Genomic DNA, 217,666 nt, shown 5'->3' with positions numbered 1-217,666 from the left:
GCTTTTGCTTGCTCATCAATCTCACATTTCTACAGCAGTCTGAGTCAGATTGTTTCCAAAATCAGCATAAAATCCAACTTAAAATAAATCTACATAATCTTACAGGAGTAACAATATTTTATGTCTGCTCAAGGAAATGACAGGGGATTCAAACAGAGCAGAACTTCCCAGATGTGGGAACAATGAATCTCTGGTCATCAATGTTTTCTTTTGCTTTCCTTGGGAAGAGTTTTTAAGTTTCTTGTAAAAAAAGGAGAGGAAAAAAAGTTCCTTTCTTACATACAGCGTATATGCTTTAGACCACAGCAACCTCGGACGGCGGAATTTTAAGTATTTTTTAACCTTTACTCAGATTTGAAGTTTACATAAAGACTTCAGCGAGAACCTTTCCAAAGGGAGATGATGATGCAGTTTGTGCTCCCCTTTCACTCCTCTCCTCTCCAGTTCCCACGCTGTCCTTTACCTGACTTACCACAATTTGAATCAAATCACTAGTGTCCAATTGGCTGCTGTGATCACGTGACCGGCATCAGCCCTAAAAGCACCGCCTATTGAGATTGGTCTAGGATTTTCCCATGGGAGCTGCATACAGAGCCAGTGCTGTGTGTGTGTTTGAGCACGTTAGGGGAAAAAGTCCCACCACCACCTCCTCTCTGCTGTCCTCACTTTCTTTCCTCTTTTCTTTTTTTTCCCACCACATCCCGTCCTTTAAAACACAGTATCAGACTTTAGATGGCTTTGTTGTCCCAGCAAGGGACATTCAGACTGTGAGAGTGCCTTAGATTCCCCGAAAAAACATGGAACAAAGGCCAGAGCAGCTCAGTGTAGTACCTGCCTAAAACTTTCTAGAGCTTTCAATTTAAAAAAAAATCTAAATTGTTTTAAAAAAAAAATTTATGAATTGCCAAATTCACTTTTGGTGGTCCTTTGATCATTAGTCACTCGTCTGGGTTTTAAGTAGAAGAGCCTAGTGGCATGCTAAAGCTAGTATTGAAATATTATTAGACATTGTACCAAAAAGCCCCCCACCTCCCAAAATATTTCCTCATTCCAGTTTAGTATAGCCAGTATTGTAGGGAGATTCTGATGATTTGCAGTAAGTGTCGAGCTTTTGCATCTTCACACCTTTTGTTTGAAAACCAAACAAGAAAATAAAGTCATGGTGTCTGACTAACCTGCAGAATAATGCCGTGTCTAAAACGAGCGTGTCCAAACGAGCAGAGTCAACTTTGTATGTTTTTGGCACCTTTTAAGGTTTCTTTATTGTGTATGTTTATTTACTGTGTGTCTGTCTGTGTTTTAAATACTGTCTGGCTTTAAGAATTTCGTTGTGTGACCGCACAGTGACAATAAAGAACCTTTTGAATTTTGTACTTGAAATGGTTTGATGAAGCCTATTCCCTGTGTGACAGCTGCATACCTGAAAATTCTGCTAGTTAAGTAATGATGTAGGATAAAGAAACACCAGCTGTCGGAGAGTCATTTTTCTTATCAGCACATCTGCTAATGTGACAAATTGAAAAAAGAAAATCACTTGTACTTAGCTCATTTGTCTAACAGAGCTCTGCAGGATCTCTGATTAATTATAGAATTATTTTCATCCAGGTTGCGTGTGTGTGAGACGATGTGCGTGTGTGCCTGCCCGTCCGTGGCTTAGCTTTGAGAGTTCAGAGCAGGTTCTGGCTTGCTCAACTCTGGGAAACTTTGAGCTGAGCAAATAGCTCGGTCTGTTTTCCTGGCTGCCGCCACAGTCGTATGTGTCAACCATGTGTATGTGCTGTTAGCATCTGTGTGCATGCGGTTTGTATGCTCAGTGTAGTGTAGCCTGTGCAAATTGTGAAGTATTTTATCTGTGCGGTTAATTTTTATCTGTCTGTGTGTGTGTGTGTGTGTGTGTGTGTGTGTGTGTGTGTTTTTGCATGTTACGTGGTTTTGTGTATGCGTGTAATTCAGCATACAAAGAGGAGTTCATGCATGCAGCCAGGGAGAAGTAAGCTTCATTCGCACAGACAAGACAGATGGTTACACCTCTACTATTCCCACACCTCCAGTGTTTCTTCCCCTCTTTTCCCTGCATGCCCTCTGTCACCACAAAGGCTAACACTGCTCTACATGTGCACACAAATGAGATGACTTGCTATTGTTTTGAGTGGGTGTATGGTCCTGAATTTTCCCAGGTGAAGAGAGGCAAACCTTAAGTGAACTAGTCAAGGATCACTCTTGTGCGAGTGGTTTGATTTACAGCCCACTTCTAAGTAGAATGCTGTTTACTGGGCGGAGACCTGATGTATTGACAAGGCTTTTAGCACTGACATGCTGTCAGGATGTTTTACAGACAAATGTGTGCATGTGTCTGTCTTTGAGTTGGGGGCCGGCACACAAGAGGCCACTAATGTCTCTCCATTTATCAGGGAAGGACGTTATAATGTGAACACGTGAATGCTACTGAGGTGTTAACACTGTCTATACACACAAAGATCTGATCGTTCTGTAACACTTATGGCCTTTCACACCAAAGCAAGAACCTGAGAAAAATGTGTCTTTGCTGGTGTGCGAGTAGATCAACGCAAGTTATCAGACCTGTACTTTTCCCGTGTTTTAACATAGGTCTGCAACTTTGTGTTTTAAAGCCGGTTGTTAAGGTTAGCCATTTAAGAATTTACTGTGTACTCTGGTGGGTTTTTATTACTTTAGGTAAGGTGATGTTTTAAGTATTTTGGGTCATTACAATGTGAAGCCAACCTAGGTTGTAGTCTGTAATCATTATCCTGTGTCATATACTGGGTTAGGAGTGACACGGTACTGCACTGTACTTTTAGTTTATTTTTATGTCATCTGTCTGTATATTAAATGTATATCAACCTGTTAAGCCAAAAAAAAAAAAAAAAAGATCTAAATATCCTGACACCTAGAGTGAGGGGAGTAGATGTCTGTTATGTCTGTCATTTTTCTGTCAGAAATTGGCTCCACTTCTCTCAAAGGGAATAATCACTGTTAGTCAATAAAAAAAAAATTGTTTTTATTCAACCAGTTAATCAGATCTGTCAAGCTTCATTTACAAAGTATTTCTCATGCAGTGTAGTGCAGTTCCAGGTGTTTCTCAGATCACTGAGAAGCTGATTACAAGGCAATAACCATTAGTAATAAAGATGAATTCATATGTGATAATGAGCCATTTTAAATACTTAAAGACAAAACAGCAAGAAATAAATAAAAAATATAAATAGCTTATAATTGGAATAAAAGTGCAAATAACATTAAAGAAAAAATACACAGATAGAAAAATTTTAAATAGAGATAAGAAGATAAATAATTATAAAATAGAATCAAATGTACAATTTGAAAAAAAAAAACAGTCAGTGAATAAAAATAAAGTAATGTGATGGAAAGTAAACATCCAAAATGATAAAATGGTAAGAAAAAAAAAGTTTGTGACATCAGTAGCACATGCTCAGTTAAAAGCCAGGCCTGTCTAGATAGGTAGGTCTATGTTTAAAGATTTCATGACTTCCACCTGCTCTCAGCTCCTCTGGCAGACTTTTCAGGTTGTGGAGGACCTGAGACCCTGTGCTGGTTCATATACACGAGTGAATCCATCAAGTAAAAGAAAATAATTTTGGAAATTGAGAGGCAGCCAGTGGATAGACTTCAGAACTGGTGTAATGTGCTTTGAATATTTCTCAATCAATTATAGGTGATGCAAAACATTTTTCTATCAGAGCATTACTGTAATCGAGCCTGCTACATAGCAAAGCATTTGTTTTTCTGCGTCACTCAGAGAGCCTATGGCCATAATTTTAGTTCCGTCCTGATTGTTGTCAACACATGTACATCTAAAGTGCTCAGTGATCCCTGGTTAGATGAGTGTGAGTCATACTGTGTCCTTAATCGCCACTACATGTTTTCTTTTTTTAACTGACATGTTGGTCAGAGCTCTCCTCCACCATCATAAAAATGTCAAATCCCTACAGCAGACACATTGTTCTCTATTGAATTTATTATGCGTGTTATTGTGTTGTTTTTGGAGATGGGTATGGAAATGTTAATGTCGTTTGTGGCGGCCGTTGCACTTTCTGACACATTTGCTCAGCCTACATTACACCCACTTAAATAACAGCAAAATGACAGCCGCCAGTCAGCTATCATGAAAATGAATATGAAAGTTTTTTTGTGATATTGTGCTAGTAAGGAGGTTTTTTTTGTCACGTCATCCATCAAGAATAAAGCTCAAAGCAATAAAGATTTTTAATGGTGTCAGCATTTAGAGTACAAATGGCCACATTTGCAACAAGCTTGTAAACAGGCGAGAATATTTTCTTTTTTCCACATTTTTACATTTTTATATCTGCTGCTGGTGACTGTTTCTTTGTTTCTCCAGGCATGTAACAGTGATCAGTATGTGGCAGTGCCACGAGACGATATGGTCGGGATGCTTAAAAAGAAAGGTTTGTCAAACTCACACAGTATTATAGGAAAGGCTATACTTTCTAAAGCATTTAAGGATGAATCTACAGTCCATTATGTCTGCAGCTGTTTGTCTCACCATTGATAACCTCGCTTCCTTTTCCCTTTAAGAATAAAGAAATAATTTTTTTTTGTAGGACTCCTATCAGACCAGGACAACACTGACCTAATGCACCAGCAAGAGGAGAAGCACGATGACATTTTGACCCCAAAGCTCCCCAGGTATGCTCTTCAGTGTCGCTGGGCCTCCCTTTCAGGGCTGGACCCTGACACCCTGACCTTTCCCGGGGGCGCGCCTATTCAGCTTCACACCGTGCCCCCTACCCTCCTTCCAAGGATCCCTCTCTTCTACGTCTGCACCAGATGTGGCAAGGTGTTCTGGGAGGGCTCTCATTTTGGCCGTGTCCTCTCAATGTTTCAGGAGGTCTTGCACATTTCAGACGAGGACAATGAATCTGCTGCAGAGCCCATTACACCTGCTCAGCAGAATTGACTGTTGTAGAGTCAGTTTACATGAAGACTTTGGCATTCAGCTGTCTTATCCCGTAGGAACCCATGCCCCTCTGCACATGGAGGACGGTTCCTGTTCAAGTTTCAACACTGACTCTTCCATAGTTTTCCTGAAAGTAAAGTTGGGTCTGGGCTCTTAAAATACAGTAACATTTCCCCACATGTAATTAACTTTAAATAAATTAGTCAAAGTCAAATGGGAAACAATTCTTCTTTTTTTTATACACCTGGATCAACAGATTGCCTCTCAGTGAGCATTGAATGAAGGCTTTATTTTTGTTTTTAAGCCACCAATTTTTTTCAGATGGAAATATTTTGAAAATGTTTAAATATTTTGTGTTTATAACAGTTTAAAAAATCATTTACATTTCAGACAGGCTATAGAGTGATCGCATTTAGACCTGACCATATTTGTTATAAACTGTACCTAAGAAATGGTTTGCATTGTAATACTTTGAAATCGAAAGAGTTAATTCTTTAAGAAAGTAAACATGTGCATCAATCCTAAGTTTGTTCCATTCAGCAGTTTATGAGGTCACATCCTGTGGAAACTGTTTTTTATTGTTTTGACTTGAACGCCCTGGTAGGTGGCGATAAGGTCAGTTCCTTGGCCGTTTTAGTACCCAGTGGTACGATACATTTTTATTCTCTGTGATTACATTCTTGTAATATTTAAATGTTTAAATGCGTGTTTCAATAAAGAGAGTTTTTTTTTCCTCTCCTTTCTTAATGTGTAAGAATTTGCAGTTGTTTACTTTCACCAGATGTTTTTGTTTTCAATATGTTTCTAAATTCACAAAGCAGATGGTGAAGGACTGAGGGTGGACAGATTGATGGGATTATCCGAGCTTTAGTCGTGTCTGTCAGGTGTAGCATGTGTGTTGGGGGGTTTTTTTTTGTTTCGTTTTTTAGTGGGGTCACAGAGTAACCCGGCACATACCAGCAGAATCCCCTCACATTTTCTCATACTCCTTCCCACTGTGAATTTGTGTGATTCCAGACAATTAGATCTCCCAAAATGTTCAAATAGGTTTTGGAAACTGCAATTAAAGATTTTCTGATGTTTTTTTGCTGAGGAAAGTACATGAAGCTACACCAGAAGGCTTAGTTAGTCTTTTTACAGTCATACAATCTAAGAATCCCTAACTATAGCCAGATGTGCTCTTAATTTTACTGACAGTAATTTTCAAAGACGGGCCGTACTGTGAATCACTGAGGTAAATGTGTTTTCAGGAACAACGACAGCTGCAGAAGAAAAGTTGGAGGTTGGTATCTCAGGATGAAACTTGATGCTCCAGAACATGCGCGCTATAGCTTGGTTTATCATGCCATGAGTAACCACGCTGAGCTTTCAGATGTAAAGTGTTAAATTTGTGTTAGTTGAAACTCCTAGGACTTGACATGCTGGGAGTTTTCAGCGAGCTCAGCAGCCTAAATTTAACTGCAACAAATGCTGGAAATATACTCATGAGACACTTTATTAGGAACACCTTTCTAGTTTTGGATTGGACCCCTTTCGACTTTCAGAACTGTCTTAATTGTTCGTGACATGGATTCTACAAGGTGCTGGAATTCCATGGAGATTTTGCTCTATGCGAAAGCATCACATCCTAAAGGTGCTTGGATTGAGGATCTGGTGACTCTGGAGGCCATCTGAATACCGTGAACTCATTGACATGTTCAAGAGACCAATTTGAGCTTTTGGACATGTTAATGTGCTAGAAAAAGTGCACAAGATGATGAGTACACTGTGATCATGGCCAACAGCAATACTCAGATGTGACATTTAAACCACGGTCAGTTGGTACTAATGAGCCCAAAGTGTGACAGAAATACCCCCTGAACATTACCAGTTCATACAAGGCGGGATGGACCCGTGCTTGCATGCTGTTTACACCAAATTCTGACCCTACCATCCGAATGCCTCAGCAGAAATTGAAACTCATCAGCCAAAGTTTTTCCAGTCTTCTGTTGTCCATATTTGGTGTGAACATACAAATTGTACCCTCAATTTCCTGTATTTAGCTACAGAGTGGCACCCGTTCTGGTCTTGTGCTGCTGTAGACCATCTGCTTCATGTGGAGATGCTCTTCTGCATACTTTGGATGTGCCTTTCTATCAGCTCAATGCAGTTTGGTCATTCTCCTTCTGACCTCTGATACCAAAAAGGCCTTTTTGCTCAGAGAACTCACAGTCACTTTGTATTTTCTCTTTTTATTTTTTTACCCTTCTCTGGAAATCCTAGAGATGGTTATGTGGGAAAATCCAAGTAGGTCAGCATTTTTCTGAAATACTCAGGCTAACCCGTCTGGCACTAACAAAACCACATTCAGAGTCGCTTAAATTGCTTTTCTTCCCCATTCTGATGCTTGGTTTGACCTTCAGTGTGTCATCCTGATCGTCTCCATCCCTAAATGCACTGAGTTGCTGCCATGTGATTGGCTGATTAGATAGTTTCAGTTTAACAGGTATACCTTAAAAAAATTTCTGATGGTTTCTTTGGAAGCCTCGACCAGATGTCCCGTAACAGTCCTCTCTCAGATCCCCTAATTTCAGTTTTTTGGGGATTTAGTTTAGCTCACCTGGTTGAGCAGGTGACCATATGCTGCAAGGCTCAATGCACAAGTGCAGGTTTGATTCTGACCTAGACGCCTTTGCTACATATCTTCCACCATATTTCCTGTTTGAAAAATCTTCACTGTCCAATCAGATAAAGGCGAAAAGATTCACATAATTTAGAGAAAATTGACACTTTAGCTTTTCATGTGTGAATAACAGACCAGCTACATGACTTTAAAGGCCTGTGCAAAAATGTAGGCTTAGGGCTTTTGTTGCAGCAAGTAATCCTACACCATCCCTAATGCAGTCATCTGTAGGGACATTATAAGTGCCGTCACTTCTGAAGAATGTTACCAAAGTGGGTGTCTATGGCAGTGAGTGGGAAGTTAACCATTCATTGTTGTGAGTGCTGGGTGAGATGCTGGTCCACATCAGAATCTCCCTCCTCTGTGTCCTATGGGTGAATCTTATGGAAGAAAGTTAATATAGTTAACTAAAACTAAACCAAAAACTACATGAAAGAAATCATTTTAGACTGAAGATAAAACTAGACTTAATTTGTTAATTTGGTCACATTTGTCAAAACAAGAAGCCTGTGCACCTTTTAGTGCATGTGTTACTAAATCTGGGACGTCTAAGAAGGGACTTTGTGTCAAGTATTTGTTGTCACTGTTAATTTATTCTATTTTTCTGAGCATCTTAAAACAAATTATCCACGAGGTAAAGTCAAAAGTGAAATTTAATTTTTAAAAAGTAAGCTTAAAAATACTCTGTGGAAGCTACTTGAAGCTAAACTGAAGGTAAAAACACGTTGACACATTGCCAAACAGCATTTAATAGCAGGAATTTAATAGGTACGTTTGAAAGAGCTGTTTTTTTTTATCAGTTTTTGTACTGCTTTCTCATAGAGGTTTTATTGGTGGTGTATATATGGGAAGGTCTGGACCTGTTCAAGCTACAGAAAAATTGCAACATGAAAATTAATTTGAAAGTCTAGTTCCCAAGAACAGTGCAATACTGATGAAAAGCGAAATGAAAATATTATCTGAGCATTTTATGCGTTTTCACATATGGAAACCAGCTCTAATAAATCATGTAAAACTACACTTTAAGGTGTGGGGGGAAAGGGCTCGTGATAAACGCATAGCTGATGCTGCGTGAGACCTTCTCCAGAGGAAGCTGGATTAATCCACCTCTGTGACGTGTTAACAGTTTCGAAAAAGATCCACAATCAAGTGCTGCTGAACGAGACCGCTATGCTGGCAATGGTGTAGTTTAAAACGATAATAATATGACCTCTTCTTCTCGAGCCTCCTGGAGTCCAAGCATTTGTTGGCTTGTCGCCAAGCAGCCTGTGCAATAACTACAGTAACATTAAGCTTCCCCGAGGTGTATTTTATTGGTATGACTGAAGCAGACACCCTAACTTCCAAATAAACCCGGTGTGTGCTGTCCCGTCCTTGTCCGGGTGGTCGCAGCCCCTGCCTCTGCAGAGCGCGAGGTTTCTGCTGCAGCACCGTGTTATTTGATCCTTGCTCTTTCTTTGCTGGGAAGAAAAGCTCGCCTCTTTCCCACGCTCTGAGGACACGTGGTGCCCGGAATGAATTGGATGCAGAAGGCCCTCCCCTCCCGGTAAAACGTCACCCCTCTCGCTCTCTCTGTCTCTCTCTCTCTCTCTCTATTCTCATAAACTCAAGCACGCATGTTTTCAGGTATGAATGTAAAAACAGGTTTAAAAAAGAAATTATGTTTAAAAAAAACCCCAACTAAATTTAGATTTATGTTCCCTCCTGTTGTGTGATTTCCCCGTTTGGGCTCTTCTGCAACATGGAACCCAGAGGAGAGACTCCTCCCGGCTCGTCTGGCCCATTGCTGCCCCGGCGTCGGCGCCAAACTCGGGCACCGCGCAGCTACGAGGTCTTCGTTGCTCCTTTTGCGGTGCAGCACTTAAGCCTCTCTGTATTTCGGGGAGGGGGGTGTTATCTTGTTTATCATCGCACGAAAGCAGAGCAAAGACATGGCTGCACAAACAAAACCAGAACAGGCTTGCATTATCTCAATGCAACCGTTTTCCATTTAGGAGTTCTAGGAAAGCTGGCCTCATTGCACCCTCCGTGCCCAGCCGACCGCTCTTCATAGCTGTGCCCCCCACCAAAAAAAAAAACACCTAACAAAAAGTTTTTAAATTTTTAGTTATTTATTTAGTTGTTTTACCTGACGTCATATTAACTGAACGCGAGAAACTGGGGGGGGGAATCACAAGTATTTTATCTCAACTTACTCTGGCAACTTCCCAGGCACACATTACCACGAAAGATTCAAGAGAGAAGTGCATGTGTTGGGGAGGGTCTTCGGGGAGAAACTCATCCAATGGAAAACTTTTGGCTCCTGTAGTCTCTGCAAATGTTTTCCAAGTGTCCAGACGCATTGCAGCAAAAGCTCTGATAGCGGACAGATGTTCTTGATTTTCCAGAAATTGTTTTTCACCCTTCAGTAATCTGAGGAAAAAAATGCACACATGTACAGTAATGTGCAAACATTTTGCGCACTAAATGTAAAATGAGGAAAACAAACAAATACATAAATTCTTCACAATTCAGGAATTATGCAATAGAGCGTTTTCCAAGATATAATTATACCTTTGCAAGTGACGTACAACTTTATCCAAACGTTCTGGTTAATTGGCACAAGCCTTTTGTAGTTTGGGTTAAGTCTTTGCACAGCAAAAACACAAATAGGAAACAATTAAACCAACACTTGTATTTTTCTTAATTTATAATTTGAAAAACAACCCACAATCTAAATTTCCCCTCAATCTGATGGGATAGATTTGCTCTGCAAACGGCCATATGTACCCTCACTGACTAATTCAGTCATATACGGAGACAGCGAAGGGGAACACACGTCTGTTATTGCAGCCTACATCATCGACTTGACTTGGTTATTCACCACGTTTGAATACACCACATATGGGTGACTCAGAGCTGGCTTTGTTTTGGAGCATTTGCAGCTGTGGACCACTTGTAGGAGGTAAAAAAAAAAGGCGCACAAATAGTCACCTGCACATGTCCCCAAAGACATTCTGAGTAGATGAAATTAGCTCGTTTTTGCTGTCATTTGAGCGTGACTGAAAGTCAGGTATCTCCATATCCATAAACATAGAAGAGAGTGGCCTAGAAGTCCTTTCTGAGTTGCTTCCAGAATATGCTGCAAAGTCAGCTTTACCTATATTGATAAAAAAAAGGGACATATTTTCTTACATGTTCAGTGCAAGAATGTTCTCTTATGCCTAACTACACGATCCCTTAATCGTGTAACTAAACCCAATAAAATATTAGCCTGTTTCATATCCATACTGTGCATCATGCCGGCGTTAAAAGCCGGTTTGCACTAATGGAAGCAGTTAATGTGGTATGTGCAGCCGTGTAGGCTAACTGAAAGCACTACTCTGTGGTTATCTGTGGCTACTAAACTGTGACCCTCAGGTGCCTCATTCATGATTTTAAAGGACACCCTCCGGTCAGCTTAAAAGGGAGAGGAACGTCTGTATGCACCTAATAATCAGCCGCCTTTCCCAAGAATCGCTGTGTAGTCGTCTCCTTTAGATTAAACTGAGCAAGTCTGGGGCTTCATCTGTGGGACCTCTGTTGCTGTCTCTCCCACGGACTGCCGCTCCGACCCACAATAGCACGCTCATGCATGCAGATAGAGCCACAGACGTGCGCCAAATGTACGGTTCTGACTGTGGGAAAACCTGATAGTGCGAAAGCCGCCAAACCATCAGAGCGGAAAGCGGCTTGTAAAGTGTTACACAGATGACACGGAGAACGGGTCGCCAAACGGAGCAAACGGTCAGAGAAGGAAGCTGAGCTGCAGGTAGCCTACCTGGTGCGGTTTCTACATAACCCATTCTCTCCGTCTCTGCGTTTATCTAACCATCTGTGTCACCGTAACGCTTATTTATTTGTGCCGAGCCGTGTTTCTGTCAGTTAGTGGGATATCTATCGACACCTTTTTCTCTGCGCCACACACACACTCACAGGCGCCCAGTTCCCACGGTGGTGGGGGTAGCTGAGCGGCGGTGTCAGTCTGTGCAAAGCGTCACCTCTTTTCACTTGCAAAAAGGAAGTAGCGCGGGGCTTTTGTTATCTGAACTCTCACAGTCTAGTCATTTAAAAACAAGTGGACTATATCCGCCGTTTATGATTTAAACAGCCACCTATAATCTCCTCCTTTGAGGTGTTTTTATGCCGGTAGGTATGACGGCGACAATCCACCCGTTTGGGGTTTGTATTTAACTCTATGCCATTTGGTTTGGACGTAATATAGCGTACTTGTGTCGGCTTCTGGTAGAACGGCGTGTACAAATGTCTCCTTGTGCCTCAGTCTAGCATTTGGACGAATCTCATCTTCTTTCTTTGTTGTATTTCACATTTATCCACAAATTAACTGAGGCGTTTGTGTGGAGTCCCACACTCCGGAGAAAGTTGGAACACCAAAATCAACACATAGCCGTAATCCACTCCCTCTACGGAATAATTGTCATTATTTGGACGCTTAAAACCCCCAAATTCACAAGAAGTGATGCCAGTTTTTTTCCCCAGATTCAATATAGATTCACTTAACTGAGATTTAAAAAAAAACAAAAAACAAAAAAACAAAAAACCCCATTTAACTTATACAATCCTCGATCCATGATAAGAAGTGAAATTCTATCGCCTTTCGAGAGATTTCACCTCCTTTGAAATTCGAAAGAAAATTAATATGAAGGTAAATGTAATAGACACTCCATTCTTTGAGATATTTTTTTGCGATTAAGACTCATTTGATGTTGTTTCTTAGTAACAATTTTCATCGAGCAGCAATTAATGATCAACTTTCACCGAGCAACACTTGTCAATTCCCTTCAGTGTCCAACACGCTGTCACTGACACCTGACTGACTTTTGTCGCAAGTTCCTGCCGACGACAATCCAGTGGTGGACCTTTTACAGCGTGCCCGATTTCTCAGCAGTTTACAGCGCTGGCAGCACCGTGTCTGTGACTTTCAGTCCGCTTCACGGGGTGGGCTGCAGGAGATCGGATATAGAGATCACCGTAGGATTGCTGCGGGCGCCTTGTTTAATACTTTGCAGCAACATTTGGCTCCCCCTCGGAATACCACGCCCCCTCCCTACAGATTCACAGGACCCTCCCTCAAACCGAATCGGCAGCCTATAACCTCCCCGGATCTCCACCCATTCCTCCACAGTTGATTCTTTGGGAAGGTATTGTCATGCAAATGAAGGACGCGTAAAATATTCTCTCAGAGCGCAGCGGAGGGCAGAGACTCACACGGACCGCAAGGAGGACACAGATCGCGCCACTCGGTGGATTTCTATCGTTTGCGTCGCTAGGGACCCGTCTATCTGTCACAGGTAAGTCCCAAATCTGCAGCGGATTACAGTTCTCACATGTTTAGCGGTAAAATTCAACCAGTGTACCCGTGCGTAAACGTGTGCGCACGGTGGTTCCGCGCACTCATTCTTGGATGTGGCGGAATGTAGGGTCTCTCGCACTCTGTTGGTGAGGATTCTGGATTCATGCGGGCTCCTCTTGTCCTTTTTTGTCTTTCCCAGACACCCTGGCCACATGAGAAGCGACATATAGCCAGGGAACAGATCGAACCGTTCAAGGAAAACCGACGGGGATCCAACACACAGGAGGCTGCTCTGTGGAGATAGTGGCCATACTTCCAGTTTTCCCAAGTAAAGTCGGAGGTGTCTCTCTTCTCCATCCCCCTGTGCAGGCTACCTGCTGCTGCTACTGCTGCTACAGAAGGGGAACTATATTCTAAAGTCCCCTGGATCACTTGAGAGCACCCTTCTATTTTCTAGGGGATTTATGATCTCTCAAATATTTACACACCAAGTGTGCCATTTTCTCTCTTGTCCTTTTTGGGATATATGTACACACATATATATAAAGTGACCTTTTTCCGTTTTAGTGGGCTACTTTAAAGTGCCTTAGCTGGTTATAATCCAGTGTAACTGTGGCATTGCTACCAGACCAGAGACGCTCAACAGGGAGAAGACGATCATTATCAGCTTTAGAGTCCAGGCAGGATTACTTGTTCCCCACCCTCCAGCGAGTTGCAACCATGAGCCAGGCGGATGTGTCAACTTGCTCCGCGCCGCAAAGGGTTTTCCAGGAGGCGGTTAAGAAGGGCAACACCAAGGAGCTGCACTCTTTGCTGCAGAACATGACAAACTGCGAGTTCAACGTCAACTCCTTCGGGCCGGAAGGACAGACGGCCCTCCATCAGTCAGTAATTGACGGAAACCTGGAGCTGGTAAAACTGCTGGTGAAATTTGGTGCAGATATCAGACTGGCCAACCGGGAAGGGTGGAGCGCTTTACACATCGCCGCTTTCGGGGGCCACCAAGACATTGTGCTATACCTCATCACCAAGGCCAAGTATTCCTCTGGCGCCCGGTGATCAGACTCTGCTGTCAGGTAAAAAAGAAAAAAGGAAAAAGTAGAAAAATTAAAACAAACAAGCAAACAAATCAACTACAATTTAAATATAAAACTGCAACACAACACACGGGAAAGCCAGGCTCTTGTAAAAGCAAAATAAATAAATAAATAAAACAAAAAAACCAATAAAACAAACAAAAAACAACAACAAAAAAACAAAAACTGCCATTATTTACATAGTTGTGCCAAATCATATAAAAAAGGAGATAAAAAATAGGCCTGCACAATAATCTTTCCTCACTGTAAACCAAACGGGGTCCTCTCTGCACTCCCGAGTGAAGCACCGCATGGTTCATACACAGCGCCTCAACACGAATCTTTTAACAAAAGAAACCCATTTCCGTGAGTTTGTTGGTACTAAAGCTTTCCTCTTGAATGTTCGTATTAGATCGTGTCGTCCACTATAAAAGAAATCAAGTCTCTGTGTATCGCATGTGTGTGTTTGGACTCCAGAGAGCAGATGGCCCAGTTTTTTTCCCCTGTCCCTTGAATAGTTTCTTTGTGGGAGCGCAGATTTGACCTGTTGCTCCTCATTGTTCTGTAAAACCCCCTTTTTAAGTTATTTTATATGAAACAGGCACTTGATGCTTTATGGCTGCATGCTGGAATATCTGAAAGGGAAGACACATGAACAAGAGAAGAAGGGTTGCCCTCTGTTGGTTACCAGAGGTCTTATTTTCTTTAATAAATTTTAGTGATTCTTCTTCATTTTTTTTTTTAACTCAAAGAGCGGCATTATGGCTATCCAACACATTTTCAGATGTGTAATCATTATGTAACAACAACTGACTTCATAATTGTTGTGAAGTACTGTACACAATAGCTTTACTTTGTTTCTGTTTCTTTTTTTTCTTTTTTTTTTTAAGGAAAAGAGCGATGAGAGCGCTCTGCAAGCAGATCTTGCCATGCTGGCGTCCAATTTTTCAGGCCAGTGCGACCACTTTGCCAATGGTCATTGTGTTACTAAAAACCGCTGCTTTCGCTTTGTATAAAAAAAGACGCATTTAATTTCACTTTATAATCTCCTTTCAGTATTTTATTAACATCCTAGTCATCACTGTGAAAGCAGGCTGGGTTTTTTTTTTAATTTATGAAGGTACATTGAGAAGATGCATTTTTAAATATTTTGTGGTTCTTCTTAAAAACGATCTGTATTGTGTAAGGATATAATGGGTGACTCAAGCTGCTTCAGACTTTTTTGTGTAAACTGTCCCGTGTGGAGGTAAGACCTGCCACCCTCATCCTACTGGCCACAGTTCTAGATACCCCCACCCTCCAGTTATAGGCTGTCGACCCCTTCGGAGTGGACTTTCTCATCCTCCCATTAAAGTGACTCTGTTTGGTTGCCTTTTCCCAGCTACCTCGTCTGTAAAGTATTCTCAAGTCGTTCTGTTTTTCCTCACCACCGCCTTGTTTGGAGTCTGTGATCATCCGCATGCCGATGGGCTGTTTGTGTCTGCTAAAGTAACCTCACAGCCAGATGGACTTCAGTAAAGAAGATGCAATGAACCCATTTTTGCATCCTCCTTCGGGACAGTTTTCACACTACAACCAAACCAGTGCTGACAAGCAAAACATCATTTTGCCTTTTCTGCAAGAGAGTCTGTGGTTCTGTCTGTCTTTACACACACACACACACACACACACACACACACACACACACACACACACACACACACACACACAGAGCCATTGTTGCATGTCTCCCCTATAATACTCCACTTTGCTCTCTCTCTCTGTGTCCTTATCAGCCTGTATGGTTGTTTTAGTTCCATTTATTTTCTCTCTTTTTTTTAGTCATACAAAAAATGGAATTGTATCGCATGACTTATAAATGCAGGGAGTTTTATTGCACAAAATCGGAGTCTTGAGCGCCCCCAGTGTTCGTATGGGGTAACTGCAAGAGCCAAGGCTTTGGAATAGTTACTACTACTGAGCAGGACCCTAATACTGTTGGACGATGAAGACTTAAAAATGATCAACAACACATGACTATTGCAGGATTTCACAGAAAAGGAAAATTAGGTCTCATAAATTTGCCTGCTGCATTTTGAAAGTCATGGCACCCTAACATTTGTAACGATGCTGCTTGTATGTTTCTTTTCTCGTTAATGTTGATGTTGTTATTTTATTATTATTATTTTTTGTTTGTTTTTAGAAAAAAAAATGCCTACTGCTCAAATGGCCAACAGAATTTTCACAGCAGCACTGGCTGACCTCATGAGAAGCTCTTGAGAAGGTGTGCACGAGTGTGTTTTCCCGTTAAGGTGTATGTGTTTATGTTTGTGTGTGTGCGTGTTGTGTGTGTCTTCTCATGAGGCACGTGTCCCATTTTCAACCTGGAACAACCGATAATTAACCGAAACAATAGTTCAACTACATTAAGGTATAGATTGGTATCAGGCAACAAATGAAATATGCATCGCTTGTCTTAAACTTGATTTTTTTTTCTCTTTTGTTTGAATATTGCACTGATGACTGTTGTTGAAAAGTTGGCTTTTATGTGTCAACATTTAATTTTTTTTTTCTGAATAGAAAAAAAAAGCAGACACAACAAAATACTATTGTATAAATATATGCTCCAGGTGATGATGTCCTAATGTGTGTATTACTTTGTGGAAAAAACATGATGTTTTTCAACAAAGACGTGTGTATCTCTGTGATTGGGTGTATGTATATATACATATGGATATATATATCGATGCTGAAGATGATGATATCTTGGGGCACTTTCTTTTCTGAAGTGCTGTCTTCCTGATTTTGTTTGAAAGGGGAATAATACATTTGATGGTAAGATCATTGTAACATAATAAAGAATTGCACGGTTGTGCAGTTATTTGGCTCGCTATGGTCATAACATTTATGACGTAAGGAGCCTGCTGCCGGATTGGTGTACACATTGAGATGATTTTTTTTCTATAAAAAAACAAAAAAGGAAAAAAAAGGAGAAAAAAGAAAGAGAAAAAAGAATGAAAGAGTGCTGACTTCTTTGGGCCAACTTGTGTTTCTGGTCTTGCTTCATTGCAAGCAGGAGGAAACGGTTGATTTTTCATGTGTGATGCAGATGTTCCATCATCATGTCTGATTTTGGAGTTTTTTCGTGTGTTTGTTTGTATTCTTTTATTTTTGAACATTTGTAACACTGTGATGATGACATCATGTCATGTGGAGATGAGTGCTGTATTATTTTTGTACGTTTGTGTACAAGCCAGTAAAGAAATCATTAAACTTAAAATCCGCTGTGTATGCATACATTTCTTCCTTATGTCCCAAGCAAAAGCTACCCGCGCCCCCCTCTCTTCACATTTTTCATTGAAAAGATTGGTTTGGGAAACACCTCCCTCACCCCCACACTGCTCTCTCTCTCTCTCTCTCTCTCTCCCTCTTTCCCTCCCTGTCTTCCAAACAGGGCCCAACCCAGATGCCCATTCTCTCTTTTTGTCATTCATCTGGCCTCATCCTTTCACTGCCGGGATAAAGGAGCCCAGTGCATTGTGGGTAGGCTCAGTTTAAAGAAGGGTCCCCTCCCCTGTGTGTGTTGTGGGAGAGATGGTTTTATGTTACCCCCACACACAAAAACGTTTCCAACACACTCTTCTCGTATGCTCTCTTCCTAATGATTAAGACCCAGGCTTTGCACCACACTTCAGCTCTCTGCTAACAACCAGGACTTTTGTGTGTGTTTGTTTTACCTTACTTAACAGTCTCTTACTCACTATTTATACTCCCTATCAAATTATCTTCTTCAAAGCAAAACTAATTGTGGAGTTAGACTTCTAAGAAGTAAGATGACTTCCAAGAAGTCCGACTTGCTTCAAAATCATCCACTTTGTTGAGGCATTTTGCATCTTTTTTGTGATTTTCTTGCAGCTTGTGTTCAAAATAATGTTGCATGAAATGGGCTTAAAAATGAATTGGCCATAAGTGTAAAAGGGGGAACTGTGCTATTCTGATATGTTGTCTCTTTTACAAGCAAAATGGTTATGAAAGAGTGTATTAGTGTGTGCATTATGCTCTGATTTCTATTTCAGTTTTTCTTTTTTGCATGTGTGCTTCATTTCATGTCAGCATTGGTTAAAATGCAAAATCTGTTTTTTCTCCTGTTCATTTGAGTGTTTGAGTGAGTCACATCAACATCAACATCTTTCTTAGAAATGATGACTCGCAACTGATATTGCATGGCTGTAAAGCGGTTGGTGGGAAAACAGAGGCAACGATACGTTTTTCAACATGTCAGACCTGTTCGTATTGCAACATTTTCTGGGTGTTGACCAGCTTCAACTGTGAACGTTTGAGTAAAAAGGGTTTCCCATGTGTTCGAAATAACGGTTGTGGTCTTAGAGTTGCAATTCTGAGAGGAAAAAAAAGCAGTAGTGTTATAAGCTTTTTACTGACAACTTTGTGCCATTGTTGAAGCAACTGTTAAAATCGGTGTCTGCACCGCAGCTGAACCATAAATGACCTCAGCTCAAAGTTTCAGCACTGATCTGATGTATTTGAGTTCCTCTAGACACCAGCCCTTCTCTGTTGTGATCCCATGGCAGGCAGAGTGTGTTATCTCGCCTGCTGCTCGCTTGCACATTTCTCCCCAAGTCCCTGCCTCCCTCCCTCTCAGTCTCTCACTTCTGCAGGATGTTTTTGTTGAGCTGCGTTCCCATTGTTCACACACTGAGTTGGCTGGCCTCCCAGCGTTGATGCTGGCTGCTAGGCCCCCTAATAGGTTCTTCATGTGCCTTGGCTTTCCTTGCTCATCTTGGTCATTGCATGGAGAAGCTTGCATTAGTGAGCCAGACAACAGATTTTTGGAGGAATTTTTGCAGAGAAGGCAGAGAGGGAAATTGTGATGGATAAATTGTCGAGGGAATAACTGGAAGTCCAGAAAACATAGGGGAATCACATTAAAATTGCTTCACTAAAAAATAAACAGGCCACAGTGGTAAAGAAAAAAAAAAAGGACAGCCTTGTGTCCTTTTGCTTGTATAGTTTTTGTATGAAACACATAGAGGAGACAGTGTTAAAAGCTGGTGGGGTGATGTTATAGCAGCTGCAAAAGTGCATCTGGGTGATTATTTGCCATCGCTATTCAAAAGCCCATTGTTCAGAGGCTCATAAAATATTCATATCTATGCTTCCACCCCTCATTTGAAGCGATGCACTTAATCTGAAACACGCAAGATTAACTGAACATCTTGTGATACATGTAAAATGCCATTTGACTGGTTTTGCAATGATAAATTCCTCTTTTTTTGTTTTGTTTAATCAGCACATGTTCAACATGTGTACAGTGTACACGAGAACTTCTGACTTCCTCAGAATACACTGATACAGGCTTGTTTGCTCTCTGATTGGGTAGTAATGTACAACAAAGGGCTTCTCTGAATGAAACCTGTTGTATAATTAGGTTGAGAACACATATGAGGAACTTTTAAGAGTTACTGCAGGAGCACAATAACTCAGCCCTGTGTGACTGTCGAGCGATGACAGCCATACAAAGACAAACGCATTAAAATGTTTAATAGTGTTTCCACCATCTTGAATCAGACAACACAACATGTTGCAACTTAATTTCTTGTTGTCTACCCTGTGACAACAAATTGACTTCTTGCTCTATGCATAATCAGCATCAATTTTACTTGGCCAAGTTTGTGCACACAAACAAGGAATGTGACTCTCTGCACACAAAAAGAAACTTTTTAAACACAATTTTAAATGGACAGTTTATAAATAGGCAGCTCGACCCTGAAATAGCTGGAGACCTGATGGCTGAGTAACCATTACTGTTATGCTTCTTTGATATCTTCCACTTACTGTGATGTACTTGGTGCACCATAGTCTTAAGTTCTGCATAGACAAGTACGCGAGGTCAAAAAAAAGAAAAAGATGAAAATTGGCATCACTCAAACCGGAGTGGATCCCAATGAACTTGCGGATAAAGAAATTATACCCAAGCCTTTACCCTTGCATCCAAATATTATCACCCCAGGCTCCAAAAACCTGCACAACAGCCATAATGCTAGAGTGGATGCCTAAAAATGGGACAAAGTCATGTTTATATCCATCTTTTATATACAGATATGTTTTTTTCTCAAATTGATGATGTAAAAAACTGATTCACCCTACCGTTTGCTCTATTTTTGGTCTGTCAGACAGTTTTTTTGGGCTGTACCTTCTTTACAGCTACAAGTTTAAAATAATTTTTAAAAAGTGAAATCTCTTTGGTCTCCACACAGACTGTTTACTTGCATGCCACTGAAGCATACTAAATCAGGACTAGGACTCCAGGGGAAGCTACAAAAATGTCTTTTAAAGATAGATTCTAGATATTCATATGCAGATGCGTGTTTGTAGATACCCCTTAGTTTCTTAATGTGTCTGCTGTTTGGAGGAAGGACCCAGCATACAGAGATACTCTGTAGATACTGTATTCAGCCTGGATGGGTATTTCTCTAACAAGTAGACAAGTAGGCTTGGTGATAAGATTGCTTATTGATTGCTTCCATCTCAGCTATTCTTACTTGTAACCATTATCATATTTTCATCCACTGTAAAACTATTATTGTGATATTTTTGATGTTTTTGATTTATATATATATATATATATATATATATATATATAGAGAGAGAGAGAGAGAGAGAGAATATCTTTTATAGCACACAATTCTTTGAACCACGGCCCACATGCAAGGAAATCAGCGCAGAGTCACAGATGACAGTGAGCTTTAAATCCTGCTGATACCGCACTTTCTTTCTCAAAACAAAAACACGCCTGTCGCTAAACTCAACCAGTGGACTCCCCCACCCTCGCCAAAGTCTGCCTGTGAGTAAGAAGTGGAGTAAAAGAAGTGAGAGAGAGTGAGGGAGAGAGACAGGTGGTCAGGCTGGTCTTTTCCTTGCCCTCCGCTCCTTTTTGAACTTTTCTTTCATTCTTCCAGTTCATTCTGTGCTTCTTTCCATAGCTCCAGTGACAAGGCTCTCCATTCACTGCCTCATTCTTCCACCCCTCCCTCCTCCCTCCATCTCCCTCACACACCCCGACCCTATCCCCTCCCTTCTTACTTCTTTGTCTAACTCATGGGGGCCTGCTTTAGCTACTATTCACCAGCCAGACGGGCCGCCATTGACTGGGCTCCCCCCACCCAATTCGCCTCCCGCCCCTCTGCAAAACACCCTCACACACATATGCACACAGCAACCTGGCCATTCTCCACCCTACGCCCTGTATCAGGCAGCTGCTATGCTAATAGGGAGGAAGGGATGGAGGGAGGGAGAGATGAGGAGGAGAGACAGAGCAGCCAGCCTATAGTAAAAGGACAGAGGGAGGGAGAGCAGGGAGATTGACCCCGCTCCACCATCTCCATAGCCATGCCAGAGCAGCAGCAGACCTCCTGTTACACAAAGGGAGTCCTCCCACCCTCCACCCCTCTGCCTTCACCCCTCTGTTCCCCTCTTTCTCATTTAAATCCATTTTATACCCCAGTGGTAAAGGGAGCTGTAAGTGCAGTATGTAAAGTAACCTTACTCCTGCCCTGCGGGCGTAACCATTCAGCACTCAAAACAGAGAGAACAGCCTCTGTGTGTGCTTGTGTGTGTGCGTGAGAGAGTGTGTGTCCATTCCCCTGCTTTGTTTAGGACTACAGCCCATACCTCCACACTGTGCTCACACACACACATGCACACGCTACCACCTGTCCTTTTAGTCTGGTTGCATCTCCCATTATAGTCAAGTAGTTGTAGACACATTAGAAACATGCATGCACTGGACTCACAAGAACAGAACGATTCCTATTTAGTGTAATTTATAGTCAGGTTGGCAACTGCTACTCCAGTCTGATACACCGACAAAGTTTCATGGCTATAATTTAACCTTATTTGAATTTTTGAGGGGCTGCTCAGATTTTAATCCACACACGGCTGAAACTACTTTTTTTTTTTCAATATTAAGTTTGTCATGTATGACAAAGAAAATAAAAAGGGATACAATATCACACTCCAATTTTTGTAAAAAGAAAACAGGAAAAATGAAGACATTGTTAAAGTCTCTGAGACACAGGCAATGCCCATTTTTCACTGTTTCTGAATATTCAATACACAAACAAGTGATTGCTCATGTTGGGAAATAATTAGCACATTGATTGCTAAAGATAGCTGGAAGCAGAGAGTGATGCAATTCTAAATGAAATACACTGAGAGTGTTTTCTGACATTCTGCCTGCCACATTTACATCAGTGTGGTGGAACGTGTTGTAGTTATATAGCCACACTGAACAGAACAAAACACAGGGACGGACAATAGATGCAAGAGTCAAGTTCATGAAATCTTGACGAAAGTTTACCAACTATGAATAATGCAATAAAAAAAACATATATTACATTTGAAAATATAATTAAAATGAATTAAATAATGCTTCTCATATTTATTTTTCCAGGGGGCTTAAATATGTATGTCAGGAAACAAATGTAAATGTCGCTTAATCCGTGAGTTTTGTTTGTCACAGTGGCTGTAATGCTATGCAGCGGCCCTCCGCCTGTGTCGGCATGTTTGTGTGAGCTCAGCTTTTTTTTCCTGGTAGCATGTGCATGTCTTATTTGTTGTGTTTTGGTGGAGGGGGGAAAGGGGGGGGGGGGGTGTTGGCAAGAAGGCATTTCTCTCCCTCTCTGTACCTCCTGTTCTGTTATTTGCCCCTGTGCAGTGTGACCCTGTGCCCCATCACGGAGGCACGTCCCATTTGACATCTGCCTGTTTGCAGGAGGTGGGGTGGGGGGTGCCAGGGGTGGGTTGCCCATATGGAGCTTCAACCCACCACCCCCCAAACTAGCCACACACACACACACACACACACACACACACACACACACACACACACACACACACACACACACACACATACTTGCACTCCACCTCCAGCATCCTGTCTCCTGCTGCCTGCCCCATTTGACCCACCATGTACAGTTGAGGGTTTCTGTGTATAAAACCCCTATACCATAGTTTTGTTGTTGTTGTTTTTTTTCCCTGTGCATAAATAGTTGTTTGTTGCTTTTTTTCATGATCTTACTGAAACAATAATCGCTATTGGTGCAAAAGTTAAGGCACTTTGCTTAGTGGACTTCCATCAAAAACGATTGACTTAACCTGATGCATCTTACCTTTATAAATATTACCTTTACCAGCTTCATTGTAGATCCCCAGTTAGTTACTTAGAGGATCCCATGCTTGTATCACCTCTGGAGTTGTCATCAGCTGACTCTTATTGACTTGCCAAGGATCAGTTAATGACTATTGAGTCTGGAAGGATGGATGGATAGTCCACATGTGTTCCATGAACAAGTGTACCAATTATCCTGTATGGATTACCCTCCTACACACCGATTCAGCTTGATGGATACACAATGAGGAGGCTGGTCACAGGACCAACTCTAGGCTAACAAGCTTGGTGGAGTTTAAATGGTCCTGTGTAACACTGTCAAAAACCGGCGCTGATATTGCACTCTGTGACAGCACTTGTTCTGTCAAGGTCTGCTGCCTTTGTTTAACAGGCCGTTTAAGATAATACCTCTTGTTATGGGCTTACAGTGAATTAGGCTGGTAACACATATTGTGATGCAGCTGGTGCAGCATTTTTCGCTATTACAGCACAGTAAATGAGAATTAAATGGTTTTGGAAATTAATCTCTATATACATTGGGCGAATTGTTACTTTCTAGGCTGATTGGGTGAATCCCATCCCATTTGAAAGCCACACAGATGGTGGATAAATCCAGTGTGGAAAAATGCATGCACTGTAGTTTTTATTCTGGGAACCAGTTAGCAAGTTCAGTAGTTAGCATGGGAAAGACAAAGATGTCGATGATAGTTCTTGAGCCATGCCTCATTTAAAAATTCATTTTGTCAGAAAAATGACAAATGACAAGTGATTCATTGACATATGTGCAAACATACACGGAAATACAGTACATAAGGCAAAAACAGAGTTTGTACAATGCTAGCAAGCTTGAAAGTCAATATGCTACGACCACCTTCATTCTCCAGCACATTTTGAACTCTCTTAGGCAGCTTTTTCTCAGTTTTTATTTAGTAGTCTTCAGGAATAGTTCGTCTTTAAGGACACTCAAAGTTCTTCTTTGGATATTGGCTGACTGTTGTTCCATTCTTTGTCAAGATGGTCCCACACTAATCCAAAAATGTCAAGCCATGGCTGAGTGTTCGACTGCATGTTTTCTTATATAGGTATGTTTTTACTGGCACTGTGTCATGGTGAAAAATGAAGTTTCCTACAGCTTGCTCTAATTTTTTTAAGTAGTCCCTATACATCATGCAGAAATATGGCAAGTTTCTTACTCCAATTGCTAATTTGGAATCACCTTGTTGGGACAAAAATCCTTTTTTTTATGTCTATCGAAATGTGTTGAATGTGTCCCATTCAAGAAATAGGATCAAAGTATGTATTTTTGTGACAGGCTGCTAACCTCTGTGCCATGTCTGAATAACTTTTTTTGTTTTTCAGCATACTGTCAGTAGACGAGGATCTTTGATTTGTCCACTACTGCAACTCTATAGCTCCTGTTTTTTTGTCAGTCACTAATGTTCCTGTATTTTTTTTTTTATCTTTGTAAAATCTTGCAATCATATTTTCAGTTTCCTTTATCAACTGTCAAGAAGCTGGAATACAGACATCATCGTCGACAGAACCCATAGGTACGTATTTCATCTCTGGCTCCTTTCATATGGGCAAAATACAGAATCACCAAAATCTGGGACTCTCCACCAGTTGCTCTTAGAACTGAAGCAGCTTCTCGGATGTGAGGTGAAATGTCTTCAAGGACGCTTTTCTTTCCAAGCTCCTTAGACTACGATGACCTGGATGACTGAGAACCTTCACAGACAATTACCAAAACTACTCCCAGTGCATTCATTGTTATATGCATGTGTGAATGGGTGAACGAGGTTTGTAGAAATGACTAGAAAAGAGCTATGAAAACTGGAGAATATTTAGCATAGGTATATAAATTTGTAAATAAATCTGGTGTTCACAGGTCAGTTTTTAACCATGGTCATGCAGCTGTTTTACTTTTGTTGCACTGTTTCTCTACAACCCCAACTGCAAAAAAGTTGTGTCATTGTGTCAACGATTTGCAAATCTCTTAAACTCATATTTTATTCACAATAGAACACAGAAAACACATTAGATGTTTAAACTGAGACATTTTTACTGTTTCATGAAAAAAAATTAGCATGTTTTGAATTTGATGGCAACATGTCTCAAAAAGGCTGCAACAATGGAAACAAAAGCCTGGAAAAGTAAGTAGCACTAAGCATAAACAGTTAGAGGAACATTTCGCAACTAATTAGGTTAATTAGTAACAGGTCAGCAGTGTTGGGAAGGTTACTTTTTAAATGTATTTCACTACAGATTACAGAATACATGCCCCAAAATGTATTTTGTAACGTATTCCGTTACGTTACTTAATGACAGTAACGTATTCTGAATACTTTGGATTAGCTATTATATTATCGTACTACATGAATCTACTATTGTTGTGTGAATTTTTACTAACACTGAAGGTTACTCGCCATGCCAATACCGACTAGATTTTTAAATCTTAGTAACAGTAGGTGGACATTAGGTAAGGCTGCACTTTTTGCAGCGATCTCGTAGAGAAAACTATTCCGTGCATATATAAAACAGGTCAGCGGCTCCGAACCGTAGTAAAGGGACCTCTGGCTAATACGTTGGTTCCGTGTCGGGCTCGTAGCCGAAAACTAGCTTTACTTTGTTGTGTGGGTCAACTTTGCTTGCGAGAGACAGAGAGAGGCGTTGAAAGACTGCTCCAACGGAACTTATTGTTTTTGGAGGAAAACACGAACACAGAGTACAGTCGAGTCTTAATAACTTACAACTGGGCTCGTCAGACACTCTTCTTGGCTGCAGTGGTTATTATTATATTTACATGCTTCCAGCTCCCGTTTCTGCTCCGTGACAGCTCGTACTTTTCCTTTTTCTCCCTCCTCGCGCTCACAGACACATAACGGGTATGGCAGTCCATTCTCCCTGCAGCACGGACTACACTGCCCATGGGGCTACATTCTTTAGGGCTATGCCTGTAACACTCTGCCTATTGCCTTCATATTAAATCATTTTTGTGAATAATCTTTTTTAAAACATTTCTTCACGTCATTATGCGAGCCGCAAGTAGAGGTGACATGGAGATTGAGACAGACATTAGAGCCTCTTAATGCGTGTTTTGTTTGGGGCGTGGAAACCAAAAATAGAGAGGGCATAGCCGAACATATGAAACAGGAAAATACAGCTGTGTAATCCCTTTATTTCAGCAAAGTAACTGTATTCTGATTACCACCTTTTTAAATGGTAACCGTAATGGAGTACAGTTACTCATATTTTGTATTTTAAATACGTAACGGCGGTACATGTATTCCGTTACTCCCCAACACTGCAGGTAAGTAACATGATTGGGTATAAAAAGAGCTTATTAGAGAGGCAGAGTTTCTTAGAAGTTAAGATGGGCAAAAATTCAACAGGCTGGGAAAAAGGAAAAAAACCCCACCTCTGTTCACACACTGTGGAACAGTTCCAGTCATGTTCGTTAACTTAAAATTGTGAAGATTATATATACTGTATCATCTGCTACACATAATATCGCTCCAAAAATCTGGAGCAATTTCTGTGTGCGAGGGACGATGCCAAATAAATCAGTAACTAGATCAGGAAATCTGGGGCCTGATGTGCCACTGCATTAAAAACAAGGCATGATTCTGTCATGGAAATTATTGCCTGGGCTCAGGAACACTTCTAGAAATCACTGTCTGCTCCATCATGCAAAGAAGAAGAAGTCTTATGTGAACATAAGCCAGAAACATCACCATTGTCTCTGCTCATTTAAAATGGAGTGAGACAAAGAGGAAAACTGTTCTGTGGTTAGACAAATTGAAATTCTTTTTAGAAAATGTAGAAGCCATGAATGGCTTTTTGTCAGAGCTTAGTTCAAAAACATGCATCTCTGATGGTATAGGAGTGCATTAGTGTCTGTGGAATTGGCAGCTTACAGATATGGAAAGGCTCCATTGATGCTAAAAGGTATATACATGTTTTATAGTGACATTTGCACCCATCATAAAGACGTTTTTTTCAGGGAACGCCTTGCATATTTTAGCACAACAATGCTAAACTGCATACTGCATCTATCAACACAACATGGCTTCAAAGTAGATGAGTATGGGTGCTGAAGTGGCCTGCCTGCAGTCCAGACTTTTGGCCAACTGAAAACATTTAGTGCAACATGAAAAGAAAACCCAGGACTGCTGATGAGCTACAATCCTCAATCAGACAGGAATGGTAAAACATTCCTCTCCCAGATTCCAGTAACTAGCCGCTTCAGTTCCCAGATGTTTACGAGCTGATCTTTAAGGAAGAGCAGATGCTGCACAGTGGTAAACATGGCCCAAATTTCTGGAGACGTCTAGCTGCCTTCAGATTCAAAATGACCTTAGTTTTTTTAGCTCTTACTGGGACAGTGGCGCGGCTGCCCCTCTGTTGGTCTTCCATGGTCTCTTGTGTTCTGGGGGCCTCTGGATGTCTGGAGTTTTGATCTCCTCCATACCCGCTTCACACCCTGGAGGACGGGGCTGTGGCCCCCCCACACTCCCTAGCAGATCATTACATGGAGAAACCTTTGGAATGCAAGCATGCTGATCCACACAGGTATGCACACATGGGTATTCACAGACGCGGACTAAAGCTTTCTTGGCTGCTGCCTCAAAGCACACTGTGCGCTGTCTATCTTGCGTGCTGCACAATATCGTTTATTACTTAGTAAATACTGATATCTATGACTAGCTAGTTTATTGTGATGGTGCTTTGTTTTCTCTATTATTATGTTGCTCTTTGTTGTTTGCTGTCTCCTCTGTTTGTTTTTGTTTGTTTGTTTGTTTGTTTTTTTTCTCCATACAGGTGACCCAGGAGTTTTTTTTTTTTTGTCTCTCTTCCCCCCCCTTCTCACCGTCTCTTCTCCCCTTTGGTTTTCTTTCTTTCTCTCCCCCTCTCTCTCTCATTCATTCCCCCTGTCCTATTTATTAAAAAAAAAAAAAAAAAAAAAAAAAAAATGACAAAGGATGAACTGAAGCTCTGCCATCACGTAATGTCGCATACTGCTGTTTCTGATGTCATTTAGAAGAAAAAAAAAAAAAAAAAAAAAAAAAATGACCTTAGTTTTCTTAAATTTCACATTTCAGAATAACATTCAGGGGAGTCATTTGAACAACTTGCTTCTTGACAGTTTAATATGTCAGACTCCATCCAGAGTCCATATATATATTTCTGTATCTGTGTGTGTTTGTAAGCCTGTATGTATGCATCTATATGCATGTGTGCCTATGTATGTATATGTGTATCAGGGATTAATTATGGAGAATAAAGGTCTACTTGTACGCAGTGAAACTGTGGGTTTTGAAGTGAGATGGGAGATGATTTTCTGTTTGGCTGAGCAGGCTCAATGGTCCTATTCAACTAGCCCCCTTACTGCCCATTGTCCTACCACCACCAGCCCTTCACACACACACACACACACACACACACACACACACACACACACACACACACACACACACACACACACACGGCTGTAGTGGAATTGGAGAGGAGCCTGGGGGAGAAAGAGCGGTGAAGAGTTGGGGGATGAGGGAGGTCCAGCTGAAGCAGAGAGTGAAGTGAGTAGGTGCAAAGGAAGATTTCTGAATGAGGTACAGAAGTAGAAATAGCCTCATGATGCTTAAATTGTATCTCTGTAACACTCGCAAACTGTTATATATCAGTTGCTCTTGGATTTTATCCTTGTTTACACAATTTACCCTAATCAGCTGTCCTGACACATGGCTGCGAGCTGTCATCATTTGTTGTCACATTGGTATGTGGTCAGTTCTATCAATGTGTATATTTTAAAGACACAATTTGGAGCAGGTTAATATCCACTTTTCTCAGGTTAAGATTACACACACAATGAGCATGTCATACTCTAAGTTAGACCTCTTATCCAGTGGTTAACCAGTACTACATGACCCCTCCCAAAAAAGGCCCTCAGACAATACAAACACACGGTGGTCAGACAATAGTCTGGCAAGGAGAGAGAGGAACTCACACCCGTCAGGGGTTAATAATTGTCTGTCACTGGTTTGGAGCCTATTAGGACATTGATCTGACTGTGTCTTTTATGCCACCTGGGGAAAAGGAATGTGTCGGGTCTCCTATTGTGTCTGACTGTGTCTGGGAGAGCATCGAGTGGTCATACCCTCTGTGTGTGTGCGTGAGAGTCAAAGAGAGGTCAGTCAAAGTGGAATGGGCCAGAGTGTCACACTGTGCAGCGACAGTGGAGGGTTGGATATTCTTGAGGTCAGCTGGTCAAAGGTCATTCAGCCCTTATGTTGATTTCAAAGCAGAAATCACTGCATGTGGAAAATTGCATTTAAACATGTGAATACAATGCCATCATAGCAGGGATCGACACTGCAACTGACCAAGCAGGTTCTCTCATTTAGTTAGCAATAGCCAGGAAGTTAGCTAATGCTATGAAAAACTATCAAAAGCAAACCACCATTAGCAACCTGCATTTGGCTAACAGCGAACCTAATTGGATAATATATTTCTTATATTGCAAAAATTAATAATGACATACACTGACCAGCACATAAACACATGCATAAGCCCATTCAACATAACGCTCACTCTATCATCGAAGACATACAGCCTGAGCAGTTAAGTGCTAATAAAGACATGAGCACCTTTTGCAATAGCTTAACTTTTACACAAACAAATAACATCCACAAACCGAGTTTCAGTCGTAGCTTCTCCTGCTTGTTAGATAAATTCATCTCCTCCTCTTTTTGAAACATTATTTCATAATAAAATGTCTCAGTCAAACTCATTCCTTAATTCAGTTAAGCAATCGTTTACTTATCATAAGCGATGTCTGAGTAACCTGTAAACTTAGGAACAGTCACAATTTATTAGGAGTAGAGCCTTTAACACATAGTCTTTGTGGAGGATTGTGAAAACCAGGTGAGGAAGGAGAAACAAGGAAGGAGAAAAGTGTTAGTTGGAGGCAGTATAAAAATGCCACAAAACATGTCATTGTAAAATGACTGCATGTCAAAGAAAGCTGTTATAAATGCAAAATCCAAAATATTAAAGCATATGAATTAAAGCAAAGTTCTTACATGTTCAGTCAGCATTAACACTTTCACCAGACAGGCATATATGCATGTAGTAATTATGTTGAAGATAGTTTCTGTGTTCTATGTTTCTATGAGGCATTTGTCATACTGCTAAATAACATCTGGGAGATAGCACTGTGTTTTGGTTATGTTATATGAAATAAAAGAGATAAATAAATGAGATATGCTGAGCAATGTTTATAACTCTGTGAGTTAATATAGGTTTGGGGGACTGTAGGAAGACAAGCAAACCCTTTCCCCCCCCCCAGTTCTGTCTTTTTGGGCAACCATCTGTTAGACCTCAGACTTAGTGAAAACACTCAGATGACACAGCTGGGGTTTAGAGGAGGGTATTTAAATGTTTGTGGCTGCCTGTTGGTTGGCCACGTAGTCAGAGTTGAACTTGAAGATGGAAAAAAAGGTGGTGAAGTTTTGGTTATAGGATAAGGGGAAGGCAAATATTGGTTATAGTTTGGATAAGATGTCCTCTGAAATGAAAATTAGGCAGTTTTGCATCCTCTGAAGTGAGAGAACGGCCGCTACGTGTGTGTGTGTGTGGAGGGGGTCCTCTGTTGGTAGGACAATGAGACAGTGGGAGCTGCAGCAGTTTGCTGAAAGATGACTCCTTTGCCGTCTTCCAAAATCACATTTCCTCCCACATCTGTCCTTCTTTTTGTCTCCTCATCCAAATGCTTTCTCTTTTGGGCAGCTTCTAACCCCCTTCTCTTCTTCTGCCGTCCCTCTTTGCTAAAAAATAATTGTGTGTTTCTCTTAGCAAACATTAGCTCATTTTAAGGTTTTAGCATAGGTTTTTATTATTTTTGGGGTAATAAATTTTAAATCTAGAATTCATGAGGACAGTTGGGTAGTACTGTGGGGCTCACTGTAACATAATCAGTGAGACTGAATCAATGTTTTGGTAATTAAAAATGACATTAGGCAAGAAAATCCCCCCAGCAGACTAGTAACTAGAAACTCAGAAAGGCTTTCAGTTAATATGAGGAACCAGCTGAATTGCAGTGGAAATTTCCTACCAAATTAGCTCAGACAATCTAACAGAAAGATTCCTGCATAATGAATTGAAGTTACTCCTATCTCTTTGTCTCTCCCATACTTCTGGAAAATAAACTGAAGCACAAAAATGTGTGATAAGCACTCTGAAATTACATTTGTGAATGCTCAAAAACAAAGCATTTGCCCCTTGGCAGGCTTATTTATGTTTGTGCTTATTTGGTAACTCTGGTCCAGGGAACACCAGGTGATCTGGCTTGGTACGGAAGGTCAGTTCTGTGATGTCACTTCCCCTTCCTCTCCGGATATTCCCAGCATTCTACTGCCAGCAGCCAGGAACTCTGGGAACTGAGAGCAGGAAGCCTGGCTCCTTTGGAAGAGTGAAAATTAAAAGAGGGCAAATAGCCTAGGATTAGTTGAGATATTATGTGATATTTCTGCAGCAGTGAATGACTCATCATTTTCTGCGAAATGTATTCAAATCTGTGTGAATGTAATTGAGATTGTGTGATATATCTGTGAAACACCAACAGAGAAATATTGCCCCCTCCTGGCTTTTCTTCATGTCTTTTTTGTCTGGATTATTTAGTCCTCATCCTTTTGAATGAGAGAGCACACCAAACCTTCTCCCCTTTAACTCCACCTAGTACATTAATCAAAGCCCACTATAGGCTATCTCAAAATACAGTGTAATAACAATGAAAGCATTAGAGGTTAAAATACTCTATAATACAGCTTAAGAATAAAAATAACTTTGCTGATCCCAAAGAGAAATTCATATGTTTGACATAGCTCGTCTGCTATTAACACGAGAGTTTAAAAGCCTGCTGGCTGTGGGTGCGAATGATTTCTCTGTTTTACAATGGTGAGAGAGGAGTCTTCCATTACTGATGTTTTTTGTTCCATCAAGATGCTGTAAAGTGTGTTATCAGAGTTATTCAAGATGGCATACACCCAGATAATAATGCGTAATTACAATGCAAGAAGTATATTGGGATACTCTGTAATACAGTTTGCACCCCTGATAATAAAGAAGTGAAGGTTAGGATTCTCTATAACAGAGCCTGCACATGGATAATAATGTGTAATTACAATTGAATGAAAAATTTATGGTGATAAAAATTAGACTGAAACAATTACATGATAAATGCCAGGAAATAGCCACTTAGGTCTGGGACTATATCATGAAGTGCTAATACACTATTCTTATCAAGGTCTAAGAATAGATCCTTTTATTACTGTAAGTATGCAAAACATCTATGTGACATGAAAATATCACATTCATATAAACTAGCACAGCCATGGCTATAATTATTAGCACATTATGGGATTAACAATGTAGGATCATACAATATAATTTATGGCCAGGATATTCTGAGGTCCATGCAATAAATAACAGAAGAATTTATTGATGATTGTTGTAGGGTGATCCTAATAGCATTTTCACCCTTACATGTCTCAAACAGTTTGTTTAATTATAATATTAGGAAACGTTTCTTATTTAGATTTGTTGATAGAGTCCCTGAGCACCGGAAAGTATACCATAAACATGCATACTGTGTCATTATTGATACTGTCACCAAGGAGAAGTATATTCTTTCAGCTGTAATCATTAGTGTATGCAATTCACATGTGTATGGTTGCATGTTGGTACTTTTTCTATGATGTTCACCGCAAAACACATTAAAGACTGTGCACAGTATTTGTTCTGTGAACCAGAAAGACTGCAACATCCGGAAGGAGGGAGGGGAACATGAGCATTTGGCTCTAAACCTTAAATGATGGGGACCTCTGCTGGTAACATTTCACATGATATTTTTTTGAGTAGGAAATACCACAAAGGCGTTATATTTTAGCACACAAAATTGTTTATAATGGTATTCATCTACCTGGTCTGTTCATTTTCACACATTGAGTCAGGGAAGGTGATTCAGTCTAAACTCTTAAGTGCTATAAAATTTTTGATTCAAGCAAAAATTCGAAACCACACAGAAAACACAGGTGTTGCTGTGATGTTATAACTGGTATTGCAAGAAGTAACAGTATGTGAATGTGTGTGTGAATGGGTGGATGACTGGATATGTAAAGCGCTTTGGGGTCCTTAGGGACTAGTAAAGCGCTATATAAATACAGGCCATTTACCATTTACCAGTAACAAACAAGAAGCAACTGAAAAACTTTTTTTTTTTATTGGTGACAACGCTGCTGAGACAAAGCCATATTTTGTTACTGTGGTGGTTTGTGTCGTATCCCTTTATGTTGACTGAGCAGCAGTGGTTCCTCATCTCAGTCAGTTTGCCTTGAGGAGCCCTTCATCTGTTAAAAAAAAGCATATATACATTGTTTGGACCAGCATGTATGGGGAACTTGATTCATTTGCAGGAATTGATTCAAACTGAGCTGTAACTTTTACTTGTATTTATCATGCATCAACAGTTTTTCCAGTGAGCAGAAGTGTTTTCCTTTATAGGTTTGCAAACTGGGATCGTGGCTCTGTTGCATGACCCAATTTGGGCTATTAGTTGTTGAACAAAAGACATAAGAGCATATTTTTCTGGAAACCTTAGTGAAATCATAATTTTTCTTTGGAAGCAGTAAGGGTGTAATTAGTTTTTTCACAGGTCTGCACAGAGTCCTGTGAAAAACCTTACTCACACGATTGTAATTTGTCCCTCCATAAAAATATCTTTAAAAAAAATATATTCAACACAACGACAACAAATTAAAACTCTTCACACTTCTTGCTAATGATGTCATGTAAGTCACATTAGTCAATCAGTCCATCGTCACAGAATGGCATTGGTTGAGTTGAAGCTCAATATCAACAAACAATCAGAGAGAGATAGAGAAGGGCTGTTTATAAGAGGAGGAGGAGTAAGTTCATGCCTAACAACAGTAATTCCAAATGACATTTGAGCAGCTGTGACAGACTGTGTTCTTGCTCATGGAATGGCAACCAGATTGAAAAATGCCCCTTTCTGCAATCAATGTTTATGTTTTCCAGCACAAACACCCATTAAAGTGGCCCCTTTCACATTTTTTCTCATACAACATAATGTTCCCATTTAATCATTATAATTACACTGCATGAGAAACATGTGAAAGAAGCCACTTCCATGAGTAAATCCTAAGATGCAAGACGACCGGAGCTACGTGTTGTTAACATTGTTGTTTTTCCTTTTCTTTTCTTTTCTTTTCTTTTCTTTCCTTTTTTTTTTTGATGTAGTAGCATAATAGCAGTAATGTTTTTTTTCCGACTGGCCGTGTGTGTGTGTACGATCACTGGTTAAAACTGTTTTGATGTGATGATGTGGTTTAGCCATAAGGGTTAGAGGTTTTTTTTTTTTTTTTAAATGTTGTTTGAAAATTGGGTTTTGTGTTTACATATGAAGAAAAAACAAGGCTGGGAGATTTTTTTTAAGTGCCTCAGCCATGGACTTGGAATCTGTGGGATTTCTATGAGATAAATGTGTCTTTGTGTTTATTTGCATCCTGCCACAGTTCTGCTCTGTTATACTTGTTTTATTTTCGCACCATCTTTCATCACCCCGCAGTACTCCTCACACTCTGCCTTGCTGTAGAACTTGTTGCCGTTGGCCTGGCAGAAGCCGCTTTTGTAGGCCACACACAGACCAGCGGTGGAGTCAAAAACCCAGATGGGAGGCTTCCCTGTGCAGGGCTGAGCATCCATAGGCAGACGGCACACAGCTGAAATGACAAAAGAGATACACACAATATAATATAGGTAATATTCATTCGTGGTGTGCCACAAGAGTCTCAAGTAGAACATGAATTGCACTTTGTAAAACAGTTGCAGTCCCTTTCTCTGTGGCTGTTATAAGGAGCCTCATTGAAAACAAACACAGTAGCTTCTCATAGAAAATAAGTGTTCTTCCGTTTACGCGTCATTTGGAAACCCCAGCTGAATCCATAATTAAATGTTGGACCAAACCCCCCAAAACCTGAATTTGCACGTGTGTTGCACGGACATCTATGCACATTAGCAAATGTCATGTTGTGTTTGTTTTTTCTTACCTTCGGTGCGGCAACTCTGCAAACAGTCCCTTTCATTTTCAAAGTTGTTCTGATTGCCCAAACATCCTCCATACTTGAAGAGCTCGCAGTTCATTGAAGAGGAGTTGTAGTAGTAACGCACGTGGATCCCGAAACACGGTCCTGTGTCTGGTGCTGCTTTACAGGCCTCTGTGGGAACAGCGAGGGAATATACATATGCATAAGAAAATATACAACATCAGAATCAGAACTTGATATTTGGCATAAACTGATATCCTACCAGTCCCATTGAACATAGCTGTATCATCACCAGAGCCCTCCACATCTGGAGCCAAAGAAGGCACTGCATTTCTCCTCACACGCTGTTTAACACAGACACACAGACTCAGAGATACAAAAATGACTCAACCACAAATAATCTGCATTATACCGATAAAATGATCTCCTATAATGTAACGTCTCACATGGATTATATGATGGCCTTGTAATTCATTTATGATGAATTCTACCATAAAACTCAAACTCCTGAGTACAAAGGACAACAGATGTTCTTTCATGCATTTTAAAGGAAATACAATTAAAGCATATGCATAAAATATTCAATGTTAAATAGATTGTAATACCTGAGGCTCAGGCTGAGCTGTGGCTGTTGCCACCTCCTCTCCAGGAACACAGTCACCTGCAGATCAAGTGAAGTAGTGTCATTTGTTCATATACTTCATCTATAGCCTAAAATGTCGTGTTAAGATGTTATGAATAACAGTTCCATTCTTCAAGTTTTTTATTTTATTGTGTGTGTGTGTGTGTGTGTGTGTGTGTGTGTGTGAGCCTGGATTTTCATGTCTTTTGTAAAGAGGTAGAACATACGCAAGGAAAGAAACCATGAAGATAGAGTGTAGATCTGGGTTGATTTCTTTAAAATGTAAGAACTAGAGTACTGATCTCGGAGGAAGACTGTACGCTTATCACTCCATTTTAGAAGAGTGTTAGCGTGTGTGATAATCTGTCTATGTGTGTGTCTGTATGTGTGGGCTGTACCTTTGTTCTGTTTAATGATAATATTGGCATCACTCATTCCCTGGTCTTTAACCAGTCTTTTAAAGTCATCCAGGACAGTGTTTCTCACAGTCATAGTTCGACCTGAAGAACACAATCATTTGGAAAATAAAAACCTTAAAATGGCATTAAGACTTCAGGACTTCACCTAATAGTCACTATAACAACAATCAAGTGTATACTTAAGGACTGTCAAATGAATCCATTTTGGTTTACATTTTTAGGAAGCGTTTACTCACTGTAAAGCTTAACTGAGGTGGTCTTATTGCCTGATAACTTCTGCTTGCTCATTATTACTATGGCGTACTCATTGTAGTTTGTGTGAACCACGTATGCATCCACGTCTGCCCCCCACTCTGTGAGAGGGAGAGTACAGGGAGAGTCATAATATCGAAAAATCCGCTGTACAAAAGCTCACGTACAGCATTATTTACACAGATTAGAGACATACTTGCAACATGATAGAAGAATCGTCCTGGTGTGGTGGTCAGCTCATAATCCTCAATCCTCTCCATACATGTTCCTCGTCTTAACACACACACACACACACACACACACACACACACACACACACACACACACACACACAAAGAGGGGGGTTTAGAATATACTGGAGTTAAAAGCAGTTAATGTGTAGAGAGACTCATTTGAGGAAACATGTTTAATACATCAGTGAGCAGATCGCATTAATGTTACAGCTGCTACTGGTATTTTACAGCTTGATAGCTTCTTTTACAGCAGATTCTCAGAATTTGGTAGCTTTCACAAATAAAATTCCTCCAGCAAAATTAAATATTATGTTTGTTTTTTTTGCCAGATTTCTCTTAAATTTTGGTTAATCCAGTTTCCCTCAATATGTCTGCTAGAATGTTTAGAATGAGTACATTAGCAAAAACAAACAACAAAAAACATTTTTTGTAAAAACCCACACAGCTTGAAGGGAACACAATAGTGGACATTGTGTTTTGCTGTCAGAAATACATGCTTGCTGTACATTACTGTTTGTGTCCGCACACCCATGCGTTTTCTACTAACCTCAGTGAAGTTCGAGTCACCTTGAGTTTGCCTTCATTATCACCTCTCTGAAGTACCAGTTTTCCGATGGCTGCACCTGACTTATAACGTTGCATATAGGGACATGTGGATGCAATGGCAATATCATGCCATGTTCCCAAATACTGTCAGGAGAGGTAAACAAAAGGAAGATTTTCACAAATTGATATAAAACTCACAGACTGCTTAACCAAACATCTGGTATAAAAATAAAGATGTTACAAATATAGATTATTAAAAAAGTATATAGTTAAATGTTGTTTTAATGCTGGGTTTAAAGCAAAACGTCAACTTTAATTAAACTATTTTAAGTTTGTTTTAAAAATACAAGTTTGGAGAGGTCCTTGTGTTCTACATCTAAAGGAAACGTTTACTTTGGACCTTCTCAGTCCTGAGAATACAAGTGATTTGAAGCAGTCGTTTGACTGGATCATAAAGGATGTTTTGCAATGAGAAATAGATAAATATTACCTTAGGCTTGCTCTGTCATAGTTACCTATGAGCACTCAATGGATTCATACCCGACCTTTGCACTGTGCAACTAACAGCTCTAGTTTCCATTATAAAAGCCCTCAGCATATAATCCTCATATTTTTAGGTTTCCTCTGCTTGAGATTAAGGCTTAAAGAAATTTTCAGTAAACACTAAAAGAAATAAAATGTTAGAATTTAAATACACAGGAAAAGGGCATACCAGCATCTCCTGCTTTTAACTTTTTGCATTTAACACTTCTCAGAATTATGCAATATGCACAATGTTAAAGAATATTAACCAGAGCGCAGAACTCGAGCACTTACCTGGGTTAAATCAAAGTTTTCCTGTGTGGGGTAAAGCGGGTCTGTGAGTACAGGGAGCCCCTCGAGGCTCCAGGTCCATCCCAGGACCAGCAGAGTAATCACAGTCGCTGCTTTCTGCATCTCACCAGCTTGTCTGTCTACGCGTTGGTAACAATGTCCCCTAAGTATGAAACATCAAAACAGCCCCCTCTCACCTCTTGATTAGGAGACAGTGCATTGAACTGCTATGGGCTATGTTTGCCGGGTCACCCTCATGTACCCAGCCCCCCCACAGCTGAGTAAAAAATAAACAAGTAAAAGAGCAAAGTTCAGATTTTGTGTATCTCACCTGACCACTGCAATGCAAACAAATCAATACTTGTCATGATTGGAGGGACTAATGAGTAACAATAGCATACTAGTTCATCCTAATGTGTATAAGTTATAGAAGTTATCTTTTCTGAACTACAGAGCCCACAATGCTTTGGGCGCATATACAAAAAGTTACGTATCTTGGCGAGTGAGCTGCCGTCTACAGCTCCACCCTTGTAATACCTAAATAACTATTGGTAGCTCAAGCTTGCACTTTGTACCAGTGGATGTACAGACCAGGACCCCAGCTCAAGATCACACTGGAACCTGAAAAATGTTATAATATTATTCACAGACAGGTTAGAGAGCAAAGAGGACCAGATGTGACTGGATAGTAGGTTAGCCAGAATCACATTTCTGAGGGCTTGGATTGGACTGATGTATGATTCCAGACATGTGTAAATTGTAACATTATAAAGTTACTAAATTGTAACTTTATAATGTGAAACCATGATGTTGGAGTAAATTTACAAGGTATCCACATGCATGCATGATTCTGTTTCAGCTCTCTCCCTCCATGTCCCGTTGGGGAGCGGTGCAGCCCATTTTGAAAATGATTCCTTGGGGCAGTGAAACATACAGGAAACATTTGTACATGAGATATTTTATTACCGTACATTTGCCATATGTTTGGTGCTTTTTTTTTCTCAAATAGCATGGTCGCTTTATTTGAAATAATATTGGCAATAAAATATTATCTTTAAATAAATATTTGTCACATCTCTTAAACTTGCACATCCAAATGCATATGATAAATAATTGTGGAAAGTATTAGCACACCATGCCATATATAGCAGGTGGTGCAGCTTTAAAAGGGCCTTAAAAGTTAAAGTCCTTTTTTTGTATTTAAACTTGTTTCACACATTAAAAAACAATTTGCATTTTGGACTATGTACCAGCTGTATATTAAAATATATAGCAAATATATATTTATTAAAACGCTCAAATTTGACAGAAACACAACATCCTTATTGCATTTTTTTTACATTTACATATTTTTATTTATATTAACAGTTAACAAGAGAGTGGAGGCAAAGTCGAGTGGGTGATTTGTGACAGATGGATAGCAGCAAGAGTAAAAGGAAGGTTTAAACGCTGGTAGTCATACCCGGTATGATGTTTGGTTTGGAGACAGTGGCACTGACAAAAAGACCTCGAGGTCTGCCAGCTCGAGGTTGAGCTCAAGGTGGTAGAGCTGAAGATGCTCAGGTTTTTATTGGGATTGACCAGAATAGAAAGGATTAGAAACGTGTACCACAGAGGGACAGCTCAGGTAGAGCAGTTCAGAAATAAAGTTAGAGTGGTAAGGCTGAGACGGTTTAGATATAAGCAAAGGAAGTATAGTGGATATACTTGGCAAAGGATGTTGAACGTGTAGCTGCCAGGCAGGAGTGAAAGAGGAGATCCATGGATATAGTGAAGGAGGACATGCAGAGGATTTATCTGACAGAGGAGGATGGTAAGGATAGGGTCAGATGGTAACAGTGAACTCTTCTTGGGGATGTGTCGTACGTGGAACCGCGTTTCTATTTAACCCTTTGGGAACAATAACCTGAAATAATGACATACAAGGTATTAAAATGCATTAAAGACTCATCACTTTAACATAGTTATAAATCTTGGGTTTTACAGTGTTATATGTTAGTGTGTTAGTGTGAAGCATGCACCTGAGTAGGTGTCTCTGTCATCTTTTCACCTGGAACACACTCACCTGTAAAGGCAGAAGGATTAGAGTTGATGACTTTCTAAAATGCAGTTAGTAATAGAAAACACTAAACATGCAAAACACAACCATGAAGATAATATTCAATAACAGGAGGGAAAAATCAATAACAGCAAGGGTGTCAAACATGGCTATCCCAGCGGGCAAATCTGTTCTGCTTGGGGGGGGGGGGGGGGGCGACGATGACTATATTACAACAAATCAGAGGGTTCGCTCAGGTTGAACAGCATGTATAGATTATTTGGACATGTGCAGAGGATAGTGAATATACTGGGCAAAAAATGTTAAAGATGGAGATGACGAGTGTAAACTCATCAATAGTTCTCAGGGAGAGTGTGCACCTTTGTCCTGATTCATGATGACAGCATCGTCTCTCATTCCATGCTCTCTGACCACTGTTTTAAAGTGATCCAGCACAGCGGGGCCTGCTTCCACAGTCCGACCTGAAGAGGACAGATTTTCTTTAGTGTTTTATAACACTGACTGTTCATACTCTGTTAAATACTGGAAGGAAACAGAAAGGCAGTGTTAGAATCAGCACATTTAAAGTTCCTAAAATCTCTGTGAGAACAACAAATTTCTATGTTTTTATAATTTTATATTGAAAAACATTAAATAGTTCCAAATTAAAAGGCTAAATGTGAGATCTCATGATTTGAACAAGATTACAGTCAGATATAGAGACAATTAGATTTTATACAGTAGCCTCAGAAGCTTTGCAAGTTTTACCTGCTTTAAGTACACTAGATTAGGTGTTGGGAATATGAAGTCTATTATTAGCTTACTCATAATTAATATTGATTGATAAATTAAAGTACCTGACCCTTGTTTTAATTCGGACACAAAGAAATGCACTGCTAAAAAAAAATCAACACAGATATCTTGATAAATCAAAGGTAAAATGGCTGATGATCCAACAGTGGTCACTCACTGTAAAGTTTGGCTATGGTGGTTTTATTTCCTGATGGTTTCTCTGTGCTCAGCAGAAGCATTACAGCATACTCATCATAGGTGGTATGAACCACAAAGGCATCAACGTCGGCCCCGAGCCCTGTAGAAAATAAAGTGTTAACGCATCAGGTTTTCTGAGTATTATTTTAGCATCATGAGAATGTTTTTATTGTACACATGTCACAGGAAGGATGTACTATATATGCAGGAAAGCAGAAAACATACTTGCAGTGTGGTAGAAGAATCGCCCTGGAGTGTCCGTCAAACTGTAATCTGTTGAAGTCTCCGTACACAAGCTGTTCCTATATGCAGACACAAACACATGAAAGGTTATATTGAGTGTAGCATACTCATCCACTCCATGAGAAACAGCATGTGGGTGAATCTGACCTGAAAGCAGTGGCTGTCATGGTGAAGTTCTCCTCAGATGCAACATGTTTCAGCTCAAGTGCAACAATGACAGGGTTTCCCCTCTTACGCTGCATATAATGAGGGCAGGTAGACACCACTGCCACCTCATACCACTTTCCCATAAACTGCGAGGAACACGGCATGACATAAAACAGAACAGATACTAATATTATAAAATGGACCAGTCAAAACAAAACAGAACAGCTTAAAAATGTCATGAGCGCAGTTTTGAATTCTGTCAAGGAGTGTGCAGATGTGAGGGAGTAAAGTTTAGGTATTGCATAAGAGAAGGACCTGGCACCCAGATGAACACTGCAGGAAGTTTAAGTTTGGAGGAGATCAGTGAAATATGCAGGGCAGAGCCTGTGAAGAACTTCAAATGTTAATAGTCATGTTTTTAGGGTGAATTCATGGCAGTACAGGGAGCCAGTGTACTGTGGATGAATCAGCAGGGGTGTGACATGTTTAGCTGACTTCTGGATAAGCTGATGTTTCTCAGGAATTTGTGCCAAGATTGCTGAAGTCAAGGCGTGGTGCGACAAGACTCATAATTACTGTACATTAAAACATGTGGATTGACGTGCAGCAATAAAAACAACCTCAGATATTATTGAATGAAAAGAAGTGATAAACTTTGTTGTTGGGTGGGGTGGGAAATAACTAAAGAAATTTCATTTTTTAGTATTTTATCCACTCACCTGCTCCAGATCAAAGTTCTCCTGGGTCAGGGTAAAATTTTTTGGCTCCACAGGAGATACCTGGAAGGTCACGAGGGCCCACCCCATTACCAGCACAGACACAGGCCTGACCGCTCCCTGCATTTTGTTAGCCTGCCTGTCCAACCTGTCTCTTTCTGTCACCTCCCAGAAACTTTTGTCTGCTGCCTTTCTGGGTCAAACGGACACCCTGCGTATGTGGCTTTTGTGAATCCCCTCTCAAAACACGACCAAAAGAAGCAAGAAAAGACACAACTTAACGTGCAAAGTTCTGACGATCAGTGTGTCTGTGCACAGAGGTGTGTGCATGTCACTGTGTGTCCTTTGGTCCAAATAATCAGAAATGAATTGCTGGACTTCAGAGTTTGAAGCTAAAACAAACAACTGATCAATATACGTTAGTAATTAACAGATTGTGGGGAAATGTAGCATTAGTATCAGCTACAGAGACTTTTTGATGTTACCACAGACAGAAGTGTCCCTTCAACATACAGCTCATTTAATCTCATTTCTCATGGTATCATGATATCTGCATCATAAACTGTATGTCACATACTGGTGTGTATGTGCCAGCTGGTGTTCACTGAGGGAAAAAACTTCCTTTCAGTGACCTTTAGACCACTTGTTTTGTGCCACAAATGCAGTAGAAACTGTAGATAATCTACTCAGAGATTTATTTATTATGTCCAGGCTGAATATTTATTTAATTATGTCAACAGTGTGAAAGAGCACAGCTGATATGGCTCAGGGCAGTCGATGAAGCAGCCAACTTTTATTTACATTTGTCTTTTCAGTGTGAACCTCTGCAGCAACACTTTATGCAAGAGAAAGTGTTTGTGCATATGCAGGTAAAATTTCTTAATTCAAGAAAAATGCAGCTGATCAGAAATATATTTATTGATATATGATGACTGTATCGCCAATATTATAGCTGGTAGAGGTAACTGTCAGGCGATGAACATATAGATCACAGTAAAACACAGAATTACATACTAACATATTTTACATGTAACCATAATAAGACAAAAAACCCACCCTCAAATTAGATTAATAAAAGTCTGGAGGTCAATGTTTATTTAACTATGTGAACTGTGAAAATAATGGAAAACGCTTCATAATCAAGGTTGATCTATAGGATAAATGTAATCAGCAATATCTGCTTCTTGTGCCATTTGCAGTCAGCATCATGTTTGCTGAAGTTTTTTTTAATAATAGTTTATAATACATAAATGCTGTCAGAAACTGGACACAGACACACAGCTGGAACAGCACGAAGAACACGTGATGCCACCCTCATCTCAGGCACAGCAGGGAACCTAGAAGGGGGAACAGAAAGGATTTTATACTAGCTGGACAGAAATCATTCGCACACGCAGATTTAAAATAACCACCTGTGTTTTTTATATATATTTTTCTTTAAAAAAAGAAAAAGAAAAAAAAAGAAATTGCCTTACCTAACGCCCAGACCCTGATGACGGGCAATTTTCTGTTCACCAGAAAACATACAGACCAAAATTATGACAATTTTTCTTCAACATGCGCGCAGATGTGTATATACTATGTGTATATATGGAGGCGTGTTCCCCCTTGCTTCACCTGCTGGAGGTGGAATCAGAATAGACTCTCTTGGTAAACCGCGAGACAAGGCAAAGGTTTTAAACTTCTGTACGACTTCAGGCCTGACGCTCAGAGTGCGAGCTGCAGACAAGTACAGAAACAGACATGTGGTGTATAGAAGACAGAATTGCAGTGGCCTGCATGTTCAGACGCATCTGTGAGCGTGTCTCACCATAAAGTGCCACCTGTGTGTACTCTCTGTTGAAAACCTTGTGCTTAAGGACCATGGCGTAGTCAGTGTAGTTTGTTTCCACCACAGTGATGTCCTTCACCATGTTATGGCCTGAGAGAAATCGTGACACAGAAGCGAGATTTTAGCACCCCTGCTAGTTGAACATTTAAAAGCAAATTGATAGGCAGATTAAATAAATGAATAAATAGACCAATACATTAAATCTGGATGAAACAGAATTGCCTGCACTAAACCCAAATGGGATGTATATGATTTTTCTATTAGGCCTGTATAGGTTACTTAAAATGCAAAAAGCTAAAAACAAAAAACAAAAACAAAAAGAAAAAAACATGAACGTAAAACCCCCCCAATTGCATTTGGTAGAAGATAAAATTAATTTACAAGATATGTAATTTTTGTATTGACTTACTGGATGTTAATGAATCTTAATTCGATTAAGATTTAATTCTAAATTATTAAATTTAATAATATACATTTTGTTATTTAGACAGCAGACCTATATAAATAATAAAAAATACTTAAGTGTCGCATGAAAACTTAAACCTACTTAAAATATTCTCAAAATTGTAATGAAAATTTTATACATTATTGAACAATTTACATTCATTTAAATGTTCATTACAATACAATTCTAACATAATCATAATTATACCACTGTAAAAATTATGCATTTTAAATTACTACATTTAATAATATACATTTTGTTATTTAGACAGCATGCTATATAAACAATAAAAAATACTTACATGTCACATGAAAACCGTAACTGTAAAAAATAATAAAAGTAAAAAAGAAAAATCCCCCAAATATATTTGGGTGTGTATTCTGCTCTTATTTCCTGTTCTCAGTCTTATGTCATTACTTTGTCACATGTGCCTGGACTGCACAGCTTCATCCTTGTGATCACTGTGTTTTTTTTGCTCATGACATGTTGCTGATCCTGAATGTCAACTCATGCTGTGAGCACCAGTCAAGTTTTTATTCTATGATGGAAAAAGTCAGTTGTCTTTAGAAAAAGACTCACGTGCACTGAAGTAGGTGAACTGTCCAGGTACACTCGTCCTCTCATACTGGTACTTTTTGATTACACAACCAAAGGATCTGAAAAAAGCAAAGAAAAATGAGTGTTTATCCACAAGTGTCACTTTCTTACTCCTCTCTGTTTAACTCTTTTCCTTGACTAGCACACATATGATAGCTTTGATGTTATTAATTCAATAAAGCCCAATATGTATTATTGTTGTATGCAAGTTTGCCACTCAACAGCCATCTTAAATAACTGTGAGAGCATATTGTGTAAATTACAAAGGTTACTGGAGCACATAAAGGGCATGGACACAATAACAAGTCAAATTTAATTAAAAGATCTTAAAAAGTGTCCTGACTTTGCCCCATAATAGAGTTTAAAAAAGCTCTGCCACAGTCTTTTCTCACACAGACTGAGCGGCATGTCCCTGCGTGTCCACATATGTCAACAGTGATCAAATGTGTCTCCCCTGCAAAAACAGACTCACGTTGCCTCCCACATTGTGAGATTAGCATTGCCGTTTGGCAGCGGCGTGATGGTGCCCATGGAGGCCTTAATTATTCTTCGGAATGGGACGAAACGCGGAGAGTCATAGGCGACCCCCACGCGATACCATTTTCCTGCAAACTAAACACACACAAAACAAACAAAAACAGGACACAGTTTATTGGAACTTCTGAGCAGTCATGCACAGGCTACATGTGACCTGTCTGTCACAGTCCCAGACGCACTGGGTGACATAAACCAAATGGTTAAATGCACGTGAATTTAACCATTTGGTTAAATGGTTAAATGCAGGGCTCTTTATTTAAATAAAGAGGAAGAAGTATTTCCCTGAAACAATGAGGTTCTGTATTTTAAGGCACAAATAATGTGTTGGGAGTATTTTTAGTCGGGTAATTGGTGCACTAAGTATTTAAGGAAGCAAGGTGGGGTATGTGGGATTGACTCAAAATAAACTACAGTGCTTGTGTTGATCGGAATGAAAGAGCACATCTTGAAGTGAAATGGTGTGGCTCACATATTTATTTTATCATAGGCTGTAATGTGTACCCTGTTGCAAGCACTTGTGTAAAGCAGGGCATCCTTACCTATCTCAAATGTTCGATGTACATCAAAACCGATGAGCCACTTTCATTTTTCCTCATGTAAAACGGTGTTCACTTGACTTAATGTCAATGATTATAATTATATTGGGAAAGTGTTAACTTTTACTCTTATATAACAGACAATAGCCTACATTAAAAAAAAAATCCTGGCGGGGAAAATAAAATCAGCACTACTTTGTGTCAAATAAACATTTTACTTTTAAAATAAAGAATAAAACGTTAAAAGGCTTACAGGCATAATATGGCTAAGAAGAAGTAAGTGCGGGACAATCCCACTTCATAGCCAGTCAGACACATTTCTTGTGGCACATATGCCAAAGAAAGTTAACCTCACACAGTCCATCAAACCAGGAAACGATTTACTTGTGCATTAATCTTGTTTATTGTAAGGTAGCAACTCATCGCAAACTGTGCGCACACATAAAACCACCAGCAGACAGTAGGTGGCGTCATGTAACAAACAAAGAACAGCTGTTCTCCTTTTAAAGAAACCCCGTTCTTAACAAAACGAATAAACGTGGTTTGAAACATAAAAAAATATATAAAAAGAAAAAAGCTTAAAAACCAAACACCCTCCATCCTACCTTCTGCAGGCTAAAATCTTTCTGCGGCTTCACATTTGCATGTACCATCATCATGCACAGCATCACCATGGCAACAGTCATCGTCATGGCTGAGGAAGAGAAGCCGCGAGGTGAGCTGGTGTCTGACCTGAGCCAAAAGTGAACTGTGCTGCCAAAGAGAGGTACAGAGTGGCAAAGCCTGGGGTGATGTTTACTTTTCCCCCCTGCTGATCCACCCACCTGGTTGTCAGCCAATCATCGCCAAGGTTCAAGGAACAGTAGCCAAGTGTTGGAAATGTGCAAGTCTGAAAACAGCCACGGACTTAAACGCTTTATAGGTTCAGCTTGTGGTTTACCAGAATCAGCTGCGATTCATGAGCTGTCCTCAAAAGCAAAGACTTCACATGATTTCACAACTCCCTGTCCCGCACTGAAAGACACATGAGGAAAAACAAGTCGAGAGACCAGTAACCTGTTTCTCAGCTCTGATGGTTCATTTTTGTTGGCTGCTGCCTCCAGCTTAACTTATATTCGCATTTAAAAGGACAAGTTTGCGCAACAGCAGGGTCAGTCATAAATATCACGCATGTCCCTACAAGAAAGCTGTTCATACCTTTCTGTTAGAGGAGTTTCTCAGATTTTGAAACACCTTCACCAGCCGGCTTGTGGAATTTGGGTCTTAAGATGTCCTTAGGAAATAGGAACAGAAAGCAGTTTCTCCCAAAGAGCCTCTGCTTTAGAGATTTACTGGTGTCACCTTGTTTTTCCATATATCTTTGAAAAACAGAGGTTAACAAAAACAAACAAATTTCAACAGCTAAAATAACATGGAAAATGGACAGTATGAGTTGTGGATTTAAATGTTAAATGTAGGACACAATTACACCAGATGTGTTTGTGGTGCACGCTCAACAGGTGACAGGTCACGTCTAAAAAGATTTGTCCTGGGTCTAAATTAGTGCACGTTTCCTGTACAAATCTGAGGCAGAGTCATAAACTATCTTAAAAACAAACAAACAAAACAAAACAAAACAAAATTCAGCAAAATCTGCAGGGACCAAGACATTCATTTGAATCAGCATTGTGAAGCTTTAGTAAACAAGGTGCACCTCTCTAGAAAATATCAACATGTACAAGTTTTTGCAGTGCTTTGATGAATATATGCATGTGGAAAAGAAATAATATTTTGCTTAAAATCTCTCTTTGAAATCAGTTTAATAGTTTATTACATTAAAGTTACCTTCACATTCCTTTTTTAGGACACACCTTGATCTAAAATGACCTGCTTAGCCCGATATTTGGTACAGCCATTAAGAGGAGCCTATCTCACTATCAGAATTCAAACTCGACAGTCTGCATCATCAGAAGAAAAAAAAGTGTCATTGCAATCAGAGTCCAGTGAAGAGTTTAAATATTTTTTTATTAATAATGATGATTTTTCCATTTGCAGCTCTGCTTTTATCTCATTTTCTTGAGATGCATGATGTATACAACGAGCCTTCAGTGGACAAGGGGACATCAGTGTGTCACACACACAGCACACCTCACAGACCTCCTCTACGCACTCTGCACAGAACTGCTGTCTATGGAGTGAGACAATAAAATTATATATACTGAATTAAAAACAAACAACTAATCCTTTTCCACATATGTAGGCAGACATGTTTGAACCACGACAGGGAGGAACAAAGAAAAGTGCAACACAAAAAGATGTGTTATACATAAAACAGCCAGGCTGCGTGATCACCACTCAGTTTAACTTAACTGTGCCTTAAGAGGTGACTCGTCACTTGTATTTGAAGCGACATACATTGACCGATCTCATTATGAGCTGGGAAGACTGGTGACAGCTTGAAGCCTTTGAGGCTTTCCTCACCAAATTTGACCATTTCAGAAGTTTTGTTGATTTCTTAGTATGAGAGAAGCTGAATGGTCACACCGATCTCCATGTGCGAGTGTGTTAGGGACTCATGTTAAATCCAAACCGTACAACGATAATGTAAATGTATTCAGATGGTATGGGAACTTGGTTCCTCAGAGTCATTTTAATGACATGCTAAATGAAAGATCTGAATCAGTTTTAAACTTCTTAAACAAATTATCATGCGTGATCATGACCATGCCTAGTTTGTATAGTGTAGTTTCTGACTCAATATTTATTCTCTCAGACATCACAAAACAAAGAGCTCTGAGTAGATGCAAAAAAATCAAGTGTTTCCCTGAACCAACCCCCCCGGCAGATCCTGCTAAGAGAAAAAACAAAAAGCCATTCGATTGTCTTTCAAAATGCATGAATCCTCTTTTCTTATATCAAAACCACAAAAAAGCTATGATTTCACACAAACAACGCAAAAGCAAACAGATGTGGCAGTAAAACAATCAAAGTTCAATTAACAGTTGTTCAAAAATAATAATTTAACTCATTAAAAATAATGGAAACATCCTCTTCAGAGTGCTCTTTGTGGGACTGTTTAATCACACGCCCCCTGGTGGTCAGGGTCGATGAATGCAACCCCTCAGGTAGAAGCATCATAACAGCCAAACTGAGTTCCCTTTGGATATACAAATCAGACTTTACCGAACATGATCACCATCACCATCACTTATTTTCTTTTTCATACATTCATGAGAACATTTCACACTCATCATTAAAGAATAAATACAAGTTAATGAGAGAGACGGAGGAAGCAGCAACAAATCTGTCGAAACAGTTTAAACATAAACTGCTGAAAAAGATAACTTGCTGTATTGTAGGCAACTTAGGATGTGATCAGTTGCAATGTAAGAAGAAAAACAAAAACACACACACACAAACAGGGTAATGGCAGACTACAAACAACACACTTTGGTAAACAATATTTGCAAAAAGGTTTTGAGCGTTTGTTTGGAACGTCATGTTACGAGACCTTCTGAACCATCTTAAAAGTCAACTACCGTAAATAAAACCATCAAGTTGCAATTAGGAACTTAGGAAATATGTGAGATGTATTCAGATTTTTTGTTTTGAACAAATGTCTGAATCAGTAATAACACGAAGCAGGAAATGAGTACCCGAGAGAAACGGATGGGATTGGAGGGAGAGGAGAACGGGGAAGAGATGAAGGGAAAGGAATGGGCCGGTTGGCAGAAAGTACAATAAAGGCTTAAAATAAAAGTGCTGAGCAAACAGAAACTCGGGTAAAATACTATATGACAACCCAAGAAAGAAATACAAAGCAAATAAAACTGTTAGCAGACATGTTAAAGTTACAATTAGGACTAAAAGAACAGAAGAGTTTAAAAACAAGAAGTATAGGTTGGTCATTGGAATTGCTATCACAGCAGCCTTGGGAAATTGGACCCCTGCCCAATGACAAAAACAAACCCTTCCTGCACCTGGCAGGATAAAGATGCCAGTCCAGTGGCTGCCGTGAATAGTTATCAGACAATTTTCAGGAAAATATTTGGAGCTCCTGTGATCCGCGCCAGATTTGCATGACTAGTATGTCAGGTAATTCGGAGACAGACAAAATTAGGTCATGGAAGACGGACACCAACAGAGAGTGAAAGATGAAGTCCAAAAAGGAAGCGTGTGGGCCAGGGCCTGTGAACCTGGGAGGTGAACTCACAGTAAGGCACAGTGCTCTGCTTGTGGTTGATGATGCTCATTCATGCTGCTACAACCTCAGAGAACATCTACTGCAAACAACAGACAATAACATTGATGACAAAGCATGTTGTCTTCTCTTCTTCTACTGCTCCATGTTGATGCACTCCTTCCAGTTCAAATGTTCCTGCTCCCGCCTTTGAATCTTTGGATCATTCAGCATTCCCTCAACTTGTAGAACATCCCTTTTAGCACCAGATAAACTCCTCACTGATCAGGTGCTTTTGCCACTTCACTCAAATTTATATAATATAAAAGAATATACACACCCTAATATAGGCAAAGTCTACCTTTCAGGACAAAACCTGCACAAAACAGCCACACAGCAATACTGGACTCATGCTCAGTATGTGAACAAGTCCTGTTTATGGAAATAGCTCCATGTATTTAGTCCAGGATTGAATCAGTCTGATCACATGACTTTGTGTTTTAACAGCTGATATAAGGAGGACTCCCCAAGCCATTGAAGCACAGATTTGGATACACACAAAGCAGAAAAAAGACAACAGAAAGACTAACAAAATAAATTAATGTCTGTATTTTCTTAAATATGTAGAAACTACAACTTAAATATATTTGGTGTATCTCAGACATTTAAATACAAAGCTTTGTTTTTCTTCATTTCCGATGTGGATAATTATTGCACTGCAATTGCTAGAGCCCTATTTACACCTTCAACCACTGGACTTTGTTTTTACTTCTGTTACAGGTCAAATATGTTGGTCTTTAAAAAGCAAAGAAAGAAAGAAAGCCTTTGGATTTGCTGTAATACAACAGGAATGGAAAAGAAAAGACAAAGAGCTGAGAGTTAAAGGAAATGCTTTGATACATTTGACCTAAAACAGGACGTATGTAGCTATTCCACACGTTTGTCACTTATGGCTAATTGTGCAGGTTAAGTCGACAGCAGTAGCTTCAGTCTGTCACAAAACAATCTCACTAACAGAACAATGAACAGAGAGATAGTTTAGGTCCAAGTAGGTCCCTCTGTTATCTCACATATTTAATGTACTTAATCCATGTTCTTCATCAGCATCCTTTAAGTCTGTGTTTATCTGGAGTGTCAAGTTTTTGCATCCTGGATGCTAGGCAGCCTATTCCTCTCCTCTTGTTCCTCCTTCATGCCAACAATAACCTGTGGTTTAATGGACCAGCGTTTACAGGTGGGAGTGTATGAGATCTGTTGGTGGGCGAGGGAGTGCGTGGTTATGAAGGGTGGCTTCAAGTCACCAAGCAGACCTGCTTTCTAGGTTTGTGCCTCTCTCTTTGTTTGCTGAGGTAGCGAGAGAAGTTGTTGAGGAGTATTCAGGAGCGACGGGCAGAGTGGAGTGTGTGTTTTTGAGCGTGACGTGCATCAATCTGTTATTAAGGATGTTAAAGAGCAAAGTGGTTTTGGGAATACGTGTGTGTGTGTTGGCCTGTATATGGCTATTCTCTTCTTTATTGTAATGTATTATTTTTGTGACTAAGGGGACAAAATCTTCTAATTTGGTCACACATATTGTCTTCTGTATTTGTGTGTGAAAGTGTGTGTGTGTGTGTGTGTGTGTGTGCAAGTATGTGTGTGTGTGTTGATGTAGTGGTCAGCCTGGTCATCACAATTTGCATTTCCCTGACAGAATGTAGCGGTACAGCTCCTCGTCCAACTGCACGTAGCGCCCTTTGCTGGAATCCAGGAAGTACAGTCTGCCTGACACTGCGCTGGGATCAAAGCTGTCCCGACGCAACTCTGTCTTCTGAAACTTAAAAGTACCTAAGAGAGATACACAGAAAGAGAATGTGTAGAGAGATTCGCTTGCCAAACAATGCCCTTTAATCAAAGTACTCCAATCAATGCTAGTTTGTCTCTTATGAAATCTGCTGTATTTGTAAAATACATCAAATGTATGTTTTATAAAACTATAATACTATCTAAAGTTGAGATATACCTACTCTATTCTACACTGAAGAACAAAACTGGAGAAATTCAAAGTACTGAAAAACACAAATGGAGTTTTGTGATGAAAAGAAAAAAAAAGTGTCAACAAAGCAAAATATAATTTGTTGCATGGACTCAAAGAGATCAAAAACTTGCTGTAAGGTAGAAATTAGATTACAATATATAATTTCCCCATTGAAGACTAAGAGGGAGCAGAAAAAAACTAACTTCTACTTAACTGAAAAAACTATGGAAGTGGCTGAGAAAGTTTAAGACTCAGACGGCACTTCAAAAGCAATTGAAGCATTCTGTAAACTAAACAAAGAAATGCGCTTCCTTTCTTATGCAAGATATCAATATTTGGTTGAAGTCATTTTTACCTGTCTTGTTGACCTCTGGGAGGAAGCGGAGGAAGACAGGTCTGGCATATGGAGGGAGAGCCTTCTCCATGTCTTTCACAAACTTCTCCAGGTTAGTGGAGTGAGATGGATCGGCAATAGCTGCCATTCCAGCCTTTCCCTCTGCTCCTGTGCACACAGATGCAGGCAGGTCAGAGGAGGAATTCTAGCGCCAGCTGAGGTTGAAGTTCAGGTCATGTTTGTGCAATGAGACCAAAAGCCTTGTGGAGAACCTTTGTTTACACAGTATCCCACTTGTATTTCTCCCTTTCATATAGCACCAGAGCATCACAGAAGCTTCAGCTTTGTACAGTAGATGAGGCCTGCCTGGCAGTCAACATTCAGCTTTTATTATATTGACACCACTAACTGACTTTATGCATTGTCTTCCTGCACAAAAGTAACATCTCTTTGAAAAATAGCATGCTTATATGTTTGTGTTTTTACTGCTGTGGCAGTATAGTCTTCATATACCTTCTTTGTCACTGTGCAACAGGAACCTAACACATTTTGACTTTGGGGAAATATAACTGTATTAGAGTGAGTGGAAATTGGAGCCTCAGACTTGTTCAGAACACCAGTGGACCTCAACTACAACTCAGTCCTTTACAGCAAAACACTATATATATATATATATATATACACATATACATATATATATATATATACATATATACTAGGGCTGCCACGATTAGTCGACTAGTCACGATTACGTCGACTATCAAAATCGTCGACGACTGATTTAATAGTCGACGCGTCATTTGAAGCTTTGTAAGATCACAAAAGCAGGAATAAGTAGCAGGATTTAAGAGTGTAATAACGGACTGAAACAGAAGATGGCAGCACTGCATGTACAAGGATGCCAGCTGCCGTTAAACCCCGAAGAAGAAGAAACTGTGTCCCAGAATTCATAGCGCGGCCCAGCGCAGTTGTCAACAATGGCGGCAGCTAGTTAGTTTTAATATTACTCTTATTATTCTTTCTGGGTCACAAAATAAACGTTTAACATATTTTCAGGCGAGAATGTAGCTGTGTAAACCTCAAATATCTGCTCAGTTTATCAAGACACCACATATTTTCAAAAGCGCTCCGACGTTTTCGGAGGCGTCTGTTACCCACTAGCTCGATAGCTAGCCGGGGGCCATGAGAGCACCGGACTCCCGGCAGATCGTTTTCAAACCCACCGCCCTACTCAGGTTAAACATATACAAGTCACTTAGATAACTTAAAAATGTTATTGTTTGGCTTTTTTCAGTATTTTATTTGTTCCTGAGTAAATCGGCTGAGTTTATTAAACTCCACCGAAACAATCTGCACATTTAATTAGAATTCAATTAACTATCATCTTGTCTTTATTTTTAGTTAGCACAGACCTTAAACACTTAAAGCTGTAAGCTAATGATAGTTATATAAGAGCAGATGCTGCTGGTGCAATAAGCTGTACTTTTACGTTCAATGGATGATGATCTGATTAGTCGACTAATCGCAAAAATAATCGGTGACTAGTTGACTATCAAAATAATCGTTTGTGGCAGCCCTAATATAATATAATATAATATAATATATATATATATATATATATATATATATATATATATATACACACACACACATACATACACACACACACATATATATACATATATACATACATATATATACATATATATTAGGGGTGCAACGATATTCGTATCGATATTGAACCGTTCGATACAGTGCTTTCGGTTCGGTAGGCATATGTATCGAAAAATACAACATTTGTAATTTATTTTATCAATTTTCCTTCTGACGATGCTGTCTGTGTTGAGCGCTCAGTGAATCTGTGTTCGACTACTCCGCCTAGGCTGCACTGTCCAGCGCAGATCCACTGAGCGCTCAACACAGACAGCATAGTCAGAAGGAAGAGCGCAGGGCACCTCCCCCACCCTCATTCAGATCTGGCATTTGGAATTATTTTGGTTTTCATGTGACGTATGACCCTGAAGGTAAGCAAGTCATGGACTAAAGTAAAACAGTATGTTGGATGTGCCACGCAATGCTCAATTACATTGGTGTGAACTAGTGTGCTAGCGCAGTTAGCTCGTTAACGTGTTGGCCGTCTAGCCCCATGCACGGAGCGATCGGCGGTAGCTCGTTAACGGAGATTTGCCGTGTTGTGGCGTTAAGGTCATTTCAACGAGATTAACCTGAAAGCACTAGTGGGAACACGACGAATATGACTGCACATTTACGCCGACATCATCCTAGTGCAAAGACAAGTGGAAGCAGACAAAAAAAGCAAGCATGCTACTAACTTTAGCCGAGTCATTTAGACAGCTGTTAGCACATGATTCTCCTTATGCTGCTGAGAATATAGCCCAGAAGAAGCGGATAGTATAGCTTTTATTTTGGAAAGAGCCATCTCTCTGTAATAAACTCTCTTTTCCAAAGATGAGTGATTCCTCAATCAGATACAGGGCTTGCAATATCGCTAGCCCGACGTCCTGGAGCTAGCGATTTTTTCAGTCGGGCTACCAAAATCTATCTCTGCCCTGCCCGTCGGGCTATTGTAGGAAAAATATATGTCAATGCTTTTGCATTCTTTCAGAAATGTAGCTGGGTAATTATGTCATTGGCATCGGTGAGCCACTGTCAATATGTGACATATTGAAGTCGCGTTTGAATTTGCGCTTGTTTTTTTGCTTTCACTTTGCAATCGTGTGAACTGTGTATAGAGAGCAACAGCACTGATCTGTGAGTGATGATAATTTGTGCACCAATTCCTCTGACATCGTCTTATTAATTGTTAGCTTACTATGCAAACATGACAAGTGAAATCTCCCGCAGCTTAAACATGTGAGAGGTTGATCGCGCAGAGAATCGCTGAGCTTATGTGAGTGAGTGTGTAAAAGCATTTCAGTTCTGCTGAGCCAAATAAGACAGGTCAGGGTGAAGAAGTGACAGCCAAAGAAAAGCTTACCACAAAACGGAGAAGTTATGACAAATCAGACTATAAGGCAAAAAAAAAGTGCAGCTTTATGGTTTCATGGACAAAAGAATTTCTGTGGCTGCGATATGACGAGCTAAATAACCAGGGCTGCACATAAGTGGTCCGCAGGTGCGCATTCGCTGTCAAAATAAAAAACACGCACAAGGGTTAGGGTTAAATTTAAAAACTGTACTTTTGAGTTAAAATATATATTTATAATTTTAATAAATGACAAATTAAAAAGGCATGAACATTTTTTTGTATCGAAAAAATATCGAACCGTGACACCAAAGTATCGAACCGAACCGTGAATTTTGTGTATCGTTGCACCCCTAATATATATATATATATATATATATATATATATATATATATATATATATATATATATATATATATATATATATATATGTATGTATATGTGTGTGTGTATATATATATATATATATATATATATATATATATATATATATATATATATATGTATATGTGTGTGTGTATATATATATATATATATATATATATATATATATATATGTGTGTGTGTGTGTGTGTGTATCTATCTATAATTTTAGGCCAAGAGCAAGCCAAGACATTACATCTGTGACAACTATAGAGCTAAGCACAGTGTGGTTCTTGCTTGAAAAAAAACAAAAAACAAAACCTCATGGTGTTGCTCAGTATACTTAATTTATATACGCTGCACTTGTCTATTTCATTTACACATTTACTAATGAATTGAGACTTCATTTAAAACGTGAGATAATACTTGTTAATAAGAAATTGTGCACAAGAAACATGTTTTATTCTAAGAAATAAACTCAAAATGTTTACCATCCTGGGTTTGCTGGGCATTAAATTAAAAAAAAAAAATCATCCTTGAATATCAAATATCAATATCAAAACCATCTGCTCTGCTGTAATTCATCTGCAATATGAAGTGCAGACGGTCCTGCGAATTCTGGAAACAACGGAGTCAGTTTATCCAGCAAGCGTAGCTCCAAGCAAAGATTTCTAAATTACTCTAAGCTTCCTTTTCGGTTAAAATTAAGGTATATCATATAATATATCATATAAAAAGCCAGTGTGTATGATTAGCCAACATTTATATATTACCCAGGATGTTAATGACTATTAAAGTATTAAAAAAACAAACAAAAAAAACAAAACAAACAAAAAAACAGAAATTCCGAGATATTACCTGGTACTTCCACTCCATACACAACGACATCCTTCATATCTAGGAGTCTGCTTAGAGTTCCTTCCACCTCGGTTGTTGAGACATTCTCTCCTTTCCAGCGGAAAGTGTCTCCTGTTCGGTCTTTGAAGTACATGTGGCCATACTTATCCATGATCAGCACATCACCTAGTGAGAAGGAAATGATTCAGTATTCAGTTCATTCAGTCATAATGGCATACGGTAAACTACTCAATATGTGTGTGTGGCTAAGTGCTCCAACCTGACAGATAGGCACTATCTCCCTTCTTAAACACACTATGAGCAATCTTCTTGTCAGTTGCTGTTTGGCTGACGTAGCCGTCAAACCTACGTAGAGGGTCATTCTGAATGATTCTGCCAACAAGCTGTCCAGGCTCACCTTGAATGAGAAAGAGATAAGGAACATTAGTCTTTTTGGAGCCCCCAAGGATCTTAAATAAGACTGCTTATGCATATTATGTATTCTGGAAAGTCTAACACACAGATTATAAACACAGTGCCATACTATAATTCTGAGCGGTCACAGCCTTTCTGATGAGTAAACTACTCTAGCTTTGTTTTAACACTATCAGTCAGCTGACCCTTAGTGTTTAGAAACCTACAAAGTATTACTGCTAAAAATACAGATGACATGTTCATCTTTAGTTAATAAAGAAACATGCACCATTTTTATGGGAATGTATGAGCTGTGGATCTACACGAGGTGTTTATTACTACTTAAAAATAACATTGTAAACTTATTTTGAGCTTGTTAGGGTTAAAAGAGATGTTTGGTACAGGTAGACTGTAAACCCACCAGGTTTACAAGGAATACAGACACCATCAGGTCCCCTAATTAGCTCCATGGTCTCTTCATCAACCCTCACCAGTCTGATGGGGTAGATGAAGGGTAGAATCTGACTGTTGAAGCCGCACGCTCCCATCTGATGCAAAGACAAAGAGCAGCAACCACAAATCTATCAGTATGGTGAGGACAATGAAAGGCACACATACAGTTAGGTCCATAAATATTTTTCTCATTTTGGTTCTGTACGTTGACACAATTAATTTAAATGAAACATCTCAGATGCAGTTAAACTCGAGACATTCAGCTTTAATTCTGTGGGCTGCATATAAATATTGCATAAAAAAAATGTGAGGAACTAAAGCATTTTAACCCCCCCAAAAATCCCCTTCATTTAAAGGGCTCAAAAGTAATTAAACAAATAAATAACTGAAAATAAAATGTTCATTTCCAGTACTTGGTTAAAAACCCTTTGCTGGCAATGACAGCCTGAAATCTTGAAGTCACGGACATCACCAGATGCTGGGTTTCCTCCTCTTTAGTGCTCTGCCAGGCCTTTACTGTCATTTGTTTGTGGACCTTTCTGTCCAAAGTTTAGTCTTCAACAAGTGAATTGCATGCTCAACTGGATTAAGATCAGAATTGGCCATCCAAAAATATTCCACTTCTTTGGGTTGCTTTAGCTGTATGTTTTGGGTCACTGTCCATCTCTATTATGAAATAGGGCTGAACGATATATCGCATTTGCGATAATATCGCGACATGATCAAGTGCAATTTTCTAACCGCAAAGGCTGCGATTATACTCTGGACATGTCCAAATTCATGGGCTGCATCCTCCTGAGGCCGCATTTGTAGACCGATTACGTCACAGCGACGCGCCGAAGGCTGTCCAAATTACTACCATATCCCAGAATTCATAGCGCGGCCCAGCCAAACTCCAGTTTCCAGCAATGGCGGCCGCTACTAAGTTTTAAAATTACTCATACTAATCTTTCAGGGTCACAAAATAAACTTTTAACATATTTTCAGGCGAGAAAGTAGTTGTGTAAACATCAAATATCTGCTCGGTTTATCAAGATATCCCATATTTGCAAAAGTGCTTCGACGTTTTCAGAGGCGTCTGCTACCCACCAGCTCGACAGCTAGCCGGGAGCTCGAGGGTTACTGATGCGGCCGAGAACGGCACAACTCCCGGCACATCATTTTCAGATCACCGCGGAGTTTCGCTGCTCGGGTTAAACGTAATATATAAGTCACTTAGACAACCTAAAAATGTTATTGTTGGGCTTTTTTTCAGTGTTTTGTTTGTTCGTGAGTAAATCGGTTTGGCTGAGATTAAAGTTATTAGATTAGATAAAATAAAACTTTATTAATCCCCCGGGTGGGTTCCTCCTTGGTTTTCACACAGCTGACTAAACGTCAAACAGAAAACTTATTAAACAGAAGTAGGAGACAGTCGAGAATTTACACCAGTGTCTGGTTATATTTTAGATAGCAAGAAGCAGACGGCCGAGTTTATTAAACTCCACCGAGACAGCGGTGACGCTAATCAGAACTAGACCGTCCAATTTCACGCCTTTAAATTTTAAAGGCGTGTTTGTGTATGTGTTTATACAATTGCTATTATGTTTGCACTTTATGTGTAATGTTACTGACTGCAGAGATCAGTAAGATGTGTGTATTTTTTATTTATTAGTTTTATTTATTTAATATTATTTTTTAATTTAATGACTGTCTAGTAGTTCACAGATGTCGAAAAACTGAGTGTGGTAAAGCCACTGATTTTTTTTTATGTATATTTCTGCAATCTGCACATTGTACTGACTTTCATTTTAATGTTTACACCAGGGTTCCTTGTCAGCACTTTATGCTCAGATGTTTGTAAGCTAAAAATAAACTATTGTGTATGTTCAAATATACTGTTGTGATTGAAGAAGTTAAATAAAAATGTCAGTCATCAATTCATGCATCACCTCATGTCATCATAACAGAGGTCTGTCTTCCAGGAAAGAACAGTTTAAAATTAATGTAATATAGTATTGGCCATAGTATATGATGTATTGCTTGTCTTTGTTTAATAATACAGAAGACAAAGACCTTAAAAAATAATCGCATATCGCATCGCAATCGCAATATTGGGGCAAAAAATCGCAATTAGATTATTTTCCATAATCGTTCAGCCCTATTATGAAACACCACCCAATCAATTTTAGTGCATTTAGCGGGATTTGAGCAGAATTCATTTGGCTGCTTCTGTCCTGTGTCACATCATCACTAAACACTAGTGTCCCAGTGCCACTGGCAGCCATGCACGCCCAAGCCATCACACTGCCTCCGCTGTGTTTTACAGACGATGTGGTTGCTTTGGATCACGAGCTGTTCCAGGCCTTCTCCATACTTTCTTTTTGCCATCGTTCTGGTAGAGGTTGATCTTGGTTTCATCCTTCCAAAAAATATTTTTCCAGAACTCCGCTAGTTTTTAAAAAAAAGATTTTTTATTTAATTTTTTAGCAAAGTCCAATCTATTCTTGAGGTTTAAGAGTGGCTTGCACCTTGTAGTGAATCCTCTGTATTTACTTTCATGCAGTCTTCCATTTATGACTTGGATATTGATATGCCTACCTCCTGGAGAGTGTTGTTCACTTGGTTTGCTGTTGTGAAGGGATTTCTTTTCACCATGGAAATGATTCTGTCTTGTGTGTGTGTCCAGGTCTTTTTTGCATTGTTGAGTTCACCAGTGAATTATTTCTCAGGATGTATCAAACTGTAGATTTTGCTATTTCTAATATTGCAGCAATTTCTCCGATGTGTTTTTTCTGTTTTTGCCACTTACAGAAGGCTTGCATGGAGAGCACCTTTGACCACATGCTGTATGTTCACAGCAAAATCTCCCTAATGGAATCACCACACCTCAAATCAACTCCAAGCGTTTTATCTGCTTAATCGATAATGACATAACAAATACTATTTCATTGGCCCACACCTGCCAATGAACTAGCCTTTCAGTCAATTGTCCAGTTACTTTTGGTCCCTTTAAAAAGACAGTGGCTATGTGGAAATGTGGATACCCTCAAACGAAAGCTGGGAGTCTATAACTATAACTAACGATAATTTGAATATCTATTAGTAAACAGATAAAAATAACAAAGCTTGTGTCAGTGTCCAATTATATATAGACCTATCTGTATTACAGCAGCTTACAAGGTGCTGTTATGTTTAATATTGTGACCTTAGAGGATTAATGAAAACAAAAACCTCTGAATTATTTTTTTTAATTTATGCAACTTGATTGATTAAGCAGTCTTTGGGATTCTAAAAGACAATACTTTACCACAGTGATGCCATTTTAAACATTTGGATTTATAATGAAATAAAATTTTGCCAGTTCAACATCACCAGTTTTTTTGGGAGACATGTTCCTACCTTGTTATCAAAGTTGCCCAGACTGCAATTGCACTCTGTGGCTCCATAAAACTCTGCAATCTGTGAAATGTTGAAGCGGTTCATGAATTCCTCCCATATGGACTGACGCAGGCCGTTGCCCAGTGCCATGCGCACACGGTGCTGTCGCTCTGTGTCACGAACTGGCTGGTTCAATAGATACCGGCAGATTTCTCCAATGTACTGCACAATCTGGAGGACAATGGGAATAAAAACAATCAGTAATGAGACAAAAGTTAAAAAAAAAAAAAAAAAAAAAAGACTGCTTAATGGCTTTACAGCAAGCATACAGTGGTTGGACAAAGAATTGAAAGAGCTACGGGGATAATATTAAATCTTTAAAGGATTTTTACTGAAAATGACATGATATAGAGACATATTCTCAAAAAGGAGATTGTAATGTGCCGCTGTGTTGTACCTAATAAATCAAATCTGTGACAGGGACACCCTGTTTCAGTTTTAAGGCTTCATGTAGCAGGAGATAACAATAGAAAATCTTCTTGTCCTAAGCAAATCTTCATATTAGCTTCATTTATTAAATAAAACATCAGATGGTCATCAACTCATTACCGTTTAACTTTATGTAACAAAAAACTAAGCAGTGCTGTGAAAAACTAAGTACGCCCTTATGTAAGAAGCAGCTGAGTGCTGCTAATCAAATGCACTTGATGAACTGGTCATCACCAAGTTTGAGCACCTCTATAAAAGTAGAAGTTTTAATATTTTCCTGGTCTGGAGCATTCAGGTATGTCTTAACACAAAGTCAAGGAGGAAAGACATGAAAAATGATCTTAGAGAAGCAATCGTTACCCACATATCAACCTGGGAATGGTTATAAGGCTATTTCTAAATAGTTTTCAGTCCATCATTATAAAGTAAGAAAGATTATAGTGGAAGACATTCATGACATTTGCCAATCTTTCCAGGAGTGGATGTTCCAGCAAATTCACTCAAAGGTCAGACTGTGAATGCTCAAAGTAACTGCAAAAAACCAAAGAGCTACATCTCAGACTCTACAAGCCTTGGTTAGCATGTGAAATATTAAAGGTCATGACAGTGCATTTCGAAAAAGACTGCGCCGTATGGCTTGTTTGGAAACATTGCCAGGAAAAAGTCTTTTCTCCCTGTAAAGAATATAGCAACACGGTTTAGTTTTGCAATGTTGCTTCTGAAAAATCATCAAAACTTCTTGACCAGTGTGCTTTAAACAGATGAGACCATCATGTCTCCAGTGTTTGGCCATAATGCCACAGCGACAAACACCTCACATTAATTTTTAAGGGATGACGAGATGTTGGCTTGTTTTGCAGCCACGGGACCTGAGCACCTTGCAGTCACTGACTCAGTCATGAACTCTTCTGTAAAGCAAAGTATTTTAGAGTCAAATATGAGACTAAATGCCAAAACTGGTTCAACCTGACTGAAATGCTGTGGTACGACCATAACAGAGCCGTACACGAATGCCTGCAAACCTCAATGAACTAAAGTAACGCTGTGAACAAGAGTGAGCCAAAATTCTTTCAGAACAATGTGGGAAACTAATAAAGTCATACAGAAAACGATTACTTTAAAGTTATTGCTGTTAAAGGTGGTTCTACAAGCTACTGAATCATGGTTAGTTTTTAAACTAACCTTTTGCATTTTAGCTAAGTTTCTGTTAAATAAATAATGACATGGTGATGTGTCAATGTGTCCTGCGTTGTTATTCATCTCAGGTTGCATCTACATAATGATAAGACTTTGAAAGGAACAGATTTTTAAAAATTATTTTGTGGTATACAAAACTTTAGAAGTGAAAGAGGGTGCAGTTTGTTTTTCACCTGACTGTGCAACATGCTTACCGTGCAGTTATATTTGACACAGTCATCCCAGAACCGTGAGGCAGAGAACTTCTTTCTGATGACTACAGTCATGCCGTGTATTAGGCACTGGCCAACTCCCACAATGTTTCCTTTAGACAAAAAAAAAAAAAAAAAAAAAAAAGCAAAAACTGTTTAAACCAAAGCAATTATCAGATGAACGTAGATATCGCTATCTACGTTCCAGAAAACTGAACAATGATAGCTAAGAGTTAGAGACGGTTGACATATTAGCATTTGCAAACTGGCCTTTTATAATTAATCTTTCTATCTGCAAAAATTACAACACAACATTGTAGTAAGAAAACATGAACCAGTGAAGTCTCTCCAAGTTTGAAGAGTTATAATTAGTATCTTACTGTAATAGACAAAATTTACATCTATGTTTGTTTTTATTATCCACCAAGTCCTCCCACACAATCACAGGGTGATGAACCAAACTTGAAGCTTGGCACCGCCTGAAGGTTCTTATCAGATTTTATTTCATTAAGATGTTGTCATGTTGCCTAGCAACCACCTAGCAACAGGTTAAAATGACCTCCGTATACATGATATTACAATCATCATAGTCATGTTGTTTTGCAATCACCTAGCAATTTGCTGAAATTACCTTTTTAAATTTTTTTTTTTAACTTTAACACTTAAAAAAAATAAAAGCATCGTAACATTTTGATTTCATGGTCAAGAGCACAAACAGCGCAAATAATACTGTAAAGTGGGTGCTTGCTATTAAGAAGTATCCCACTAACAACTGATGGAAACATTACATACAAAATATTTTCCACTTTTAATGTACTTAAAAGCAAATAAACAGAGATGCAGCATAGTATTTGGCATTGACTCCTCTCACATTTTCCGCTGGATTACAGCAAAACTATTTTGATCAAACACCTCAGTCCTCAAACTAGCAGTAATATTATTGGCTCTTAAATTTAGTTTTGCTCACATTTGTTCATTTAGGATCTCGCCATGTGGTTGCCTTTTGTAGAACATCAATTTCTTACATTTATTTATATTTCATTATTTTGGGATGATTAAATGAAAATATTTGTTGGGGTTTGTTCTCTTTTATATGTTTATGGTCTTAAAACATTCCTCTTATCAGCTGTTTTAAACGATTACAGGTGGTGAATGAGTTTCTTCCTTTTTGGAGGTCTTTACTGACACAGTTTTGTTTAAACCAAGAAAAAAGCAACGATTTTCTGAATAATGTATTAATCAAACTTTGGAGGAAACACTCCAACTCATTCGTAGATTAAAACACCTCCTACCTTTTTATGTTCTTTTAACAGACATACCTGCAGAGTGGTAAAGTGGAAGGCAATCATACAATACATCGTCTGATGTCATCCTAAAGCCATAATACACCAAAGCTGCCATGCGATAGTACCTGAACACCAGGGCAGGGTGACGAACAAAAAGAGAAAAAAGTCAAATGAGCAAATACAAAAGCATTTAGTTTTATTTATTCCTCTCACTTTTTAACAACACTGCTTGTTCTTTAGATGAAAACTACATGGATCAACAAAGAGAACAGCTGCATTCCTGTGTGTCTGTTTGCCTCCTTCCTACCTGCTGTGCACAACAATAGCTGCTTTAGGCATCCCAGTGGTTCCTGATGTGTAGATGTAGAACAGGCGATCTGAAAACAGCACAGAGAGAGTAAGACAATAGCAGAATCTGGTATGAGTGGGTTTATCATGTGCTTGAGTGCTTATACTTATACATGTATGCGTAGTTTAAATGTTTACTTTTAATTTACTGCTGAGTCCTCACTTTTGATTAGTTTTGCAGGAGGGTAAATACTCACCTTTCATTTCTATTTACAGGAATATTCACAGTTTTAATTATAAAGTCCTTTTTTAAGTTACAGAACTGAAGCATGGAGACAGAAAAAAGCAGTATGACATGACTTGATTGTGAACATTGTGGATTCCATTTGTTTTCCCTTTTGCACCGTCTTAAAAAGGCAATACTTTTAGTTGCCTCGTGACAAGTCATCAGTAAATCCCTAAATCTATCAAAATAAAACAAAGGGAGATGATTAATGATAGGTATAACTCTTATTTGCCTGTGCCCATCATATCATTAATTACACAAATTCTTCATTTAATGAACATATAGTGCATTATGTGAAGAAATAGTTAAAAGGGTGTGTCTTTTTTGTGGTAAGAAATATATCAAACAGAAAAAAGTGACATTCTTGACAATTCGCTTCAGTGGAAGTTGTTTTTTTTGTGTCAATATAAGTTTAGAAATTTGATTTCACATGACTGTGACTCATTCCTTGGATCCAAAAATATTACTCGACACCTGCCAAGTAGTCAGTGCAGCTAGAGAGACAAAAATGCAAACAAATAGTTTTCTGAAATTGGTATGTTGTTTTAGTTAGAGTTGGTGCTAGGATTTTTTCATAATTTTATGACTGATAACCAGAAAAATCATTATTCAGCATTGTTCAGTGACATTTTCCTTAACCTGCAAGAAGATATCACTTTAAACCAAAAAAAGAAATCCTGAATGGTTGTAAGATCTCATGGACACGGTGCTTTTACCTACGAAGCTGCGATCTGGCCGAGGGGGTAGATGAGAAGGGGCACCAGCCACCAGGGGCTCGAGGCACTCTGTTCCCTGTGGGACTCGTTTGGGATCCCAGTCTCCAGAGCAAAACATCTGCACTGCCTTCCCCATTGAACTATGGACTTCAGACACAGCTGTGAGAACAGAAACAAATTCAAATACATCAAATACATGTCACGTATCCTTATCACAAGACAGCTGCACATTGTTCAACATTTAAATACAAGAAAGCTTGCATCCTTTGCAAACTTTAATCAGTGACAAAACAAAGAGTATAGAGAGTGGTGTAAAATACAATATATACAAATGGTTAAAGGTTAAAATAACTTGAAATGTTTATAGAGAAAGCATATTGAGGTACAGTGTCACAAAAAATATATATATGTAAAAGGAAGTGAATCAGGCAAAAAAGGGAAACAACAAATCGAAACGGCTCTCGTATTTCACCTGAGGGGAAAAAAGATCCAAAAGCCTTATGTCATGCCTAGGCACTAAAGCTAGTAGCTTGAATTTTGACCTATTCTGTAAAAGAGCTGTGTTTCCAATTACTTAAAGGCATAAAACACACTAAAAATCCATTACCCAGTACAGAGCCTATTCCCTCGATCTCAGAGTGACCAGCTCAAAAATCATTCACTCTTTATAGCTGTTGAGATCAGGGCTTTCCATATTGGGCAGGGACCCAAGAAGGCACCAAGAGGAGAGTGAATTACATCTACAAATAATACTTGACCATCCTACCGAGCTGTGGCAGTTTTAGATAATGAGAGTTCAAGCTCAGGTAATACAAAGGCATGTTTGCAGGTTTGTAGAGTGAGCAAAATGAGAGTTAATTCACGCAATGTCAAACATACAAAACACACAAATATGATGACATGGCATTTAACTTAATACTCACTACAATCCTAATCTTACTGGCAAGTGAAAATGACTTTTTCATTTGTTTTATCTATTTGACAGTATTTCAGATATAATGTCAAGGCTGGTGTAACCTAGGTGGAATATGTACAATTTACTTTTTTAGGTGCTGTAATTAATTTAATTGAAACAATATATTTGTTTCAATGATGATGTATAAAAACCAACATGATTTTAAAACAGTGTGTAATGGTTTGATCTAGCCCCTAACAAAAACCATAACCCTCAGTTGATTTGACCTGAACACTGTACTATCAGACGTGTCTATGTCACAGTGGTTCTGCCTTTTATCTGCCTCCTATCATGCAACACATTTCTCTGCAGAGCTCAGACCTTGGACACTGCAGACTAGTGGCAGTCCCTCCCTCATTACCTTATCCCTTCTTTGTGTTTATCAGTCATTTAAAGCTTTACTGGCTGATACTGAAGAAACACCTCCTCCAAAACCCATTTGTCTTTATGACCTCTGTGGCTGTCTCCCCTCACCACTCACCTCTCTTATTGCACAGGAACCAGAACAGCATTCATCAGCATATGACGATGCTGTACAGACTGTTATGCCTCAGCTTTCTCGTCTAACTTTCGAATCTATCCAACTTTCATCTGCCCTCTTTGCTCTTACCATCAGTTAGCTCTGAACCAAAGATCACAGCCTTGGCATTGGAGATGGTGACACAGTGGACCAAAGCATCTAGTCTTAAATTGAAGTTGATGAGAGCCGCTTCTACTCCAATTTTAGCCATGCCCAACCATATGCCCACGTACTGCGATCTGTTCTCCATGAAAAGGGCCACCACATCACCTTCCTAATGACAGAAACAAAAACAAAAAAGAAAGTAATATAACTTTAAAAAGATTTGCTTTTGCTTAATTGCTTTTAATGAAGCTTTATTGTGTTGTACATCTACCTTAAAGCCTCTTTCCAATAGCAGGTTAGCCACTCTGTTGGAGTATTCATCCAACTGTCGGAAAGTCCATCTCTCCCCAGTGCCCTCGAAGATGAGCGCTGTTTTGTCCCCATGACGGTGCACCGTTTCAGCAAAGATCTTGGGAATAGTGTTCTTCTCTCTGAGGTGGCGCCTGACGTTCAGTTTCACCCGCAGTAAAACACTGGCTGCACTGAAGGAGCAAAAGAAAACATTACTGTAAGAGAACAAATAACTTAATGATTCCCAGCAACATTAGCCATTTCACTGTTCATAATTTGCTGTTATTTTTTTGCACTTTTTAAAAAAAAAAAAAACATTAGCATTAACATTTGCAGCTCATCTGCTTAAATCCACACCATGTATCAATAGATCTGAGAAATGAACAAAGACAACTTGATGTATCCTGTCTTTTGGCAACAAACATTTGTCTAACGATCCACCAAATTCCCTTTTGCAAAAATACATAAACCACCTTTTAAAGAAGCTGTACTTGAATGTATTGCGAACTGTATCCAAACCACATTACAAAGCATAAAATATTTCAACAGATATGGCTTGGAGGCCCACAAGGTCAAATTATGCATGAATGGCAATTCTCAGCACTTTACATTTGTGGTACAAAGGTAGTGGTCAATCTCCTGAGCAGTGAATAATTACAGAAATGTCATAAAAAAAACAATAAGCCAAAGTACTTCTTGGCTAGAGTGAGGTAGCGACAATATGCTTATCATTACATAAGAGAGTTATTTCATGATGGTCTAGATAAGCATTTATTGTTGCACAGCTAGTTGAGGCTAATTACTTTCTTTTGTCATGCCTTTTCTTACTCATACGGATCTATTGCTTAAGAACAGTACCCATTATAAAACTATAGCCTATTTATTTCTAATGCCTTAGTGACTCTTACAATGTATATACCTGAGCTTTGTCACACAAAAATGCCTCATCAACAGCTCGTGAGTCACTGTGTGAAATATATGATTCGTTAAGATCCAATGCTGTACAGAGTCTTTCTAACCTTGACACTTTAGACAATAATACAATTGATCAATAATACAACTTAACGTCATAATTCTAATCAAGCAGATGCCAGAAGCAAAGATAATAAAATGTATAAACAAGACTAAACATTAGATGTGGCTAGCACATTTTCTATGACAATTTAACAGAAAAGGAGGACAAACAGTAATATTTCGTTCTCTAATCATGAGAAAACTGGGTGACCTTTGTATATAATGGGTCCCTGAATGGCAGTAATCCCTAATGGGTAGATTATTGTGTCGCTGTTCCCCTAAAGAGATAATTTACAATTTCCTGTTTTAAGATTACTGCAGCTATTGAGGAAAAAAGGAAGTTAACCTCAAACCAACTACAATGCCAGTTTCCACTTGTAAATACTGGCTTTAGGTATGCCACTTAAAACATTTGCTCCTACCCTTCTCTCTGTCCTCTGGACCTTTTGTCTTAAATATTTGAGATTGCGTGTTTAGAAACAGGTACAGAAGGAATATCTAGCCAGCTCTTAACAAGGGCTTAGGAACTAACCCTTGTTCGTGACAATTATGTGGTGAAGATGAGAATTTATCTGCAACTGTGAAACAACTTGCATGGATTTCTCCTGTTTTTGCAGATTTAGCACTGTGTGACTATTGAGGTCACATTTAACTCTGTCTGAATTTCAGAGCCAAAACTACAGGAAATTGGCCACTGGGTCACAGTTAAAAGTGACATAGCTCATGCCAAATGATTTGGAAGACATAATGCATCTATGGTCCAATTTTATGATTTTGCATTTAGCAAACAAACATAATTCCAATGCTTACTGTAAGTCTCTGCCAACTGTTTTGGCAAAGATATCCAGGAAGTTCCATCCTCCACTTCCCAGATAGAAGATCAGGATGGCTGGAAGAACCTGGTACCAGGGCAAGCCCACCAGCAGCCTCAACACAAAAAGCAGGGCAGTGCAGCATGCTAGACGCATCATCCTGAAAGAATGCAAACACATATAAATAGATACAGAAGGGTCTGCCAGCCCCCTCTGTATCTACTGATCACAAACATTTCAGGCCAAATGACTGAAAGGTTACGTGCACGTTATATGAGCAAACAGAATTTTTGAATCCACTTCCTTAGAACTCAACACCTTAACAATGTTATGGTCTATGGTTTTGTTTACATATCTGCAGTCCATTTCAATCCACTGAGTCAGCTCTGGTAGACTGAAGTTGCGGTGAAGGGTTACCATTTGAAATAGCGGAAATTTAGAGTCTTGGGTGACCTCTGGGTATTCATGATTACAGATGAGATTGTAAAACATTTATAAAATGTGTTAAGCTGGGTGGAACCCTTAAATTTTCTCTTCTTGCTTGAAGGAGAAAACAAAAAGAAGCCTAAAGGCTCTGTTCTGAATTCACAGCAAACAGTCTAAAGTGACAGCAGACAGCACATGCTGACACAGTTTCCCAGTTGCCACCTGATACAGCCAGGAAGATAAGCCTAAACAGTAAATGATATCTTCACACCCATGTTTGTTATTTTTTTAAATAGCCTTTAAGCACAATACATATAGAGATGATTGATTTCAGTTCATCATCATCAAAAGGCCATTTTATAACCCCCTCAATGCCTCCATACATCTGGCTGTAATTGTGATGATGTTAGCTCCATCATGAAAATTCAATAACTCCACTGCTAAAATATAAACAAGCACAGAGGAGAGCTCTGTGTGGACGATTACATTACCCTGAACCTCAAACAGATCGACGTGATGGGTTCGAGGGAAAGAGATGCATTAAGGGGAGAGGTGGCCACTTCCCGGTAAGAAAAGAGCTTCATCATTCGCTGATGCCGAACCCGGAAATTTTCATGGCGCGTAGCATTGCGGTAGAGGCTGTGGCAACGACAGGGGGAAGGCTCAACCCACTGTTGGCAAGGTTACACCTCACTAACCATGCCATGTGCATTTCAGACGAAGCCTTTTTTATTGCAACGACGTTGGCCAAAATCATCAAACTGATATAGGTTATCATGGTAACAGGCGCGCCAGGGAAACAGGATGCGCAGCGTATTGTGCGCATCGGCTTAAAGGAAGCGGACAGCGTGACACCATGAGCAGCTTCTTTCAGGAGATGAAGATGAGGCATATGGTGTAATCGCACGGTTTGCTTGTCGGGGACAAATGGCCGTCTCAAATGTAAACATCGGACACCCCGAGTCCCGTCAGCGGGTTAATCGCTGACAAGGAGATGACGAGCCGCCGCTGCTCCTCTCTCCTTTCTTCTGGCGAATAATAAACGGGCCGGTCCCTCAAACACCACGCCGATCGATCTGGGCTGAGGCAGGGACCCATTTCCGTTTACATACCTTGCACCTCCTTCACAGCATGCAGGTACGCAGAAATCCCAAACGTGAAAGTCGTTGTGTGCAATTCCACCTTGATCGGCTTACAGGCTAGCCTGGTCGCCCCCCCCACTCTCTCCCTCCCTCCGCTCTTCACCGCCGCTCGGTCGGCTTGACAGAGAAACGCACACGGGCTGACACAAGCACTGGGATCCCCCCCTTTGTTAATATCACAACGACCCGCTGCTCCTTCTTCGAAATCGCCTGGCAGTCTCCGTCGACTTTGATCCCACGATCATCATCCGTTCATTGTCATAATCATCAATATTATCACTGGCTTCATTGTAGCCGATAAGCTCACTAGCAGGCGTAATTCAAATGACCTTATAATTTTCTTACTTGCGCCCGCCCACTGCCGTCAGCGTCAAATCAGTGAATCAGGAATAAGAGTTGACGGACGGGTGCAACAGCCAATCAAGAACATGAATGTACATCTTTTTCTACGTCACATCCAGCAGGAGGCGGGTGTTTGCGGTTCAGGAAATGCGGTGTGGCCCAGCAAGCTCAGTTAACGAGGCCAGCACGCGCAGCAGTTTCAACGTGGTTGTGACAAGGCCCTGATGCAAAATGAGTACGCCTCTTTATGCCATTCACTCATTACTCTGCTGCGACCTGCTAGAAATTTTCTTTAAGCCTATGTATGTCAACACAGGAGCTCCCGGAGGACTGTGGAATTAGGAAGGGCAGGTTTTCGAACAATAGCGACAGGATTAACCCGTCCTGTGTTCCAGAGAGGACTCGGATCTACTATAACATCTGTAACTTGCCATTTTTCAGTACAAAGGCTAGGTTGATTGAAAATAACATTAAGTTATTTGAACTCCTCGTAGATGTCACATACATTCTTAAATGTACGACTGCTGAGCCAGACAGAACTGCTCTCAAGTGTTGCAATAAAACTTTGGCACCAAACAATTTCTATACTACATGTTGGCTCATGAATAATTGTGAATAATTGTTTTTGCTTTACGGACTGCTGCAACTTCAAGCCAAGAAATGTCCTGTTGTCTACATTTACAGAACACAAGGACGTTGACATTTTACACAGTGCTTATACTAGCAACGTGACATCTCTTGAATTGCACTGCATAACCAGGGTGGATTACAAAAAGTCTACGATAGCAGGCCGTTGAGAGCCACTGGTGCAGGTCAACAAAGGACGCGCTCCCAGTGGTCCCGGAGAGATCTGACAAGGAGAGACTTGTTTGGAAATTCTTGCAAAAAACATGTTAAGTGTAACCTTGGGTCAAATAGTGGACTCGATCTGTGGTAATACCAAGGAGTCACAAAAAGGTGATAAGTTTTACAACACAATTATCATACTGCTATCCCATACACACTAGTGTTTGAGATCTTAGCTGAATGATAAAGAGATGCAATTATCAGGGCAAGAAAATTTGACCAGCTTCGACCTGCCAGTGATAGATTTCCATTCAGTTTCACAAGCAGATACAGATGCCAATCAAGTTAATGAGAGTATCACAGGCGTTGTCAAACTCTTGATAGCAGATGACACTTATCACTGATTCTTAGATTGTATTATGCATGCTATGCTTTTTTTCGGTACATCAAGTCCACCAGAGCTTTTGTTTTTCAGAAGTTCAAGTGCTGACAGACAGGAAACTATAAATATCTGTGAAAGTTGCCCAGTACCCTTTCTTAAATTAGGTGAAGGATGTGAATTGAAACAAAAAGACGGTGTATCTTTATAAATTGTGATATTTAAGCATCTCATTTATTAAATTCATGTCACTTACTGGTAGTACAGTTTAACACTCCAGTATTCTTATCTTTTCTGTAAATAACAAACCAAACAAGCAAAGTTAGAAAACGACTGCCATTTGAGTAGCCAGTACAGACAGGCCTTTACTTTAGTTCTATTTAGGTAAGCTCAAACATTTAAATTAACCCTCAGCAGCATTTACATCCTTGTACACACAGACAGATCTTGAAAGACTGGAATGAACCCACTGAAAGGTTTGAATAGCTAGACTATTTTAAATACCATGCCAGCATAATGGAAAAATCCCAGTGTCCTTTCATTATCAAAATTGTTAACCAAGAAAAAAAGGGACATCAAATCTATTAATAAGTTTGTGGTCTTTAACTTTTTTTTCCTGCAGTTTTCTTTGTCAGAAGAACCGTCCTCACCATTTTATTTTCATTTTCTCTTTTTGTTCAGTCATCCAGTTCCAAACCAAAGTGAGCGTAGAGATCTCGTGTGGTGGTCCCTCTCAGAGCAGCTGCAAGACAGGTTACAGGGTCAACTCCCTCTAGCCTACATTTCAAACAAACCACAAAACACTGAACAGGCCAAGAGTACAGCACCGAATAATTAATCAGGCTAAAGACGAGGCTTGCACTTGGTAAAAGGGGTATGAACAGAAGTATTTAAAGGATATTGATAATCTACATTGTGTTTTATTACCAATATTTTAAAGATTTCCAGTTACTTAGCCCCGCTAGCTGAATCTTGGGGTCGTTAGTATTCTACAGAATCAAACTATGCTGAATTATGTCGGGTCCAGCCTGATAGATAAGTGCTTGGCAAAGAAAGGCAACTAACAAATATTAGACTTTTTATATGCCCTAACTGCCAAGGTCAGTACGAATCTGTTTATCCAACAGTCAAAAAATGAAAACACACACACGGCAAAAAAACCTGCAAATACTTTTTAATAAATTACCTATTAATATTGTTTCAAAGTGTTTTGTTAGTAAAAATGAAGTGAGAATGCTTTCAGGTAGATAAATTAAACTATGCAAAGTGGAATAAAAAAGTACAATCAACATTTGGCCTCACTATTCTTTTTTTGTCTTTAAAACAGAATCAGTCAATACACATGGCATTTAGGTTACTACAGTGACCTTGGAGCACTATGCATAGTTCTTTCAGTCTCAGGTGTTTCTGCCTCTTTATATAATCTAAGACCACCTGTGTGATGTTGACACCACAGTCGTGTGCTACAAAGCAAGCTCAACATAGCCAAGCTCTGATATGTCAGCTGACTTTTCTTTTTAAGGATCAGTTCAGTGCCGCCTATTTCAACAGAGACATCGGGACAGGAGAACAGCAGACAGAGGTCTATAAAGAAAAAGCTGTAAAAGTAGAAGAGTGATAGGTAACAATGCTAGGAGACAAAATGTTACTACACCTTTTACCATTTACTTTTTACATGAACACTCCACATTACAACATCAAAACGGATCCATTTAAAACAACGACAACAACGCATTTATGTCAGACACAATCCCATAACACGATGAAGAAGTTGTGGAAACCACTTTAGATTTTAGCTGGTCACAGTGAAGTTGATTTTCCTTAGTTGATATTCTCCTTGATAACTAGCCTACAAGTAGAGTGATATATTATCTGACCTATGTTGTGCGTATTTCCTGTAATTCCAGCAGTGTAAAACAGACTTGGTAGAAGATTAGGTTCAAGCATAAAACATGTAAACATTTTCTACATCACCAATTGAATGCATGCAAATTCCTGTGACCATGCAGCGCATGTTGCACTGCTGTAACTTTGCTGTGTGACTTTACTGCAGGCTTCCTTTGGAGGTATTAGTACAGTATAAACATATTCCTTAAGCAGAGAATCTAAAATCAAATTTGGAGCATGTTGTCTTGAAAAGAATCAGTTGAGATGTGGTGCCTACAGCAGATTTTAAATGGAATATAACTCTGAATCAGGTTATGTGTTTAGTTACTATGGTGACCTAACGCGGTAAAAGAGAGCCACCTTTATGGCTTTAGGCTTGTTACAACTCGCTAACTCATTTGTGCTTCACAGTACACCCCTCAGGGCTCAGTGGAGACAATGTTCTGTTGCAGGACTCGTTCTTATTTCAGCAACGGCTGTGGGGTGGATGCTGGATGTCACAATGAATGATAACTTTGGCACCTACCAGATCCGCCTTTAACGATACTGTATGACAGATTAAACTTAAATTCTTGGCATAGCGCCTGGTAATAATAATGATGATAATGATAATGCCAACATCTAATTTAAGCATTTACTAAGAAGGTGGAAGGAGGTTTTAGTAATTACGCATCCTGCTTGTTGTCTCTTAAGTCTCATGACATTTAATTTGAAATAAAATTTAAAAAACTCTCTGAATACTAAACTAATTTTGGGCTAAAGGGATAAATAAACTTTGCCATCGTTTGTTATAAGGAGTCTGTGTACCAGGAAAAATGGACAGACTAAAGTTTTGATTTAGAAAGTCTGCATGTTGAATATGTTCAAAATAATCATCTGAGAAGGTAAATGCTATATTTCCCTAATTGTGAAGCAGATAATATCAAATTAAATCCAAAATCATGCAATGGTGATGCAAACACCAAATTCGGTACAATTTGGCCCCTTGTATAATAATATTTTCTGATTAGCCACATGAAAATCACATTTTTCAAGAAGGCAGCCAATATGACCCATGAAAAAGTAGTTTTTGCATTTAATTGCTACATAATTTACTGATTTTCATTATCTTGTGTCAATTTCTATGTTTTGAAGCATGCAGCATTTGCTTACTTTTCTGGTATATTATTAGGCTAGTAGCGCTACTGCATGGGGTAAATGGGGCATGGAGGTAGGAGCAGTGCCTTTGTTTCAGCATTCAGCCACATCCCATGGATGAACTACTGACACTGGTCCTCACCACTATCTGTCATCTGTGACTCCCAAGAAGTTGCCTGTGCACAGCATACCCTGGTCAACAACATTGGTTCGTGGGCTAAACTAGGTGAGGGAAGCACACAGAAGATCCAGTTTATGTGATGAACTTCATTTATAGCTCTGACATTGATGGCATATAAAGTCATAGATAAACTTCTGTTTTCTCAGAGATGACGGCAATAAAACAGAGTTGTTCAAGTTGCTAGCCAACAAGGTTTGTGAATCTGACACAATCAGTAGTCCAGTGATTGCTACAAGAGGGCCTCTTGTAGCAATCACAAGTACCAAGTGCCTAGATGCTGTCTCAGCCAAGAGGTGGCTGACACTGGGGTATACGAGAGATGCAACTCTGACTAGACGTCAGTAGCTCATTCATTAACGCAAAGGGCACCAATGTGTTCATTATAGCATTGTAGACAGTGGGAAGGAAAAACTGAATTTTAACAGGAAGAAACCTCAGGCAGAACCAGGCTTAGAGAAGGGAAGCCATCTGCCGTGACCAGTTGGGAGTGATGGGAAGAAGACAGGACAAGAGACAAACTGTGGAAGCTCAGGGATCACCTGATCCAGCAATAACTATTAGCTTAATCAAAAAGAAAAGTTGTGAGCCTAATTTTATAAGTAGAGAGGGTGTCTATTTCCCAAATCCAGATTGAGAGCTGGTTTCACAGAAGAGGGGCCTGAAAGCTGAAGGCTCTGTCTCCCATTCTACTTTCAAATACCCTACGGACATAAGGACATGTGTGATGAAATTATTAAAACCTTTGTTAAACTTAGACTCCTTCTGAAGCGTCTGACGATGACCTGCATCATCTGAAGCACTTTGTCATAGTGATGTATGACTAAACAAGTTCATGAGTAAGAAGTGAGCCTTGCATGGAGAGAGAAGAGCTATTCCATCATCAAGTGCAGCCCTTAGGGACCATGCAAAGCATGCTGCCTACCAGGCAGGAATCATCTGGGGCTGGGCTAAGGCTGAGGAAGAAGTCTGTACAGTTTCATGGACCACACTCCCTATAATAGCTGCATGCTGCCAGGAACTGACCAAGTATGGATGTAAACATGAGTATAGAGGCAGATACTATCACCATGAACATTTTTGCTTTCTATGCTGTTTTTATTGCTGAAGTAGTTGTTAATAAAATGTTTGCAAAAATGTGTTGATCTACTAAAGACACAACAAAACTGACTGAACATTACTTTCAAAATAATATAATACATATGCATATATATCTTACAGCTAGGCTCTTGATAATGGGAAAAATGAATCTGAGATGTTTAAACTTGTATGTCTGATTTTCAATGATCTTGGTGTCCAATCAGCAATCTTAATTTTTCAAACAGCTAATCAAGTAATTGTGCCAAATTTGGTGCTTGTATCACAATCTGCACCATTTTTCTGTTATATTCTATGACCACCTTTTCAGCAATTTCAGAAGTGAAAACCTTAAAGTGGTGAATATATGCAAAAAAGGGAAAGATTTTAAGTAGCAACATGAACTCAGACAAACAGTCAGACAGACAGACAAATGGACATGAGACAAAGGACATTTGTCTTTAAAGGGTAATGCAGGGCATCTCCTCTTGTCTCCTCACTCCAGGGCCTGCCCACCCAACTCCTCCCTCTCAGAATAACAGCATACAGTACAACAGCAACTCATTGCGTTAAGTGTAGAGCTTTTGTGAAAGTGTGTGCTTGAGAGAAAGAAGGGAGAAGAAAGAATGACGGCACGTCTTTGTATTTGAATATATATGCACGTGTTACTGAATGCATGCATCTATAGACAGAGATTGTAATTGTGTGTCAGCCTGCGGGTGATGAGAAAGACAGCTATTGTGTCAGAGGGGAAATGCCATCTCCGTTCACTAAGAAGTCATTATCATCGTGACTCTTCACTGTACTGACAGAGAACTTGAAGAGAATGCTAATTTAACTCAGCACAGTTTTACTATGAGAGATCACCTAACTTTTCTACACAGACTGTTCATAGGTGGGAAATAAGTATATTGGTGCACTGTACATTTAAAATCACAGACTAAAATGGGAAGGGAACATCAAGATTTTATCTACAATAAAACACACACACCCTTAGGTAGTATGACATGACCGTGAATCACCAGAACTCCTTCCAGTATGAAAACTGAACTTCACCCTACTTACTCAACCTTGTGCAGCTGCAGAACAGGGATACAAAAAAACCCTTATGATTATGATAAATTACAATTACCCTTTTAGTAAAAAGGTGAAATTCCTTTTTTGGTCAGAAAACCTTTTGAACTCCACAAGAAGGGGAGAAATGTGTGGGCAGCATGCCAGTGATGTACAAGCATTATCTGATATGCAAGTTAATTAATTTAATTACTAAAAGTTAGTACCAAATTTGAAACCCATTCAATATTAGCCAATATAATCACTGAGCACAAAAACTACATGATTTTTAGTGGCTGACCTTTTAAAAAAAAAAAAGGTCAGCCACTAAAAGTCAAGTCATTTGTTTTCTAAAGAGTTTTTATAAGCAATCCCATGTGCAGCATATTATTAATTACTGCATAAGGTTTACTAAAAATACTTCTGTTTCAACAGAGAAAAAAAAAAGCAGGCACACCCCTCTTTGCTGCCCTCCAGTGGCTGACTGAGGAGGTTAAATCTTCCATTATAATTCTTAGTTTACATTTTTTTTAATACTCTCACACTTCTCATCACAATGTACGTTTATGGTTATGCAGCAAATTAACCAACACTCATAGTTAAAATTTAATTCAAGTGGACTTCACATGTCATGGTTGTAAAGAAGGTGTAGTGGATAGAAAGATCCACACACCCCTGCTAAAATGCCCAGTTTTAGTGATGTTTAAAAACAAAAAAACAAAAACAATGACCTAAACAAAAGAATGACTTTAACATTTTTTGAAAGACCCAGCCAGACCTCAGACCCGAATGCAACCGAGTCTGTGGAGTGACCTGATAAGGGCTGTGCATAAGATAGCCTCATAATCTGACAGATTTTCCACAGAGTAGGAAAATATTGGTAAGTTTAGATGTGCCACCCTAAACGCCAGAATGCTCTATTAAAATTAAAGGTGTGATTAAGGGAACATGTCCATGACCCATCATCTAAAAAAAATAAAGGTACTACTGCATTCATCCCTATATAAATATCAGTTTAGTCCATTAGATGATTGCCAGGTAACATTTGTGGAAATACAATTGATGTTACTGTTGTGAAATTAAATTGAAATGGTGGTTTTATAACGTTGTTGTGATGCATCAATGTTAAAAATGGGTCACTTAAGCCTGTTGATAGGTAAGTGGCTGTTAGGCAACATGATGATGTATTAGTACCTCAGATAGATAAGAAGTGTCATGGGACAAACAGAGAGAAATTTGGTGTATTATAATAAGATAGTGTTAGTGACTGATAAACATTTTCATCACTTGAAGAAAATACTATGCCCAGTGTTTACAAGAGTTGATGCTCAGGGGGAATGTTAATTACTGAATCACAGTAATATTCACATCAGCAGTTATAACATCATTAATAATATACCTTTATAATTTTAATTTACCAAGCTTCACTTATTACTACATACATTGAATGCTACTTAAAGCTTGAACTGAAATTTCTTTTTCTCTCTTACCTATACGACCCAGGAGTGACTGCCCAATGTCTTTGATGTCGTTGTATTCATGCAACTTATCAATATGATGCTCCAGCTCCTCTACTCTATAGCCCCTAAAAACATATACGCATGCATGGTCTCAGCAGATTTATGCAAAAGGTCATATGCAGGCAAAGGCACAAAATTATAAACATCTAAAAAAGATAAACTGCTATGTGCAGGTGGACGATTAAATCTGAGTTCTGTTCATCTAATGATTCAATGAACCATCACTACCCATAGCATTCAAGTTGGACCTCAAGACAGAAATACAGCAAGAACAACACAGCTGTACTTACTCAGCCTCCAGCTGTGCTATCTCTGTATCCAGCTGCTCTCTTCTCCTCTCTAGCTCCTCCACCTCCTCTGCAGGGCTGACTTTAGCACTCTCAAGTACTTGAAGCTGTGACAATCATAACAGAATAAGGCATGTGTGGCATGCTATGGGTGATTGTTTGTGTGTGTGTGTGTGTGTGTGTGTGTGTGTGTGTGTGTGTGTGTGTGTGTGAAAAAGAAGACAGGAAAGCTACTTACAGGTGACTTGAAGTGGGAATGTATTTTCTTAAACTTTGATAATGGAGTTCTACAAAAAGAAGGAATGAATTAATGATGAAAAAATATGGATACAATTAGATGCAATTATGTTAAGCCAACAACAGCAACAATAGCTTAGTTGCAGTAAAGGTACTCAAGATCGGACAATTGTTTAAGTACACAATAAACACATTATGTCACTTGTGTTTTAAGTTAAGTAAACTTCATCTTAAAACATTAAACTTGGAGCTTTGGCTAGGTGACAGGAATTATATTTTACGATATGGCTAAAAATATAATACCTGCGAGTAAATTGCCTGTTTTTCTTTTACAGAAGCTTGCTGTTATTTTACAAATTATTTTATTTGATGTGTTAAGCAAAAAAGAAAAAGAAAAGAAAAAAAGAAAGAAAACAACACGTAAAGTTTACATGTAAATCAAGCCTCAAAACGTGAACAGAATAAACGAAGCACCCAGATGAACCGCTCGGCTGCAAATACAAGTTGCTCTGTAGTTGGTGGCTGGCGTTAACGCTAACAACAATGGTAAGCTATCCTCACAGTTACCTTTTTAGCTGTCCTTTCTTTGAGTCATTTCCCTCCGGTGTCGAAACTGGGCAGTGACTTTCACAAATAGTTTCAACGGACTGCTCCGTGTTCATATTGCCTTAAGGAATTATATGTGTTAGTGTTGGTTTAATACAACATCGGACAGCTGAACACGGAAAAGGAAGTTTGCAGTTCGCGGCTAATGGTAAACAGATTGATAGCGTAATTTGATTGGTTGTTGAAAACGAGAGGAGGGATTTAGAGACTATTGGTCAACCCAGAGTTAACTCAAAGTCCTCACAGTTTCAGGTGATTTGTTGGGGTAATACCTTATATTTTATTGTTAATGACTGTCCACAGATACTGACGTGTTTAAGTATTTATAATTACATTGTTGCATTCTATACATTATTGTTTCATTTGACGTAAACTCCGCCTGGCAACCAAGGGGACACTGGACTCAGTTCATTTTGCAATTTCCTGTTTCATTGCAAAACAAACAAACAAGCAACAACAAAACATTAAAACAGGTCGTTGAACCAGTGTGCATATATGACCCTAAACACACAGTATGCTCAAATTTGTTTGCAATGTAATGTAATGTGGCTGTATTTCGAAAATGTTAAAATAATAACTCCCTGTATCTCGCAAAAAAACACATTTTTGCACGCCTTTTTAAACTGATCCATGCTTAGACATTACTTTATCGGTTTCAAGTGCAAGTTACAAGTGATTATGACCTTTTTTTTTTAGTCCAAAAGAGACTTAAAACAGGTCCACGTGCTCCAAAATCAGTCCGCTCCTCAGCCACCCTGCTCCAATTATTGCACCAATAACTTGCTGTTACTGTAACGACATTTTCATTAACAAATTGTATGACTTTATTTTACTTGTAGTTGTACAAGTATGTCAATAGAGTTCACCTGAGGGGTGCATAGTGAGTGACCAGGGCCAGTCCATAGTGACCCCATTGTGTATATTTTTAGAATTTCTTTTTTTATTGACTCTTTTTTTAAATATACATTCTCTTTGAGCTTTATATATATTCTAAAATGATATAGTCATTGGAGTAAAACAGTAGTTAATTAATGTTTCCAGTCACACGTCCAGCACAGATGCCACCACTATGTCTAAAAGGTTCGAAGAATAGTTTCCTTGAAACGCATTGGGCAGTTAATTTTCTCAAGTGGCCACATGAGAAACTGGGACTGTTGTGGCGGGCTGCACAATGGTGCTAAAATCAAAAACTTCAGCTGATTGTTGGGCCCTTCACAACAGTCCCAATCTCTCAAGTTCCCCCTTGAGAAAGTTAATTGTCCACCCCTGCTTTATGACCAAAAAATATTAATATTGCAACGATCCAATGTCTGCACTCACCATCAGATGGCGCTAAAGTACTGCTTAAGTTGACTCCATTATTTCCCTCTTTATCTCATCTCTCACTTGATTTCCTTTCACAGCACTTACAGGCTCTCTTTCGTCCCCTCCCATCCCCTGTCTGAAACAACCCACACACGTCTTGACTGAAAAGAATATTGCATAATCAGAGAGATATGCTGTGGCATATATTCATGGACTAATCTAAATAGTTTACTCTAGACGGCTCACCAAACAAGCTGCCTCTCAGATAGATTCAAAGCCACCAGAACTCTAAATCTAAATCTGTGGTAGATTATCAAAGCAAAAGGTCACGTTCAATCCAAAAACACACGCACACACAGACACACACTTTTCACCACATATTTGGGCCAGACTTTTTCCAGTTCAGTTCACTGGGTTAGTACAAAAGGACGAGGGATACATTAAAGGATTTAACTCTTAAAAAAACAAAACAAAAAAAAACATCAAATAGAAAAAGTCTTCACAGAGACAAAAAAGCAGGTGAAGCAGGAAGAGAAAGACAGACAAATTGTGTATCTAGGGGGAGCTGATGTTGGGGTGTGGTGGACATAAAATCCAGTCCATTTTGTGTTATGTCCTCGGGATTCATTGCTTATTTATTGGTTGTTATACAGAAACAGAGAGCATGGGGAATGAAAAATTCAGACAGGAGGAATGCCCTTTCCTCCTTTCAGAAATTGCAATATTACACACACTGGGCAGTAATGGCTCCAGCATGCAGTCATGTCTGCGTGTGGGAAAGAGAGATTTATGGAGGATGTCTATTTCTGCCTATCTCTGACACAGCAGTAAAAATCAGAGAGTGATGTGTGTTTCTGTTCCCGACAAGATCATTTATCTCCAAGTCTAAGTTTTGTTAATTTAAGGGAATATATACAAATTACTGCATTAATGATAAATTGCTTGGATTTCATAGCAAGATAACAGTGGTAATGCCAGTGTATGTCTGTATGTTATAATTATACTTTGAGCAAAGTGTTTCATCAATTCATGGTTGGTTTTAAATGTAGGTTGTATTTCTAGCAGCCAGTGTGATGTCCACATTGGTAGCAGAGAGTCTTAGGGATGAAAATCCATCCATCCATCCATTCGCTTCCGCTTATCCTTTTCAGGGTCGCGGGGGGCGCTGGAGCCTATCCCAGCTGTCATAGGGCGAGAGGCAGGGTACACCCTGGACAGGTTGCCAGTCTGTCGCAGGGCTAACACACAAGGACAGACAACCATTCACACTCACATTGACTCGCACATTCACACCTAGTGGCAATTTGGATTATCCAATTAACCTATCCCCACAAGCTGCATGAAAATATAAAGGAATATTTACAAGAAATAATACCTTATGAGCAACCAGCTGTGCAATATTTGGTTACAGTTGCCACATTTGGTCATAGTGTCGATGTTTAAAACCAAAGAAAACATCTAAACTAGCTCAGGCAGGCAACTTGTACTGCACTGTATCATAAAAACGAATATGCCAGACTCTCCTCTCATCATGTACCAAATGCACCCTCCCAAATTGGCAGTGTAATGAAGCTGCAGAACTTCTCATCTCTCCCTCTGACACCATGCAGCGATGCAAGGGGTGCTGTTTCACTCCCTCAACCAACCCAGCATCCACCTGTGAGCACTGGGGTGGAGGGATATTTATTCATCTGTTTCTATGTGCATCTTATTTGTGGGGAGTGATGAGCTCAGTGCCTGGACACCAAACTCGAAGTGTAACCTATTGCTGTAATAAATCAACCATTTCAAATGTGAGTTGTTGGACCGAAGTGCACCTACACACTTCAAGAATACTGATGTGTGTGTGTGAATTTTATTGGAGACATATATGGGTGCATCATTTGATGCCGGCAGCTCCAACAGACTCTAACTAACTGCTTTCTTTCTAACTTTTTTCTGTCTAAATCTCATTTTCTTCAATCCAATATTTTCTTCAATCCTATAAGATACATAGAAGAAAGCATAGTGGAACAGGCCCCAAGAAAAGGAAGTATAAAAAAGGTCTGCCTGGAGAAGAAAAAGTAAATAGGAAGGTGAAGTGCAAGGAACATGACAGTTTGGGCAATGAGGAGGAAAAAGAGAAAAGGCAAGAAGCTTTGGGTTGGAATATTAGCTGGAAAATTTCCTATCTATCCTGTTCATAATTCATGGATTCCCAGCTCCTCCTGCTGGGGAATTAGGGTCAGGGATCGTAACATAGGCACAGAGTAAGAGAAATCTGCAGATATTCACTGGACAGACAGAGTACGTTAGAGTGAGCATACTGCTCCTGGTTGAAGTGGATGATGCAAAGCACACTATAAAACATCAATAAACTTTGAAAGGCCGTGCTACTTACGCTGCAGGTGATTATTCCTCTAAATAATTCATATAGCTTGCACAACCTCTCATTTACACAAATATAGCACAAGTACAGATGTAAATAAATAGCCTGAAGGGATCCATTCAAAAATAGATTTTTGGTATTTAATTAGAATAAATCTTAGAGGCAGCTTGCAGAAGGAGTGAAATCTGTTTATATTTAGCTTTTCAGACCATCATCCGTGCCTTTGTTGATTTCACTTTTGACAGAGCTGGGCTCATAGCTGATCTGTAATTATTCTTACTTTCCATAAGCAGTAATGCTGACATGAAAATGAGATCAAATTTGATCAGACTCTAGCCTTTTTCCCTCTAGAAAATGTAAATGTATAACAAACCAACATAAATACACCATCACTGAACCTTTGCAAATCAAGCTTTTTGCTATCCAGCTGCCGTGCAACTTATGGTCCACTATTGTCTCTGTTGGTGCTAGTATCACTACATATAAATTATGCTGACTGTAAAGAGAAAAAAACACATCTCCTGCTAGTTTGTCTTGTGGGTGGAATGCTAGTGTGACAGTAATTCCCTGTTACAGTGCTGGCAATTCATGTAGAAATAAGTAGGAGTTTGAATATATATCCACATCAAAGGGAATCCATCACAATCTGAAAGGTTTTTCATGTCTGAAGCAGTTCTGTTGTGTTAATGCCATCACAAAATAGCTATTCATGTTTGAGCCAGGGAGCTCTGGATTGGAAATCAGCTATTCTACGCCTCCATCTGTCTGTGTGTTCTGTGGTATGTGCTATTTTTCATTCATGTCCTCTGACTCATCCTTCTAATAACTACCCCTATTTCCTCTCTGAAATAGTTTTCAGTTGTTTTCCCGTTGTATGATTACTTGCCATGCCTCTCTGACTCATTCAGTTTATTGCCCAAATAAAGATTTGCATTTTCTTTTTTGTATCATTTAGCCTACATGTCTGAATGGTTTTTCATTAATCATCATCTCCTAGCCTCTAACTGTTTCTTTTTCATCTGACTGCTCCTGATTCTTGCTTGTTACCCTTCCCGTTAAGTTGTGTTTGCTGTCATGGCTTTCACCTTGTTGCCTAAGGGCAGACAGAACCTGTATATAAACAGACTTTATTGCTCCTGCTGTAGTCCAAGCCTCAGCAGGAATCACTGCTTTCTTATGTTATTGTTTGATCTGTTGCTGCATAGCTGAAATTGATATTGAAAAACAATATTAGTAAGGGTTAGTGGTTCACCTTTAGATATATTTACACATGTAAGCTTTAGAGAGCACAATTTTCAGATGGTCCATGGCAATAACAATAATATCCCCCTTTGAGCCAATATAAGCCACAGATGTCAGCTCATTGAGTCCTTCAACAACAAACTGGCAACATACACAATGAAACAGAATTAGATTGCTGTTTAAAAAAAAACAAAAAAACAACAACCCTGAAATACAAAGAAAAAATTTTTTCCATTAGAGAGCAATCTCAACAAAACTATTCCTGCAAGACAAAATTAGTTACATTTATTGCTTGGAGAATTCTCCTCCACACGAAGCGCTTCGGCTTGCTGATATTTAACCTGCATTTAGAAGATCACATGCGATTAGTAGTGTCCAGTGTGCTATACACATTCTGATTACATTAATGCACGCTAATGAAATCTTTTTCTGAAAAGCCTCAATTTTGTATAAAAGTTCACCGACGCAAGCATCTTCATGCACAAATATGAATGCGGTAAATGACCCCTGAGGTTTGTGACTCATCTAGAAGATGAATGAGAATGAGAAAAAGGAAGATTTTCATACTGTTTTATTAGCAACAATGTGTCTGTCAGTTATATATTAGAAACAAGAACAGAAACATTTTCTGCAGTACTGTACCGAGTCTGAAAAACCAGCTGAATCATAAAATAAAGCAAGTAATTCAAATACTTCAAGGTAAAAGCAACACTGCATTTCAATATACACTTGTACACTTGTAATAATAATAATAATAATAATAATAATAATACATTTCTTCTATACTTCCTTATGGCACTAAATTTCCTGTGCAACTGTCACATAGTTTTAGATTAAAAAATAAGAACATTGAGAACTATTGTGTGTGTCTGCATGTCTGCATGTGTGAGTGTACTTATATGGCTATCTTTGTGAGGACAAGTTTAAAATTGAGAGAGTACTGGGATGGACGTCATTTGTGCCCCTCACCGCTTTTTCAACTTTAACTTGTTGTTTTAACTTGGCTTTAAGGTTATGAGTTGAATGAGGTTCAGATTACACAGGTAAGGATTTGGCAGCTAGTTGTGACAGTTAGGATGAGGGACCGGGGAACGTAAATGAATGTCCTCGCAAAGTTAGATTTACAAACGTGTGTACTGTGGCTTAGTGTATTTGCATGAAAGCACATTTTACAAAGGAAAAAAAACTTTAAAAAAAACCCAAATTACTCACTGTTTCACAGTTTGGAAAAAACAAATGAGTAATTTAAAAAAAAGACAGAAAAAGGGAGAAGAAGTACAACAGCATTTACCATCCATTTGCAAGAGAGTGGTAGGTGGGTCCAGAAAGAACAATCCAATCAACTTCAAGTCCCTCCCACAACCACGGGCATTTCCTCTTTTGAATTCAAGCAGTAAATGATTTAACTTATTATTAGTGTGTTCTCTGTCCATAAAAGTCACCAACTGCTCCTCCAGTCAGAAAATTAGCCCTCCAGCCAGGCCGGTCAGCCAAGCGCAGAAAATAAAAACAATCCCAAGAAGGAACACTGAGTACCTTGGAGCAAGAGCATATATTCCTCAGTCCAATGAATGGAAAAAGGGGAGAGACTACAGTGTATGTTATGGCCTCTTAAATATTTATAGATGTGCCTTTAAAGGTGAATCTTTAGCCCAGGAATCCATACATCAATAAATCAGACAGAACACAAAGAATGTAGTGAACGTTCACTAACTTCAGTGAAGAACTATAATCGGGTTCACATTGGAAGCTTACGGTGTTGCTGTAAAAATGTTTTGTGTTTCTGACTGAGTCAGTGTTATAGCATTAATTAGTAAAATAAACAGGTACAAAATAGTTGCAAATCCATTTTCTTTGTTATTTAATCTGTTTGGGTCATTCTTTGCATTAAGATAAATTTAGGTTAAAGAAATAATATAATCGCTTCACCCCTTACAATAAAATGTTATTGCAGCCCACCTCTGGGTTCATTGTACACATCGATGACCTGTTGTGTATAACTGGATGGAATAAAACTTGTTAACAATTAATTGAGACACACACACACACACACACACACACACACACACACACACACACACACACACACACACACACACACACACACGCTTGCCGGTATCTTCACATATATGCACACAAATGAAGATCAAAAACCTTTTTGGCACCTAGTCCACACTGCCTGCAAGAATGCAGAGATTTTTCTCTTCTGAAGTGTAAAATACTGTATATACACTGTGTTTTGATGCTCCAAGAAACCAGCCTTTCGTCAAACTATGCAACTCTATGAAAGGATGAGGGAAATCTTCTGTGAGCCCTTTACGTCTTAAAATGTTATGGCATAAGTTACGTCTGTCGAAAATGTCTGCGGGGTGGCAGCTAAACACAACAACCCGCTCCCTCCTCCACTGGCTGTGAGTGATATTTCATAACCTCTATAATCTGTGGATGGAGGACCAGACAGATAATCCCATCATAAGAGAGGGAAACACTGGACTTTTCCTAATCATATTTTGTTTGCAGCAGCTCTGGAAGAGAGAAATCCCTACTGAACATCATTTTGACACATCATGAATCTGCCTATCCTACAGGCCACGGTAGAGGAGCCCAGAGGAAGTAGGGCAACACAGACTTTATCAGATCATAAAAGAAATTAATTAATCTTTAAAAAAAAAAAAGATTCAAAACAAGTTTATGTTGTTGGTAATTTAACATTTTAAACACTTTGTCTTGGCCCAAGTGTGAGGACCTGAGCATAGTACCTTTGAAAAAACTGTCCTGAGAGCCAGCTGAGTCCTCCATTCTGCAAAAAGTGACTGGTAGAATGAGACCAGACTAGATCGGACTACACAGGTCAAGACGACAAAAACACAGTCTCACTCAAGCCCAGTCCAGCCCAGGCCATTCAGATGAATGTAAGAATCAGCTTAAACTGAGTTAAACCTTACCCAGCTAAACATCAGTGCTGATGCTACAGCTGCGTGTGAACATGTCCCTCATGGTAACTGAACGGGCAAGGTTTGGTTTACGATAGTTTGAAATGTTTACAGGCACTGGCAGGTCCAGATCCTGCTGCTGGACACTGCGATAGCTGATCCGGTCCCCTCCGTTCCTCAACCCATCTGGTTGGTGGTGGAGCTGCGGCTGAGGTGGCTGGAGGTAGAAAGGCATCTCATAGTGTGTACAGGATGGGCAGAAGGTCTGCGATCGTGTCAGTTTCCTGGCCATTGGAGGGGTGGAAAAAAGGGCAGGGCCATTTGGGATGGAGGAGGCGGCGGCTGTAGCCGCCACAATGTTGTGATTGGAGTGAACCGGCGGGAGGTGAGATGTAACGGCAAAGTCTGGCTCCTCCTCCTCCGACTCAGACTCTTCCTTCTTGCAGCAATAATACTGATAGAAACAGAGGGACAAAAGTGGGAGATGGGCAAAGATGAAAAAAGTGGTGACGAGAGAAGAAAGAAGAAAAAGTACCAAATGATGTCAAATGTGCACGAGAAAGAGCTGTCTCAATGATCACTCAATTATCTCTTGAGGGGTTCTCTTGTGTTGTAAACAGACTCCAGTTTGCAGCTGAGGTATTATGGTTGTGGTATGACCTAGCTTTCAAATTAATTCCTGGCATCTTGCCATCTAATATCTGCTGTAATTTGGGGATTACTTTTGATCCAGAGAAATGTTGTCAGGAAAGGATCTTACAGTTTCCCTTCTAGCTATGTTACCTGGGTTCCCAGAGGATCACGGTAAATGGACTGCATTTATGTAGTGCTTTTATCTGAGAAGCTTTAAACCTTGCTTCTTATTCATCTTTTCACTCCCACAGCACACACACTAAGTTACTATTCATAGGCCCCTTCACTTTTTGTACACGTAATATGAATTTAACTAATTCACACTTAATAACAATGATTTTGGGGGCTATTTTCTTTTAAAGAGAGAAATGAAAACATATTTTTAATTAAAATGATTTTGCTACTGCACGACAAAACCGGTTCAGATAAATTAGAACCTGAGGGAAGTCTACCTGTGGCAAACTCCCACAGGTAATGCTGAATGTTAGCATGAAAATCGAGAAAACTGAGGAATTCTCTGTGAGACAAGGAGCAAATGTGTAAAACCATTTATAAAGCTTAGGCCTTAATAATTGTGATATGAAAGAAGAGTGGAACCACCAGGTATCCTCCTCGAGTTGATTGTTAGGGAGGCATCCAAGAGCTCAACCTTCACTTTAACAGCTCCTCAGCAGAGACGGGAAAGACAACTACCTCAGCAGCAACTCATCAACCACTGCTTAAAGATGTCCAAGTCAGTACATATGGCAAACACTTGGCCTTGTTTATTACCTTGCTAAAATGAGGCATGGTTGTTACTGTGCCAAAAATGACAGTCTCTACTTTCTGAAGGGAGAAAAGAAAGACGTGTCCCAACACATACTGTACTCCAAGGCTGTGGTTCACTACTGAAATCTTTGCCATTCTGCCTGCTGTCCACATCTTGCTCAGTTGCACAGGTGTGGAAATGAATGCCAGTATTGATGTGTGTCAGCAGCCAACAACGTTAGGTAGATTTTTAGCTCGCCTACAGACCGCTGAAAACTACTTTAGGTGATTGCTAAGATTCCTTTCCTGTTTTTCATACAATTTGTTTGGTAACAAAAAATGAAATAAGATTGTTCAAATTGTGATGAACTTACAATAATTGTAATGAGTTTCTAATCCTGGGCTGACAGAGCCGGGGGTCTTTGTCCTCTGTCCGTTTTATGTTTTGAATGATCAGTTGTGTAATTAAATTTTTTTTTTGAAAACCTTGCTCTCAATTGGTTTTCCGTTTCCACTAGAATCAGATACAATTGACAATGCATTAGCATAGTTTTACAGATTAAAGCAGCATAATTACTCAACTCAAAGTACAATCTCTTACCTGCAGTTCTGCAAAAAGTAAATAGAATGAACAAAACAGATGATGAAGTCTCACCTGCAGCCTACAGTAGCACAGTACTGCGATGATAAGGAGTAATATAACCGAAGCTAGAATTCCACCAGTGATGACCACAGTCCCGGCTGTCATTCGAATTGCTCTCCATCAACACCCTGCAAAGAGGAAGAGGAGGGAAGGAGGGGAAGAAAGGAAGAGACAGGGGGTGGTGGTGGGTGGAAAGAGTTGGAGCATAGAGGAGGGTACGGGGTGAAATGAAGGAGCAAAAAGGCACACAATTCATCAGTTCAGTAGCTTCATTAAGTAGATTATAACTGTGTGTCATCTCAGTGGTGCTTATTGAATTATCCAGCAGCTAGGAGACATGTAATAGAATCATCCCACAAGTGCTGCTTATAATATAGACAGCATCTCAGACTGAAACACGAAGTGTGTGAGTGAGGGGGAGAATCTGTTTAGCGGGAGGACGGAAAAAAAGGATGAATTGCAGAAATGTCGAGAGGAACGAGGTAAACGGTTGCACAGATAGATGAGGAGAGATGCAACTACAACAGGGTGCAGTCAGTTTGGAGAAATGATGCGGCAAGTAAAATTTGCAGTCAAGCTCACCGAGATATTCTTCATGCTGCTGTGGTTCAACAAAGAACTGATAGGAACCCGTCCAAAAACAATATAATGTGAGGTGGTGTGCAAAGCAGATCATCAAAAGATCAGTCAGCAGGACTGTTGCAAGTAAACAGCCGTGACCTGTGAATTCGGATATTAAGTCAAAGGTCATAGCAAAGAGAAATGCAAATGCAAACCCAGGAAATTTGAAAGTGGATTTATTAAGTTATAGCATATTACAGTGCTTCTTTTATGTGATTCACAGCTTCCAAGCCACAAGTCAGATTGGAGTATTTTTGATCGATACTTGTTGGCTGAAATTTCTTGGTTTACATTTCACATTAAGGTGGAAATTATGCAGCGGGAATTCTACAGAATATCATAAGAAGACAGGTCCATTAGCTCCGTGGTTCCATTTAAGACGCTAAAATAGTGAAAGTAATCACACAGTGGTGTATAATTCAAATGTTATTATTCAACCTCAGTGATATGTAATATTTTTGAAAAACCTTGAAGGCACTTATCAGATGAGGGCACAGACCTTTTCCCTTCATTATAGCCGCAATCTGGAAGTGTCATAGAACCGCACCAACACACTACATTGTGGATAATTGCTTGAAACCAAAAATAGGCCAGCAGGCTTGTTGCTAAGCTATGACTCATTGGTGCAAGCCATTAACAGCAACAAGCACACTGCAGCATAGGTCTATGTTGTCAAGATCTAACTTGAATGTGACATGGGCAAACACTAAAAAGGAAATACTAAAAATAAACAGGACTGCCACCAAATCTTGCAGTATCCAGTTTACCCTGACTTCTGCTTTCATAACATGATGCGAGCAATGCTGAGCATCCATCAGCTTACTCACATTAAGTTTACTGTCAGCTGTGTGTCACTGGGCATTTGGTATTTAGTATGACACCTGACACAGTGACCTTCTCACACAGTCATTAGATTTAAGTGAAACTGTTTAAACCGTAGACTGTATAAAATAATCTCTCAGCATGATGTGAGATGCTTTATAAAGTCAGAATAGATGTCTCTATGGTAGCTACCAGCCCTATCAACAAACACAGCACAGCTTCTCCTCACTCAAGCTTCAATTCAGCTGGACTCTAATTCAATCTGCAGGCCGCACAGTGCACCAACCAAATCAATATGGAGGACAAGAAAGAACAGAGCGTTTTGGCCTTAAAGGCTTCTAGTTTAATTGATAGGGAAACGAGGTGATTCGATGGCAATATGGTTGCCAGGAAAATAAGAGAACAGGATGTTCAGGTGGCGCTAAGCAACGTTTGTGTATCAATGTTTTGCACCTTTATTTAGTAGAGTGCATAAGAAAAGTGACAGAACAATGACAGTGGCTAGGCTAAGCCTAGTAGTTTAAGATGAAAGATGAAAGCCAATGTTGCTCTGACAAAAAAAAGTTTCTGCCTAAAATATGATATGCTGGTCTTTAATAATCAGTTATTATTAAAGTTAAAGACTTCTTAAATAATAAATATATAATAATAATGATGATAATAATAAAAAGATGGGCACATGAATTAAAAAGTTATATGTTTAGGGTGCTGGGGCAGTATAAATGAGTATTATTTAGTCTGCAGCATTTACCTGCATCCTTTTAAGACCACAGGGCACAGCTTTATAAAGGTGGAATTAGATTTAAGGACGACTGAAGACAACATCGCGTAACAGATGATCCCACTATGTGTGCAGACCTGTGTGGCCTCATTTAAGTAACCAACACAGATTCTCAAGCACCTAATAATTAGTGCTGCTTATACTCAGCAGTCTGAATCCCTTCAGTGCAAACTCATCATGAGACCAGATCATCAGTGTTGGGCTTTTAGACCTTAATATCAATTTTCAATCTGAAAACCTTGACTAGTGTCTTTTTTGTTTCACCAGCAGATGGTGACATAGAGCAGTACACGGCCTACAAAAACAGGTTTCAAAAGGAAATGATCAAAATTACATTTAAATTTTAAAATAAAATACTAGAAAGTTAGTTGTTTTTTTGTTTGTTTTAGAAAATAACACTTGTCTACAGACAATTAAAAATGCATCCTCTAAATGTAAATGAATCTTAAAGCCAAACATTAAGCTCAAACAAGACTGAGATAAAATTCCAGTTATAGTGAGATAAATTTACAATGAAAAGAACAGAAAATAAAACATTCCAAAAGTATAAATACATACCAGTGAAGGAAAAACTGAATAAAAGCTGTAATAAAGATTAAAAGAAGACAACACAAGTAAGTCAAAAAAAGAAGAAACCACTGACTCTGCATGTGGGATCTGCTCAGAGAGCATGCTCCAAAGTCAAGGAGCCCTGATCACAAAAGTACAGTCACAACCACTTTTATATATTACTAACTATTCTGCTAGAGTGTCTGTATAGGTCCTCTTTTTTTTATTTGTAGGACTTGTTTATATTTTATGAATAATTTTAAAAATCAAACCATAGAGCCACGCTCCAAACAGCTGCCTTGCGGTCATATGTCTTATCACCATCTGTCAGAGGTACCAGGGGGATCTGCCAGGTCCGGGATCCCCATCGTCAATCCTCGGCATCTCAACATTGTGTGAGATTCTCAGCAACACCTCACACATCAGCACACATCATATATAAGCATGAACAATGTAAGAGAAAAATTAGCTGGACTGCCAACATTAGACTGTTGCCCTTAATAGTCCATATGTGAAATCAAATGTTCCTTACATGTGTAGGTGCATTATACAAAAAAGTTCCTTTGTAAAAGACATTACTGTTGTGCCAGTTGCAGCTTGCTTAATTGAAGTGGTTTGTCAGGCACCAGGCCAAAAGAATGAGCACATGCATGATCAGGACTGCGTGCACATAATTCTGACTCGGTGTCATACAAATCCTTTTCTGTCTTGCTCAAATGATGATTTGTGGACTGAGCTGATTTCTGACTTTTCTCACTGATATTCCTTCATGAAAGTTATTATGGTGTGCACAAAAACACACACACACGTGCATGTAGCATTTCTCATTCTGCAGGCTAGGCTGGTGCTGTGTATCTCCTGGGGCTACATTAATCAGATCAGTGTGTGAGCGATGTGTTGCAGCAAGGCGACAAACAGTGTTAATTATTTAACCACACACACTCACGCTCGTGCGCGCACAGACGCGTGCATATACGCAATCCAGACCCCATTGTGAAATAGTGAAATACTGGAGAGAGGCAATCTTGTCCACTCAGCTGCTTTTGCTGGTATTCGTCCACAGGAATGACAAGAGTTAGGGGCAAAAGAAGAATAGCCGTGTGCACACTCGCACACAAACACACACAAACACTCACATGCAATAATTTTAGTAGTAGCTAACATGCTCAGACAGAGGGCTTTGGAATAAAATGCCACGCTTCGATGAAACATGGCAGGGATCACAGCAAAAGGTCTTGCTTGGAATAATGGCTGCTGACAGGCTTTCAGTTCAGTGGGGAAGAAGTACGCAGTAGGTGGTGGATTCGAGTAACACACACAAGAGACAATAACATGCCCTGAGAACAATGGGAAGAGCTCTGTTATAATGGTAGCTGTCAAAGGGTGATTTTACACACATTTACAACGACAGAGTGTACCTACACATGGTTTTTTACGGAAATGACAAGATCCAAAGCCTCCTGAGAAGTATGCATTATTTAGCGAAAGAAGTGCTCACGTTTCTGCTCCAGTAGCTCCAGTTTTCAATCTCACAATCTTAACTGGTAACAAAGTTCCAAAATATGAATATAGGGACACGCAGAAAACAACAATGCCTCATCAACTCTGTCTGATTACAGTTTTTTGGCCCGTAATGAGTCCTTGCTCTTTAATAAGCTGTGCAATCAGGGAGCATTCAACTAGTATAAATGACATAATTTCAACCTGCAGGATGTATACTTTTATTGGAAGACATTATGTCATTTTGTTCGTCATTTCGTTTTGAGGCTTTGGTTTCTGTATTAATTTTGTAAAAAGCACATCTTGTGGCCTTACTTCTCCATTTTTGTACCTCTCTTCTGTCCTCCTGCCTGTGACCTGGAAAATGAGGTCAGAAACTCAATTCCTGAAGTGCATCTCAAAGAGAGAGAAGTTTTACGGGAGAGTGGGGATGCATAGGTGTATCATTTGCAAACGTTTCTTTGAAACCTGTGATCTAACAGGCATGACACACACAGAGAAAATGTGTTCCTTTTGCATTCATAACTTTAATTAGTTATTTCAGATGATTCCACAGTCAAAATTTCTGCCGACCACACTGTGAACTTAATCAAAAGTAATGCTTCTAATGATGTCATGATATCAAAAAGTGAAATAGAGAGAAATGTAAAAGTGGACAGCACATTGTGTTACTTTAAACTGGAAGCTTTGAATCAAGGATTTCTCATTTTGTTAAAATGAGTCTTGTCGTCGACTGCTCTGCTCATGTGGCAAAGGTAAGGATGGAAGGAAAAATGAGAAAAGAGAACAGGAACCTGTGTTTGTTGGCATTTGTTTTTTCCATGACATCTGTACTTTTGTCTTTTCATCTTTCATCTTAATCATTTTGTGTTTTTATGCTAACGTGTCCCCTCGCTTGCATCACTCGTGTCTGTCTCTCAGATCACAACTCCTCCCAGCGTAGATGTGTGTGAGAGATGCGTGAACTGCGTGCTTCCACTGGATCAGATTTGAAGGATGTCAGACATTTTTCTTCCTATTATACAGTGTTTTACCACCATAGAGCAGCTCTTATTGATAGATAGATAGATGTTTGTGTATCTCTGTGAAATCTCTTTGAGCTGTATGTAGATTTGCATATAAATCATGTTTCACTAGCTGGGCCCACGTCCTCATTTTAGGTTTGACAGCGTTTTAGTAGCTTGCAGAACTGGGTGAACCTATATAGATGAAGGAGCGTGTTTGGAGGCGTGGTCCTGCTCCTGAAATTCTAATACAGCATCTCCAGAAATTGTTTGCATAATCAAAATAGATAATTACTTGTTATACATTTTCTTTATCATGTTTAAAATTTAGAGTCACATTGGGGCTAGGGCCTTTCCATTTGACAAAGGGGTAAAGGTGGGGTCACCAGTCCATACCCTCTTCTCAAAAATTCTGTCCTGGATGTAAATTTGTGAGAAAGTGCTGCAGATGCTACCCGGTTTATTTTTGAATTACTGACACAGCCAGATTGTCTGTGTCCCCCACTGCTTTCTCTATCAATTTTAAATAGGAAAGTCTTGTACTGCATAACCCCCCCCCCCCCCACCCCCAACAAAAAAAACCCCAACTGCAACAAGTTAACATGTCAGCTGAAACTGAAGACTACTTGTATTAGCAAAATATATACTCTGACTGAGCTGTGGGTAATGTTAATCTGGATTAATAATGCTCAGTATCAGTCCATCAGTGTTATAGGAATGCAGTGATTCTCTCGAGTCTATGAGTGTTGCATTAATCTTTTATCTATGGCAATCGATGAACCTTATTCCTACACTTCCAAGGTTAACTTCTGCAAGAGTATGGCTGTGTAGATTGTTGCAATCAAAGCCAGTTTTTTTGAGCAATAATCATAAAATTCAATGTGGCAATCAAATTTGAAATATTGAATTACATTTAAAAAATTAACTAAAAACTACATGAAAAACTACAACTTAAGTTTCTAGTTTGTTTAACATGTGAAAGCACATGCAGGCAGTGACAAATGTTAAAAAATTCACATCCACTTTTCCTAATATGAGTTTGAAGTGCACTCTTTTTTCTTTTTCTTTCTTTCTTTCTTTTTTTTTTTTTAAATGGCTTCTACTTTTTTCCTTTAGCCTTGTTAAATGAACCTGCTCTACATTATCCTCTCGGGTGGCACTGACCCTGACTGGCATTACTCAACTCTGTGTCCCTGACTCAGTCTATACCCGCATAAAATATCACCTGGTGCACAAAATATCTTTTGCCAGCATTTGTGTCCCTGCATCCACCTTCAAGAATAATGACAACACACACCTATCCTGAGGTAAAGCTCAGGATAACTGAGGTGCTTTTTTCTTTGGTAGACAGCAATCGTTTTCATCCATCCTGTGTGTCCTAGCATTACCTAGGCAACATGTCTGTAATTAGTGCCCCTCTATGAATGATATATCATAAAAATGGCTCTTGGCTTGTGTGAATATAGCACCATGAGGACATTTTAAGGACTTAACAGTGACCTGGGGGTCTCTCCATTTAATTATACAGCTTGCTAAATGTGTCTCATCTATCTAAATGACCTTGCTTAGTTGTTCTTCCAGTTCAAATTGCAAACTGAGGTAGAAGGTACTCCTATAACTTTAAATGTGTTGTGCAAGGACTAAAGTAATGGAGCATGACTTTCCTTCCTTGCTAATAGCATTTTTAGACGTTGACTATTTGTTTTTTAACAGCAGTCCCAATTTATTTTAGGAGTATATATTTGGCGATGTCATGGTACAATATCATGATATTATAATACTAGTATGATAGTAATTATGCACATCTGTTCAACTGCTTGCTAAGGCAGATATCTAAACAGTCAGTCATATGGCAGCAACTCAGTGCATTCAGGCATGTAGTCATGGTCAAGACTCCAAAACTTCAAACTGAACATCAGAACATCAGAAGGGGGAAAAAGTGATTTTAAATGACTTTCAACATGGTTCGGTTGTTGGTACCAGGCAGGCTGGTCTGAATATTTCAGAAGCAGTTCTCTGGGAGAAAATGTCTTGTTGATGCCAGAGGTCAGAGGAGAATAGCCAGACTGCTTTGAGCTAATAGAAAGGCAACAATAACTCAAATAACAAAGTTATGCAGAAGAGCATCTCTGAATGCACAACACATAGAACCATGCTAAACCACTTTTATCATACCACAAAGCAATAAATCACATCTTGAGGTGGTTTCTTGAACATGACAATGAGTTCAGTGTACTCAAATGGCCTCCACAGTCACAAGATCTCAATCCAGTAGGGCCCCTTTGGAATTTGACAGCTGACAAATGTGCAATGACTGTGTAATGCTATCATGCAAATATTGACCAAATTCTCGGAGGAATATTTTCAACACCTTGTTGAATCTTTTTCATGAAGAATTAAGTCAGTTGTGCAGCCAAATGTTCACCCAGCCCTACTAAGCAATGTCCTGTGAGCATATATTACTCCAAGTGCTTTCAAAGCAGCACCATCCACTTCAGCATTTATCAACAAGAAAATGCTAGGTTTTGTCTCAGTGTTTGGAGAAATCCACTACAGATAACGACGAATAATAATAAAAAAAGGATGCCAAAATGTTTGCATATCCCTATGCTGAAAACAACAAACTTCTCATTTGGAGACACTCAAATGGAATAAATAATATCACTTTTTGTTCTGATGAAGCTATAAACAGGCTATTTACCTGTTGGATACAAATCTCACTGATGATGTCCTTTTACATTTACAATCCACAGGAGGAAGCCATTAGTTCTAGTGATTTCATTATAGGTGTTCTCTTGTGAGTTGCTCAGGTAAAGTGTCTTAATCACATCAGTGTGGAAGAAGCACAGAAGTTAAAGTGCACGCAATTCTGAAAGATAGAGGCAGACACACTTATTCCCCACACTTCTCAGCAGGGTGTTCAAGGGTCTTGAACAGTGTAAAAGCTATAGTTTCCCTTTTCTATGTGGATAAAAATGGGACAAAAAAAGTACGACATCTATCTATCTGTCAGTTTATTGTTCTGCCCTCTAATATTAAAGGAAATTAGCTTTCATTTTCAAATCATTTTAAAATAATTGCATACAATCACGTTTTGTCAGCCTGCCACTGCACTTCCTACTCCTCCCCACAGCCCTACCCTGTTCTACCCTCCGCTGTGAAAATCATACCACTTGTCTGTGAATGACAGGCTGTAATCTTGATGCCACAGAGAGCTGAAGTCGACTAACAGATCTTACAGTCGGTTGAAATCATAGCTGATGAATTGAAAAGCAGTTGTTAGTCCCGCAAGTTAGAAAGCTTTAAGTTCCTGTCAAGAGAATGTATGGAGTACGTATGTGTGGAGAGAAGGGTTAAAGTCTTAGCACCAAGCAAAGCCCCTTAATCGAGGCGGGGTGCACATATAGATGCCTATTCAATTTGGGTCACTTGTTGGTTACACTGCTTCTGGTTTACTCCTAATTCATAAAAATGGCTTACAATCAATTTTGACTCTTTGTAGTTATGCATAGTTAGTAGTTATGCATAAAACCTTGCTTTGATCTTAAATTAAATTCTCCAGCTCATCATGCAGTGATATTACAAGTTGAAATGCTTTAAAGTCTGCAGTGAACTTTGCACATGCTTTATTAACAATGTGAGAGGAATTGATAATTAAAGATGTTAATTGCAAGGTGCAACCTGCTTTGAATTAAAAACAGGGTGCTAGTTTTATAGATTCAGTTATTTTCAGTTATTTCAGTTATTATTTTTTTCCACTGGGGAATTGCAATGACAACAGAGACAGTTTGCTGTAACACTCAGAGCTCTGTTAGGACATACAAACACACACACACACACACACACACACACACACACACACACACACACACACACACACACACACACACCTTCCTCAAGGCTACATAGTCTGTTCAGGTTATTATGCCTTTAAATACATATAATTCCATTTTCATTTCCCTTAATTAGCTAGGAAGCTATTAAATGACCTTTGCTCCTTGACACTCGGCAGTGAGAAATTTTATCCTACTCTGCTATGTCTTCCTGAGCAAACAGCATGATTCACTGAATTTTAGCTCTTGACCTGGGAGCCGGTTAGTTAGTTCTGGTTGGCTGGTGAGAAATGCATCCGTGCATCTCAGAGAGGCCGTCTACAGACACGTATGCTCTAACACATAAGCCGTGATGTCAAACAACCATTTCCAATCTGTTGGAAATGGTTCAAACTTTCTGCTTGAAGTCCCTTCACAGCTCAGAGGTAATCGTAAGTTTGGGCTTCAGTTTTGTTAGGTGCGGTGCATGCAAACCCCATGCTGTGTAAGGTTTTCTTGCATGTTTACACCCAGTATGTGACAGGTTGTCAGTTTGTCAAAAAGAAGCGTGTGGTGAACAAAAGCACATGCCCACATTGATCAGTCCAAGGTCCTGAAAGCATGAGTGACACAAGTAGGATTATATGAGTGTATAGTTTTTGTGGCATTGCAGTACTTTTGACTTTAACTTAAGTTGAAGCAACCTGAAACGCTTCACTTTTACCAGCATAAATCTCCTCTCTTTGAAATCTTTTCAACAGCCCACGCAACACTTTCCATGTATTTTTCCCTCTTTTCTCTAAAAGGTATTCTCTTAAATTCAAAAACAGTCATCTGTGTGGTCCTTGTGTGAGAGAAGGGAGGGAGGGAGGTTGTTGTTACAGTCTGAGTCCTCAACTTTTCTTCAGCCAAGGACAGGCAACCCGATCGCAATGTCCTCACACTGGATAATAGATATTTCATCTGATATTTCATCTAAATGTATGCATTAAATGTACCATGCAGCGTCTGAGGGACACACACATTCACATACATCTAGCCAGATACCACGGTAAATGTAGTGAAACAAGAGGTAATGAAGGTCAATTCACATTATAACAGCATACTCTGATCATCATAGCGCTAAGTTCTCCAAAACCCCAGCTGTTGCTGTTGATGCCAACATATGGTTTGTGAGTAGAAGAGAAGAGAATCGGTGTTGAAAGAAGGCCCAGTAATCCCCTGCTAGTGTTCCAATGTTTTTGTTATTAGTGCATGTCTTCACAGTGACTGGGTTGTAGCTCAACTTTAAATAGGCTAAACTGGGCTGTGTATACATTTTTATTTTCTGTGCTTACCAGGAAGCTTTCTCTAAGGTCAGCTCTTCTCCTTCATTAGTTTATATCCCCATTACTCCTCTTTCCTTTTTTTTGCTTTCCACTATTTCTGTCTTCCTCCACCTGCTCCTTCTGCCCATTCTTTGAATCTTTAGCTTTTTCTTCCATTTACCATGCTCCCTTTGTCTCCCTCTCTACTCTGTGCTCAGCTGGTATACACTGCCTTGCAGTGGTGTGGCCTGTTTTAAGCATCACTTTGAACAATAGTGCCATTTACAGGCAAATACACTGCAGCTAACACGGAGATGGATAGATCCTGCTGTGCAACACTTTGCACATTCTGAGTCTGTCAAACAACCACATTTACAAGAAGTTACGTAACTCAGAAAATTCTTGGGAGGATCGCTAGTTACTACACATCTGAAGCACGGGTGAATTCATCACACAGCTGTGGCAAATGGGGGAAAAAATGCCCTATGGGGGCTCATATCCACCAGATACACACAAAAATATACACAGTCACAAAAAAATTAAACTGTGACTCACATGAATATTTTGCATTGACACAAAGTTCCTCTGCTTTTTCTTCCTCCTGAACATGCCGCTTTAGAAACAATATACTGCTCACATCTGTGTGATTGTAGCATCAAGCTTCTTTCATTAAAAAAAAAAACTTGCGTTTTTTTTATGCATCTACTGCAGCATTGATCTTTTCTAAAAATTACGTCACAGAGGTGCATGTGAGAATGCAAATGTCTTAAGCAGCTGGATCAACCTTCCAGCTCCCTACTTCAAAAATCCATGCACCAAAGTAAATTCAATGGAGAAATTAGCAGAAGCAGTAATTTCGGGGGAAAGGCACAAGCAAAAGGAGGGTGTTGAAATACAGAAATAAGCAGAGAACAAAGAAGAGACATACAAAGGTTGCATAGGGCGCTGTCAGAGGCTGAGACGAATGCCCACGTCTAGTGGAACGTAAAGATGGACGGTTGAAGGAAATGTGCTAAGCTTAAGATTGGTGATGGCTTGATTGTTAGTGCTAATGGTCAGCGCTCCAGAAGCAGTGTGTCTAAAAGTATGAATGGGTCTCCAGTTACTATGGCGACGGGGCTATTACAGAGTGACATTTTAGCATCGCCTATTTCATTTTTTGAGTGGGTGGTTTACTGCTAAAAGTTTCAACCTGACTGTACCTGAATTGACTTCACCCAGTTCACTCTCTGTATGTAAATCTCCAAGCAGATCAAAATGAAGCACAAAATTATGAAAAAAAAAGAGTAATACAATACAACACATTGGAAAGAGAGAACAAGATTTATGAATAAGATACTCTCTTCTAATGTCTACTTTTGTCTTGTTTAATAACTTTTATGGTAACGCAATTCACGACATTGCTGAGCTTGCTTGTCTTTCCTTTTCGCGTCATCAATTTCCAAAGGAGTGTGCAGACATTTGGCACTTTTTAGTTTCAGATTTAACATTAACAGCAATGCTTGCATGCTCCAGTGATGAGCGTAGAGGCTTGGGAAAGAGCTTTGGACCATGAAGCCTGTAATGAGAACGCCCCGAGGCTCCCTTGCAATGAATACTGTAGATTACAGATGCAATGCAAATTGTAAACTTAGTCTGAGCAATGTGCCGCTTACCATTAGGTTTCTTATGTAATATACATACAGTGCTGAAGGGCATAGACAGGCCACTAGCCCAACAGTTGAAAAATGTTGTCTCTTTACAGAATGGATCTTATTTTTGTAGCTCGGGTCTTCCAGCTGAGTCATCAACACTGATTTTTAGCTGGTAAATTATCAGGGAGATTCCCCATTTTTCCTTTGTTATCGTTCCCTTTTAGGTTTTCAAACTGAAGACAGTAATAGAAGTATCTCTGAACAACTGCTGCCAGTATCAACTATGATCTTGCCTACAAAACCTACTTAACTGGTGTTTACGAGTTTGTAGATATAATATACTGGAATTTGTTTTAGGTAAACAACTGTTTGTTTACAACTTGTCTGACTAAAATTGACACATTTGTGAAGTAAATGTAGTGATGCTCCCTAGATGCTACTGGATTTTTGTGTAAGAATGCCACATTAATAATTTATACATATATACTTATATTTACACACAGTAAAAACTTGGTGAAATTATTTGTGCTTGTCCTTTATTTATATCTTTTCTCATATGTTCCCCCTTTTTATTTTACTCATTCTCTTTCGCTTTCCTTTTCCCCCCCCGTTTCTTTCTCTTTTTTCTTCCACCTGTCATTTCTGGCTTTGCTACCCTGTGCCTATATAAATGAGGCATATGGTAAAGGAGAAATTGGCGAACACATTTGCTTTGCCTCTTGGCAAAGCAAATGTGTTTGGCACAGCAGTGCATTCAGACCATGATTGCTGCCTTCTAAACCTCGCTGAAGATGATTTTGCCAGATATCTAAGCAACACTGAGACTTGATTCAAAAGTCAAAGGTGAAAGGTGCCTCTTCGGTCTTTGAAAAAACATGGATAAAAAGATAATCATGTGTGTTTAAATAGTGAGAGGACATCGCGTCCTCTTCAATGTAACCTCTTCAGATGACCAGCAGATTCAAACCCAGATCCCTCTTGCTGTGAAATAAAAGTGCTAACCACTGCAGCACCCTTGTATGGAAGAACAGTAAGTTATGACTCTCCAAAGGCATGCACAAATATAATAGACAGGGATTGTCATAAAAGAAGCACAGGATTTTTTTTTATTTCTCCACACCCTTTTCATGTTCTCTTTCCACACCTCCCTCACATTTCGTCTTCTCTTTTGAATGAGCTTCAGTTTTTTACAAATCACTCACAGGGATGAGTCCAGCTGACCAACAGCCCGTGTGCACGTATGTGCCTGTGTCTGAATGTGTGTTGGCCACACTGTGGCTCTGTGTTGGAACACATCTGTGCCTGAGTGGGATGTGTGAGCATGTCAGGGTGTAGCTGAAAGGGGAGAGCAGAATGTGATGCTGAGGGGGAGGGGACGAGTGATGCATGGAGGAAGGGCGGAACGGGTGGTGACTGTTTAATATGATCAGTGAACAGCAATATTCCCTTCCCCCGGCCTCAACCCATCCACTCCAATCCCCCTCTCCATGTCAGCCAAAGCATAGCCATAATGATTCCCTTTCCCAATATAATGCATTTTAACAGTAATTAAGCTGATATGTGAATACACTTGAAAAAGCCCACGAAAAAGTAGACGTGCCTCTGTAACTGCATTCACACTTGTCTATTCAAGCCTTCCCTGCTCCTTCTTCTCTGCTTCGCCATTCCTTTTGCTCTGTATTCTATATGCTCTTCTCTCTACACCTTTCCTCCTCTTTTTTCATCACCTGTTTGTCTTTGAAATTTGCTTTTCCATCCTACTCATCCTGCTTGTCCTTCAGCTCCCTCTGTCCTCCTCATCTTGCTGCTGCTGTGAAAACTATAAGGCTTGTAGAGCAGCAGAAGACAGACAAGTCTCTTATGCTCAGAGGGGGACTTCAGTGTGTTTGAATGTGTGTTTGTGTGTGCACACATGCTGGAATATAACACCTCTCCCTGGGGGCCAAGGTTAATCTGAGGGCCATTGAGGAGGTCGCTATGGGAACACAAGCCCCACCTTATTGTTGATTGTTTCCGGCCCTCTAAAATGACAATCTATATTTTTTTTCTTGTAAGAAACTGACTAGCTTAAAGTAATATGGTAACATGTGACAGTAACAGTCTCAGATTCACAGAAGTACCAGTGAACTGCCATGTAGGCAAGGTCTGCAAGTTATAACTCTAAGTAAGTGTCCAACCATCACTGTTATAGCAAAGCTGAAGTGCAGCAAGTGCAGGTGAAAGTAAGACATTTGGAAATATGAGCTCAAGTAAACAAACACACACAAGCAGTGACTTCAAGTTAATTCTGCGGATATAGCAAGACAGTAGAGAACAGTGATTATTGCTTCGTGGGTAGTTAAAGCATCCAATAGAGCTTAACATAAGACTGAATAACTTTTCCTTACACTCCTCTGATCCCTCCAACCATCCACTTAACAGCAAAAACATGAAAAAATATGGAATGAAAGTGATTTTAAAAAGTTTTAAAAAATACTAAAATAATTTCTATTATTAGACCAAAACACTGTTAAAGCTTGCCCAAATTCACTGGTTAGTTGACATTTTAGCTGGCTAATTGCTACTACAGGCACCATAGTGTTTCCAAAACAATCACTAGAGGGTGGGTTGCGTCATGTGCGCCATTCCCTAAGGAATTTTGTCATTTTAACTCCATGTAGTGAGATATTTTAGCATTGCGGGGCTTTTATGCTGCTGGAGATCCATTTGCACCAAGCCTAAAAATATCTGCATACAACAGTTTGGATATGACCATAGCTAACAGTTGGTGACAGTAGCTGTGGCTCACAAGCCATGCTGTTTTGTCAGCTTGTGGCAAACCAGCCAGCCAGCATGTGTTTTATACAAAGCACTGAAGCTGCCCTCTGCCTTTACCCTTTATACTGTGTCTGTACATACAGGCATCTCTCTGTGTTAAATTACTTAAAGATTTTGAAAAACACTCCACATGTACACAGTGCATGTAAACAACTTTCAAGTTTTGAAATGTGGAAAAGAGTAGACTTCTCCCAACCTAACATATGGAAAGTATCTGCCTCTCTCCGTGGTGCTGAAATTAGAATCTATCATCTATCTATCTATCTATCTATCTATCTATCTATCTATCTATCTATCTCCATGTCTAAAACAAAAACAACATGCATGACTTGATAATCACAGTCGATAAAGAAACACAAAGGAAACATCGTGGTACAACACAATCTTTCTTCCTTCAAGGGTAAAGCATTACCTTCAGAGATAAGAGGAATTCGCCGGGTCACATTGAGGGTAGGGGTGGCTCCTTGGGGCTCAGGTCCCGACCTCGGCAGGCTGTAGTCTGTCAACCTCAGTGACGAATAATGACACCGGTGAATACGCCGAGAAAAAAAAAAGCCTCCAATGTCGGTAAAGATATGAACTAAACGCTGAAGTGCCTGCGATCAAAGTGGAGCTGGAGTTCGACTCAGGTCAAAATAAAACCCACCGGGCCTGGTTCCTCTTTAGTTGATAATTAAAAACTAGCAGATACGCCCTTTGCAAACAAACAAACAAAAAATGTCCACCTTTAACATTCGTATTCTTTGTACTGAAGACTACTTCTCCACGCACAGCGTTGCCATGCAAAACATTTTCTTTCCAGTTCCCGACTTGCAGAGAGACCACTGAAAAGCACTCCGGTAACAATGGTATGATGTGATCTGTGGAAGATGCTTTTGAAGCAGGCAGGCAGCAGCACACAATTCCATCCACCGATTGTCTGGAGTTGTTTGAACGGTTCCTACTGGTTAACCGAAGCTGTCCGCAAAATAAAACACTCCTACGCAAACATCATCATCAGCCTCGGCAGCATGTGTGTTGGAGGAGGAGACGGGGTGATGCGAAATCTCGCCATCTCTATTTCAACATCCAGTTCAGTACCGTCCAGGGAGGTCGAGGTCAGATATTTGTTGTTGTGCTACTCCAGGTTCCGCCGGATTTCCCCCCTTTCTTCCTATTCACAGTATGATCCGCATGTGAACGTTCTCGCTTAAAAAATGCGACTAAGCAGCAGAAAGCCACAAAGTCTCTGCAGATAAGTGGTCACAAAGAGTATTGGTAGCTGTTGGATTTCCGTACGTTTGCTGATTCTTTCAGAGCGATGTCCGGAACTGCGCGGAAACTGCGCTTTAAATCCAGAGGTGGCTCAGTGCCTGCACACCCAGAGACTACTAAATGCAGCCTGGAGTGTACAGTCTGGGAGATGGCGCTTTAGTCACAGGCTCAGATTGGCTGTGGGTGCTTAGAGAGAAGGGGGGATTTAAAAGAGAGAAACAACATGCTGTTGATTTTCGCCTTCCAAGTTGACGTGCGTGAGGCGAGGCATGCAAAGCTCCTCTGTTAAAAGATGTCACCAAAATTTCTGAAGCCCACTTACAAACATGCACTGATACACAACTGCATTGGATATAAAATTAGTTGCATTATCACTTGTCCAAACCCCCCCCCCCCCCCCCCCCCCAAAAAAAAAAACCCCAACAACAAAAAAACTAACAGCTGACAAGAGCATGGTGAGGAGGTGGCGAGAAGTAACCTTCACTATGTACACTGGGACCCTGAAACTCCTGCCACATTCAGGGGAGGAGATTAATTAAGATTCCCACTTACAGTGACCGCAGTTAATCATTCATGCTATACGCTTATGCTGCAGCCAAATCTATAAAGATAATTTAAAAAATTACACGTGTCCTATCCCCATGGTTCAGCCAAGTTGGAAAAACAAACCGTTCCTCTGTCGGGAACGAAGCATTCATTAAACTCCACTCTTTTCTATCATCGTTGTATTATACTCAATTGATATAGCATTTGTATTTTATTTTATTCTATTCTATTTTATTCTATTGTATATAGTATTTCATTTTATTCTGTTCTATTGTGTACAGTTGTGTACATTATCTTTTTCTTATCTTATTCCAGTGTTTTTCTAATTTTTCTATGTAACTTTGCACTATCTACTTTCTGCTGTAACAAAACAAATTTCCCTCGTGTGGAAGTAATAAAGGTTATCTTATCTTATCTTATCTTGTCTTAGAATCCCACAACTGTCCTGAGAAAAGTCCTTCTTTATGTGTCCCTCTGTAAAATTCTCCTTATTCAGTCCCTAACAAATCCTCAAGACTAGAGGACATATTAGGACATATCTGTGGATGAGAAAGACTGTATGAGATCCATATGTGCCACAATATTCTCTATGTTGATCCGCCTCTGAATCTAAATTGTTTCACCTCTTATTCCCTCCACTTCTTTCTCTCGTTTCCTACCTCGTAGTCCAGCCTCTCTTCCAATTATCCAATTCACCCTAAAGCTGCTGGCTTCATTCGTTTTGATCAGACAAGAGGTAGTTTGCTATCATATTAAGGATAGCAATGTGACTTTTTATTGCATTCATTTTTCTAAACTGAAAGCATTGGAGATTAGTACACTTTGAGAGTCTGCCGTGTTGAAATATTTATACAAGCAGAGAATGAGATGGCTGCTTGGAGTGGTCACGTCAAGGTGAATTTGGCTTTTATCCATTTCTCCCTCTCTCTCTCTCTCTCTCTGTGCATGTGTGTGTGTGTGTGTGTGTGTGTGTGTGTGTGTGTGTGTGTGTGTGTGTGTGTGTGTGTGTGTGTGTGTGTGTGTGTGTGTGTGTGTGTGTATACACACTTGCAAACAAGGTGATGTGTGTCAGAGTGGCCAGTCTGTGAAAGCTTCTGCTTCTGATTCAGTAGCAGAATTTAATAAAAGTGCACTAAGTAACATCAGTTTTGTTGGAGTTTAATTCCACATCTTAGTACAGTCCTCTTCCCCCCTCAAAGCTGGATTAGCAAACAGACAGGCAAAAGTGGGCTACTGCCTTGGAGCCCCACACCCTTAGGGGCCCCGAATCACAGGATCACTGCGTGAGCATTTGAAGTCTAAGTGACACTATATGTAACTTTAGAAAGAAGAAGTAAAACAATCCTCGTTGAGTAACAGAAAATTGAAATTCACAATCAATAAAACAATCTTTCTCACTTCGCTACACTCTGGGGCTTGATGCTCCAGTTTTGCTTACTCTGGTAGCTCATTGTGACTAACATTAGCTAACTTTAACACAGTCAGTATGTGCCAGTTACACAGCCTTTCCCTCATTGTCACTTGTTGTTGTAACAGTCATTGTTCAGCAAATATTGCATTACTTTAAATACTTCAAGTATGATATAACTCAAAAACAGATCCCATGCCAACAGTAGAACAAATGTATTCATTTGATTTATTGATATTAATATGATCTAGTTTAATTTCCCATCCAGGGAATGAAATTCCCTATAGTCACAGCTCATTAAATCACAGCAACAGAAGATGATGATGCAAGACAATGACATGATTAAAAGACTACATGTCAAATCTTAAAAGTTGCACTGATGTAGAAAACTGAAAATATTCTCATATATTCATAAAGACTAGAGTAGAGTAGAGTAGAGTAGAGTAGAGTAGAATAGAATAGAATAGAATAGAATAGTCCTTGATTGTCACTGTACATGTACAGTGAAATTGTGGGTGCTCCACACCAACTGTGCAGGAAACATAAATAATAAGACAACAGGAATACATAACAAACTAGAAAAATAGATGTAATACAACAGAAAGGCAGACATTAAAAGGACAGGTAGCAAAGTGAATGTAGTGAATGCAGTACAAACAGATGTCACTCAAAAGAAAAAGTCTATTGTGAGATGCAGGGCTGTTTTCCATTGCATTTCTGCTTTAATTAACTTTTCCACTGTAGTGAAGTACAAAACTCATTTTTCTATAATCTTTCATTCATTGTGCTTCCACACAGGCTTTTGTGTGCTTAACCCATGAGAAAAGCTGGTGGAGGGAAACACATTTAAAGCCTTTTGTGATTTTTTATTATATAGTCTTACATTGGTAAATGCCCGTGTTAGTAATGGACAAAGTTTTGTATAATAAAGTCATCTTCTGTATAATTAGTCCCTGCGAGGCCAAAAGGCTTCAGTATGCTCTCAATGCTGATCAAACCTTTTATCGACAAAGGGCAGCCAATGAGGGGAGAGTTGGCTTAAAGTGACGATGTCCTTAAAGAGCGGCGAGCTAAAATGGCTAGACCAAACCAGAGGCATATGGAACCAGGACAACCACACCATCCACAGCCCCCAAGAGTACCAAAGACCCAAGGCGACACATCTTGGCAACACCTGCAACATCCATCCAAGCAGGAGAAAGAGGGAGGCCCCAGATGGGGTGTCCACGGCCAAAGGGTGAGAGTCCCAGAGAACAATAGCAAATGGGCAGTCAACCTTACTAGAGGCCAGCCACCCTGGTACGAGTTGAGAACCAAAAAGGACCTGCATCTCAGGGAGGGGCAGAAGCATCCAGCAGGGAGTGGTGACCATGTCCCAGGGATGAAGGCTCAGCAAGCCCCAGACCCAGCCATGCACACATACACTCATACAGACCCTTTGCTCATTCACCCACTCTCATCCACCCACTAATGACACACAGAGAGACATAAAAACACATGCACACACACTCACCCTCTACTTTCAAGGTGTCAGCAAGCAGATGTGCCCTGAACCAGCAGCAAAGTTGGAGCTTTATTGTTTGGGAGATGCTGCAGGGCTTCTGAAAAAGATAAATCCAGAGCCAAAATGTCTTCATCATTTAGTTTTTAGAAAATCATTGCATGGTGCAGAGGTGTTGGAGGCAATATGCGCATTGATCTAGACATGACATAGACTAAAAACCTCATTTTTTTTTCAAAGCAAACATAATCAGACAAAGAAGCCTAATTTATTCTAAATCTGTTCCCCACTCCCCTCGCCCTTTCCTTCCAGATCCCAGCTGACTTTACGGCGTCTCATCTTGTTTTTGTTTGCTGACACATCAGTAGTGGCAGCAGAAAGATAAGTGCGCATGTATGAGATATGAGAAGCCAAGAAGTGATGGGAACAGAGTGATCAGTAGTGAATACAGAGCAGTGTAATGGAGCAGAAACAGGAGGCTGAAAAGTGGTGGTGTGAAAGATAAAAAAGAGACAATTATTTTACAGAAAGAGAGAGATGTAAAGAGAAAGAGAGAGAGGATTACTGAGCCTCAAATGAAGGCCAGAGACACTAAAAGGACACACAGATCTTTTTTGCCTCAGGGAGTAACAGAGTTTATTACATTAACCAGCCTTTCTCATCTGCTGTCCGTTGTCTGCTCTGATCTAAACCTTTCTCATAATGAGTCTCTTCTGGGAAAAAAACGTAGTCAGACATCATGTGCAATATTGAATACACAAAATCTGCATATTGATTGAAGACAACTAGCCCCTGATATTTAGGGAAAGTGATTTAATTACGTCTATAGAAAAGATAGACGTGCGCTGAACCAATGTGGAACAGAAATTGCATTTCCTGTAAAATGCCCATCCATCCGAATAGCCGGAAACCAGACTAAAAGTCAGTACTTTAATATTTTTTGTTTTTTTTGGGGGTGTGTACAGTCAGAAGGGTGCACCTGTACCCGAAACCTGAAAGTACAGCCACTGGGTTCTGGATTACACCCGTATAGCTCACCAGTGGCTCGTTGAAATGTAAAAGGTCATATATAAGGGGAATACGTGCCCGGCATTTTCCTGTAAATCTTGCCAGCAGTAACTTCCAGCTAGCCTGACAATCCTTCTCAAATATCAACCCATTATTTCCTTATCTGATGCAAAAATACTCAAATATATGCAGAAGGTAGAAATACTGTGATAGCAGTCTTTCATTCTTCCAATTCGTCCTCTATTTTGCCACATGCAAACACAGACATACACGACACACAAACAGGTTTCCGCAGGGACTTTTCTAACCTTTAAAACCATGTCCTTTCTGCTTTTGAACCCCATAATTGACAGCTTGATTAGGTCTTCTGCAGCCTCAGGCAGTGGCTTAAGGAATGGGCCTAATAAGTTAATGCCCTGTTTACTCCTCCCGAACCGTTTGCTGCCCCCTAAATCTGCTTTTTTAAATACCCAAAAAAGCTAGGTATAAAACAAAATTTTAATATGATACATGTTTACCGAGCAAAAAGACAAAGCGACAAAGATGGAGTCAGCAATAAAGTTTGGTTAGCTGAAGCTGATTGTCGCTGATAATGTCCATGGTTGAATTTGGATCAATTAGGGTCTGGCAGATGTGCAGAATCATGGTTGACCCCAGGGCCTAAAGAATACAATCCAATTTTCCTCAACAAATGTAATACCATTAGGCTGGATAAAAACAGACAAATCACTAGGGAGGAGTCTCTTAAAAACCAGAGAGGTGGATGAGACAGACAGAGACCGGGCAGTTGCTCAGAGACAATACCCAAAAAGGTTTGGAGACAGAGAAACCTAAACACTGGGAAACTGGTGGTTTTTAAAAGAAAGTCAAACTTTTCAGAAAACGAGAGCCTGAGAGGATAGAAAACATGTGAAGAAAAAACAACAATCCTCGAATGACCACTGAAAGGGATTCTGCCGTGGCCAGAATGCAAAGAAGAGAAACACAGTGAGTGCTTGAGTTTGGAGAATTTTACAGCTCTGGAGAAAAAGTTTCCACAAAACATTTTGGATTGAACTCCAGTTCAACTTTGGTTAAAGAGAAAGAAAATAAATAGAGGTGGAAAGAAAACCTGAGAGACTCTGTTCGCTGTTTTACTGAAGCTCATTACGATCTGTCGTTGGGGATGCGGATCTTCAGCAAAAACCTTCGCCTTCAGGACATAACCATCATGTATTTTACTGCCCTGGCTGCTCTAATGGTCATCTTGGTGGCTTCTTACCAGGCGCCCAACAATGCTGTTGAAGTGTCCAGCCTTAAACCGAACCCCTCTCGCCCTCTCCCACCTCTCCCCATGCCTTTCCGGGTGCCCCTTGATCCACGTGGGGAGCTCCAGCTGGCTTGGAACGTCAGCTACACCAACCAGGAGATTTATATGGAGCTGAGGGTTGCAGAGCTCAGACACGGGGTGGTCCTGGGGATGTCCGATCGGGGAGAGCTGACCAATGCTGACCTGTTGGTACTGTGGGACTCTGGAACCCAGAGCTACTTTGGAGTAAGTAAACCCTAGATGTGTGTATTTTATCTTCATAAGACTCTGTAAAAAGGACTTTAATTTTAGTAGGTAAAAGAGTCTATCGTGCCCCCTTTGCCAATTTTTATTGCAAGTTAGCTTGCCATATTCATAAATGCTCAGGGATTACACAGAAGTCCTTAAAGAGGTGAGATTTTCCTCTTTCTCAGAAATCATCTGCCTGTGGTCCTTGGAGTGTGAGATTGGTGTTTTTCCAGGAGCCGGCGGATGGTGTGCTTCATGATCACATAGTCACAAAGGATGCAGGCGGTCTGCACTAATTGGAAATCACTCAAACAGCACTAATAGCTGAAATTCATCTGGGAATTATTAGCAGATATTAGCATATCAAAGTTGAATCCTGTGCTGATTAAGATGTGTATGTATATTACCTCATTTTCTTTTTGCCAGACTTGAGCCTTTAAACAAAATCCAACTTTTTCTCTAATACGCTGTCCTTAAAAATAATATACATAGCTATAAAAATGTTTGGATTTACACTTTCCCCCCTCTTTTAGTATTCCTAAAGAGTTTATGTGGAAATATTAACGAAAGCACCAGAATGTGTTTAGATTCTCATTCCTTCTCCTTTAGATATTTTTCCTTAATATTTTATAATAGTAACATAAGAACAGAGTCTAAGTGGTGTAGTTATCAAAATATGGAATATCACTTATTTTTCAGCTACAGGCAACACATGTGGTGCTAATACGTTCCAATAATCCATATCTATTACAGACAATTTTCTTGTTTCCTTCAATAAGATGGGGAAAAAAATTAAGTACAATACATTTATTTTACATATATATCAACAAGCTGCATGCTTTTGGATCTTGACATGGAATTGTCCAGTTTAAAATGGGGATACATGTAATAAGAATGTTTATGAATTAATAAGGAGTAGTGTAAAATTTAAACAATTTGTATAATTTATACTTAATTTCAAAGATATGCCTTCATTTAATTCTGAAATATTTCCATAAATGTCGGTGTCTAGCATTCCCACCTTTTAAAAGCATCTACAATCTACATGTAACACTCGCATCATTGTAAGTCTTTTCTTGTTCAATCGATTGCCTCCTGTCGGACTTTCTTTCTTCTCCAGTTCCATCGTTCTTCCCTCAGGAGGCCAAAATTACCCACAGAAGAAAGGTCACTGCTGTTCCACTGTCTCCCTCCCTCCCTCCCTCTCTTTCTTGCTCCCTCTCAGGCACATACTCACACACACACGCGTACACGCACACACACACACACACACACACACACACACACACACACACGCACATATATTCACACACTTTTCAGTGACTGGCTACTCAAGCTTGAACCATTTCTGTACAATCAGGAACTCAGAAACTCCGGACTTTCAATAGATTGATGAAAAAAAAAATCTCTGCTATGATCTTCACAGCAGTGTGTATGGAAGATGAAATAAACACACAATAGAACTTAAAGCTAAAAGAAAGAAAACAATAAGACATTTAAAAAGCTAAAAAACATAATAAATAAGATTTCAAAGTCCACAGAACTCAAAACTTGTGGGTCCAGCAGTATGACAGTTATGAACAGTTGTTAATGCAAAGCCATTTACAGCTGCTATATTAGATATAGTAACATTAAATAACATAAAACAAATGCAAGTACCGGTAGTTTGGAATTTTTTTCAAGAGTATTAAAGCAAATATAAACAATAAAAAAAAATTGATAATGGTCTGTACCAGATGACGATGTGTAAAGAGTCCTTGGAAATGATAAAACTACAGAGAATTATCAGTTTAGTCTCAATAGCTCTTCATCTGTATCAAGCCTGTCATTCTTTGGTTGTCTGTTCTGAAATGTTATCTTTTTTTTGGTTTACTCTCATTCCTTGTGTAGGATCATTCTCACCTGCGCTTGGATGGAAGCTCTAAAATCCCACCTACCTGCTCAGGGGGAAAAGAGGATGTTAGAAAGTGTTGCCTACCTTGTGCACACACTGGAGCATTCAGCAGCTAAAAAAAAGCTAGCAAAAGTCTCAAGTCTTAATTTCTTTATATGACACTAGGAAAAAAAACCCTCACAATCAACATTAATTTTACCCACTGCATTTACCAACATGTTTATTGTGTGACCCAGGACTGAAAGACCTCTATCATAACTTATACACTGATCTGTGCTTTTTCAGAGGGCAGGGACAAAAGATTCCTCCACTCATTCACACGCAGCGGAGATTCCTTTAAAAACAACAACAACAACAAATAAATAAAAAGATTAGATAACACATAAACTGTGGCTTCAACACTTTTTAAAATAGTTGTATAACTCTGTGTCTCAGCCATCTGTAGAGCTCACAGCTTGTGAATTCCACACATGCATACATAGCACATATTGTTTAATGTGAACATTTTCCCCCTGATTTGTACATACTGTATGTTTTCAGAATTGCTGGCTTTAAAGTCTATGAAGTGTGTGCAGAACAGTTATATAAGAGCGACAGAGAGGGAGACGGAAATAAAGAAAGAGATCTTAGGTGCTATTCTGGCCAGGTATGAATGTGAGAAACATAACAGAAGTGGATAGAGCGAGCTGAGCTGCTGCAAAGCCCCCTGGCAGAGAAGTAGAGTATCGTGTACACCAGGCTTGGATGGCTCTAAAACACAAACTGGCACACTTTCAATGATTTCTCTAACTGGATTATAATTACTTGCCAAACAACTCCAAAACTTTTTCACCACTTAAGAAACAAGCAGCTACATGCTTTGCACACACTCGTAACTCTCCCGAAATTTGTTCATTAATGGCAGAATAATGAAATTCCCTGAAAGAATGTAACCTAGACTAACCCTCAGTTAAGAATAGGTTGCTCAGTGTTGACTCTAACTTATCGCTGTGTTCTCAAATGTTTTGCTTTGCTATTTGTTGCGTGTTATTCAAAACCTAACCAGACTTATTCTGTCTTCTCCTGCAGGATGCTTGGAGTGACAGCAAGGGTCATGTATCACTAGACAGCCAACAAGACTACGACCTGATTGAAGCCAAACAGAAAGCTGAAGGATATTACCTGCTCTTCAAAAGACCATTCAGTACCTGCGATCCCAGAGACTACGTCATAGAGGTGTGAAGAGTTTATATTCTTAGTGTATGTCACTGCTCTTTAAAGCTCTGGTACTCAGGAGAAACCTAGTAAGAGACTCTTTCTTTAGGTGGTTTATTTATTAATTTGATGGTGCAGTTCTTTTTCCTTCTGCTTTCCTTTTTAAAACCAAAGATTATTAAAATATTGCTCACACTGTTAATTACAGTTTTCAGAAAGAGAGGCTGGCTATCGTCACGGCTATCCCACTAGAATGCAGTGAATAAATAAATGCATAAAACTCCCCAAAGCAACAATTTATCTTACAAACTGCTAAATCTGAACTGCTCCCCCAAGTAAAGGTGAACGGAGGAAAAGGAGTGCACGCCAGAAGTCATCAGATAAACTCAGTTAGGAAATTAGCAGGTAAGTTACCTATTACTGAAGAACCGCATAGTTATGGGTGTTGTTCAAACTGAAAAAACCTCCCAGTGGTTTTCAGCAAGCCCTCAAATTCTTAAGCAACACAAAACTGATTGCACAAACTATAAAAGCATTTTAAATGACAAACAAGGTTTTAAAAAGGCAGTGAAGTCCTCATGTAAGCCAGGATATTTAATAGTCTGTAATTTGTAAATCTAAAAACCTTCCCGTTGGTTTAGTCTCTTTTGACTGGCGCCTCTTCACATTGAAAGGAGATGTTGGCAATTCAGCAGACGTGTAATGTGTCATTTAAATTCAGACAAAGATGCATGCTGATGCTAATTTGCCGCTCATCACTTTATTTACTGTAAAACCTTGTTTGTCATATGTAGGCTAGAGGTATGCTAATTACCTCCTGTGATGGCTAGATACCATCTTGACCACATTGGAGGATTGGAGGAGAAAATTCCTGTCTGTGGAACAATGCCAGAAAAGAATAATTGATTCAATGAAATCTGTTTAACTCCCTGTCGAAACTTACTTGAAGACGGCTACGCTGTAAGAATAAATGCATTTTAAATATTGTTTAAAAGACAGCGCCTCTAAACTCTTCTATATATTTTTTAATTTATATGTGTCCCTTCTAAGGAGCACTCTAAACAAAAACAATTGTGTGGTATCGCAAGAAATAAGTGGTTATATAAATATATGAGTATACATAATAGTTATTATTCATAGATACCTACATCCTAAGTTCCTGTTATTCTTCTGAAAGAAACAGAATGAATGTGTTGTTACAATGGTAATGCCAGGAGAGGCAGTATTAGTTCTGTGTTACATTAATGTGTAAGGAAGTGGAAGAAGAGTGTGTCCTGTAGGAGGCAGTAGAAAATGGATGCTCATGTTCTGTACATGCCCTGAAAGTAAGGTTCAGTAAACCAGTGCAACGATACTCCGGTGTAAGGCTCAGTTATTGTATTTTTATTTTTTGAAGATGCAACAAATTGAAATCCAGGAAGTGCTTTAAATATTCTTCAAATTAAGGGCGTTGTTTTGTTCTGAGAGCACACATTTTCTTTTTGTTTGTTTAATTGCCTTTAATGACTAAGTTGAAAAATTATTTACTGTAACCCCAGTACTGTAGTGTTTATCTTTTTGCTGTCTTTTTGATTTTTCACCTCTAAATCACTTTGTATGGCAATAATCTGTATGACAAGGTGCTACACAGATCACGTCTGACTGAACTACAGCATGATTTTACTTGCTGGTTTTGGCCTCAAGCCAAAACAACAAGAAGGTGATGAAGAAGGAGGAAAAGTCATGAGTGTCAGACAGAAAGTATTTGAGTTAGCGCATCAATGTAACACATTGTCTTTGCACTGTGCATGCTAATGAGAAAGGGCCTATGTGCATGCGTCTGCACGTGCCTGCACTTTTGCAGTATTTTCATTGCTGTGAACCTGATTAATTTAAGGTGTGAATATAAAACACTCTGAACATTATAATGATTATAGTTTCCATGGCACCACATTAGATTTTTAAGTCAGATGCACCAAAGCAAGACTCATCACTATGACAACATAATGAAAAGTTTGCTGTGCTTGCCTCAGAAGGCATTAAAGCCTAATAAAAATGAAGGGACGCTTAAGTAGAAATGCACATCATGGAGGTTCATATTCTCCTATTGTGGCCATTAAACACTCTTTCTTTTGTGATTGCTCTAATTTGTCAGGAGGGGACTGTGCACATCATCTACGGCTTCTTGGATAAACCACTTGCCTCACTGGATAAGCTGAACCTGTCCGAGATCCGCACCGGCGTACAGAGAGTCCTGATGTTGCGTCCCGACACGCCGCCACCTACCCTGCCTCCAGACGTACAAATGTTAGATGTAGTGGCACCAAATGTCATCATACCAAATCAAGAGACCACCTACTGGTGCTACATCCACAACCTGCCGGAAAATTTGGCCAAGAACCACATTGTTATGGTAAAAAAGAAAGGAAAAAAAGCTTGTAAAAACAGAAATATTCAGCGAATAGTCTTTTTACACACAGCTGAGGGGGTGTTTCAGATGATTGTGCACAGGCAGCTGTTATTCTCCATGTCTACAAGCTAGATCAAACAAAATACCCAGCATGGCCACAAAGCAGAAGTGTCAACACAAAAAATAACCCTTTTCACAGGCATTTTTAGTGACATAGATTACTAATAAATCCTCGGCACATATGGGAACGTAATGCCTTTAATGTTACATGACAGCAGAAAAAAACAGATACATTTCAGCCTGTGACTTCCTGCCACAGCAGTATTGACATGTCTTGCAGCAATAAAAATACATATACGGTTTCTTTTTTTCTTTCAGTACGAGTCGGCGATAACTCCAGGGAACGAGGCCATCGTGCATCACATAGAAGTGTTTGAGTGTTCTCCGGATGTCCCTGCAGTTCCAGGGTACAGCGGCTCCTGTGATGACAAAATGAAGCCGAAAAAGCTCAACTTTTGCCGACACGTGCTAGCTGCATGGGCTATGGGGGCTGAGGTATGATGGGAAATACTGACCTTCCTACTCCTGTCTGAATGACATTACCTTGCCTCAGTATGAAATACAAATAAGCTTAAATTCCTAACCCAAATGTCTTCAATTTGCAAAACAGATAAGCCACAAAGGGAAAATAATTTAAAAAAGACTGACACCCACATAAACATTATTTTTAAAAACTTTTTTTTTTCCAATACATATAGCAAGTGCTTAATTGAAACACAGAGTTGGGAAAGTTTTTGGTCCAAAGCTTGTACCTATAATAGGAGATAAACAAAAACTCCTACGCAAGTGATATCCAAGCCTAGAATTGCCAGCATAAAATCTTGTATAGATGAGCCCACACGCAGCACATATCTATTAAGAGCTTGGAGACAGTCTGCATGTGGGATGCACACTCACACAGAAATATTCATGCTTACATGGAAGCACAAATATCGTCATAGGAGACACAAATTAAAACTGCAGTGAGGAGGTAAGGAGAAGGTGTCAGAAAAGTTGAAACAGGAATAACTTGGCTTGCTGCAGCGAGCCGTTTATAGCAGTGCCACTTTTCTACCCTTTAACGCTGGCTCTTCCTATCATTGTGAGGCTGAATTCTCCAAGTGTTTGCTACTAGAGAACATGGGTTGGGATGGCTTTTTAAGAAGCAGAAAAATACAGATGCAACCCAAACAGTACTTAGATTCTTGTTGTTAGTGATTTGTTTTTCTTTTCAATCACAAAACTGCTACCTTATTCTGAGGCTTGCCTCCCCTCTACGAAAACTTGCTTGCCTTTTTTTTTTCTCATTGCTTTCACTTCCCTGTCCACAGTTTTTACCTTCAACAAATTCATTGCCAGCTGTAGAAGACAGCTGTTTTCAGAGCAAAGAAGTCAGTGTGGAACATTTAGCACCTAAAAAGTTTGAGGTTTGGTAGCGAACAAACCAAAGTTAAAAAGGAGTTCTGCTCAGAGCTCTGCTGTCCCCCATTGCCAAGGTCACACTGTACACCAAGTGCCGTAGGCAGCTGAAGACACACAGTGATGAGGAACAGGAAGACGAACTATAGTGGAGGACTAAGTCCCTGCATAAGATGTACCACTGACTGAAGTGACTGACATTAAAAAAATCCTGCTAGTGGCTACAAAATGTCGGCCTAAAGGACATTACAGAGCTCTGATTATACCAGCACAAGAACAGGCCCTAAGGACCACATCCATAGAGACAGGAGTCTGCCACACACTGCGCATAGATGTCCCAGAGTCTATTCACCACATAGTAGCAGGATGTAAGATGCTTACACGGAGGCACGAGTAAGTGGCTGGCATTGTGTACAGGAACATCAATGGGAGGCACCACCAAAGGTGGCTGAAAACTTTAAGAGATGGGGCCCCCAACCCAAGGAGAGCTAAACTGTCTGGTTTCAGACAGCAGACGAACTAGAGGGGATGATGTAAGGTCCAGTATATGATAAATAAGGACTAAACTATGAATCCCACAAACACCAAGTATAAAAATACAGAGTTACAAATGAGCGTAAATCAGCATCTTTAATGCCATTAAGCTTTTCATTCATCTTTAATTATTATGTAGTGAAATCTAATAATAATTATAACATTTAGAAGTTTTCTTTGTGGCATCTGGTTGCAGAGTTTTGGAGTCATGTCCTTATTACCTCTGAAAGTCACTAAAAGATTGCATAGCAGTGATAAAACATCATCATATCGCCAGTTTGTTTTATTTTTAACCAGGTTCCACGATTTGTGTCGTTTTCTTTGGGAGATTTACATTTTTGAAAGGACCTCTCATAAACAGGGGAGGTGACGCTTGTTATGAAGTAGTCAGCTACATAGTCAGTCGGTCATCTATCAGCTATTAATCTACCATACTTTGGTAGCCTACTGCTGGCCACAAGAAGCAAAGCAGACAAGGAATGGTGAGGCTGTCAACATATTTGTCTGCACTACTCCCCACTGTATCACAGGCAGCCTGGCCCCTCTCCGATTGGATTATCTGCCAGCTAAACAAAAACAAGCAGGATGCCTTCTGTGAGCTGTGAGCTGTGGAGACAAGATTAGGTGGGAAATATTCAGGCCTCTTTCATCACCTCTTAATAGTGTTGTTTCATTCTCCTCGGCACCGCATCAGAAGGGAAACGTGGCCATGCAAAACAAGAGAAAAAGAGAAAAATAGAGTGAAGGAAGTTCTGAAGTGAAGAAAATCAATAATGAATGATGCTATCAGAATGCAAAAAGGGAGAATAGCACCGAAGAAAAAGGTGCGTTTGTGTGCAAGGGACATGTTTCAGAGGATTTAATGTTATGACATGAGAGCAAGATTAAAGCTTAACGTGGATTTCTCTATGTAATCGATGAAGGCAGTGGCTCTGATATGATCCCGAAGAATACAGCCTTTTTTGTTTGTAGTATTTTTTTTTCTTTTTTGTAAAAAAATATTTCTTTTTCTATAAGAAAAATATAGATACACATGATTTAAGTCATAATTATACATGACATGACAAAAAAAATTCTCAGTTGTCAGTAATAACCTGTGCTAAGTAAATTAATTTACAGATTTAAACTATGTACTTGGTTGTGCATAGGTATCCCTGTTTCTTTGCGGGCTTCAGCAAGAATTCTATTGAACAGGACAAGGAGAGCTTGCTTTGACGAAGCGATCACATGTTCAGAGAACAGAAGAATGATGCTTATGGATAAATGGAACAATATATTGCAAGCATATAAAAAAATTATTAAAGGAAACCCGAAAACGTTTTTGCCGTGTTGTATGATATGTGAAAAAAACCTGTGACATGATCTTAAAAAAAAAAACTAATCATACATATGTGTGTATTTGTGTGCATTTATGTGTATTTGCAGGCTTTCTACTATCCCCCTGATGCAGGCTTGGCTATGGGTGGACCAGGTTCCTCAAGATTCCTCCGTCTGGAGGTCCATTACCACAACCCTCTCCTTATATCCGGTACATACAGTATATATGTGAACATACAAACTTCAGGCGCATGCCTCTAAGAATGTTTTTCACTTTCTTTGACACACACACACACACACACACACACACACACAGCAGCAGCAGCAGCAGGACTCTCTGTGCAGTATCTCTCTCCAAGATCCACAGGGTTGTCTTGAACTCTGTCAGTGCAGACTCACTTTGTCTTCCTTATCCCAATCAAACCTTGAAATACACAGATATCTTCCAAGTATTTCTTACTTTTTCAGCCCTGGCTCTTATAATACAGTATTTCTGCGATTTAAAATAATTTAGAAACCACAGGTCTTCAATAACAGGAAACAAGGAAGCGAGGGGTGGAGGATGACATTCAACAAAGGTCCCCAGCTGGACCCCTGGACCAAGAGGGTTCCTCTTGAATTATTAAATTAATTTCAGAAATATCACCAAGATCACCTTTTAATATCTTATGCTAACAAATTGCACATAGCAAGCGTTTTAGAGGTTGTTATACTGTGTTGTCTAAACAGTTGACAGAAAATAGGAGGAGTCATATTTACCTGGGCCAAACATACATACTACATATTACAGTATATAATTACATATTAACTAGACCTTACCTTATAATCCTCTTTTTATGTTTCTGTTAATCTCCTTCCAAGATCTGTTGCTGTAGCACACAAACAGCACCTGAAATAAATTCCTTATGTGTATTCTTAGTCTGGTATAATACAAGACTATTCTGGCTATCAAATGTTTTAAAATGATCTAAAAGTAAGTAGTTAACTTAAGATATGCTAAATGTGTTCTAATATTTTAATATTCTTCACGCAGGCCGGCGTGACTCATCAGGGATACGACTGTATTACACCCCGAGCCTGAGGCGCTACGATGCAGGGATCATGGAGCTGGGCCTCGTTTACACTCCTGTAATGGCTATCCCACCTAAACAACACACCTTTTACCTCAGTGGATACTGCACCTCCAAGTGTACCCAAACAGTATGTACAGATTTACTTCATTATTTATAGTTAAAATGCTGGGGGGGATATTTTGGCTGACATGTCTTTCTTTTCCCAAGTTTTTTCTCTTTGTCTCTATGGTAAAAAAAAAGTTTTACTTGGAGCTTGACTCTTTCTCTGTCTACCCAGGCTTTGCCTTCAGGTGGAATCTATGTATTTGCTTCCCAGCTGCACACCCACTTGGCGGGGCGTGGGGTGAGGACGATTTTGGTGAGGGGAGGCAAAGAGCTGGAGGTGGTACAGGAAGACCAGCATTTCAGTACGCACTACCAGGTGGGAGATAGCAGGGCTCTGTTTACGCAGAGGAGATCCACCTTTGCACACTGTGTCTAAAATTAGACTGGGTTAAGGTGGCCTTTATTTTAGATCTCAAAGAGATGTGTGTTTCAAAGCTTATTCACAACAAATATTTGGTAAATTAAGTCTTTTTCTACCCTTTTACTACTTTCTCCAACATTTAAAAAAAAGAAGCTGTTTTACTGCCGTAAAGTCTGATTGGACTGTGGTAAAGTGACCCGTGTACACTATACACAGGCCATAAGATACACAGACAAGCTAGAGAGGCAAAAAACAGCTAAAAATGCAAATAAATATGCAATCATGCATGTTGTTAATGATGTACACAACGTGTTTGTGAGTCAATCACAGTACTTCTTCATCATTTACTTACTAATTTCCTGTGGTTAATGCTGAGTAATTTAATAATGTTCTGTTAAAATAGGAATAAATCACATACTTTTACAGTATATTTTCACTGGCTGGTTAATAACATGTTGGGTTTAATATTAAAAAGCACTTGGGACACATTGGATGGCACAGTGGTGTACAAATTAGCACTCCTGTCTCTCAGCAAGTTCCAACTTACTGATCAGCTGAAATCTTTCAGTATGAAAGTACTGCACATCATCCCTGTGCCTGCTCCACCCACAGTCCAAAATATGAAGGTTGGGTTAACTGGCGATTCTAAATTGGCTGTAGGCATCAGGTAGCTTTTCATTTTTGGGGAGCAAAGGCTCAACAAGTTTTGACATGTGCTTTAGAAAAACTATTTCAAAATAGAGTCAATATGTAACTGAAAAAGATTCTTATTCTTAAAAAACAAAAAAGCGTATCTAGTGATGAAGGTCAGAAGTCTCTTCTGTCCAAAAAACAGGAGCAAAAGAGAAGCTCACACTTAGAACACTTAACATTTTTATACATCTAAAGACCATCAGCAACCTTGTATAAGCACTGACATCAGTATTGACGTCACTAGATAGTGATGTAGTCTTCAGCTTCAGCAGCATCCTGGTTTTGAATAGTTCCCTTTACAGGAGCTTTGCAGCAGCAAAGAGACACAATTTGTCTCCATTTCCGGCTTTATATTAGAGAAAAGCATTGATGAATGAGTGAAGGTGCAGTTCAGGTAATAGATGGATGCCTTATATAATGCCTTATATGCAAAGACCTATCAACTAAACATCTAATCAGTTGTCGACATCTGCTGTGTTTTATTTATGCACACTATCCTGAGGCAAATACACACACACAGCTGGACACAGACTCTCAAATAAAACGTCCAGCTGCTGCTGATGTCCGATTAAGTTTCACCTGCAGCCTTATTGAGCAATAAGAACCGCATCAAACCAGTCTCAGCCAAGCTAATAGACCTTTTAACAGAGAAAGCTAATAACTGTGAAAGGTGCCTCCAAGGAAAGCAGCCACTGGTTTTTCTTACTGCATTTGTGCTGTACACAGAGTATCCAGTTATATCTAAAATTAAGATGCTATGCAGAGTATTGCATTTTGCAGTGGTAAATGTGAACTCTTTTATCAATACATACATCCATGCATGCATCCATCCATCCAGGGGACTATCCTACGCCTGTCATAGGTTGAACAGCAGACTGCTTTTTAGGTTATAGCACCAATCTATTGTTGGGCTAACACATAGAGACAAACACCCATTCACCATCACATCATCACTTACAGCCCAGAAGCTTCTTAAACCCAGAAGCTTCTTGCAGGACTTATTATTAATTTTGAAAAACTCTATTTTTGTCTTTCTTTTTGTCTTTGTTTTCATACAGACAATCCGAGTTCTTAGGAAAATGGTGAACATTTTGCCTGTAAGTATCCAACAAATGGCTGTATTTTCAACAGAAATTACAAAAGGCAATAACATGTTTTTGTTTACTTCACGACAGTGCTTGTTCTACGAACAGATTCCGATTACTGTCTTCCAAAATTGTTTTTTTTAATGCTAGAGCCCTGTAGATATGATTTCCCCTTCGCCTATGAAGTTTTTAATTAGAGTAGCTTACTACTGTAGAAAGCGTTTAAACAGAAGTCCAACAGGAAGAGGCAGCTTGGCCCATCTCTTGGGAATAGCAGCAGCAGACCTCTGACTGGACACTGCATGGATTTTCTGGCAGTAATCTTAAAGTATCATCAGTGTTGTTTGCTAAATATAAAATGTGGTGGAATGTCTTCATATCTGTGCTTAATCCCACAGGGTGACGTACTTATAACAAAGTGTACTTATAACACAGAAGATAGGAGCAAGCCTACAGTGGTGAGCAGCGCACTCTGAATATATAAAAACTCTTTTCTTGTTGCTGGATTTCACCCTGATCATTGTGAATAACAGAAGGATAACCACGAGCAGCTTCTTTAATCTCCTTCCATCTTTCTCCTTCAAAACTCAACATATTTCTTTTGTTCTCGCTGTCTTGGCAACCCTGTATCTGCTCTGTGTACTATATTTTCACTGTCTGAAATATCTTTGTCTCCTCAGGGTGGTTTTGGCATCATGGAGGAAATGTGTGTCAACTACATTCACTACTACCCCCGTACCCAGCTGGAGCTCTGCAAGAGCCACGTTGACCAAGGATACCTGCAGAAATATTTTAACTTCATTAACAGGTAGTGCAGGCACACAACATTTCCCGCTCCCTAAAACGATTAGCTACTCTTTCTCCTTTCCCTCTTCCTCTCACATGTGACTAAGCCATTTTTGTTCTCAGCTCATCTCCTCCTGGGGACGCGTGGTGATTACATTGTCCAAAAGTAAAACTGTGTCCTGATAACTCAGATTCCTAATCCTTTCTCAATCTCACTCTGCCTCCTTCTTTTATTGACTTTCCTTCAAATCTCTCTTCCCCCTCTCCATCCTACCCTCCTTCCCTGCAGGTTCCACGGAAATGACCAGTGTGTGTGTGGTGAGGTTAGTGTGACGGAGCAGTTTTCTCAACTAGAGTGGGATGAATTCACCGGAGAAGTGCTGGACTCGCTTTATAACACAGCCCCCATCTCGATGCACTGCAATCAGTCGACTGCACGCCTCTTTCCTGTAAGTCCCCAGTCACACACACATACACCCGCTACAATAGACTGCCAAGCCACCAATTAGGCCAGTTCAAAAGAAGACATCAGTGGGACAGTGAGTCAGAGCAGCTGAACAGACAGCTTGTTAACTTGTAAAATCAACTCAGATGCACACAAGCTGTTTGGATCAGAGAGAATAAATCAATTACAAACTGCGAAGAAGCCTCGATCAAGGTTTTCTGTCAGAAATTTTGCTTTAGTCTTTAAGTTTAACTTAATTTGTGCAGTTAGTGAAAAGCAGTTACATATACCATACTGCAGCGTTTCGGTGGATACACGAACAGAGCATGACTAAGACAAGTAAAGGATAAACGGATTTTAGGTGATCTAGGTTTGGAAACAGCACACAATTTAAAATTCAGGCCAAATACGTCACATAAAAATCCAGATTAAAATCAGGACTGCTTATGAAAGAAACCCACAAGGTACACAGCTACAGTTCTGAATCAGCTAAATGTACAGAAAATCTGTCTGCTGTGAGGATTTGTTTAGTTAATCCATTAAGGCCAAAGCTGTTGATTGATTTTTTTTACCTGAAAAATCCCCACATTTTGTCAGTAGCATTCGCAAAACTTTCACATCAAAATGAAAAGCTTGTGCTCTAGTAATGAAAGTCACTTGCCTGTGATCCAGAAAAAAATGTGTCGATAACACAGACGCTCTACATCTGATGTTCTCAAATTATATTGTGTATTCTCATAGCAGTAGTCAGTAGCCCCGTCAGCGAATATACTGTGGTTAGCAACTTTGGAAAAATGGTACCAGCAGCATTTTTCTATCTAATCTTATGATTTAAAATACGGAAGTATTATCAATTCTGTCTCTCTAGAAATAAGGTATATCTGTACATCTCTTCTTTAACTAGTTTGACACCTTTTTATCTGGCATATTTCAGTAATGGTGCCAAAACTGCAAATATATATATATATATATATATATATATATATATATTTTTTTATTTTTTATTTTTTTTTTTCGGGGAATCCGTAATGAGTGAAATTAACCCAGTAATTCAACAATTGCACTTATAGTCAGGCTCACGGTTTTATTATTTGAGCTGCCAGCACTCTGTATGGCAGAGTACATACAGCAGATGTTGTTTGGCACTTGAAAACTTTGCAAGAGATAATGAGCAGTGGAGCCAATTTAGGGATGAGCTCATGCAAAATATCCAAGTTTTGTTTTTAACAAAACATGAATCAAACATGTGAAGCTCAACAAAGAAAAACCAAAGCTCAACAGCACCTGCTTTAAGCACTGTGCAAGGCATTGCATACAGAACACAAATTACTCTTTAAACTTGGCATACTTGTTGCTGGTCTGAGTATTTCAGGAACTGCCAACCTACTGGGATTTTCCAACACAACCATCACTAAGGTTTACAGAAAATTGTATGGCTGAGATGACCACTTGTTAAACACTTACAAAAAAAGACATGCAAAAGAGCATCTCTGAACACACGGCACACTGAATCTTGAAACAGGCGAGCTACTGTAAAGCACAAAATTGAGGCTGCAGTTCATTCAGGCTCACCATAAGTGGACAAAAGAAGATTGGAAACATGTTGCTTGGCCTGACAGGTCTCAATTTCTGCTGATACAAACATGAAAACATGGATCCATTCTGCCTTGTATCAGTGGTTCAGGCTGGTAGTAGTCTAATGGTGTAGGGGATGTTTTCTTGGCACACTTTGGGCCCTTTTGTACCAACTGGGCATCATTTAAATGCAACAGCCTATCTGAGTATTTCTGCTGACCATGGCCTTCTCTTGTGACCCGATAATAGCAAGATGTAGTTAAAGGCCACTGAACGTATTTAAATGTATCAGAGTCACACCAGCTTCTTTTTCTGAAAAGTAGTAGTACATAGTCACAGTGTTTCCTGTAAATCACAGGTGTAGAACTCTAGGCCTCGAGGGCCGGCGTCCTGCAGGTTTTAGATCTCACCCTGGGTCAACACACCTGAATCAAATGATTAGTTCATTACCAGGCCTCTGGAGAACTGCAAGACATGTTGAAGAGGTAATTTCTCCATTTAAATCAGCTGTGATGGATCATGGACACATCTAAAACCTCCAGGACACCGGCCCTCGAGGCCTGGAGTTGCCTACCCCTGGTTTAGCTTAACAGTATTTAGCATTTTCAGTCTTAAAGCTATGTCCCAAAGCTTCATGTGCGTTTCATAATTTTGTGAATTTGAGGAATGTGTGACAGTGGCGGCAATGTTAATACTTCAATAAAATCTGTCTAAACCGTCTGGCTATGATTTTAAAGCACCGAGAACTAAATAATACATTTGATTTTAAGAACATATCACGTGTGTTTCCAGGGTGACTGGGACAAACAGCCCATACCAGCGGTGACCTCCGTCCTTGAAAAACCTCAGTACACCTGTAAGCGAGGCACGCTTCGCACCAACTGATGCCTTACACCTTCAATATGAGCAGCAGGGGGTTCGCAGGATGTTTCAGCCCGAGGAAAAGGGAGACCTCAAGAGTGGAAACCCAAACAAGTTCCCACAATTTTATTCAGTTTGCCTTGGTTTTTATGTGTTTGTTATCTACTTGCTGTAACTATATACTTATATAAATTCCTGCAGTCTTTGTTATCGTTAGTACATATAAATTCTGTTAGTAACAATCACATTTTTTCCCCCCATTGAAACCATTTAAAACTCTACAAATTGGGAATGGCAGGTATCAAACTAAATTAAAATAATGCTGGCAGTTTTTTTTGTAGCTGTTATCAACAGACATGTTACGTTTGTGCAGAGACATAACATATCTGCATGTTTGTTCCCTGTGATCCTGTTGACCAACTCAAAACATTTGGGCTGGAAACATGATGTCATTTGGTAAATAATTACAATCTGTACTAAACACAGCATAATAAGTGACTTGAGTGTTATTCAAAGGCAAGAAATTAAATAAAAATAATTAAAAATAAACACATTTTTATCCTTTCCTTAGTTAAAGTAAATGGATGGATGAATAATGAATGTCACAAAGTGTTGAATGTTAAATAGACATTTATTAATACACAAATCGCTTTGGACAGAAGAAATGAATGAGGGTTAACATTTGCTTTATAATTTGACTGGCCGCCACATCTTTCCACCTCTCATTTTTTATTCACTTTAAACTGGTCAAGTTTTTCCTCTCTAAGCATTAATAATAAACGCACAGTCGAAATGTACATCCAAACATCCAATAACAAGATAAATTTTAACAACAAGCCAGTTTTCCATCGAGAGGTTTTCAGTGTTTAATCATATTACAGGAAGAAGCTAAAAAACAAACAAACAAAAGAAACAGAAACTCTACCTACAATGTGATAAAAGAGCTGCAGTGTTTTATCAGCATGTTTCAAATTTCCCACATAAATCTCGTTATTAACCTAGACTGCTCCTGAGAACAACCATTGCAATGATTAATGGCCTTGTGAGCAGAATCGATGAATCATTCCACATTAGTAAACATTTCGTGCTGAACTGGTTTCAACAAACATCGGCGGGAGAAGCAGGAAACACACATACAAATGCCTTCCATTATTTAGACACCTTTTTCTGAGCTGTTCACAGTGTGTGTGCTGGACTCCAAGTGTATTCGTGTAAGTTAGAGTAAACAAAACATTGTCTTATGAGTGTCAAACCAGATTTAGATGCTTGTGTAAACACTAAGAATAATTATAACTAAAAAAACAGCACCTACATTAAAGATAAGATTCTCTGTACATTAAGAGCATTTAGTCTTTTTTTTAAAAAAAAAAAAATCAATATAAGCCAAGGTATTCATCAACAACTTAATTTTTCCCAGCATGACATCTATAAAGTCATGTCTTGCGTTACTATTAGTTTCAAATTTAAATATTTAGGAATTATAGCAAAGATAAAATGAGAGGTTTACCTATGCATAAATTAACTGCTCGCCTTATTTAGCAAACTTCTATCTGTTAAAGAACAAAAGGCGGTACATTAACACATAATGCCATGACCATGAGGGGACGGATCAGAAGACAAAGGAGATCTTTTCCCAAAAGTGTTTTCTGAAAACTGCTGTCTTCTGTTATTCTACTTCATTAGTGTCTTGTTTCCCTGGTACGTCGTGCCTTTGGGTGTTTCTTTTTTTTGCCTTCCTTTCTCTCCCAGGATGACTGCTTCAGATTTAGAGAACCAAAAAAAAAAAAAACATCTGGATTTTGTCATCATTATCAGCACAAACAGTTATTGTATTCTCTGTAAATGTCTGTATTGTTATGAGAATAATTTTACTCCCCATTACAGAGTATTAGTATAACCAAGTAAAAGGTCAAATTAACACCGCCATTAATATCAAAGTACTTCTAATAAAGGATAGCTTTCTCTTCAGCCTGATTAGCTTTTTCAAAGGACCTTCCCAAAAACTGAGAAGTATATTTATTGATATTTACTTTGGATAAAAACATCCAAATATCTGTTGTATCAGCTGTTTGTACTGTTACACACACACACACACACACACACACACACACACACACACACACGACCAAGTTCTATTCAAAGAGTTGCACTGAAAACTCTACTAACAGGGTTAGTTGCAGATTAAGAGTTAACTGTCTTTACTATTTCTGGCTGTTGATCCTTTGACATAAACAACCAACAGATGTTTTAGTTATTATTAAAAAAAAAAAAGAAAAACAGTTTGAAATACATCATCCGTTATTAAAGTTCTTAAGTTAAACCCTGGAAAGATGAAGGCAATCTGGACCACAAATCCCTCGACTCTTAGAGATAATACGATCAGTGTATCCCTTGAACGTTTTCATGGTATTAGTACTTGCATGACGATTCAAACAGTGTGCTATTACTCTCAGAGTGGATATAAAAACGTGGAGACAAGAAACAGAAGCACCCTTAACAATCCAGTCATATCTGATTTTTACTGATGCACATTTTTCACCAGCTTTCAACATGCAACATTTTACAAATGAGCATAAAATCGATCATATGCACATGAGTCCCATCAAATCAGAACAAAATTAACAACATTTGAGATGAACTTGTATTTGACAGAAGACAAAAACAGCTGCTCGTACAAAAGGTTGTAAATCCCTCCACCTCTGGTGCCGTTCTGTAGCTGGTGTTTTTTCCGTCAGTTTTTACATGTGTGGTCTGATCTCAATCATAGATGCCCTTGACACGCTTATTCTCAGGGTCAAAAGGAGATTTGAGGTGTGCTTTGGCCTTGTATACTACTCCCATCCTCTCCAGGGTAAACTCACCACTCTTTATGAAGTTAGCGCTAACCTGATGAAGAAAGAGACGGTGAGAGAAAATGATAAGTCATAAAACACAAAAAAGACAGAACGATAAGCAAGTATGGGGAGGAGAATTTCAAATGTGTCAAACAAGGACACATTAAAGATGAAAATGACAAGGGAGCAAAAAGAGATGAGCAAGAATCCACGTACTTTGTAAACCAGAATGACGGAGCAGCTCATCAGGCTCACGATCCATCACAATTCACAAATTGCATACAAATGCCATTTGTGACTGTGCGATTTGTGATGGATGGTTCTGTATATAGTCCGTAAGATGACAAATAAAACCCTGACCCTGAGCACAGTTTGGTTGTAAATGCTTTTGTGCAAGTATCACAAAAATCTGACAAGTCATAGAGGAGGAACACCATTACTTGTTGGTTGTATAAAATACTGCTCCGAGCAGGCAGATTATTCCAGAACGGACAATGTGACTGCAGGAGTTTTAAAGCACAGGAAGCTATCAATTCCCTCATGACTCAGTGTCAGCTCGCTCGTAACACCAAGTGCTAATTTTCACTGACTGACTCCCCGACTCTCCCACTAATCTGTCACCGTGTCTCGAATTCATTCGCTGACAGACACATGCTCCATGTCCTGGAGCCTCACGCTAACCATACGCGTGCATACTACTTGTTTATTACTAATCAAAGAAAAACCTTGAGAAGAATTTAAATGCAGAAATACATGCAGGGACATATGACACATATCTAAGCAGATATTAAAATCACAGAAGTCAACTGCTGCACGCAACCTTAGCTACTAATCTAAGCTGTCTGATATTCAGTTATGACAACGGCTCGTGTGATCATTTTAGTTTTCTGCACTTTACTTTCAAGGATTTAGTAAACTCGACACATTTTTTTCACAACAGCGCAGATCTCTGCCATTTTCATATTTTAACACAAACACTGGAAAACGGGAGAGAATGTGGTCAGAATAAGTGTGGGCACTGCAGTGTGTTGGTGCTTTTAAGGCACTTACCACTCCTCCATCTGGATTGCGGATGTATCCATAACCAATAGTTTTGTCGATATAAAAGCCATAGTCGGCACGTCGGAGGTGACCAACAGGAACACCATTGCGGTAAATAGCCTCCAGACCAAACATCGGGACTTTCCTAAAAGCCACAGAGTAAGAGATGCAGATAATGATAACAGCTTTATCTCAAAACAATGTTGCAAAGATTTTGACATTTGACAATGAAAGACTGGAGGCAGTGTCAAGTTTTCAACAATACAACCCTGTTGCCGTTTCACTGGATTTGTTTGTTTTGGACCGCTTTTGATAAATATTAACCAGTGCATACCAGTAACAGCCCACAAGACCTTTCTGAGAAACTCAGACCCCGCCATCACAACTGACTGCTGTCAGTCGGTCAGAGTTTCCCGCTTCCAGCACATCAACTTTAATAACCGACTGTTCACTTGCAACCTAAAATACCTCATTTCCTTGACAACTGCCACTGTAACGAGATAATCAATGTTATTCATCTCACCTGTCAGTGGTTTTAATAATGTGGTTGTTTGGTGTATAAATACAGTCTCAGGTCTCAGAAAATGAAAAGATTTGTATTTTTTTTGGTGTATTATTTACTTCATAAAATAAGGTTATGAATCTTAAATATTAATAGTCAGAACTACTTAAACATAATATATCTAAAGATAACATTTATAAACTGCTTCACCTGTTCCCATCTTTCGCTCTGGAATAAAACATATTTGATTTTATTTGATTTTTCAAATCAATGTTACATTTATTCACTGCACCATCTTTAAATATAATGATCCTGTTGCCTGGGAATAACATGGATGGTTGCTGTGCTGCTGAAAATATTTAAATTACATCTATAAATGCCCCCCCCTTAATTAATTTTCTTAATTTCTTTCTGATGACTAAAATATCATGTCACGACAGAAGCTCTACTGACTCATCAGTGGTGAAGCAGACGATGCGCCTCTTCAGTCCCTCCTTCTTCTGTTTCTCTAACATATCACGACCCTGGAAAGGGACTGAACTCTTCAGCTTGCAGGTGAAGGCTAGCCCCGCCTCCAGTGGTGTGTCATCAGGGCGCAGGTCGGCGTGCCAATGCCTGTACCCTTAAAAACAAGAAACACAAAAGATTAGAGTAAAAGCCATGTTTCCTGCATATTTGGTACAATATTATTAAAAGTAAACTTTGGCTGAGTTCCATGCTGGATGATTATTAAAAGAAATGTAGACTCAGTTGTTTTGTTTACTAGTTAAATCCTACCTGAGCTAGATTGGATATTATAGTTATAGATTTATGACCTTTAAATACAAGTTACCTTTCTCTATGCTGAGCGAGTCGATGGCTCTGTAGCCTGAGTTGATGATGCCGTGCTTTGCACCAGCAGCCATGACAGCACGGTAGACTGGAAGGCAGGAATCTTTGGGAATATGCAGCTCCCAGCCGAGCTCTCCGACAAATGACAGGCGCATAGCTCGCACCTGTGATGAGAGAGGGGTCAGAGAAGAGGCTTAGAAGATGGAGAGATGCACAAAGAGGACCGAGCTGCCATACTCTTTTTGTGCTCATTCATGCACAAACACACTTCATCCTTGAGGCCCAAATTTACATGGAATTCATTTTAATACCAAAAGCAGCTTCACAGAAAGCCAGAAAACAGAAGAGAAAAATCAGGATAGATGTACGAAGATACAAGGTGCACAAGAAAGGACAGGAGGGAAAATACAATCATACTGAAGGCATGAAAGACGTTGCTATGAATCAAAAGGAAAATGGAAAGCATTTTGCAATCTGTGTGTCATTCTTTATAGTTTGTCTTTTTCAATAAAGATCGTGTTAACGTTCAAATGCAGAAAAGGGAAGAGGAGAAAAAACTCCAGCGAACGGCTCAGGAGAAGCAACTGCAATCTGTTTACCTTCTGACAACTGATGAAGACTGCGAGTACAGACTGTGTATCCTGTCATTTCATTTTTGCAAAGTGAAAATCTGCACACAAATCTTCTCCTTCTGTTTCTTCTTCTATGGTATTATGTAAGCTAAAGCGCCCTCACACCCTTACAGAAAACTGTGTGAAATTAATAAAGCAAAAATGTCAGCCAGCAGAATGGCCATGTAGTGGTTATAATAATCCAATATTTTATGCAGTTTACTACAACAGTGACAGCCATTTTCATTTTTAACTGGGAGTGAAATAAGATTAAACCATGTAGATAGCTTTGGGCTTGAAGCACTGAAAAACTGCAGGCTAAAAGTCTGCATTATTATTATTAGCACTGCTGTTTTAACGCCAACCTCAGCATTTGAAAAATGAAATGTATCATTTTACATATAGCAGGTATCTGTGCTAACCCCGGCAGTGTTTTCTGAGATGATGTCACATTTACCAGGCAATGTCTATCTTTGATAAACAGTCCATCTTAACTTTTTTTTTTTAAGTTGTATGAGATGAAAATAAAAAGTTCTTCCTTCAGTTCCCTTTTCACTACAATAATATATATAATGTGTCAGTAATGTAACAAGAAGTCCCAGTACATGTACATGTTATATATTATAATTAAGTATGGCAATGTGTCTTCATTACAACGTTAACCACCAGGGAGGAAAAACAAAACAAAACAAGCAATACATGTAAAGATCTGAAATCAAGTTGCATTATCAGTAACAGCTTTAAAAATCCAGAATATGCCACTTAATCATAACAAGACTGACTCTCTGCCTTAATTTGTATCAGATTCAACAAAGCACTGAAAACATTCCTCAGAGATTTTGGTCCGTAGTGACATGACAGCATCACACAGCTGCTGTAGATTTTTTTGGCTACAAATCCATGATGTGAATCTCCTGATTCAACCCAAAGGTGCTTTGTTGGATTGAGATCTGACCATGAGTATAGTCATTAGTCATTGTCATGTTCAACACCCTGGTTTGAGATGATTTAAGTTTTGTGACATGATGCGATACATGCTGGAAGTAGCCTTCAGAAGATGGGTGCACAGTGGTCATAATGGGATCTATTTATTTTTTATTAGTCCTTTATTTATCCAGGTAAAAAATCTCATTGAGATTAAAAATCTCATTTTCAAGAGAGACCTGGCATCATGGCAACAAAAGTTAAAATACACATACCACATAAATATATAACATTTAAAACAAATACAATATCCCATACCAACATGTGTAAAATATACAATAACAGATCAAATTAAGAGTACATTAAAAACAATCACATTGAGTAAAAGAGTTATTCTCTCGTTCCTTTAAGGTAACCAATTCTGATAATTTCAGTTCCTTCTGCAGATTATTCCAGGAAGCAGGGGCAGCGTATTTAAAAGCCTTTCCCCCCAATTCTGTTCAGATTTTTGGGATAATCAATTGTATGGTATTATGGGAACAAAGGCTGTACTGGTTGTGGTTTTTACACATATAAACACATAAATAAGATGGAACCAGCCCAACGAGAGATAGATAAAGATCAACCAATGGGAGAGTCTGCGAATATGCAAAGATAGACATTTAGCAGCAGCATACAAAGAACAATGATGTACACGATTTCCATAGCCAGTAATAAAATGTAAAGCACAATGGTACACAGTATCCAACCTCTTTAGGTAGTGGGCAGGTGCATTCATAAAAAGCAGGTCACCATAATCCAATAAAGGTAAAAAAGTTCTATGAATCAAATGTTTTCTCACTTGGAGGGAGAAACAGGATTGATTTCTAAAAAAGTAACCTAGTTTTAGTTTTAACTTCGACACAAGCCTTTGGATGTGAGTTTTAAATGACAAATTCTGATCTATAATGATCCCTAGATATTTGTAAGGTGTGACCATTTCAATTTCAGTTCCTTGAATTGTTTTAATCTTAGGAGACGTAGCTAACAACTCCTTGCCATTTGAGAATAACATGAACTTGGATTTATCTGGATTTAACACCAACTTAAGTTGAGTTAAATGGGACTGAACTATATCAAAGGCAGACTGCAGAAAATGCAGGGTTTGTGCTACTGAAGGGGATGAACAATAAATAATTGTATCATCTGCATAAAGATGAAATGCTGCATTTGACAAATTATCACAAAGGTTGTTTATGTAAAGAGAAAATAGCAATGGCCCTAATATGGAGCCCTGTGGAACTCCTTTGGATACTGGGAGAAAAGAGGAAGAAGACCCAGCAGCACGGACACACTGTTTTCTTGCTGACAAGTAATTTGAAAACCAACTTACAGCATTTACAGATAGACCAATATTGTTTAGTCTATTTAATAAAATAGCATGGTCAACTGTATCAAAAGCCTTTGACAAGTCAAGAAAAAGAGCAGCACAGTATTTTTTGCAGTCCATTAAATTAACGATGTCATTAACCACTTTAATAGCAGCAGTTATTGTGCTGTGTTGTTTTCTCAATCCTGACTGATGTTGGGAAAGAAAGGAATTTTTGTCCAAAAAGTCTTTCAGTTGTTCACTAATGAACTTTTCTAGAACTTTTGCTAGAACACACAATTTAGATATGGGCCTGTAGTAACATCTGAAGGATCACCTCCTTTCAGCAAAGGGAGAGACAGTAACATGGAATTTGCTTTTTACATAAATTGCAACACCGCCACTCTCAATGGAAAATTGTATTTAGTAGTCAGTATAAGCTTTTAATGATATAAGTTTACGTGTGATAGAATACTGCATGATGACCTTTCTTCATGCAGAACTGATTGTTCTTTATAAAACGTGTTCTGATATTTCTATCTGAATCTTCCCCAGTTCTGACTGACCACACACACACACACACACACACACACACACACACACACACACTAAAATAAAATAAATAAAGACAAGTGCAAGAACAGAGCGCTGATCACAGGGCCCCCCACTCTCGTGTGAGCGCTCTGTGACCGCCCTTGCAAGTAAAATCTGCAGCGTGTGTGTGTCTTCACTCTTAGAAGTGTCTTTTAAAATAAATCTCTTGACAGCCACCCTTTCTGAGGTGGTCGCAACGGAAAAGATTATAGCCTGTTATTGCAATGTCTTTGTCAGTAATCGATTTTGTAAGCCAGGTTTCTGATACTATAAGAATATTGGTATCTAACTCTTTCATCCAAACTTTCACAAAATCAAGTTTGGGAAGAAGACTTCTGACATGTAAATGAGTGATACCAAGACCTGTTCGAGTTTTAAAATCACAAGGAGTACTTAAGCATTTGCAATCTGGACCGGGATAGGTTGCACATTTCCAGATAAAAGAAGCAGAAGAACAATAAAACATTTTCTTTTCACAGATTTTTTTTTGTAGGATTACAGACTGATTTCTCTTAGTGCCCAATCTCTTTGGGGGGTGAGAGAATTGGGAAATAAACCAGTGATATGGAATAAATCAGTTAAAATGAGATCTCTGCTGATGATCACGTTTGAGAAGCTTAAAAGATGTAAAATCCCACCTTGTTCCCTTTGAGAGGAGTAAGAAGTATGGTTTTTCTTGCTCCACAGACATCATGTAGACAAAAAGCTGTCAATAAAAACAAAGGAAAAAAAGACTACTGAGGATAACATGCTGACTGACAGATAGACCTGATAGACCTGTGGTAGAGCCTGGTTGTGGCCTGCTGGCTGGACCTGCTAGCTGATGGTGGAGCCTGGCTGTGGGCTGATGGTGGAGCCTGGTTGTGTAGGAAAGCTTCTGGTTGTTCCACTGAACAACCAGAAGCTTGTTCAATATGGGAACATATTGTTCAGTGGCAATATGTCTCCATATTGCCATGGTCAGCAACAATACTCAGGTAGGCTGTTGTGTTTAAACAAAGCTCAGTTGGTGCTAAGAAGCCTAAATGTGTCAACAAAAAAAATGCCCCCACCCCTATTATAACACCACCAGCCTCAAGCTGTTGATACAAGGCAGGATGGATCTATGTTTTCATTTTGTTTACTCTAAATTCTGGCCCCATCTAAATTTCACAGCAGACATTCAGACTGAGACCAGATAATGATTTTCCAAACTTCTATTGTCTAATTTTGGAGCGCTAACGCAAATTGTAGGCTCAGTTTCTTGTTCTCTGCTGACACGAGTGCCACCTGTACAATGGTCCTCTGCTGCTGCAGATCCATCTACCTCAATGTTCGGCACTCTGAGATGATCTTCGGCCTACCTCGAATGTAACAAGTGGTTGCCTTCCCATCTGCCCAGAGCAGTATGACCATTCTCCTGGCCTCGAGCAAAGCATCAACAAGCCATTTTTGCTCAGACATACTGGTTATTTTCTCTTTTTAAGATCAATCCCTAGAGATGGTTCTCTGGGGAAAATCCCAGTACAGTAGATCTTCAGTTCTCAAAGTCACATAAATCATCTGTCTTCCTCATTCCGATGCTTTTTTTTTTGCTTTTTTTTGCCTGTCCCGTTTGGCTCTTTTGCCATCAGAATTGTTGTCTAAAGGCAAAGAAAGATGCCCAATGGATTTACTTTACCAAATTGACCATCCCAGCCTTGCCATAATGGTCCATTTGATTCACCTTTTATTGTTTATTTTATTTTCACTTACTGAACATGGGACAGACTTGACTGGGGGAAAGAAGGGGAGAAAGAAAGAGGGAAAGAAAAACAGCTGAGAAGAGGGACGGGGGAGAAGGGCAAAAGACAAAAACCAACAGAATAAGCAGAAAAAAAAAAAAAGAAGAAAAAAGAAAAAAAAATGCATATATCAATCACCTGGATCACCTGCTGAGAAAGAAAAAAGAAAGCAAGCAGAAGAGAACAAGAGTAATAGAATAAACAACATCACAATGATATATGGGAATATGACAGTAAATACTAAATGTTAAACATTATTGTGCAGCACATAAGATCAACAGAACACAGTGTGCTTTGAGGTAGGAGCCAAAAAGGGTGTAGTTTGTGGGTGTGATCACCCGTGTGTACACCTGTGAGCATGGACGCGCTTGTTTTGCAGGTCAACAGCATACCTAAATGTGTCGATTTGCTACCACATGACTGACTGATTAGATATTTTCAGCAATGACCAGTTGAACAGATGTAACTAACAAGGTGGCGAGTGAGTGTACAATGTTACAATGAAACAATATGAGAACACACAGGTGACAAATCCCATATTGCTCTTTAAAATGAAATCACATCAAATTCAGGTGAGAGAAAAGGAGATGGAAAGATCACATCTAAAAAAAAAAATTTTAAAAAAATATGAGAGAGAGCAAATAAAATAAAAAAAACGTGGAGAGAAAACAACAGTTTCCCCAGTAGGTGTAGTGACAGCCAGGCCATCTGGCCATGTAGGGATCACCCTGAGTCCCATATGTACGCATGAAGCTCTGGGGAAGGTACATGTATGCCTGCATATATTCAAAATACACCCTGAAGCACATGAGTGACCAGCAATTATACATTTACCTGGAAAAAATCAAAGACAGATAGCTAAAAGGCTGACATATGTACAAGACTGCATCTACACATAAATTTGTATCTCCCTCCATCCCGCTGCACATTTGCTATTAGGAGAGAGCGAGAGACAGAGAAAGAGAGAGAGCGAGAGAGTCTAATGAGCTATGAGGGGAGCAGAGGGTTCTGGTCTCACAGCAGTGCAGCCATTAAAATGTCACCCAGACAAGGCCAGAAACCAGCTGGAAGACAGCACAAGTGGCACACTTGCACACAAGCAACACAAACACTCCTGCAGAGCTGTGAGAAGATGCTGACTGCAACCACCAGAGCGCTGCATAATTCATGCAAGACCAACTAAGAGAGCGAGTATGTGTGTGGACATATGTGTCGCTGCATGTGTTAGTACAACATGCTCTTTTTCTTTTTTCTTTTTTTTGAGGGCAGGAAGTCTGTGGAGGTCAAAGGCAGAGGCTGATCACACTTAACTGCATCACCTCTTGAAAAATTTATAAAAAGACAGCTAAAAATGAGTACATGAGCATCATTTTTGCTCCTTTTCCCTTTCCTTTATAGCAACTGCACCTCCATCCCTCCCTTAAGATACCAACCAAATGTTTTAAAAATCGCGATTGGTCTTTTATTTGTACCATGGTATGAATACAAAGAGTTTCCCATGTCCTTCTAAGCCACGGCCTTATAAACTTTGTTTTGAGTCAGTAGACCTCAGGGACGGAGGAAGAAAAGGTAGAATGTGAAAAAAAATACATAAATTTTGGACAGACTCGACATGCAAGGAAGTCACAAGGACGCCTTGAGACACACCATCTGTTCCTCCTACACACAGTGTACAATCTTTGATGACTGAACCTTTTAAATAAAAAAAGAAAAGAAAATACCGTTTCACTCAACAGCATGCAATTTGCATAGTGGCATTTTTAATTAACTGCATTCTTCATTTAACTAAGACAGACAGGGTTATTTTGAAGCAGAGAAATGTAGAGCATCCATCGTGTACATGTGTGTGTGCATGTAACGGGTGTGTGAGTGCTGTCACCTGATGTCCTGCTGCAATAACAACTTTGTGTGAGGAGAAGGGGAAAGCTTCGTTGCTCAGGTCTGTGTCTAAAACCTCCTGTAATACCTCCCGGCTGCAAAAAAGGGAAAAGAAAAAAAAAAAAACAAAAAAAACACCAATAAGAGGAAGAAGAAACTCTGGCAGTCATTCAACACATTTTCTGTATTTGTGCAACCAGAGTGCAGAAACACAATTATTGTTGACATTTTTTATGTATTTATTTTTATATTTTGGTATACGTTTTACCAGCACAAATAATGCTGGAACAATCCAAAAATGTACCAGCTCTTCTCCCACAATCATACACACACACACAAAATCAATATTACATAAAAAAAATGAGTCAACAGTAACAAAAAAAAAAAAAAAAAGGGGGGGGGGGCTAAGTTTAGCTCACTGTGCTGCTTGTACATTTGTATGTTTGTGAGTGGGCAGGTAGAGAATACAATGTGTGAGGCCTCGTCAAAGAGATATTTTTTGTAATATTGTGGCAAGAAGCCAGGGATGAAGATTTCAGGGGAAGGGTTAGAAATGCAACTGGAGGGGTGTCCTCTAATTCAAAAGAAATAAATGCGGAAAAAAAAAAACAAAAAAAAAAACGAATGCTCTTAAAATTCCCTGCAGAAATATAGCTGGAATATGTAGGGTTTCTAACATATGTATGTGTGGAGGTCTCAATGCATGTGTGGGGCTAATAATAATTTTTTTTGTGCCATTTTCCAGTTCCTCCCATCCCTTTCTCACTGAACTTAAGAGCCCAACAGCAAAGGCTAATTAGCTATATATAATCAGTGAATTGCTCTGTTTTGTATGTGTGTTTGCGTATTTGGCAAAAGGGGCACTCGCAACTACCAATTTGTTTCTCCTACTTGCCGCATCACTGTGGCTCTCAGCTGTGCGTCTGAGAATCCGCATCCACACAAACAAGGCTCGATTAAAGGACGTCACATAATTTCATCCATTATACAGCGCACAAGGTGCATAATTGCAAAAGCGAGTGGTTAAGCACTACTTTTGCCCACTGGAACACACTGCCAAAGCTGCATGAGAGAAAGGCTGCAAGTTTAAAGACTCCCTTATTGAGTGAATTTGAATGAGACGACTCAGGGAGGGAAAACACGGGCAAACACATTTCCATAAATGCTGCAATCGCTCCTCTCCTCATGCTCTAAAGGGATCAATTTGCTTCGTAAGAAAACAAAACCCCCAAAATGCTGAATTTCTCAAACGTGGCAAAAACAATACAGAGGAGCTAAAAATGATTACAGTAATGTGCGCAGAGAGGCAACACAGATGCCAGTCTTTTCTAAATTACACACACACACACACACACACACACACACACACACACTCTCTCTCACGGGTGAAAATATGCACACTCATGAAATAAATGTGCTTTGGATGCTAAAGAAAAGTCAATGAACTCCGTAATCATCATAGATATTGTCTTGTGTGTATGAGCATATAAAAATCACACACACACACACCACACACATAGAGAGCACATACACACAGAGCACATACTGGACTATCTAGCAGTGACGCAGTGGTTTCCAGTTTGACGTAAGCAATAAAAGCAAGAGGGATAGAAAAACCTAGGAAAAAAAAGTGAAGATGACACTGAGCACAGGGGGTGTGTGTGAGAAAGAAGTGGATACAATCCACAGAGACAGAGAAAAGAAACTTAGGAGAACAGGAGAAAGAAGCAAAGCCTCAAGAAAAAAAAAAATCGACAAAACCCACACAGGGAACGGAGTGGACTAACCCTGCTGCTGGTGAGAGGGAAGAACAAAGACAGAGGGCGGTGAGCTGGGGAGGAGAGGAGGTGAGAGGGGAAGAAAAAGATAGATGTGGAGTGCAGAGAATAAGATAAGGAATAGGTAAAGGTGGTGTAGCTTCACTATTTGAGTGTTGAGCAAAGGGAAACTGTGGGAAGGATAAAGAAAACATTGATCTCCCTCCATATCTGCAGTAAGATTTTTACTTGCACCGTGCACAAATTTGAATCCGTAGATTAAGAAATCAAGCTGATGTTGATGGTTGAAGCTGAAGAAATAATTGCTATGTCACAACAGGTCTTATGGAGTGATGAACTGAAATCTGAAATCTCAACATTATTGAAGCAGCTTGTGATCATCTTGAAGCGAGCAAAAATCATCCAGCATCCAAAGAAGAGCTTTGAATGTCCATCAAGAAGCCTGCAGAACTTTCCATTAGTGCAACTCTGTTTTTGCCTTATATAATGGATTTCCGTTGTGTCTGCACATGTTTCAATAAATCACTGCACCCGTTTTCTCAAAATCTCTGACAAACTGCATCATTGACAGAGTCTATTGAAAATTATTTATGTAAGCCAGCAGAATTAACACTTAATCCTTGAAACTCATCACTAGTGTTCAACTTGGAAGCTGATGCAAACCTTCATGGGATTTATTATTTTCAGCTCTGAGGTGCAGAAGAGTGAACTTGAGAAGCCCTAAAAAATAATCTAACCAATAAATGTACGATGAGGTGGTATCATGCAGTAGTAGACTGCATACTGAGCAAGGTACCCCAGGTGTCCTGAACTTCACAAGGTTTACAAGGATTTTGCAGGTCAGAGTTGATATCAAAGGTCTCAGTACCCTATAGTCTCTTAACAGTTGGATACACACCTTCAATTGTTCTCTTGTTCATTTCTCATCTGGATATAAGTCATTCCAGAGTTAACATTCACTTCTAACCCTCTTGCTTTCCTCACCTTTTGGGCCCCTGGATGCTGATCATCCCCATGTCCTCAGAGTGGTCCGTCAATTGGCAGCGAAAGCCTTGATCCTGAAGAACTGTTTTAATGTGGTTCCAGTTGTGTTCTGCCACACCGCCTCCAATGGCCAGGTAATATGCATCACCTGGAGCAAAGTCAGATGGCGATCAGGTCAAGTATAAGAAAGAGAAAGACACATGAAACCACTTTATCTATAGCATACAGTTTGTAATCACAAGTGTGAAGAATCTCAGCTGACAGCTACATTAGGTGATCTGATGATGAGATAACAGAGTTTATTACATTAAGATGTTTTGAAAGTTGACTCTGTTGAATCCTTCCACTTACTTTATGTAGATATATTCAGCAGGACTTGTCAAGAAATTTGCATAATTAATAGAGCGGCAGCAACTTTTTCATGGCATTTTAATTGCCGCTTCCCACCTAAGATGTCATTACGCAACATTAATTACTTAAATTAATTTATCTCCTGTGATTCATGTGCTCCCTGGGGTTTTTCAATCAGCAGCTGTGGTAATAGAAATAAGGGATACCTGAACAGATGTTATTTTCCAGGCTTTTTTTGATGTAGTGGAGTCAAAATGACAACATAAAGAAACAAGCTACTGCGGTGTAACGTCAAAAGGAGACACATCTTTCATGATATTCTCTTTTCTTGAGTGAGACAAGAGTAAAAATAATTAATAAATGTGGATAAACAGTACTGATTGGGCGAAAGAACCACAAATAACAGAGAAAAAAATAACAATAAGTCTGAAATAAGATAAAACAGAATAGCACATTATTAAATCCAATAAACAAAATACAACAGCTAAGCTGACAAATAGTGATGCGGAGATAGGGAGATGAATGAAATAACAGTAATAGGTAAAGAGTGCAGCAAATAACTGTGAAACACACACGTCTACACACTATTTCTCACCGCTGGATTCTGGTGCCAGGGGCAGGTTGGCCACACCAGGCTCCAGTCTGCTCACAGTCAGGTCGGCCTCTGACCTTCCTCTTTTATTCAGCATGCAGGTATACACAGTGGTACCTGCAACACACACACAAACAATTAATACGTGCTGCAGACTTTGCAGACGTATTTTAAGCATGCTGTTGAGTGGAAACATACTGATGGAAGCGTGCTCTATGTGTGAACAGGGATGAATATTTAATACATTCAAGTGTACTGACACTAAGTTCACAACTTAGTTGTTCTGAAGGAACAATAATCGTGGCTCTGATCCTCTTAACTCATAAAACTCTGCTTTTTTGTAGCAGAGTACTGTGCAAAAGTATTGTTTTGATTGATTGTTTCTTTCATCAAAAAGAGGGGTTAACCTTTCCCTTGGTTTTCATTTTACTTTAGCTCAGACTTCTAGCTGTTTTGACTTTGCTTTCTGTGATAAGTAACAAGAAATGTATTTCTTTTTTCCAAATCTGGAATGATTTCAATGCAGTGGCACTTGACCACACATGTACAGATGGAGGTAGAAACAGACCTAGTCATACAGGCTGTCTTTAACAGACCCTCATGCACTCTTAGAAAGTATGTTATTACTAGTTTTAATCAGGTCTGAAGACTACAAACAGAAAGAGAAAAACACTTGGGGGTTCAAGTTATAAAGATGCGAGTGCGCCGAACCTCAGCAGATGCCGGTGTCATACATTTTTTAAATCCATACAGGAAAGTAACAGAGAGGCTTAAAACTAAAAGGATTATCTGTCTTCTCACTTCTTCAGAACTTGATCTCACCTTTGGAAAGGCTCTGGGGCCAAAAAAGTAGCAATGTAAAGAACGCAGCTTTCCATTTTCATATCTGCACAATGGTAGGATTCAGACACGGTTGTCAGTTTGCTGATTGTGACAAGAATACAAGAAAATGAAGCAGTAGAGACGTTTGTCGCCACTGTTAACAGCATACCAGACACATTACATACTGGTATTTAGTCCTGTGTAGAAGGCTGCTATTCCTCGCTTGTTGGCATCTTTTTCATAACTCTATGCACGTAGCTGCCCTTTTTATTCTGTCAATCTTTCTTTCTTGTTTTTTTTTTTTTACTCTGACCTGGCTTCTTGTTGACATCAGCAGTGAACAGCCAATCAGCTGCCTTCTTGGCATCGGGTCCAGTGAGATAGAACTTTCCAAAGTAGGACATGTCAAACACAGCCACACTGTGTCTACATGAGAGGCACTCGTTCTTAATCTAAATAAAAATAAAACAAAAAGAACATGATAGCAAAAGGATAAAAACAAACTGTCCCAACTCTGCAAAGCATGATGTTTCTAAGAAGAATGCATGTTATTGTCAGATCCCTGAAAGCAACATTCATTACAGCAGTGAAGAGAGATTTTAAAATCAAGGTTAGCATTCTCTCCTCTAATTTAATCCTGCAAGCTGCTGAGTTAGCGTGTGTTCTCCCTCGATACCATTTAAACACCATTAAACTCACCGACTTCCCCTTAGAAGCCTTCAGTGCGTTTATACTCATCTGACCGCACGGTAATACTGCACTATCGATCACCCACGCTCAGCCACACATACCATTTACTCTTAGTACTGTCTCTTACCACGTCATGATGTGGAGGGAAGTCAAAGGTGTACTCTTGACCTAGCAGTTCATCGTATTTGTACTTTTCATTCCTCTTCACATCGTAAGCTCCGTAATAATCATAGTCTTTAACCTGTGCAATATGACACAAAAAACAATTAGAAGCTAATTAATCATTACGGTTTCGCACGAAACAAGGCAAGATGTAGAACTGAGCCAGACACTGTGGTAGCATCATCCATTATTGGCAGTCAGTATGTTCTAACAGCCTCTATCCAGCATGGCTTCTGAAAAATATCACCGGGGCAATTATATAAAAGTGTGCCTGCGACTATGTATAGCATTCAGAATATGTGCAGTGTAAGTGTGTTTCTCACAGGAGCAGGTCCTTCTTTGTTGAACCAGCCAGGTCTCTCCCAGCCATGCCGCTCTTGGAACATGCAGCCCTGCTCTGTGAGCACCTGAAAACAACCACACATACGGAGCACAGTACAGCAAAAGCAGTTCGTGTCTGTCTTTGAAGAATTGCTATTTATTCACTAGAGGTCAACATGATGAACTAACACAAAACTTGGACACACTCTCACACTTTAAATGAGGGCGAAAGTGGGAGCAAACAGTTGACAATTTCCAAAAGAAGAAAACATACATGAACACAGTCGATGCTGTATTTCTGGACACCTGTGGATCGAACTACAATTTCCTTTAAGCTCTGTTCTCCAGCATGAATTGAAAAACTCTAGCTGAGAGGTATTGTGATAATAATTCTCTGTGGTTTAGTCACAACAAGCAACCCCCCCCCCCAATCACACCCAGTCTTTTGATCCATTGTCAGTATAAAGATAATACAGTACATTCTGTCAAAAAGAGAAAAGATTATCTGGCCTAAACAATAAAACTCTAATCTAACATCACAGGAATCAATGAGAGTGCAAGTACACTGTTAGTTTTCCATAAATTGCTGCAGAAATATTAAACTTCTTATTTCTTGAACAGTCTTTAGAAAAGATATATCAGGGCTCCTTGTTAAACTGACAGTCGCCCACAGTCGGTAGGTATGTTCTGCTATGCTCTGCTCCTAGCAGGCATCTAGCAGTCTCTTGCCAAAACTTCCCACACTAGGCTATATTTACCATCTGTGCTACCGAGGTGGAGAAAACGTGTGAGCAGCAGTGTCAGAGATGGCCTGCATGTGCTCTGAAATAATCCCATATTGCCTCTTAAAGCTAGACAGTCTCATTACTTGCATAGCTTCCCCGATTGATCCAACCCTTAAGTACCTCCGAGCCACAATACATTAAACCTTTGTCTTGTGTTAAATAGGAAAGGTCACAGGTGTGTTACACATGAAAAGATTACTTGTTGTTGTGCTAGACAGTCATGGATGGTAAAAAAATAAAGTAAACGCTCTCTCAATTATATTATATAATACACCACGTCATTAGTTTTGTGTGAAATAAATGTGTATACCCCATGATGCAAAAGCTTATACAAACCACCTTTATCACTATTAACCTGAAGTAATAGATTTAGCCATAGAGAATTTTTTGGCCCACTCTTTAAAACTTCAGTCATTGCACTGACTCGGTGCAACGTCTTGAGTCGCATCCTGTTACAGATTTGCTGCTGTGCTTGGGATCATTGTCCTGTCGCATGACCCAATTTTGCCTATACGTGGATTTAGTATACAGAAGAGTCCACGGTAGACGCGAGAGGTAGCTCTTGGGTTTATGCAGCTTCTCTGAGCGTTGCACGGTCTGGCTTTGGGGTGAATTTGCTGGGACATCCACCCCCGAGAAGACTGGCTCCACCTGAGTAACCTTTCTCACTGTACAAGGATGGGCTTCAAAATAGCACGGTAAGCCTTCCCAGACAGAAAGCAGCAACAGTCACTTCACCGCTATCATTGATGTCTGTGTTAACACATTTCTGACTACTCCCGACCTGCCAAAACTTTACACTTGATCAGTTAATCAAGTGCATTTGATTAGCAACACCTGGCTGCTATTTGCCCTCTTAGTTGCTATGGAAGCAGTAAGGTGTACTTTGTTTTTTCCACAACCTGCTTTTGCATTTTGGATAATTTTTCTTTTAAATAGACGATGACATGGTGTAAAATGGTACTTCTTGTTGTTCATCTCAGGTTTTATTTCCTTGATTCAAAGATCTGCTAACGACCAGATTAAATCATAATATTTAAACCTTATAATTGAAAGAGGGTGTATGTACTTTTTACCATGACTGTAAGTAAGGCTTAAATTCTTTTGCTTTTTACTGACTTTTTGCTCAATCTGACTTCATTTTACTATTTCCTCAACACAAAGAAACCTATACTCATAGATCCAAGTAAACAACAAGATCTTCCAATGACTATAAGGCAAACTTAAGTTATAATGATTACAAATTATTTTTATTTCATAGTGAAGAGCAAAAACCAGATGTTGAAAACCCCCTCATATATTTAAACGAAGCAAACTCTGAGAAAGCACACGATATAAGCTACAAGACAAATTGGCAATGTTACTAATGGAATTTGTGTTAATAATCTTTCATGAAAAGATGCCTACATTTCCGAGTGGGGGTACAAATTGCAACCGTTAAATGTAAATGAATTCTGGAATAGGAAAGCATGTCTAAGTGGATCATTAATGCATAAAGTGTGGTAGTGGGGCCCATTAAAAGTTTGTGCCAGGCTCAGGAGGGAGGGGAAGCTGAAAGACATCTGAGACCAGGCTACTGAAACTAAGTGTAGCATTTAGATTCATGTTGGCAGGGGTTGCATTATTAAATGTAACTGCTGGGGATAACTTACACCTCTAACTGCCTTCTGCTTGAATCAGCTGCCTCTAGGTTTGAACAAAGGCAACGGAATAAGAAAGTGAGATCCCCGTGTCCCAAACCTCGAGTTTACAAACACTTGTATGCCTATATCTCTCACAAGTCTTTTAAGTCCCTTTTATGACATTCACACACATGGAAATGTGACAAGCTAGGGTTTCAGCAGCATCATTTATATGTAGATTTGTTCTATCTGCACATTTCTGTCTCAGCTAGCCAGCCAGATGTTGTGGTAGCAGAAGTGTAGAAAGAGAAAGAAAGGGGAAACACATAAAATGCAGACTTTAATGAGAATAACTAAAGCAATACAATTACGAGAAGAAGAAAAAAGGGAAGCAGACTTGTGTGAATCTGACAAAAACCTGAATGAATAGATGAAGAAAACTGAGTGACTGAAGGAGAAAAGTGCAAAAGTTAGACGGGTAACAGAAGGAAGAAATCGGAAATGACAGGTCAAGTTACATGCAGGGAAAAACATGGACTGGATATTGGTCCACAAACCAGCATGCATGTTTGTCTAAATCAAGACAGACACAGTAAGTAAATGCCCTGACGATTACCCAACTAAAAAAAGCTTTAAGGAAGCCAAGGTTAGGCTTAATGTTTATCTCAAAGGAAAAAAAGAAAAAAAAAATCATGCGTAGCTTCTTCCCCTTCACCCACCTACTTGCCAGCTTCTGCCTGCCTAACTTTAATAAAAAGGTTTAAACTTTTTATGAGTCGTGCATGAGTCCTGTGCTCTCTGTCACCATTTGCTAGACTACCTGTTCATACAGTAGTTCTTTTATCATTTCTGCGCTTATCTCAAACTCATCCGTGACTCACACCACAGCTGAAAGGAGTGTGACTAACTCCCAGCACAAAGACAAAGCATGTGGGTCACTTCCTTGAACTCCTCATGAAACACTGATTAACTGTCTGCACTGGAGATCAAACCACTGACCTACCTGGTGGAAAGGATCCTTCCTCATGTTTCGGCTGGCCAGCGGCTCATCAAAGGGGAACACTAAAGAGTAGTTCTTAGCATACGACTCGTGACTCCTCTCTCTGATCCACCGTTTGTTGTCTGTCAGCGAGTTATGAAAGCGCCTGAGAAAGAAGGGAGACGGATTCAAAAGATGCTCATTAAAAGTCACAATCGTTCAGACTTCATTAAAACTTGCTGCAGTTCCTGCTGCCTTTTGCTAAAGTGATAATCTGAAGAATTTTGAGTAGATTTTGTGGAGTGATGTACCTGATGTCATAGCCGTACATGTCCTTTTCAGGGCGGCCATGTATGATCCAGTGAGCCAGCTCTCTACCACAACCACCTCCCAGCATCATACCTGAAACAGAAGGTGTAAGGATAAAAGAGATGTTGATGTGAGAAGCATTCCCGGTCAAATTCAGCTCATTTTAATTAATGCTGAAACAATATTAACCAGTTTAATGTAATTGTGGAATAAAATAATTGAAGATTATAGCTTCTTTACTGTCTTTTGAAACTGAATGTGTTTGTTTTTTGGTTAAAGGACGGAGCCTGTGAATATTATGAGTGCCAATATTTCTGTACCTGATTAACTGCTTTTTAAATGCAAAGTCAGATAAATTTCCACAGCCCAAGGGAATAACATTTAGATGGAATGATAGTCAAACCAAACAAAAGATGCCACTTTGGATTCAATTGTTCCCTGTGGGTCCCTGAATGAGGACCAGAGGGGGAAAAATAATGATCATTTAAAAACAGGCATTTATTCACACTGTTTGAAATTAAAGACAACCCAAAACCCATAAAATAAATGCTAAAACAGATTTAAATTAAAAAGAAAGGACACAGACAAATGTCCAAAGCTTTAAACTGTAATAATAATAATAATAGTACTGTGCAAAAGTCTTAAGAAACATCACTCCTTTTCAGTCCAGTCCTTAATCATTTTTAGGGGAATGCTTTTTTTAGTTGCTTGCTAAGGCACTCAACACTGACCTGCAAATCAATCAGGTAACCACCAAAAAGGATGAACTAGTACACATAACAGACAACTTTGCTAAATCTATTTTTAGTTTCATCTTTAGGCATTTTGTTACTAGCAGTCTATCACACAAACATCTTTTTTTCCCCCGATTTCTTTAGTTGAATCTATTGAAAATGCCAAAGATAGCACAATTCAACAGACACAAAATCGTTTTTTAAGCCAGCAACGTGATTTCCAAAGACTTTTCACATTCTGGCACTGTGTGCAGTGTGGCCTTCGAAAAGAATCAAAGAAAGAAGTGGAGGACCAAAGAAGAATAAAAGAATAAAACAAACTATCTATTCTATGAATAGTATTTAAAATAGGGAAAAATGCAGCAAAGACCCAAAACAGGACCGGAGAGATGTTTCTGATCTGTTTACTGTTCGCCAAAGCCTCATCAGAAATGATCTGAAGGGTGTCAAGAAACTGTTCCTCAGGAAGGGAAAAGGGGAGGTCTTTTAAGCTTTTGTACAATTTAAATTTTCATCAGAACTATCATCTAAGTTCACTCTTTTGTTACTTATATACATCTTTCCCATGTTTGTCCTCAACTTTTTTTTTTTTTAAAGAAACAGACTATTTTGTGGATATTCTGAATAAGTCACAGCAGATCTCTAATCCCCTTGCTCACCTACATCCCGCCTAGAGGACAGAGTCACATTAATTTGTAGAAAAGAAAGGAAAAAAAGAAGAGAAATAGAGCAGTTTATGTCCTCTGCTATGGCTCCTATGTGGCACATGATCCACATAAGGTTATTTCAACCCTTCTTCCATCTTTTGACTCTTGCTCACAGGAGCCCCCGAGCAATGTGACCTCATCATCTGCACCCAGTGGCTGCAGCATTGTGCATCTTTCAACCCAACCAACAAACAATCATCAGCAATTCAATATTTTATCTGTCAAGTCCCAAAACTGTCGGGTTAATGAGCTGGGCCCTTTTAGCAACCCCCCGCTTGCATTGTGCTGCTGGTAATTTGCAGTTATCAAGCGTATGTGTGTGTGCTGTATGTATGTCTCTCCCATGTGTTGCAACCACAGCATCAATATGCAGCAGCACGAACAGTGTGTCCTTGCAACCCTCTGTCATCCCTCCATCTCCATCTCTCACAGCGTCCCCTCTCCCTCTATCTCTCATTACTTCACTCATCTGCAGGCACTGTCACTCCGAGCCCGGGTGGACAGTTGAATGGCTGTTTTGCTAGACAGATGGATGTATGGGTGCAGGGATTGAGCGATAAAGGGAGGAGGGGTGAGAGGATGTTGATGAAGTTCTCCCAAGACAATGTGGGGACAACCAGCAAGGCGAGGTGGCACTGATAAATGTCACTCGAGATAACTGGGTTGATGTGTGAGTTTCCATACTTGTAAATCCTCGTGCTTGAGCTTCCACTCATTCTGTCGTCCCCTTCTAACCCGTCCCTTTTCCTCCTCGCGTTTATGCCGTGCAAATATTTGCCCCTTTCACGGTCATTATGTGTCATCTAATCTCCTCGGTGTCAAATTCTTCTTCTTGACGTTTACAGCGGTGCTGCCAGCAATACCACCGATGCTTAGAAAGAGCAGGAAAACATGCACAATTGTTTTTTTTAAATCTTTTCCAATATCCTCTTCAGCAGATTAGCAAGCGCATTAATCCAAAATTTTAAAACAGCATTTAGTGCTGCATATCAAGATGTGTTATTCAGAAGTTAGACAAACAAGATACACTAAATGAATTAGTCCTCAGAGCCAGGATAGTCAGTACTCTAAAATCCTAGTCTTCATATTTAGCTAAACATTTGAATGCTGGTCTTGATATGAGGCCATCTGTGTGATAGCTAAAGCTTGGCCTAAGATGGGTCATTCATCAGAACAATAATCCCAAATGCTGTAGGAACTGTACATTAACAAACGCCTGCAAACCTCGAGGAACTAAAGCGAAGTTGTAAAGATGAATGAGCCAAAGCTCCTCCACAACAAGGAGAAAACGTCATGTACTTCATACACAATTTCATATATTACAGTTCACACATTTAAGTGTTTTTAACCTTCTCTTCTAACATATAGAAAGTCAAGTACTGCCACAAATGCTTTACTCTTTACTTAAGGGCTTTGGTTATTTGAATATAGCACATATAATCAGCACTAAAATAACTAGAACTTTAGAGTCAGTATGTTCTTCACCTTGAAATTAACAATACTCTCCTCAGAATGCAGAGAGTGTGTTTCGTGATGCCCTCTTCAATAATTTTTCTAAGTTAGAAATTTGATCCTCTTTTGGCTTCACGTTCACACTAATGCTTCCATTTTATGAGCCAACAAAGTTGGCCAAAAAACAGAAGACAGTTTTTTTTCTAAGATTTACATCAGCACCAGTATCCTTATTATTTCTTATTGTGCACAATAAGAAATAATAAAGGTGCTTATTCCTGTGATTGTTAGCAAGACAAGGATGCAGCCGGGTAAGAGGGGCTGCAGTTCATAGCTTTAAAAGAAAGAAGAAGAAAAAATGCCTTTATAAACAAGAGCAGTTAAATGTTAAGCATGATGGGTTTGACACCAAGAATAAGTATCCAAAGGTTGCCAGGCAACAAATACAACTTCAACCAGTCTGAAGGCTTGGTGATTGCTTGGAGACCAAATTTAGCTCCAGCAAGTAAAGAGCATTCAATGACTATCTATCAAAAGTGACCCCTTGGTCTCTGAACTTTCCTGCCTCTCCGTGCCCGGCCTTGAGCCAAGACAGCCGTGTCACTGGAAATGCGAAAGATGCCGTTTCCTTGTCAGAGGGGCATAAAGACAGGGGAAGAAAGAGTGACAGATGCAGAGAGTGTGAAGAAGGGACGACATGGCACATCAGTGTTTCCTTTGTGTGTGTGGATGCTGAGTGCGAATCGAGCACAGTTCAGGCAGGCTACGAAGTCAAGCTCAGTCCCAGCAGATCGGCTGATCTCAATGGCAGCCCACATCAACTGATGCTCCAAATGCCTTTCTGCACATCCAGTTTCTTATGCAGGGCACACTATTTAAGCTGCTTTAGCCTTCCCACACTTACTGCACATCTGCAATACATCTACACGTCATACTAAATCTCCAACTTAGACAGTACCTGCATCACTGATGCCTGCTCTCCTCTGTGCTGCTGGTCGTACCGCTGCTTTCCCCAAACTCTAGTTTTTAAAAGTATATACTTGCAAGACGTGCAAATAGTCTTCTCACTACAGGAAGCACTCCCTTTGGTGAGCGGGTAACACACGCAGGAGACCAGCTTCACGACTCCCACTCACTGTCTGTGAATTCGCATGACAATTACGTGCTTAATTCACACATAAGCTACATGGGACATTACACTGATTTTGTACCATAGAGCAGGCAGCACAGCTCCACCATGTAATGTTTAGGAAAGTTCAGGGCTGCTGTGCATGTGTGAAAATGACTCAGGTGTGATATTAGTAATACTAGGCCCATTTCACTGAGCTAGTACCCGGCATTACACTAAAAAATAAAATGGGTACGACAGCATTGTAACCACCTCTATTCACACAGGCAGGTTGTGTTTCTATGTAAATGTAGAAAAGAAAATGTAATGCCAACAGTCCCAAGCTCACTTTATAGTTATTAATTACCAGAGAATAACAGATGGGGGTCGGCCTCTCACATGAGGTTGTTGAACATTTAGCTTTTTGCTCACTGAGCTGCCATGAATTAATAATCCAAACTGATGACAATTTATTATTTTTATGAGAAGAAGCCTATTGGCAAGTTTTACCACTGTTTTCAGGTATAATATGAGGCAGTACTCGAAGGATGTGTTAGTACTCTGATCAGGGTGGTGGACAGAATATTTCATGGTTAAGTGGTTGCGGAATAGAAAAGCAGTGGTAAACATCAAGGACCACTCATTAATTTGCAGCGAGTCAACTACACCTCTGAAAGAAAAGAAAATACAGAAGAGGGAGGTCTGTGTAACATATGAGTGTCGAGATGCCCACACATCAGGTCTTCACTTCACTGCGTCTCCCAAGCGTCTGTCAGGACTGCAGAGCCGGATCCCATAGTCTTTTGCTCTTGTGCAGAAAAAAAAAAGGCTTTGTCTGAATTGTCTTAATGCTTATGGTGATTACTTTACCCTTTACGCCCCCTCTCTCTGTTTTTCAGACCGCTGAGATCCTCGCATTCCTCCTTCTCTAATGTCAGTAGAAAGTTCATCCCTGAGTGAAGTAATGGAGTTACTCGGGTTGTTTCTGTGTGTGCCTGCGTGTATGTGTATGTTCTCGATGAAAGCTGAAAAATGAAAACCACTCTATTATTCATTTGTGCCTTGAGAGACTGGTGAAGGCTAGGTCAGAGTCTAAGAAAAAAATTCTTTGGCCATTTCCCTTATTTTCTTCATTATTTTTGCCCATTTGTTTTCTAAGAAGATTTCTTCGACCTTTGTCACCCCTTGAGGAATCATTTCATAGAATCATTTCATAGATTCCTCAAGGGAAAGCTATTAAAGATGAAGTACTTTATAATAAATAATCAGTGAGTGCAGTGTATGTATTGTTTCTTTAAGGCAAAGTTGATGAAGCTAACCATTTAATCTAAGATGTCTTTGCACTCTCTGGGATTCTCGCTCACTCCCTGCCTCCCTTCCTCTCTTTTCTCACCTCTGACTATTTTATTTCTTCAGACTGTCAGTTGTCAGCTGACGCAGAACTTACCAGCACTGTTGAAGCCACAGCCCAGGAAGAAACCTCTGACCTCTGGTGTTTCTCCCATCAGAGGCTTATGGTCTGCTGTGAAGGACTCTGAAACAATAACAAAGAGAAACTTTGTGATAAAGGTGGGAACAAAATGTTTCTATCCAATTCGTCACAGGAGTCAGTCTCAGCTCCTGTGGTAGCTCGAATAGGATGCAGTCCACGCATGACCCAGAATTGGATATGCAGAAGAAAAAGGACTGATAGATGGAGGTATGGAGGCCTATCCCCCCCTACCACCACTTCCCCTGCCAGTGGCGGACTCCCTCAGACATCGGTGCGTTGGTGGTTCTTTGTGTCCGGGGATGGGCGTCCAGGTACACACCGGCTCACTCCTTGGCGGCCGCTTATCGGGGCCTGGAGCCTGGGGCTCGCTCGGGCCACTTCGGAGGTGGGGTCACTCAGGCACGGCTGGCTGCCGGCGGAGCTCACGGGCGCGTCACTGCAACTCCCCCTGGCTTCTGCTCCGCGGCTGCTGAGTGAGCCCTCATCTGGGACTCTCCTCAGCTCTTTCTGGGACAGTGGCGCGGCTGCCCCTCTGTTGGTCTTCCTTGGTCTCTTGTGTTCTGGGGGCCGCTGGATGTCTGGAGTCTTGATCTCCTCCATACCTGCTTCATGCCCTGGAGGACGGGGCTGTGGCCCCCCCACACCCTCTAGCAGATCATTACATGAAGGAACCTTTTAAAAAAACAAGCGCGTCCATGCTCACAGGTGTACACACGGGTGATCACACCCACAAACTACACCCTTTTTGGCTCCTACCTCAAAGCACACTGTGTTCTGTTGATCTTATGTGCTGCACAATAATGTTTAACATTTAGTATTTACTGTCATATTCCCATATATATCATTGTGATGTTGTTTATTCTATTACTCTTGTTCTCTTCTGCTTGTTTTCTTTTTTCTTTCTCAGCAGGTGATCCAGGTGATTGATATATGCATTTTTTTTTCTTTTTTTCTTCTTTTTTTTCTTTTTCTGCTCATTCTGTTGGTTTTTGTCTTTTGCCCTTCTCCCCCGTCCCTCTTCTCAGCTGTTTCTCTTTCCCTCTTTCTTTCTCCCCTTCTTTCCCCCAGTCAAGTCTGTCCCGTATTCAGCAAGTGAAAATAAAATAAACAATAAAAGGTGAATCAAATGGACCATTACGGCAAGGCTGGGATGGTCAATTTGGTAAAGTAAATCCGTTGGGCATCTTTCTTTGCCTTTAGACAACAATTCTGATGGCAAAAGAGCCAAACGGGACAGGCAAAAAGAAAAAGACTGATAGATGGATATTTGACTACTTTGGCTATTTTATCAGTGTCATCTCTGGCTTTGGGTCATTCCATGCCAAATCATCAAATGTTGAGAAGATTTTATGCTCATCCATCTCCAGTTTGCCTAAAAATTAGAGATGGATATTTTTTTTGGTATGTCTGAGCATGAATATCTCAAAAAGTACAAAAGATGAAAGCCTGAAATTTTCCCGGACCTTTCTTATGAATCAGGGTCTGTAATTTTGAACAGAGAGATTTAAAAAAAAGTCACAGTATTATCTACTCAAGATATGAAGAAAACCCCCCCCAAAAAAAGTCACTTATGCGAGCACACACTAATAACAAACATCACGTTGCATACATACAAATACTAACATTTTCTGAAGTGTATATAACCCAATTTCACAATAATGCAGAATAAAGCAGGTAGAATACTTTTTAATATGAAATTCCTTGTCACAAATATGAAGAAGGAATCCAAATTTCATGCTGCATTGAGTAAACATGACAAAGTGTAAAACAAAAATATCAGTAAAATAATGTGCTCAGTAACAATAAATATCTGCATATTTTTCATTTTGATACATACTCTACCTACCGTTTCCAGATCTGACGCCCATCAGAGATCTTATAATTCAGGGTAAGCTTAAAATACTAAGAGGCGATAACAATGCAAAGAACCCAACAAGTACTGATGTAAGACTTTTCACATATGAAAATAAATATAGCACAACAATTCAAAGTAGTTAAAACGGGATTAGTAGCCTCTTTCACGTAAGTAGCAATGTAAAGTTGCTGTGTCCACTTGTGATCTGTATTCCAATGCAAGACCCTAACCCCCTAACCCAACCCAAATCCTAATGCCACAGTTGCTACAGGCAAGCAGGAATCAGGCAGTTGACTTCCAGACTGAATCCTGCAAGAATCGGACGAGACTAACTACTGATATTTTTGTCTTTGTGATACAACTTGTCATATTTTCTCAATCCATTGTGAAAGTTAATTGAAAATAGCACTTTATGACCATGAATTCGTGTTAATCTATTCAAAAAGTTTCATTTTGCATTATTCTGAAACTCGACTATAAACCATTCAGAATTCTAGTTTCCTTTTGCAATGTTTTATTAGTGTTTGCGCAAATATGGTATTTTACAGGGCAGCTTGATTTTGTGTTTCATATTTTAAATAGTCATGTTTGATATATCTATCCAAAATCTCAGATCCTGATTCATTTTTACAAAACGAAAGGCCAGTGAAAAATTCAGGCTTTTGTCTTTAGTAGTTTTTAAAATATTCATGATCAAACATGGCAGCAGATCTTCCACAAATTAGATGATTTAAAGATGTGATGTCTTCAGTCTTAACATGATATCAGCAGTCTGAGCGCCGAATCATCTGACATGTTAGCGGATATAATAAGAAATGCGTCTCTATATTCGGTGGACAATCTGACAGTACAGGATGTGTTAGTTTTGCACAAGATATAAAAGTGTAGGGAGGAATTGTGACAAGGCTAAGGCTCAGAACTTTTCATTTTAGTTGGCAAGCCACCATTTATCATTTAGGTTTGGTCAGGCTTGGTCCTCTGAGACTTTAGAACAGCTGTGTGCAACACTGAAACTTAGCGAGCCGTTTGTGGTCAGTAAATGCCTCCTAACCATAACGGCAGGCTGGCTGTTCATTAAACCATAATGTCTCCTTTTCTATTTCCACTTGCGTTAAAAACCACAGATTGGATGGGTGGTTTTGGAGAGCTGGAAGTTGTTTAAAGGCAACTTTAGCCAAGTTCTGCAATGCAATAATAACTTTTTCAAAAATCCAATACACGCAAACTTTAAAACTAACAATGTCTTATGTAACAGAGAAATTGCAGCAGATACATTAAGATATCAGTACTTTTATTACTCAACTGAACTAAGCCGAAAGAAAGACATTTTCTCTTACATACCTACAAACACATGCGTGTGAATACGTCTTTTAGCAACATTAGACTAACTGCTGAATATTCCAAAAGAAAACACCGTAAACCTTTAACTCAATTTTCCATACTTCTGTCTATATAAATAAGTCTCTCTGAGTGGTAAATTGCACATACTGATGGAACTCATAATATTCGATTTATATTTGAAATTTCTCCTTCATTTAGCCTGCTGTATCCTCATGGAAATGCCAAAGGTGCCTTAGTAACTTCTCATTTCTCGTTAGTAACATTTTCTCACTCTGAAAATGTTTTGTTTAACGCAGCAAGCTTATCCAGTAAACATAAAATGAAAACCTGCAGGACTTAAAGCCAAGGGCACAGATAAGAAGAACAGACAGCTTTTCAGACTTCTATCTTTATTTTTTCTTCCATCATTTCGTCTTTATTTCATCTCTGTAAAATTTATGTTATCAATTATTATTTCCCTTTAACATTTTCTTTTTTGTATGTTTGCTTTTTGTCAAAGTTCCTTCTAAATGTCTTTTGTACTTTCATTTTATCACTCTGTTTTACTTTTCTATCCTCACAAAATCATTCTGATCATTATTCCAAACTGCTGCTCCAGGCTAAAATAATGAAAAACTCAAATCAGAAACCACAAAGCATGGCTACAGACCAGCTCACATAACCAGCTGGGCAATGTGATATTACCTGCACAGGAAGTCAGGCTCGAGCTAATCAAACTATCTCCTCTGCAAACATGGCATACAGCTCGCTAGTTTACATATTCATGGGCAACCACAGTATGCATCCAAAGTGTTGTGAAAGTTGCTTGTTTGCTGCTGTAATGCATAAGGATTTGTAGGGAAAGGCATGGAGGAATTGCTCAAAGATTAATGCTTCTTTTGAACTAGTGCTTGTATGTGTGCATGATTGCATTTTTCCTGTGGGGATATATATGTCCGCTTACACATAGTCACAAATAGATGACCTGCTTTGTTTTTAGGGACATAAATCCCTGTAATGTTAAACACATATCTACATCTTAGCATGTAGACTTTAAGCTTAAGATTAGTGGAAGGGTTAATGTTAGGAGGTTGCAGATAGAGTAAGCCTCCAGGAAACGACCTCAGTAAATGTAATTCCCCATGAGGTGATGGGAACACAACTGAGCATGTGTGTGTGTGTGTGTGTGTGTGTGTGTGTGTGTGTGTGTGTGTGCGCGCGCGCGCGTGTACCTGGTCCACAGACAGTGGACTTAATGCCAGTCTGTTCCAGAGCAGGAACTCTGTTGACTGCACCCTCAATATGTTGCATAAAGACATCCCAGTCCAGATCGAACAGGCTGAAGGCGAACTTATCAGACACCTGGGAAATATTGAAAAATAAATAAATAAATAAATAAATAAATAAATAAAGGCACACTGATAATAAATGACTGGCTTACTTCCAATAACCTTGAAACCTTGAGTAACCTTAAAATAACAGCACACATTTACTTTCTCTCTTTTACCCCTAAAACACACCAATTTTGAAACGAATTTTCACACTGAAAATGAGTTCTGTTTGAGGAAGACACCAAATCACATAAATAGGGACCACATCTAATTAGAAAAATTGAATTGAAGATTTTTGAGAAAATGCAAATGAGCAGTAAAACGAGCACTGAATAATGGTGCATTTTAATATTTTTCCTTTTCTTTGTGTGTCTTTGTAGGCTACAGTCAGCACTACTACTGTGATGTTCAATGCTGATGTACCACCGCAGTGCCAGTGTCAAAAATACTGCTGTGCTCTTTTATCCTCTTCATATGTGACTGGAGGAAGCAAGGCTGCAGCCACAACACATCCTGTAGCATCTGTTAAATCAACTCTTCCTCACCACAGAAACATCTGTCAAATCAGCCCTTCCTCTCATCTCAGTATCTTGTCCAAGCTTTAATTTGCTCCAATCTGGAGTTCTGTAACTCCCTCCTTTTCAGCCACACCAAAATCCAGCCTTTAACTCCTACAACTAATGGCCAGCAGCACAGACGACCCCCCACCTTCCCATCAAACACTAATCTGGCTGACTCAGGGCACTCAAAGTGGAAAGTCCAGCACACCAGAGCTGTCCAGCAATTTTATCAGTCACGTATTTCTCTCTCAATTCCTGCCCTGATTCACTCTTTCATCTACTTTTACTTTACTTTCCTCAATTTTTTTAATTATGTAACAGACATGCCTAAACAAAAACAAAACAAGAACACTGGATAACAATATCAACCCGTTTTTATAAATGTTGAACATAAGTGATTAAGTTAGATAGATGGTTATGGTCTACAGTCAAGTACAGAGGACGTACTGAAGGAAATTCCTTTGGCTTCACAATTACCATCTGCTGTGACACTCTCAGCTTCGATTAAGACTTTAATGTCATATGGATGCCTAAGCTGACAGTAGCTACTTTCATGTGAACAAAGAGTTTTGCACTATTACCGGGCATTGACACTCAACTGGGGTATCTGAGAAGCAGATACCTTTGTCCTAGGCACCACACTTCTCCCAATCCTTCCCAAGCCATCAATCTAGCTCATCTTCAATCACTCCGCTTCTTCTATTCTCCACGTCTCCTTGCTAATTCTCCTTTTGGTATCTATTCTTTCTTCTTCCACTTGCTTTAAGACATCAAAGCTGCTGCAGAACGAGAACAAAGAAGCTGCTTCCGCTCAAAGAAATCCTCTAATATGTAAAAACCACTGAGGAATCTGCAGACAGGCAGCCATCCAGCCAGAAGGACAGAAAGCCAGGAAGTTAGGTTGACAGGCAAAAAGATATTATCGGTGACCTGCAGAAAACGTCTAATGGCTTTCATTACTTCTGAATAGTATAAAAGACCAAAGTCTTAAAGAAAAAAAACAGGCATAAATCAAGAAGGAATGCATGACGAGTGAAAGGTTTTAAGTATCTAATGCATAAATGCATGCCACCAAACCTCCTGCCAGCCCACTTAACAAACTGCTCTAAAAACCTGTCCTTGAGAGAAAGTACAAATCCATTAAGACCAAGACCACCTGTCAGTTCAAAGGCTCTTAAAAAGATCAATCTCCAAAGTCAAACTCTCTCTAAAGTCGGTCTTTGCATGGAACATGCAACTGCTTGCACAATGACTTTTTCTAGTTGCCAAAGTGTTGTTCGAATAATTAGTCTTCAGAGCCTTCAGTTCCTTTTACAGATGTACTTTGGTTTTAATGTTCCAATAAAACAAATTTCACCCCAAGCGGAGCTAAAAATACAATGTTTGTCAGGGGTTGTGCTAAAAGAATGAGTATGAGGTAATTAAAATCCAATAGACTTATCCCCTCTTGAGCACTGTGCTCATCACTGTGCACAGTAGAAATAAAATATATGTGGAGTGTGGGCAATAAGACTTGCAACAGTTTTATTAATGGATACAAATATAGGACTAGTTTTTTCCTTTCTAAGTATAGTTTTCTGTATAAACTTTCTAGAGAAAAATAAACTTTCCAAAAGTGTCAGCGTTTGATCCCTTTTTTTGTTTCATTATTTGCATCAAGGTTAATAAACTTCGCCTTCGCGTAAGTGACCTGAAGGCACTGGATTTGATGAAATCATCCAACAAAAGCCAAAGATTCCAACAGAACTTGGGGGGGGGGGGGGAAAGGGAATCCTGTTCTTTCCCTACTAGGTATACTGTACCTACTCCTGTGCCTTCAGAAGCATCATAAACACAGTTTGTTGCGCTTTCCTTTATAATGGCTACTCAAGTTTTTATACTTAAAGTCCAACATTTGTAGCTTTGTGTCTTTACAGAAAGATGATAAGAGAATTGATATTTGTCTGTCATATTAAAAACCTATAAAGTCGACCCAGTAGGCTGTAGGAATATTTAAACTAGAGATGGCACGATACCACTTTTTTATGTCCGATACCGATATCATAAATTTGGATATCTGCCGATACCGATATGAATCCGATATAGTGTGTTTCAACAAAACAGTTTTTTTTTTTAAATATCTTGCTGCATTTTGTATAAGTTCATACTCAAGTTTAAAACAACAACTACACTAAAGCTATTCTGTTATACCTGTATACAAAAAAAATATTTCATAGTTCAGCAATACTGATCAATCTAATAAACTTAGACCTACACCATCCTCCCTATTCTGGTATTTTAAAGAGTACTTAGCGTAAATATTAAGCAACCTAACTAATAGGGTTCCAACTCCCAGCAACAACAAAAATAAATAAATAAAAAATAGGGAACCACCCCTCACGCTCCACCTCATGATGCTTAATCGACGTAATCAACCTTAATTTGATGCAGTGTGAAAAAAAATGCACAGAAATCAATTATTTTTCAATATATTAAAATATTAAATAGATTCAACATCTTTCTTCAACAAAATTGCAGACTGCACAGATGGTACCTTCCCAAAGGAAAAAGTACTATAGCTTACTAGGGTATATTAGACTTAATAGTTACTATATACAGTAATGGACTTCTATTCATTTTGCATCAAATTAAAACTTTGGGTGTCAGATAATTATTTATTAAAAGCTAGACATTTTAAATGAGAATAAGAAAGAAAAGTATGTCTTTGTGCCCCCTTTCCCTGTTAATGCCCTATCGGCCCCCCTGGCTAAACTTTGCTAGATCCGCCCCTGCACAGTTACCAGCGTCAGCTACGTAGAAAAAGATCCTGGAGTAGAAAGTAATATTAAATACATTCTAACAACAGCTGATCAAGCTTAAACGTGCTGCTGTTGTTTAGCCGCTGGTTTCCTCTTTCTGGTGCAAAGTGGGCCAAAAACAAACCAGAGACACGGACTCCCGACAGAAAAGCCGATCAGCTGATCGTTAAGCAGTTTCATGATTGAAGTAGCAGCCGGAGAGGCAGTCGCTCCATATATCGTTTGTTAAGCTTAACGCAGGAATGCTTTACAAACATTCAGAGATGGACTTACACACTTGCTTTACTTCTCTCGGGGATAACTTTGTCGGAGATGAAATGCCGGGTTGCTAGCGAAGCTCCACATGCTATCCAGACCACCGACAGGTCCTGCATGCCACAGCCGCTCTATCACGTGATGCATACTGCTCCGACGTGCTAACGTTCTGAGGTGAGTTACGGGGTGTTGCAAGTTTTGTGAGGTGCTTTCGTGATATTTAATGGATCGGATTACATTTTTTATTTTTCTCCGATATCCGATCCAGTAATTTAGGTCAGTATCGGACCGATACCGATACGTAATATCGGATCGGTCCATCTCTAATTTAAACAGAACCAGATTAGTGGCTTACTGTTGTTCTGTATTCAGGCTAAGCACACATAAACATCCTGAATTCAGCTTCCTAGACAAACAACTAAAACATAAAAAAAATAAAATAAATAGGATACATATATTAAAACCAAGTCTGAGCATCCTGCAAACTATGGGAGAAATAGCAAAATTGGAGTGTAAAAAGATGTGATCATAAAGAATGGAAGAAAACTGCTAACTGTTCTTATAGTACCTCCGTCTTAATGCTAAGCTATGCAGGATGGTCACAAACTATCAGTCTTTATATCAGTTTTTTGGAATAAAACAAATAACAATTTCCCCTGAATGTTAAATATTTTTTACAGTTTTCCTTTAAAATTAACACACACACACACACACACACACACACACACACACACACACAGAGTTTTGACTGCTGTTATGAATACAGTTTGACCTCCAAACTAATACAGCAGAAAGTAATAGACAAGGTAAATAAGAGATGAGGTCAAAATGACACATAAGTATATAAACTGGATGAGTTTATTCAGCTTCCTAATTAAAGTATTTGATTTTTTTTGTCGAGCAAAGCTAAATTTTTTATCACAGCACTCACGGAAACGAATAGAAAGAGAATCTGACAATTAACCTCAGGATGACATTCAAGCTTACCTCATCCCAGAAGATGGGGTTTCTTTCATAACCGCCCACAGACAGAGCGTCACCTTGAAGGCGCAGGTACACTGACGCATCATGGTCCCTGACATTTGGCATGTTCTGGGAAGATGAAAGTGAACGGATCAAAACACGAAGGAATGAGAACACAATCAGTTAAGGACGGTTTTTATGAAAAAAAAAACAAAAAGTAATTTTATTACCAAATAGTTGTTTAAATTCTCCAAGTTCATAAAAATCTACATTCACTCCATTGAGTGAATTTCTTCATCGCACATCCAATTCAGGGTCACAAGAGCTCAGGGATGGATGGGATAGGCTCCAGAGACTGAAATCCCAAAGGCTGTCTAAAGCAGAGGTCTCCAACCTTTTTTGCGCCACGGACCGGTTTATGCCCGACAATATTTCCACGGACTGGACTTTAAGGTGTCGCGGATAAATACAACAAAATAAAACTAGTACCGGTACCGAAAAAAAGAAGATTTATTCATAACACACGTGAAAAGACCCAGGAAGACCGAGTAAACGATAAAAACAATAACAAGATAACGCTGAAAACCCTGAAAACCATACATTTCACACCTGAGCCTCAACTCTCATGGCCCGGTACCAAACAACTCACGGACCAGTACCGGTCCAAGGCCCGGGGGTTGGGGACCGCTGGTCTAAAGCTATTCATAAAAATTTTAAATTGCTAATAATTTCTTTATGTTCTAAAGGAAAATGGAAAACAGGTGCAGTGACTTATTGAAACATGGACAAGAGTGAGTTTCCTTGTCATTCTAAAAAACACGAAGCTGCTGCCACAATCTTTCCAGTTGATACTGCATGGTGGATTCAAGTGCAATTATAATTCCATACGTTTTGACAACATCCCCAATACCATTCGCTGAAATGCGAGCCTCCAATTTGTTTTAGAGATGGATGTAGACACTTACTTTTGTCTCTCTGTCCTGACTTCTTCTGTACCTGCTGACAGCAATTTGTCATCGCTCCATAAGCTCTGTTGCCTCTGATTTTTGGTCATGCTCCTGTTTAATTTGGCATACCTCAACCTTTTCTCCTATATTTCCCTTCTTTAACAATGGCTTCTTGACAGCCAAACTTCCACTGAGACCATTACTGATGAGGCTTCGGTGAACTAAAGGGTTAGATGCATCTCTCAGGTCCTGTGTCAAGTCTTTGCTGGATATTTCCTACTTCTTAAGTACATGACTTTCAGATACTGCTCATCTCCTGTAGATAGTATTGGCCTCTTCTTCACCAATTTTTAAGAATACACTGCACATTATGTCAGCATTTGCCAGGTTTTCAGCTAATAGCTTTTTGGGAATCACCTTGTTGGTGCCAAAAATACAGTTTAATTCCTATCAAAATGTTATCTTTGGCATTTTTATTGATTTTATGACCTCATGTGTTCTTGCAACAGGCTGCTAGAAACAAAGCACCTAAAGATACAATTTAAAATGTGTCTTTGCTAAGTTGTCTAATATATGTGGACACAATACTGGTTAATCCCTAGAGTTTGATACCTTTTTAATGCTTGAGTGATTAAGTGGGTTCAGTTGGTTAAGTGGATTAAAAAAGAAGAAGAAAAAATCTGGAAATAGTCAGATAAAAGGACTGGATTAAAAAAGAATGAAAAACCAGTCAAGATTTTTTTTTTTAAATGTCTAAAAATCCTACCTTAAATAATTATAATAAAGTCTGGTTCCTTGGAAGCTGAATATAAAGACAAGTGCACTTTTGTTTAGTGCTACATTTTTATAAGATGTTAAGAGCTGTACAAAAGGGGCATCACAACATGGGACTAAAAAACAGCCTTAAAAATGTTTACAGCAGCAGTCGTCCATACAATGACTTATCTTAATAAACCAAAGCATTTCTTTATGCATCACAGCATCGTGTCTAACATACCATGTAATCATTTCATTGTGTTCTAATAAATATTTATGCAAAAATGTTCAATAAATAGTTACATTTTAGGTATGTTGTCTCATCTGTATTCACGTCACTATGGAGGTCTTTTCTACCCACCAACTGGTTTTCCGGGTAAAACCAAAATACCAGCGAACAAGCTGACATTTTAAAAACCGCTCACTCCAAATAACAAAAGCCAAACTGCTCATTTCCCCTCTCTTGTGCACTGAGTGCAGCTGCCAGCTTCCTTCATGTGATCAATACTAAACATTGCACTACCTTCTGTCCTTCATGTATTCACACAATCTGGTATGGTTTCTTTTCCCCTTACTTTAAAGCCACCACAGCCTCCCAGGAGGTTACATGTCACACAAAGGCACACAGATGACATGAAATGTTTGACCTGACAAGTTGCACACTCTGGTGGGAACAGATTTCCTGACATCCAAGTGTGCGAGTGTGTCATTTTGTGTGTGGGCTGACGTCTGTGAACGTGATGTAGCAGTAATGCTGGTTAAGCTCCTCTTAAACTACATAATACAGGGGAGCTGACAGACCGCCTACAACCACCAGCCTCGAGAAGATGAGCACAGTCATGCATGTGTACACTAATTTAATCTAACAGTCGTAAGACTCGCAATCACAGAGATACAGTGAATCATGTGAACATCTGTTATAAAGTATACACACACAGGGGCTTCCCCAGTAGATGCAGGTTCACATATCATCCCATTAATATAAAGATACACACAAATTATTCTGTTTACTTTTCTATTACAAATTATTGCAAACAATAAAACAACAGTCTGGGCCATCGCAGGCTGAAAATCTGTTTGGTCATAGTGCCCCCTACTGGTTATATAACCTTAATGCAGACAGAATTACCCTCCTCCACCTTGAAAAACTGTTTATAAATTAGCCATTAAATACACACCATCGTGCAACAGTTGCCACCAAGTAGCAGTGAAACAATACCATAATATGTCTGGTATTTATGAAAGGAAATGAGTTATTTGAAACATTCGCCTGCTTTTGGCAAACAATCTGTTGTTTTTCACGTCAACTCTCATGAGAGTACGTCGCTGTGGTAACTAACCCCTGGGGGAAACACTGTACAGCATACATCTTTAATGACTTCAATGAAGGAAAGAGAACTTGGTGCACACGTTTGAATTTAGTTTGGATGTTCTCTAATCTTCTGCTCTTGCTCTTGACGAAGGCGGTCGCACTTTTCTCCTCTCCTCCTCTTCCTTAGCTTCCCTGCTTAGCCTCTTATGTCCTTGTCTAGTCTCGTGTTTTTTGTATTACTTTTCCCTGGAACACTCTCTCACAGTCTGTTCTCTAAAACCTAAAAGAGGAATTATGGATTGGATCAACTGGTCCCTAAATGCAATTGACACCCCTTTCTCAACGAGAAGTTTGGGCTTGGGTGAGCCTGAGTGCTGAAGATATCTACCTACAGTATTCGGAACCATGGTAACAGGGTTCTGGCGAATCGGAGCTGGCTTGGCCCTGACTTATCGAAGAATTAAGGAAGGAATCAAACTGATCTCCCTGTTGGAGCTCAGTCTGGGGGGGAGTTATTTTTTTCTCCTTATCTTTCCTCGTGTGGTGCATTTTCCCATTGTTATACCTCTCTGACCTGTCTTCCCCATGTGATGTTTTGTGTAATGTATGTATGGTCGGAGGGTAAGATGGTGCCGCCATTGCGTGCAATAGGTCGGCAGCCTTATGAAATTTCCCCTTGTGGGACTAATAAAAGGTATATCAATTCAATTCAATAATCCACACGGTAAAAAATACACATACATTTACTTAAATCTTTTAATAAGTGGCGCTGAAGGTTTGACAATATCTTTTAACTTGACAAGGCCAGCACTCACCGCTCTTTCTTGGTCGGCATTCTCTAAGTTCTCAGATTGGCTTCACTGTGGACAGGTGTTCCAGCAGTTTCCAGTTCACGACAGGGTTCCTGGGTTGTTCCTAAACACCCTTACCAATTTTTTTTTTTACCTGAGGGTGACAGCTTGGGTCTTATTCTAGGCCTCAGTGACACATGAGAAAAACTTTTACTTATGTACAAGTTGTGTTACTCTACAATTCTCTTTAGATCTTCACAGAGTTCCTTGGACTTTCCCATTATTTTGGGTATTAGTCAAACAAGTGAGTGCTGTCAAACAAATCCACTTTAGAGAAACTAACTTTTATAGTCAATCATGATCACTAATGAGAAGTTAATAGACCTTGGCCTCCTCAAGTTAAACGACATTGTAGAACCCTCAGCACCACTTCTTAAAAGATTTAAGCGAGTGGATGCAAATATTTGAGCCTATATCCATACTTTACTGTGTGTGCATTAGAGAAAATGCTAAATAGATTTAAACTTATGCACCTACTCTATTCTATAGTTGCTCTCACACTGTTACACAACACCAGGGCTGTAGCTGAAAGAATACAAATTAAAGTATCCTAAACACATTAACTATTAATTTAACAGAGTAACAATTATAATCTATCAGATTTTCTCATGTTTTAATGACAGAGAACTGATATCCTGTGACCAAAAACACTGACTGTAAGTAACAGTCAGTGTTTTTGGTCACTTTCCTTTCTGGGTTCACAGAGATTAAACTTTATCAGTGTAGTAGATCATTTCCAGAAATACAGATTAAGGCACTTAAAACACACAAACACACACAGTGCCTTTCCTCTCTGCACTGCAGCAGCTTTGTTGCTTACAGCCTGTACCATGCGTTTTACTTCTTCATACAGCATTTTGCTAAAATCGTAGTTTTCTCTTTCTGCTGCCAGCAGACCTGTCCATGTTTATGATTGGTCAGACGCCCCTTTCATATGAACACAATCCTAGCTAGACTCCAAAACCCTGGTTTAACTTTTCAAGTTGATAAACAGCTTTGTGTGCCCACTTATCCTGATTGCTTCACTATAATGTTGGCAAAGCCAAATAAAACAAAGCCGGGCATGTTGAACTTTCTTCATGATTCCCCCGGAGAAGATTTGGTAAACCTATTAAAATCACAGTAACTTGCTTTGTAAAAAGGAAACTCACAAACAAATTAAAAAAAAAAATGTATTAAAATGAAACACCTCTTTTATTCAATGATGTCTTAGTAACACAACATTGTCAAATGCAGCATTTACTGCAAATAAGTTAAAAATGTAAACAAAACGTTAACTTTATATTTTTGTAATATCATTCGGGACGTGGCTTTAGGAGGTAGAACGGGTTGTCATTTTTCATACATCTTTACAATTTTTGTTTGTCATTTTGAATATTTATGATGTAAATCTGCAATGCTGCGACTTTAAGAGGTATCCATCCTCGACTGCTTTTATGGACTTCTTCAATCCTTTTTTGCCCTCCTGCTGAAGATTTTTTTAGGAAAGTCTTCCTCATTTAATCAAATGGTCTAAAGGCACGAAGGGATCTACAGGCTCGTAAAGCCTCTTGAGGCAATTTCTGACATTAGCTGATAGCACTGACTCCAGGAACGGTGGTCATACCTGTATGCCCTCGATTCTCTCTGTTACCACATAGGCATGATGCATAGCAATGAGAGGAACCTTGACTCCGGCCATTTCTCCCAGCTTGGTGGCCCACACACCTGCAGTAACACAGAAAGGCAAAAATGTCATAAGTGTGTTACCTTTAACACCAAACAAATATCCTTAAAAAGTGTATGGATTTTCCTTTGCTCATTGCGATTTCACTTTTACAGGATACATTTACATCAGGAGAGCAGTTGCAGGTTACATAAAGACTGCTTTACACTGTGTTACATTTGTGGATTTGTCATCTTTGAAAAAGAAAGCCAGCAAACCTGCACAGTTCACCACACAAGGTGTCTCAATGGTTCCGTGTTGTGTCTCCACTGCCTTTACCCTCTTCACACCAATATCATCAGTTCGCACTTGAATGCCAGTTACAGGACAGTTTTCGATCACCTGATTTAAAGAATGGAAAACTGAAATGCTGTATGCACTTTTTTCCATGCAAGTACAATGCACAGGGAATCAGTCGAGTAATATTACAGACGTATAAATGTCCGACTGGAGAAGCCTCGTATTTACTTATTACTACAGAGGAAAAGTAACGGAACATGTGAGTCATTTGTGCAAAGCTTAAGAATGTAGTGTAGTAGTTGGGCTGTTCACAATATAAAGACATGCTAAGTCAAAACTAATGTGTGTGTGTGTGCGCGCGCGCGCACACACACACACACACACACACACACACACACACACACACACACACACACACACACACACACACACACACACACACACACTGAAATCTATTGGTAGAAACAGAATAAAGCTGGCCATCAACTAAAGAGGCATTTAGCAGATCAGTAGACATTACCGTGGCTCCTCGGGCAGTGGCTGCCCTGGTCAAGGTTGTGCAGGTACCTGCAGGGTCCATGGTGCCGTCTTTTGGAACATACAGTGTTCCATAAAGATCATCGACATTCATCAGAGGATACAGGTCCTTCGTCTCAGCCGGTGAAAGGACATGGGACTCAATACCATAAACTTTGCCCAGCTAGAAAAAAGAAAATGGGGAGATGACGTGTTCAATGTAAATATTACTTTAAAGGCACCTTTGTTCCAATTTCAAATAAGTGGTTAGAGAAAAATCTACCATCATTTTAAATCATATCAAAGTCTTTATCTTCATGATAAAGCAAACAGAAAGACTCTTTTCAATACTGTAACTATAAGTTGAGTCTGCCGCTATGGCAGCATAGCGTTCTGTATTAGTTTTATAATATGCAAAGGGAACAGTAGTGTTGTTTGTGAACTTTGAAAATCTAACACACACAATTAAGGTAAATTAAGTTTTTTTCTCTCTCATGTACCTCATGTTAAGCAGTAAAAAAAACTTTTTTAGAAAACCCACAATCAATTTTACATTTAAAAGCCCCAAGGAGGAGCAGCAGTCGAATGTTTCATGAACTAGAGTGTTCCCTAAACACATCCTGTAGAGGCCATGTCTGTAGTGCACACATATTAAGCCGATATGTCTTGTTCTTTGGTGCTTTTGACTTCAGGATCCTTTACCTGAAGAATAGAATTATTTATGAGACATTACTCACCAACAACTATCTCAGTCTCGGAAATATTTAGTACATTTACATGCATAAAAAAAGATTTCCCTGTTGCAGATGGGTAAATGTGCATAAATATATACATAAAATCAATCAAACTGATTTACAAACTCAAATACTTTGAAATGAAGCGTCCTTTTCTTGAAGCACTGTGAACTAAATAGAAAACAAACAATTTTGACTAAGGATAATATTTACTTTCATCTTGTCTAATTGCTGTCACAGAAGTACTTGCTCCATCTGAAGTCTTTGTGTGTTTGTGTGACTCCTTTTGTATCCCAAAAAGTTAATTCTGTTCATTCGGATGCAGCGTTTTTAGCAGAATAAACGCTTCGTCACTCATCCAAGTTGCTTCTTCAAGTCTGAGCTGAGCGGAGATTTCCCCAACCTTATAAACAGTTCACTTGCATAATGATTGAAACTAATGACTGAAACTAGCACCACTGACGAACATTGGGCTGTGAGGTCAGTTTCCTCATCATTAATATGAAAATTGTCATAAGCATTGATCAACAACAACTGATCAACAGACTGATCAATGAATACAAACACATTTTCATGTGTTTTGCCTCTGTTTACTGAACAGTGAATCTATGCTTTCCTAATAATGTTCACAACCAACATGTCTCTGTCTTTACCGACATGAGGCGCTTGTACTCGTCAAGTCTTTGCTTGTTGGAAGCAATGAAGAGCCCTCCGTTCTGGATCCAGCCTGTATGGAGACCCGTCTCCTCCTCTAGGTCTTTGCTAATCACATTCCTGGTGTGGGCCAGGAGCTCTATCTCAACATCACTGGGTCGCAGCTGCCACAGGAGGCCTAATAAACAGAGGGACACATGAGTGCAAAAAACTTAGTGGACATTAGTGAGCGTCTCGCACATCACGCACATGCAGGTGAACACACTTGATAATAATTACTACACAAAATTACCAAAGAGTGCTTAATTTACTCTTAAAACTTCTTATTAGAACGCTGCTATTAAAGTAGGATGTATAACTTCAGGCAAACACAGCTCTCTGTACTGTTACAGACTGTTACCTGCAGTATGCCAGGTGGTGCCAGCAGTCAGTCTGTCTCTCTCCAGTAGAACTACATTAGTCATTCCCATTTTGGCCAAGTGGTAAATGGTCTGACAGCCCAGGCTTCCTCCTCCAATCACCACCGCATCAGCTGACCTGAGGCAGGAGGAGGTATATGAAAAGACTAAAAAGGCTGATGCTACTCTTGACATATGAAGGTAACCAACCAGCCTGTGAGCTAGCACTAACTTATCAATTCACAAGTGCAACACAGTCCCTTTTTCTTTCCCCCTGCTTCCAATCTTTAAACTACAGCAACAATAATGACCAATAACTCCTTTTTTTTTAAATTAAACGAACAATAAACACTCTTGTTTTGATACAAACCTTTCCCAGTGCAAAGTATCAACAGAGCATCTATATTCTGTTCAGAACTTGTACATCACTGTGTCCATTCCTCCATGAACTAGTTTTTCTTCACAATCACGTATTAATCCACCACTTCAACCATTAGATTAATCAGCTGTTTATGTATAAAGTCACTGCATATAATCTTAAGAATATATTTCTGAAAACATTCCCACACAATCCATTTATCCATTCAAAACCCAATCTAACCTGGGTAATGGCTTAGTGGGTCCTGAGGAGGCTCCATCCTCCTGTTTGAGTGTCTTCTCGTAGGGAACACTCTTTTCCTTGGTGGGCTCCGAGCTGTAGGACCGAGTGCTTGTCCGGCACAGCGGAGAAAGAGGAGGCCTCACTGCTGAGAACACTCGCCAAACTGCGCTCCTAAGGAAGGCCATGACCCCTGTGTGCAGTAAGACAACACAAAGGGACATTTTAAGTTTTAAGTTGTAACACTCAAGGTTTCAGAACAAAGTCATTATGTACAAAAACTCTTTTCTGAAGTATTTTCTGCTTGTTCTGGCTAGGATTTGTTTTGTTTGTTTGTTTGTTTGTTTGTTTGTTTGTTTGCAACATTTTGTACCCAGTGAAAACCATAATAACTGAAAAATAAATGTAAATAACTTTATTATACTCAGGTTCAGGGGAATTTACGCAAATTTGCGCAGGGTTAGTAAATCTAGTGGGCAAGACTTGGCGGATCGAGCATATAATGTTCAGCCACGTGCAAACACCAATAGTTTGACCAAACAAGGATTTTGGAAAAAACACTTTGGGCACCTGGGCGCAAAAACGGCAGCACATTCACCACTAAATAACCCCGCACTTAATGCGTATTACAAAGCTTTTAGCGGGTAAATGTGCAATTTATGCAATAACGTACAGAACGCGATGCACAGAGTGCGCTCGCCTGGAAACGACAAGTCTCAAAATAAAAGAAACTACATTAGCAGTTCCAGGTAGCAACGTGGCGTGAAGTTCTGCGATCTCAAACAACGGAGCATGCAAATTACATAATGCAGCAACTTTTGGATGTACATTCATGTCGCACTTACGCTCGATTCCGCTTGTCCAAGATTGCCCCGGAAACACACTCGAGGAAAGAGGTAAGTAGTGAGAGGGGCTGCTTCCAGAATTAAGGGAGTGGGTTTATGGTGAGAAACGGTCAAGTAGTTCCGCAGACCAACGAGCGACAGAACTGCTGTCGAGCCCACAAGACACAGCTCAGTAGCTGTCAGATAAATGTGAGCTGCAGCGGTGTTAGACTGCAGTTGTAGTTCCTACCTTCACATGCGGTTTGGCATACAACTAGAAATTAGATCAGTCAGATAGGATTATACCCAAGCAGCCTAGTAAGTGGTGGAATTGAGCAACAACACATGACACTTTGGAAACGCCAGAAAAAGGTTAAGTAGACTTGACCAAGTACCTCAAATGAGTCAGCAGAGGTTCGTGACTTCGCTGGTTTTGTCCCATAAACATAAGTATGCACAAAATACCTCCTATGTGAAAATATTCAAGAAAATATATAATGTGCCAAAAGAGAAACATTAATGTCAATTTGCTGTTTGTTCTGTTTGTTTGGTTCATGAATGTGTGGGTGTCTGTATTTCCGGGAGGCTAGGGTAACAGCTGCTATTGACAGCCCAGTGATCAAATCAAGCAGAAGTAGGTCATCACATATATGTTGAACATGTGGAGTTTGTCTGTGTGAGGCATTTGACTCAGTGTTGTGGGGATGCTGCAGTAGGACAGGGGAAGAAGAAAAAAACACTTTAAACCTCAAAAGAAGGCTCCTTGCCACACTGAATGATTCAAACTTTGGCTCCAGACCCCTGAGACATCTGTAGTTGAAGCCTGCCAAGCTGACCTCATGATTCCCCACCTCCTAACCAGCAGCCAATAAAGTGCAAAGTTTAGGTCCCTCCTGTGCCAGGTGGTTCTTTCTAGTTTAGACAGCTTTGAGCTAGACTGAAGCTGAGTATAGGAGCTGTTGCCAGCACTGGTATCTTATGTATAAGAATCTGAAACGAAGAAAGTGGACCACAGCTACCTTTGAACTTTGTAGATTTCCTTAAACTAATTTTTTATGTGACTGAATAACAGTGTCTTAAGGACAGAGTGTTATGTCCACGTGTATTTGTGTGCACGCACATGTGTATGCTGCTATGCCAGCAGATGCAGCAGAACACTGAGCTGTAAGCACATAGATTGTATATAGTGGCTTCTCTTCTCTTCCTGTGGTATGTGGCAGAGTGTTCCAGAGAGAACCAGATAAACTACTGTATATGTAGACAGCTGGGGTGTGCTTAGAGGTAAATGTGTATGCTTTGATACAGACTTGGGTATCAAGTGCTGGTGTACTTAGAAAGACAGAAAGAAATAGATTCAATCAGACTCAGAATACTTTACTAGGGGAAATTCTTTTTCGTTACAGTGCTCCATTATAAACAACCATTAACAAAGACAGACAATACACTAACTAAGAATAGCACAATATATACAGGCATATATATACATAAAGGTCACTTATTAATAACAAACCTGAGTCAATAGCTAATAAATGTTGTTTTTTTTTGTTTTTTTTGCCTGTCCCGTTTGGCTCTTTTGCCCTCAGAATTGTTGTCTAAAGGTAAAGAAAGATGCCCAACGGATTTACTTTACCAAATTGACCATCCCAGCCTTGCCGTAATGGTCTATTTGATTCACATTTTATTGTTTATTTTATTTTCACTTGCTGAATACGGGACAGACTTGACTGGGGGAAAGAAGGGGAGAAAGAAAGAGGGAAAGAGAAACAGCTGAGAAGAGGGACGGGGGAGAAGGGCAAAAAACAAAAACCAACAGAACGGGCAGGGAGAAAAAAAAATGCATATATCAATCACCTGTTGAGAAAGAAAAAAGAAAACAAGCAGAAGAGAACAAGAGTAATAGAATAAACAACATCACAATGATATATGGGAATATGACAGTAAATACTAAATGTTAAACATTATTCTGCAGCACATAAGATCAACAGAACACAGTGTGCTTTGAGGTAGGAGCCAAAAAGGGTGTAGTTTGTGGGTGTGATCACCCGTGTGTACACCTGTGAGCATGGACGCGCTTGTTTTTTTAAAAGGTTCCTTCATGTAATGATCTGCTAGAGGGTGTGGGGGGGATAGCTAATAACTGTTACATGAATAGACTGAGAAAATATTTTTTACGTTTGTGTCGAGCCCTTCATTTTTAGAGTGCTCTCAGAAGTTATTTTCACAGCAGAGAGAAAGCTGTCCTTTACTGGTAACTTGTAAAGATGACAAAGAAATAAAAGAAGAAATTATCAGCTTTCATGGTGATATGCACATACATTTTTCAGTATCTCAGAAATGGCAGTGTTGACTTGATTCCCCCATTTTCAGCTGGCCTGGCCTTCAACTTGGAGCACAGACTGTTTTTGAGTTGAAATTGAAGAGAAATATCCTGCACTTTGGATTATTCTGCAGTTTTTTAGTGCCTCTGCAGAATGCATGGGCAGGGTGCGCACTCATCTTTCTTCTCCTGGGAGTTTGGGTAAGTTTCCCAGGATTTTCAACACCTGCTAAAGGGGAGAACAACAGGTAAGATGGAGTGGGGTACTTCCTTGTGAGTTTTTCAGGTGTTTAACTGGGATTTATTTTTTGGGTTTAGATTCCCAGAATCTGATTTTATTTTGTATGTGTGGCATTTTTTGTAAATATTTATATTTTAAGTAATGAAAATAGAAAACTGGTTTTATTGGCATTTGTTAATGTGGAAACACCTTTTCTTATGTGGTAGCAGTAAAATGAGGTGCAAAACAAATAATTCATGTGGCTTTAAATACGAAATGTTCGAGAAATAAATCACGCAACCTTACTTTGCTTCTGCCCTTATAATTCTGAAATGTACAGTATTGTATTTATTTCCTTGTGGCCTGCACTTTAAAACACATCAAGTTGGATCAGTTTTTGTAGTTTTGCCTCTGCACTGTACACTACCACAGAGGCTTTTAAATCAAACATTAACTGATTGAAGTGCTGACTTTCGGCTTTAGGGGATTTAACAAAATAATGCTTTAACTTTTAAGGAATCGTTGCCATTTTTATACACAGCCCCTATTTGTTGGAAAAGTAATCGAACAAATGACTGACAAGCAGTTTCGTGGCCAGGTGACGGCTGATCCCTTGTAATTAAATGACAAATGTAGTAGACATAAGAATGATTCAAAGTGTTGAATTTATATCTTACACAAATCAAAGTCTACAGCTTGTTACTGTTATTTTAATTGAGACCTAAAGACACATTAGTGCCAGTGAGCAAGCCCTTTATTCTGCTGAAAAGAAAAAGACTAAATAAACCATCAGAGGCAGTAAAGACTTTAGGAATTGTCAAATCAACAAACTGGTACGTTGTTAATAAGAATAAATGCACTGGCCAGCTCAGGGCCTGAAAAACCACAAAATACAACTAAAGTGTAAGCATTTCTAAAGGCAAAGAAATGGGATATTATTCAGTGGCCAAGTCAGTCATAATCCAACAGAGCATGCTTTTCAGTTATTAAATACACAAGCTGAAGGCAAAGAGCCCTAAAAACAAGCAGCAACTGATGGTGGCTGCTGTAAAGGCCTGGCAGCCAGCATCTCAGTGAAGCAAACACATTTAACAATGTCAATGTTTTTTTTTAGACTTAATGCTGATGGCTGAAAAGGATTTTCATCAGTTCTGAGCCTCTAAAAATGGGGCACTGTATATGAAAATGACTGTAATTCCTAAACAGTTAATGCAAAATTTTTGTAAATCCCCTTGAATAAAAACTGAAAGTCTGCACATCAATCACAATGACTGATTTCAAATCCACTGCAAAAATTGTGTCTTAAACTGCATTTATGTACTTCTCCATCTACACACACATCTATAGGTGTGCATGTATGTAAACTCTGGCTGCAGTAGCAGAATTTAGGAAACAGTACCCCCTTGTGTTTTTTCTTCTTAGTACATGGTAGCTTTGTGTATTTAATAAAATATGTTCATTTGTTAACTAACAGTCCATAACCATTTATATAACAGTGCAAAAATATTTGTATTTCAATTCTGAGCTGCTTGCTATCCAGATGTGAAATCAGTGGCAATTAATGAATCGTAATATTAATATAAATTTATTGCTCAAAGATGCAGAGACAAAAAGTAGACCCAGAGACAAAACTGGACCCACGTATCGTACATCATGTTGTGCAACTCATCTGTGATTCACAAAGAAAAACAAATAAGTTAAGATATTTGCAGGAAAACAAATCTTCAATGTCAAAAAAACAATATACGAAACAGACCGTCATCAATGCGCACAAAAATGAAATACAAGTTTAGTTTGACCTGATCAAATCCACAAACTTGCGACATCAGTTACCTGCACTGCAACCCTGTCTAGACGAGTGTCAGCTCAATCCTGGAGCGACAGCGATGCTACAAAAGACTGTTAAAGGCTGTACTTTCATAAGACCTTTAAACACTTAAGCAACACATAGCATTTATACTTTTTAAACATAACATGTGGACGCTCTCCAAAACTGGATAAAAACCAAAGCTACACTCTTCAAGCCTCAACATGTTGCATAGATTTTATGTAAGTAATTGGGCCTTCAAAAAAAAGTATTTTTACTTTAGGAATTTCTTGTGGTTGTAATAGTGTCATAAAACCTGAAATCTTCTCAAACGGTTCTCGAATCATGACGTAATATTTTAAAACCAGTAATATGCGCAAAATTACATGAAGGTAATTTTGTTTCCAGTTCATGTTAAACTCCTAAGGATGAACATGGCTAAATGTGAAAATATTAAAATACAACTAGGGAGTAGAAGATAATCCAAGTTAATCCATTAAGTTAAGAAAAAAAAAAATCAATCTGAAGAAGCGTAAACTGATCAAAAGCAAACATTCAATGTGTAAGAGCTACTAACAAAATACTTATCAATTATGGTCATTCGAGATTTGTGTTAACTCTCCAGTCCCCAGTGGAGGACACACGCAAGCACAGAAATGTACAGACAGATTATAGCAACACGAAAAAAAGAAAAGAAAAAAAAACAATAGCCAATACATTTCAGACTTTTTTTTTCCAGACTTGCCAGGAGTTGTTAACAGTGCAATTACTGAACCCTCGGTTAGAATATGATCAACAGATTACGCACTATCACAGGAGTACATTTAAACAGGTTGACACGAACCATACAGAATGAATTAACGCTCTAAATGAAGCAACTAAACTAGATGACTGAGCAAAGTAAAAGAAAAGCACATAGAAGGATAAACACTCTAAACATGGGGTTGTTTGAGAAAAATCTATTGTGCAGGTTGACGCATTTATTACACCGAGACAACTGTGCATGTCTTTACACAAAGCCGAAACGAACACCATATCTTATGTTGTTGCCTCCTATCTAAGAAGCTCAGGTTAAATGACACTGAGCATGTCAGTTTTATGACACAAGGTGGAGTGAAAGTATCACTATCTCCTCAGTAACAGTCTCTCTGACCTCATGGCCTGTGGACCTGCAGATTCTCCTCAGCTACATTTGTGCTGCACTAAAGTTCATCCCTGTAGGCGACTGACAGCATCTCGGGTGCCGGGGCAGCCCCTTTCAGGGTCTTGTGGGAGCCCCTCCAATCAGTCCTCACAGAGTCATCATCCCACAGGGTCGACGTCTCTGTGTCGCTCACCCACTGGGGATCACCGGCGTAGTGACACGGCTGGACCAGGAGGGGGTGCGCACTGAAGGCTTGTAAGTTTCTATTGGGGAAGTGGGATTTGTAGTCCTCGCTGCAGAGGGAGCACAAAGGCAGTGTTTAGACTGGGTAAAATCATTCGAAACTTAAAAACACAGGATAGGATGTCACAATAAAGAAAAAATAACAAAAATAACAGCGCTGGAACTACAGATGGAAGTTTTGTTTTTCTTGGGGGGGGGGGGGCAGTTTGAGCAATTTTTCACCATTTACTGAAATGTTAAATATAAACATCAGGGATATTTTGTGATTTCATTACACTACTGATTTGACAAGAGATGGTGACAACAGGCCAATTTCAGAGATGGTTCAGTTACTCTTGGCATGAAGGGCAACAATGCATGGGGTGCATTTGTTGAGTGTTCTCAGCAGACTAGTCAAGCATATCAAATCAGAATCACAGTGGTGTGAAAAAGAGAGAGAGTGCAGAGAAAGCAGGCTGGCTATAGGCCAGATTTCCACACATGATGGAGCACACAGACACAGCCAGGCCTTCTGGTTTGCAGATCCTTTGGCACAAAGTGCATTTCATTTCTTAGAGTTAGTTCCTGATGACGAGAACAGTTGCCTTGTTGGGGAAACTGTCAAGGATATCATTGTTAAAGCCAGAATTTGATTCACCCATTACACTAATAATTTAAAGATACATTTGGAGGTGAAGTCGATATTTTATAGACCTCCAGCAACCATCTAGCATGAAATAGAAGCTTTACAGATGATGGCTCCAAGTCAGCAGTTGAAGGATCGCCAATGTGGTTAGACTTCCTTTGTACGGAGAGACAAACGTGCATTTTTATTGCATCAGACAGTCGTCTGGACCTTTGCAACCAAAAATGTGAACCTCATAGTGATGCCAGATGAACGCTAAGGGATAACCATAGTCATCATGGTGGAGGAACCATGGATGTCTGTATTATTATGGCAGTAGTTAAAACTAAACAACAACATCTGCGGTTGAAAATTAAAGGCAATGATTAAAAAAGCAGTTCCAACAATGGCCACTGGAGGCTTGCTCCCAAAGTGAGTCAACCCCATTGACTCCAATGTTAGTAGGCCAACTTCCAACCAGAAAATACAATTTCCCCTTCAACTGGTAGGCCTTAGCTATTTAGAGTGACTGAACTGTCTGTGCTCTAGTTATGGTGCATATAAAAGAATATTTTTAGTGAGCTTTAATTAGCAGGTATCTATGTCTGTGACAAATTCACATGATGCAACTTGTCAACCATCCTACCATCTTTCATTTCTTGACAATAGCTCATTTCTATCTGCCAAAGCTGAATATATATGATAAATGATAATAGCGACCACCTATCAATGGGCTAAAATTATTCTTTTTTGTGATTATACACGTACAACACATTATTAAAGCATCATTTTGATTTCGCAGCCAACGGCATAAACAAACCAAAAAATGCTGTAGTTCTAAATATAAGGCTTCAAAATTAAAGTCCCCAAACAAATGACTGATATTAGTGTGGCAGCATAATTCTTTTATATCAAATCTGTAATAAAGAAACTTTGATGTTGCAGCTTAATTTTTGTTTTGTTTTTACCAAAGTAAGTACAGACCATACTGTTAGTGCCACAAACACTGGTATAAACTTAAATAACAAACCATAGAAATTTAAGTATGGACTAAAATAGTCTGGACTGACCATACAGTAGTGTAATTCATGGAGAAAGGCGACAACATAGGCTTGGAAAAAATATATATCTTCTTTACCACAAACAAAACTGAGTCCACTCTGGCTGCTCACATCTGTCGGTCACACGGTGTTTAAGAAAATGTCAGCCCACACTGACAAAAATTCAGACCATTAATCCCAGAAAGAGATGCAGACACGAGGCCTGTGCATCATAAAAGGAAAATGCTGAGAAAGATTAAATCTATTTTGAAATGTGGTGCGCTAATTCAGCTTGACAAGCACAACATATCAAAGTGACTTTCTTTCAGAAAATCGCAGTGAAGTAAAACCACAGACTTCCACATAGTTCTTTAATCTATACACTCCAAACAAAACTAGGCTAAATATAAAGCATGTACACATGTTTAGGCAGCTATAGAAAAGAATGTTTTTAGCCCTGAGGTCTGCTTTAGTTTAAACGGTCTCGCAGGAGAAGGAGATTAAAGAGTGCTGAAGAACAGGTTTCATTATAGCGGTCACTGTATGGAACATACAAGAAGAAAACCAGAAAAACTTCAAAGTGCGCAGAGAGTAGCATGAGTGTATTTTTGACACTTTTTTATGATACATACTTCGGATGTTTGTCGTACATAATGGGGAGGAATTCATCAACAGGCAGCATCTTGGAAAGTGGCTCAGCATTGAGGAGTTTCTGGGCTCCCTGTAGGGAGATGGCGTAGGACAGAGTCCAATACGAGTAGTCGGCCATCACCAAGTTACGAACGTTCTCCACTGGCTCCTCCTTTCCAGGATTCACCTGCTTCCTGCCCAAGTATCTGTGGCAACATAAAGCGATCATAAGAACTAAAGAAGTTAAAAAAAAAAAAATCAGGCGCGGGGTAGAAGCAGCAAAAACCCAGGATGGTCAAGGCATGTGATTTTTACAATCAAACTCCACCTTGCTGTTCTTTTCTGCCTAGCAGGCATAAAACATTTTTCAGCACATGCTCTGTACGTGCATTTTCCTTCCAAATATGTACGAAAAAAGAAAGTGCTAACATCACATGTTTAAGTATTTTGGATGAGCTTTAACCATGGAGCTTGGGATATTCTATTAGGGTTTGTTTTTTTTTAATTAAATGATTTTATCTCATAATATGAGAAAAAAAATCACCCTACTGGACTTCATGGTTCTGCACAGTACACAAAATGTTAATGGTTATAGCAAATACGATTGCTCTACAAAAATATGTTCCATTAAGTTATTATTGTATATCATAGTCATAAATTTGTCCCAAATTCTACACTAGAAAAACTTCAAACTTTGTCTGAAGTTTTGTCTAATCCCGTTTGTATGATTTCAAACAAAACCAGCAAACTATATCAAAGGGTACAAATACACTTTGGACTTTATAATGAACCTAACCTGAGCTTTCTTACCTGCGTCTCATTTAACCTTAACCAAAAACAGGAATTGGACTGGAAACTAGGAGTAAAATGTGTCTTACATGATGTCCCAGTCCAGCTCCACCTGCTCCACATCCTGCATCATTTTGAGTATTCGTCGCTTGAAGTTGGCCTGAAAGCGAACATCATCTTCAAAGACCAGGGCCTTATCCATCTGCATGTCCACCATCTATGGAAAAAGAAGTATACACACTGTAAGCCTGACCTGTTAAATAAATCAAAAGGTTTGTGTCATAAAAGCAGGTTTTTATTTTGCATCCATCTTCTTTACAAACATGACTCTTGGTTTTCAGCTGAGTGCAATTATTTTCATTTACAGTTGTGAAAAAGAAAGTACGCCTTCTTTGAATTTTAAGGTTTTACATAAAAATAATCTGGTCCTTAGCAGTTCTTATGTAAATGCAAATTCAGATTAACAACCACACATTATATATTACATCATGTCATTATTGATTGTATGAGAACAACTCCATAATGCAGAAGCTAAGGACAACTTACTTAGATATGAATTAAGAGGGTAAATAGCAGCCAGGCACTGTGAATCAAATACACTTAACATCAGCAGGTGTGAGCACTTACATAAAAGCAGATGTTTTGGCAGTTTGGTGGTATGGAGCATTCAGGTGTGTGTTAACACAATGTCAAGAAGGAAAGACATCTTACACATGACCTTAAAGAAGCAATTGTTGCTGTCTTTTGTCTTGGAAGGGTTGTGAAGCCATTTTCAATCATTTGAAGTCCATTTTATGAAAGCATTCAGTACAGCTGACAATCTTCCTGTGGACATCCCAGCAAATGTCCACAAACAAACGGCAAGTTTGAAGGGTTGCAAGAAGAAAGCCTCTTCTTGGCAGCACGGCTTAGGTTTGCAAACTTACATCTAAAAAACCCCACAAGACTTCTGGAACAATGTGTGGTGGACATATGACACCAAAGTGAAGATGTTTGGCCATAATGGACGCTGATATGTCTGGAGAAAACCCAAACACAGCACATAAACCTCACACCAACTGTCAGCACAATGGTAGAGGGGTGATTATTTATGCTTTTTCTACAACCACAGGACCTGTGCTGCGAGTCAGAAGCTCCTCTGTATACCAGATCATTCTAGTGTTAAATATGAGGCCTTCTGTCCAAAAGTTAAAACCTTTGGGTCATGCAGCAAATCTACAACAAAATGCCTGAAAAAGAAATAAATCAAGGTGTTGCAACGGCCGAATCAAAGTCCAAACCTCATCTCCGCTGAAATGCTGTGGTGGACTTTAAGATAACTGTGCATAAATGGATGCCTGCAAACCTCAGTGAAGTGAAGCTGCGTGCTGTAAATGAGAGCGGGCCAAAATTCTTCCACAATGATGTAAGACACCGATTAAGTCATCCAGAAAACCACTACTTCAAGTTATTACTGCTAAAGGTAACGTAAAAGCTACTGAAGTTGATATAGAAACGCTTAGAACTCAAAGAAGTTATAGTTTTGTTTTCACATGACTGTATCATAATATTGTAAAAAGGTGATTTGCAAGGACTGTATATACAATTATGCTTTCTTCTTATATAGTATACTATGAAGTATAAATTAAAATATTTGAGTTTTAACTTCAGAAAAGGGATTTGACAAATGTGTGACAGTGTGTGTCCTCTCACCTCCTTCCAGATGTAATAGTGACTGAGGAAGCAGCCCACTTCTCCTTTGGTCAGAGTGCGTCCAGAGAATGGGTCATAGTATCCTGGCAGCAGGTCGACACCCAAAATCTTAATGTCACTGCTGTTCAGTGCACTGCATACACACACACACACACACACACACTTTTTTTTTGGTAATTCTGTCTTTGATAAGAGAAGAGCGTTCAAATTTGGAGCATACGTAGCCATAACGCTGATATTTATTATAAGCCACAAGTGTCCATATTTTCAAGATAAGAATTGAAATTGGCCTCACACCAAGAGTCTGAATTGACACGGTGTTACATTTCTTGACAAACTTAACTATAAAACTGAGAGAGGAAAAGACCTGAGAGCAATCCACTCACTTTCCATCCACGGCATCGACCACTTTGACGTCAATCTCAAGCTCGTTTAGAGAGAACAACATCCTGTCTCTGCGGTCAGCACGCCGTCGCAGGTTAATCAGATAAATCTGTGCAGGAGATGGGCGACCCAGAACGTTATTTAAATCTGGACACTGTGTACCATCATCATAAATCTTTGAGTTTCATCAAATGGGTCGACTGCATATTCGGCATGTTTTCAAACTCTATTCACTCAGTGAAAACATGCATCATAATTGGTCTGAATCTTGCTGAACATAAAGTACTACCTAAAAAGTTGATGTATAATTATATTATATATTACACATAATTACATCCATGCTTTCATTACTGCATAGAACAAGCCTGTATAAGGTTGGGTTAACCTTTTTTACACATTAACTGAAAAAACTTGAACTGGTTCACCTACCTCATCAAATCCCAGGAGGTCTCTCTGTTTTGGAAACATGTGGATGAAACGGGAAGGATACATGGGTGGCCCGTCGACTTTTCCACAAACAGGGATATTAGTTTGGGGGGGGGGGGGGGGGGGGGGGGGGGGTAAAAGAGAGGTGAGCTGATGTGCCTTTTTTTAACTGTCATTATTTGCCTTTAGTATTACAAATCATCTATGCTCTTACTCATAGACTCAAGGTGAACATGGACAAAGTTGAGACGATCGTCTTCTAAGGTGTAGTGCGGTTTGGCTGGAACGTTCAGGTAGCCGTAGCGCTCCTTGTTGCACAGGTACATCTGTATCTCTGAGTAGCAACGAAAAGCAATCATTTAATTAATTATAAACATATTTATTCATGTATATTTTCAACACTGAGTCCTGAAATATACAAATATTCTACAGTGAAGCAAGCGCAGACGTGATTTAGTGCAACAGCTGTGTTGAGTAAACCTGACTGCTGAACATAATAACACACGAGCATCTACAGACCTGCAGCCCGACAGGAGAAGGCAAAAACAATAATATCGTCGTAGGGCCACGAGTAGTCCTCATGAGGAGGATAGAAAGCAAGTTTTTTCATGCCCTCCTTCCTCAAATCCAGCAGCAGGGTGCTGTGGACCATAGGCACAGGGAAGCAGCCCACTCGGTGACGATGACGGGTGGGGAAGTACTCTGCTGTTCGACGATAATATCCCTAAAGAATTGAGATATTTAAAAAAAATATGCTTACTTATGTCCTAGATCTGTGTCATTTTTCTGCATTATGTTCATCAAGAAAGCAACAACAATTTTTTTTCTCAAGTATTCCCTTTAAGCGGATAAATAATCACTCATTTTTAAGTGCTGCTCACCTGTGGAGTAATACCACACCAGTAGTTAGAGTACGCCCCCGGAGAATCTAACATAGGAGCGATGACTGACTTGTTTTCTGCTATCAGCAGGTTGAGGGATTCTGGATTTGTGAGGATATTGTCCGTGTCTGCGTACTGAATCACAGAGACAGAAAATACAAAGGAAAAAGTATTTTTCATTCAAATTACAGTTGCTAAGTTGTTTTTTTTTTCTTGGATGAAATAACAGCCTCAGTAAGAAAGACATCCCATCTGCTTAATCAAGAAAGGAGATAATATGAAACTTATCACAAGAAAGGTACCAAGATATAATCAGCCCAGCGTTTCCTGGCAAAGTTGAGCGCTGCTTGTTTCAGCTTCATCACATATTCGTATCTGCTGTTGGGCCAATGCTTAGGACCCAGCTCTCCAGCATAGGACCTAAGACACACAGAAGTACAGTATTATTAGGGGATATAATACTATATTGGTAAAATGTTGTATAATTTGCCACGTGAAGCAAATATGTGATTGGCTGAATGGTTTCTATTGTAAAAAAAAAACAAAACAAAACAAAAACAGCATCGCTGAATCATGCTGGAGTGTTGACCACAGTGAATACAGCATACCGATGCTAATGGATTAAATAAAACCAGAACAGTAAATAAGTTCTGTGGTGCTGTGAAAAGAGCATAAACAGGTGGATAACGTAACAGTTTCATGACTGTAGAAGTTTAGCAGAACTCACTCAGAATAATAACTGACAGGCATAAAAGAGTCTGCTAATAGAAAGCAGAGCATCATGTACAGACAAGCCTAGATATGCTTTGTCAAACTCTTTTTTTAGCTTTTAAAATGAATACCAGATGAACTGCAAAGTTGCAGCCTACAGAGGGGTGTTAATACTTTCACTGAACACGTGGACAAAAAGAGCCAGTAAGAAAAATCAATACATGTACAATCTGAACATTGTTTGATTTATTTTGTCAATACCAGGATGACACTTCAGAGGATCATAGATTTGCCTCCTGATGAGTAAAAGGGATTGTTCCTGTCATTTCCCTTGTAGAAAGCAACTATTGAAGGTGATCTGCTTTGATCCACGTGTGCTGTAAGATCAAGTTGGGGGTGTTTCCAAACTCAAATCCCAGCAGTACACAAAGCTCAACACATTAACATTTTCAGACTTACGTTGGCTTGTCCATTGGTCTCCACTCAACATAATGGTAATATTTCTGCATGACAGTCAGCCACTCCTTCAGTATGGCTGTGGTGTTATCTGTGTTGTGATCCGTGGCTGCCCTGGAAAGCACAGAGAAGGCAGAGGGTGAAGTAACTGCACCAAACGTAGGGAACCTAAACTTGGCGTTGGTTCTTGTTATTACTTATTCCCCTCGTTGTGCCAGGGGAACAGTGAAATCTACATTATGTGAATTTTTCAGCTCCTCGTCATGCCGGTGCAAAATCCATGCTGCATTCCCGCTCTCATTGGTAAATGTCAAATTATTTGCTGACAGGCTTATTTGATTCAGTGCCCAATACTGATGTTCAGCCTGTGTATTACTCGATCAACAAACAAAACCAAATACAATACAAAACAACACAATACAAATGATTACTACTTATTTGAGCAGAGTTTTTCAGGTTTGTAAACGTTTTAATGTTGTCTCTCAGTTCCACTGAATGATCTGAACAATCATTTTCCGCTTCTCTGGTTTACGGTACACCACAAGGTTCTATTTTGGGGCCTTTACCGTTTTTGTCATATCTGCTCCCTTTTCAGCACATTTTCATCACTTTTAAGGACATTTCTTATCACTGCTAGATAGACTGGCTGTCAAATTTCTTCAACTTAGTGAAGAGAAAGCAAAAATCCCGTGACAGATTTGTGCTGAAGGTAATGGAAATTCTAGATTGCCTTGCCCCTTTTGCTAAAGTTTGAATAACTTTTGATTGTGGATACTCCCGTTAAAGCTCTGGTTCACTCTCGTTTTTATCACTTCAGAAATATTGTCAAGTTAGGTTTCATTGTTTCACAGTCTGAATTGGAAATCAATCAAATCATAATCAGTCTTTTATTTCATCACATCTAGATTATTGCAATTCGCTAATTCAGTTCCACTTGCACCCCATTAACTTCAGTCTACTTTAAGATTCTAGTTTTGACTTTTAGAGCTCTGCATTAACAAGCACCAGCATATATCAGGTATCTTTTTGTATCCTTACATCCCCAGTACATCCCTGAGGTGACTTAATCAGGACTTGCTGGCTGATATACAAATATAAAAATAAATGAGACAAATACCCCAAGAGTTTGAAGCTCTCTCCCACTGAGTCATAGCACTATGAAGTTGGTGATCTCTTTTAAAAATGAGGTTAAAAATGCATATTTTTAACCTTGCTTTTTGGTAACTTTTTTGTCTTTATGTTTTTAGCATTTTGTGATATTCATCTTGAAAGGGGTTATATAAAGAAAAATGTACTTTTTTAATTACTTTTTGATTACTTTTAACCCAATGCACTTCACGACCTCTGGGCAGAAAAGAAGAGCAAAGTGGCTGACAGCTTTTGCACTAAAATATGCATTGGATCCCGTTCCTGTCCACAGCTGTGAGTTATCTTCAGCAGTGTCACTCTAGCAAACCTTTACTTGTGGTGAAGTAGGGTTGGACAAAATGACAAGGTATATCAAAGATACTAGATATCTGTCAATTAGCAGAATGGCTCTATTGCATGACCAGGTTTTTGTTAGTCTTGTTTTTTTTTTATTTGTGCAAATAAGACACCACTGCAGAGTAACATCCTTTTTTTTTAACTTCATCATAATATTAGGGCTCTTAATGATTTCTTTAAACTCATATTTGTACAGCAACTGGAGACACAGTTAGGGAAGGTCTCTTTGAGCCATTTCTAAACAACTGCGGATTCCAAGATCATTGGTTCAAACAATTATACAATGTAAAAGTTACTCTCATGTGTCTGGAAGAAGACCCAAATCGTTACTCTCAGATGAGAGGAAACTGATTAGGATGTTCAGGAACAAACCAGGAACCTCCAAGGCTCAAGCCTGCCATGAACTGAAAGTTGCTGAAACACCAGTGTCACTGTCCACACTGGAGTGAGTTTTACAACACCATGGACTGAGAGAGCGCTAACCGAAAAAAGAAACCCCTGATCTAAAATCAACACCTTCAAGCTTGACTACAATTTACAGTTACTTTCAAACACAATAACACTATCAGGTGTCAAACATGGTGCTGGTAGCATCATGCTCTGCTGCCAGTGGTAGGGGTAAAGATAAAGCCTGAAATCAACAGATGGATAGTCGAAACTTGGACACAACTGAGTGTTCCAACAGGACAATGATCCCAAACACACATAAAAACTGTTATTGGAATGGATAAAGCAGGCCAACATTAAGCTTCTGGAATGGCCTTCCCAAAGCACCTACCTCAACTCTATTGACAATTTGTGGACTATGCTTAAAGGCCCGATCTGGATCCAACCAATTTAAATAAACTCTACTAATTCTACTAAGAAGAGAGTTCAAATATCCGTCTGGAAGTGTGCCAGAAGCTTGTTGGTGGCTACCAAGGCATCTGAGGTGCTGCTTGCTAAATCTTCGTGTGGGTGGATGTTTGTTTTTGACTCTGTATGGATTAGAGAAAATCCAAAATAAAGTTCTTACTTTGTTTCAAATAAATAATTAAAAGTCAAAAATTGCCATGACTTTCATGACGATGATGATCAATATTCTCGTAGGACTCAACATACTAGAGTCATCTCCTCATCTTAAACCAACAGTTAATCTTTTTCCATCATTACACCGATTAAACGGGATCTCTTTTACTTCCTCACTAATAAACCACTCCGCGCTGTCTAAACAGCTAAATCCCTAGAGTTTGTAGATTTGAACATGCAGCATGAATTATAAAGAAGTAAAATCACTGCTGGTACAGTTACTCTATACAAACTTCACGGGACATAAAACTCCAAGCGAGCGACGGTAGGAAACGAATGCGGCGGAGTGAAAGGCAGCCTGGACTGTGAAAGGCGCAGAGGGAACAGGGGAGGGGTAGGACGCTGCTGCTTTCACAAACTCATTTAAATGCCATTGACCTTTTGAACGGCTGCTATAGACGGATAAAAAGGAGACCCCTCTACAAACAGCCTGGCAGTCCATGCAGGAAACCCACCACACAGAGATGCGATCTTTGGGGTAGTTGAGTCTCTCCAGAGCTCCGAGGTAGTATGGCAGGGAGTGACCGGTATTTCTCGCTATGATAGCGATAACCACGGTTGGAGGCTGCATTTTCGACTCCTCTGGATACTTCTCCTCCGAAAAGTAACATTCAGTCTGAAAAACAAAGGCCCCCAAAGCTAGAAAGTGAAGTATCATGGTGGAGGCTGTTAAAGTTGGAAAGTAATCCGCGGGGCTCCGGAGCAGCACGTAGCCGCGGTACGCGTCAGCAGTCCAAGAAAAAAGGGCTTTCCCAAATGTTCAACCCCTTTCTTCATGTACAAGCTGGCCCCTTCTGAACAGAAATGCAAACCCAATCCTAAAGCCAGAGAGGGTTATATTCCGCTGTAATAAACCTTTTCCTGTAGGAAAAAAAACAGAAAGAGGGGAAAGAGGCGTGATTTGGCCACACTGGTATTTACAGCGGTGGGATACCCTTGGAAAGATTAGAAAGATGGAGAATAAAGTTTTAAAGTTTAAGGTCGAACATCCTTAAAAATATCATTAAAATGTTCCCAGGGATAGAAATCGGTGGGGGGGGGGGGGGGGGGGGTGCATTTAAACATGGCAATTTGTTAGTCAAAAATTTATTTATTTATTTATTGTTTTTGAGTAAACCAGTCACAGCCTTTTAAATATTCCGACCACAGTATGGGCATTTAGTCTGTATGTGTGATATTCTGATACATACATCTGAAATAGAAAGGGATTTTGAATAAACCCAGCTTTGTCGTAATATGAAGCCAAAGAGTAGCAATTACAGAGATTCACCAGCAGAGGGAGGTTTTGATCCAAGAGAAGAATCATCATGTCGCGCACGTCTTCCTGAGGCCTTTGATCCTTTGGTTTTCTCAAATGCTGCAATTAGGATCAATTACGAGGTTATTTTTACATTTATTATTTTATTCTACTTAATAGTTATCTTTTCGAGACGTTCTCATCGTATGTCACCTTCCACTACATTCACTCATGCTATATAGTACTTATTTGCATGCATATAATAGTTGCAAGGTCAGTTTTACTCTGTTGACATTTGCCTTATAAGAAACGCAGTGTCTGCTACAGAGACACTGAGGCTTCATGAACAAAAAACAAAAATAACAAAAATGAAAACAAGTGTAAATGTTTTTAAGGGACATGTTCAACCTAATATTCATTGTAAATCTTTACATTTAAATACTATAGAGCTTTGACAGAGAAAGTTGGGAAGTTTGTGGTTTTAATCAAAGGGGAGCTTCCAAATTTTAAACACAGCTTGTAACATCATTTTCCATTTTGCACTGTGGCTCTTATTTATTGCAGTCCTAGAGCTTCGAGTGGCCTGTTGACAAGAGAAGATGTACAGTAGCCTGGGTGTTCCTCAGTATATTAAAGAGTCAAAGGTCATCTTGAATGTATTGAGTGTCAGTATGTGGGCAATAGAAAATTCATGGCCAATAGCCAAGTAGAAGATGCAGGGGCAGACAGATGCATTGGCTTCAGGGTGTAGGTGTGGCGGGAGAGCAGATTAAAACAAAGGACTAAAACACACTCGTACGGGGGGAAATAAGCACATATACACAGTTAGATCTTCAATTGTATTTTTCGTCTAGAACAACAGTAGAAAATAAACGTGAAAAGATGTGCTTGCTCCCATGGGGCTAGTGAGTATAAGGAGGCAAATGTTTTAAAAACTGATGCTCAGAGTGCTCGGCATACAAGGGAAAATTCACTTGTATGTAAGATGGACAGGACAGAGGCTGTGCGAAAAGGGGACTGATGGGAACAGACAAAAGAGAATGGAAACGATGGAAAGGGCAGTGGAGAGAAAAAATAAAGAATGGGGAGATGCATTAGTGTGGGTGGAAAATAATAAGCAAAGTCGTATATAATGAATTTTGGCTCTTTTGGCGGGCTCTGTGAATAAACGAAGGCAGTCAAGGCTGACAATGGCAGACTTGGGGCATAGGAGTTGTTTGTGTGGACAGGTCACAAGGGTTGAGGGTCAAATCTCTCCTATTCATGACACCCCAAGTGTTGCCACGCTCACACACACAAAAACACACGCACGCTCATGTGCACGCATACACGTATGTCAGGCTCACTTTCTCAGCGCTTGTGGCTGCAGCTGATCTGGGAGAGTTCAACCTCGGGTGCACTAACTTTTCACTGCAGGGTCAAGGGTGGAGGTGGCGTTTGTGTGTGAATCGGGGACAGACGGACAAGAAAAGCGAGAGAATGACAAAAAGAAAATCTTCATTGTTTTGACCAGATTGCAGCAGAGACCGCAAAAGAAAGCTGCAGCGACACCAGGACTGTGCATGCACGCATACAAAATATACGTAAATCACCTCAAATGTTAGCCATCAATACTCATAGCTTTAGCTCTATTTGTGCAGGTTGCAAGATACTCACAACTCTCATATCTATACAGAACGCACATGTCCTAACTGGTCACGCAGCCTCTATTCTATCTTTAATCTTTTCTTTGCTGGGCCAGGAAATTCTTGTCAGCGTGAGCGAATGATTGGCTGTAAGTTTGGATGTGACAAAGTGTAAGTGTTTCTGTTTTTGTGTGTTGGGACCAAAACTGGTGGGCAGCACAGAGTCGTGACATTCTCGCAAGCTTCCGGGACCTTTATTGCTGTGGCAATAATCAATAGCGTTCCCACAGAGACGTCTTTTGGCTGGGCAAGTCAATACCTGTCACTCAGGGGCTCAGTCATGGCACAGACCCTCTTACTCAGCAGCTACGGCAGCCTCGCTCTGTCTGCTCCCCACCTCGCATGTCCTCCTGCATGTGTCTCAGGAGTGTCATGTTTGCACAGTTTAAGGAGCTGTGCGGTTCATTTGAAATCATATCCAACTGAGCATCCGCTTTTTTTTTTCTTTGCACAGAGTCCAATAAAACAGCCACAACAACAGTTACCATTATTGTTTAATCTCCAGAATATTGTCATTTTAAACATAATTGGGTTTGGTTTAAAATTATATGGTGCTGTTGTTAAATTGTTGTTTTCAGTATTTTGTTTTCATCTTTAGCACAAAACACCTGTTTAAGTTATTTGTTAGGTTGGAGTCTGATTCATTGTGCAATCAAAACTCATCTTTCCAAAGTAAATTTTCATGAAGTGCAACCGATATTGCAGTTTTAAGTAAGCAAGTATGTTTGTTAGCCAGCACATGTTTGCTAACTGAGTTAAGTTTTACATGGAAGTAGCTCAGTTTTAAAGATGCATATCAGATGGCTTTTTAGGAATCCTTACATTTACTGTTAGGAAATAATATCAGAAAATTATGTTCAGCATTTTAATTGCAATGTTGTTATTCTAGGCCTTGGATCCATGTTTTCCCCAAGAGTTTTACAGGTACTCGTTTTGTTGAAGTCTGACTGAAACGAGCATGTCTGGAATCATTTACAAACCTGCATTTCATTTCATTTTTAACTTCACAACACTCAGTCTTACAGATGTGATTTTCTGATTGTAGCTGGCAATATGAAGAGGGGATGCTCTGGAGGTGGCAACACTGCAGATAAACTGACTACTGGGCCAAACAGCAGGTGTGTGTGTGTTTTCCCAGGTGCTGTTTGACTAAAACACTTAAACAGAATTGCTTCAGTAGAAAAGGACTAGAATACCTGAAGTCCTGTCTTCATGCAACACCACCAAGTCAGCACAAACAACCTCAGGCTCAGACCGAACGCTCAGAATGCTGGAGGTAATGTGATTAAAGAGGTCAGTGACACATGGTCACATCTGTCCTAATTAATTTTTTTTTTAAAAGCAATCAATTATTTTGATGTCATTTATTTTTTATTGGTCGTTTTAATATAATCGATTAAGATACCTGTCAAGTTGATTCATTTTACAGAAGATGATCGCAGTTACACTGACATTGAGCCAGTTTGGTTTAAAGTGAAATAGACATTTTAAACTGAATTGAGCCAACAATGAAACATCAAGGATTTTGATTTTATTCATTTTTTAAGACATTATACTTAAATGTAATTTCATCTGAAGATCTTGACAGTAACAGGAATAATGAGTAAGACCCGGTGTTATTTTTTAAATAAAATAACATTTTTAATTGGAAAAAAAAATTGAATAAAGTGGTGTTTGGATTTTCAGTCGACATTCTCCTTTTTATTGCACAAATGTGAAGATTTCCAGGACGCAGGACAATGTCAAAAAAATTGACAAGTTTCTCTTAATGGATTTTTAAAATTTGAATATACTAAATAAACCTTCAATAGATTGGCAACCTGTCCAAGTGTGTTCAACCTTTTGCGCTAAGACAGCTTCCCCAACACAAAAGACAATGGATGGATGGATGGATGGATGGATGGATGGATGGATGGATGGATGGATGGATGGATGGATGGATGGATGGATGGGGATACTCTGCATTGCCATCTGCTCCAACATCCCTCCAGCAGTTATAACCTTTACATGGTGCTTCATTACTAAGACTGGATGGACTTCCTTAAACTCAAGAAGAAGCAGCAGCATCATGTGACATGTTTACAAACCTCTACCAACGAAGATCTCAAACTAGCTCACATCTCTTCTCTATTTAAATAAAGGAAGTCCAGTACATGATTAACCTTAGATATTACCCCTGTGCACCAACCTTGATAACCTGGTTTGAGGTAGCCTACAACACACTTTTCAGAAGCGATGAAACATCCTCAGACTGAGACATTCATTCATGAAGATCTTAAAACTTCATTATCTGAGTTTTTTGTTAATATCATGCAGCTGTTTTCCTTCTTCAGTGTCTTGTTCTGTTGTTTTTGTCTGCTGGTTGTGTTCTCCCATTCATTTCAGCTTTTATCGTTGCAAAGGATATGTTCATTTTTGCCTGGTTAAATAAAGATTAAAATCTAAAATATATATAATGCAAATTTTTCATGACTTGCAAAACTCAGCAAAATTGGTACAACTGCGCAACTGAGTCATTTTTCTTTTAGTCGTTCAAAATTTGACATAAAAAAAACAAATTATTGGATATTTTTGATCACCCTGTTGCCCCCATGATCTGTACAGTCTCGGTGAGAATAGTGCAGACTTCCTTGCTTCTCATCGTCTCCGTTGCTCCCTGGATGACGCTGTCCGTCTCCCCGTTGCCAAGCAACAGAGCAGCCACTGTCAAAGAATTCTGGGGGATGTTTAGGCAGCGGCATGCTGAGGGGGAAGGAGTGTGTGTGTGTGTGTGTGAGAGTGTGTGTGTGGCTGTGATGGTGGCAGTGAAGAAGTAAGAGGGTAAAGCGAGTGTATTTGTCTGAGTGCAGAGTCGAAGGATGCGCTCAGTTTTGCACTTACAGGAGAATTTTCTCTTAATCTTTTCATTTCAGCCTTTACACCACTTGGTGATTTCTTTAAGATTTATTAATTTCACGATCCAACATTTTACTACTCTTACAAATTGAACCTCAGATCTCTGATGAATCAACTTTTCTCATAAAAACCCCCCAAAAACTCAAACAATGTATCTTGTAGTTATTTGCACTCTTAATGGTTTGGCTGCCTGACTGCAAAGAACAAGATCCCATAATTTTTAGTGCCTATATAAATAAGCTGAAGACATGTACTCAATGACATGTGATAAACAAATGTGCTTATGAACATGGGAGACTGTGTGGCGCATAATTGGTTTTTAAATGAAAGTACAACTGCATGTTTCTTGTCTGGCCTTAACACTTGCAAAGCGCTATCACTTTCTCCACTAGATATTATAAGCTGCCATAAACAAGATCATCTTACACAATACAGTGCACCAGCAGGAAGATTTATGGCCTGAGAATTTTTGTTTTTCCTTTTGTCTTTTTTTAAAAAAAACTCTCCTTCCAATTTACTTCTTTGTCCCTTTGACTCCACGTCCTGGCTTGCCTGAGCAGCTAGTCCACTATAAATGTCAGTGACATTCCCTGCAACAGTGTTGCCTCTCATTCTAACCTCTTTACTCTCCTACCTCTGTAGCTGGCAGCAAGGAGGAGATGCCTTCACCAGAGGAGGTTTATTTTAAGGATTCCCCTGTCGCCTTTGTCCTCCCTCTCATCTCCATCTCTCGACGGGATGGTTTCATAGCCCACCTCGCTGATTGGGCCTCCCTGTCCCCTGCCAAGCCTTTTAGCCAGCGGGTTAAACATTGATTTGTGAATGGAGGGAAGCACAGTGGCCCCTGCATGGAGCCCACCAGTCCCCTACTGTTTCTGTGTACACACACACACACCCCTACTATACACCACCAAGACCAACAGCCAACATGAAAGCTTCTGAGCTAAAAGGCTTTAATTCAACAGCTGATGTTGGCTGATGGTGTTTTAACTTTTTTTTTTTTTTTTTGCGAAATGCTACCTAGCCTTTATTTTGATCAAATCACCTAGAAATGGTAAATAACAGTTAGAAAAGTAGTCTTATGCATGTCTTATGCACATTCTAAAAGGTTTGCAGAGCTGCAACAACAGAAAGTTTCAGACCAAAAGAAACTGTGTCGCAGATGTCTCTGTGATGCAGTATATGTTTAATATAACCAAGCAGTCAGTCTTCTTTTTTTTTTTTAATCCATAACCCTGCGCAACACAAGTGAAGGATGTCAAGGTGAGAGTGAAAGTGGACCCTCTTGACTTCTTCCCAACTCAAGTCATGAAAAGACAGAGAGAGGGAGAGTGAGCGAGAGCGGAGTTGAGATGGAGGGTTTTGCTTTTCAACACTCAAAAAAAAAGAGCAATGAATGAGTGACTGGCTGAATGAATGAGAGGCGGGCTGGAGCTGAGAGGGTCTCTGGCTGTGTGGATCAGCAGAGGTTAACTCGGCTTCTTCAGAGGGATGAAAAGGGGAAAAAACGGATTGAGCTTTAAAGAGGAGGACCCCCTGCGCCTGGGGCGGGATCAGTCAGGATGATTTATTAGAATGAGAGAGCGAGCGAGAGAGAGAGGCGTTTGCAAGCGTCAAAAAGCTGCAGCGCAAACGCAGCGTTAAAAAGTGCTGATATGCACGACAACAAGATGGGCATGATTCAGATTCTCATTTCAAGTAAGAGGGGAGCACACACATACAAGACTTTCAACCACCTGAGCTGTTGCCACGAACGGGAACGTTATACGAAAACAAAACAAGAACTTGTGCACATGAAAATAAAAGCCTGCGTGTTTGGGAGCCTTTTTTTTTAAGTGTTGCAAGCAGAAATCGCTCAAAGATCCTTTATAATTTGTCTCTCTTCCTTTATTACCTTTCAAATATGATCATACCACATTTGGTACCAGTATCCGTAATTGAGGGCAGTACTATTTAACCCCTGGGTTTATAAAACAGCTGCGGAAGCACATATAAGGAATTTGGAGTACAGTGCAATATATTGCGTCGCTTACGCAAGGAAACCATACTGCAGTTTGGTTCTCTTGCTTGCTTGTTAAATGTGCTACAGATTTTTTTAAAATTAAAATTTAAAGCACAAGACAACATGCCCACTGTTACCCCATCAGTCGCTTGTCACACGAGCATCATATAATCCACTCATTTTCTGTCACTTCGGACAACACTCTCCTTACAGGCCTACAGTAAGCAGCTCTTTTCTGGGGCAGAATGGCTGCACATGGCGCTGAAGGCACCGCTTTATGTCCAAGTGCCTGGTTACAGCGTTGCACTAGTTTGCTCACACAAGAGAGGGGGCACAAGAGAAACACTAAACGTCATGCAGTGCGGTCAGAGAGTAAACAGTGTCGGGATTGTAATCTCTTTTTGGGTAGAAAATAGGGCTGTTGTATCTTTAAGAGGGGCTGCTGGTCCCTCATCGCAGCTGCTGGCGTGTGTGCGTGTGAGTGCGCGAGCGTGTGTGTGTGTGTGTGTGACATAGAGGACAGCGGAGATTCATTACTTAAGCAGTACAATGGACATTTATCACCCCGTGGTGTTATTCAAATTCAGTACCAAGCGAGGACCTTCTCCACTCCTCTCTCCGCCTTGCGTCGCGGCCACAGCGTTTATTGTTGCAGAGGCTTAAAGGAAAAGCCAGGAGGGCAGAGACACATGCATCCAGTCAACCAGTCAGTCAGTCCGGGAGACCCGTAAAGGACGGGTGGAAGGAAGGCAGGAAGACAGGACCGTCTGTCTGGAGTGTACGAAGCCCGCACATCTCCTGCCCCGTAGCTGCTTTTTGTCAGTATCCGACGCTGCTCGCTGGGGGGCATTTGGAAAGGAGCAGCGAGATCCGAGAGAACGCGCGTCGTGGGAACTGAACCAAGGACGCACCAACGGGAACTAAGGGGGTCTCCTTTTAAATTTTTTCGGTTTTGTCACCAGCTATAAACAGCAGAAGAAAGAACCGCTCGAAGTACCTCTATTTTTGTTTTTCAAATATAAGGCGGATTTTTTTCTTTTTGTAATTTAACATCCGTGGAAAGCCATTGTGCATCTTGAGGCACCATCAACTGAGGAGTCCTTCCCTAAATCGATGACATTACACAGGTGCAGAAATGGCGTTTTCCCGGCGTTCTCACGTCGGACTTTAAGATGAAATAAAGCCTAAGCGGCTCGTCTTATTCCCAGCTTGTAAACTCTTTTGAGACACTGTAAAAGTAAGACTCCTGGAGGAAATACAAGGACATACCTTTTTATTTAAAACTGCATTGTCCATTCAGCCATCTTAAGGGCCTAGAGATGTGGGTAGACAAACTTTACAACTAGCAACCAGTGTTAACACATGGAGTGAAGACAGCAGCTGTAAAAGAAAGTAGGGAAGAGGAAAGTGATTGTGACCGCATCAGTGGTTAAACAGCAAAGGGGTGGGCTTTTTATAAAGTATTTATCAGTAGAAAGGTTGAGTTTCTGTGAGTGTACAATGATTTTAAAGGAAAGGCAAATGAAGTTGTAATACAGCTTTTCTGTAATGGCAAAATATATATATATATAGGTTTAGTGAAACAACTCAGTGCTTGAAATGTATAGCAGTTTTTTTTCTTTACAGGAAAAGAGGAATCCGAGAGGCAGTGCTGAGCAGTGAGCATGTCAAAAATAATGCACAGTAGTGCAACTCCCTATCTTGTAGAGAAACGAGGGGGAGGGAAAAAAGCAGGGTTTTTTTTTCGGTGTCAGAGGCAGCTAATACTGTCAAAGGCCAAATAGGCAGGCTAGCAGGTGCACCCATGGACCTATACAATAACTGCCCGTGCACATTTGTGAGTCAAATAATCAAATGCTTAATTTCGTCTTTTCATTCTGGCAGAGGATATATAGAGTCTTTAGCGGCTGATTGTCCAAACGCAATTCTTGAGTAAACTCATATTCAACCCCAAGAATTGTGTATGGACATCTGTTGCTGCAGACTCACATTCGTCACTGCTGTCTTTGGCCAAGCGCCACATCCGAAATTGTGGGCCTCTAGAAAAAAAACACCCCAAACCCCACAAAGACACCAGTAGAAATGGCTTAAATCTCGTTTTGTTTTGTATCTGTCTCGTTTCAGGTAAGGGACAAACCACATTTATGCATGATATGTAGAAAAAGTCGCGAGACTGGGATAATAAAGTGGAGGAAACCGCATTCTGCCTCATGTAATGTGTTTTTCGGGCTGTGTGCTGTGGTTGGCCCGATTGGTATTTACACTTTGTCGAAGATCTAATCAAGACTGTTTGTTTTAAATGGCAAATATCGACTGGAAGCATCAATGTATTGACTGTCTTTGGCAAATAGGAGAAAGCAGTAAGTTGAGAGCTCAGAGAGTGAGGCCTGTATGCAGCATGCACGCTGTGGATGAGACGAGCCATTGCTAAAAAACCATCGGGTACATTAAGCAGTGAACGGGTTTAATAGACAGACTTTAAGGTTTAACGTTTTCGTTTACCATATAAACTACACGTAATGGAAAATAGCAACAACAATTCCTAAAAATTTATTAATAAACTGAAAACACATCTACAGCACATTATCTCTAAGTAGGGCTCAGCAGACTAAACTCAAGTATCTATTGCTTCCACCACAAGATTCTACGTTGTTTATTTATGTCAAGGTGTAGTAGTATTATATAAAAAATATATATATAGAAAACAAAGAAAAGCAGGGCTTGATGGTGTCAAATATCTGGAGCCAAACAGCGTCATTCATAAATCACGTGGGGCACTTCTTGGCCCATTGGATGCTTCGACGTTATCGTTTTGTTCATAAAGAATAAAACTATACCCACTTCAAAAATAATGCGATTATTTTACTGAACTATCCATAGGGTTTTTTTTAAATTCATAAATATTTACAAAAATGAATTTATAACTTTAACATTTTCGAGCAATACAACCTAGAAACTGTTTAATTCTACATTTGTCAAAAATCATGGAAAATTGCCCATAATTTAATTTCAAAATATGAGCATTTTTTCCTCTTTCTCTCCATCTCTTTTGTCTGCCTGTCTTTCACTCACTCCCTCTCTCTTACACACACACACACACACACACACACACACACACACACACACACACACACACACACACACACACACACACACAGTATTGTTGAACATTAAAGACTAACCTCACTTAATTCCAGGGGATTAGTGCATCATGTTTGCTCTTATATAAACGCTTCTGTGTCCAACGCAGGGGACATACAGAGGACAAGTATGTTCTCCTGCTTGACATATTGAGAGAGCGTTTTTATTGTAATTTATTACTATCTATTTTACAAAACACTCTAAAATAATCATTTTAAAACAGAGTGGCTGGTGTAATGTCTTCGAACAGTAAACCAGTAACAATTACTCATGTAAAAAAACGAAAAGAAAAAAAACTATTTTATTAGCAATCCATAGACTTAGTGTTTTGCTATTGTGGTGGTAAGCGACTTAGTATTATAACGTGGCGATAGACTCTAATGCCTTCTTTTTATTTTATTTTATTTTTTTAAATTTCGAAGACGATGAAGTAAGTTTTGATTGGCTTAAGTGAAATGTGTATTCCCGCTTTCTCTCTATGGTGTAATCAAAAAATAGAGCAAATTTTCTTTTTTTTTTTCATCACAATATAAACTTACATGCGATAAAACTACATAGAAAACAAAGTATTAGCTTGACATTTACAAAGCGAAAGAAAAAAGAAAAGCAAGAGGAAAAAATATGGCAAAAATTCGTATATTATTTTCAAAATATAATTTTTTTAACCATGTTGTCAGGTTGATGTAAAATGAACAATCGCGTAAATAAGGCTTTTATGTTTGTTCGCCATTGTTTACTAAGTAGGTGTTTACCTGAGAAAGAGAGAGAGCTTCAGCTTTTTATTTCCACTGTTATAACCAGAGCTGTGAAGCCAGGTCGACTCTCCCACCGTGCAGCAGCAGCATCCTCCACAGTGAGCTAGTCACTGTGCACACTTACCTATATACAGAAATGTAGGCCCAGGTAGCTCTCCAAACCTCAGGTGTTTTTCACCGGATGCACTCATAATCCACATATCAAAGTAGCTACAAACCAGATTTAACTAACCAGCCAAAGATAACCAGAATTTATCTCCACAACTTTACATATCCTTGATATTTAAAGACAAATGATTTATTCGAGCAACAAGCTCTGTTTGTCTCCTCACATTAAACCCCTGTCTCTCTTTGCACACACACACACACACACACATTGCTGAGTACATCATCCTCGGCCAGCACTAGCTGACACAGTGCAACGTTTTCTCCTCTCTAACCCCCTCACAGCCTCATTAGCATTTCCTTTCTGCCGGCCATTATATGCTAGTTTCCCGTTGCAAATCGGACTCCACAACCGCGAAAAGGTTTTAGGTCGCCCCGGGCGTTCAAGGGAGGGCAGCCCGGAGGCTAGACCTCGACCTCCCGCAGTGGTGCTGTAGTTCACACCCCACCCACCACCTTCACCACACACACACAAACATATATGTTACACGCACACACCCCCACCCCCTTCTTATGAATATTCTCCATGAGTTTGGTTATATGAAGGTAAAATCTCTCCCAAGTGTAGTCTAATCAGCCTAAAAATGCGCTGGGAACACACGAGCTGGTCTCAAATCGATCACGTATAAGCTATCATCAGGGATTATCGAAGCGTGATGTAAAACCCTCACTGTGTTAAACATTTGGATAGGCGGCCCCTGTGCGTGATACCACCTTGCAGCCAAAAAAAAATGGACTCCGCTGGAGGAGGGAGATTTTGCAATTGGCAGAAGTAGTAAGACACATTGTGCTTTTGGAATTTGTAACAAAAAATTATACAAATAACACAAATAGAAAAAGGTGCGATATTAATTGCCTAAACACACGGTGACTTGATTTATGATACGAGGTCGATCGCTACGGGAAAAAAGGTAATTTCTAGCGATTTATGCGGTATTTGTAAATTTAAAACGACAGTTGTGATAGTGTACAAATTTATATAAAGAACGTCTTCTTTACTTTAGTTTTTTGGTAGCATTTTTCTGTCGTCTAGGTTTAGAACCCCTCACCCCCCAAAAAACAAGCCAAAATAAATAAATAAAAAAAATAAATAAAAATCCTGATAAACTGAATGTTGAAACAGGGGGGGGGGAGTAGCAGAAAAAATGTGACAGAAACTGTGGTACAAATAGATGTATATATTAAAACGAAGGACAATTTTAAAGACAATGAAATTGTAAAAAAATGTAAAAAAAGGAAAAAAAAATTAACCTTTTTTTTTTAGACATTTAGGGCAAAATACATTGATGAAAAACATTTCATAAAAGGTTTACATGAGATTTAAAAAAATGCACTCAAGGGGATACAAATACGTTTTTAGGAAGTAATAGACTTGTCAAATACAAACAAACATGTAACTGGCTGTTTGTATATGAACACATTATTGACAGCAACATAACAAATATGTAAGCATATTAAATATCTTTGAGTTGGTTTTAATTGTTTACATATTTATAAACACTTAAAGCACAGTCAGTGTGTAATAAACCATTTATTAAATGTTAATACATTGCTCTGAAACACTAATGGAAGAGGGAGTAACGTGTGGGTTTTTTTTCCTAAAGTGGTGATTTGCAGCTAATTTTTAACCTTCAGGACAGACATACAGGAAGAGTGTCTGCATGGAGATGAAGGCAGACCCAGTAAGTGTAGATTACTGATATTGGTGCCTGGGAGATGGCCAGTGCAACCAGGATTTGTATCGCTTCCCATTACACCAGTCTAACAGTTTCCATCTTTCTATATGAGAATTTCTCCTCATTCCCATAAAACATCATCAATCCTCTCAGTTGTCGCTGGGCAGGTTGACACATCTGCAACATCCAATAGGGTGATGTGATGCTGGGATGTGGTGGTGGTGGGGCAGTAAGAAGAGATGATGTTGTGAAAAGGCTGAACTGTTAGGAAACATTTAAAATCCTTGCCTTCTTCTTTTTAAAAAAAATGTTTTTATCCTCCATGAAGAGTAGAAATAAACACAACGTTGTCTTGGTCTTGTAGTTGATAGTCCAGTTCCCCCTGAGGTGTAGAAAACACACAAAATAACTGAGAATCAAAAAATCTGCACAAGTCGCTGAAGAAAAAGCTGCGTTTATTAAAATAAATGTGTGAATCGCTCCTGTTCCCACTGGGGTCCAATCAATGCCAAACTTTTCATTTACATCCCATCCCGAGTCTTGTAATTGAATCAATTCATTTAAACTGTAGTGTTCAGGCTGTGTGTTCATGTAAATATGAGTTCAGATAAGAGACCCCAAGGACAATCTTTCCCCGCAGCTTCTTCCTGATTATATGAAACATTAACACACTGAAAAAATAAAAACAAAACAAACAACCAAACAAGTCAACTTTCCACATCCCCCAACTTTTTTTTGCATTTTTAGTTTTGAAGATGCAAGCATATGTAATCTCAAATAATTTGAAATTAAATGCAGTGAAATTCACGAGAAACAATTTTACATATTGTTAGGAAACACACACACACACACACACACACACATTCTGACAGTAAACATAACTTCCCAGTGCTCACCATCAGTTCCCAGTCTGCATCATTGATAAGTACCAGGATCCCAGGCCTCCTGTGGGAAAACACAACCCCATTTTCAGTCAGACGTATCTCCCAAAGGCAACGCAGATTCAACCACAGGCACACACGCGTGTAAAAGGTAGAAACAGGTAGCTCGCTCTCATTTCATACATGCTGTACACAAACATTTCATCAATTTACTACAAAAATACATTAATAAATAAACACCTAAAAAAACCTAAAATAAAAACAAAAGAGATAAAAATCCTAATATTTAAAATAAAAAATATAATAAAGTATTGCACAAAGATGAAAATCTTTAAAGCAGAAGTCGAAACTATGGGATTTTTATGTTTTTCCTCCCAAATTTCAATCTGTAATAACAATTATAAAAAACGACTATAATGTTTTACACACAGGTTTATTAAAATATGTACATATTTTTAAAAAAATAAAATAATAACTATTGTCAACTACAGATTTGTGTTGGTGCATGGCATGGGGATTTCTTTGACAGAGGCTGACAAACTCTACTAATATCATTCACGGACAACACATTTAAAAAGCGATGAATTCTGCCGAACGTCAAAATCTATGCAGAGACAGGAAGCAATCAAATCAGCTTTTTATCATTATTATTTTTAAGTCTTAAAATGATAAAATGACTATTGAGTATTACATGTCAGAGATATGTGTGAGATTTCCATGTTACAGCCATGGTGACTCACAACCCCCCCACTTTGCTTCTGTTCTTATTGCTGCTAATGTAATATACTGTGTATCTGAAGTGATTTATTTACAAATATGTAATTAATATTTTTACATATTGATCTTATTGTTACAAGTATTATCTGTCATAATTCCTCAAAAACCGAACGTGATAAGAGAAGGTAGAAAATGAGGATATAAAAAAAAGAAAATGTAAATGAAAATTATCAGGGCCCCAAAAATAACAACAACAAACAAATTTAAAACAATTGTCATAATTGTGAACGATTACAGACAACTGTCTTTTAATAAAAGATGCTAATGTGGGTTTTTTTCTTTACTGAAGAGATAACTAAGTCACAATGCCTGTGATCATCTGTCCTTTATCCACCTCTTAGATGCTCTGTGAGAGGAACCTGCGAGAACAAATACACATTTGCAAAAGCATGCATGCACACCCAAAACAAAGCTGTGCTGACAAAGAACAAAAGAATAAAAGAGAAGCTTGTAAACTATATCACACACACAGGATCCATGGAGCATTTTAAAAGATAATGAAGCAGCACCTTAATGATGGTTTGCTCAGAAAACAATGTGTGCTGCAAGCATAAAGCACACACAAACACACATCTCTTCTATAAGGTTTATAGGTAACCCGTCTTTTTCTCCATTCACTGGTTAGATGGTGCTATAAATAGTCCTGCACAAAGGCAGCTGTAAAAGTCAGCCAATCCTATAAGGCTGCTGTGAGCCCACGATCCACACACACACACAAACACGTGTGTGCATACAAGCACAAATACACAAGCATGTGTGATGCGTGTGCACAGGTAATCATCTTACTGAAACCTACAACCTGAAGGCTAGACTCTCCCCCCTCAACATTTCAGCAGTTTTAGTTGCTGGAAAGATTTTTTTTTTTTAAAGCCCCCCTACACACTGTTCCCAAAATGCAAAAATGCTCCCGTAGAGTTATTCTGATCATGTCTGAAAGTTTGTTTGTTGTTTTTTTTTTTTTCAAATGACAGTGTAATGTAATGAATTACATATCTACTTCAGGTGTGTCCAGTGCACTCACACAGAGTCTCCTTGGACGAACAGCTCAGGTCGTTCCTTCAGCAGGTTCCTTTGGATCCAGACCAGCAGCTGCTTCATGTCCCCTAGAAAACACACAAATACACACACATGACTTCACAAGACGTTGCATTGACTTGCATTCATGTCCTGGAGAATTACCCTAAGCCTAACCATAACTAATATTTACTTAAACTAAAGAGAGACTGCTTACTAAAATGCAATGCTTTACATATTGAAGACTTATTTTTGTGCCCAAAACAGAGGCAGGTCCCCACTGTGTGACTGTGTAAACAGATTTATGTCTTATGTGCGCGCGCGCACACACACACACACACACACACACACACACACACACGCAGACGACAGGGGTCATAGAGATCAAGGGTTAAGGGTCAAGGTGCATGATTCCAGCCCCCTGGTCGATGTGACGCGACAGAGGCACCAGAAGGGACAGGAAGTGTGTGTGTGTGTGTGTGTGTGTGTGTGTGTGTGTGTAGGTGCATGTATATTTATGAGTGTATGTGTATGTTGGGGGGAAGGAGAGGACACTGAAAATGGGGGAAGGTTGTCTGATGTCAATGGCCAAGAGCAACATTTTTCACCTTGGTAGAAAGAAATAAAAGAAATTATTTTAGTGTATAAATGATCAAATGGACAATCTAAAGCCTGAAATTTCATTGTATTAACTGAAATGTGTTATTTCATTATATTAAAATAGTAAGGAAAAATGTAAATACATAGATTTTTTTCAAATCATGTAAGACTAATATCAATTTATCTGAAACTTTGTAATTAAGGTGATTTGTTTTGTAAGTACTAAACAAACAAAATCAAACGCAAAACCAGATTTTCAGAGTAGCAACTTTGCTGTCACACATTAAATGCAATGTCTGAGCTTGAACATCAGCGTTACTTGAATTTTCTATGAGTCTGACCTCTTGAACAATCAGATTGACCTTCCCTCAACAAAAGCCTGAGCTAATGACGGCCCCAAAAGCCAACGGCAACGAGAGGTTTTAGAGTAAATCCCTGCTAAATGAATAACAATGAATATATATTAGAGTTATGGCTCTCTTTAACGTTAAGATTCAAGGTGTCTGGGCGTTAGCTGGGGTTCGTTTAAATATGGTGCACTGATCTAACGTGAGCACACAAAACTGCAACAGAAGTAAAACACGCACACAATCGCAGAAATTTATTGTTTTTTCTTATGAGTGTTTTCTGGTTATGTGTCTGCGTGTTTGTGTGTGTCCGATCAAAGCTGTCTACTTGACGTACATTGGGGTTGTCGAATCGTGAAAACAATTCAGAGCCAATCTGCAATCGCTGGTAGCCATATGATACACACAGACGCCCTATCAACTAAGCAGAAATGGCCTCCTTGACCAGTTTACACAGGAGCAAATGAACAGAGGAGACGAGGGGACGGAAATGTACAAGGAAAAAGGGAGAGAAATAAACAGTGCAGAGGAAGAACAAATACTCCAAAGCGAGGAGGAGTGCGGCAGCACATATGAGGATGAGTGGATGACAATGAGTCCTCCAAAGCCAGGTGTAAAGAGAAGAATCTGTACCAGGTAGGCAATGAATCACTCAGAGATCCGAGAGTTCAGACGGATCAAAGGCAGAGCTAAAAATCATAATAACACGGCACAAAGGCTGCAGGCTTTACATTAAACAGACTCAGAAAATGCAAGCAAAATACTGAACGATCACAGGGAGGCACATTTGGATTTGCTTTACTTTTTTCAATGCATTATTCTGCTCATTTATAATGCACACTTTCAGTTAGCATTTAGCAGGATCCAGGGTAAGAGATTACACAGAGACAGGCATTGCAATGGGGCTCATGTGCTACTATATGACAAAAAGAGTTCAGGGTTTAATTATTCTTTCATAAAATCAAGATTAAACAACAGTGACTGAATAAAGTAACACATAAAAAATAACACTAACATATATATAAATACATTAAAACATTGAGATTTGCAAAGGCATAAAACGTGATGCATAAGATCTTTGGGAGTGAGGTCAGGCACGTGCAGTTTCAAGCCTGTGTGCAGGTTAATTGTAGAGCTGTCTGCCAACTCAGTAGTATAATGACAGAGCTAGTTCTCTGTGGTTGCAGGACTTCATATAAAAAAAGAAATAGCTCCCCCTTTGCAACATGTGCACACACACACACACACACACACAAAATGTACAAGGCAGGGAATATTGACCTGCACCTCTGTGGGGCTAAAAACAGAACTAATCACTACAGCAGTCATAACTCCTTCTTTGTGGTGACTCCTTTCTTTACACTCCTGCCTGCCTTTGACTATTAGTATTTTTCCCCACCATTACCTCTTATTCACGCTTTCATCCTCTCAGCCATTTACTTTTTTCTTTGGCTCTCTCTTTCTGCATCTCTCTCTTTCTCACCCACACATACACTCATAAAAGCACTCTTCCCCCTCTTTCACTTCACATTTTTTGCCTCTTCTTTTATATTCCAGTCTTTAAACAAACAGGCAAACATACTAAAAGTTTCACATAGAAAATAAAGCAGGGTTGCTTTAGCTCAATATACAGATTAGTGATAATTCAGACTTTAATCAATTAAGCGCTTTTTTTTATTTATTTATTTTTAAGAGGAAACATCAGGCACTGCCTTTTCAATCGATTTCTTGTAAAATGTTACACAGGCCTACAAATATAAATCAACCCCAGCCTGAACCCAAAAGAAAGACTTATATGGATGCAGTGCTTTACAGTTAAGAGACAATGTATAGAAATTAGGTTGGGAGATGAAAAAGGAAAAGATGGAGGTTGCGGAGAAGCTTCGAGGTTCAGGCTTTACGGTCCAGGTAGAGGGGAAAAGAAAATGAGGGACCAAACAGACAAGGCAGAGAGAAAGTGCGTCACAAGCTCGTAATGCATCCTGGGATTGCGGCGTTGCGTGGGCGAAAAGCAGACACAGAGGGAGGGGAGAGAAAGGGCGCCATTTTGATGTCGATTTAAAACCATTGCTGCTTTTTCCTTTCCTTTGGTGCCGGTCTTTTTTAATTTTTTGCTTTTCTGCCTTTGTGCAATTACGACAATCGTGCGAGTGGGATGAGCTATCCATCTTTTTGCTGATGTGACGGGCAAAAATGGCGTGGTCCTTAGACTATGGGGGTTTTGTTGCGTGAGAGAGGGTGAGATAGAGAAAGAGAGGGGGTGGGGTTTTTCAGTTGAGGGTCATCAATCACCGGCTGGGGTCAAAAAAGAAATACGAAGGATTCAGAACCCATTATATCTGTCCCAATTGCACCCTCTCTGAACCCACACGCACTCTCACGCACACACTCAGACGTCTGCTGGTTTGTAGCAACATTTCCAGGATCAGCAAACCTACTGAGCGAAGCTACGCCTAACATCACGAGAACAGAGGCGAGTAGTGTTCTGTCAGAATGTGTGTACACCTGTGTCTTTAAAACCCAGAGCTATGCTATAAAGCAAAACATCACCTCTTTCTTTCTCTCACACACACACACACACACACACACACACACACACACACACACACACACACACACACACACACACACACACACACACGGGTCAGCTGGCACAGCAAGGTCACATGAAGCTGACATTCCCTGTTCTGGTCAACTTTTGTCTTTTTGTTGTCGTGGTAACGTCAGGACCATGGATGAACACCCTTTGTTTAAACAAATACCAAAGACACATATTTCTCTGGTTTGTCCGCCGTTTCTGTGACACGCACACATATGTTTTCAATAAATTTACTACTCATTTTAACCTCTAAGAAGCCATATTTTTAATATACTCATTTTCCTCAATGACCCTGGTCCTAAGTTGATTTTCTGGGGAGGAAAAAGTCCAGCTGAAAGCAGGTTTTCCTTTCTTCTAGGCTGAATGACCTGTATTAATCCAATCTGTTTGGAGCCAGAGGTACAAAACTTGCAATGTAGAAATAATCAAATAATCATCTCTTTAAATCCCTGCCTATCCTTTCCAAAGCAAATATTAGACATTTTTGCACATTAAAAAGTTCTCATTAACACATGCACAGGATTACAAATTGCCTGCTGTTAACAAACCAAGGCAGTGCATCTGTGCACTGCTAGACAGAGGACCTGCAGACCACTCATCAAAACAAAGACTGATAAGTGTACAGTTTTTTCTTCAACAGTCAAGCTGTGCTGTATATATAAATGTACCACCATGAACACATATTGGGTACTAGCAGCTTTCTTTGATTTGTCAGAACTCAGAAACAATGGTATGGTCCTTAAGGTTTAATAGACACTGATGCAAACAGTGGAAGTCTTTTAGGCTCTAATTTTGACGTGTACAAACAGGGGACTGGTGATACTTACAAGGTTCTGACTGGCTTGGAAGAGTCACGTGATGCTTCTTCACACCATTAAATAGCAGCTCTGCTCCTCCTCTATACAAAGAAAGAGCAGATATGCAAATAAAGAATGTGTGTGGCACTTCATCGAATAACTACCAAAGCTAGGCATTTATAACTTCTACAATTACAATCACATTTAAAATAATTATAACAACATAGTTAGAGAAGGTAGAACAGAAAGGACTTGGGGAGAAAAACATTATTTTAATAGGTAAAACAAAAGACTACAAAACATAGTGTAGAAATAGATGATTACATCTAATGCAGTTTAATTATTATGTAGGGTACTTTTTTTGCAGTCTCTGGCAGATTGATAGTGATTGTAGAGCCAATAAAATCAGACACAGTGACACCGTCACCCCTCAGTGGAGAGGACATAAATCTTATGTAACCTCCACAGGTCTATGAAACAACATTACTTGTGAACTGTGTATATTATCTATACAATTTCTTTGTTTTTCTGCTTTAAAGGTTATGCTGCCAACTTAGGCCCGTGTCTGAATTACCTACTAAAATAAAATTGCTAATCAGTTTCCCCAGCTTTGGTGTTCCTCTTCATCTTTTCAGACTGTTTGTTTACTACTTTTACATTTGGGTCATTGTCACTACTAGTAGTGTTGAGATGATACCTGAACCCTACAGAGGTTACCCAGGTAGTCCAACTCCTCCAGGTTGGCACATCAATACATGCCACTGCCAGAATGTTTGCTCGGTCTCTCAGCCCAGTCCCAAGATCATGGAGGAGATTCCAGGATTCAGGCAGTTACTCTAGGAGAGCTGGACAAGGCCATAGAAGGTCCTTAACACATATCTGGTCATTTGTGCAAGGAGGAACATAGAAAGGACTGCCAGTACCCTGCAACATGACCTCCACCAGGCCACTGATGAGACTGTTTATGCTTCTTTAGTCAGAGACAGACTTCATGAGGGTAGTCCGATGGTCTGACACCCTATATTGGGCCCTGTGCTCTTCGCAGATGAGAGCGGATTCACCCTGTGCACATCTGACAGACATGAAAGGGTCTAGACAAGCCATGCAATACATTATGCCGCCTGTAGCATTGACTAGTTTACTTGTGTGTCAGTGATGGTCTGGGGAGGCATATCCATGGAAGGACCCAAAGACTTCTACACGCTAGGCAGCCTGACAGCCATTAGATATTAGCATAAAACCTTTGGATCCAGTGTCAGACCCAACACTGATGCAGTAGGTCCTGAGTTTCTGCTGGTGCACAACAATGCCTGGCCTCATGTGGTGAGCATATGAAGGCAGTTCTTTGAGGATGAAGGAATTGATACCACTGACCAGCCCCCACGCTCGCCTGGCCTAAATCCAACAGAACACCTTGAGGACACTATGTTCCATCACCATGTCCAGGAGCTCAGCAATGCTCTGGTCCAGATCTGGGAGGAGATACCCTCAGACACTATCGTCTCACCATCATCTCATTAGGAGCATGCCCCAATGTTGTCAGGTATGCACACAAGCATGTGGGAGCCATACAAATGACCATTTTAAGTTATTTTTAATCACTTTGATTTTCACATTGTCTTTGAATTAAGCCCTTTGTAGGTTGACCATTTTCATTGCATTACATTTTGTTACATTTTTTTGTGGCTAGTGATGCAATACAGCTTCATGGCAGTATTTTCTCTTTTTTCACCATTGCCTCACAGAAAGCCAGGTTCAGATGTAATTTAACTTTCTATGTTTTACCCATGCGTGCACATGTTCTCTCTTGGTATTCCAGCTTCCTCCCAGAGTCCAAAGACATACTGCCATCAGGTTGCAAATGTATTGTCAGTGGATGAAGGCAAGCAATCAGAACTTGACAGTTATTTGCAAGGACCCTGTAAGTGAAACTGCCACTGTGTAGCAGAGCCATCAGATCGTTAGACTGTAGTTTAGGGGGTTTCCTTAAATTTGTCATCTCTTTGCATCATAGAAAATCACATTACGTGTGCTTAGATTTGATATTGCTTTCTTTCAGTTTGCACTTGTATCAGTCTAGGACAGCTAGTCTCAAATCCTTATTTTCTCAAGCAATTCTGACTCTAGCCAAAGTCTGAGGTTCACAGTAGTCGTTGATAGTACTTCTACTGGTTACCTTATACTCAGCACTCTAGATTAATCTTACTTACCGAGTTTGTCAGTCTAGTACCATCATCTGCCAAAAAGTGATTTACAATGTTTCTATATAGACTGTAATGAACAGGATATATGAATTCGTTACATATAAAATAAAGATAAAACAAAGAAATGTTTTGCAAGTATTTTTATGACTGCAATTGTACCTACATCGATCTACCGGTAGTCCTTTTTGGTCACTAATGTTTAGAGAACTGTTATGTTATCTTTATTGCGATGTCTGCTGCCCTCTTGGCCAGATTCATCTTAAAAAAATAATACATTTTAATTTCAATGAGACTTCCTACCCGGATTTCAAAAAAAAGATCAAATGAAAGTCTATTTGTTTAAAAAAAACTGACTGCAGCTTCGTCCTTGTGACAGAAACGCTCTCTCAAGCTCATGTTTAATTGATATCATTCATGAGCGATATGTCACATTGACATATTTTTTTGACAGATTATAGGCAAAAAGTCATCCATAACCATTTAAATTCCAGCAAACTTTTTTTTTTTTTTGGAATACCGGAAATTACTTTTTGGTACAACGTTGGGAAAGACTCCGTGCTGAGTAAACGAGTATCAAGCAGTGGAGGAGGCAGTCGGCTGGCAGGACTTTCCGCTATAGCAGTTTTCAGTTGTGCAGCTGAGAGCGTTTTCTCCCTGTTCACACGATAACCGTCTTAAGCTAACAGCGAGGCTCTGTCTGTGTAACTCAGAGACGAACACACACACTCGATAGTCGCTTACCCAAACTCCAGATGAATCGCTATGGACGCTGCCATATTGTCGGCACATGCAGGAAGTATTGGAGGGGGAGTCGGAAATGACGTATTTGGAAGCGGCAAATTATTATCGTTTTCTGTCAAATCACGTGGAGACGTAACCGTCAATCTGTTTAAATCATACATTATTATTATTATTATTATTATTATTATTATTATTATTATTATTATTGCGTTGGAAACAAACATATTTATTATTTATTAAACAAACCACTAAAATATGGATTCATATGCAGACTGTAAGTAAACTATACAAACATTTATTTGAATTCCATTAAAAGTTACTAGGTTACTGGTTTTATTAATTTACTTGTTTGTGAACAATTAAATCGGTTACTTTTACTTGATGTAATGATAAGAAGCGGTTTTGGGTTCTTGTGTAGATATGTCTGTCTGTGGACACATTTTGTCAAAGAGCTCAAGTCACAACCTTGCAAGTCAGACTTAAAATATCTTACAGGCGTCTACCTTGGACGTAAATGAAGGCTGAGTTTAAATATGGGTGTGATCCAACTCATGAATTCTGCATGGCAGTACTGGGAGGAGTGGTGGAGGGAAGTAGGAAGGCACCCTTTCCATGTAATGCCACTGTGCCACACACTTTTTGATTTGTAACTCCCTGGAGCATCTTTATCTATCACCTTGGGAGTGTAACAGCTACTGCAAATTGGTAGGTGTATACTCGTATAAGTCAACATGACAGCTGCCACTGTGCAAGATAGTCACAAAAATTTTAAGGAGGGGACTCCAGTTTAGGGGTTTATATTTGAAAGTGTGAATTAAACCTTGTTTAGTTTTTTAGCTGTAGTTAAATGTTTCGTAGTTGTGAAAATTAGAATGTGTTTTAAATTAAAAAATTCTTTATCTACGTTTTGAGTTATTCTCTTGTATATTAAGGCCTTTGAAATGTTTCATATTTGTAAGGCAAATATTACTCCATGCTATTGTTCCCATTTAAAAGCTGATATTCCCTTGTACTTTACCTTATTTTAATTAGAAGGTATTAGTTCTCTCTCGTCAACATGTATTTGCACTCTGCCTATTAATACTAAAGCATGCATAAGCATGGAACTACACTGTCTATTGCACCTTTCACACATGCATCCTCAGTCATGCTGGTGACAGTTCCAGCCATAGGTTACAGAATGTGAAGGATGAGGAGGGGGTGGGAGAGGAGATGGTCAGAGGTTTGAATTGCAAATCTGCTGCCGTCTGTTGGCGTCCAAGCCTTAGCAGGCCCTTCCTCGTCTTTATTCATGTGTTAATGAGGAGTCACTGCAGGGGCAGATAGACAGATCGACCAGGGGCCTGGAGGGTGTGAGGGGAGTGTGAGGTGTGGGTGGGGACACAGGCGGGAAAATCCGGGAGTACTCTGATGGCGGAGGTTGCAGTGGCCGTTCTGAAAGACAATGAAGACATGATGATTATGATTGCAGTCTTTTGTCCCTGCTGCAATGAGAAGTATCCAGATGAGTGAAAACAGCCACGGGGCGAGCTCAGAGGTGTGGGTGGGATTTTTATGGCCATAAGTTTCATGGTTATAGAGTGAGTTATCCAGTAATGATCACACCATCGCTGCTTGTCATGTCACATTTGCTAAGCTGTGTTGAGGTTCATGTACAGCTGTTATGCATAGTGTGCCACATTTCTGTGGAACAAAGACGGATTTTACTTGCTTCTGTTTAAAGAACAGTCACAGCAGTGACCATGACGCCTTCAGTTCAGTACTGAGTAAACCTGAATCTTTTTTTTCACATGCATTATTCCTAAAACTTCAAATCACATTTTCTCTGCTTTACATGTTAAAGGAAGCCAACTGATGGCTCAAATGTGCATCTTCTGCAAGATTTTTTTGAAAGGGCCTATTTGAAGTTTTAAAAAAAAAAGGACTAATCTAATTATCATGCTGCAGTTCTTTTCTTCCTCTTTCTCTTCTTTTTATTTTTCATTATCCAATACCAGGCTTTACATACCAGTTTTAATAACAATTTTATTGCTGTGCTCAAAATATGAGTTAAAACATATGTAATTATCAGATATCTGAACTGGATTATTCTTAATTAGCTTACAATTTCATTCTATGAAAGAAGATTGGTGACCCGATCGGCCTGCTATCATGCTCCACCTTCAACACACATACAGTATATCTACCCAATTTTTAGTCATGTTCTCCTTTCAGGTTAGATGAGAAATAGGAATCATCACTTTCTTCCACTAATATCTGGCTGCAATGGACAGCAGTTGTTAACGTTATGCTACCAGGCAGCAGCAAATCGAGCAGCCAAGGTCACACACGATCAGATGACAATGACCAACACAACAGATTAGCTATAGAAAGAGTGGGGGTAGAGATTAGGGGTGAATTGATGATGGTTGGCTGGCCGACTGGCTTTCAGGTCTGGGAGATCTAGGGTCTGTTTCAATAAGGAACATAAAGAGCAGAAATTAACATGTACCATGATACCAAGCAGGGCGAATCCTCTTAGAGATTACATCCATAACATGTTACGCCTATGGAACTGTATGGAAAGGGAAGACAAAGACACAAGCAAATTATAATTTTTTATTTTATTTTATTTTTTGCCTTAGCAGATTGCAGAGCATCCTATTGTGTCTGATTCTATTGTATTCTTTTTTGTTTGGTTCCTTTATGCTTACAAGCATAGCTGATGTAGATGTAGTCATTTTTCAACTTTATCTTTTTTGAGACAAATTGTTTGACTGGAAAAAGCTGACCTCTTCCTCAGGATTATTGCCTTCTTAATGTCACTATTGCATTCTTCATTAGGGGAATAACCACCAACAGCAGTGTTCCTGCAACATCTGTGTTGTGCTATACATAGACATACATTGGCAAAAGCACACAAACACATGCATTCACACTTAAGGACACACATGCACACACACGTGTGCGCACACACCCTCCATCTGTCTTTTCTCCCTCCTGCTGCCATCAGAATGGATCTGTCTGCAAAACAATGTGGGATGCGTCACACAAATACATATCATATGCTTCATTTTCCCGTAAACACGAGGTAGATACCTGTGCATTTTCATGGCTATTAAAACACTAATACAGTGCCCTGCATTGTGCACAGTCTAAGAACAAGTGGACAGACAAGAGCTAATCTTGAACCTTTAAAACCCGTGAAGTACTCATGCACCACCAGCTACCTAAACGTAAACTAGACTGGGATTGAAGATGGTGATGACAATGGTCACTGAGAGCTAAGGTTGTAAACTGTATATAAAAGAAGGGCCACCTTTTGTTTGATCAAATGGTGACACCTACTGGCTTCCAATCAACATTGCAAGAAAATGGCTTCTTTGGGCACCATTATTTCCTTTTATCCTTATGAGTTCTAAAATAGCTGTTTTAGAACTCTTACTCATCATTTATACTATGAGTAATAGTGGTTCAGCTTTTTATGCTAGAATATTCAAACAGAGGAAGTTTTTTTTAAGTTTCTAAAAAAGTAGCAGTATCACAATGTAGAAATATTCCAAACCCACATTCTGAATTTTCAATCCAGCTATCCATTTTCTTCTCCTTATCCTAGAGAGTAAATTTTCCCCAAAATGTCAGCACTGAAAAGTCTATCTTCAAGATAACACATTTACTCCTAAGACTATTTATTCCTACAGGAGACATAAACCTTTTAAAGTCAGTTACAAATATATAGTTTCCCTTTTAAACACTAGGGCACCACAGCTTTAATCAAACTAGAACCACACACATTAATTAATTAAATAAATAATAATAATCAGCAGTTTTTGCTCATCTCTGATTCTCTGTTGCTACACCGCTGGGTTCAAACCAAATGAGAGTTTTTATTGTTTAGACTATTTGGAATTTTCTTATATAAAATGTTGTCAGTTCTCTATCATTTACTATGATTGGGAGTTCTCAAAGTCTACATACTTAGCTGAACAGAAAAAAATCAAACAAATCAGCGCTTTGGTATTAAGTCATTTCAGTGTGGTAGTTCAGGAGAATAACCCTGCACTGCATCTGTGTAGTGTGTGTGAATATTAGATTAAAGTGCTTGTCTGGATGCATGTGTGACTGGGTGAATGAGGTTTGTAGTGTTAAGTCTTTTGAGTGGTCAATGAGAGCAGAAAAGTGCCATATAAGTACCAGTCCAACTGCCATATTTGTACTTGTTTGTAGTTTCCTTGTTCCTTTTTCCTTCCCCTCATCCCCCAGTTGCGGCAGATGGTTGCATCCGTGTGGAGTTTT

The 217,666-nt window shown here is 39.5% G+C and overlaps 12 protein-coding genes and 1 long non-coding RNA gene across 22 annotated transcripts in view; 4 read left to right on the top strand and 9 right to left on the bottom strand.

Annotated features, from left to right (window-relative positions):
* Positions 1 to 5,698, top strand: part of exd3 (exonuclease 3'-5' domain containing 3) — a 48,692-nt gene extending 42,994 nt beyond the window's left edge. For all 4 annotated transcript variants that reach the window (XM_085279290.1, XM_085279288.1, XM_085279287.1 and 1 more), the window contains exons 20-21: positions 4,379 to 4,445; positions 4,602 to 5,698. In XM_085279290.1, coding sequence (XP_085135416.1) covers positions 4,379 to 4,445; positions 4,602 to 4,957 — 423 coding nt within the window. In that variant the 3' untranslated portion in view covers positions 4,958 to 5,698. The remainder of the gene's footprint in view (positions 1 to 4,378; positions 4,446 to 4,601) is intronic.
* A 6,426-nt stretch (positions 5,699 to 12,124) lies between these two features.
* On the top strand, positions 12,125 to 17,295 carry nrarpa (NOTCH regulated ankyrin repeat protein a). Its single transcript, XM_085279286.1, has 2 exons — positions 12,125 to 12,949; positions 13,151 to 17,295. Exon 2 carries the CDS (start codon positions 13,672 to 13,674, stop codon positions 14,008 to 14,010), a length of 339 nt encoding a protein of 112 aa, XP_085135412.1. The 5' UTR covers positions 12,125 to 12,949; positions 13,151 to 13,671; the 3' UTR covers positions 14,011 to 17,295.
* Positions 17,296 to 24,235: 6,940 nt separating this feature from the next.
* LOC146570688 (uncharacterized) lies at positions 24,236 to 28,500 on the top strand. Its single transcript, XR_014893021.1, has 2 exons — positions 24,236 to 24,743; positions 24,817 to 28,500. It is a non-coding gene; the product is annotated as an uncharacterized LOC146570688 (long non-coding RNA).
* A 4,947-nt stretch (positions 28,501 to 33,447) lies between these two features.
* LOC146570687 (protein AMBP-like) lies at positions 33,448 to 38,407 on the bottom strand. The gene is made up of 10 exons (XM_085279283.1): positions 38,201 to 38,407; positions 37,386 to 37,528; positions 36,802 to 36,878; positions 36,590 to 36,706; positions 36,333 to 36,434; positions 35,918 to 35,973; positions 35,575 to 35,656; positions 35,316 to 35,483; positions 34,815 to 34,988; positions 33,448 to 33,596 (listed from the first exon to the last, which is right to left on the bottom strand). The coding sequence occupies exons 1-10, from the start codon at positions 38,318 to 38,320 to the stop codon at positions 33,571 to 33,573; spliced, it is 1,065 nt and encodes a 354-aa protein (XP_085135409.1). The 5' UTR covers positions 38,321 to 38,407; the 3' UTR covers positions 33,448 to 33,570.
* Positions 38,408 to 38,527: 120 nt separating this feature from the next.
* Positions 38,528 to 42,672, bottom strand: LOC146570686 (protein AMBP-like). 2 transcript variants are annotated; one of them, XM_085279284.1, is made up of 7 exons: positions 42,335 to 42,672; positions 41,616 to 41,761; positions 41,451 to 41,527; positions 41,206 to 41,325; positions 40,616 to 40,717; positions 40,219 to 40,262; positions 38,528 to 40,103 (listed from the first exon to the last, which is right to left on the bottom strand). In XM_085279284.1, exons 1-7 carry the CDS (start codon positions 42,455 to 42,457, stop codon positions 40,023 to 40,025), a joined length of 693 nt encoding a protein of 230 aa, XP_085135410.1. In that variant the 5' UTR covers positions 42,458 to 42,672; the 3' UTR covers positions 38,528 to 40,022. The 2 variants fall into 2 exon arrangements, with proteins under 2 accessions (XP_085135410.1, XP_085135411.1); XM_085279285.1 differs by lacking the exon at positions 40,219 to 40,262.
* A 553-nt stretch (positions 42,673 to 43,225) lies between these two features.
* On the bottom strand, positions 43,226 to 47,041 carry ptgdsa (prostaglandin D2 synthase a). The gene is made up of 7 exons (XM_085279280.1): positions 46,883 to 47,041; positions 45,677 to 45,816; positions 45,187 to 45,263; positions 44,142 to 44,252; positions 43,949 to 44,050; positions 43,807 to 43,838; positions 43,226 to 43,668 (listed from the first exon to the last, which is right to left on the bottom strand). The coding sequence occupies exons 1-6, from the start codon at positions 46,967 to 46,969 to the stop codon at positions 43,807 to 43,809; spliced, it is 549 nt and encodes a 182-aa protein (XP_085135406.1). The 5' UTR covers positions 46,970 to 47,041; the 3' UTR covers positions 43,226 to 43,668.
* Positions 47,042 to 48,260: 1,219 nt separating this feature from the next.
* Positions 48,261 to 73,157, bottom strand: slc27a4 (solute carrier family 27 member 4). 3 transcript variants are annotated; one of them, XM_085279278.1, is made up of 15 exons: positions 73,074 to 73,157; positions 72,680 to 72,717; positions 69,347 to 69,508; positions 67,503 to 67,713; positions 67,217 to 67,400; positions 65,652 to 65,810; positions 64,669 to 64,738; positions 64,395 to 64,486; positions 63,079 to 63,188; positions 61,220 to 61,429; positions 57,807 to 57,933; positions 57,252 to 57,389; positions 56,993 to 57,157; positions 52,806 to 52,952; positions 48,261 to 52,260 (listed from the first exon to the last, which is right to left on the bottom strand). In XM_085279278.1, exons 3-15 carry the CDS (start codon positions 69,505 to 69,507, stop codon positions 52,103 to 52,105), a joined length of 1,932 nt encoding a protein of 643 aa, XP_085135404.1. In that variant the 5' UTR covers position 69,508; positions 72,680 to 72,717; positions 73,074 to 73,157; the 3' UTR covers positions 48,261 to 52,102. The 3 variants fall into 3 exon arrangements, with proteins under 3 accessions (XP_085135404.1, XP_085135403.1, XP_085135405.1); XM_085279277.1 differs by lacking the exons at positions 72,680 to 72,717; positions 73,074 to 73,157 and adding an exon at positions 70,887 to 71,276; XM_085279279.1 differs by lacking the exons at positions 72,680 to 72,717; positions 73,074 to 73,157 and adding an exon at positions 70,266 to 70,652.
* Positions 72,628 to 80,534, bottom strand: swi5 (SWI5 homologous recombination repair protein). 2 transcript variants are annotated; one of them, XM_085279282.1, is made up of 6 exons: positions 80,367 to 80,534; positions 79,801 to 79,849; positions 79,566 to 79,669; positions 79,246 to 79,340; positions 73,074 to 73,165; positions 72,628 to 72,717 (listed from the first exon to the last, which is right to left on the bottom strand). In XM_085279282.1, exons 1-5 carry the CDS (start codon positions 80,459 to 80,461, stop codon positions 73,101 to 73,103), a joined length of 408 nt encoding a protein of 135 aa, XP_085135408.1. In that variant the 5' UTR covers positions 80,462 to 80,534; the 3' UTR covers positions 72,628 to 72,717; positions 73,074 to 73,100. The 2 variants fall into 2 exon arrangements, with proteins under 2 accessions (XP_085135408.1, XP_085135407.1); XM_085279281.1 differs by having other exon boundaries at positions 72,628 to 73,165.
* Positions 80,535 to 85,873: 5,339 nt separating this feature from the next.
* Positions 85,874 to 106,682, bottom strand: LOC146570682 (protein FAM163B-like). The gene is made up of 3 exons (XM_085279276.1): positions 105,536 to 106,682; positions 90,289 to 90,404; positions 85,874 to 88,707 (listed from the first exon to the last, which is right to left on the bottom strand). Exons 2-3 carry the CDS (start codon positions 90,379 to 90,381, stop codon positions 88,270 to 88,272), a joined length of 531 nt encoding a protein of 176 aa, XP_085135402.1. The 5' UTR covers positions 90,382 to 90,404; positions 105,536 to 106,682; the 3' UTR covers positions 85,874 to 88,269.
* Positions 106,683 to 111,620: 4,938 nt separating this feature from the next.
* On the top strand, positions 111,621 to 128,800 carry dbh (dopamine beta-hydroxylase (dopamine beta-monooxygenase)). Its single transcript, XM_085279274.1, has 12 exons — positions 111,621 to 112,374; positions 115,340 to 115,486; positions 117,600 to 117,857; positions 118,233 to 118,409; positions 121,272 to 121,374; positions 122,197 to 122,363; positions 122,514 to 122,657; positions 124,454 to 124,492; positions 124,879 to 124,938; positions 125,161 to 125,288; positions 125,556 to 125,715; positions 128,079 to 128,800. The coding sequence occupies exons 1-12, from the start codon at positions 112,006 to 112,008 to the stop codon at positions 128,169 to 128,171; spliced, it is 1,845 nt and encodes a 614-aa protein (XP_085135400.1). The 5' UTR covers positions 111,621 to 112,005; the 3' UTR covers positions 128,172 to 128,800.
* A 1,268-nt stretch (positions 128,801 to 130,068) lies between these two features.
* Positions 130,069 to 174,539, bottom strand: sardh (sarcosine dehydrogenase). 2 transcript variants are annotated; one of them, XM_085279272.1, is made up of 22 exons: positions 174,374 to 174,539; positions 173,158 to 173,347; positions 172,559 to 172,695; positions 172,158 to 172,336; positions 170,775 to 170,954; positions 170,233 to 170,356; positions 169,916 to 170,016; positions 164,468 to 164,572; positions 159,769 to 159,898; positions 155,317 to 155,403; positions 149,871 to 149,961; positions 149,584 to 149,725; positions 146,176 to 146,259; positions 145,818 to 145,931; positions 145,314 to 145,452; positions 144,182 to 144,295; positions 143,236 to 143,383; positions 140,475 to 140,568; positions 133,357 to 133,519; positions 132,978 to 133,146; positions 132,032 to 132,167; positions 130,069 to 131,033 (listed from the first exon to the last, which is right to left on the bottom strand). In XM_085279272.1, exons 2-22 carry the CDS (start codon positions 173,340 to 173,342, stop codon positions 130,905 to 130,907), a joined length of 2,751 nt encoding a protein of 916 aa, XP_085135398.1. In that variant the 5' UTR covers positions 173,343 to 173,347; positions 174,374 to 174,539; the 3' UTR covers positions 130,069 to 130,904. The 2 variants fall into 2 exon arrangements, with proteins under 2 accessions (XP_085135398.1, XP_085135397.1); XM_085279271.1 differs by lacking the exon at positions 174,374 to 174,539 and adding an exon at positions 174,000 to 174,264.
* Positions 174,540 to 178,084: 3,545 nt separating this feature from the next.
* On the bottom strand, positions 178,085 to 190,691 carry cercam (cerebral endothelial cell adhesion molecule). Its single transcript, XM_085279275.1, has 12 exons — positions 190,331 to 190,691; positions 187,326 to 187,436; positions 186,458 to 186,575; positions 186,156 to 186,290; positions 185,794 to 185,998; positions 185,489 to 185,608; positions 185,278 to 185,354; positions 184,851 to 184,957; positions 184,465 to 184,597; positions 182,862 to 182,989; positions 181,986 to 182,189; positions 178,085 to 179,759 (listed from the first exon to the last, which is right to left on the bottom strand). Exons 1-12 carry the CDS (start codon positions 190,531 to 190,533, stop codon positions 179,525 to 179,527), a joined length of 1,776 nt encoding a protein of 591 aa, XP_085135401.1. The 5' UTR covers positions 190,534 to 190,691; the 3' UTR covers positions 178,085 to 179,524.
* An 11,763-nt stretch (positions 190,692 to 202,454) lies between these two features.
* urm1 (ubiquitin related modifier 1) lies at positions 202,455 to 213,500 on the bottom strand. Of its 2 annotated transcripts, XM_085279270.1 has the most exons (6): positions 213,392 to 213,500; positions 210,477 to 210,547; positions 206,111 to 206,192; positions 204,328 to 204,376; positions 203,736 to 203,813; positions 202,455 to 203,675 (listed from the first exon to the last, which is right to left on the bottom strand). In XM_085279270.1, exons 1-5 carry the CDS (start codon positions 213,424 to 213,426, stop codon positions 203,745 to 203,747), a joined length of 306 nt encoding a protein of 101 aa, XP_085135396.1. In that variant the 5' UTR covers positions 213,427 to 213,500; the 3' UTR covers positions 202,455 to 203,675; positions 203,736 to 203,744. The 2 variants fall into 2 exon arrangements, with proteins under 2 accessions (XP_085135396.1, XP_085135395.1); XM_085279269.1 differs by having other exon boundaries at positions 202,460 to 203,813.
* Positions 213,501 to 217,666: the final 4,166 nt, after the last annotated feature.

Source organism: Mchenga conophoros, linkage group LG7, assembly GCF_057382185.1.
Source record: "Mchenga conophoros isolate Kocher_MC1m ecotype Shallow Benthic linkage group LG7, M_conophoros_male_GT1.1, whole genome shotgun sequence".
In the NCBI taxonomy this organism is placed as follows: Eukaryota; Metazoa; Chordata; class Actinopteri; order Cichliformes; family Cichlidae; genus Mchenga; species Mchenga conophoros.
The sequence above is the reverse complement of the archived record's forward strand: the minus strand, read 5'-3'. Positions and strand labels throughout refer to the sequence as shown.

Coding starts and splice junctions, on each gene's coding strand:
- swi5 (XM_085279281.1), bottom strand. CDS start 80,461: ATGAACACGGAGCAGTCCGTTGAAACTATTTGTGAAAGTCACTGCCCA. Junction 79,341..79,565: donor ATAGCACAGCTGGAGGCTGA/GTAAGTACAGCT, acceptor ATATGTTTTTAG/GGGCTATAGAGTAGAGGAGC. Junction 73,166..79,245: donor GTCACTCCTGGGTCGTATAG/GTAAGAGAGAAA, acceptor CCTGTCTTGCAG/CTGCTCTGAGAGGGACCACC.
- slc27a4 (XM_085279278.1), bottom strand. CDS start 69,507: ATGATGCGTCTAGCATGCTGCACTGCCCTGCTTTTTGTGTTGAGGCTG. Junction 63,189..64,394: donor TCCACTTTACCACTCTGCAG/GTATGTCTGTTA, acceptor TTTTGTCTAAAG/GAAACATTGTGGGAGTTGGC. Junction 61,430..63,078: donor GTGTCAAATATAACTGCACG/GTAAGCATGTTG, acceptor ATTGTCCTCCAG/ATTGTGCAGTACATTGGAGA.
- LOC146570687 (XM_085279283.1), bottom strand. CDS start 38,320: ATGCAGAAAGCAGCGACTGTGATTACTCTGCTGGTCCTGGGATGGACC. Junction 35,974..36,332: donor TATCATTAAACAGAACAAAG/GTACAGCCCACA, acceptor CTTGATCTGCAG/GTGACTGTGTTCCTGGAGAG. Junction 34,989..35,315: donor GCAGAGTTGCCGCACCGAAG/GTAAGAAAAAAC, acceptor TTGTCATTTCAG/CTGTGTGCCGTCTGCCTATG.
- sardh (XM_085279272.1), bottom strand. CDS start 173,342: ATGGCCTTCCTTAGGAGCGCAGTTTGGCGAGTGTTCTCAGCAGTGAGG. Junction 140,569..143,235: donor AGCATCCAGGGGCCCAAAAG/GTGAGGAAAGCA, acceptor CCTTTTTTGCAG/CCGGGAGGTATTACAGGAGG. Junction 133,520..140,474: donor TTATTGCAGCAGGACATCAG/GTGACAGCACTC, acceptor CTCTCATCACAG/GTGCGAGCTATGCGCCTGTC.
- nrarpa (XM_085279286.1), top strand. CDS start 13,672: ATGAGCCAGGCGGATGTGTCAACTTGCTCCGCGCCGCAAAGGGTTTTC.
- ptgdsa (XM_085279280.1), bottom strand. CDS start 46,969: ATGACGATGACTGTTGCCATGGTGATGCTGTGCATGATGATGGTACAT. Junction 44,253..45,186: donor GTTCACCTACTTCAGTGCAC/GTGAGTCTTTTT, acceptor GATTTCTCTCAG/GCCATAACATGGTGAAGGAC. Junction 43,839..43,948: donor TCTGATTCCACCTCCAGCAG/GTGAAGCAAGGG, acceptor TCTGGTGAACAG/AAAATTGCCCGTCATCAGGG.
- LOC146570686 (XM_085279284.1), bottom strand. CDS start 42,457: ATGCAGGGAGCGGTCAGGCCTGTGTCTGTGCTGGTAATGGGGTGGGCC. Junction 40,718..41,205: donor CACCATAGCCAAACTTTACA/GTGAGTGACCAC, acceptor TGTCCTCTTCAG/GTCGGACTGTGGAAGCAGGC. Junction 40,263..40,615: donor CATCATGAATCAGGACAAAG/GTGCACACTCTC, acceptor CTGCCTTTACAG/GTGAGTGTGTTCCAGGTGAA.
- urm1 (XM_085279270.1), bottom strand. CDS start 213,426: ATGGCAGCGTCCATAGCGATTCATCTGGAGTTTGG. Junction 206,193..210,476: donor TCCAAGCCAGTCAGAACCTT/GTAAGTATCACC, acceptor TGTGTTTTCTAG/GGGACATGAAGCAGCTGCTG. Junction 203,814..204,327: donor ATGCAGACTGGGAACTGATG/GTGAGCACTGGG, acceptor TCTACACCTCAG/GGGGAACTGGACTATCAACT.
- dbh (XM_085279274.1), top strand. CDS start 112,006: ATGCGGATCTTCAGCAAAAACCTTCGCCTTCAGGACATAACCATCATG. Junction 125,289..125,555: donor TATTTTAACTTCATTAACAG/GTAGTGCAGGCA, acceptor CCTTCCCTGCAG/GTTCCACGGAAATGACCAGT. Junction 125,716..128,078: donor CGACTGCACGCCTCTTTCCT/GTAAGTCCCCAG, acceptor GTGTGTTTCCAG/GGTGACTGGGACAAACAGCC.
- cercam (XM_085279275.1), bottom strand. CDS start 190,533: ATGATACTTCACTTTCTAGCTTTGGGGGCCTTTGTTTTTCAGACTGAA. Junction 187,437..190,330: donor AAAGATCGCATCTCTGTGTG/GTGGGTTTCCTG, acceptor TGTGCTTTCCAG/GGCAGCCACGGATCACAACA. Junction 186,576..187,325: donor AGACCAATGGACAAGCCAAC/GTAAGTCTGAAA, acceptor TGTGTGTCTTAG/GTCCTATGCTGGAGAGCTGG.
- LOC146570682 (XM_085279276.1), bottom strand. CDS start 90,381: ATGACAGCCGGGACTGTGGTCATCACTGGTGGAATTCTAGCTTCGGTT. Junction 88,708..90,288: donor TGTGCTACTGTAGGCTGCAG/GTGAGACTTCAT, acceptor TGTTTCTATCAG/TATTATTGCTGCAAGAAGGA.